The 288,358-nt window shown below is 40.0% G+C and overlaps 3 protein-coding genes, 2 long non-coding RNA genes and 1 pseudogene across 19 annotated transcripts; 1 reads left to right on the forward strand and 5 right to left on the reverse strand.

Moving 5' to 3' along the window:
• The first annotated feature begins 420 nt into the window (after positions 1-420).
• On the forward strand, positions 421-892 carry LOC116591085 (annotated as a pseudogene).
• Positions 893-5,862: 4,970 nt separating this feature from the next.
• On the reverse strand, positions 5,863-27,247 carry ARPP19 (cAMP regulated phosphoprotein 19). Of its 3 annotated transcripts, XM_032343770.1 has the most exons (4): positions 27,174-27,247; positions 26,910-26,964; positions 13,800-13,922; positions 5,863-10,069 (listed from the first exon to the last, which is right to left on the reverse strand). In XM_032343770.1, the coding sequence occupies exons 2-4, from the start codon at positions 26,952-26,954 to the stop codon at positions 9,899-9,901; spliced, it is 339 nt and encodes a 112-aa protein (XP_032199661.1). In that variant the 5' UTR covers positions 26,955-26,964; positions 27,174-27,247; the 3' UTR covers positions 5,863-9,898. The 3 variants fall into 3 exon arrangements, with proteins under 3 accessions (XP_032199661.1, XP_032199659.1, XP_032199660.1); XM_032343768.1 differs by lacking the exon at positions 26,910-26,964 and having other exon boundaries at positions 27,174-27,235; XM_032343769.1 differs by lacking the exon at positions 27,174-27,247 and having other exon boundaries at positions 26,910-27,165.
• A 7,844-nt stretch (positions 27,248-35,091) lies between these two features.
• Positions 35,092-127,994, reverse strand: FAM214A (family with sequence similarity 214 member A). Of its 8 annotated transcripts, none has more exons than XM_032343765.1 (13): positions 127,809-127,994; positions 126,565-126,678; positions 64,386-64,570; positions 62,211-62,413; positions 61,811-61,936; positions 59,001-60,843; positions 57,051-57,170; positions 54,400-54,479; positions 53,307-53,415; positions 46,613-46,771; positions 41,430-41,498; positions 38,957-39,156; positions 35,482-35,681 (listed from the first exon to the last, which is right to left on the reverse strand). In XM_032343765.1, exons 2-13 carry the CDS (start codon positions 126,578-126,580, stop codon positions 35,528-35,530), a joined length of 3,264 nt encoding a protein of 1,087 aa, XP_032199656.1. In that variant the 5' UTR covers positions 126,581-126,678; positions 127,809-127,994; the 3' UTR covers positions 35,482-35,527. The 8 variants fall into 8 exon arrangements, 7 of the variants coding, with proteins under 7 accessions (XP_032199652.1, XP_032199656.1, XP_032199655.1 ...); XM_032343764.1 differs by having other exon boundaries at positions 127,150-127,994; XM_032343763.1 differs by having other exon boundaries at positions 127,003-127,994.
• Positions 127,995-147,938: 19,944 nt separating this feature from the next.
• On the reverse strand, positions 147,939-177,307 carry LOC116591089. Its single transcript, XR_004285837.1, has 5 exons — positions 177,245-177,307; positions 176,621-176,820; positions 153,152-153,254; positions 148,509-148,619; positions 147,939-148,392 (listed from the first exon to the last, which is right to left on the reverse strand). It is a non-coding gene; the product is annotated as an uncharacterized LOC116591089 (long non-coding RNA).
• An 8,846-nt stretch (positions 177,308-186,153) lies between these two features.
• Positions 186,154-230,161, reverse strand: ONECUT1 (one cut homeobox 1). 6 transcript variants are annotated; one of them, XM_032343773.1, is made up of 3 exons: positions 228,583-230,161; positions 215,028-215,111; positions 207,816-208,830 (listed from the first exon to the last, which is right to left on the reverse strand). In XM_032343773.1, the coding sequence occupies exons 1-2, from the start codon at positions 229,685-229,687 to the stop codon at positions 215,044-215,046; spliced, it is 1,173 nt and encodes a 390-aa protein (XP_032199664.1). In that variant the 5' UTR covers positions 229,688-230,161; the 3' UTR covers positions 207,816-208,830; positions 215,028-215,043. The 6 variants fall into 6 exon arrangements, with proteins under 6 accessions (XP_032199662.1, XP_032199664.1, XP_032199667.1 ...); XM_032343771.1 differs by lacking the exons at positions 207,816-208,830; positions 215,028-215,111 and adding an exon at positions 186,154-193,245; XM_032343776.1 differs by lacking the exon at positions 215,028-215,111 and having other exon boundaries at positions 207,817-208,830.
• Positions 230,162-233,521: 3,360 nt separating this feature from the next.
• On the reverse strand, positions 233,522-244,674 carry LOC116591090. Its single transcript, XR_004285838.1, has 3 exons — positions 244,174-244,674; positions 243,902-243,990; positions 233,522-233,782 (listed from the first exon to the last, which is right to left on the reverse strand). It is a non-coding gene; the product is annotated as an uncharacterized LOC116591090 (long non-coding RNA).
• Between the last annotated feature and the right edge of the window lie 43,684 nt (positions 244,675-288,358).

Here is a 288,358-nt window from a genome sequence, read left to right on the forward strand (position 1 = left end):
GTGGGAAGCATAAACCAAATCCCCATCAGTCTTGAAAACCATCAATTTACATCTAAAATTAAGAAATCAAGAAACAGTGATATAAACATACCATTGATAGGTATGGAGGGAACTGCCAGCAAATAGATAAATCTGAGTGTTTCAAGTAGTTCTCCCACTGGGGAGCTGAACTTGCTGTTAGAGGTCTATATTGTGATTCTTAGTTTTTCATGTCCTTTCTATACTACTTGACTTCAGAATCACATACAAGCATAACTTTAAAAAAAGTTTTAAAAAAAAGAAAACTTCTTTTAAAAAAGAAAAACTAGACAGTGTGCTCTTGGGCCTCTCTCTGGCAACCGGCCTAACCCAACGCCTTCTCGTATGTCCCCAAGTCTGACCCTCCTTTTCCTCCAGACCTCAGGTGGAACTGCCACCAAGATGCAGATTTTCATGAAAACCCTTACTGGGGAAGACTATCGCCATCGAGGTTGAACCCTCAGGTACAATAAAAAATGTAAAGGCGAAGAGTCAGGGTAAGGAAGGAATTCCTCTTGATCAGCAGAGACTGATCTTTGCTGGCAAACAACTAGAAAATGGATGTACTTTATCTGACGATATGTAACATTTAGAAAGGGTCCACTCTTCATCTGTGTTGAGACTTCGTGGTGGTGCTAAGAAAAGGAAGAAGTTTTCTACCACTCCTAAGAAGAGTAAACGTAAGAGAAAGAAGATTAAACGGGCTGTCCTGAAATACTACCAGGAGGATGAGAATGCCAAAATCAGTTGCCTTCATGGGGAGTGCCCTTCAGATGAATGTGGTGCTGGAGTTTTTATGGCTAGCCACTTGGACAGATGTTACTGTGGCAAATGTTGTCCATCGTATTGCTTCAACAAACCGGAAGACAAATAACTGTATATAGGTTAATAAAAGACATGAACTAGAGCTACCCTACGACCCAGCAATCACACTACTGGGTATTTACCCTAAAGACACAAATGTAGTGATCCAAAGGGGCATGTGCACCCGAATGTTTATAGCAGAAATGTCCACAATAGCCAAACTATGAGAAGAACCTAGATGTCCATCAACAGATGAATGGATAAAGAAGATGTCATACACACACACACACACACACACACACACACACACACACACAAAATGGAATACTGATGCAGCCATCAAAAGAAATGAAATCCTGCCATTTGTGACAACGTGGATGGAACTAGAAGGTATTATACTGAGTGAAATAAGTCAATGAGAGAAAGATAAGTATCATATGATCTCCCTGATATGAAGAATTTGAGAGGCAACGTGAGGGGTTTGGGGGCTAAGGTAGAAAAAAATGAAACAAGATGGGACTGGGAGGGAGACAAACCTGAGAGACCCTTAATCTCACAAAACAAACTGAGGGTTGCTGGGGGTATGGGGGTACGGAGAGGGTGGTGGGGCTATGGACATTGGGGAGGGTATGTGCTATGGTGAGTGCTGTGAAGTGTGTAAACCTGGTGATTCACAGACCTGTACCCCTGGGGCTAATAATACATTATATGTTAATAAAAATTTAAAAATTAAAAAAAAGACATGAACTAAAAAATATACATACACAAATAAATAAAAATAAATTTAAAAAATTTTAAAAAGGACTAGAAAGAGAAATCTAACAGTCTAGAACCAAATTTTCCTTCTATCACTCTTTTCCCTATTTTTATCCTATGATTGATGCCCTGCTTGATAGCATTTGCTCCATTTGGTTCTCTTAAAGAAGTTACAAATTTAAGCAATGACCGCAATGAAACCACTTTTAAATTTCTAGATCCTTTCTAGATCTGTAGTAATGTACATATATGCTTTTACGAAGTTGCTTCCCTTCTGGGTCTCAAACTTCCATCCTCTTCTCTCATACGCCCCAGAAAAAAAGACTTCACCACCTCTCATGAATGGGACTAAGGTCATTTGGTGAGCCAACTCCTCTAGTGTCCCTTTCCCTACCTGAACTTGAGTCATTCATCCTCTGACTCTGAAAAGACATGTCAAGGATGTCTTCAGCCATGCTCTTCATCCTAGTTCTTGCCTTTTTGCCTCTACATCTTTGATTTTTCTTCTCTACTTTTTGTTTTGCCTATAACCAAACTCATCTCTTTCCTCCAGTTAAAAGCAAATCCAAAAATAGTACCTTCTTTCACATGCTTCACAATCTCTCAAAAGAACCACACCCTTATCACTAACTTATGGCTCTTCTATTCCTCAGCCCCATGTGGATATATACCTTCTCTACTGAAACTGTTAAGTGACCAGATCTACAAATTTCCTTATCTATCAGCCTTTCCTCAGGTCCCACTCTCACTGCTCTGCTAAACTCCACACTTTACCCTCCTTTTATTGAAATGTTTTCCTCTTTGCTTCTGATACTAATAGAACAGATCTTCCATGGGACTGAATTACTGCAATCAGCTGGCAATGTTGTAACAAAACATAAAGTTAAAAGACCTGAAACAAGTACAATGAATGGATCTTTAAAGTTTACATATAAACCTAACACACGAGAAAATATACTTGGCAGGAACACTACTATATATACCATCTTAAATTACCCCAACGGGAAAAAACTTGAGCCAGAGACCTAACTTACATACAGGTATTCAAGACAGATGTTTTATAGGACAGATGTAGTAACTGTCTTCCAATTTTTTTTTAAATATTATTTTTAGTCTTCTTTTAGCAAGTACATTCATAGTAATTGGAGCTTCTCATAATACTGATATTAAAGTGGTTGAGAATAACTGAAAACATGAAAGTTGTGTTTTTTTAAGGATTTTACTTATGTGAGAGAGAGGAAGAGTGGAGATTGGGGCAGCGGGGAAAGAGAGAAATCTCAAGCAGGCTCTATGCCCAGTGTAGGGCCTTGGGGTGGGGGTGGGGGATGATGTTTAGTCCTAGGACCCTGAGGTCATGACCTGAGCCAAAGTTAGATACTTTAGCTGAAAGAGCCACCCAGGTGCCCCTTGTGTTCTATAACTTAGCATAGCCTGGCAGAAAGCCACCCACTGGTGTATCTGCCTCTGATATTCATCCTTAAATTAAAATATGACTGCTCTACAGTTATCATTTCTCCAGTAACCCTTATCACAGGTTTGAACTACACAGGTCCACTTCTCTATATGTGAACTTTTTTTTTTTTTTTAAGATTTTATTTATTTGACAGACGGAGATCACAGAGAAGCAGGCAGAGAGAGAGGAGGAAGCAGGCTCCCTGCTGAGCAGAGAGCCCGATGTGGAGCTTGATCCCAGGACCCTGGGATCATGACCTGAGCTGAAGGCAGAGGCTTTAACCCACTGAGCCACCCAGGTGCCCCTATGTGAACTTTTTCAACATAGTACTATAAATGTATTTACCTTATGATTTTTTATTTAATTTTTTTTAATTAAAAAAAATTTTTTTTTAAGATTTTATTTATTTATTTGACAGAGAGAGATCAGAAGTAGGCAGAGAGAAGGAGGAAGCAGGCTTCCTGCTGAGCAGAGAGCCCCATGCGGGACTCGATCCCAGGGCCCTGAGATCATGACCTGAGCTGAAGGCAGCAGCCAAACCCACTGAGCCACCCAGGCGCCCTTACCTTGTGATTTTAAAAACAATTTATTTCCCCTTACTCTAAGAATAATGTATGTAGTACACCTAACATACAAAATGCGTATCAACTGTTATCAGGAAGGTTTCTAGTCAAAAGTAGGCTTAATTTGGGGCCCCTGGGTGACTCAGTTAGTTGAGGAGCCAGCTCTTGATTTCGGCTTGGCTCAGGTCATGGTCTCAGGGTTCTGGGATGGAGCTCTGCAGGGGGCTTTGCAATCTGTGGAGAGTCTGCTTCAGGACTCTCTCCCTCTGTCCCTCCCCACTCCCTCTGTCAAATAAATCCTTTACAAATTTTTTAAAGATCTTATTTGAGAGAGCGAGAGAGCATGAGCAGGGGAAGGGGAGGGGAGGGGAGGCAGAGAAACACATTCCCTGTTGACCAGGGTTGGATCATTACCTGAGCGAAAGGTACTCAACCAACTGAACCAGCCAGGCATCCCATAAATAAATCTTAAAAAAAAAAAAAAAAAGTACAGTTAATTAGTAGTTGTATTTTGGCGTCAAAAGTTTTATTTGTGGATTTTCTACTGTGCAGGGGGTTGGGCACCTTAATCCCTGCATTCAAGGGTCAATTTCACATCTGTAGAGAAAGATAAACGTTTCATTGGAAACATTAGCTTGTATGCAAGTTTACAGTAATGAGTCTACAATACACTAATTAGCCTGCTGTTGGTAATAGGGCAGTAAAGAGCCTTGGATATCACATGGAGAATGCCTGCAAGGTTCTGATCTCAAGCCAAGAGCAGAGAAGCAGTGAACACCTACCTAATCCATCCTTGCTATGGAAAATCCGTATATCAATTTCAGTGATGTGAAGGCTTATAACAGCAAGTTCTTTGACACTTCCTCATTCAGAGAATGAAGTATAAAGATCTACCTCAATGAAGGAAAGGCTAGGCACAGCTGAAACTGTATTTTCCCTGCATCCCTGTCCTTAATCTGGTTTCCCAATTACATGTCCAACCCAATATTCCATTTCATTGTATTCATTCAATAAGCATTTGAGTATGTATAAACTGCTAGGAATACAATAACTAATTAGACCTCCCCATAAGGAAGTTAAAAGTTGAACCAAGATCAGAATGAGTAAAGAGTCAACCAAGCTATGAATCAGGGGAATGTCTAATGGAAAAGAAATATATCAAATACAGGCAGAATTAAGTTTGAAACATTTTTAAATTGTTTTAAGAATGGGAGCAGGGGAGCCCCTGGGTGGCTCAGTGGGTTAAGCCTCTGCCGTCGGCTCAGGTCACGGTCTCAGGTCCTGGGATGGAGTTGGCATCAAGCTCTCTGCTCAGCAGGGAGCCTGCTTTCCCCCCTCTCTCTCTACTTGTGATCTCTGTCAAATAAAAAAAAAAAAAAAAAAAAAAAAAAAGAATGGAAGCAGGGAGATGTGGGGAATGGAAAGGAGCACAACATGGACAGGTAATAGGAGTGCAAAGTGGTGTGTTAGGAACCACAGTCAAGTGTCCAGGGAAGAAATATTAGTGGCTTGGGGAATGGGGCCAGCAATGGGAGAGATCAACAAATTCAGTATATTTTGGTGGCTGTTGGTCACTGCCTTTAAGGAATCAAGTACAACTCCAAGGTTGGTTTGAGTATCTGAGTGGGTAAATGCATGGTGGTATATCATTTACTGAATTAAAGGCTGGGAAGAAAGGACAATGTTAAGGAGAAAAATCAAGAGTTCCTTCCTTCACATGGCTATACCCTCCAACGAAACTTCCTTTATCGGTCCACATTTTCCCAAGTCCTTGCTTATTTGAAAATAAGAATCCTTCTACTAGAACGCTATCTCCCTCGCCTGCCACCACACCCTCAGCAACCCACCTCTCAAAAGTCCTTCCTCTACCACTCATCCCACTTATCCCCTAAATTGAGTAATTCATTCCTTTAGACTTACTGGAACTTTATTTCTGTCTCTCATAAGGAATCTAACACTTTCTACCTTGCATTAAGTGTTATATAATTTCTCAGAATAGAAGCTCCTTGTCTCATCCATCTATTTCTGACATATGGTACTAGAGTGCTTTATAAATGAGATGAAGACTCAAAATATGCAAACATTTAATGTTACCTTAATCACAAAGCCTTTACAAATATAAGATTGCTAGGATCTCATTGGCATACATGAAGTTAAAAGACTGAACAGAAAATTCTTTTCGCATATAGTAATAACTGAAACCTAATGGTATCAACTTCAGAAAATATTCTGAAAAACGTTAAATTTAAATAAGACAAAAACTGCAAATTAAGTGAATAGAAATTAAGTAGATCAATTTATTTTTTTGTATATTTCACAAGTATAATTTTGGAAGGGCTATTTGACAAATTTCAGCATTAACTGCCAACTCTATAGACATGTTCAACAAAAGCATTTACTCTTGGCCCTTTAATACAGGCATAGTGTTCTATTGCATCACAAATGAGAGATGCAGTAACAGATCTGAGGGCTTATTAAAGAAATTAGGTGTTTTTTTCCAAATGTTATTTGGTTGATAGTAACATAATACAAACATACATGAATGGTTTCATGACTACCAGCAATTTGCAAAATAAAACCCATTAAGTCTACCTACTTTAAAGGCCAAAACTAGTAAAACAGTATTAAAGTTGGTGTTCTTAAATCCTTAGATTAACAATCAGAATGAGGTTTCTTTGATCCCAATTTTATAAGGTGTGGTGGGGAGTCAGGGGAAGAAAGGATATGGGTGGGTGAGTGAGGGTGGGGGAATGGCAGTGCATGCTGGGTTGCAGAGTTGGGACAGTGGCTCAATTTAGTTATCCAGACTAGGATAGTGTTTTAGCAAATTAAAAATGTGTCCTAAATGTGGCATACTGAGAAGGATATTCAAGACTGATAATTCATCAGCCCTAAACATCATTTAATGAATGCCATCTGGAGGCTTAAGAAGTAAGCAAGCATGGGGTGGGTGAAGTACAATGAGGTGAAAAAGGAAAATGAAAAGTACAAGAAATGTGTCTGAATGCTGGGGAGTGCGAAAAGGCCACCAGAAAAACTTACTTTTTGTTGCCACTCAGGTGTACTCTTCCTATAGGCTACCTGCCCCTGGATCACCAAACACCAAATTTACAGCACAATTTAAATAAAGATTACATTTCAGCTTTGCTAAAACATCACTGATTCGGATTGAGAAAGAATACACAGCTGATTTAGTAAGAAGTATCCATAAATATTTAGAGGTATGGTTTTGTTACATCAAGTAAAAAGCAACTAATTCCAACTCTTAAAGTAAAAACGAACAGAAAGGCCTTACCCGGCCTGCCTTGATGAATAGTTGACTTATTTTTAGGTGAGCAGCACGTAAGTATTGATTAACTTGTAAATAGACTATAAACATCCTGCTGCCAGTTCATCAAAACAATCCAATAATTCTTATTATCCCAATATGCCAAGAACTGTAATTGTTTTAGTCAGATGTAGCCTTCAAAAATGAAATGTTTCTCAAAATGCTCTACTAATGTAGGAGCTACTGGACGTCAAACAGGTAATTTATTTCAGACTTTAGCCAATTTTCATGAAATATTTGTTACCCTGAACTTCAGTTCACTCTGACATTCATTTATAATAAACAAGACAATTAAAATTAGCCATTTTTCAAATCACAACTCTCAAATTAGAGAAATGAAGAATTAAACTCATCTAGTCAACATCTTCATTCAAGCAATGGTGAAACAGTGCAAAATTATGTCTTCAATAAACTGAGACTTGAGAACAAAAATAACAAAACAAAACATAGAACAAAAAATAGAAAAATTAAAAACCTCTGTATCCCAAGCACCAATAATGGAGGCTAAGCAATTATACCTAAAAATTCTTATTGACAGGTCTCTCCCTAATGGAAAATCCTGAGATTTTAAGCACTGTGACTTTACAGAAGGCAGGTTGGTTTAATGAGGAAACTTACTTTTAATAAAAAGACAATCAACAGTATTTTATTTTGGGCACTTACTCAGTATTTCACAGATCCTCAACAAGTTTTGAGGTAGGTTAAATATCAGCATTGTATTTTACAAATAAAACTTAAAGGTTATTATCACTTGTTGTAAACTATAGCAGGAGTCCTAGCATGGTCAAGAAAAACATGGTCTCTGTGATCTTTTAGATGAATCGTCTTTGATGTGTAAATTTAATGTTGACAGCTTGCAAATATTCACCAAAAAAAGACTAGACATTACAGAAATTCTACTTTGGGGTATTTCCTAATTCTTAAATGGATCCTATAATGATTATATATATTGTGGAATCATCTACTTGCTCCCATCACAAATATATTTATATATAACTGATCCTTAAAATTATAAACTAAAACATTATTGATTTCATTGCTTTTCTGCCTTTTGGGGTGGATGAACAGGAAGATAATCAGCAAGCCTTACTCAGAGCGCTAGGCAGCCTTTAAGTGCAGGTGCTATGTTCAAGGCACCATTTATAATGATTTGGGGTTACAGGAAAGCAAGTATACAGATGGAGCCAAGATCTAGAAAAGATGCCTGGATCAAACAGGGGAGGCCCTGTGCAAGTCAAAGATAAAGAAAAAAATACTATCATCTCCAGTTACTGATCTTCACTGTCATGCTATAGCATTGTATCACCTATGGGAAGGGCTCTTAAAAGAGCAGTAAATGTATCCCACTAAAGTCTGTTAATTAAGATTCTTACTAACTAGATAAACCACAAGTAAAATTAAATTGATTATTAAAGTGACTCTATAGAAGTAAAATATCTAAATATTTTAGTATGAGTATGTTCCACCTACCACATAAATGACTTTAAGCGTCACAAGTATAATTCACTTAGCTTGCTTAAAATTATTTACCAGAATTCAGCTCAGCCTGACACGGGTTCCTGGGCCAGTCTTCTCAAGTATTTGTTTCAGAATAAAGTTCCTTTTATTTAAACAAGTGTCAAATATTAGTAATAATACAGGATTAAGAGTGGTTAATTAACAACTGAGAAATTATAAGAAAACCATCATTCTGTTATAAAATATAGCATTCAGCACAGCAAATTTCAAGAGTAAGGATATACACCTATGCTTCTGAACAGACTAAACAGCACAGCTGAGCACGATTTGAGTCAAAGAAGCAAGGAAAAAAAGGAGGGAGGGGCCACAGGAGACAGAATATCGAAGCCTTTTATTCTATTGTCCCCAAATTGACTGTGGAAGTAAAAAGTTTCTACATTAAAAAAGTTTATATAAATTACATGAATTGCAATTTTCATAAAAGTCAAAATGAAATGTTCTGCATAGGACAAAAGATATGCCTAAGCAACATATCGTATCTGCACAAGGCCACTGAATGTTATGGATATTAATAACAAATGAAAAAGCTTAAGTCTATGACAGACTAAGCAAAGATTTGTTTGGTATTCTATAAGCCCAAGATTGTAAACTACTCTTACTGTACAAAAGCTCTAATGACATACAGAATTTTGTGTAGGAACTCTTGTGCTTCTGGTTGGCACATCATCTACTTTTTAATATGTGAAATTAATACAGACATTTGTGAGAGGTTGTGCAAAACTATTGTATTTACAAAAATGGCACAAAAGTGAGTTCAACAGTCGATGCACATGCACACTTCATTCACATCTTCAACAAAGGATATTCTAACACTACAGAACTGAGTAAGAATACTAGCTTCAACAGCAGCTGTTAAGCACTAGAGTCACATAAGTTACACCAGAATGGGCAAATATTGCCCAAGTAAAATTCTATTGTTAAAGCTGAAACAGGTTTAAGGCCATTCAAGTTCAAGCACAGAGAAACAAATCTTTCAAAACCCCATCTGTATTTGTTTGAAGAATGTGACCTTCTTTCCAACTTGTGGTCTTAAACTTCTGTTTTACAAAATCCAAAAGGAAAATACAGAAGAAATCAATACAATAAAGGTTATATTAAATAAGAGTAACATACAAAGCTATAATTAAGATGAATTAAAGAAAGCCAAAAGATTACAATTGTAAAACTTGCTTGTTACTTGTTGAATCAGTCTATACTAGAAGTTAGGTAATATATACAATTATTTTCAAGTAGATTACTTTATGTTGCTCTAACATGTTCTCTTTATCAGTGCACTGTTAAAACTAATCAAAACTCTACACACGAATATTCCCTTACAATAGCAGCACACACTACCGCTACCTGCAAAGCTGTCATTCTCAAATGACTTAGTGAATGAAAGGAAATAAAAAGCAGAGAAGTAACATATTAAGGAGAAATAATGGGAATTAGAAGATTCATGCAGTTCAGCTCTTTTAATCAGCCAGCCAGCTTGCTAGCAACAAGGGATGGTTTCCGTTGAGGAAGGTCCTGTGGAGTGGGAATGTGGTCACCAGTGACCTCTGTCTTATCCGGAGCTGCAGTAGGAAGCTGCTTGTTCTTCATTTTTGCTTTAGCCATGTTGTAATCCCCAGAATCAAAATATTTTTGCTACAAGAAAAAAAAAAAATTGAGACTGGATTTAAAACTTACATATGCAATCACACTGATTTAACATGTAGATAAAATAAGTTAATCTAAAAAAATTTAAACAACATTAATATAGATGAAATAGCAAAGCTTTCTTGTATTAGCAGAAAAATCAGACTGAAATTCTTGCTTTAATTATTTTGAAAATAAAAACACTTAATCACCAACTAGCATTTAGAACGTGCCACACACTTTCAATTAACCTTGTATTATTATTATTATTATTATATTTTAAAGATTTTATTTACTTGACAGAGAGAGAGAAATCACAAGTAGGCAGAGAGGCAGGCAGAGAGAGATAGGGGAGGAAGCAGGCTCCCTGCGGAGCAGAGAGCCCTACATGGGGCTCATTCTGGGATCCACTGAGCCACCCAGGCGCCCCAATTAACCTGGTATTATTAAAACCATTAGAGTTCCTGATATCTAGGATGAACATTTCTGCAAGGATTTAAAATCAGTTATTTGAATTAGAGCAGTTCACTAAAATCAAAATTTTTTGTAAAGTTAAAATATAAATGTTAGGGGGGCACCTGGGTGGCTTGGTGGGTTAAAGCCTCTGCTTTCAGCTCAGGTCACGATCCCAGAGTCCTGGGATGGAGCCCCATGTTGGGCTCTCTGCTCAGCAGGGAGCCTGCTTCCTCCTCTCTCTCTGCCTGCCTCTCTGCCTACTTGTGATCTCTGTCAAATAAATAAATAAAATCTTTAAAAAATAATAATAAATGCTAGGGTAACAGAGGAAACCAGTATCTGTGATCCAGATATCTTTAAAACAAACAAAAACCCTTTTAAAAAAGTGAGAAATGATATAGCTGAATTTAAGACTTCATTTCCCAGGGGCGCCTGGGTGGCTCAGTGGGTTAAAGCCTCTGCCTTCAGCTCAGATCATGATCCCAGGGTCCTGGGATTGAGCCCCACACATCAGGCTCTCTGCTCAGTGGGGAGTTGGCTTCCTCCTCTCTCCTGCCTGCCTCTCTGCCTACTTGAGATCTCTGTCAAATAAATAAAATCTTAAAAAAAAAAAAAAAGACTTCATTTCCCTAATATAAAAGTGCTTATTCATTGACATTTGGTATAATGCAAAATCATTCAAGAGTTCCCTTCTCAAATTCTATATAATTATTTCTTGATTCAAGCAGTATTTTCTTTCCCAACTATTTATAATATCGACTACAAGATACAATATTTATGAATTTTGACTTGAAGATTCTTAAAAAGCCATAAATAGTTGAAACTAGAGAAAAATTACAAAGACAACAGCCCAAATGCTGGAAAAAAGCTTGTTAGCATAAATTATGCTAGAGATCAGCAAAGGAAAAAAGTTTCCTAAACACTTAGTAATCAAATCTAATTAATAATTTAAGAGATGATTACATAATTTATTTCATAACTAAAACCACAGCAGTCAACCATTTCAAAATTAGAATTGATATAAATACATTCCATGCAGCTATATTCGTAATGAACATGTTTCTCATTCTGCTTTTCTATTTATTCCCTACATTACACTATCTTTGTAATAATGCTTTTACTTTTTAAAAAGATTTTATTTATTTGAGACAGAGAGAGACAGCAACAGAGAGAGTGAGAGAGAACATGAGCAGGGAAGAGAGGAAGAAGCAGGCTCCCCACTGAGCAGAAGCTTGACGAGGTACTCAATCCTAGGACCCCAGGACTATGACCTGAGCCAGAAGACAGCTGCTTAACTGACTGAACCACCCAGGTGCCCCTTACAGGTTTTTTTTTTTTTTTTTTTTTTTTTTTCCCCTTACAGGTTTTATGTCTTTATATATTTGGTTTAATTCCTACCTTCCACCCTAGTATTTCAAAGATGTGAACACTATTCTTTCATATAAAACAAAAAAAATTCTGTATTTAATCACTTTCAAAAATATGTTTTTATTTACTTATTTTTAATTTTGTTAGAATTTTTATTAGGTGAGGTTTATTTATTTATTTATTTATTTGGTAACCTCTACCCCCAACATGGGGCTGGAACTCAAGACCTGGAGATCAAGAGTCATGATCTACTGACTGAGCCAGCCAGGTGCCACACTACCATACTCTCTTGGTATAAAGAAAAAGTATATGATTTCACTTAAATGTGGAATCTGAAAGCATTAAAATCATAGAAACGGCAGAATGTGGTTGCCAGGGGCTAAGGGGTGGGGGAGATAGGGAGATACTGGTTAGAAGGCACAAATGTTTCAATTATAAGATGAGTAAGTTCCAGGGATTTAATGTACAGTAAGTTAACAATACTGAATTGTATACTTGACAATTGCTATGAAGAGTAAAGCTTAATGTTTTCCCCACAACAACAAAATGGTAATTATGTGAGGTAAGGGAGTGTTAACTAACCTTAGTGGTAAGCATTTCATAACATGTATGTGTATCGAATCATCACGGTGTACATCTTAAACTTACACAATGTTTTATATCAACAGCATCTCAATAAAGCTGGAAAAAAATATCCTTTTGCAATCTGATTTAAGAAAATAATCCATATATAACTACAGCCAATACCTATACAAATAAACATACACGTACATATGGACATGTGTTTTTAACCAAACAGCAGATACCAGTTATGTTCAAGGTATTTATTAAAAGAAAAACATGATTTGACACCTGATTCAATTAATAAATTCCTTCATCTTTCCCTCTTCTCTGTGTGGTAAAGCATTTATTTTATTTTATTTTAGAGATTTTATTTATTCATTTGAGAGCAAGAGAGACAGAGAGCGCACACAAGCAGGCGGAGATCTGCTTGTGCATCTGACTGCATCTGAATGCAGCATCTGACTAAGAAATCAAGCAAAGGGAGAGGGAGCTGGCTCCCTGCTGAGCTAGCCAGAAGCCCCAATTGGGGCTCGATCTCAGGACCCGGAGATCATGACCTAACCCTAAGGCAGACGCTTAACTGTCTGAGCCACCCGGGTGTCCCCCTGCGTGGTAAATCATGAGTCCTTTAATTTTTTACGAAATGGTTAGAAAAGAAAACCTAAGGAATGAACAAGTAGCATTATCTCAATTCAGATCTTATTACTAAGCAATAATGGTTTCTACCACACACAGAATTGGTAAGATTTTGAAAAATGTTTTCATTAACATGAACTATTAAAATTACCATGTATAAACTGAATTAGAGTAACTCTGTAAAAATGTATTATGTAAAGGAAATAATAAGCTCTGCTTTTATAAAAGCTACCATTTCATCCAAATAAAAAATATTTTCAGTCTGCAGGTAAAAGTTAAAAAAAAATATGAGCAGGGGATCTATACCAGCTTTTGGAAAGAAGGGGGAAAGGATATATATATATATATATACACACACACACACACACACATGTGGGCAAGTTTCAACCATTATCTACAACATTTTCTTTCTTAAAACGATTAAACTATTAACATTAAACATTAACATACTAAATCTAGGTGGTGGGTCCATGGGTTCTGCTATATTATCTATACCTTCTACATGCTTGGAACAGTTTAAAGTGATGAGCTGTTCATTCTTATCATACATATTTATACAATGAACAATATAAAATATTGGAAAAATTATGTATCTCTCTATATAGCTATATCTGGTAAGGTACAGAGTTATATATACACAGACATGCATTTCACAATTGCAATTACACTGAGTTCATAGGGTTTAAGCATTTGAAGATAATACATGAGAACTTACCCCTTTCTGTAATCGTTTCCTTAAGAAATCTGAACCTCCAGGCTTTTGTCCCAGATGAGGATACCTTGCTTTTAATTTTGCTTCTTCAGCTTTCTCTGGACTAGTCACTTTATCTTCCATTTCCTGAAATAATTTAAAATAAATTACTTATCTATTATAATCCACTTATTTAAAATAATTCACCTTTTAATATCTGGATCCTGACTTTAGTTGTCGAGTGCCAAATAATGCAGCATCTGACTAAGAAATCAAGCACAGAAGCTTTTAAAACATCTCTGTCTTGTTTTTCAAATGATCCATGTGATAGCTCTATTATAGCTGTGATGCATGTGTACACCCCACACACTGGATAAAAATATCAAGATAACTCAGCTCTGAAGTCTTGCTTGCCATTACTTTCCAGTCATGTATAATACATTTATAGTTAGTCACCTTCCATGGAACTCATCAGCTCCTTGCCTATATTTAGAGAACCATCTTAATACTGTTAAAATTAAAAAAAAAAAAAAAAAAAAAAAAAAGCGCTGATCTCCTGTTAATCCAAGTTCATGTATGACCAGAAGCTCTGAGATTCTTTGACAGGAATTAACAACAGCTGACTTACCAGATTTTCCCTAACTCAATATAGAAGACCTTGGTACTTTTATTTTTTTTTAAAGATTTTACTTCTCTTATGTAATCTCTACACCTAACACGGGGCTCAAGCTCACAACGCTGAGATCAAGAGTCACATGCTCCACCAACTGAGCCAGGCACCCAGTCTTGTATTTTTAAAGAAAAACATCTTCGTTAGGATCCCAGTCGATTGGGTGGTTGCCCTTGACTCAGGTCATGATCCCAGGATCCTGGGATCAAGTCCCACATTGGGCTCCTTTTCACCAGGGAGCCTGCTTCTCTCTCTGCCTCTGCCTGCTTGTGCACTTTCTCACTCTCTGAGAGATAAATAAATAAAATCCTTAAAAAAAAAAAAAGTATTTGTCAACCTTCATATCAGTATATATTATTCCCTAAATTTCCCCCATATTTAATGACAAATACTGCTTATGCCAAATGTCCCATTCTTTAATGTATCAAAATGTGCTTTCTGACCAAATGACTGTCAGTATTTTAAGACTATTCAATTTTTCCTTTAAAAGATCTTATATATTTGAGAGCGAGTGAGCGAGGAGTGGTAAGAGGCAAAGGAACCAGCAGACTCTCCCTCCCCATTTAACAGAGAGCCTGACACAGGGCCAGTCCTAGGACTGAGATTATGACCTGAGCTAAAGTCAGGCACTTAACCAACTGAGCCACCCAGATGCTTTTTTAAAAAAAGATTTTATTTATTTATTTATTTGTCAGAGTGAGCACAGGCAGACAGAGTGGCAGGCAGAGGCAGAAGGAGCAGGCTCCCTGCTAAGCAAGGAGCCCAATGTGGGACTCTGGGATCATGACCTGAGCCGAATGCAGCGGCTCCACCAACTAAGCCACCCAGGTGCCCCAACTTTTTTTTTTTTTTTTAAAGTAAGTTCTACAACCAACATAAGGCTCAAACTCTTACTCCAAGATTAAGAGTTGCATGCTCTTCCAACTGAACCAGCCAGGTGCCTCTAAGCCTATCACTTTTTTTTTTTTTTGAAAAGCATAAAATTTACTTAATACAAATTTTACGCCATACAAGAGGCTTCATAAGGATGAAGACCAAAGATATGGTTAAACCTGATTTTTAAAAGTAGAGAGAAAATGAAAAACAACAACAACAGGACAAAAAGGAATATGAGATGAAAGTGGTAAATGGAAGAATACACCAAGGCTTATTTGTTTAGTCCTTTCAGTGTCCCTCTATCTTGGATTATAGGGGAAGGCACCTCTCATTTGAGGATCTTCTGACTCGCTTCAGGGGAAGGTCAAGAAGTCCTTCCTGCACATACCACTTCTCAAATTCCTTTAGCTTATAATATCCAAAATCATAAGCTGCCATATTTTGGGGTAGCATGTCCTAAACCCTGTCATTCCTCCAACTGAAACTTTCCCAAGAAGTTTCACAGTTCAAAAACTGAGTTGGTAGATTATCCCATAACCCACTGAATCTGTCTCAGTCCTGGGAATAAGTCAGTCCTTTCAAAAGTCATGTCTTATTTCAGGACATGGTGGTATAACTCCTACATTAGGTCTCTATACAGTATGATTGCTCATACCACTGGCATTTAAGAAGGGACTTTTTTCTTGCATTGACTTTTGTCAGTTTTCCCAAGATCCCATCTATAGACTCTGGAATGACTGCAATGTCCTAACCATCCCTTTATGGTCAAAAAAAACTATTTGTCAAGCTGAAAAAGGTCCTGTCTCTTCCCCTTATTCTTTCTCCTCTTCTCAACTCCTCTACATACCCCCTTCCAAATGTATCTGGTACCCGCCTGCAGATTAGGGCAGCAGGACCGAAAGGAGGAATCCACTCAAGCCTACTTTTTTTTTTTTTCTTCAAGATTTTATTTATTTATTTGACAGATACCACAAGTAGGCAGAGAGGCAAATACAGAGAGATTGGAGGAAGCAGGCTCCCCGTGGAGCGGAGAGCCCGATGTGGGGCTCGATCCCAGGACCCTGGGATCATGACCTGAGCTGAAAGCAGAGGCTTTAACCCACTGAGCCACCCAGGTGCCCCAAGCCTACTGACTTTTAACACCAGTTTTGATACAGTCTACTTTCTCCAAGAGCTGTATTTTATAGGGGAACAGTGTTTATCACTTTATGGTAAGTACAGAAGAAGAATGAATCAAGAAAAACAAAGTTTCCCTGATAGACAATGCTGGGCAATGACAAAATGCACCTTCCAGCTAATGAACTCATTTCTGCATACCAGCTAGGCAAAATCACGTACCTCTGCATATCTCAATTTTCCCAGGTTATTTATGAATGTCAAAAATGAATGATTATCCATAAATGCCAAGCCTCCTGTTCCTGTAAAGCCAGCAAATCATTTATGCCCAAAATGACTTGTGATTTTTGGATGCATTTTCCTTAAAATTATATTCATACATGCTTTATAATCAGCTCTGTTCAGCTTATATGTCATCAATATTTCCTTCATCTTGACTAGCTTCCTCATGTGTTAGTACATCTTCTCATTTTCAGTCTTGCAGTATTTTGAGATTAAAGCTGCTGCTACTGTCAAACATACTTTTTCTATGGGGCTTCCTTTGTATGTATGCTCCCTTTGGCTCCAAGTATCCTACCTTCCTTATATGCCACAGTTTCATGCATCTATTTAAATTTTCAGTCTCTTTAAATGGTCACATCACTCACTTGATATACACAAAATTCAACTACGTGTGTTCAGCCAAAGACAGAGACTCTAAATAGTATCAGTTATTCTGCCAGTCATTCCATTCAAGAAGAGTATGCCCCAGAGAGAGCTCAAGTGTAAGGTGTGTGATGCAAACCGCCTATTCCCATGATGATCTCAATCCTGGGTTCCTTTCAGAATTTATTTATTTATTTATTTATTTATTTTTTTTAAAGATTTTATTTATTTATTTGAGAGAGAGACAGTGAGAGAGAGCATGAGCAAGGAGAAGGCCAGAGAGCGGAGAAGGTCAGAGAGCGAAGCAGACTCCCCATGGAGCTGGGAGCCCGATGCGGGACTCGATCCCGGGACTCCGGGATCATGACCTGAGCCGAAGGCAGTCGTCCAACCAACTGAGCCACCCAGGTGTCCCTCCTTTCAGAATTTAATAATTTCAGAATCAATGTTTTGTTTATCACTCTAGTATTTTAAAACTCAGCCCCTACAATACAAGTCTACCACCTAAGCTGTCAATTAACGGAAGGATCAGCCCAGACATCTGTTCAACCACTAGATTAAAAAAGTAACTACTCATCCTATTGAGAACTGATGGAACTGTCTCCACTATGATTATGACTTCATTGGGGTTTTTCAAGGGTGATTTTAGTTATATGTGATTCCTGCCTTACTAACTTTAGAATCTAACCACTATATAAGGTAGGACTATACTGTATTCATCACAAAAGCTAAAGAAATAATATAAATTTAAGGTTATCAGTTTAGGGGGCGCCTGGGTGGCTCAGTGGATTAAGCCGCTGCCTTCGGCTCAGGTCATGATCTCAGGGTCCTGGGATCGAGTCCCGCGTCGGGCTCTCTGCTCGGCAGGGAGCCTGCTTCCCTCTCTCTCTCTCTGCCTGCCTCTCCATCTACTTGTGATTTTTCTCTGTCAAATAAATAAAATCTTTAAAAAAAAAAAAAAAGGTTATCAGTTTAGTGCAGGAATATGGGCTGGAGTTTCTCTTCAGTGGCTCAGCCATCACTGTAGGCATCTCCTATAGGTGCAGCTGTACTGACAATGGTGCTACTTAGGGGAACTGGGAGAAAGAACCTATTCTTGGGTTCCCCTATACAGTCGTTTTTTAAACTGGTTAGCATTAAATGTGGATGTTAGTTGAAAAGGACATAACTTGATCATAGCCTTTGAGTCCTCACACATTCCGATTAAAGGGTGTTAACAGAGTCCTCTACATTTCCACTAAAACCATTAGCTTCCTTGGGCTCTCCATTTCCTTCATTTGAGCTGAATTAGCAGTTCTCTATTTGTAAGAGAAATTCCACAAAGTTTCTGGTATAGAGGTAGCAACTTTCTCTAATTTCTAGTGTTTCTGCAGATTTCCCTCACAGGAGAGGGCAAGAAAGTTGTACATAATTTAACACTGTACCTGGCATTCCCTTATTTTCTAAATAAGGAATACATTCGTGTATATATTTATACAGTATTAAGCACGTTCAATTAAATCAAAATAGTTTACTATAAAACATGTTTTGGGCAAAAGCATCTACAGAAAAAAATACCATTTAGGTTTAGAATGGATTTATAGTATGTCCTAGATAAACAATTTTTTAACTTTCTTGCCAAATACATAGCACAAGAACAAGTGTCTCAGAATTTCAGCTGCATTTAACACCAAAAGGGGGAAAAAATACGACCAAAGCTGCATTTTTAAAACATAGTTCAGGGCGCCTGGGTGGCTCAGTGGGTTAAGCCGCTGCCTTCGGCTCAGGTCGTGATCTCAGGGTCCTGGGATCGAGTCCCGCATCGGGCTCTCTGCTCGGCAGGGAGCCTGCTTCCTCCTCTCTCTCTCTCTGCCTGCCTCTCTGCCTACCTGTGATCTCTCTCTGTCAAATAAATAAATAAAATCTTTTAAAAATAAATAAATAAATAAAAATAAAACATAGTTCATACCACAAAGACATCTAGGATATTTTTCATGGATCACACAGAAACATTCTTAACTTTTTGGAAATGTAGAGTTATGGGACCTTACTGATAAGGAAGTTGAAATGCTTGGGCCTTGTAGTATTAAGTATAAATAATACATCAGGTAGCAGACTATGTCTATTGGCATTCAGCTCACACTTAACCTTTTTTTTTTTTTTTTTAAGATTTTATTTATTTACTTGACAGAGAGAGAGATCACAAGTAGGCAGAGAGGCCAGCAGAGAAAGGGAAGCAGGATCCCTGCTGAGCACAGAGCCCAATGCAGGGCATGATCCCAGGACCCTGAGATCACAACCTGAGCTGAAGGCAGACGATAAACCCAGTCAGCCACCCAGGTGCCCCCACACTTACCCTTCTTTAAAACAATCCCTTAAATGACCAGTTAGAAGCTACATTACCCAGACTGAATTCCTATTAGGTTCTCCCAATGACACCTACACCTGATTAAAAGGCAGGGGAGAAAGAATTCACTCTTCCTGGTGATGGGCCACCAACAACGTGAAGATGAACCAGAAGCTCCTGCAGAGGGACATCAAGCTGATAATTAGGTGCTACTGAAGCTGCCACATGAGAGTATACATAGAGGATGCTGAGCTCAGAACAGTGTTCACCTGTGCAGTCAACAGCTTTCTGCAATTCCTCCCCTCCAGAAACAACATCATCTTCCCTCTTTATTCCTTCACCCTTCCTCTAATAATTTGTATCCTAATTCCCTACATCATATCCCTTTATGTTTTAAATACCCAAAGTGGTTTTGATAGTATTACATAAAATAAGCAATTCATCCCTACGGTCATGTTAAAAAATGCAAAAGGGCAAATAGAATTTGGTGATTCCCTGTTTCTGGACATCCTTCAAAGTACTTCCTAAACACTTATTTTGGCTAGAATGAAAATAAATCTTGAAAAAGGCTAGAGACTTAGGAAGTAATAGCAAAAAAGTTGGCGTACATTCATGTATACTGACAAGTTACTTTAATAACTTCCCCCCAACTCTGTGGAGATATAATAGACACATTACCTTATCAAATTTAAATGTCTTAATATATGAGGTTAAAAACAAAACAAAAGGGGAGCCTGGCTGCCTCAGTTGCTATAGCATGTGACTGTTGATCTGAGGGTTGTGGGTTCAAGCCCCATGATAGGTGCAGAGATTACTTAAAAATAAAATCTTTTTTAAAAAGCCTCAAAATATATAAAGCACAATTTATAGTAACAACTGAAAGTCTATCAGCAGAGATTTTAACACACCTTCCTCAGTAACTGACAGGTGAAAAAGAAAAAGCAGTCAAGATACCAGATTTTATTTCTGTACCCAATAGCTAGGAAATATGTATTCTTCTCAAGCACAAATGGAAAAACTGACAAAGTACTAGGCTATAAAGTCTAAACCATTTTCATCCAGATCACCATCTATGACTATAGTTCATAAAATTAAAAGTCAATAATAAAAAAATTTATATAGCCCTACTATTTGGAAATTAAAATACATCACTAAGGGGCACCTGGGTGGCTCAGTGGGTTAAGCCTCTGCCTTCGGCTCAGGTCATGATCCCAGGGTCCTGGGATGGAGCCCCACCATCAGGCTCCCAGCTCAGCAGGAAGCAGGCTTCCCCCTCTCTGTCTGCCTCTCTGCCTACTTGTGATCTCTGTAAATAAATAAATAAAATACTTAAAAAACATACATTACTAAAATAGCTTAACTCATAAAAACTAAAAAGTGTATAAACTCTAAAAAGCACATTAAAGAAATAATTGATGATTAAAAAATTAATGGGAACTAAAAAAACTACAGGGAAAAACTACAGTTTTCAAAATTCTGTACTAACCAAACTTGTGGAGGATACAACAAAGGTCCCTAAAGGGCTTATATTCAAAGAAGAAAACAAAAATCCAATGAGCTATGTATCCAACTTTAGAAAACAAAGAAGGGAACCCAAACAGAATAGGAGAAAATAAAAAGCAGAAATAATGAGATTAAAAAAGAGATAAAGTAGAGAGGATCAACAAAAGAGGAGAATGATAAGCTTAATCAAGAAATATTTAAAAAGGGGCGCCTGGGTGGCTCAGTGGGTTAAGCCTCTGCCTTCGGCTCGGGTCATGATCTCAGGGTCCTGGGATCAAGCCCCTTGTTGGGCTCTCTGCTCAGCGGGGAGCCTGTTTCCCTTCCTTTCTCTCTCTGCCTGCCTCTCTGCCTACTTGTGATATCTGTCTGTCAAATAAATAAATAAATAAAATCTTTAGGAAAAAAAAAAAAAAGAAATATTTTAAAAAAATTAAAAAAAGAAAAAGAAATATTTTCAAAAATTCAAATGTTTTCAAAATTTTATCCTCCAAGAAACTTTCATGTCATAGAGCAATTTTACTACTTTGTAGAATAGATGCTAGTGTGTGAGTGGATTCACTCACCTAAGTAGTATCTATGTTGATAATACCTTCGGTGGGGAGAAGTGCAGAAGGACCATTAGATTTCTGGAACATTTACTCTAGCTACAAACCAGGAAACCAGAAACCCAGGATTATCATAACAACGATAGATGCTTATCATGTACCAAAACATTACCTAAAAACGGTATTTCAAATGAGGGTTATCCTCGGTAAGTACATAAATTTATCTTCACTGTATAAGCTGTATCTAGCACACAGCCTAATATTGTTAGGCACCTGAATTTTTGTGAACTAGTCTATTGAAATACATTAGATACCCTTTTTGTAAGTAGGCGGGGCATAAAGTATAAAAACATACAGAGAAAAGAACATTGAGTTAGGAATTCTGTAGTCTGTCACGGACTGCTAATAAATCTGGATGATTGATACCACTTTATAGCCTTCAGCAGCGAAGTTACACAGCAAGATCAGCAATAAAAATCTGATCACTCTAAGCAAATTCTCTATATGCTCAGCAGTATGTTCACTGATGTACTGACTGATGAATAAATAGAAAAGATTAATGCAAGCCAACAAATCCTTTGGGATATTGTCAACAAAGTATCAGTACTGTTATCAACCTCTAGGGAAAAATATTGTGGTCCAATTAAGTCCTTGCTACTTGCACAGTGCCTGGCATTTAACAGGTGTTCAATAAAAACCTCTGAATAAAAAAAAATAATAAAATAAAATAAAAACCTCTGAACATAGTATACTCCAATTGTTTCAATAAAGCTAAGAAACTTTGTAACACCCGACAGTTTCACTATCAGCTTATCTTTGAAACATTTCATGTTATAGTAGTATAGGTTCAGGATTAAAAATCTAGTAACAGAGGCAAGCCTAAAACACTGCTGTACAGTACACTTGCTAAGATAGCAAAGAGATATGTTTTTAAACTTTTCTGAGGTTTACCTGTAGATTGCTAAGAATCAAGGGTTGCACACAAAGCAGACCAGCAGGTTGTAATTTAAAAGTTAAAATTAAAAATATGAGTTTTGGGGGCACCTGGGTGGCTCAGTGGGTTAAAGCCTCTGCGAAATTTCGGCACAGGTCATGATCCCAGGGTCCTGGGATCGAGCCCCCGATTCAGGCTCTCTGCTCCACAGGGAGCCTGCTTCCTCCTCTCTCTCTTGCCTGCCTCTCTGCCTACTTGTGATCTTTGTCTGTCAAATAAATAAATAAAATCTTAAAAAAAAAAAAAAAGCCTCTACGTTTAGCTTGGATCTTGATCTCAGGGTCCTGGGATCAAGCCCCAAATCAGAGAGCCTGCTTCCCCCCCATCTCTCTGCCTGCCTCACTGCCTACTTGTGATTTCTGTTAAAAAAAAAAAGAGAAAAAGTTTTTTAGTTTAGCTTGAGTTTCGTTGTTTTTTTTTTATTTTTTAAAGATTTTATTTTAACCGACTGAGCCACCCAGGTATCCAGCCAAGCATTATCTTTTAAACTGACAAAACAAAAGGGGGTGCGTGAGTGGCTCAGTTGTTAAGCTTCTACCTTATGCTCAGGTCATGATCCCATGGTCCTGGGATCAAGTCCCACACAGGCTCCTTGCTTAGTAGGAGGCCTGCTTGTGTTCCCTCTCTCGCTGTCAAATAAATAAATAAATAAATCTTAGAAAAGAAAGAAACTGACAAAATTATTTTAATTGAGAGCTCTACTTGAGTTAGCTTCCTCCAAGACATCTTACTAACTTAATTTGATGACTCTTGTAATAACATCTCTAGAAAACCTGCTATTGAGATCTTTTATAAAAAACTTAAGAACCATAATATATAACATATATATATGTACACACACACACACACACACACACACACACACACACCTCTACTTTCATTCAGATTTCTTAAGTGGGTTTAAAAAGGCTTTTATAGGACTATAGTCTATCCCTCCCCTTTTTATTTTATTTATTTATTTTTGAAGATTTTATTTATTTATCAGAGAGAGGGAGAGGGAGAGAGCGAGCACAGGCAGACAGAATGGCAGGCAGAGGCAGAGGGACAAGCAGGCTCCCTGCTCAGCAAGGAGCCCGATGTGAGACTCGATCCCAGGACGGTGGGATCACGACCTGAGCCGAAGGCAGCTGCTTAACCAACTGAGCCACCCAGGCGTCCCAATCCCTCCCCTTTTAAAATTGTAGTACAAACACTGTCATCTGTACTGATAAAGTACTTTGACAATGGTTTCAACTGAAAATTTCTGAGAAATTTCATTCAACCAATATTTTCTGAAAAATGAAATGAATGGAATCAATCAGGTAAGATAGATACTATGGGAAAAAAATAAAGGAAGGTCCCTGCTTAATGCTCACAATGAAAACACAATTACATGTTTTATGTCTCCACATGCCTCTTCTCACCATAGGACAAGAGCACACACCAGTTGACTGTGCTTAGTGTTATTCAAAGTGGAATTCAGAGGTGACAGATCTAAGAGGTCTCCGCTAAATTTTTTTTAATATTTCGTTTACATTTCAGTGATAATCTAGAAGAAAAGATATATAATCATACACTAGCACATGTGAATTGCCATCTCATATCTAAGTGCTATACGAGTTTCATCTGAGCTTTCATTTATGAGGACACTAAGCAGTACTCTGTCCAAGATGAGAAAAGAACAGAGCTGAATTTAAAATATAGTTTTTCTAACCTGAGGGTTAAATGATCACACAGATTTGTCTTTAAAAAGGAGAACCGAGTAATCATATGACCAGGGGGGCATTAACTTGCCATACTCAAAGAGTTCCTGCACTTTAAGAATTGCTACCACAGGGGCGCCTGGGTGGCTCAGTGGGTTAAGCCGCTGCCTTCAGCTCAGGTCATGATCTCAGGGTCCTGGGATCAAGTCCTGCATCGGGCTCTGTGCTCAACAGGGAGCCTGCTTCCTCCTCTCTCTCTCTCTGCCTGCCTCTCTGCCTACTTGTGATCTCTCTCTGTCAAATAAATAAATAAAATCTTAAAAAAAAAAAAAAAAAAAAAAGAATTGCTACCACATTCTCAATACATTGGAAGTTTCCTTTCAGCAAAATACAATGCCACAATGAATTAATAATTTACACAAATTTTGTCTGTATTTAATTGTTTTAATTTTAAAAAGTTTTTAAAGTAATTTCTATGTCCAGTGTGGGGCTCCAACTCACGATCCTGAGATCAAAGGCTCACATTCTCCACCAACTGAGTCTGTCAGGTGCCAACTTTAATTTTAAAGGAATGTTAAAGAGATGTTTATACTTATTTTCATGTTTGTACATATTTATTTAATATCCCAATAAAAAAACAGTGGTCTATACAGTTTTCTTCCCTTAACAAGGAGCACTCAGAGAAATAGTGACTTAGCTTTTAACTCCATAAGGCTCATCTCTTTATCTTAATTTTTCAGAGGCAATAGGCTAACATACCATAAAACTAAAAAAGTATTTTAGCTGAATAGTTTGACTTTAATTGAAAGGTCAACTGGGTACCTAGAGAATAATCCAATTTTTTAGGTCATCTAACTATTCTTCCAAATAGAAGAAACAGGTGATTTGGCCCATATGAACACAGAAGTGACTCTGCACATTCTCCTCGTGTTTAGGGATGGTATCCATGCTACGGGCACTTAACATCTACAGCCAATCCCTAATTCAAGAAGAGACATTATATTACCCACACACTTTGGTAATGACAGCAGCCCTAAAACCAAAGGACTTGAATTAAATTTTTAATGTAGATATTCATGAAGAGAAAACATTCAAGATATGTTTAATACTGTCAGGGACAGAATATTAGGCTGTTCCAAGTAAAAGCATTTACACTGTAGAAATCAACACTTTACACTCTGGCAGCACACTAACAAATCTCGTAAAAGAAAATTACACCGCACACTACTGTACATGAGAAGTCAAAACTGAAGTTGATTTCAGTGTTTAGAACAAGATAACACAGACACAGTTTGTATTTTTTTTCTGAGTTCTGAAATCCCAACCAATTATGAACAGCACAATAAATATTTTTCAGTTAATAACTGACACTTCATGTTACAGTTAAGACTGTAATCTTTCAATTCTCTCTCTCTCTCTCTATATATATATTTTGTGTGTGTGTGTGTGTGTGTGTGAAAGATATATATACATTTTTTTGCCATGTTTTGTTAAGTGTAAAAAATTTCCAACATAATTTTCATTGGAATATTCCCGAACAACATCATAGCTTGGCCTATTACTTATGGTATTATTTTCGTTTTAAAAAAATACTTACAATATAACAAAACTATCCAACTGAAGAAAAGTTAGTATGATTAAGAACATACTGCATGGGTTTAGAACACTAATACACTAAATCAAATTTCCAAATTTCGATTAGGATCATGGGTAGAAGAACACTAAGCAGAAGCCCTTACAAAGTCCAAGCATTAGGCCAAATCTATTTATGATAACGCCTCTGATTTTTCAAGAAAAAGTGCTGGTAACTTTCCATAAACAATTTAAGAAACAAGATATCATAGGCCTTGCCAGCTGCAAGTACCTAGGAGGGTAGGGCAGCAGAAATAATGATGGTGGAAGAGGTTAAAAACTAGCATAGATAAAAGAGAAAGGCTTAATATTGATAACTGGAATTATACTGATTTGTGGCATATTTTCCTTCAATACTGCAAATGAGCTTACAAAACATTCCTATTTCTACGAAAACCCAGACCAACCCAGTTGGTAAGAATCTTTTAAAATTCAAGCTTTTGATTTTCAGTCCCGTGCCACATGCAGATCCCAGTGGCTCACATTTCTGCGCAGAACCGGCGCCAAATCTTTGTTACCTACCTCCTTTAAGCCTCACAACAACCACAGGAAGTACGATTATTCTTACTTTACCGATGAGGAGACTGAAAACTAAGGAGCTGAGCCACCGATCAAGGTTACACGGCCGACGAAGACTGGATCTGAAATGCCCGCCCGGGTCTACCTCACCGCCCCAACAAGAGACGCCGCCTTAGGAGTTAAAAGCATGCGGACGATACCAGCAGTTGGGAGAGTAAGTTCTCCCAGGGACAAATAAAACTTCCTACGCAAAGTGAAGCTCACGGAGAAACTTGGGTTCCACGCCCAGAAACTGCTCGTCTGTGTAGTCGCGCCTAAGAAAAACCGCGATACACCGAGGCGCTAGGAGAGGCCGGCCTTCAGCGAGGACGTGGCCCGTGTTCAAACTCCCACCACGCTGGCGCAGGCACCACAGCTCCCGCCGGCAGCCGACGTGGGAGAGAGCACGGCCGAGCCGGCCGAGGAGCACTGGCTCCTCCCGCTCTCCGCTCCAGGCGCCCCGAGCCCACTCCGGACGCGACCCCGGCACGCGGCGAGAGCAGGCCGCCCGGCAGGCCCGGCCCCCGGCAACCTCGCCTCTGGGCCTCCCGAGCCGCAGGCGCCGCTTCCAGTGCACACTCACTCACCTTCTGCTCCTCCGCGGAGGCTGCCTCAGGGACTTCCGCGGACATACTGCTCCCTCTGCAACGAGACGCCGGGAGAAGATGCGATTTCCGGGTGGCCGAGGCCGCCCGGCCGCCGCACCGCCTCAGGCCCGCCCGCCCCCGCTCTCCGAGCGCCCGCGAAAATGGCCGGCGCCTTATGACGACACGGAGCCTCGCCGCGCTCAGCCCCCGGCGACTGCGGCCAGCGCGGGCCCGCCGCCCCTCCCGCGCCGCGCCCCTACTTACCTGACCCCTCTCCTCTGGCTCTGCGACACAGAAGCACTTCCTCTCTTCCTTCAAAGGTCGCGGCTCGCGCCTCACCTTACATCCGTCGGGCCCGATGCTTCCTGGGAATTGTAGTTTATAAGCCTTTTCGGCCTGTTCCTCAAGCTTTATTTCTACTTTTCCGGACTCGCCTGCTACGACTCTCTTACTCGCTCTCTGCACTGTAGCCATGCATATTTTCTTTTGGGCGCTCCAGACCTCTGTGCTGCTTCCTTTAACAAGTCTCCCCGCTCCGCTTTGCCTACTTAACCATATTCATCGTTCACATCCCCCTTCTGCGTCATCGCCTCTGGCTTTTTTTTTGAGCTCCTAACACGAGGTCGGGTCACATCTCTGTATAGCTCCCGAGCAACACACACTGCATCATTAGACATTAATTGTTATGATTACTCTATTGATGTCACCTTTCCTGCTCAGAGAAGCCGCATCAGGTCAGGGACCTCGTCCATAGTTGCTCATATTTTACTCCCAGAGCCCAGCATGTCCTAGATGTTCAATAAATACCTAATGAAGGAATTAAAATTCCATTTATTTGCCTACTCCCGGGAGTCCACTCCCACAACTTTACGGAAACCCCTGGCACCAAACTCATCCATGACTTTCTTTTTTTTTTTTAAGATTTTATTTATTTATTTATTTGACAGAGAGAGATCACAAGTAGGCAGAGAGGCAGGCAGTCTGAGACAGAGAGGAGGAAGCAGGCTCCCCGCTGAGCAGAGAGCCCGATGCGGGACTCGATCCCAGGACCCTGAGATCACGACCTGAGCCAAAGGCAGCGGCTAAACCCACTGAGCCACCCAGGCGCCCCCATCCATGACTTTCTTAATTACCGTATCCGTTGACTTTAACTTTAATCCTCATTCTAATTGACATCTGAATAGCTACCGGCAATACTATACAGGGTCGTTCCTGTGAAGTGTCTCTCAGAAACCTGGAAATTAGGTTGCCGTCCAAGAGTTAAACTGGTAGACTGCAACAGATGATGAATGCAATTCTGCGCGAGTTTGGAAACCATCAAAACGTTCAGCCAGAGTTTCCTAGGAAGAATCCCACTCTGGGAGAATTGCACTGGGATTGCAACCAGAGAAACAAAATCTTATACTGCAGTTTTTTGGAGAAAAGAAGGAAGATGTTTGTCAGGCAAGCAAGTACTTAGAATACAAGAGTTCAAGAAGCCAGCTCTTTTTTTTTTTTTTTCCTTTCTTTTTTTAATTTTTTATTTTTTATTTTTTATAAACATATATTTTTATCCCCAGGGGTACAGGTCTGTGAATCACCAAGGAGGCCAGCTCTTTGAGGAAGATATCCTTTGAGAGTGTTTTGAGCTGGGCCAACTGAGAAACTTCTTAAGATCAACTATTGGTTCTCTTTCCATAATTGCAAAGTAACTTACTGAAAATTTGCCTTTTTTTCCTACGGAGCTATAGGAAGAAAGGATAATGCACTAGTTAAGCTAAGTGAAACATACAACAGTTGTATTTTCATTAATAAATTAGCATTCTGGTATATATCTTGTATCAATGTATTTGTGAGCTTGAGTTAAAATCTGAGGCCACTATGTAAAAAAAAAAAAATCAGTATGTGTGATCTTGGATAAAGAGATTCTCTTTCTGAAAGATAGTGACACACACATGAGGGCAAGTTTGAATTTCTGGGAGGCAGACTTTGGTCAATGGAAAATTTACAAAGGTCAGTGCCACATTGTGGAGACCTGAGAAGCCATCCTTCCCCAGGTATCACTCTTCGGCATCCTTAACCATGTACCTTAATGTTTAAAATCACACTCTGATCAACAACGACCTCTAGGATACTTCTCTGGCCATTCCTTCTTAATCTCCTTTGTTGAGTCTCTACCTTTCTCTTAATTGGAGGGTTCTAACAATTCTGTCTTTGGATCCCCTTCTTTTTCAAGTTTTACACTCTCCAGATCACTTCTACTTCATAGATTTAGGTGCTATCTATATATTCCAGGCCAGGGCTGTCCAATAGAACTTTCTATGATGGAAATAACTCTGTATCTCTGCTAACCAATACAATTGTCACTAGTCAGGAGCACCTGGGTGTTTCAGTTGGTTGAGCCTCCGACTCTTGATCTCAGCTCCGATCTTGATCTCATGGTCTTGAGTTCAAGCTGTGTGTTGGGCTCCATGCTGGGCATAGAGCATACATTAAAAACAAAAACAAAAAACAAAAAACAAGGAGCAGGGCCGTCTGGGTGGCTCAGGAGGTTAAGTTGTCTGACTCCCTTTTTTGTTTGTTTGTAAACAAACAAACAAACAGTACGGCATTGTGCAGGATGAGAGGCAGAGGGAGAAGCAGACTCTCCAATGAGCAGGGAGCCCCAGGCAGGGCTTAAGCCCTGGATGGACTCAGTCCTGGGACTCTGGGATCATGACCTGAGTTGAAGGCAGATGCTTAATTGACTGTACCACCCAGGTGCCCCAAGTGTCCAATTCTTGATTTCTGCTCAGCTCATGATGCCTACTTAAGATTCTCTCTCCCTCTGCCACTACCCCCATCTAAAAAATACCAAAAAAAAACCACAAAAAAACAATGACTCTAATTTGACTACCAATCATTTGAGATGTGACTAGTGCAACTGAGAAACTGAATTTTGAATTTTATTTAATTTTAATTAAAGTAGCCACAGGGACTAGAATCACTGAGAAACCCTATTAACAGATTTTCGTTAGGTATGCGGCAAGGTTCAAGTATTTTTGTTTGATCAAAGCTCCCCCTGGTGATTCTGATCCACACATGCACAAGACTTTTCAGGCTTGAAACTTGGTAAGTGTATAAAAGCTTAAAAAAGATCAGTGGTGGGGCACCTGGGTGGCTCAGTGGGTTAAAGCCTCTGCCTTCGGCTCGGGTCATGATCTCAGGGTCCTGAGATCGAGCCCCGCTTCGGGCTCTCTGCTCGGCAGGGAGCCTGCTTCCCTTCCTCTCTCTCTGCCTGCCTCTCTGCCTACTTGTGATCTCTGTCTGTCGGGTGAATAAATAAAATCTTAAAAAAAAAAAAAAAATCAGTGGTCTTTTAGAGGTGTAGGTGCCCTAGCTCAAGAGTTTGTAGGAGTACAGGAGATAATGTCCCACCCCAACCATTCCTCAAGCAGCTGAAAGAGGAAATCCACTTGCATCATTGCTGATATTGTAGCAAGTATCAAGAACAGAATATATTTTTCCCCCTGGAGTAGCTTTTTACATTTGTATTGTGCACCAGGGAAGGAGCCTTCTCCACGCCACCAGAGGTGCTCACAATTTCTTTAGCCATTCCAAGCTAGAGACCTGGGTGTGTCAGGTATGTCCCCATCATCTCGGAGGGGCACTGGATAGTTGTAGGGTGTGGCCTGGTTGATCATGGTGTTGTTTTTGGTGAAGGGGCTGAGGGTGGACAGAATTGTAGTGTGCCCCCCTGCCATGGTGAAGATGCAACCAGCACTTGGCCCCCTGATCCAAGCATCATTGAGGAAGACTGAGTCTCCTGGCCATCTTAGTTGCAGTGGCAGCGGCACCAGCTTACTTTTTTAAAAGATTTTATTTTTAAGTAATCTCTATACCCAATGTGGGGCTCAAACTCACAACCCCAATTTCAAGAGTTGCACACTCCACCGATAGAGCCAGCCAGGCACCCCAAGAACAGAATACATTTATGAAAGGAAGATAGAGGAAGAGTCTGGAAGATCAACTCAGGAAGCCAAGTGAGATAAAGAAAGCCAAAACCCTGAATATAAATGGTGAGCTAAGCCCAGGGAACAAACATTACCTGAGTAAGGTCAGTTAACTGTAAAGAGAGAGCAGTTTCAAAAACTTCAGTGTCAGAAATGGAACCTAGAAACTGGTGGATGCCACTTCTCTAAGGACTAAGATGACAGTTCTTTATATGAATTAAAAGTACAAACAGGAAAATTTTGAATGAGTTGAAAAGAATGATGAATGGTGGGGTCTGGAAGAGACACCACAAACTTTAAACCTTTAAAATTTCTTAAAATGAGGTGCCTGGGTGGCTCAGTTGTTTGGGTATCTGACTCTTGATTTTGGGGTTGTGGGATTGAGCCCCACATTGGGCTCTCCGCTGCTCACTCGGCATGGAGGCTGCTTGAGATTCTCTCTCTCCCTTTCCCTCTACTCCTCCAACTCCCCAACCTGCTCTCTCTCTCAAAAATAAAATCTTAAAATATTTACCACAATGTGTATCTAAAATTTCCCTCAACTTTATTTGCATGCTTTCTGACTGTATACTAAGTTGAATGGCCTCTGAGTGGCTTTAGGACATTTCTCCCTAAAGTCCTTTTTTATAAAAGATTTTATTTATTTATTTGACAGAAAGAGACAGCAACAGAAGGAACACAAGCAGGGGGAGTGGGAGATGGAGAAGCAGGCTTCCTGCCGATCGGGAAGCCCAATGCAGAGCTCGATCCCAGGACCCTAATATCATGACCTGAGCCAAAGGGAGATGCTTAATGACTGAGCCACCCAGGAGTCCCAAATCTTTTTTTTTTTTTAAAGTCTTTTTTCCCCTAATGATCAATAGGCATTGCCTTATATATCTCACTCATCACACACAACTTATACACTTTATTGCCAAGGATATTGATGAAAGTATATTTTATTTTATTTTTTTAAAGATTTTATTTGTGACAGAGATCACAAGTAGGCAGAGAGGCAGGCAGAGAGAGAGAGAGAGAGAGAGAGAGGAGGAAGCAGGCTCCCCACTGAGCAGAGAGCCCAATTCGGGGCTTGATCCGAGGACCCTGGGATCATGACCCAAGTCGAAGGCAAAGGCCCTAACCCACTGAGCCACCCAGGTACCCTGAAGAATGTATGTTTTATGCCAGACTGTAATTTTTAGTGGAAAGAGAATGAAGAAAGAGGCAAAATTCCAGAGTAGTAGAACGGAAAAGACAAGCTTTAACTCAGATTTGAATCCTGAGTCTTCTAACAGTGAGACCTTGGGCAAACTCTTCAAGCTTCCTTTTCTTTCATTATAGAATAGATTTATACTCTCTGCAGTATGGCTTTAAGTATTAAATAACATATAAATTGTTTACATTGACTGGTACATTCACAGTAGGCATTCATATGTTCTCTTCCTCCTCCGAGGGTCCAAGTTTAAAATACATATCTCACAAACTACTACAATAAAAATTTTTAGAGAGGATATCTTTCTCATAGATAATCCATGATAGAGTAGAATGGGCCAATTCCAATGCATATATAATTTTAGGAATTGAGAATGAATTCCTACCATGATGAAAAGCCTTCTTCCCATCTAGACTGACACTGTATTTCTAGGTCTAGTAGACCACAAGGAGTGTCAAATATCAAGATTTCACAGTGACCACCTCTATAAAGTTATAGCTGAAAGGGTGAACAGAGAAAGGGACTTACATAGTTATTTTACATAATTAAGTAATGTGAAAAAAATCTGATAATGACCATGTATTGCATCTATCTTTTAAGTTTGAAAAAGAGTCACTGCTTCATTCACAAAGCTAATTAGCAAAGAGTAGGAATCCTTAGAATGAAGCCTTGAAAGAGAAAGGTTTTCCTTTTGTTCTGGGAATGACAAAGTCCTGGTGGGGGAAAATGGCAGGAGGGAATCTTTTTATTTTTTATTTATTTTTTAAAGATTTTTATTTGAGAGAGAGAAGTTGGGGATGGGGGTAGGAATGGAATGGGAAAGTGTCAGAGGGAGAGGAAGAAGCAGGAAAGTGTGGTCAAGTCTCGGCTTGTGACAGAAGGGTGGGGAAAACTATTATGTTAGACATAGTGCCAGGGCAAGTGAGAGCAGACAGGTGCTGGGTGACCATATCTCAATTGGAAAAAACAATGTAGGCATAAGAGGCCCTAAAAAGAGGGACAAAATTTCAGTATGTTTCCCTTGCACAAACTTGCAGCAAGAGCACAGGATGCACCTATGTTTCAGTCATCTTAAAATTTTCTTTAAAATGCCCATAAAGGGGAACCCGAGTGACTCAGCTGATCAAGCATCTGCCTTTTGCTCGGGTCATGATCCCAGGGTCCTGGGATTGAGCCCCACATGGGGCTCCCTTCTCAACGGGGAGTCTGCTTCTCCCTCTCCCTCTGTTCTTCCCTTCGTGCACGTGCGCGCATGCGCACACACATGCACACACACACACACACACACACACACTCTCTCTCTCTCTCTCTCTCTCAAATAAATCTTACAGAAGGAAAAAAATGCCCAGAAACATGGAAAACCATGTTATTAGAAATAATTCTAGAAAGGTTACAGTGAGGTATCCACGTAAAAAGACACCTGCATACAACATACATCACTAATTTTTGGATTACTAGAGAGGTCAAAGAAACAATAATAATTTTTAAAAAGGTATTTTGATAGTTTAAATGCTTGATGTTTTTTCCAGGTTTTATATAGAATTACCAATATTTACTTAGGCCAATGTGTAAGAAATCAAGATACATATATTAGAATATTGATTCCAACAATCAGATGACAATATAAGCAGGCATATTATCAATATTCTCACCCCATTTTCTCGATCACACAGATCCAGAAAAAGTTTAGAGAATTCCTGGAGTCAGTCCTATTAGATAATATTAGAGCTGGGACTACAGTCCAAATGTTCTGGGTCCTAATTCCATGTTGCTTCCATGGTCTGAAAATTAAGAATAAATCTTCACAAATTTGTGCCATTGACAACTTTTTTTTTTTTTTTTAAGCTTTATGGAATACCAATAGACTTTTTTCTTAGCTGGTATTTTATTTTAAAGATTTATTTGAAAGTGAGTGAGCATGTGCACGCATGTGTGGGAGGAGAGGCAGAGGGAGAGAATCTTCAGACTCCCTGTGCTGAGCACAGGGCCCAATGAGGGGCTCAATTTCTCAACTCATGAGATGCTGACCTAAGCCACATGAAATCATGGAAACCAATAGGCAGATGCTTAACCAACTGAGCCACCCAGGTGCCCTGTTGGTATTGTATGTGTGCCTTGTTATCTGATCTCCTATTGTCCACTGTCAGTGCACAAACATCTAAAACCACTTTTCTAAGGGGGATGAAGGGAGGGCTTTTGCTGCACTCAGCCAAGTTCCCTTGCTTAGGAGTTTTCCTAGCTGCCAAATGCCTTCCTTCCATTGTGACCCTGAGCAAGAAAGTGATAAATTTGGGGCGCCTGGGTGGTTCAGTCAGTTAAGCATCTGCCTTTGGCTCGGGCCATGATCTCCGTGTCCTGGGACTGAGCAATATTGGGCTTCCTGATCAGCAGGGGGTCTGCCCCCCCTCCCCTTCCTCCCTGCTTATTCTCTCTCCAAAATAAATAAATAAAAACTTTTTAAAAAGTGGTAAATTTCCTTGGGGAAGAAGCTCAAGACAACTTCCCTCTCCTCTCGTCTGCGCGATAAAGCTAGAATGGAAACTGTCTGATGGCTACCAGAAATCACTCAATCACATGAATGTCTCATCTAAAAATAAAAGCCAAATACACATTTCTTTGTTTTTTGCGTATATTTACAATATAAATACTAATTTACTGTCAAAGTACATATTCTTTTTAACAATTTGCAAAAGTTATCTAGCATGGGACAGCAATTTAATGTAAAGCCTCTGCAGTAGTAATTAAGGAAAAATAGAACTGTTTTAGGGATAAGGAGTTCTAGAAGGAGTATCAAAGGGCGTAATGATTTGAACTTGCAAAGGGAATGTGAAGCAGCTTAGTCCACGTTGCACTGCCAAAACAGCATGTTAAAGGACTACAGCAACCTGGATGGGGTGAAAACTAGAGCTGGGAGATATAAAAAGTACACATGCTTGCATAGTGCGTTAATCTTAAAGAAGCTCAACATTTCATTCTCGTTTTCAATAAATTAAATGAATAGTACTTAAAACACATCACACAAAATTAAAGATTTGTGCATATATTTTGGATTTCAACATTAATGTCAAAAATACATAGTATGATTTTACATAGGATTTGTGCTACATTAGAACACTAGAGACAAACATCACTTGAGTATTAAGGAAAACATTAAATATTAAATAACTGAGAAATAAAATGTGTCAACACTAATCTAACTGGATGGGGGGGTGGTTTGCTATTGCAACACGTCCAATGAAGTGGTTTCAACAGTACAAAAAGGCTTATTAGGACATGAGTGTTTCCAGTCTACTTGGAATATGTGGATCTCATTCCAGGAATCCTTTAATAAAAACTGGTCCAGGATAACAGGAGAGGATCCACTCTCCTGGTTGTTAATTGGTACACTCCGTTCTACGCTAATTTTTACTTTCCAACTTGGGTACTGAGCGAATACTTTAAATTGTCACTCCTTATCAACATCTTGGTGAAAACTGAGGGTTTGTTGGCGATTCAGTGTAAGATTTGAGTTCATACGCAGCACCGCTATCAACTTCCATTGACTTTCTTGAGAACAGGAGCCGTACATCTCTATGGAGGTAGATCTTTCCAGATTTAGAACTCTGGAACCTATACAGACAAGCAAACAGAAAGATGCAACATTGTAGGCACTGAGTTTTTAAAACAAACAAACTTGAGGATTTGAATTTTGAAAGCAGGAAGAATTAGTCTTGCTACAATATTAAGAATGACTCTTTAACAAGATATTTATTTAGCCTCCTATTGCCGAAGTTTGTGCTGCTAGTTCCTAGTTAAGTGTTTCTCCCTTATTATTCACTACCTGAACAATCGACACTCCCTTTCCTCCTCATATGATCAGAGGCGCTTCTTTCTGTAAAGCTTGTTTCCCATACCATCTTACTTTCATCCCTGACACCGTAACACATGCACCTTCCCTCACCTACAGTGTCAAGTTTCAGTTCATGTTAGTCAATCACACTACATTTGGGCTCTGCAGTTCTAGCATCTTCTAGTCACATCCATTTCACATAACTTGCCCTCTCCCAATTTTGAGTACATTAAAAAGGATTCCAAACTTGAAAAGTCACAACAGAAAATAATCAAGTATAGCGGAATTATTGCTATCATTAGTAATGGCTAGTAGCTAAATAAAGCCTAAACATCATTAAAAAGACAAAGGTTTGTAGTGAAATGAAAGTGGTATCACAACTGTGTATGGAACTGTGATGATACCCTGCTAGTATCTATGACATAATACAGGGGCTGGAGTCTTTTGTCCTATAAACTTGTCTGGAAGCTAGTCAAGCATACAAACATACTCTTTAATGCTAATCTCTCTCATTTTCCCTTTGCATAGCAGAAATACTCTATGGGTTTCTGAATTTTACTCCTAAATTAGCTGAAACATCTGGTGGTCAGTTGTATGTGAGCCAAATGTCAGCTTACTCTTCCATTCTGCCTGAAGTTTTTTTATCTTCTTAATCTGAAGGAGCAAACTGAGACCTTTAGCAAGTAGAACATACTCATACATAAGTGGTATACTTCCCAAAGAAGTTTCTTTACAGCATTTAAAGTATCTGATCACTATGTGGGGATTATAAAGGCTGGGGTGGTTTATATTAGTGAATATTGCTTATGTAGCGCTATGGTGGTGAAACTTCAGAAGAAATGGTATCAAATGGAAGTGTAGAGAGTTGAATCTTATCTAGATTGGGCTGAAAGCTATTCTTACAGTCTGCTATTTCATACCATTTCTCTTTTTAAAGTCTTCCAAGTCTGTTTTCAGATTTTTATTCCACAATCTATATAACACTTCCCATCAGGCTCATAACAGGTAGTGCAGAGTTGGGTTTAAAAACATGGAGCCAGAGGCACCTGGGTGGCTCAGTGGGTTGAGCTTCTGCTTTCAGCTTGGGTCATGATCTTAGGGTCCTGGAATCAAACCCCACATCAGGCTCTCTGCTCAGGAGGGAGCCTGCTTCCCTCTCTCTCTTTCTCTGCCTGTCTCTCTGGCTACTGGTGATCTCTGTCTATCAAATAAATAAAATCTTAAAAGAAAAAAACAACACAGGGGCGCCTGGGTGGCTCTGTGGGTTAAGCCTCTGCCTTCGGCTCAAGTCATGATCCCAGAGTCCTGGGATCGAGCCCTGTATCGGGCTCTCTGCTCAGCAGGGAGCCTGCTTCTTCCTCTCTCTCTGCCTGTAACTCTGCCTACTTGTGATCTCTGCCAAATAAGTAAATAAAAATCTTAAAAAAAGAAAAACCACACCCCTCCCCCCAAAACAAACACTGAGCCAGTTTAACATGTCCCCAGGATTCAGAACACCAGGCAGAAGACCCCAAGGCAAAAGTACCAATTAAGCAGTACTAGACTTTTTCAAGTATGAGACTTGAGTGGACAACTCTTTATTCATTCTAGACCACCACAAGGTAGATCTATTGAAAGATAGCTGGTGGTCCCCATCAGTAGCAGATTAAAGGTCTTCTGCCTGGGCCCTGGATGAGAGGTGCCTCCTTCTCAGGAATAGCAACTTTTGGAGCAAGGGAGTTAGGCTAAAATGATTTAGTCTCGCTGATATGACTGAGAACTTACTATGAACAACATCAGAAAATTACTAACAACAGAGCTATAACCAAAAGGTTATTCAGGGGCAACTGGGTGGCTCAGTCAGTTAAGCATCTGCCTTTGGCTTGGGTCATGATTCCAGGGTCCTGGGATCCAGCCCCATGTTGGGCTCTCTGCTAAGAGAGCTTCTCCCTCTCCCTCTGCTTACTGCTCTCCCTGCTTGTGCTGTCAAACAAATAAAATCTTGGGGCAGGGGGTAAGGCTATTCAGCTATTAACCAATAGATTTGCTCATTGCCTGAGAGCAACACTAGGATTTAAGGGCAGAAAACCTAGTCCCAGAATACTGGCAACTTGGACCTCAACGACAAACAGCTTCTCACAACCTAGTGCTGTGACCTGGGTAGCAAAAGTCAGAGGAAAAGGTATTTCTGATGGAATTACTAGAATATAAACTCTTTGAGAATAGAGATTTTCACACTGTTGTTTCCCCAGTGCCCAGGAGCATACCTGACACACAAATACTTGTTAAATGAATGAATGAAAGCTAAAAACATTCCCTGCCCAATACAGTAGCCACTAACCACATGTAGCTACTGAGCACCTGAAATGTGGCTACTTCACATTGAGTTGTACTGTTCCTATAAATCTCTATTTGATTTCAAACATTTACAATAAAAGGATGTAAAAATACCTCATTCATAATTTTTTTAGAAGATTTTATTTATTTATCCGACAGACAGAGAGAGATCACAAGCAGGCAGAGAGGCAGGCAGAGAGAAGGAAGCAGGCTCCCCGCTGAGCAGAGAGCCCGATTCAGGGCTTGCTCCCAGGACCCTGAGATCATGACCTTAATGAAGGCAGAGACAACCCACTGAGTCACCCAGACGCCCCTATGTGGATTATATATTCAGATTTTAACACTTGGATATGTTGAGTTAAATAAAATATATTCATCTTTCCTCTCTTTCACTACTTTTTTTTAATGTGGCCACTAGAAAATATAGAGCTGCATATGCAGTTCATATAATAATTCTATTGGTTTCAAAATGTGTTTCACTGCCCCAGATAGGTGAGCATTTTTTGATATAAAATATTTTACATTACATTGCTATAAATGAAAACTCTCCTAATTCAACAAGTAACAATGACTGCAGGAAGATATGCTATGTTTTTTCTGCATCTTGGCATATGAAAAGTTTCCAAATTAAGCAAATTCCAAAGGATACTGGTCTAGTCCAAGTGACAGGTGTTAAAATAAACAACAATTTTGAAGTTCTTCTTTAGTAACGTACTTTCATATATATTTGAAACATTACCTCAGATGTATGAGGTAGCGTAATAACCGTTCTTCTGCATGTCGGATGTTTTCTTTATTAACAGTTCTCTTCATTTCTTGTTTAACAGGTACAGAAAAAGTTCTTTGTCGAAGGAATGTCTGATGATTGGCTGGCATATCTCGTAAGTCATATATTACAACAAACATCTTCACCACAGTCTTATTAGGATTAAATAAGGTCTGAAGAAACAACATAAAAATTATTCTTTAAAAAGTGGTTTGTTGATTTGATGCAAAATGATTGTGCCAATAATAAAATAGTTTTTTTATAAGTTAATCCCAGTGGATATAATTCAGTTTTGGGAACTAAAGTTAATAACATCTTAAAAGTTTATGACGTGATATTCAATTTTTTTAAAAAGTTTCAATTTTTATTTACCAATAATACAAAATCCTGTAACAAATCAAAATTTTTAGCCATAAATTTCATATTAGGTAATACACAGCTTTTACTCTTTGTTCAGATTTTAAGAAATGCTTCCACTAAAGTAAGCAAAATACACCCTTACTGAATTAAAACATTCCAGTTCACTTATTTCAAACATTAGCTTTATTAAAGTGTGTCAACTGCGAAATACTCAGAATATTAATTTTCCTTACATTTAATAGTGAGTAAATAGAAAAATTTAAAAATAGCTGGGTAAAGCTAGACTTTTTGGTATATTAGGTACATATAGTTATATAAAATTAAAAATGTGTTCTCAAAAAAGAGAAATTCCCTTATTTGGAAATTTTTCTGAGTTTAGAAAATAAAGTTCATTATTATTAGTTACAAAGTAGGATGAATAATACTTCATGTTCTTACAGTTGGATTCCTTGCAAAAACTGTAGTGACACTAAACTTTTAAAAAATCACCAATACTATAATAGACCAAAATACGTATCCTTAGTGAAGACTGAATTAAATTCAACTGATACATGGCTATTAATAATTGAAGGAATAGTATTTTTTTTTAAGTACTAATTTTTAAACAAGATCCCAAGCTGCTGATCTGACTTTAACCAAATTACCAACACATCAATAGGTAACTTGGTGCCCATGCTTTCAGAAGCTCATCCGTGGCACTGGACATCACTCACTGAATCAAAATGAGAAATATATCAATATTATGATCCAACTTTTGAAATCTAGTGAGTCTTAAGATTAAGGCTAATACATTCAAGAACCACAACAACTAGCAAGCCAGGAGTTCAAATCATGTTTATACATAATTAAACTATATAAGGAATGAAAGACATGCCTAAGTTTCAGATTTAAAATTAATCATTTTAAAAGTTGGCTGTTCTCAAACAAGAGGTATGAATATGCTGCCTCTGGGTCATTATTATGACAACTGATAGCTAGCTTTCCAGTGACCTACTCTGTCACACGAACTACGTAGCCAGAGGTGAGAGAACAAGAAGATTATCACTCATTTAAATTCAAGAAATGCATTTAACATAGAAGTATTACTTTAATATGCAGTGATTATTTCTGGGTAAAATTTATATATGTGAATATACTGCATTATATGCACACATAAGTATTACATAGTACTGTGTTTCATCCCTGTGAGACAGGAAATAAATGTACAGAGCCCTTGCTGTATTTGAACAATGGTGATGAGTAAAAGTGGTCTGGTGATCACAATGAGGCCAAAAGACATCAATAAGAAGGCTTACTGAATTAGACCAGATCTTGAGTGTAAGGAACTTAGCTAGGTATTTTTTTCCTCTTTAAATTTCAGCTCTATTGAGTTATAACCAACAAATATCAATTAGATTCTTTTTAGTCTACAAGCTCCAGCTTTGGAAAAAGACTTCTGGGCCTGCAGGATTATCCTGGGTCTGACTTGGAGATGAACTCAATCACAAACTGACCTTGATAACAAATAAGTCTTCTGAGAATGCAAGACCAATGATGAATGACTGCTCTGGGCTAGAGGAATTTTCCTGAGCCAAAACAAGACCAACACCTAGACCAAAAGAGAGGGTGCCTTCTCTGCACTCATATCTGTCAGACTACATTTCTACTTTTAATAACCATCTTAGATTAACTTTGAAATTATTACACTAGGGATCATATAATTTTATTTTCCAAGGTTTCCTGCCAAAGCATTACTAATAGTTGAGGTCTTCTTTGAAATAGGTCAATCTCAGTCTGGCTAATTATATTAAATAGAAGGCACTAGTAATGTTAGTTCTAATTACACTGAAAATAGCTCTATTCAAGTTATGTAAACTGGCGTATACTATTTTTCTAAAGCATTCACCTTCATTAGATTATTTATGCTTTCCTTTTATGAAGGTCCCCACATGGCCATTCCTGGGGCAGAGCAGGGAAACTCCAAAGAAAGCTGCAGCCCCACTGTTACTTACCAAAGTTGTTGCAGCAGCAGTAGCAGGAGAAAGGGCTAAGTTCTATATGTATGTGAGAGAATGATTATTGCAATTGTAGGCTATAAAACACATACCACTTGTATTGTTCCTGAAGGAGGTACTCGATAACCCCTTTTACCAAGGGACTCTAAAGTAATCACACCCTTGAAATAAAAGAAGACAAATTGAGTACAAACTGATGCACATGTAAATAAAAGATGAAAAATAATAAACCATGTAATTACTAACATTTTAGAATTTGACTTGTATGCAAAAATATTCCCATCGATAGGTACATTCTGAGTATGGAACAGTGAGGGTCCAGAAAGGATTACTGTTCTTCCTGGAGATGTTGCAATGATTAATATAGAACATTACACTGCTTGAAATTTATATTAAGATATAAAAACCAGAAATAAGAAGCTCCTTGACTGAAAGGGAGATAAGGGAGAAAATGGGATTATTCCCTTGTTATCACATGGGAGGATGGAAATGAAGAAGCAATCCATTTACTGTTCTTTGGACATATAAGAAGTCAGGAATGCAAACGGGTCTAAGTCTTAGCCAACAGTGAAGTTAATTCTTCAGCCGGTGAGTTAAATTAATATATGGATTTCTGACTACAGACCAGCATCAGCAGACTCATCTGTAAATGTCTTAGAAATGTACAATTTATGATTCTCCCTAGACCTACCAAATCAAAGCTGTATTTTAAGATCCCCCAGATGATATCATATGTACATTAAAGTTTGAGAAGTACTACCATTCTATATTAAGTAGTTTTCTGAGAAGCATGTTCTAGTCACTACAGAAGCCCAAATGACAGCAAACAAGCATAAATTAAAACAAGGAAAGTTAGAATTGCACATGTGAAAGTTTCTAGATAGGCAAGATGACCAAATGACTACAGGTGGTTAATTGTGCTATTTAATTCTTAGATAGCTTTCAGAAAGGAAGGCTGATTCATTTAACTGGGGTAACAGTTTCAAGTAGGTAAATAGAATAATTGCATGTTCTACATTTCATATCCTAACATTTTATATTGTACATGCCAAAACATGTCAAACTTCAGTAGAAGTAAATATAAAACAGGACTGTCCCATCAAACATCTCTGTTATTTGTAAGACAGACCAGGGTTGGAGGGTGAAAAAAAGCATGCAAACGTAAAGAGGAGGGCCAGACTCTGCTATGTGAGTCAAGTGCCAACCTCAGACTATTAAATTAACACATTAATATTAGGAAATATTCGTGGAAATGGTCACTGAAAGGACATAGGTTGTTCTTGTCTAATCTGATTTACCACATGGTCATTTAAAGCATGAAAAACAGCCTATCAAAAAACTGCATTCCTAATTAAAGCAATAATGAAGCTTTAAACAATTTCTCTCTTACAATCTTGTTTATGTGAAAAAAAGCTATGGTATATAATGCCCCTCTTCTTCCTAGTTCCAGAAAAAGTAGAATATAACCAAATAATAGCTATCTTTATAATCACATTGCTATAGGCAACACATTACCATTTTCCTTGCTACCTTCCCCTAAATACATTTAAGAGAACTGGTGGGGCAAAAACTACCATAAAGACTGTATTTAGGGGCACCTGGGTGGGTCAGTTGGTTAAGCAAGTCCCTTCAGCTCAGGTCATGATCCTGGAGTCCCAGGATGGAGTCCAGTATCAGGCTCCCTGCTCAGCAGGGGAGTCTGCTTCTCCCTCTGACCCTCCTCCTTCTCACACTCTCTCTCTCTCAAATAAATAAATAAAATCCTTAAAAAAAAAAAAGACTATATTTATTTCCTTTAATAGCTTTATTCCTTTATTAACTTTAATAGCTTTCAGAACATGGTAACAGTAACTAAATCAATTTATAAAGACAGTATGTGTATTTTTAAAACGTTAGAATATATGCCAACAATTTACAACTATTTCTAAGCAATATAAGACTAATAGGGGCATTCATAAATTAGGAATTTTAGATACAAATTGGGAAACTATGTGGAATTTCATTAGTATTATTACTAATTTATTATTTGTTATATTTTAATAATTTCATTATTTTAGTTGGTCACCATATTAATGTATCTACCTATAAAAAATTATAGTGTTTAACATAAAGAAGAGAAATACATTTTTTTCTGGCATTATAGAATGGAATAGGAAGGTTGAGGTAAACTAAGTTGGGTCAAAATCACACAAAAAAACTCCTCAAATTACTCTGCTATAGAGACTATGCAATAAGTAAAACTAAAAGAAGTTTATCTTAATTTGGTGAATTACAAATACAAAAAATAATATATATGGTCCTGTTAATATGATGATAATTGAAGTCATACCATGAATTTACCACTGGCATACATTCCTTAGAAGATTTTACCTGGTCCCACCATTCAATAGTTTCTAAACAGTGAAATATTGTTATGTAGCAGTTGGATAGCATTTTTACCACTGATGCTCAAATTAGAGAGAGATTATGTGGCTTTGAGCTAATCTTTAAGTGATTATTTAATGAAAAAAATCCTGTACCACTTCTATACCACAAAGACAGAATTTTCAGTCCTTGTGCCAAATTGTATGTTTATGAGTCATCTATGTTATTTGTGATGAGAGATCCCAAGGTGTCTCAGATCTGCTGGTCTGTGATATATACTTTCTTGTCAAAATGTGATCAATCTTTTGAAAATATACTAAACTACCAAAATGTAAATAAGAATCCCTGAAGAAACAAGATTAATTTTATTTAGTAGGAAAGATTTGTGGTCTAAGATTTGAACTAGGTCATTTACAAAAGGAACCCATTCCTAATGAACAAAATAACCTAGAAAAAATTTAATTACATAATGATAAGTTTACTGAAGAATATTATCAGAGAACAGCAAGTCAGGGATTCTGAAAGGACAGACTAAGCCAACTCAATAACCTGATTCATACCCTTTCCATATCAAAAGCTATAATCATTTGTGTGTACTTTCTGGAGACAAAGCGACAAAAACTTGTATCTCTTAATCCTATGTGTTTTAGATGTCAGCTAAAATCAAAGATTAATGCTGGTCTGTTTTTTAAAAGCAGAGTTCAAATTCTCTCTTGTTTGTAAATTTTACTCAAAGATATTTACTTGAGCTGATTTCCAGCCATTTGCTCTTTTATCTTGTTTCTAAGTCATTGTAACAGTCACTGGGGACTTTGTACATTATGACAGATTACAATATTGTAGACTTTACATTTCCATTCAGTATTAAACGTCAATAGAATATGTGAAACTGATGAGACTTGTTGATATCCTGGTAAAGCAAAATGGATACCTTTCATAGTTCTATTTTAATATTGTAAGCACTCCAGAATGATACATTTATTCTGATACCAAACTTACATCAGTTGTACTTTCCATGTTACTAGTTATCCAAAATTAGCTGTTATTTTTTCTAAATTATACTGGAAAAGTAGATACATTTTTCCATGGTAAATGAATATCAGGTGGCTTTGTGATAACTGGGCAGGTCTATGAAGGAATGGGCTTTGTTTTATTTTTTATTTTTTTAAAGGATTTTATTTATTTATTTGAGACAGAAAGATACAGAGAGAGAGAGAGAGCGATGAGCGAGCGAGCATGAGTAAAGGGAGATGCAGAGGGTGAGGGAGAAGCAGACTCCCTGCTGAGCCAGGAGCCTAATGTGGGGCTGGATCCCAGGACGCTAGGATCATGATCTGAGCCAGAGGCAGACGCTTAACCAACTGAGCCACCCAGGCACCCCTGGGTCTTTGTTTTAGATAATAGTTACTGTTGTGCATCTTTATGACTATGGATCCATAATTGTAAATGTTATTGGGGAAAGAAAACCTGAATAAATGAGCAGACACCATGATGTTGTTTTTAAATATAAGTATGAAACACTGGTCATGCTCTTAAATAAAATTTTCAGGGACAGCTGGATGGCTCAGTCAGTTGAGCACCTGTTTTTGGATCAGGTCACGGTCCCAGAGTCCTAGAATTGAGCCCAGTGTCAGGCTCCCTGTTCAGTGTAGAAGAGTCTGCTTCTCTCTCTCCTTCTGCTCTTCCCCCTGCTCATGCTCTCTTTCACTTGCTCTCTCTCAAATAAATAAATAAAATCTTTAAAAAAAAATTCACCCTTAGAATGCAGTAAGGCTAAAATAATTTTCCTGAGCAAACTGGACCAATAATGAACAGGCTATATTTAGGTCCCCCAAAATGTATAATTTCATTTTCTCTGTTGTTTCTTAATTGCACAGAATTCTCTTTTTACAGCTTTTAGTCCTTGATAATCTAGAAGGTTGGGGAGAGGGATATTAGGAGAGCAATCAATAGGGTCATGTGATAAGCTAGGAAATTCAAGGAGCAAGGCCGGAGCTGTAAACTTCTGTAACTACAGCAATTTGTATTTCTCAAAGTAAGACCTAACATGAAAACACAGATCTGACTCCCTATTTGATACCACTACTGTAAACTTCTTATAGACTTGCACTGTTAGTCTCCTCTCCATCTCTGTCTTTTGTAAAGTGCTGAAACTAAACATACACTTGGACCTTGTGTCATTTTTACAGTTGAAGGCTTGTTTTATCCTCAAGCAATCAAAAACAAAAACAAAAACAGTAAAGATGAAATCATAGGATCATAAGGCTCAAAACTGCTCTAAATTACCCTTGGCTATCTTACTCTCCCCGTTAGAACATACGTATGGAAACAGAAATAGCTAGGATTAGAAATCAACTCTAGGATTAGAAAAAAATGGTCTCAATACAAATAGGAGAAAGGGGGTAAAAGGGTCTCACAGAAGACTTACTTCACCAAATCGTTAACTAAATCTTCCCGAGATGAGGATCACGTGGGAAGGCAACACTTGTGGGACCAGGGTGCACAGTAAGCACTTGAGAATTTGTGTGAACTCAGCAAGATATGAAATTATAGCGCCACTAATAGTTTTTCATTTTTCAAATCACATAAAAGCAAGTAAATTTTCAGCAGAGCCTCAAATGCAAAAGAGGAAAATTTGTTGTTAGAGCTAGCTGAAAAAGAGGTTGTGAGGTAACATTTTAAAAATTATGTTCAGTTAGCCAACATATAGTAGTACATCATTAGTTTTTGATGGATTAGTCAATGATTGTGAAGTAACACTCTGGTATTTTAGTCTCATTCAGCCTTTAGTTTTCTCTTAGGAAATGCTTTGTTTCAAGCATTTTGAGAAAGCAGGCTTAAATCTCTGTAAAGACATTTGTCATTAAATTGGTTGATTTTAGCAGACAAAGACAATTTTTAAAATACTTGCCATATAAGGAGAGGGAGCATTATCATCTGAAACACTGTAGAATGACACTTCAACAGGAAGAGTCAAATGTGTGGGGCAGAAAACACCACTTGCCCCTACCTCGGCAGTGAAACCATCAACAATGCCAAGAGGGTCTAACCGATAGTTTAAGACAGATTCCTGGAAGACAAAATTTTTAAGAAATGAATTTTAGAAGTTGACACACATCCTGTTTTTTTTGTCTGTTTTTCATTTAAAGAAATACATTACCACGCTTTCTGGCACTAAAAAAATATGGTTGCTACTCAAACAGAATCCAACAACACATTAAAAAATATCATTCACCAACAATCAAGTAGATTTATTCCAGGGATGCAAAGGTGGTTTTAATACTTGCAAATCAATTAATGTGATGCATAACTTCAATAAGAGAAAGATAAAAACCATAGGACCATTTCAATAGACACAGAAAAACATCAATTAATAATAAAGGCCCTTGGGATGCCTGGGTGGCTCAGTTGGTTAAGCAGCTGCCTTCGGCTCAGGTCATGATCCCAGCGTCCTGGGATCGAATCCCGCATCGGGCTCCTTGCTCTGCAGGGAGCCTGCTTCTCCCTCTGACTCTGCCTGCCACTCTGTCTGCCTGTGCTCACTCTTGCTCTCTCTCTCTGACAAATAAATAAATAAAATCTTTAAAATAATAATAATAATAATAAAGGCCCTCAACAAAGTAGGGTTAGAGGCTATCTATGAAAACCCCACAGTGAACACCATACTTAAAGGGGAAATCCCCCAAGGTCACGAGAAAGAAAAGGATGTCCAGTTTCACTTTTATTCAACATAGTACTGGAAGTCCTAGTCACAGCAATTAGAAAACATTACATTACATTGTTTATTACACTGAAATTAACATCAAATTAAATAGGAACACCTTGGTGGCTCAGTCCATTAAATATCCCACTCATGAGCTCCGCTCAGCTCTTGATCTCAGGGTCATGAGTTCAAGCCCTACACTGGGCTTCATGCTGGGCATGAAACCTATGTTATTTTATTTTATTTTATTTTATTTTATTTTATTTTATTTTATTTTATTGTTTTAAAAGATTTTATTTTTATTTATTTGAGAGAGAAACAGAGAGAGAGAGCACAGGAGCAGGGGGAAGGGGCAGAGACAGAAGCGACTCCCTGCTGAGCAGGGAGCCCAATGCAGGGCTCCATCCCAGGATGCTAAGATCACGACCTGAGCTGAAGGCAGCCACTTAACCAACAGCCACCCAGGTGCTCCTGAAGCCTACTTAAAAAGAAAAGAATGACAAGTCAAACATAGAACAAACAAACAAATAAGGTGGCTAACATTTCTACGTCATCACTTCATATGTTTACCAGACCTGTCATCAACTTGTCCCCCATCAATCTTCTACCACTGTATGAAGTTTGGCCTCCTCTCACTATTCCAACTCACACTTAACTATCCTTAAACTCTACTGTTAGTTAAACCTAATTGTTTAATATGTTATTCTTAATCTCTATAAATAAAAATATGTTCTAACAGAGAAGGTAGAATATCTGAAATTTTCCACAAGGTACTGGCCACAGAGAAGCACTTTAAATCTTGTTAATAGTCATATGCAAAGAGAGAGCCAAGCACCTGAAACTTCAACTGAAAAATAATTCCTACTTTAAAAAAATAACATTATATGTGACATATGTTTTATAGTTTAACTTGTCTTTAGCAGTGGAGAAAAACTTAAAAGCACAGAAATAAAGGGGGGTCTTGGTGGTGCAGTTGGTTAAACTTTCAACTCTTAGTTCCAGGCCAGGTTATGATCTCAAGTTTGTGAGATCAAGCCCCATGTCAAGTCAGCTTGAGATTTTCTGTCCCTCTGCTCATGCTCTCTCTCTCTCAAATAAATAAGTAAATAAGTAAATAAATAAATCTCCCCCCCCCCAGAACCCCAGAAACACAAGTAGAGAAGTTTCTTTTTTTTCATTTCTTTCAAGCTCACTTGCTGAAAATCACTTTTAACAATTTAGTGCTATCTTGCTAGGTATGAAAAACATTTTAAACTTTTCACAAGCTCTCATTTCTATACATATATCATATGTATACACATTTATCATGAAATGTGAGTACCATATCTTTGATTCAGTAGTTGTCTGGGAAAAAAGGAACACTGGAAGCCATCATGAGCCTGATAGTTTGTATACTGTAAAGTTCAAACTGTGACATTAGCTATTCTGAAATTCCCAATCAAAAAGCTAAGAACAAAAGATCTATGTTATAACCAAGCTTCTAACCTCCCTTCTGCCCCGCAATCAATCCAATGCATATTCTGTGATTTGACCACTCAGTCTCATGGCTGCAATTCTCTTCCCTACCACCATTAACCTAGCTCAGACCCTCACAACCTCTCCTCTGAACAAGTACATCTTCTAATTAAGTCCTTCCTACTCTAGTGTATCCTCTGTATTACGGGCAGAACTATTTTTCTACAAACAAACAAACAAAAGGTATTATATCACAAAACTTCATGCTTCCTGCTATTAGATCAAGTCAAATCTTCCTAGCATGGCATGTAAGTCCTACCCTAGGTTTCTTGACTCCTCTCTCCCCACTTGCACAGAGTCTCATGCTCCGAGTCAAGCTGATGCTTTCCAACATCATCATATTCTGTTGCTACTTTTGCAAATGTAGTTCCCTGTCTAAAATCCCTTCCCACTCCTCATGCAAATTTACTTGAAAAATTCCTACTTATCTTTTTTTTTTTTTCCTACTTATCTTTTGTAACTAAGCTCAAGTGACAGTTCCTCAGTAAAGCTTTCCTCAGTTCCTTTAGCACAGAGTGGATATGGGAGGACTGAGTTAATTTCTTTTACAATGATAATTACTTGAGTTTATAAATCACTTACATATTCAGTTGACTGTAATATCTATAAAGCAGGAATGTTATCTAGCATACAGCGCAACACATGGTAGTTACTCAAAAATATTTCCTAGGGGCGCCTCAGTGGCTCAGTGGGTTAAAGCCTCTGCCTTCGGCACAGGTCATGATCTCAGGGTCCTGGGACTGAGCCCCCATCAGGCTTTCTGCTTGGCAGGGGGCCTGCTTCCCCCCGCCCCCCCGACTGCTGCTCTGCCTACCTGTGATCTCTGTCAAATAAATAAAATCTTAAAAAAACAGAATCTTAAAAAAAATATTTCCTAAATAAAATAAATCTAAAGATGGGTAACATTTTCATAGGAAGAACACCATAAGGCCAATGGCTATATTAGTTTCTGACTTTATTCAGCTTTTAATGACTTTAATATATTAGCAACGCATGCTAGACCCTCCTCAGTGCAAAACAAGAAAAGGAAATACAGGTATGGATTACAAAGTAAGAAATAAAACTGACCCAATTTGTAGAAGATATGAATATCTATGTAAAAAAAACCCTAAAGAACAACAACAAAATCAATAAAATCAATAAACTGAGCAAGGTCATAAGCAATTACAAACACACACACACACACACACACACACACACACACACAAAATCAATCACTTGTATTTTAATACATAGCAATGAAGGACTGAAAGTTAGAAAACTTCCTTTAAAAAAAAATTTTTTTTTTTTTAGAGAGGGGAAAGAGAGCATGCACCAGGGGGAGGGAAGATGGCAGAGAGAGAAGAAAATCTTAAGCAGGCTATGTACTGAGCGTAGAGCCCAACGAGGGTCTCGGGTCTCAATCCCATGACCCTTGAGACCCCAGCCTGAGCCAAAATCAAGAGTTGGACAATCAACTGACTGCACCACCCAAGAACCCTGAAAATTAAAAACCTTTTAAGTATAATTTATAGTATCACCTGAAAACATGGATTAGTTAGATATAAATCTACAAAAGTATGTTTAAGATATAAGCATGCTGAAAACTACAAAAAAAATCAATGAAAAAATCAAATAGCTAAATGAATGCAGAGATACACTATATTCAGATATGAAAATATTTAATATTCTGGAGCACCTGGCTGGCTCAGTTGGTAGAACATGCAATTCTTGTCCTCAGGGTTATAAGTTTGAGCCCCACACTGGGTGTAGAGGTTACTTAAAAATAGAATCTTAGGGGCGCGTGGGAGGTTCAGTCAGTATTAAGCTTTCGCCTTCGGCTCAGGTCATGATCCCAGGGTCCTGGGATTCAGCCCCGCATCGGGCTCCCTGCTCTGCCAGAAGCCTGCTTCTCCCTCTCCCACTCCTCCTGCTTATGTTCCCTCTTTCGCTTTGTCTCTCTGTCAAATAAATAAATAAAATCTTTAAAAAGTTAAAAAATTTTAAAAGCTAAAAAAAAAAAAATCTTTTAAAAAAAGATTTAATATTCTTAAGATGTTAATTTTCCACGTACTGATCTGTATCAATGCAATCCAAACAAAATCTCAGCATACTGTTTTGTAGAAATAGATAAGCTAACTCTAAAATCTACATAAAGGTGAAAGGAACTAGAATGGTGACAGCGATTTTGAGAACGGATAACATGTTAGGCAACTCAAATTAATTCACGTCAAGATTAGAATAATATGACATTCATGTTCATAAAAATCAAACAGTTGATTATAAACTTCGTGTCATATATAAATATTAACTTAAAATGGAACAGAGAACTAGATGCAAAAGCTGAAACAATAAGATGTCTAGAAAAAAAGTTTCCTGACTTTGGATTAGGTAAGTAGTTCTCAACAAGGGACATATGTCAGTGTTCAGAGACTTTTTTTTTTTTAACTGCTACAACTGGAGGGAGGGGCAGACAGTGGTATTGGACTGTAATGGTTAGAGGCCAAGGATTCTGCTAAATATCCTACAATGCTTGAAACAAATCACATAACAAAGAATTATTTGGCTCACATATCAATTGTGCCACGGTTGAGAAAACCCGGGTTAGGAAAAGATTTTTTTTTTTCAAAGATTTTATTTATTTATTTGACAGAGATCACAAGTAGGCAGAGAGGCAGGCAGAGAGTCCGATGTGAGGCTCGATCCCAGGATCCGGGGATCATGACCTGAGCTGAGGGCAGAGGCTTTAACCCACTGAGCCACCCAGGGACCCCTAGGAAAAGATTTTTCAGATACAACATCAAAATCAAGATCCATAAAAGAAAATAATAAACTGGACAAAATCGAGGTTCCTAGGTGGCTCATTCAGTTAAGCATCTGCCTTTGGCTCACGTCATGATATTCACAGCAGCTTTATTTTTAATTCTATTTTTATTTTTTTTTAGAGAGAATGCACCAATGTGTGGAGCGGGGTGAAGTGGAGAGGAACAGCAGGAAAGGGACAGAGAGAATCTTAAGCAGAATCCATGCAGGGCTCAATCGCATGACCCTGAGATCATGATTTGAGCTGAAATCAAGAGTCAGATGCTTAAGCAACTGGAGCCACCCAGATATCCTCACAGCAGTTTTATAATAGGCCAAAACTGGAAACAAAGAACCCAAAAGTCTAGAGTGTGATGTAAATGAATAAACAAATTGTGCTATATCCATATTGTGGCAATAAAAAGGAATGAACTCTTGAAACACAGGACTTGTATAAATTAAAAAGGACCTGTGAGCTGGACAGTTTCAGAACCTCTCTGTATTTTTCTACTGAAGTCAAGTGAAAATGTATGCATATCTGCACAAGTACATTCCAGTGTACTGATCTTTTAACCATCTTCCCTAAGGTTTTCACATATCAGATGCTCTTTTCCCCCCCTCACAGATTTTCTTGTAATACAAAGGTTGCAGAACATCTGACACTCACAGTAGCCTTATGCAATTATAAAATAATGACAGAGAATACAGAGTTCAACATCTCTGAAGTGATACCTTAAAAGTGACATGGAAAAGAAATCAATTCACCGTAAGTCTTTTCTTTTTAAAACTTTGAAAGATAGCCTAAAAATTAAAATTTAGTTTTAAAGACATCATACTCTTAACATATTAAACCACCAAAATTCCAATGAAGCTATTAAAACTACAAATTTTAAATTATTTTCCCATAAAATCTCACCAATTAAAATCATCCTTAAAACCCCATTTACAGGTTCACATTTAAGGCTGTTCTTCTTTCTCTCTCTCTCTCTCTTTTTTTTTATTGATGTGCATTTGGCACATAATATTACATTAGTTTCAATATTTAAGGTTGTTTTCTAATTAAGGATAACTAATCCCATAATACAGTTGATCCTAAGTAGAAATATTCTTATTACATAAAATAGCACATTATTGGAAACCTTTACCCAATTTTTAAAAAATAATCTTATTTTATAATAGATTTAGATTTATAACAAAGTTGTAAATATAGTTCAAAGAACCATTTGATTTTGTAAGTCAACCTCTTGATTGTGAAGGGGCTGTTATCACCCACCACCTCCTACCTGGGTTTTAGAGCCAGTACCACCATGTGAGGTGTGGTTAAGTCCCTTTTCTAGCTAGATTAATGGACACCTCACTCCACTTTACCTAAGTTCTTGATGTCATTACCTACAAAGTACTAGTTCAGGATGTCATTACCAACAATTCTAACTCTGCTTCTTACAAAAAGGGGAAAAGGAAAAAGCAAAGGAAAGAAGGTGAGTTCAAGGATTTGAAAAATACAATTCATTTATTTATTTCCCTTTCACAACCAAATGACATAAATAACACCCTAGATCTAAGGTTAAAAAATGCCAACTCTTAAAATAATTTTGAAAAACATTACCTCAAAATTTCCTAAGAGACTAAGACTTGTTATAGGTGGAGCACTAGAACTCAGAAATGGTTTTTCATGAATATCTGGATCATCTTCAATGTTTAAACATGGCCGAGGACTATTAAAAAGAAAACCAGCAAATGAACACATTAAGCACAATATTTTCTGACTTTCTGTACAAAATTAAAGTAGGAGAATTTGATTAATTTTAATTTACTTAAGCTGTAAGATAAAAAATTAATCCTACCAAATTTTAAGTTATGAGATATTTTGTTTAAAATTCTGGTTTGATTTTATGGTCTTTGTTATAATATTTGACAAAAAAATGTAAGTAATATCCTAGAAAGTTTTAAGAAAGAATTTATAATATATCACATAGTGGCATCTACTAGAAATATATAACACTAATAAGTTTTTTATTAGTGTTTATTTTCAGTTAAAAATGAGAATACAAAGGCAAAATTATGTGACTAAAGAAAATAATGAGAATATTACTTGTCAACATGGAATACACTTCCAAGGCTTTTTTTGCAAAGAAGTGTAAGGTGAAGGAGGAGGCAAATGACCAGAAATAATCAAACCTACTTAAGTGTTAAAACCAATGCATTTATTATGATGACAGATATATAGTAGCTACTCAAGCTACTCATTTTCTTATTTTCTCCCTTCTTCATCATTAATCATTGTGTGTGAAATAATATTTAAAATAACCAACTAGAAAATAATACTCCTGTTAAAATTGTGATTTTAGAGTAAACATTTATTGTATAAGACTAGAAATTAGTATAATATTATTTCACAAATATAAACAAACTTTATTTACTTTTTTTACGAAGGCTGTTGTTTACCACGTTAATTGTTAAGATTACTGCTCATTTCCAATAGTGGGTTACTGATTAACTATGACATCCTCCACCATCTCTGATACATGTCTTTTTGGTATGGCTTGCCCTGTAACTTCAGGAATCACAGTTTAATATTTTATGAGTTACAAGAAGATTTCCAGAGGGAATCTAAAAATATACGGAATTTTTCTCTGTGGAAAGCACAGAACATAATTTCTGACATATCTAAGTGACAAGTACAAATGAATTTTAAATACCTTCGAGATGATAAGCTTTTCAGATGCAGTAATGAAGAATCCAAATCAAAGCAACCTGATTGTGTCTTTCTTTGAGGAACCTAAGGTCAAAATAATCATTTTTGATATTTAAAAACACTGTGTTTTTTTTCTTGAATTAATAGACCACTTTTCAAACAAAAGCTGACCATATCTGGCAAATAATAAAACTTCTCCCAAAACTGCCTACTTACAATCATGCTCTTAATTACATACTGTTCTTATGTTTTCATTTTACTTACTGATAGGAAAAAACAGAAAATTAATAAAAGCACTTTACTAGGTTTTGAGTTTTTAAGAAGCATAATTTGTTTTTTTTCCCCCAACCCTCTGCAGTTGAAAATTCTCATTTGGGGAAGCCAAAACTTAACTACTAATAGCCTGTTGTTGACTGGAAGCCTTACCATTAACATAAATAGCTGATTAACACATATTTTGTACGTTATATGGGTTATGTACTGTATTATATTCTTAAAACAAAGCTAAAGAACATGTTACTAAGAAAATCATAAGGAAGAGAAAATACATTTACAGTAAAACAAAAATAAAAACCCCACGTATAAGTGGACCCGGGCAGACCAAACCCATGTTATTCAAGGGTCAACTGTACTACTGTATTTTGCAGGGTAATAAAAGATTGGTAGCTTTAAAATTAAAAGAAACAAACAAAAAATTAAATAGTGATGCCAGCTCTGCTGCTCCTTAGTCCACCCCCACTCCACTGTATGTTTCCAAGAACCCTGGAGCTGCACAGAGAACAGGATTAAAAAATACTACTCTGCGTGTTCAAAAACCATTGTATACCCCATTACATTTAAGACACCAATCAAACCAGCTAGCTAAAAATACCGTAAAGATGAAAGATCCAGATGTAAAATAAAGGTAAAATCACATATAACATACAAATTAGAAAGACTTGCTTAATATTCTAAAGAATATTAAATACACAAACCTATTAAATATGATACTGAAAGTCTAAACAGTCTCAATATTTTTGAGTTGTACAAGTATACCATGCTATTTTTTATAGTCAGAAGTATAAAGTTATGACTATAAAATGTGAAGTTATTGTGAAGTTTTCTATCTAAACTCTCATGTCTCGAATTTGGAAAGTTCTTTCACTTCTTCTGATACCGCTTTTTTCCTTGTTCCATCTAGTCCTACTTTTTGGAGTTTGTACTAGACTTACACTGAACATCTCATTTTATCCTCTGTGGTTCTTTCACATTTTACCATGTCTCTTCGTTTCTGTACTTCATTTGAGATGCTTTCTTAATATCTGTCTCTCCACTCACTGATTGTAGTCCAATTAGCTGAATCCATCTGTTAATCCATCTGCATTTTTATGCATACATGTGTGTGCATACACAGCAATTATTTTTCATATTTACAATTTCGATTGTACATGTACACGTTCTTACATCTCAACCCCTTTCCCACCAGAGGCATTAAACCCTAGCATTGTATTAGGTTCAGATATCCTAGAGGGCCATAATTTGCCCCAAATCTGGAGATTTATCTTTCTTTCTCTTACATTATCTTATGTATTTAAGGATTATATTATATATTATTTTGTATTAAAGGTTATATTCTATCAGGACTTCTGCATTTGAGGAGGAAGGGTCTGCCTTTATCAGTTCAGTCTACCATACTAAACAGAAGTCTACAGTGCATTTTATATCAGTATGATGCTGACCAGTTTTTTTCCTCATCACTCAGGCTTTTTGAAAGCATCCCATAGGTAGGTCAAATATTTGGGGTTATTTTAAATTGTTTGGAATTTAATTTATCTAAAATAAATATCTATGGTCCATGTTACAAGTTTAAATTCTAGATTTCTTATTCAATAATTATTTTTTGAACCCAGGCCAGATACTGTATCCTTTCAGTTTACATAACACAGATAAAGCAACAGAAATTATCATGTCAGTAGCAAAACATAACATGTTTTCACTTCTGCTGTGATATTGATTACTTGCCTCAGGTTTAACTGAAATGGCAGGTATAGCAACTAACTACTGATTGCTTACTAACCATCCTCACAACACTAAAAGAGACCATATCACCCCCTTTTTAATGATGAAGAAACTGAGGCTCAGATTATATTATTGAACTAATGTCACAAATGTCACACAGGGTGACATCAGTGTCACTCCAAAGGAACACTCTTGACCACTGCACTCAGATCTACAGATCTATTTGTAAAGGTAGAGTAGGGAGATTTCTGTGTCTCAAAATAAGATGTGGCATGGCTTCCAGGTCAAAGACAACCACAAATTTGATTCCCAAATGACCCACCTGATGGTGTCAACTAGCTTTGGTGCTAAGATACAAATTTATTTATACAAACTCACTTGACACTAAATACTTTCTTGATATTTAGTAACAATTAAAATATCAGACAAAAGAATTTCAGAGAAATCTTATAATCCTAATATTTTTATTCTTGCTTTTAGCCTTTCCCTGTATTAACATAGAGTTACTAAGTATATCAAAAAATAAAATGTTTTCTAACTGGAAATGTCTGTTAAAGGTATTTAAATTTTTTTTCAATTACAATTTGGATAAAATGATTTGTATACATTTTAGATGCTTCCAACTTTAAATATGAAGTAAGAGGGAAAAAACCTTACAGGACTTGAAAGAAGAGGCAATCCAGTTCGAGGATGAAAGGCTCTGGTTGAAGTTCCATCTAAGGAATGAAAATTATGTTTCCGCCAGACACTTGAATGTTTCACTGGTATAGTCTTCTGCTAGGAAAATAATTAGATTGTAATGGTAATATTTAAGTAATTTTTTGTTTAGTCTTATTCCTAATACTGAAGTATTACATCCTTGGTGGTGAAGCTAATGATCTATAGATCTGTATTCACACACACACACACACACACACATTTATTTTAATCAGAAAACAATGTCCAAGTTTTTTCTAGGATACTGAATAAACCCAAATATTCTAAAGAAACTATGTCCAAATATAATTGCCTTATCAACATATGGTCATATTTATAAATTCTCAGAGTCTAACAACAGCTAAGCCAACATCTGATGTTTTTAATTTGTGAAAAAAAAACTACTCACAGGTAGAAAAAAACAGAATGTTCTAAAATATACCACATTTTTGAAGTGATATAGGAAATAGGCTAACTCTTCAAAATTAAGCAAGGTTAAACCCAAACACCAGAAATTCCTAAAAACACAGAAAATCAGAAAAGACTAATTTGGGCCCTGGCTCTGCCATTTGCTAGCTTTGTGACCTTGGGCAAGATACTTAATCTCTCCAAGCTGAGAATCCTCATTTGTAAATTGGAATTAGTAATAACACCTGACCTCATAGTTTAATGGAAGGATTAGGTATGCCAACATGTGTAAAATATTCAGAAAAAAAGCCTGGGCACTTAGTAAACAATTTATGATCATATTTAAAACAAGAATATGAAAAAGTAACTCTTAGTACTTTGAAAAATATTATGGCCAAATTAAGCCACACTATTAGGTACCAGGAGGGATCAAGAAAAGCTAACTGTTTTTGTGACAATTACAATTTTAGTAAATTGGAAACTATCATTTGATTAAATCGATATGTTAGAGAACGGATTTTAGTGATAAAAATGAATAAGGTCATTCAGATTTGGATCAATGTAGTAAAGAAGTTGTTTTTTTTTTTTTTTTTAAAGATTTTATTTATTTATTTGACAGAGAGAAATCACAAGTAGATGGAGAGGCAGACAGAGAGAGAGAGAGAGAGAGGGAAGCAGGCTCCCTGCTGAGCAGAGAGCCCGATGCGGGACTCGATCCCAGGACCCTGAGATCATGACCTGAGCCGAAGGCAGCGGCTTAACCCACTGAGCCACCCAGGCGCCCAAGAAGTTGTTTTCAATATAATTGAGATTTAAATGTGATACTACTTACAGAAATAAAGGAAATTTAAGCATTATGGTTTTCTAAAGTTAAAAAATGGTTTGGTTAGAAAGTTAAATAAAATGGAAATAATTGAAGTATCTTATTTATAAAATGCATGGAAGGTTTACAAAATATTTTAAAATCTGTTATTTGATTGTCACAACTGAGAGAGACCCAAGAGATTGATCATTCTTATTTTAAAACTGAGGAGACTGAGGTTTTGAAAAGTTACATGACTTATTCAGTGTGACTCAAGGACCAAATTGTGAAGTCAGGACTGGAACCCAGGTATTCTGACCAACAGCCTAATGATTTCACTATAGATGTTCCGAAAATCCTTAGATGAGTGGTGACATAACACAATGGGCACACTGTATTAGGTCAGAGCTGCTAACAAACAATATGTTAAGCTAATGAGTTTACATTTCTGACTATTTACTCTCCAGCACTTGCCCATAATACTGAAATAACCAACAAAGGGCAACAGGAAGAATTTACCTAACATTTGCTTTTAAGTGGGTTATTTTGAAAGGATGTTATTTTATTGCAGGTTTATTCTAAAAGACTGTATACTATAATTAATAGGCACCTTGGGCCTTTATAACTAGAGTTCCTGTAAACAAAATTCAAACCATAATAAATGTTCAAGAAATATATTTGAAATATTAGACGTTACCTACCAATACCTCTGTACTTTTCAGTCGTTCACATGTAGACAAACAGTTTTTTATATTCTTTCTCTGAGAACAGTTCTGCGACTTCTCATCAACTGTCTCTTCTTTCTTATCCTGTTCATTTTTCAATGAGTCTGACTTTTTGCATCTGAAAACTTCATTATCGTTGAGATAATTTTCTACACTATTAAGTTGAGTATTTTGCTCACATGTCTTGGGCCTTTTTGAGTCTTTATTTGAGTACTTATTTTCATGTTTGTTCAAATATCCAGACATTTCCAACACAGTAGTTTTTATTTTTGAGTTATTTTTCTTGGAATTCTCAAATTGGTGATTGCTAAAAGATTCTGGATTACAATTTTCATTTTTTATTACTTTTTCCTTATACTTATTTGTGTAAGTCTGTTTGTCAATACTGTTGCAATTTGAATACTTTTTATCAACTTCATGGATAATTTCTTGCTCCTTAAATTGACAGTCAGAAAGTGCAGTTTCCAATCTAACTATCAAATCTAAGTTATTTTTTTTGCAGTGAGACATATTCGAGGGAGTTAAAACACCAGTAGCTTTGTTCTGTGTCTCTAGAAATGTATTTTGAATGATTTCACTAGGATTGTCCTGATACAGAGTTCTTATCTGAGGTTTCAAAGAGGACTTGACTTTACTATTGCATTGAAAAGAACTCAATGATTTATTGGGTATTAAGTTTTCCCCTTCACTGCTGTCTTCTAATAAGGAAAATTTTGTATTAGAAATGGAAACGGAGGTGTCATCCCTGTTTTTCTTCAACAAACTTTTGTCTTCATACAAACTCCTGAATACTTTAGAAGGAACCGAATTGGAGTCATGCACGTTGAATGACTGCCGGGACATATGTGACGCTGTTGGATCAATATGCTCCAAGTGTTGAGCAATCCTTGCGATAACATCTTGCCGCTCCTGGAGTAAAGAGCCTATCAAAGGATTAGTCTCACCAACAGACTGACGAGAATAAAGACCATCAGAAATGCCAGAGGCACTTTGAGGAGTTTCTGGTTTTACTTGAATTTTTCCCTCACCGGTGTCTTCTGAGGAGGTAAGCTCTGGACTACCAAAAGAAACAGAGAATGTTTCTTTACATTTCCTTACATTTTCATTTTCCTGTGAAACGCGGAAAAGTTTTGAATTAAGTGAACTAGACTGCTGCATATTAAATGGATGTCCAGAAACATGTGAAGTGCTTGGATCACAATGAATCAAATGCTGAGCAATTCTTGCAATAACTTCTTGTCGCTCCTGAATTAAAGAGTCTATTAAAGGATTAGTCTCACCAACTGACTGCCAGGAACTCTGGCGGCTAGAGACACTAGAATCAATCATTGAAAATGATTTTAAAGTTCTCACTGGTGTTTCATGTGACTTTTTATCTCCTCTACCACTGAAGCCCAGAATATTGACTTGACATGTTCCATGGTCAGATTTACTGCCAGTGCCTGGATACAGTTTGACATTTTTGACGGCTGCAGTATATTCTGGAGTTGTGCCATTTTTTGCATGTAATATGCTTTCGGGTGCCATGGTCCAAGATTGTTTGCTACACAGACGCTGTGAACTATTTGTATTACTTTGTTCTTCTTCATTAGAATTGCGGTGCTGATGGGCTTTAAGTTCATGTTCTTGAATTCTTTTCTCATAAAGGCCAATATTAGCATGAATACTACAGGTCAACATTGGATAATTAGATTGTCTGGGCAAGGACTGAACGCTGACTTTCAAGGCCACATTGTGAGAAACATTGGGAACAGGAAATACATGTTCAATCGGAGTCTGTGAAAAATTCCACTGCAGGTCTACATCGGCAGCACTGATTCTAGAATTGTACAGGAAAAATAAGGAATCAGTGGATTATAAAATTTGTAATATTATTGTATATTATAAAAAAATTCCAGATCATCATATACTTATCTTTGTTTACATTAATTACTGTTAAAGGGAAGTAAAAAGGCTTTACTTTCAACTACTTTACCATGCATGTCATTCTGATAAAACCAATAAAAGTATAATAGTTTTTTTAAGATTTTATTTATTTATTTGAGAGAGAGACAGAGAGAGAATGAGAGAGAAGAAGGTCAGAGGGAGAAGCAAACTCCCCATGGAGCTGGGAGCCCAACGCGTGCCTCGATCCTGGTAGTCCGGGATCATGACCCGAGCCCAAGGCAGTTGCTCAACCAACTGAGCCACCCAGGCCCCTAAAAAGTACAGTAGTTTATGCTTAGAACAGGGATGATCTATTTAAGAACACTAGACTACTTAAGCATTAAGGCTCGAGAATACTGTAAGTTAAAATTATCTGTCAAAACAGGAAAAATAAATTTTGTATCTACTACTAAATAAATAGATTCAGCTAATTCTGTTGTACAAGGTGATGAAGAGATACTAGTGATCTCATGGCCACCTGCCTACAGAGTCAATTAGAGAGCTGTTCAGCATCCTATAAATTTACAGTTTTCACAATACAAAAAATTAAGTCTACCATTATGGAAATTCAGCAGTCTAAAAAGTTTTTCTACTGTATTTATAATGGCAGCATTAAGTCCATTGTTGGTTCCTGAAAGCTAAAAAATGCTCTGAAAACTATTCTATACCAAATTTAACCCAAAAAGCAAAGTTCATAGTGATTCCCATTTAAATTTCCCTAATTTGTTTTGAGAACAACTTCAGTAAATTTTATCTACTTACATTTAGAAATGAAGGAAATTAACTGTTTAAAAGGTAAACTATCATTCAGTAGCTAACATAATTGAATACACACTATTCTTATTTTGCCCAAGACATACCTGTAAAGAATATTTCGTGGAATAGCACCATGAGAAACACTCAGCCACGCACTTAATTGGGAAAAAAACACAAATGAGCGGACAGCCAACAGAAGAGTCTTCTCTTCAATGAATCGATCTCCACTCCTAAGGGAAGGAAAAAGTATCATTTAAATGCCAGCAAGTATGAAATGACTGAATTGTAGAAAGATAGGAACTAAAACAAACATTCAGGATGTGTGTTTTCAAGAGTCTAGACATGCATTAAGTAGCGTCACTGCAAGTCACATAAGTACTAAATGTCTAAATTTTACTACATAAGTAGAAGAATTCAAAGACATGACATATTACTAAAATAATTTATAGAAAGCAATGGAAAGCCTGATTTACCAGGAACAACTTCAACAGTACAACAACTTACTGTCGAGGAACTGGCTCCAAAATCCATCTTTCTAATAATAATGCATCTTGCTTAATTGCAGGATCATTGAGATCAATTCCTTCTGTGGTGGGCCCATCATCACTGTAGCAGCAGTCTGGGAGTAGCATGACTTCCACCATGATTGGAAGGTTATTCTTCCACAACAACGAGACCTCAGATCTAGTTCTTCTGGCTTGACGACACTTAAGGGGGAAATGAATATAAGCAAAATGTCTCAATTGCTCAAGGAATTTTATATTTAAATTTTAAAACTATAATTGCAAAAAGACATCTATATGAGAAATGAGTCACCAATGGCAGAGCTTTGCTTAGGCTCTTCTATTTAGAGTTCATCATTTAAGATTTTTTTTTTTAATTTATTAATTTGACAGAGAGAAATCACAAGTAGACGGAGAGGCAGCCAGAGAGAGAGAGAGAGAGGGAAGCAGGCTCTCTGCTCAGCAGAGAGCCCGATGCGGGACTCAATCCCAGGACTCTGAGATCATGACCTGAGGCGAAGGCAGCGGCTTAACCCACTGAGCCACCCAGGCGCCCTAGAGTTCATCATTAAGTAATGGATTGATACTATTGAGTTCCACAGTGCGGATTAGTACTAAACAGGTATGACGCAAAATTTTCTTGGGGGTTATTTTTGTTTTATTTTGTGGAAAAATAACAGCCATAACATAGTATCTGACAGGCCTTCAGGTGGCCTAGAATAGTTTGTTAAGTGCATCACTGTTACAGAAGAAAGATTCATTCCAAGTGAAAACCTAAATATTAAAAATTCATTTTCACTAAATGTTCAAAAAAGACAAGATTTTAAAAGTATAAATTTAGACTGAGAAAGGAACTGTTGAGAAGAGTCCTTTTAACAAATTATATATTACCTACCAAACTAAGTATTTTTAAACACTAATAGGATAGCAAAAATTATCCTTCCATGGGGGGGAAAAAAGTATCAGAGGGACACTGACTAATGCAAGGAAAATAATCATGAAGATAATTCCACTAAATAAACATAAAGTCAGTAGTAATAATCTTAATTCTGGTGTATGAGAAGGCAGGTATGAAATTGGCTGTCAACATGTATGCTGATTTGCAAAGCTACCTACAGTGAGTGCTTTCAAGAGTCAAGGTAATTAGTTATGGTCCAGGATTAGGATTTTTTTCACTATAGTTTATTTTTTAATTTTTTTAATATTTTATTTATTTGAGAGAGACAGAGATAGTGAGAGATAGCACAAGTGGGAAGGAGATGGAGCAGATTCCCTGCTGAGCAGGGAGCCTGACTTGTGACTCAATCCCAGGACCCTGAGATCATAACCTGAGCTGAAGGCAGATGCTTACCTGATTGAGCCACCCAGGTGCCCCTTGGCCAATCTCTCTCTTTTTTTTTTTAATTTTATTTTTTTTTTTAAATTTAATTTCTTTTCAGTGTAACAGAATTCATTGTTTATGCACCACACCCAGTACTCCAAGCAATACGTGCCCTTCATAATACCCATCACCAGGCTCCCCCAACCTCCCACCCCCCGCCCCTTCAAAACCCTCAGATTGTTTTTCAGAGTCCATAGTCTCTCATGGTTCATCTCCCCCTCCAATCTTCCTCAACTCCCTTCTCTCCATCTTCCCATGTCCTCCATGCTATTTGTTATGCTCCACAAATAAGTGAAACCATATGATAATTGACTCTCTCTGCTTGACTTATTTCACTCAGCATAATCTCTTCCAGTCCCATTCATGCTGATACAAAAGTTGGGTATTCATCCTTTCTGATGGAGGCATAATACTCCATAGTGTATATAGACCACATCTTCCTTATCTCTTTGTCCGTGGAAAGGCATCTTGGTTCTTTCCACAGTTTGGCGACCAAGGCCATTGCTGCTAAGAACATTGGGGTACAGATGGCCCTTCTTTTCACTACATCTGTATCTTTGGGGTAAATACCCAGTAGTGCAATTGCAGGGTCATAGGGGAGCTCTATTTTTAATTCCTTAAGGAATCTCCACACTGTTCTCCAAACTGGCTGCACCAACTTGCATTCACTATGGTTTTCTAACCATTTTTGTATTTAAATGTGAACACTGGAATTACGATATAACACAGATGATGACAAAATTTAAACTAGTTTGTATAAATATAAATACAAAGTATTCAACACACAATTCTCACCTGAGCCAACTTGTCACTGCACTCATGTTTGCTAGTTACTGGGTAACATGACTGTGCTGGAGGGCAATGGAAACTTTCCGTGCGACCTTTTACAGAACATTCAGGTGTTCGACCTTCTGTTATTAACAAGGCCAAAGAGACCAAGAACTCCTCTGCATCATATTCAAAATATTCATCTAGAGTATCTGGTATTAAAAGAAAGAAAGAAAGAAAGAAGAGTCTTCAGTTTAATATATTCTTGATAAGAACTCACTTTTTATACCTAAAATACCTAATGTCACAATTCATATTAAAGTATATTCACTAACAAAGAGTAAAAGAGGAATAAAAATTAGGCAATTAAAATATAGTAAACTCTTAATTCACAAGTTATACAGGGTAAGGAGAGGATGGATAATTCCAAATTTCAGTCAAGACAAAGATGGTTAAAATTATAGCACAAAATTATTTGTATGTAAACTTAGACTAAAATGTCCAAGATTCAGGTATACACTTATAATTCTATAAGTATTTAGATTTTTGGATGTCAAGTGCGACAGTTTCACATACAAAATTACACCAATAACCAAAAGGTTGAAAGTCTTGTGTCATATATTTTTAGCTAAATGCTTTATTGTTATTATTAAATATTAGTGGAAGATACAAATTCAATTGTATGTTTCTCCCCTCTTTCCCTTGTCCCTTTCTTATCTAGTTCCTTGTTCTCAAAACCCTAATTCTGCACTGTGGACATTGAGAGCTATGAAGTCTTTCTCTGCTTATGCTAAAGTGCAGTATTAGTTTCAAAGGAGAAATGCTAGCTATAATTATCCAGTAGTTGATGTAGGCCCAAATTACAACATAAAAAGTGTGCTTTTTTTGGTTACTATGCAGGTCAAAAAAAATCTAATCTGCAGGTGTTTTCACTTATTTGTAGTAATTTTTAAATTTCTCTTAAGTGCTCCAAGTTTGTGAAACACAGTTAAATTCCAAAAGTGTTAACCTGCTACACACGTTAAACATGTGTGCAAATATACATACACAATATTCAATTGGTTTTGCAATCCAGTTAACACATACTTAAGTACTTAATACACTGTACTAGGTGACAGGGAATAAAGAATTGTATTGCACATAGCTCCTGTCCGCAAAGGGTTGATGATTCAGAAATGACTTTAAAAGCAAATAGAACACTATAGCATTCGATAAATTCCAAAGTTATTCATAGAGCAGTGGTAAAATTTTGCAAAAGAGGTATGCATTGAAATAAATAAAAAGCAGAATCAGACCTATAAATACAGAGAACAAACTGATGGTTGTTAGAGGGAAGGGGGTAGGAGATGGGCAAAATGGGTAAAGGGGAGCCCCTTGGAGATACAAGTTTCCAGTTATGAAATAAGTCACAGGAAAGGCTCAACATAGGGAATATAGTCAATGATACTGTAATAGCATTGTATGGTGACAGAGGGTAGTCACACCTGCAGTAAGCATAGCACAGAGAACTGAATCACTACGTTGTATACGTGAAAATAATGTAACACTCTGCATCAGCTATACTGAAATAAAAAACTTAAAAAAAAAAGAGGTAGGCAATGAGCAGAACCCAAGAAAACACAACTTAGATAGAGAATTTGTACAGAGAAAGCATGGAAAAGAAAGTCAGATCGTGAATACCCTTGAAGGGTATGATGAAGAATGCCCATTTCTACCATTCAGAAAAATTTCCTTAAATGGCCATGTGCAACACAAAATAACAGCCAACACTTAGTAACATTGTCAGGCACTGCTAGTTCTAAGTACTTTCTACACATTAACTCATTTAATCCTTAGAACACCTTTAAGAGGTGAGAACTGTTACCACTATTTTACAGATAACTGAAGCATAGAAAAGTAGCTTGCCCAAGATCACCCAGCTAGCAAGGGCAAAGTTGGAATTTGAATCTACAGTGTGTCTCCAGAATCTAGGTCGTTAACAGCTCCATACCTGCTTTCTTTCATTGCAGCTAGAAATATTGCTATGACATATTTTTGTAGATGATTGTAAAAATAACATATATGCAATGCATATTTAAATAATACATTTTGGAACACTTATTTCATTTCATTTTTTGTGGAACATTATATAGAATTATAGACAATCCCTGATCAACTTATGATTTTTTGACTTGACAATGGTGTAAAAGTGGTATGTACTCAGCTGAAGCCTTACTTTGAATTTTGATCTTTGCCCAGGCTAGCAATATGGTAGGAGACTCTCTCACAATGCTGGACAGCTGCACTGAGCTACAGCTCTAGGTCAGCCACATGATGGAGAGGGTAAACAACCAATACACTTATGACCATTCTATACCCACACAACCATTCTATTTCTCACTTTCAGTATGGTATCCAATAAATTACAGAACATAGTCAACACTTTATATTAAAATAGGCTTTGTGTTAGATGATTTTGCCCAGCTGAAGGTAATGTTAGTGTTCTGGGCATGTTCAAGGCAGGCTAAGTTAAGCTATGGTGTTTGCTAGGTTAGGAGGGATAGATGCTTTTTTCACTTAAGATATTTTCAACTTACAATGGGTTTATCAGGACATAACCCCATTGTAAGTCAAGGAAGATCTGTAGTTTCCATGAATAAGACCCTAATTTATAATAATGAGCCAACAAGATAGTAGTCTCAGCTTTTAACTTTCCTCCAGGAGTCAATCAGATTAAAAAAATTAAGGGTCTCTTTTAGTCTCCTGGGACGCACTGAATTAAATCCTGGTGTCCCTCAGACGGAAGCAAAAGATGTAAAAGATTCCACTCAAGCCCTTTTTCTGGGGGTTCTGTGGGTTTTCAAGGTTACTTCAGGCTTCCCATGGGCTACCTGGCATGATTTCAGCTCCTGGGAGATTTCTCTGGGCTCATGCTGTTCCTTGCCCTGAGCTTGTCAAGTAATCCTGGAAAGCTAAGAATTGTGGCAGAGCAATGGCTCCATTAGGAATGGTGAGTGATGCCAAGACGTCAATTACTCCATGTGAAGGATGGTCTACAACCTAAGTAGTAAGTCTCATATTTGTGTGCTACTACGTGAAAAATTAAAAAACCTACAAGGTCAGATTAAGAAAGGGGGAAGTGCACACAGAGTAGGGAGTTTAAGAGTGTTATCCTTATGTCTGAAAAACTATAATTTATTTCTAAAGCCCTAGCACAGCATTGCTTACACACTAGGAATCATCAAGTTTAAAGTGATAAAAATTAAGCTATTATGAAAAGCACTTTTGAATACAGCATTTACTAAAATTTAGTTGATTTAGTCATTATCTCCTCAACTGTAAGCTAAAAAATTCCAGGGGATTCTGGCTGCCTCACACTCCCCAGTGTGTGTCATTGTGCACAATGACAAGAGTGCACTCTGCACTCTCCGCTGTGCAGAGTTTAAACCAACACTTAAACTCTGTTGATTTAAGTGTCTGCCTTCAGCTCAGGTCAAGATCCGGGTGTCATGGGATGGAAGCCTGCATCAGGCTCAGCAGGCAGTCTGCTTCTCTATCTCTTCTCTGCCCCATTCTCCTGTTCATACTCTCTCTCTCTCACTCTCTCTCTCTCTAATAAAATAAAATATAATCTTAAAAAAAAAAGAAAATTCAATAGATAAAACTTGGTATTTTGAGGACACAGCTTATTCCAGAAATAAATTATGATTTCAGGACTTATGAAAGCAATTTGTTCTTCCAAAAACAAAAGGTGTTTCGTATCTAGACAAATATGGACTGTTAGGCTTACCTAGTAGTTACATATTTTAGACGAAATGATTTCTTTGATGTAAAGTGTAACATTAAGAAAACAGGATGTTACAAATTTTCACAGGTTATGAAGGACAAATCTTTGGAGACTGGGGATTAATGAATCAAAACATAGTTGTAGAGTCCCTCTACCACCAAGACTGTCATGAGGACTGTGTTTACACTGCCGTCTGATTGGGAGCCTTGACCAAACTGGCTGCTTCTGTACACTGGCCGGCACTCCATCCAGTTCAGTTTAACAAAAGAGGTGAACAATTTGGCCCTTGGGAAAACTCTGATGAGAGTGATCCATAGATAAAATGGACTAACTCTCCTGGAAGTATATTCTTTATCACGAGGGGTATTCAAGGACAGACTGATAGACACATGCCAGGGGTGTGGTTAGAGGGATTTAGATATGAAATGGTAGCTCAGTTAGATTTGCAAGAGTTCTTTCAACCCTGAGAATCTCTGTTCTTCAGAGGTAGCTCAGAAAAACACCCAGGGGAGAGGCCAGAACCACTACTTCCTTCTCCAGAGACCCCAAGTAGAAGCCTGTCTGAAGCAGTGCTCATCATGTCATTTAGAACACAAACCCAGGCCAGGGCAGCTCAGAGCTACTTCAAAGCTCTGTCTAGATGGAATGGAAGAATAATGTCTTACCCATCATGGGGCTGCTGTACATGGTGTTCTGGTTACTTGTAAAGTCTGGGAGAGTAGTAGAAAGATCCCATGCTTTTCATGACGTGGAATACAATGACAAGAGAAGCAGAACCACCTGGGGGTTGCTAATTAAAAAAAAAGTTTCTCTAAAGACAATGTCCTTATTTTTACTTCATGGAAGTCAACCTGGTTAAATCCATCAAAATTCTCCTTCTACAAATTTATCAAGGAAATAACATGTATACTAAGCTGAATAAAAAGGATACTTATTAAACTGCTTATACCAGTTTAAAAAACAAATGGAATAAACCAGGGTGCCAGGTGGATCAGTCAGTTAAGCATCTACCCCCTGCTCAGGTCATGACCTCAGGGTCCTGGGATGGTTCCCTGCTCAGCGGGGAGTTTGTTTCTCCCTCTTCCTCTGCTCCTCCACCTTCTCGCTCTCAAATAAATAAATAAATAAATAAATAAATATCTTTTTTAAAAAATGGAATAAATCTAAACATCCAACAATATAGGACTGGTTAATATACTGTGGTACAGTTAATATACTGTGGTACAGTTATATCTAAAATAATGATATAGATCTACTTTTGATAAGTTATTTACAAAACATCTCCAAAGTGAAAACATAGTATTTCAAAAGAAAGAATATTATGATCCTATGTTTGTAGAATCACATGTGCCACATGCATAGAAAGACACATACAACAACATATTATCAGCCCCATAAAGTGAACATAAAAACATATAAGCTAAATTTTAAGTAAACTATGTTCTCTGGTTGATATTAAATGACAAGGCTTATTAACTGAAAAATAACATGAAATAAAAGCATTACCTAATGTCACATATTTTATTTAGTTGTTGTGCTATAGAATTCCTACTTAGTAGGTCACAGTTTAGTTATTTAGATTTTTTTTTAATTTATCTATTCAACAAAGAAAGAGAGAGATCACAAGTAGGCAGAGAGAGAGGGGAAAGCAGGCTCCCTGCTGTGCAGGACCTGAGCCAAAGGCAGAGGCTTAACCCACTGTGCCACCCAGGCACTCCAGTTTAGTTATTTAATACAGGAACTTGTAAAGACAAACATAGGTAACAGCATACCTATGGTTGAAATATTGGAACTGGGCAGTTTAAAATGCCTTTTTCTTCTTTCTGCTTTTTTAAAAATAAATTTAAAAAAATGGAGATCTAGAGTTTCATACCAATAATATGAGAAACATATATGTAGGGAACTGAGAATGGGTGTTAAGAATTAGTGGAAGAGGGGCACCTGTGTGGCTGAGTCTGAGCCTCCAGCTCAGGTCATGATCCTGGGATTGAGCCTTGCATGGGGCTCACTGCTTAGCAGGGGATGTGCTTCTCCCTCTTGCTCTGTTCCTCCACCCTGCTTGTTCTCTCTCTCTCTCTCTCAAATAAATAAATAAAATCGTAAAAAAAAAAATCTTAAAAAAAATAAAGAATTAGTGGAAGAGGTTATGCTCAAGGAACTGGACTCTGTTGACAAAACCAGTACATAGGTATTAAGACTTGATTTATTCAACAATTATGTATTATATACCTGCTCTGTGCCAGGCAGTTTCCTAAACACTGGGAATTAGAGCATGTGGTGGTAGAGAAAAACAAGAACAGAGTAATAAGAAAAATATCAGGGGGCACCTGGGTGGCTCAGTGTTGGTTAAAGCCTCTGCCTTCAGCTCAGGTCATGATCCCAGAGTCCTGGGATGGAGCCCTGCATTGGGCTCTCTGCTCTGCGGGGAGCCTTCTTCCTCTTTCTCTCTGCCTACTTGTGATCTCTGTCTGTCAAATAATAAAATCTTTTTTAAAAAAGGTAAGAAGAATATCAGATGGGGCTAAGTGCTATGCTGTAAGTGTAAGAGTGATGTGCGAATGATTATGTGAATATTTTTATGTCCCATGTTCAGGGAAGGCTTTTCTGAGCAGGCAACATTTAAGCTGGACCTGAACAAGGAGCTAGTTATTCAAAAATGAGGGGAAAAAGCATTTTTAAAGGATTATTTATGAGAGAGAGAGAGAGAGAGAGAAAGAACAAGCATCAGAGGGAGAGAGAATCCCAAGCAGACTTGGCACTAAGTGCAGAGCCCAGTGCTGGGCTCAACTTCACAATCCTGTAAGCAAGACCGGAGCCAGAACCAAGAGTCGGTCTCTCAACCAACTATGCCACCCAGGTGCCCTGGGGAAAGAACATTCCTTTTTTTTTTTTTTTTTTAAAGATTTTATTTATTTATTTGACAGAGATCACAAGGAGGCAGAGAGTCAGGCGGGGGGGGGGGGTGGCGGGCGGGGGAAGCAGGCTTCCTGCTGAGCAGAGAGCCCAATGTGGGGCCCAATCCCAGGACCCTGAGATCATGACCTGAGCCGAAGGCAGAGGTTTTAACCCACTGAGCCACCCAGGCGCCCCGGGAAAGAGCATTCTAACCAGAGGGTCCAAGGTGAGAATGAGTGGGTATGTGCTGGAGGAGTGAGGATGGAATGGCAGCAGCAGGGAGAGAAAGTGTTGCTATAAGATGGAAGTTTAGAACGATGGTCAAGGACCAGAGATTATACAGGATTCTCAAGCTAGAGCAAGGAGTTTCAATTCTGTCATAAAATCAATGTTAAGTCATTGAAGGGCTTTAAGGAAGGTTAATAGGAAAAAGAACCAAGTAGGTATACTATTTAGGAGGTTACTATAGCTGTCCAGGCTTGGGGATATAGTTGAAGGAATCACTGGCATTTGGAGAATTTTTAGAATCAAGAGCTACCTAGAAGAGTATGTTGGGAACTCATGACAGAGCTCTGGGACCTTCCACCAAGTAGTGATGTAAGAGAGGATGATGAAACAACAGAAGGAGCTGTCAAGTATGGTATCATGGAAGCCCAAGGGAAAAAAAAAATCAAGGAGGGCATAGCCAATGGTTTCAAACACTGGTGAGGTTTAACAAAATGTAAACAAAGAAGTGACCACTGGATTTGACAATAAGGAAGTCACTGGTGTCCTTATTTAACAACAGTGATCTCAGTAGACAGTGATGATGAAAGATTAGGCAGATGTGACATACATTGTCAGTTATTCTGAAGAGTATAGATGATAAATACAAAAGCCTACTTTCCTAGTCCTCCTTGGGCACAATAGCCATTCATGCATCACAACAGCCCTTTCTATAAAAACAAATATTTAATAGGCAATATCATCATTCAAAATTGTTCCCAAATCTCAAAATAAGAAGAAAAGAATTCCCCTTCTAAGTCTATGAGACAAAGGTAGAAATTTTCCCTCTTTATGATCCTAAAATATAGTCACTAAATCTTACTAACTTGTTCTTTTAAATTTTTCTTGGATTTGGGGCACCTGGGTGCTCAGTTGGTTAAGTGTCTGACTTCAGCTTAGGTCATAATCTCTGGGTCCTGAGATTGAGCCCTGCATCGTAGAGCTCCCTCCTTGTCATTGCTTCTCCCTCTCCCTCTTCCCCTCACCCCATTCATGCTCTCTCTCTCCCAGATGAATAAATACTAAATAATAAATTCTTCTTGGATTTAAATGTTCCTTTTTAACTTCAAGACAGCTAGGTAAATTAGGCTCTTATATTTTATACCTGAATTACTTCAACCATATATTGGCTATAGTGTAGGACTCTAAGCCCCCTCTTACTCATTTTGCACCCACCCTAGTGCAAATAATCTTTCTGAGAAGCCATTCTACTACATGCCTCTCGGCTCAAAGTTTTCTGTGTTTATTTGTTTTAATGGCTCTCTAACTGATGTTGATCCCAATGAACACTCTTAAGCCTGATATTAGGGCCAGGACCACCACACCTGGCTGCACCCTGCCAGATTCTGATGGGAATGCTGCCTCTTGGAGATACACTCTGATGTGACCCTGCTTCAAACTCCACCCAGAGTCTTAGCTGTCTCCACTGTTGCTTCTTCATCTCTTTCACTTCTTCCCACATAGTCTCTATGTGCCAGTCAAACTGTTTCCTATGCTCTACTCATTTCCTTCCTTGTACCACTACTTGTTCTTTTCTACCTACTAAACATGGCTGCTGCTTCTTTCTAATACTTCTGAGATTTCTCAAGAGTTTCCCAAGTCCCTGTTTTTTTTTTTTTTTTCCACAAAAGAGCTCTTTCCTAACTCGCTTCCACACTGATCTTTCACTGACTTTATACTCTTCTCTAGAACTTACATAATCCATCTAGGCTATGAATGGTTACTTCAGAGTGCTGGCCACAGTCCTAAGGTCATGAATTTAATCTCCACATGGGTACGTTTCGCTGTGCTCCATGAACAGACTGCACTGCTAACTTCAGCCAACCTTTGCCCAGATATGAGGCACTTAACACAAATGAGGCCATGAAAAAGGAAAGGAGAGAGCAGTGCAAATCAACCATCACTTCAGGAAAAACTAAGCATTTTATTATAGTTCCACGGGTAACCCAAACCATCTATTTCTTTATAATATTCCTAATATTTAATGGATGTATATATCCTAATGGATTAAATTCTACATACACTGAACAATTTTTGGTTTCTCATCTATATGTTCCAATCTCAAAGGCATGTGTTGCATGGTTCCATTTTAAGTGAGAATTGTAAAGGTTCTTAGAAATCATGTAGTCTAGGGGCGCCTGGGTGGCTCAGTGGGTTAAAGCCTCTGCCTTCGGCTCAGGTCATGATCCCAGGGTCCTGGGATTGAGCCCAACACTGGGCTCTCTGCTCAGCAGGGAGCCTGCTTCCTCCTCTCTCTCTCTCTCTGCCTGCCTCTCTGCCTACTTGTAATCTCTGTCAAATAAAATAAATAAAATCTTAAAAAAAAAAAAAGAAATCATGTAGTCTAATCTATCTCACTTCCAGATGAAGAAAATAAGGCACAAAAACTCCAGCTTTCTTGTTCAGAGTTGTATACTGTTGGAATTAGAATCCAGTTTTCTTCAATTAAGTACAAATTGATTTTCATACTATAAGAAGTCTTTAAGCACAAAATAAAAGGCAAAGTTGACCTAAATGGTAAGTGCAAAAAATAGCAGCTGCAGCTGTGAGCAAGAGTCATTTCACGTGCACACTACTGTTCTATTAACATTAGTTACACATAAATATTTTCATTTATAGTTTCTTCATATACAAAAATATTCTTTTTTTTGTTGTTAAACAACAACAAAACAAACTGAATTTTAAAAAGTCCTCATATTCTATTATGGAAAAGGCAAGTGATCTATAAACAAACTTATCATGGACTTTTTTTTTAAGATTTTATTTATTTGAGTCAAGAGAGAGCTGGGGAGAGATGGAGAAGCAGGCTCTTCAGAGTGGAAAGCCTAATGTGGGGCTCGATCTCAGAGTCCTGAGATCATGACTTGAGCTGAAGGCAGACGCTTAACTGACTGAGCCACCCAGGCGCCCCAAAGACTTACTTCTAAAAGCAACTTTCTGGACTTGCATGTAGTTTGAATTCAATCAAATATTTTTGCTGTATTTCTACATAATACAATAACCACCGAAGTGCAAAATTATAATTAAAGCATTGCAGTATTCTGAGGTGTCATCTGGAATATCAAGTCATATGTACGTTTTTATAATCTATATTTTCAAATGTTGGCCATAAATTTTAATTGTCACATAATCCAAACATCCAATTAAACAAATCACCATGAGTTGTGAAGTATTTTGTCAAGTGCATCTTCCTTTTAATTCTCATGATGGAACACTGACTAATAGCTTAGAGCATGAACTCTGAGGTCAGGCAACCAGTTCTACTACTTGCTAGTTGTTTGTCTTTGTACAAGTTACACAACTTCTCTTTACCTCAGTTTTTGTATCTATTAAATGGAGATAATAATGGTATCAACCTTCAGGGAGTAGTTAGAGAATTAAATGATTATTTATAAAAAAATTTTTAGACTATTATGACACATAGTGATCACTATGGAAGTGTTTGTTAAATTTAAGATAAATATAAATACAATGACACAGGTTTTCCTCTCATTTTGAAGATGTGAAAACTAAGTCTGTAAAATCATTTGCCCAAAGTCACACACATATTATAAGTAGAGAATTAGCTCTATAAACCTGCTTACTAACACCAATAGTTCTTAATTCTCAGTCACAGAAGCTCACACTTATTTTTCATTCCACACAAAAGTGACTCAGACCTAACCTTTCAACTCGGAGAGACTATCTTCAAGGATTCCTGGTACTATATGAATTTGGACAACTACTCCTTTCTTGCCTTATGTCTTTCCTTTTAAAGTTCTTTCGCTTTAGATATTATGGAAAGGTCTAGATTATGCACTGCCAGAAAAAGCAAGGGGATATTCCACCTCGAAACATTATTCTTATAAAGCTTGGCAAAACTGTACAATTACATCTGCTTATAAATAAAGTGTTTCGGTGTTCTATTTTCTGCATTTAAAAACAGTAAGAGTTAATTAAAACCAAGAGTGGTCCCTTTATTTTCAAGGAAAAATAAGCAGCTTCTGTGGGCAAAATGACAAGGGAAAAGTTTTTTGTTTTTTGTTTTTTTATAAAGTAAATTTTAAAAAGCCAAGCCTTGGCTTTTGTATAGAAGTCACAAATTAGGGTTGCCTGAGTGGCTCAGTTGGTTAAGTGTCTGCATTTGGCTCAGGCCACAATCACAAGCTCCTAGGATTGAGGCTGGCTGGCATTAGGCTTCTCCTTTACCCTCTGCCCCTGCTCGGGCTCTCTAATAAATAAAATCTTAAGAAAAAAAAAGTCACAAATCAAAGAACTCAAAAAAAAAAAACCCCATCAAAAGCATGTATTTTCATTCATTTGTACCTTAGGAAATTGGGCTTCAGAAATGTAAAGGAACTGTTCCGACACATATGGCAATATAATGGCCTATTAGTCCAATTCCAGTTCTGGTTCAGGGAAGAATCATGGATGGAAACTCAGCCTTAGCTAGTTGGCTTCATACTCAGGTCATTTTTGTTGTCCATACTGTATCAGTTATCCAACCTCTGAATATAGATTCTGATCTTTTACTATAAAACACCTTCGTATCTAATCCCCAATCCTTGCTTTCCTGTGAATTCTAACTGGACTTTCCAGTTTACATGGCTACTATTCTGCATTCTTCCCAGAACGGTCTGTTTCTATGCCCATGCAAACACTCTGAATCCTATTTTTTGCCAGTGAGACATAAGATGTTTCAACCCAGGTGTGTCTCTTCAGTATCTATCATATGATATGAATTGCTATAAGCCATGGCTACCCAAACCAAACCCGACACTTTAAAAGTTGCAAAAGAAGAGTTGTGAACGAGTCAGAAAACACCAAAGAGGGAAGAGAAGCAGGAATTTAAAGGCTTAACAAAAGAGTACACTGTTAGAAACAGCATACTTTCCAATGGAGAAGTTGAAAACATGCCAACTTTTTTTTAGTCCCTATTTCAGTTAATTTCAACTTAGGTGGGAAGCATATACAGAAAAAAACCCTCTCATAAGCTTCAGGTGTTCCCACTGCAATTCTCACACTGCTATAACGGTTGTATGTCTCTAATTAGACCACAGGCTTTATGCATATAGGAGCCAGGTAGGGTCATCATTCCATTATCAGTGCTTAGGACAATGCCTGGCATATAGAAGGTGGTCAATGAATGCATAAGCAAAATTTAAAAATATTTAAGTGTAGTTATTTAGCTAATTAAAAGGCGTTAGCATTTGTAGATGATCTTAAGATCTATGCTGAAGTATGACCAGCTCTGAAGAATTTTATAGGGCAGGTAAACTCAAATGATGAGGCCTACAACAAATGGCAGCTTGAAGGTGGTTGGGATAGGAAGCAATGTACAAGAAGTTCTTTAACTTCTATTTTACATACTATTTATTTTTCTCAAAAATCTAACTCATTCACAGTAAAATTGTAATAAAGAGTTGTTAATCACCCCTCCCACCACTAAAATTACTATATTCAGGTATGTTCCTGGGCCTTAGTAATCAGTTTTTCAAGAGAATTTATTTCCTCAATTCCAACTTAATAGCTGCTTCTATCATCTGATAGTGTCTTCTCTAAAATACTAAGAGTAGGTAATTTTCAGGGGCAGGTCTCACAGATTTCATCACACTAAATCTCACAGAAACTGAAGGAAAGTCCTTGGCTAATTCTCTAATTACTAATCATCTACTCTATAGTTAATAATTAGCACAACCAGTATAACCATTGGAAATGAAGAGAAGGCCGGCTTAGTGATTTGACATGTGGAAATCAGGGTATTTTAATTATTTTCAGTGCCTTAAAGTTTTTCTCACATTTGTCTAATGCTGCTGCTCGTGCTTGTAGACATTCTGACTTACAGGAACTATTATTTTGCAAATTCTATGTACATAAAAAAGCTCAAGATAATAGTGAACAAAATCAACATAAGATCATTCTTAGATATTTTATGTGTAATAGTTATTTTTTTAAAGTTTTTATTTATTTATTCGACAGACAGAGAACACAAGTAGTCAGAGAGGCAGGCAGAGAGAGAGAGAGGAGGAAGCAAGCTCCCCATTGAACAGAGAGCCCGATGTGGGGCTCGATCCCAGGATCATGGGATCATGACCTGAGCCACCCAGGTGCCCTGTTTTATAGTTTCTATAAAACACTTTGAACTTCTTCAAACAGGACCTGAATAATATTAAAAGCTGAATATTTCTAGTTTTAAGACTAAAATTTACCTTTTCTGAAAGCGCAAAAGGTATAATGTGAGATACGACAGGCCTTATGTATTCAGTACTCAGGCCACACTAAGTTTCTATGTTCTCTAAGTTACTTAGAGCCAAGTAATAAAATAAGTAGTAACTCCTTTTCCACCTTTGCAAATATTGCATAATATAAAGAAGCAATTACTTACGAATTTGAATTTACCATAAAAGCATTTCCATTAAAATAATTAACTAAAAATGCTACAAAGGCCCAACACAAAATAAACAACTCTTTTTATAGTAGTAAAACAATCAGCGAGTTCATAAAAAATTTTGATATAATTTGTGCAACTTATTTATTGTTGGATTTTTTCCCCTAATTGTTAATGAAGATGGTATTTTCTAGCCCACACAAGAGTAAACAGAGTTTACACAAGGATAAGGAAGGTAAAACTTGTACACCACACAACTCTGAAAGCAATTCTCTTCCCAGAGGACTACAGACATTTCCTTTTCCTCTTCAATTCAAATTTCCAATTACACAAAGTCTCTAGCCTGTGAGTGCCATCCATATTCCCTTCCTGGCTTCTTACCAACTCAACTGTAGTCATTTGTGAGGAGATAAGGGTATTTTTAAAGAAAACAACCAGAAAAGAATAAAATAAGATTAGGAATCAAAATACAGAGAGAAATGGGAGGAAAGGAAGAGAAATAAAATGAATGAAGAGGAAACAACAAATAGCAGAATAAGAAGGGAAAAAATATAAAAATAAGGAAAACAGAGTAACAGTAGAGCTAGAGAAAACTGAACAAATAAAGGGAGTAAAAACCTCTAAGGAAAGCTAATACTTTGTTTCCTAATTGTTCCTCAGACTTTTTCCCCTAAGTCCCATCTTTCAAACATTCCAAAGGGGGCCTTCCTGCTTCCTCATACATGTTCTACTAGCAACTCTATAAAAGGAGTCCCAGCTTATAAAAGAATTATCTATATTTTCCAAGTGGGTTGTTGAGCAGAACAGTATCTTTATTAATTGTAGGCTATAAGAACTTCTTGTTCAAACAGAGCAAAGTGCTACACCAAAGGCACCACAGAGACTGAAAAGAAGCCCAATATAGAAAATGAAAATCTGTAACCTAAGTCACCAACAAAAGATGGACATCCAGAAGAGTTTACCTAAGAATCCTGAGAAGCTAACACATGATGCTAACCATCTCTAATCATCATAAAGCACAAATTAAATCTATAATGACATACCATTTCAAAATCACCAGATTTAAGAGGAAAAATTAGTCTGACCCCATAAGTGTCGTAAATGTGTAGGGCAACTGAAATACTTAAATACTGCTAGTAAAAGTAAACACAGGTACAATCACTTTGAAAAATAACCTGGCATTATCTAGCAAAGAAGTGCATGCCCTACAGCTCAAAAATTACTCTGCTCAGTAAAAAAACGGAAAAAATTTTGTGCCCATTTCACTAGGAGACCAGTATAGGAATATTCAAAGAAGCAGTATTTGTAGTAACAAAAATCCTGGAAACCAGAACAAATTCTATCATCTACGAAATGGATAAATTGTGGCATATTCATAAAAGAGGACACAATATGACAGTGGACTTAAATACAAGAACAAGTGATAGCTACCCACAGGTAATATAAGACTGTAAGATGACTCCATTTACATAAAAGCTTAAAACACAAGTAAAATTAAATGAGATACTTGATGATTACATACATATGTGGTAAAACGATAAAGAAATACAAGGCGGGGTACCTGGGTGGCTCATTGGGTTGAGCCTCTGCCTTCAGCTCAGGTCATGATCTCAGCGCCCTGGGATTGAGCCCCACATTGGACTCTCTGCTTAGCAGGAAGCTTGCTTCCCCCCCCCCTGCCTGCCTCTCTACCTACTTGTGATCTCTTTGTCAAATAAATAAATAAAATCTTAAAAAAAAAAAAGAAATACAAGGGAATAATTGATATAAAATTCAAAATGGTGGATATTTCGAGTATGACTGGTAGACCTCTAATTGAGGCAAGGCACACAGGAATCATTACACAAAAGACCGATAATGTTCTTGGGTAATCACTGTGTGAGGAGTTATAATGCACATACTTTTTGCCTGTACATGTGCTCCACAAGTTAAAAAAAATTTACTATATTCTCTTATTTATGCGACAAAAATAAACTTTTAAAAATTTCATCACACAAATGGAAAACTGACATCTGCTCAGCGAGGAGCCTCTCCCTCTCCCTTCCGCTACCCCTACTTGCGCGCTTTCTCTTTCTAATAAATAAATAAATAACTTTTTAAAAGGAAAGGAAAAAAAAAAACCTGTCAAACTAGAATTCTTTAAAAAAAAAACAAACCATGCAGCATATTTCTTTAAACACAAAAAAGATGAAAAAAACTAATCAACAACAAACCTGCACTACCAAAAATGTCTTCCTCTATAAAAGGGAAAATGATACCATTTGGAAATGTGGGTCTACACAGATAGCACTGGAAATCATCAGTGTAGGTAAATATAAAATGGGGGCACCTGGGTGGCTCAGTGGTTAAGTATCTGCCTTAAGCTCAGGTCATGATCCCAGGGTTCTTGATGGAGCTCACCATCAGGCACCCCCGTTCAGTGAGAAGCCTGCTTTTCCTCTCCCACTCCCCCTGCTTGTGTTCCCTCTCTTGCTGGGCCTCTCTCTGTCAAATAAATAAAATCTTTAAAAAATAAACAAACAAGTAAATAAAATATAAAATGGTTTTCAAACCATTTTAAAATAGAATGGACTAGGACGCCTGGGTGGCTCAATTGGTTAAGCGACTGCTTTCAGCTCAGATCATGATCCCAGAGTGCTGGGATCAAGTCCTGAATTGGGCACCCAGCCGCATGCGGAGTCTGCTTCTCCCTCTGACCTCCCTTTTCATGCTCTAACTTTTTCTCTCTAATAAATAAATAAAATCTTTTAAAAAATAGAATGGACTATATAGAGGAAAATTAGTAGTGAAATTCTATGATTCATAACAATGTAAAACACATCATAACAATAGTACAAAGTCAGAAGAGGGTGAAATGGAATTATATCATTATAAGGTTCTTATACTATACACAAAGTGGTATAATATCCTTGAAGGTAAACTGTGACAAATTAAAGATGATTATCACATACATTAAAGTAACCGATAAAACAACAAAAACAAAGAAAAAAGAATCAAAATGAAAACCAAAGAATACCAAAATCTAATTATAATTAGTAAGCTTTTTTTTTTTTTAAGATTTTATTTATTTATTTGAAAGAGAGAGAGAGAGAGAGAGTGAGAGAGCATGAAAGGGAAGGTCAGAGGGAGAAGCAGACTCTCCATGGAGCTGGGAGCCTGATGTGGGACTCAATCCCAGGACTCAGGGATCATGACCGGAGCCGAAGGCACTCACTCAACCAACTGAGCCACCCAGGCGCCCTATAATTAGCAAGTTAACAAAAGAGATAAAGTGGATTTTTTAAAAAATCCTAAAAAAGACCAAAAACAAAAGTGAAAATAGAAAAAAGACTACATGGGACAGATAGTAAAATGGTAGATTTAATCCGATCCATATCAACAATAATCTTAAATGCAAATAGTTTAAAGAAGCAGAGATTGTCAAATTGGATAAAAAAGCAATACACAACTACATATTACCTATCAGAAACCTATTTTGAATATAAAGATACAAATAAGCTAAAAGTTAAAGATTACAGAAAGATATACCATGCTAACATTAATCAAAAGAAAGTTGGGAGTAGATATATTAGTATCAGATAAAATAGATTCCAGAACAAATGACATTGCAGGTGACAATGATGGCTATTTCATAATGATTATGAGGCTAATCAATCAAAGGAGCATAACAGCCCTAAACATTTATGTACCTAATAAAATATCTTCAAAATGGGGGTGCCTGGGTGGCTCAGTGGGTTAAGCCGCTGCTTTCAGCTCAGGTCATGATCTCAGGATCCTGGGATCGAGTCCTGCATCAGGCTCTCTGCTCAGCAGGGAGCCTGCTTCCTCCTCTCTCTCTCTGCCTGCCTCTCTGCCTACTTGTGATCTCTCTCTGTCAAAATATCTTCAAAATGTGTAAAGTAAAAACCAATAGAACTACATATAAGGAGAAATAGGTACTCAATTATGGAAATTTCAACACCCCCCCCTTTACAATAATCAACAAAATAAGTAACAGAAAATCAGTAAGAATATAAAAAACTTGAACAACTTGCCCTAATTGGCATTTACAGAACACTCCACTCAACAAAAGCAGAATAACATTTTTACTAGATACCCAAAACATTTACCAAAATAAACTGACCACATTCTAGGTCATAAAACAAGTCTCCATAAATTTAAAAGGATTTAATCAACCAGAGTATATTCTCCAACCACAACAAAATTAAATTAGAAAACAGTAAGACAAAGTTATCTGGAAAATCTCCAAATATTTGAAAACCAAATGACTGGTATGATTTTAATAGTCATACTACTGGACCACCCCTGAAGTGAGGTTACCAAGCACCATGGACTGAAATTGTGTTGCCTTAAAACTCATATCTTGAAGCCCGAACTCATTACTCAAATACAATGTGATTGTATTTGGAGATAGCACTTTGAGGAAGTGATTAAGTTCAAATAAAGTCATTAGGGTAAGATCCTAATCTAACATGAATGGGGGCCTTAATAGAAAGAATATCTTTCTCCAGGCACACACGACCAGGAAAGACCATGCAGGCACACAATGAGAAGACATTACTCTGAAAGTCAGGAAACCCTTACCAAAAACCAAATCAGCCCACACCTTGATCCTGGACTCCTCAGCCTCCATAACAGTGAGAAAATGGACTTCCTGTTGATTAAGCCACCAAGTCTATGGCATATTGTTAAAGCAGCCTAAGCTTATATACAAAGACTAAAAGCCAGGAATTTGGATCCATATTTGTTGTCCCTTCCTCAAAGTCAAAGGAGATATTTTTGTACTTATCTCTAGATTTCTGGATAAGGCATGCTTAAAGCCCATTCCCTAGAGCCACATGTTCCCTATTAATAAAAGAGGGAGAGAAATTATCAGGCATAAGTGGGTTTCCAGAAGCCTTGCACTTGGGGGATTATAGGGTGCATGCCCAGTTTAATAGTGATACTTTCTTGTTCTACTATCAATCATGTGCACATACTCCTAGCTGGAACTCAGGAGGAGGAAAGGTGGGTACTACCCTAATCCTCAGCAATTATAGAAACTATCTTACCACCTTACACAATTGTGATGATCAGAAGTGTGGCATGTGAAATACTGAATCATTAAATCACTCTCACTCAAAAAGAAAAAGAAAAAGAAAACCCTTCTGTTCTGTGGCATAACTACCTAATGAAGTCAAGGTGGGGGCAAGTGGAGAAAACTGAGAGAAAAGAGTGAGGAATAAAGGGGAAGTGAAAATAAAAATAATGATGAATACATTTAGAATTCACCAAGTCCAATATTACATACTACTTCTCCCTACTACCCATTCTCCTCCAATGCCAAACTTGCTCTTCCCTCTTGAGTTCTCCATATAATATATTATCCATGCTCAATTGCCCAAGCAAAAAACTTGGTAACTATGAGTCCTATAAATGGCTCTAAGCCACTTCATTCCTCCCTCTGTGACCCCTGTCAAAACTACTAAAGCCATGATCTCTTGCACGGATAATTACAACAGCTCTGTGATTGACCTCCCTGCATCTAGTCTCTTACCCTTCCCATCCAGTCCCACCTCCCTTGTTAGAATTCTATCTAAAATATAAATGTGATTAGTTTGGCCTGAAACTCCATAATGGTTCCATTATTTACAATTTAAAGCCCAAACTCTTATTTATGAAAGAACAAGTTTAAACATCACATAACTGAGGCATAGGGGAAATCTCTCTACTTCCTCAGGTATTTCTTCTGATAGGTACTGGTATTAAAGCTACTAACCTGTGAGATTCATAAAGACAGAGCTTAGGTCATTCATTCCTAATCCTTTATATTAGGATTTTCTTTTTTCTTTTTTTTTTTAAATATTTTATTTATTTATTTGACAGAGACAGATAGTAAAAGAGGGAACACAAGCAGGGGGAGAGGGAGGAGCAGGCTTCCTTTTGAGCAGGGAGCCCTATGTGGGGCTTGATCCCAGGACCCTGGGATTATGACCTGAGCCAAAGGCAGACACTTAAGGACTGAGACACACCCAGGCGTCCCATATTAGGATTTTCTATATAAACAATTATGTCATTGCAAAATAGAATTTTGCTTCTTTCTTTCCAGTCTTTATGCTAATTTCTTCCTCTTACATTATGGCAATGGGTAGGTATAAAATGTGGTGTAGAAGTGAGGGGTTCCCATGTGGCTCAGTCAATCGTGCATCTGACTCTTAACTTTGGCTCAGGTCATGATCTCAGGGTCATAAGATCGAGCCCCAGTTTGGGCTCTGTGCTCAGGGTGGAGTGGAGGGGATCTCTACTTGAGATTCTGTCTCTCCCTCTCCCTTCGACTCTCCCCTCCCATATGTGCACTTTCTCTCTAAAATAAATCTTTTTAAAAAATAAAAGTAACTAAAGTGCAAACCTTCTTTCTGATCTTAGCAACAAAGTATTCAATATTTCACCACGAAGTGTGATATTAGGTGTAGATTTTTCATAGATACCCTTTATCAGGTTTAGAAGGCTTATAATAAAGACATTTTGACTTGATAAATAAACATGCAAAATAAATCCCTTGAAAAAATGCCATCTTTTACCTAATTTAGAATGCCCAATGAGTGCAAAGGAAAATTTTTAAAAAGCAAAAAACTGTCTGGACAAGAACTGCCCCCCAAAATACCATTTTTCAATGTATATTACTTATTTTTAGTTTAAAAAAAACACATATTTTAAAAAATATTTACCTCCTATAAAATGCCAGAAAAAAAATATATATTCTTATTCACCAAGAGTGAACTCTAATGTAAGCTATGGACTTTGGGTGATGATATGTCAACATAAGTTTGTCAATTATAATAAATGTACCACTATGGCACTAGATATGGATAGTGGGATATATGGATACCTTGTCATCTGTGTGGACAGGATATATATGGGAATTCTATACTTTGTGCTCAGTTTTGCTGTGAAACTGAAGCTGTGCTAAAGAAATAAAGTCTATTTTAAAAATTTTACCTATTATAGGGGGTGGCTCCATTGGTTAAGAAACTACCTTCAGCTCAGGACATGATCCTGGATCAAATACCACATCGGGCTTCCTGCACAGCAGGGATTCTGCTTCTCCCTCTGACCTCTCTTCTCCTCATGCTCTCTCTCTCTCAAATAAATAAATAAAAAAATTCTTTAAAAAAAATTTACCTATTATAAAATGCCAGAAAAATATTTTTTACTTTTTGCATTAAAAAATAAAAATTGGGGGTGATTGGGTGGTTCATTGGGTTAAAGCCTCCGCCTTCGGCTTGGCTTGGGTCATGATCCCAGGGTCCTGGGATTGAGCCCTGCATCTGGCTCTCTGCTCAAAGGGGAGTCTGCTCCCTCCCCACCCCCTGCCTGCCTCTCTGCCTACTTGCAATCAGTCTGTCAAGTAAATAAATAAATATATAAATAAAATAAAATAAAAATCGGGTGCCTGGGTGGCTCAGTGGGTTAAGCCTCTGCCTTTGGCTCGGGTCATGATCTCAGGGTCTTGGGATGGAGGCCTGCACTGGGCTCTCTGCTCAGCGGGGAGCCTGCCTCCCCCGCTCTCTCTGCCTGCCTCTCTGCCTGCCTCTCTGCCTACTTATGATCTCTCTCTCTCTCTCTATCTGTCAAATAAATAAATCTTTAAAAAAAAATTTAAGGGGCGCCTGGGTGGCTCAGTGGTTAAAGCCTCTGCCTTCAGCTCATGTCATGATCCCAGGGTCCTGATCGAGCCCCACATCGGGCTCTCTGCTCAGCGGGGAGCCTGCTTCCCCCTCTCTCTCTGCCTGCCTCTCTGCCTACTTGTGATCTCTGTCTGTCAAATAAATAATAAATAAAATCTTTATTAAAAATTTTTTTAAAATCAATAATCAAAATAATGTGTTCACTTATCCTAAAATTGTACTTAAGATGTTTCCCTCAGGAAGCATGAATTATGAAGAAAAAAAATTATAGAGGGAAACTGTACAAGCAAAAAAGGAAAAGTATCAAAGCTCAGAGAAGTCTTCAGTATCCTAGGACAACAACAACAACAATAGTAAAATTGTCTTCTACACAAACTTAAATTAACAGAATTTATGTTTACATTAAGCATTTAAGTACCTGATAAGTATGAGACTACTTAGAAGTCTTCAGGGCCTGGAAAAAACAGGTTACTGAAAGAAGGGAGAAATGTTGCCTCTGTAACATTATTTGTTATTGGATTTGCACCACAAGTAAAAAATTGTTATGTGACTGAAGGAAGCACAGTTTTTATAATAACTGACATTCTCAAAGTTTATTGACAATAACCTTATTTCTCTTATAACTTCTGTGCTATGTTTCTTGGACAAAATTCCCCTAGATTAGGCTGTTTAATATCTATATTAAATTCTAATTTTAGAGAATATGCTGGAATAAGAGTCCCTAAGGAGCGGTAAAATATGTTGTACAATGATGACTTTCAGTACTCTGTAAATACAGCAGTTTGGGTAATATGAATTTAATGGCAGTTGAATTTCTGTTTATAAAAGGACTGATCTATAGAAAATACCCAGAGAACAGATTATTTCATTTATACTGAAGCAAAGACTGCTGGACACCACTCTCTAGTCTGTGGTTGTAGATCATCACGCAGTTTTAACACTAATAGTTATAATTATAGCTGATACTTCTTAAGCTCGGCACTCAGTGATGAGCCTGACACGGGGCTTGATCCCATGACTCTGAGATCATGACCTGAGCCAAAATCAAGAGGCAGATGCTTAACCTACTGAGCCACCCAAGCACCACAATGCTTATATATTTTTATTTTTTATTTTTTTAGATTTTTTTTTATTTGACAGAGATGACAAGTAGGCAGAGAGGCAGAGAGAGGGGGGAAGCAGGCTCCCCAAGAGTAGAGAGCCTGATGCGGGGCTCGATCCCAGGACTCTGAGATCATGACCTGAGCCGAAGGCAGAGGCTTCACCCACTGAGCCACCCAGGCACCCTAATGCTTATGTACTTTTAATCAAAGTAAAAATACTTCCATCAAAGTATGTGTTTAGTACTGATTTGTTAAGGTAAATCTATAGTGTAAGAATGGGGTGAAAAGACAGATATTTATAGTTTTATGGTTAATAGACAATTTGAGTCCTGGTTCTGCTGCCAATAACTATGTGGCCAGGAAACCTATTTTGTCTCTCTAAACTTCACTTTCCTGATAAATGGAGGTAATATCTACCTCATAGTATCACCAATTTCCTGAGATAACAGTATGCTATATTGAACACAGTGTCTGGCATACAATAAACATCATTATGTAGTACATAATTCTACTGATCCTTAATAAGCCAAAGTGACTTTGAAATTCTCAGCAGCCTAGAATCTTGTGGTTTTGAATCCTAGCTGCACACTGAACAAACTGGAGAGCTTCAAAAACAAACAGCAGCAACAACAATAATAAAACAGAAACAAAACTTATGTACCAATCCAATGCTAGGTATTACATTCTTTTAAAAGCTCCCCAGGCAATTTTAATGTGCAACCAGGATTGAGAACTACCGTTCTAGTTGGAAGCTTAATACCACACAAAGGGAGAAAATGAAGATTATTAGGCAAGGGGGCCCATACAAAGAAAGGTTAGGTAATGCTAGCAAAGCAGAGACACACTGCAACATATGTACACTGACTGGAGTTGTGTTTTCAGTTATAAACATGGATTTGCATATACCCATTTGTAATATCTAACTGAGTTAGAGGTGGTTGTCATATGGGGGCTATGGACATTCTGGGGACTCAGTGAAGATTTCCAAGAATAAGCACGAACCTGCTCTGAATCATCTGAGTGGTGAATGATAATCAAGGTTTATTGATTATCATTATAATTTTAATTATATCATTATAATTATAATTTCAATTTCTTATTCATATTTGCAATTATAACTTATATTTATTGTTTTGCTAGTCTTTAAATACCCTGACTTTAATAGTTCTGGGCTCATTTATAATAGTAAAAACAGATGACACTTTCATGTTGCATGCACAGTGTCTCTGAGGCCTAGGGTATCAACAGAAGTTGACAGAGGTTTATACAACAAGCAAATACCAAGAGGCATGCTCAACTCAAAAAGATTTGTCCTATAATACCAAGTACTGTATTCACATTTCCTTTTTTTTTTTTTTTTTAAGATTTTATTTATTTGATAGACACAGTGAGAGAGGGAGAAACAGGCTTCCTGCTGAGCAGGGAGCCTGATGCAGGGCTCGATCCCAGGTCTGATCTCAGGGTCCTGGGATGGAGCCCAGCATGGGCTCTCTGCTCAGCGGGAAGCCTGCTTCCCCCTCTCTCTCTGCTTGCCTCTCTGCCTACTTGTGATCTCTCTCTGTGAAAGCAAGCAAGCAAGCAAGCAAGCAAGAAAGAAAGAGAGTTCCTGGTTCTACAGCTTTATTTGCATTTAGTTTTTTTTTTTTTTTAAGATTTTATTTATTTATTTGTTAGAGAGAGTGAGTACAGGCAGACAGAGTAGCAGGCAGAGGCAGAGGGAGAAGCAGGCTCCCCGCTGAGCAGGGAGCCCGAAGTGGGACTCGATCCCAGGATGCTGGGATCATGACCTGAGCTGAAGGCAGTTGCTTAACCAACTGAGCCACCCAGGCGTCCCTGCATTTAGTTTTTAAAACTGTTTCAGTTTTATGGTTGTACTGGAGCTAGAGGAATAAGGAAATTGCACGAGGTTCATTTTTCTACATTGTAATAAAAAACATGTTGGCTGATTCAAACAATATTTTTTTTCCTTAAACATTTGTGGGGAGTCTTAGAAGAGAAACTACATGTATTCAAATACCAACTCTATTATGTAATGAAGAGGCTTTAAACTTTTTATAATAAATCTTGAATCTCTCTCTCTCCCTGATACTATCTTTAAGTTAGCAAAGTCTTGTACTTTCTAAACATATGACAGAGATCCTAAAATTGAGACAAGTCCATCATGATAGAACATGTGATGAGACACTGATGAGACAGTTCATTAGTGATTTTTTTCTTCACCTGCATCTTAAAGTCAATCTCAATGTCAAGTTTATGCAGATTTTAATATTGTAAGTCTACTATTTTTAGAATCATTTTAATTGCATTGAAGTCAATACAGCATTTTGTTTATACTGTAATTTCTGAGTCATAAATACTTTCATGTTGCTCACCTCAATTATTTTCACAACTTCTCTGATGAAACATTAAAGAAGTATCAGAAAAAGTCTAGACAGATTATGTGACAGCAGCAAAAATATACAGAAAATCTCCAGAAACAACGTATCTTAGTCCTACTTCATTCAGTACGTACTTCCCTAGTGCTCACTCACTGCCTCTGCTGAGTCAACTGCAGATCTTATTACCAATTTTTCTTCAACTTTTTTTTTGGCTAACAATTGAAACAAAAATGTCCTGGGTAAGTCCTCTGTGATGTCTTAAAGATTTAGAAATGGGTTAATCCTAAATGTCATTATTATATCTGATCATAATTTGAAAACATTGAAAATATTGTAGTATTTTAAAAAGTCTACTTTTCCACAATTTTACTACCTTCCAATAAAAAAATTTTAAGAGATTATACTACTAAGTGTGGTAGTTAAACTTTTAAATATTGCTGAAATGAACATAAGAAGCTATTAAGATATATCAAGAAAAAAGAAGTTGTAGAACACTGCTATATAAAAATGCATAGGGGCGCCTGAGTGGCTCAGTGGGTTAAAGCCTCTGCCTTCAGCTCGGGTCATGATCTCGGGGTCCTGGGATCGAGCCCCACATCGGGCTCTTTGCTCAGCAGGGAGCCTGCTTTCCTTCCTCTCTCTGCCTGCCTCTCTGCCTACTTGTGATCTCTGCCAAATAAATAAAAATAAAATATTAAAAAAAAATGCATAATACTGGGAGAGTTATACAACGATCTTAATGATCTACAGAAAAATACCTCAGACATATACCAAACTGCTCTTTATAGTTAACTCAGGGGCTGTGAGACAGAATTATGGGGAGTCATTTACTTCTTAAGATTATGGTTCTCCAATTGAGCAAATAAAAATAAAGGATGCTGGTTAAATTTGAATTTCAGTATAAAATGTAATTACATTAAAAAATTAAGTCATTTGGGGCGCCTGGGTGGCTCAGTGGGTTAAGCCTTCAGCTTGGGTCATGATCTCAGGGTCCTGGAATTGAGCCCCACATCGGGCTCTCTGCTCAGCAGGGAGCCTGCTTCCCCTCTCTTTCTCTGCCTGCCTCTCTGGCTACTTGTGATCTCTGTCTGTCAAATAAATAAATAAAATATAAAAAAAATTAAGTCATTTATCTGAAATTCAAATGTAACTGAAGATTCTGTATTTTGTTAGAAACACGGCTGAATAAACCTATGTAATAGAGGTCTACCATCTGAATTTAGATGTTTATAATGCTGCAGATCAGAAAGGAGAGAAGATCTACACTGCTAGCTCTGAAGATGGAGGAAGGGACCATGAGCCAAGGATTATGGGAGGCCTCTAGAAACTTGAAAAGTCAAGGAGACAGAGTTTGGTGTGTGTCCCCTAGGAAGCACAGAACTTTGGACCCATTTTAAACTTCTGAAACTACAGAACTGTGAAAGGAGAAATTTGTGTTGTTTTAAGCCATAAAGGTGTGGTAATTTCTTATAGCAGCAATCTGATCCTAACACAAGTATCATCTCCTGTGTATATTTTCATAGATTCTGACTCATGTGGCTTACATATTTAACAAGAAAGCTCTATATGCCTCTGACACAGGTGATCTCTGAAATACAGTGAGAAACGGCACATTAGATCATACATCAAAATGAATACCTTGAAAAAGAGCCACATGTACAATATGCAGGCATACCTCAGAGATATTGCAGGTTCACCTCCAGACTACCACAATAAAGCAAATATTGCAATAAAGTCAATTAAATTTTTGGGCTTCTCAGAAGTTATCTTTACGCCATACCGTAGTCTGTTAAGTATGCAACAATTTTACGTCTAAAAAAGCAATGTATATACCTTAATTTAAAAAATACTTTATTGCTAAAATATGCTAACCATCTCCTGAGCTTTTAGGGAATTCATCTTTTTGATGTTGGAGGGTCTTTCCTCGATATTGGTGACTACCAACTGACTGGGGTGGGTAGTTGAAGTTGGGGTGCTGTGGCCATTTGTTTAAAAAGTAAGACAGTAAACTCTGCCACAACAATTGACTCTTTCGTTCATGGGAGAACCATGTGCTCTGTAGCACATGGTTCTGATAACATTTTACCCACAGTAGTACTTCCTTCTAAATGGGAGTCAATCCTTTCTAACCTTGCTGCTGTTTTATTGACTAAGTTTATTTTGTATTACAAATCCTCTTTCATCATTTCAACAATCTTCAACAAGAACAGATTCCATCTCAAGAAACTACTTTCTTTGCTCATCCATAAGAAGCAACTCCTCATGAAAGTTTTATCATGAGACTGCGGCGATTCAAATGATAATAATGAAAAAGTTTGAAATACTTCAAGAATCACTAAAATGTGATGTAGAGATGAAGTGAGTAAATGCTTGGAAAAATGGTGCCAAGAGAACTGCTCACCGCAAGGTTGCCACAAACTTTCAATCTGTAAAAAACACAGTATCTGCAAAGCTCATTAAGTAAAGCACAATAACATAAGATATGCCTGTAATTTTAAGATGGAAACTAGCAGAATATTCAGTATGTATTTATTTGACCTACAGAATAATGAGAATTTTCTCAGCCTGGAAACAGAAAAATACACACAAAGGAAAAGAATGCCGGATTAAATTGTATAAAACCTAAATATTCCTGAAAAAATGAAAAAATAGAAGTGGAAATGTTTTTATAATATATAGTTGACAAAGTCTTCCTTGTTTCTACTGCATTCATTATTCTATATGCTATTTTAATTAAACTACTGTTATTTCAAAAGTTAAATGAAAAGAGAAAAAGAAGGCACATAATGTGAAATAAAAAGAATAAACACAGAGAAGAATGCTTACTCTCTCTCAAGAGTAGGTTTAAACAAAGGAATAAAAATTAAAATCATATTGAAAATCCATGTTATAGGGGTGCCTGGATGGCTCAGTTCATTAAGCGTCTGCCTTGGGCTCAGGTCATGATCTCCAGGTCCTGGGATCAAGCCCCACATGGGGCTTCCAGCTCAGCGGGGAGTCTGCTTCTTTCTCTCCCTCTGCTTCTCCCCCTGCTTGTACTCTCTCTGCCTCTCTCTCTCAAATGAGTAAATAAAATCTTAAAAAAAAAAAAAAAGAAGAAGAAGAAGAAGAAAAAAAGAAAATCTATGTTATAGTTACTATAGTAGGAAGTTTAGGGGTACCTGAGTGGCTCAGTCGGTTGAGTGTCTTACTTTGGCTCAGGTTGTGATCTCGAGGTCCTAGGATAGAGCCTGGTGTGGGGCTCCCCAAGCAGCAGGCAGTCTGCTTGTCCCTCTGCCCCTCCCCCGATCCTGTGCTCTCTTTCAAGTAAATAAAATCTTTTTTTAAAAAAGAGCAAACTTTAAAAAAAACTTTTTTAAATTTACCAATGGAAAATGGTTTGAGTGATGTCAACATGGTAAAATATTCTACAGCCATTAAAATAACTTATAGAGGAAAATGTATGATAAAGTCCAAGTTAAATAGCAACATATACAATTTTATATTTACAATTTTTTCAATAATGTATAAACTTGTATAAAGATGACCTGTATCAATGACAATATAAACAGTTTTTTTAAAACCTTGCTAATTTTTAATATTTCACTTCTTAAATAAGAGCAAGTTAGAGAAAGTATTACTTATCTTTTACTTTCAGCATCATTTCAGAAAAGAAAAAGTCATTTATTAACCAAAAATTGGAAAGCATGATCACAGAAAAGGACAGTCCCTCTTGAGAAGGGCTGACATCTTTGCCATGGACAAATGAAAAGCTAATGTTAGACTGAGGAAAGCCTTTGGGAACCAAGGTAGTAAGCTGAAAGCTATCTGACTTCAATGTCTGTGTGAGTAGTAACCAAGAGCCTAACTAATGGGTTCCTTCCCCTTCCTTTCCACTGCATCTACCTCAATCAGTCTGAGAAGCTTATCTATCATTTGAGGGGGCAATGGTGAGAAGGGTAGAGATCATGTTTCACAAAAGTGGAAAAAGGCCAATTCTTAAAAAGGGGGCAAAGGACCAGAAGTCTATGAGAATGATAGTTTGCCAGAGAAAAAAAAATGAGATGATGTAATAACACCAAGAAAGAATACCCACTAGTTCTAGTGATTCAACCAGTTGAAGCAGGCAGACAATGCCACCCTTGTAACCATTTATTTGTGCAAGTGAAATTCATTCATTAACCTCTGTGCAAATGTGGGGAGATCAATTTAGAATGGAAAATTACAGTTTAATTGTAAATGGCTATCGTAAGGATATCACCTCACTATAAACGTGGTGAGAACTGAAACAATACTCTGATTTTTTCCTCAAAGCAGTTTCATATTGCCTTATTCCCCCTTTAAAATGGTTAACTCTGCCAAAGGCACTATTCTTTGATAAAGATAATAATCAAGCAGTAGGATTTAATGCTAATGTAATACTTTTAATTAATGTTTTATTGGATGACTCTGTGGTCATTATCGTCAACTTTAGTCAGACAAGTATAGAATACTTCCTAGAACCAGATTATACTGGTTTTGGTTCAGCCAATTCACACACAATTAGAACTATAGTCAACTGAACATAACTATTATGATCAAGCAATTATTTGTTGTATTTTTCCAAAATCATCTGGTTAGAAAATAAATTTACTTCTCAGCTTTCACTCCACATTTCACTTAGATCTTTTCCCTAAATTTTGATATCTAAATAACAGACCTTAATAACATTTATATTTATAAAAGATCTTGAAATTCACAGATCTCTCAATAAAACAAAAATCTAATGAAAAAAATGTTCCAGCTACTTGAAAAAAAAAAAAAAATCCATGTACTAGAAGCCAGAAGACCGGATTCTAATTTTGGCTTTGTAATAAACTAGCCCCAAGACCTTGGGAAAGGTCAATTAAACTCTGTGACCCTCAACAAACTGACTTATAAAATGAAGGTATCTGAAATAGTTGTCCCCTCCCAATTTAAACAGTACCTGACTCTACTTGTGCCAATTTTTGGAGTTAAAAAATACTATCCCATTTACAACTAGTCCCACTTTGGCCATAAGCACTGACCCTGCTACATCTAGTCAACCACAAACTAAAATCAGTCATAGGGTTGCTGGTGAGAGTACAAAACTTACCCCAAGTCCAGATATTTTTGCATTTTTTTGACTTTCAAACTTAGAATCATATATGCCTCCCCCTTTTTCCTTTGTCCCCAATAAAGCATCAGTGACAAGGTTTGACTTCTATTAACAACCTCCTATACCTGATCCCTCACCATTCCTAGTTTAGCTGGTACATCAGATACATAAAAGAGAGTAATGAGAGATGAGCTGAAAAAGAACCCTATCTACTTTGTTCACTTCTCTCATTACTGCCTTTATGCATCCAATGCTCTGACCAAACTGATCTACTCATTCTCTCCTAGAGCCACCTCAAGATATCCCACCCTCTGCATTCCAATGAATTATACTTAGAATTCCTCCTGTTTCCAGCGGTCCTATCCTGGCAGGCCTCATAGCCCTACTCAGTCGTTTTAATCCTCGTCTCCAGCAATGCCAATATTTTTAAAGCCATGCCATAGAAAAACCTTGCAGTAAAGAGGTAATACATCTGTTCATCTGTGCATCAGGAGAGCACTACAACTCTCCTAACATTCCTACTGCTTTTCTGGTCTTCAGATATCTCGGTAATTATCAATAATTCTCCCAAATTATAACCAGTGACTCAAAAAATCACCTTAACTTTTAGAAAACTGCCTATTAAAGATTAAAATCTCACCACTTATGTAATGTTTTTAAAACATCCTTTGGCAGACTTCTAAAATTTTCTTCATAAAGGTCTTAAATATTTCTATTGTGTTCATCCAAGATTAGATTTGTTTGTTGCTCTTGTGCATGGGATTTTTCTCTGTACATTCTCCCCCCCATTGCATTTTCTAACATAATTTCTACTCATATGGAGTTAAAAATGTAACCTTACCACTTGATAAAAGTTCTACAGATTAGAGGTGCCTTGCTGGCTGAGCTGGCAGAGCATTCAACTCAGGGTCATAAATTCAAGCCCCACTTAAAAAGAAAGTTCTACAGATAAAAATTTAGGGCACAGGATGGGGAGATGGGCGAAAGAGATGGACGGCTTATTAGGATGAGCTCTGAGTAATGTACAGTGTTAAATCACCCAATTGTACACTTGAAACTAATGTAACACTGTACGTTAATTTTATTGGAATAAAAAAAGAAAAGAGGGGTGGCTGAGTGGCTCAGTTGGCTAAGCATGCCACTCTTGATTTCAGCTCAGGTCATAATCTTAGAGTCCTGGGATTAATCCCCAGGTCAGGATGGGTGTTCAGCAGGGAGTCCTCTTCAAGGTTCTCTCCTCCTCCCTCTACCCCTCCTGTTCTCCCCAACAAAATAAATAAATAAACCTTTAAATAAATAAATGAGGCATAAAATAATGAGATTACCTCTATTTCAGTTTAAACACATAATTCATCATTGGGGCTTATCCATCTCATTTGATCCCATTATACCCTCCCAGGGCTTTTTATTCTTTTTTCAAGAGTTCATTGCACCTTATGCTTTCCCTTCCTAAAACTTAACACAAACAAAATTAAATCATTATTTGCATCTCTCCTCTAACCCATCAAGCTCCACAAGAACAAGTTGGTCCTGTTGCCCAGCCTCGCTGCTTGGCATGAACAAGCACTAGAACACTTGTGGAAATAATGAATGATCAATGTTCCATTAGATCTTGTTTTCTTGTTATTTCAGCTTATTTCTGATTTAAGTGGTAAAAGTTTGCTATTACCCTTTTCAGATAATAATTTTGTTCTTTGCCTGGGTTTAATATTTTAACTGCCAACTAGTATTGTTTTCTTTTGTTTTCAAATTTGAAAAGTCGAAATTGGAAATAAAATTCTACAAATGTATCAGCTGACACACTGTCCTAAACCTATTTAGAATCTCAACTTTCTTTGCTTCCTAAAGCGGGTCTTAATTTAGTCAATAAGGACCTAGTCTCTGCCCTCTTTTGTACTGAAAAAGTTTTGTTGTTTTTGTTTTTAATGACCTTTATCAATATAAATCTTTTTAAAATTTTTAAAGTAAACATTTTTAAGTAAACTCTACGCCCAACATGGGGCTCAAACTCATGACCCTGAGATCAAGGGTTACTCTACCTACTGAGTTAGGCAGGTGCCTCAATATAATTCTCTTAAATGAACAAGGAAATATTTGTTTTTAAAACAATGAAACTGAGTTAGGTAATCACTAAATCTCTAGCCTAGAGCAAAAACATTTAAACTGTCAAAAATAAGAGACAGAGAGCCTTTTGAGTTCTAATTTCTCTAGTGATTATCGGAATTTTGCCTTTTTTTCCCAGGGATTTATAGACCGAATTCATCATAACAATCTACTGGCTGCTTACATGATAAATTGGGGGCAGCTTAAACTCTAGAAAAGAAAGCTATATTTTAAGTAACTTTGAAAACAGTTTAGAAGGTAAGAGTTGAAAAAAAGAAGTTTCTACCAATATAAAACATCAGTGAAATCTACTTCTTCTCCCAAAGGCAATGTGGAGCTCAAGCTACTGTGCTGCCTTTAAGTAGAGGACAGTCTGATGAGGATGCTACAGGTACATCTAATTCAAGGTGATGTGATAAATGATAACAGGGGTAGATGAGCATATGTTCAGGAAGAAACTCAATCTTGGAAATCAGAGGAAGCTCTCAGAGGACTTAAGATTTAAAATGTAAGAATTAAAACTAATCAGCATTATTGCGGAAACTTCCATTTGTCTTGCTTCCTTCAAGTTCAGGCTGCCAGAACTGTGCTTTAAGCCATACCACATCACGGCACAGAGCTACATAGATTTTATTCATTTGTTCTTACCTGCACTAACCCTATATAAATTTTCTATGTTCTGCATAAACCATTAGGCCTAATTCATCACTGTTTTAGAGCCTGAAAAATGCTCAAGTAGCAAATATTTTCCTCTTCGTTGTCCTTTGTGGGAATATTCCTGATTATATAGTATTATCACTCCACACATCAGAAAGAATCATGAGGGGGGAAAAACTGAGAAAACAGCGTCAGAGAGGAAACAAAGTACTGTCTCTCAAAACCACCCTGTGCTAAAAAAACAAAACAATTTCTAAAATTAATGTTTTTATCCAATGTCTAAAACCAAGACATGTTCAATAATTTTTGTTTAAGACATGTTCAATAATTTTTACAACCTAAGAGAATTTATGAACCTCTGGATATTTTCCACAAATCAGGTGTGTATAAGCACAAACCCATATTCTAGGGTTTTTTCCTAGAATACTCCAAACTGAAAAATACTGGCATAGAGCAATCTCTTTTTGTTCTTTGTCTGTGTGGAATTTTTTTTTTTTTTTTAAAGGAAAAGTGATTAGGGTAAGTATGTTTCCCCCATTCCACCACCTCCTCCACAAGTACATCAATGCAATGCAATCAGATAAAACCAGGATATTTATTTCTGAAATGGTTCTCCACCTATCTTTTTTGTCAGTTGCAAAAAAGTCTCTGGACCCAAAGCAGAAGCTAACTAGTTTGGTAGTACTAAGGAACATATTAACAGTGATAAAATGGAATACACTTGGAAAAGATGGTCTTTTCTTTACACCTGTTTGTTCTTTAATTCTCAACAAGCTAAACTGTATCATCAGCAAGTTGGAGAGCTATATAACAGAAGTTTATGTAGGAATCACAAAATCTTAGCACTTGATGAAAATATGGAAAACAGGATGGGAACTCAAATTATACCTCTCTCCTAAAAGAATGTTAAATTATGACCACTCAAAGTAATGAAAAGTCTGCAGTCAGTTGAAATTTTGTGTACTTATTAAAATGACTGAAGAGCATTTTCTGAACATTTTGGCTTGGAAGTTTGAGTTTTCAAAATTTAGTCCTGCATCAATAACTTTTTCTCTCTTATAAAAAATATAAGTTTTTATATTTCAACACAGTTACATTCATCATGTATGGATGATATTTATTTATTTATTTGACAGAGAAATAACACAAGTAGGCAGAGAGGCAGGCAGAGAGAGAGGAAGAAGCAGGTTCCCTGCCAAGCAGAGAGCCCGATGCAGGACTCGATCCCAGGACTCTGAGATCATGACCTGAGCCGAAGGCAGAGCTTAACCCACTGAGCCACCCAGGCGCCCCAATGTATGTGATGATATTTAATTTTTGGCTCTCAGGCAGCTGGCTTGTCCCTTGTCATTAATAGGGTGTCAAATACCAGGTCACCCTTACCCTAATCCTAGCTGAGGGACTCAAAAGAAAAATCAGAAAAAAGTTACTTCCTAGAAAACCACTCCCTAGTGGATTCAGCAACTCTAGTTAGTCAGCTCAGCGTCTGTGCTACTTGTGTGTACGTGCACACACATGCACACACACACACACACACCCCGAAGATATTACATTGAACAATATTTTTTTCTGCCTTCCCTTATTTACCTTTCTATATTACCCATTATTTCCTTACTATTCTTGATATTCTCTTTCTCCAGAAACTCAGAAATGTACTTCTCTATGAACCCTCTGCCCTTTCTTCTGCCCAAATCCCATTATTTCCATGACTCTCTAGATCACAAAGTATTAGAAAACTGAGAAAACTAAAATTATATCAACATATGTGAAGATCAGGGGAAAAGTCTAAAAAACTACACTTAAAATCCTCATAATTCCAAAATGTAGAAAAATTTTAATGGGTTTATTATAAAAATTTCATTTTATTGAGTGTTAACTCAGTGCCACTAACCTAAGTAGTTTTTCTTAAACTATTTCATTTAAATTCCACAATTACCCTATGGTCTTCTTATATTGACTAGGAAACTACTGTTCAAAGAGGTGAAATTGTGCCCAATATTGCTAAAAAAAAAAAAAAAAAAAAAATCAGGGGTGCCTGTGTGGCTCAGTTTGTTAAGTATGTGACTCTTGATTTGGCTCAGGTCATGATCTTGGGGCTGTGGGAGAGAGCTCTGCGCTGGCTCTGTGCTCAGTGTGGAGTCTAGTTGTCCTCCCTCTGCTACTTCCCCTGTTCTCTTTCTCTCCCTCAAATAATAAATAAAATCCTTAAAAAAAAAAACATACAGAATAGATAAGCTACCCCAAATCTGAACGCCCCACCAAAATCTCAAAATATTAAGAAAACAGAAATCGATTTAGATTTTAATGGCCAATAATTAGCAATGTCATGTTAAATAACAGAGATATATATACAGCTGATTGGCTTTCCCTCTCCTATTCAGGGTGACAAGAAGCTAAGGGCACAATCTGAAGCCCAACTATCTATGAGCTTTATATCCTACTCCATCTTGACTACTTCCTATAATTTATAATGTCTATGTGTTTATCATAAAGCTTCTAATTCAAATCCTTTGATGTTCAGAAGTCTTTGAATGAATAAAATTGAGAAGAACAGCAAAGAGACAAGAAGATATTTCTAGTTTCTCAAATAATGGCCATCATGCTACCACTTTTAGCCTTATCACTAAGGATTATATAATCAGATTCAAGCAATACTGCACTGACTACATTTTTAAAACCTGGGTTTTTGTTTTTAGATATAGCAACATCTGAAGATTTAAAAAAAATAGTAAGATTTACTAGTCTTCCAAGCAATACAGTGTATGCAACAGTATGTAGCTAAATAAAAACGCCTGAAAGAAAGTTGTCAAGACTAAACTTCCCTGCTCAGCTATGACAGTCAAATCATTTTGGGATTCAGAATATGAATAAGTAATGGAATTTCTTCAAGGAAGAGGGAGAGCCACCCCCCCCCCAAAAAAACCAAAGAAACAGGAAAAAAACAATAACAACATTGTATCATATAGCACTTAAGCACATATACAGGAATCAAACATTTGGGATAATATTTGAAGTAGGAATGATTACAGGAGACCTGGAGAGAAAAAGAAAAATTCAAGTTGTCACCCCTTATTGAGGTTTTAAGTTACAGAATCTTTAGAATTGCATATAAGACGTTACATATTATTGCCTGGTGATTTCAAAATAAAGAGAAACAACATTACTTAAAATCAGTTATATCAATCATTGCCTCTGATAAATATTAGTCAGTGGCCAAGACAAAACAGAAACCACTATTTTCAAGAACTGAACTATTTTTCTACTTCATAAAAGTATAGCCAATTTAAAGATTTGACATAGAATAAGACAATAAAAATTGTACTATCTACTAATAGATGAATTTGAAAGTTGAACTATGCTATCGATATTATTATATTTGACCAGACTATAAACATCACTTATTATCTTGAGGTTTTGATACTGGACAGGAACTTTCAGATGTTCCAGTATAAAATACATCTTTTAGTTACTGAGTCCAGAATAAAATCTGAGATTCTGACAAGACTATTCCTCCTGCCTCGCAATGGCAAAGCTTTTGTGTAACACAGCAGTAGACTCTACTTTCTTGCCACTATTATGTTCCTTTATCTTTTCCAGCATACGAATGAAGCCAGCCTGCTCTTGGGAAGTCTATTAATTCTCAAGAAGATGAAACAAGACGGAAAAGTAGCAAATCAAATCAAGCACAACTTGGTTTTTGTGGTTCTATTGTAAAAAATAAGAATAGTGATTGATGAGAATGATAGCTCAAGATAATGGAAATGACTAAAATAACTTCTCTGTGGGTAGTTATATTTAATGAACTTGGATTCTCCTATCATCCTCTGCCTCCAAACCCATGGCCCCTCACAGATCTTCTTTTGTACATGAGTGCTTTATACTGGAGGATATCAAGTCCAAAGAATATAATAGATTTCTTTATTTTGCTATAATTTTTCTGAAGTTTTTATTTAAGTAATCTCTACATCCAATGTGGGGCTTGAACTCACAATCCTGAGATCAACAGTTGCTTGCTCTTCCAACCGAGGCAGCTAGGTGCCCCTATTATGCTACAATTTTTATGATAACTCCTGTCAAGTTCAAGTTTTGGGGTATACCCAACAAACTGAAAAAACTAAGAAATGCAACATGCAGGTTCATATGAAACACTTTAATGTTTAGGGACAATTTATAAACTTGACTACTTTTTGAAGGCTTTAACATATGTATCATTAACACAAACATATGTATCATTAAAAATAATCAGTGATGGGCACCAAAGCATGAGATATATTTTGAGTTCTTTCCAAAGAAAAGAAATATCTCTTCTCATTTATCAAATCATGTTACCACTGACTGCTAAGCCTACTTAACCACTGACTGCTAAGCCTACTTAATGACAGGAACTTCTTGAATTATTTTTTTCTTAAGATTTTATTTATTTGAGAGAGAGACAGTGAGAGAGAGCATGAGAAGGGAGAAGGTCAGAGGGAGAAGCAGACTCCCCATGAAGCTGGGAGCCCAATGTAGGACTCAATCCCGGGACTCCAGGATCATGACCTGAGCTTAATGCAGTTGCTTTACTAACTGAGCCACCCAGGTGCCCCAATGACGAATACTTCTTGAAAGAGATAAGATATAAAGCTCTAATATCAATTTTATTTATTTATTTATTTATTTATTTAAAGATTTTATTTATTTACTTGAGAGAGAGTGAGAGAGAGCATGAACGAGGAGAAGGTCAGAGAGAGAAGCAGACTCCCCGTGGAGCTGGGAGTCCGATGCGGGACTCGATCCGGGGACTCCAGGATCATGACCTGAGCCGAAGGCAGTCGTCCAACCAACTGAGCCACCCAGGCGTCCCTCTAATATCAATCTTAAATTTATATTATATTCATTTTATTCATTAAACATAAATCACTGAGTGAATTAAAAAGGAGCCAGTTACACAGCCAGGTGAAAATGAATAAGCCACAGAAAATTGTTCATAAATGGGCAATATGCTATTAGTCTTCTGTTCTGCTTTAATTAATTTAAAAGAATCATTAGCTAAACCGACTATGTCAACTCTCTGTGAGAATATGTAGAAAACTTTTAAGATATTTTAAAACTTTCGCACTTTCAATCAGTTGGATAAACTGGTTTTTCCAGGTCTCATAAAACAAAATCGTAACCCATATTCTGTTCAATTATTACAAATATTTAATTAGTAAGGTTTAATTTAATAAGATTTTACTATATTTGCAGTATTAAGACAGATACAGAATTATTACATTTTAGAGGCTTCCTCTAAATTTATAATACTATCTTAACCATTTGTGGTATGTTGTCTTTAACATCCTTTATTTTTCCACTTTCCATTTGGACTTTTAACAGAGCAGAGCACAACAATGACTTTGAGGCTGGATTATACTACCATCTTTTTTTTTTTTTTTTTTTTTTTGTTTTTTGTTTTTTAAAGATTTTATTTGTTTGTTTGACTGACAGATCACAAGTAGGCAGAGAGGCAGGCAGAGTATACTACCATCTTTTATCTGAACTGCACAGAACTAGTCAACAGATCAAAATAATTATAAGATTGTACAATTTGCGGCAGCATCTTCAGAAATCCTTTATAAAAAGATAGCACATCAATTTCCTAAACTATGCCACAATTCTCACTAAGCTAAATTCTGACAATCTGTCAAATTCAGAAACAATGAATTCAGTTAAAAATACGTAACTTCTTTTAAATACAGCTTATTCTTAACAGCTTTTATTTAAAAAAAAAAACACCGCCTGCTCCCAAGTACAGTTTATGCTTCTGGCTAACCCCAATTCTCTTCCCCGTAGTCCCATTTTTATCACATTTTCCCCCTATTAAAGTGAGCACATTGTATTTTGGTTTCTTTTCTTCTTACTCATTGTTCAGATCAGCAATAATCTTTTAAGCAAGGCTATTCAAAGAAAATATGAAGCTAAAGAAAATTCCCTAAGCTCAAGGTTTTTCAAAGTGAGATCATTCTTCTAGACCTATTTATTAAAAAATCTATGCAAAGCAAATACCGCAACTGCTAAATAGCTACAGAAAATTGGAAGTTTAAAAATAAAGCCGTTAAAAACACTTCATTACACACCTTCTCTGTGAAGCCCTTTGTTTCCACTGAAAACCATACTGGAATCCTTGTATAAAAGAAGTTGCCTTCTGGCTGTCAATAGCTACACAGTCAGTAACTGAGGGATCCAGATGTCTGCAGTGGTTAAAACAAATGTTCAGCGGTGGGTGCTGATTCCACTTCCCTCTGTGTAAGGTTTTCCACAAAGGCAGCAGAGTAAGAGCGCACATAGCAACAGCACTCACAGCTGATTGGACGAGGGTGTGCTCAGCCGCCCCTGCTTGCTAGGTCCACTACGGCTTCCTGTCTACTTGGCAGCATTATCATGTTGTCTTTGCTCTTCTTACCAACTCAGCTGTGTTTAGGCAACTTGAAAGAACGGCAGAATGATCATGACAAAAGTATTCTAGCATTGAGCCCCTAAAAAGTGTGCCTCTGGATGTTTTTTAAAAGAGAGACATTCATAAGGCAAACATTTATTTCAGTATTTCACAGGAAACAGGACAAAGGGGGTGGTGGAGGGAATCATTTTATTATTTCACATTTCCAGTAAATCAGGTTCTACCAAGATAAACCCTCTGGAAACATAAAAATCTAAAAATTTAAAGCAATTAGAATTGAATATCAACCTCCATCTTCTAGAACAAAGAATTACTTTATAACAAACTTCACAATTCCTAGAAAAGCACAATCTGTTCGTTAAAATGGGTTAGGGCATAAAATAGCCCCCCTCAAATTAATACAATGCCTTTTAAAGGATAAGAAAAATTGATGTTAACAGATTAGAAAAAGACCTAAAAAGGGAAAATAGTTTCTTAGCAAACTTACAACAATAAAGGTTTAGCTAGGTATTTGCTTTAAAATGTCTCTTTTTACATTAAACAACAATGTTTAGCCTGAGTTCATCTATTCTCTTTACCATAAAATTATCTGCAGCTGTTGAAGGCACAGGAGATTTTCTTCAGGTTTCAAGTACTGGACTTCAATGTATCAGTCAACACTATCTCTGAAGCTTAAAGAAGAACAAAAATCCCTCCCAAACTTACAAAGATGTTTTGGGGGAGTTAATGCCAGGGGCGAGAATATACAGATATGAAGAATCAGAAAAATTCCCTTTTAGGAAATATTTCCCCTGAATATCACATAAACTAGGATAGTGTTTTTTAAACTTTTATGGCAATTAAGCTCTTTATATTTACATTTTTCCAATAAAATGCATTATTAGCAGCGGCTTTAGGATTTCTATACAACCGAGGTTTGTGGGAGTAGGCAGAGGCTACAGGAGCAGCACACTGTTTATTACTCAGATCTTTGTTTATCTGGAGTGTCTTGGGGGTAGGGAGCAGAGGCTGATGGAAATGTTGGCTCTATTTAGGCACCCCATGAGCAACATGAGGCTATTTTTAAATGAGAGGCCACAAACAACACTGCAGTTTCAAATCAGCCCCCGAGTCCACAAGATTCCTGCCCCTGAAAAAGCTTCTAGGATCCTTGAAGTTTACAATATACAAAAGTAAGAGTACAAAGCACAGAACCAGTAAGAGTTAAACATCATTATCACCTTAGTGTAAAGAAAGAACCTGATGACTGGCCCCAAAATTAACCAGAGGGAGAGCTGCTAAGCCCTCTGAGAAATAACAAGAGGGAAGATGTATTTGGGAGCACAGGAAGCCCGTGAGGTAAGTAGCTCAGAGAAAGAAGGGCATACTAGAACATTTAGTTTGGAGTCAGGCCAACCAACCTCGGTTCAAAACCTGAAACTGCCATTTACAAACAAAAAGACCCTATACAATTTACTAAACTCCTCTGAGCCTTGGTTTTCTTATCTGTAAAATGGCATCAACTCACATGGCTCCTGTGAAGGCTAAAAGGTGCTGTCAGCCAGACTGGACTTTCAGTTACTAAGGATCCTAAGCTTCTTCAAAACTTTGGAGTTTTTGCAAATAATATGTATTCCTCTTCTACTGGAGCAGACTCCCACAATGCCTTCAGTTGATAAGTCTCAGCTTAAATTCCTCTTCCCCAGGGCAGCTTTCCCTGATCCAAGAGTCATCTTAGTCCCCCTATACCTCCTGCTCAGGACTTAGTTCATAGAGGTTTAAATAATTATTTGCACTGAATGACATCAATGCAAACAATTTGGTTGAAAGACATTCTCCTCCACCACCTGTAAGTGCTTTAAAGAGAAGTACTAGTTTTGGGTGCCTGGTTGGCTCAGTGGGTTAAGCCGCTGCCTTCGGCTCAGGTCATGATCTCAGGGTCCTGGGATCGAGCCCCTCATTGGGCTCTCTGCTCAGCAGGGAGCCTGCTTCCTCCTCACTCTCTCTGCTTGCCTCTCTGCCTACTTGTGATCTCTCTCTCTCTGTCAAATAAATAAATAAATAAAATCTTTAAAAAAAAAAAAGAGAGAAGTACTAGTTTTGTCTACATTATTGCTAACCTAGCACCATGCCTGATTTATGTCCCAAATAATAGTTAATTTAATTTCACAATTATGGGAGGTAAACAGAACAAGTAGCATTATCTGCACTGTTCAAATAAGAAAATCAGCTCTAAAATTTCATTTACTCAAGTCATACACCTAGAAGTGAAAGGAACTAAAATTTTTTAAATTTTTTGATGAATAAGTTTATAATTCAAAATTAATCTCTTCTACTGTCAAAAAAGAAAAACAATATATAATCCCTGAATTATTTTGGAATATTTCCTTTCAGTTATAATTCTCAAACTTTTAAATTAAAGGCTAATGATAGCCTCTATCTATAATGATTAACATACAAAGAGAACTTATAAAAACTAAATTTAGCCAGGAGGGCCTGGGTGGATCAGCCAGTAAGTGACCAAATATTGATTTCAGCTCAGGTCATGATCTCAGGGTCATGAGATTGAGCTTTGCATGGGGCCGTGTTGAGTGTGGAACTCAGTTAAGATTCTTTCCCTCTCCCTCTGTACACCCCTTAAAAAAATTAAATTTAGTCAGGAACATGTAACTATAAATGAATAAAATGCACACGAGACATGCTACCTTAAAAAGTAAAATCCAACAAAGAGATTAAGTGAAATGTTTCTTCTGTGCTGCCAGTTTTCCAAAAAATTTCATAATGGCACTTTACTTAATTCTGAAGAATGCTTGCTTTTCCCTGCTTTTATCTTGGTACACAAAGCTATAAATGGGTATGCTATAAAAGAATGGCATGTTATCTACTCTGTAGGTCTCAACAGCCTACAAGTTAAAATCTGAATAATATGAAATTCTATACTAAATGTTAGCCCCAGGTTCTCAATTCTCAATCTCCAACCATGAAAAGCCCCTTTTCCCCCTACAACTCACATAGCATGGTCAAAATTGTGCTCTCCAAATGGACAGTTCAAGAGATATACATTACTTATATTATCCCCTATAAGGAAATAATTTAAAAAGGAGCTCTTCCATGAGTTTTTTTAAACCACATATTCTAAATATAAAATGGAAAAGTCTCAAATATCAACTGTTTCAGATCAACTGTGCCCTCCATTAGCAGAAATAATTGGAAACTGTCTACTTTTAAGATACTTTAGAGGGGCGCCTGGTTGGCTCAGTGGGTTAAGCCGCTGCCTTCGGCTCAGGTCATGATCTCAGGGTCCTGGGATTGAGTCCTGCATCGGGCTCTCTGCTCAGCAGGGAGCCTGTTTCCTCCTCTCTCTCTCTGCCTGCCTCTCTGCCTACTTGTGATCTCTCTCTGTCGAATAAATAAATAAAATCTTAAAAAAAAAAAAGATACTTTAGAGATAACCATGCTAATCTGGGTACTTTCTAAACAAAAAGATACACTGCTACTAGAAAAGGGAAGAAAATAAAAAAAGAAAGAACCCTTAACAGGTAATGATATACTAGCTTCTATGTAGGTAGGCCCATGGCCCAGGCCCGGTGTCAGTCTCTTTATATACCTATGTCCTCTGCCCCTGTAGCAGTTACCATTCCCAAAGATGAGAAAACTGGCTTGTTACTTGACCAAGTAGAGTAGAACCAAATGGGAAAAGCCAGGATTCAAGTTTTGGTCTTCCTGAATCTAACATGCATGCGCTTAACCAATGCTATCCTTCCCTTAACAACTCCTTTCTTATATATATTTCCATAAGGCAAATATGGCCTCATATAAGAATAAAGTTTAATTATAGAAATCTCAACATTTTCCATTTATTATTCATTCAATAAGCACTATTACAGCTCCATCATACCTCAAATCTGTCACTGATACTGTAACCACAGGATGGGAAAACAGGATTTGACTACTAAACAGGGAGCCAGGCCATAGTAATAGAGTGATCATTATGTGAAGACACAGAAGATTCAATCTGCAAAACTTAACTACTTCATATTCATAGATCACATACATAATCCGGAAAGAGTAAAAGAAGTGGAAAAGAAAACGGACCAGGAGCCACAGATCTGGGTTCTAGTGTAAACTCCACCTTTAATCAACTTTATAATCTCAAGCACTTCTCCAAATATTGCTCATTTCTAAGTCAGGAATCCCTTTTTCTTTTCTTTTTTGCCGGTAACATTGGTTTGTTGTTAAGACCAAATAGGATAGGATAAAATTATTTTGAAAACAGCAATGTTCCACACAAATAGAATATCATCTTCTTCTGTGGTCTCCTAGGGTATAGCAATGTAAACATGTTTGCACAAAAAATCACCCTCATTACTGGAATGATCCTTTAAAGCAGCAAGACAAAACGGAGGAGAGCCGTAGTCTAGGAGTTCAAGATCTCTTAACAAACTGTGCTATCAAATTATTTAACCTGAGTCTATTTCTTTACATGTAAAGTGGGAATAATAATTTCTCTAAGAATTATAAATCAACCAGCCCAGGACTTGGGTCTTAAGCAACTCAAGTTGTCTCTTTTCCTTTGCAAACATCACTTCTATAGGATATTAGTTAGTAAAGGGCAAATGTCCATCCATACACACGCACACACACACACACACACACCCCCAATAAGGGGCAATTACTATTAATGAATAGTATTATAATAATAACAAAGATAAAATTTAAATTTTCACTACTAAATCTTTATGACATTGATATTTTAAAAGTTTCTTAAATTGGGGCGCCTGGGTGGCTCAGTGAGTTAAGCCGCTGCCTTCGGCTCAGGTCATGATCTCAGGGTCCTGGGATCGAGTCCCACATCGGGCTCTCTGCTCGGCAGAGAGCCTGCTTCCTCCTCTCTTTCTCTCTCTGCCTGCCTCTCTGCCTACTTGTGATCTCTCTCTCTGTCAAATAAATAAATAAATAATCTTTTAAATAAATAAATAAATAAATAAATAAATAGAAGTTTCTTAAATAATGTCACATTTAACAACACATTTCACAGTTCAATAACAAATTTGCAATAAAGACAAATAATAGGGTGCCTGGGTGGCTCAGGTGGTTGGGCGGCTGCCTTCGACTCAGGTCATGATCGTGGATTAAGTCCCACATTAGGCTCCCAGCTCCACGGGGAGTCTGTTTCTCCCTGAACTTCTCCCCTCTCATTCTCTCTCTCACTGTTTCTTTCTCAATAAATAAACAAATAAATAAAAATCTTTAAAAAGAGAAAAAGACTAAATAATAGCTAGAATTTAACATTGTTAACAGTTTTGGAAATTAAGAAATTTATGGTTTTTTTCATTAGATCACTTTTTATTCAAAAACAAAATGTTATACTGTTAGGTCAGTACTGGGATAAATTAAGCCATAATTAGTTACATTAAGCCATAAGTTACTTACACAGAGATTCCCAGACATCACTATTGCTGAAATGATTACCCAGTGATCTGTATTCATTATGAAATGGTACAAATAAGCTAAGTGGCCAAACAGCAATCCAAAAATACTGTGTTTTTAAGAGCTAAAACATTTAAAATTAAAATATTAAAAAGTACCTAAGAGACTTAATTGGGTTTCTCATCCTTCAAAAGATTTGGGGTTATGATGACCTAGATTAGCTCCAGGAGCAGAGCCTTGTTTACAAAATCTCAGATCTTGGAGAGAAGAAAATGTTCTAGCCTGTTTTTTGGCATCATTCATACTACATTGTTTAAAATGAGCTAGAACATGGGTTATTTATAATCTAAGCTACTGGACAAACACTTCATCTAATAATATCTTGTACACACACTAGTCAGACTTACTAAGTATCAAGATCAGGTTTAAGAATTCATTTTAATATCCTACAGTACTTTTTATAAATTATTATCATCATTATTACCTAAAGCATGTGCCAAGATGCACATGGGTTGCTTTTTACCTATACCCTTACTTCTTTAAAGACAAGTTCTAGGATGTTGTTAATCATCTGCTATCATATTATAAAGAATGGTATATTTGATTCAGTCTTAAAATCTAGAGCCATCACAATTTTTTTTTTATTGTTAGTAACGATATTTTACTGAAAGTATTTCCATGGAAATTAGTATATCTTTCTTACACTCATTTGTCCCTTTAACAATCTAATTTTGTGAAATAAGAATATTTTATAGATGAAGAAACTGAACCATAAAGATTAAGGCAGCTGGTAGATTACCTAGCTGAATCACCTAGCCCAGGTTTAATTCCAAGTCCTATGTTGTTGTTTTTTTTCCACAACTACCTATTACCAGTCCCTATCACTGAGTAGAGAACATCTACTAATTATGCCAGTAGTCATACAAATGAGATTCTGCATTTTAAATTTTGGAGAATGTTAGCAGAAAGCTGGTTAAGTGAAACAGCTGTAACAGAATTAAATAAACCTCATGTAGCTTTAAGAGAGCCTGAATTGTTAAGTCCCCAAAACAATAATACTCTATTTGCTTGCATTTTTAAAAATTCGTATAGTCTTATTTTCATATTTCATATAGTCTCATTTCCAAATATGACTAAACACTCTGGCTACCTATAACACCTCAAATGCTAACATACCAGAAACTGAACTAATTTTCCTCTGAATAGGATTCACCATTATTATTGCTCCCAATTCCCTAAGCTTACAAACTTTGGAGACAATCAAAATAGCCATTAATTATGTGCTTTTAAGTGCCTGACACAACCATTTTATTCAGGTTGTTATTCCATTATAACAAAATCAGGTTATGCCATTGTAACAAACCTACAAAATGAGTATTTTTATTATCTGTTTCAACCAATGAGGAAACTAAAGCTCAGAGAAGTTAGGTAATTTGATCAAGGTTACACATAGCAGGTGACAAAAACCAGAACGTGAATCCAGGTGTTTCTAGTTACTTCTAAGTGCTAAAACAATCTGTAGATTTAAATGTGCTATCAAATTAATTTAAGGGGTTGGAAATATTACTTTCTTTTTAAGTAAAATAGGAAAAAAGAAAAGATAAATTACCACTGTAGAGCAAGATTAGTAATGACTTGTGTTTGAGGGGACAGTGTTGGGATGGAGCAATGTCAATTGTTTTTGTAACTGTGGGCTGACAAATTTTAAAGCCAATGTTCTATGTGATACTGTCTCTCAATTACCACCATTCGCTGCATGTTCCCAAACAGGTATTTGGTTCAACCTTATCACATTCACCAACATGGACTTTGAAAACACATATTAAAGGCTGATGTTAAGTTTTATTTTACTAAACAGAGTTTAAAAAAGCAGCAGTTGCTGAAAATTTACAATCAAAATTCAAATACCTCACGTGTTGCCACAACCATAAACCCTTCTTTACCAGGGGTGACACTATATTACTAGAGACACAAAGTGTGATCTTTAAAGACACAGAATGTACAAATTCTGTAACTTATTGCATATACCTTTTTGTGGAGAGGGAGGCAGTTGTTTTCTTTTTCCTCATTTAAATGCTATAGTCAATAGGTCAAAGCTGTTCATTTGCAACATAATTTTAGTTTATACAATGATGTCACCCAGAAAGCTTGTGGAGAGTGCTTATCACTGACTACCCTCAAAAGTTTCTAACCTTTCAGACCAGGAAGATTTTAGCGGCACTGCCTAGAGGGCAAAATCAATAAGGCCTCATGAACTGAGCACCTCAACTAAAACTTCCAATTACCGAGAAATAAATTTCCATTCCTCGTTCTCTCCTACATGCGTGCACACACACACGCAGCTTATATTCAAACCAAACATATTTTAGACTACTACAAATAGAAGAGGCTAGTGGAATGTAGGAGTTCTACAGATCTGTACAGGCCATCTGATACACTCTTCCTCTGGGCCACTTTCCCTATTCCCCACCTGAGCCTTTGTCAACACAGCACAGGGTAACCTTCCAGTCTTGATTTGTCTGTTGACTCAGGAAAAAAGTCAGAAAGGACCACAGGTTCCAGAGGCCATGTTAGTTCTTGCTCATCATTACATTTCCAGCACAGCACATAATGAAGATTTGTTTCAGAGAACAAAGGGAAAGGGATCCAAATATCTAAAGTTGTACAATATTTAACAGTAAATTCTAAAAATGGGAAGTTACTCTACAGATACATTAAGTAATCGCTAATATTTGTCACAGAAGGCATTGTTCATAAGATTTTTTAAAAAGATTTTATTTATTTATTTGACAGACAGAGATCACAAATAGGCAGAGAGGCAGGCAGAGAGAGAGGGGAGGGGGAGAGCAGGCTCCCCACAGAGCAGAAAGCCCGTTGCGGGCCTTGATCCCAGGACCCTGAGATATGAACTGAGCTGAAGGCAGAGGCTTAACCCACTGAGCCACTCAGGCGCCTCGTTCATAAGATTTCAGATGACTTTGAATAAAAACAACATTTTGTCAAAATAGGTGCATTTTGGTAAAAACACCTTAGAAATCAACCATTTCTGAAACAAAGTCCAAGTGTTTTGTCAAAATCAAGACAAGCATTCCATGTTGTCAATCCCCTGACTTATATAAGAGTCCACAGAAATTATAAAATACTATATGCAATATCCTACAGAACACAGTTGGGGCAAATTGTCTACCTGAAGCTATACTTAAGCTATTTTAATACAGAATGAAATGAGTTATAGAATGTGCTAGTAGGACAGCAAAATGGCTAATAATTAGGATGACCATAAAATTCTTTGTCTAAACAATGACACATTTAGAGTGAAGGAACACAATCTTGAAATAGGATTGGACAGAGGTAACAGATGTAAACCAGGACCATCCCAGGTAGTATTTCCATCCCATACCCCAAGAAAATCTGAACTTCGTGGTATAGTTAAATAGAGATATAAAATGGTTAACTCAAATTATTTTTATTTTTTTAAATGAGAATTTTCTTACTCCATGCAGCTCACTGATATGTCAAAAAAATTGTATTTTACATTTGAAATAATTTATAACTATGTATCAGCTTTTCAAATGCTCTTTTAAAAAAAGCTAACCATGTACAATTCATTACATCCTAGCATACTTCTATCTTAAAGGACAAAGAAAGCTCAAGTCCTCACCCACAAGGCACTGATGGTGATTAAGTATGCATAGACAGTTAAACGTTTTTTCAAGTGTCTAATAAATGGCAACTCCATACTAACCACTACCACAGGTGTGAGGGAATTAGTCATATGTGTCCCAAATTCCTGGAGAACAAATCTTCTAGGAAGGAGATAATTTAATGTGAGCAAAGGAAGGAAATACAAATTATGGTGTATGTTCTGTTCTTTCAGATCCTAAAGTATGCCCGCTCTTTCTAAATTCAAGACCCTTGCACATACCACTCCCTTGGCCTGGAATGTTCTTCCCCTCAGGACTTATATAGTTGGCTCCTTCACATCCTTGCTTTACTTTCTCAGAGAGGCCTTACCTAATCATCCTAACCAAAGGTGCTTTTCCTGGCCTCGGTCAGTCACTCTCTTAGCCTTTGTAGGTTCTTTTCAGAACACTTACAAGATGTACCTATTGGGGCACTTCGGGCACTCAGTGGGTTAAGCATCCAACTTGGTTTTGGCTCAAGTCATTGATCTCAGGGTCATGAGACCCAGCCCTATGTTGAGCTTTGCACTGCGTGTGAGTCTGGTTGATTCTCTCTCCCCCTACCAAATAAATATATCTTTTTTTTTTTTTTAATGAATATGTACTTACCTTACTTGTTGAAGAAATGTTGCTATATTTCTAGGTAACACTTTATTTCTTCAGAATCAAATACTATTCTAAGCACTTTACATGGATTACCTCATTTAATCATTACAATAGAACTTTTAGTACTAAAACTAGCCCTGTTTTTCTTATGACAAAATTAAAGGGTTTTCTCTATATTTCTAAATAATAAGCTTATACTGCTAATTTTTGATTTTTAAATTTCACATTATCTAGTTTCAAATTTCATTATATTTTCTTTTTAGCATCCTGCTTCAAGGATGAAATATGCCTTTCACTTCAAGTCTATTACCATTTGACTTTCTTCTGAAAGTAGGTATATTTTATTTGGAGAATAATGTTAAGATAGAATCACCTAGCCTGTGTTTCTTCCAAGTTCCTTGAGGAAGGCTGATTGATCATTATGTCATTTCTGGTGGAGAACCTAGAGGCAGCTGAGCTCTTGCTAGAAGTACAGACACACTAAATGGGCTAGCAAGAAATTTGAGTTTTACTTTCATCGTTATACAGGTTACTTCTTTTTCTCTGGGTCTTGTTTTCCTAAAATTAAAGAGACTCACACTTTCTAATGACCTTTCCAACTCTGATTTCAAGCAATAGCATGATTTCCAAAGTAATTTCAGAGTAACAAAAGGATTTTAGTGTCCTGAGCTCTTGGTAATGGAATTTAATCTGTACCACTATGTAACCAGAGGGTGTTTTTTCCTCATTGTTAGCTATTCAGAGTTCCCTGCAAGTTTTCTGCAATACAAGCTACAAGAAAAAACACAAGTCAGGGTTGTTATATGCTAGACTGTAGAAATAGACCTTAAGGACCAGCAGTTAATTGACACAATTACTAAGATTTGAATACACTTCCTCAAAGGCATAGGGATATTCCTTATCCCAACTTCTGAATGAGTATTCCAACTTAAGAACACACATTTGAGACAATTTTTAAGGAGCTATGAATAAGAGTATCTAAGATTTCCTGCTATGTGTTCTTTCTACCATAATACACTGAATAACTCCCTCCCATAGCCAAAAAAATTTTTTTCTTGAAGCTTTGCTGTGAAAATGTTTATTTGGTTGGATGGCAGGGAGGAGACATGTCCATTCCCTCCTAACACAGGTAGGAAAGCTTATTCAGTACTTGGTTGGGGATGATCTCTTTACTCTCACAGTTCACATGTGGTTAGAAGATACAAAGGCCTCTACTCCCAGAGTTTATGACATTTCTGCCAGAATATGTCTGAGAAAAATTTCCAATTTTATCCTGTTTTTTTTTTTCTCCTAGTTCTTACAATAAACAGCTGCTTTAATAATTCAGTTTAACTATTCTGACAAAAGAGTATCATAAAGCAATAGCTATGGCATTGTCAGTATTGTATACATGTTAACATTGCCAAGAATTTTCATAGAAGGGAACAATAATCCCTCATATATTATAATGAATGGTGGCAAAAGGGGAAAAATGGACAAGAAAAAAGATTAGCCAACATTAGAGATGAGTGTCTGGTAATTTTTATAACACCAGGTCATAATGTAATTTTGAGAGCTAAAAACTGATTTAAAAACTGCCATATTTTCAATAATAATTCTTTGCTGGTTTACAATGAAATTAAATAATAGAAACCTACTGTCAAGGGCACCTGGCTGGCTCAGAGAAGCACGTGACTCTTGATGTCAGGGTTGTGAGTTCAAGCCCCACATGGGGTGTAGAGATTAAATAAATAAAACTTAAAAATAAATAAATATATATATATTTTATATATATATATATATATATATATATATATATATATAAAATGCCAAATTGTTCTTCCAAAAAGTTCTCTTTAATCAGACCAAACTACTTAATGGTGCCTCACTATCAAGTGAATGAAACTCAAATCTCTTATTGTGACATTCAAAACCCTAATTTTCCTCATTCCTAAGTAACTTCTACAATTCATGTTAGTCTACCTGGTACCCCTTGAACATCTTTAATTGCTCAGATTGTTACCTTTTCCAGTCCTCCCTGTCTCAACCTCTGTAAACTTCTACCTATCCCAAACATACCCATCATTTAAGTCTCAATACTGTGTCTCAGACAGAGTCTGTGCAATGAAATTAATCACCCCAGCTGAAATTATTTCCTACAAACTCTCATGGTAGACATTTTCACCATTTATTTAGTTATCAAACTCTTATATTTTATTTGTGTAGTTATTTCATTTGATCCTCTAATAACTTTGAGAAGTGGGCATAAATATTTCCATTTAGAAACAAAAACTGAGGGGCACCTGGGTGGCTCAGTAGGTTGGGTGTCTGCCTTTGGCTTGGGTCATGATCCCAGGGTCCTGGGATTGGGCCCCGTGCTGGGCTCCCTTCTCAGCAGGAGCCTGCTTCTCCCTCTCCTCCCCACTTGTGCTCTTTCTTGTTATCTCTGTCACTCTCTGTCTCTCTCTCAAATAAATAAAGCCTTTTAAAAAAATTTAGGAACAAAAACTGATAAAGGAGAGTTAATTCTTAGGGTTATAAAACTAACAAATCACAGGAAAAAATGCATAAAATTTTCAAGTAATAATGAATTCTATGGTATATTACAAAGATACTAAAATTCATGCAAACATTCATTTAATAATAAATATTTATTGAGCAGCTACTAAATGTCAGGCATCAGTCCACACATCGGGAAACACAGCAGTGAACAAATATCACTAAGTCCCTGCTCTTATGAAGCTTACATTCCTATTGGGGAGAAAAACAAAAAAAGTAAATAAATAAATATAGAACATCAGGTCAAGCAGTGATAAGGACTACGAAGAAAAGTAACGCAATGTAAAGAGAAAATAAAAGAGCTGTACTTTTCATAGGATGGTCAGGAAGGCTTCTTTGAGGAGGTGACAGCTAAGCACAAAGTCAAATGAAGGACAGGGTCATGAGACATGTACTCCAGAAGCAGACAGCAAATGTTAAGGCCCCATGATGTCGATTTGCTTGTGGTGACTGAAGAAGATGATCAATGTGCCAAGAGTGAAGGGATCTTAGAATACTAAAAAAATGAGGTCAGAGAGGTAACCTGAGGCTTTAGAATGAAAAACATAATTTTTCTCAATTCAAATAAAATTCTTTTCAATCAAAAAAAAATCCTGGAATTTCATAAACACTCATTATTCTCTTAAATCTATTTAGTGCAAAGAATGCTTCTTTTAAAGGTAAATAAAATAAGGAAAAACCTGCAAATATCTTAATTGTCCTATATATGTGACCTAATTTTTTCCCCTAAACACCAATACTTTTACTCACTTCTACCTTTAATGTATTCTTTTTTTTTTTTTTAAGATTTTATATTTATTCATTTGACAGAGATCACAAGTAGACAGAGAGGCAGGCAGGGAGAGAGAGGGGGAAAGCAGGCTCCCTGCTGAGCAGAGAGCCCAACTCGGGGCTTAATCCCAGAACCCTGGGACCAGGGCCCGAGCTGAAGCACTGAGCCATCCGGGCGCCCCTACCTTTACATATTCTTAAAGTATAGTCCAAAACCTTCCTAAATGTTGTTCAATATCAGGGTCTAACTCCTTTTCTGTAACAGAAAACAATTTACTTCCTTAAAAGGCAACATGCCTAAAGACAATATTGGGACACCTTGGGAAATAGAATACAAACTGTATATCAGATATTAGCATTGTGCCACTGTTTGATTCCTGGAGTATAACAAATGTATTGCAGGTATGTAGGAGAATGTTCTTACTTTTAGGAGGTACATGCAGTGGTGTGATGGTAAATGTCTAACAGCTGGTCTGGAGAGGGGAAAAAACACCTGGTTTACAGCATTACCAATTTCCATGTTGTAAATCACCACTATTGAGTATTAAAAGCAACTAATTTGATACAGAAATGGGAAGAAATGTACACAATCAGCTTTCTCATCCTGATACCAGTCAGTTCCATGTTGAAGTACTCAGGGTTGAAGTGTCATGTCTACAACTTACTCTCAAGTTGTATAAACGAAAATAAAAATGAAACCCCCCTCCTTTGTCTACCTAATTTACCCGCCTATCTATTGTGAGATAAAACAAAAGTAGTAAGATGTTCACAATTAACCAATGAAAAGGTATTTAAGGGGCACCTGAGTGGCTCAGTGGGTTAAAGCCTCTGTCCTGGGATCAAGCCCCGCATCGGGCTCTCTGCTCAGCAGGGAGCCTGCTTCCTCCCTCTCTCTGCCTGCCTCTGCCTACCTGTGATCTCTGTCTGTCAAATAAATAAATAAAATCTTTAAAAAAAAAAAAAAAGGTATTTAATTGTGTGATTCAACTTTTCTGTGGGTTAAATTTTATTTTATTTTATTTTATTTTTTTTTAAAGATTTTATTTATTTATTTGACAGAGAGAAATCACAAGTAGTCGGAGAGGCAGGCAGAGAGAGAGAGAGGGAAGCAGGCTCCCTGCTGAGCAGAGAGCCCGATGCGGGACTCGATCGCAGGACCCTGAGATCATGACCTGAGCCGAAGGCAGCGGCTTAACCCACTGAGCCACCCAGGCGCCCCTATGTGGGTTAAATTTTAAAAAAATTAGATATAAGCTAAATTATAGAGCAAGCAATGTAAGAAGTTTAAGGAAGTTCTCCTATAGCTAATTCTTTTGTAAAATGATCAAATCAGAACTTTGTGCATCAATATCCTTTCATTAAGTACACAAAATATGATATGGAGTTTTAACCTAAAGTTATTTTTAAGAACACCATCTCTTACGGAGGGCAGCTGTCATGATGGGCACTGGGTGTTATATTATAAGTGATAAATCACTAAATTCTATTCCTGAAACCAATTATTATACTCTATGTTAACTAACTGGAATCTACATAAAAATTTTGGGGGAAAAAGCAATTTGCCAATATTATGTGATAAAATTACATATTTTTACTATTATAAATTTAGATAGAAGTAACACACTAGAGGGGCACCTGGGTGGCTCAGTTGATAAGTGTCTGACTCTTAATTCTGGCTCAGGTCATAATCTCTCTCCCTGTGCCCCCACCCCTGCTCATGCTTTTTCACTCTCTCTCAAAAAAAAAAAAAAAAAAAAAAAAGGAAAGAAAGAAGAGAAATATGATACCACTTTACAAAAGAAAATTTCTAATTTTGTAGATGAGAGGATAAGTTTTATAAATGGCCTGATTTCAGATACTGATAACAGTTTTTTTTTTTTTAAAGATTTTATTTATTTGTCAGAGACAGAGGGAGAGAGAGCGAGCGAGCACAGGCAGACAGAGAGGCAGGCAGAGGCAGAGGGAGAAGCAGGCTCCCTGCCGAACAAGGAGCCCGATGTGGGACTTGATCCCAGGACCCTGGGATCATGACCTGAGCCGAAGGCAGCTGCTTAACCAACTGAGCCACCCAGGCGTCCCCTGATAACAAATTTTAATTCCATTCAAGAATATGTAAGTTTGGTAAGTAGGAAAATAAAAAAATGGGAACTTCATATTAATTTAGAATGTGAATCCCCAATGATAAATTAGTTGTGCTCCCAAAGGGATAAGTTTTGTGGGTTTTTTTAAGATTTATATTTATTTTAGAGAGAGAGAGAGCACATAAGTGGGGCAAGAGGTAGAAGGAGAGGAAGATAAGCAGACTCCGACTAAGCACGGAGCCCAAAGTGGGGCTCAACACCAGGACCCTGAGATCATGACCTGGGCCAAAATCAAGACTTGGATGCCTGACTGAGTCACCCAAGTGCCCCTCAAAGGGATTTAATTTTAAGTCCAAATAGTGGTCATACTTGGAGTAAATATTACTTATTAATAGTGTGAATTATGACTAGATTCCCAGGCTAGGCTACCAAAGTTTTTTAACCTACAATGACCATTATTTGCAGCAACATGAAAGAAGTCTGAATTCGAAGTAGAAGGGCCACACTCCAAACACTAAGTCAATCCTAGGTAATGATCTAAAATGAAGAAAACAGCAATTTGGGGAACCATCTCACCACTTTAATATTTTCATCATCCCTCCAGTGTCCACCTCTGCTTCAATCTCTTTACCCTAATGCTTGCTCTAAATGTTCACTACGGTGTATTATCACCTAGAAAGAGTTGGTGTATTCCAATTATATTTCAGTAAGGAGATGGTACGTTTAAAAATAGTAAAAATCAGGCACAATGTGAACGAATGTTTAGGCTGAGTGTCCCCAAGTAAGATGCAGTTGGCTGCACTTAGGAGCACCTGGCCCTTTGCTCATCTACACAAATGATTATCCCACTGGGTAAACTAGTCAACATACACAGCACTTCATGGCTTATAAAGTTCTTTGACACACCTCACCTGAAACTCAGAAGCAACACTTTGGGCCCAGTACATTCTACAGAAAACAGGTCTGGGGCTGGACCCAAGTCATGGAACTAAGTGATAGAATGGGTCCTGAATTTAAACTCTAAATCCTTTGAGTCTTTTTCCTATTAACCTACCCTACCTCTTGTACTCATAAACCTGAAGTTCTTCAACCAATTTAACCTCTCTCCCTAGAGAAAAAGCCAACAGGAACAAATTCTGCATGCTGGGTGGATGGCAGAGAGCTTGCAGCAAACGTTTGTGGGTGGATCATTTGTTAATCCAATGTATACAAACAGGGACCACCTATACCAAAAAGCTTTCACCTACTCCTTTGTTATTTTACAACATGGTATTTTAGTTCAATGAGATTTAATCAATTTTAAAATATAACCTTCCTTTAAGTTTATGAGCAAATGTATTTAAAATCTATTTTTTAATTGTGCATAAACTTGTGATACTAGCCTAATAGTCAATAATTCAAACAAATCCCTGAACTGGCAGAATTTAAGCAGGTGTGAGTACAACAATCAGTGATTGCTGACCTCTGCTTCTACTCCTATTTGCTCCACAGATAGAGAAACACTAATCATTCATTCATTCAACAAATTTATATTAAGTACCTCCCATGCACCTACACTGAATCTACCATATATAAGGGTATCTGCTAGGTGATGGGAATATAGCTGAACAAAAGGCAAGGTTATTGGCCTCAGGGAACTTAAAATCTAGTTGCGGAGACAAACAATAAACATTACAAAATGTATTCAATTCTATGAAGGAAATAATAAGACTGCTGAGACAGGGGCACCTGGGTGGCTCATTTGTTAAGCATCTGCCTTCGGCTCATTTCATGATCCCAGGGTTCTGGGATTGAGTCCCACATCAGGCTCCCTGCTCGGCTGGAAGCCTGCTTCTCCCTCTCCCCTCGCCCTGCTTGTGTTCCTCTCTTGCTGTGTCTCTACCGAATAAATGAATAAAACCTTAAAAAAAAAAAAAAGACTGCTTAGACAGAACAACAAAGGACATCTAATTTAATAAATATAACAGTAGCTAACATTAATTGCACACTTTAGACAGGGTAGTCAGAGAAAGCCTCTATGAAAAATGACATTTAAGACAAGATCAAAAGGAGCCATCCATCTGATGCTTGGAGAGAAAGGCTTTTTAGGTAGAGGGAATATAGTCCATATGAGGCCCTGAATGATAATCAAAAACCTATATGGTAGCCAATGGGGCTGGGCATGGTGAACAAGGAGAAAAAAAAGCAAAAGTTCTTATTACTGGAGGAGTATCTTTCATATAAAAAGGAAACTATGAAAAAACTAAACTCAGATTACTGTTAAGTTTCATTAGTATTACACATCGATTATTGTCTAATATTTTGATTTGGTACTGGCATTGTTACCCCGTCTATCCTGTTTCAGTTTAATACAAAGTCTGATATAATGAAGGAACTATTCTGATTTTTCATCCATTTCAGCAAAGACAGAATTAACTACTGACCAAATGACTTTGGTTTACATACTGAAAAAGAAGTACTGTTTCCAGAGTCTGCAATTCTGCTTTTTCACAAAAAAAAAAAAAAAAAAAAAAAAAAAAAAAAAAAAAAATCAATATTAAGTTTGATATTACTAAGTTTGATAGCATTTTTTTAATATCCTCAGCCTCAAATTGGGGGAAAAATAACAAGATACAAAGTTGAGAAGACAAAAAAGTAAATAAAATTTTCTTCATTTTTTTCTATACTTGCTCACAATGTAGAATGCTCAGGTTCCACAGGTTTTTCACTTTTTGAAAAGGAAATCACCTTTTATTTATTTATTTATTTATTTATTTATTTATTTATTTTTAAAGATTTTATTTATTTATTTGACAGACAGAGATCACAAGTAGGCAGAGAGGCAGGCTGAAAGAGAGAGAGGAAGAAGCAGGCTCCCTGCCGAGCAGAGAGCCCGATGTGGGACTCGATCCCAGGACCCTGGGATCATGACCTGAGCCGAAGGCAGTGGCTTAACCCACTGAGCCACCCAGGCGCCCCGGAAATCACCTTTTAAATCATGCTCCTTATATACACGTTAGCCTCTTAAGTCTGCCTTCCAATTATTTTTTTTCTCATGCTTCAATGAAATGACAGTGTTCCATCCACTGAATCATTTCCTTCTTATTAGCAAAAACAGAAAGGGAATGTCTATGTCAAACCCGTTAGTGTCTAATTTCAGAAGTTATACCAAATCAGCAATTATTTCACAGCTACTGATGTGTCAGGATCAATCAGTGTCAATAACAGTAACTTCTGACTTGAGATCACAGTGTGTATATAAAATATGTACAGTTGAATTAGCCCCTTTTTGTCCTCCCCATCTTTCTCTAAATAACTGACTTCTTAGAGTATGTCTCATAATAACAAAAGCAGTTCATATCTTAATGTTTACTGCGTGCCAACCATAGTTCTCAGCACCTTAAATATATATATTTATTTATTTTTTAAGATTTTATTTATTTATTTGACAGAGATCACAAGTAGGCAGAGAAGAAGGCAGAGAAAGAGGAGGAAGCAGGCTTCCTGCTGAGCAGAGAGCCCGATGTGGGGCTCAATCCCAGGACCCTGGGATCATGACCTGAGCTGAAGGCAGAGACTTTAACCCACTGAGCCACCCAGGTGCCCCTTAAATATATTTATTTAATCCTGAAAATAACCCAAAGCAAGATACTATTACTTCCCCCACTATAAAGATAAAAAAGGTGAGGCAGAGAAGTTTTCAAGGTTGCAGATCTATATTGTGTTTTCCGCAAGCCAGTTTGGTCCCAGTATCTCATATTTTTACACAACTCATTGCTACCCATCAGCGTGGTAAGAATATATACTGAGCCTGCTTCAAATACGGGTGAATCCTCTTGTTAGCTATGTGACCTTGGGTAACTTGCCAAATCTCTGTGACTCAGTTTCATTCATCTATAAAATGGAGATGACAAAAGCATCTACTTCCTTGAGCAACTGCGAAGACTACATGAATTGCACACGTAAACTACTTCGAACAGAGCCTGGCACATAGTATGCACAAGAGTTAGCTGTTATTATTACCAACACCACCTCCACCTGGGAATTTAATGTAAAGCTGTTCTACTTAATTGTGTCAACATTTCTTTTCCTCAGACATCTGTCATTTCTATTGTTTGATTTACACTGGATAACAATGATGTATTTTAAGTAAATAAGCAAGGCAACAAATTCCCTTGCTATTTTGTTCTTAGGTCTTACCAGTTCTTTTCTATTTCAGTTGCCTAGGAAAGAATTGCTTGAGGCTAACAGGGTTGCAGTACACCCTAGGTAACTTCTGAAGCTGCTGTATTACTAAGGCTAAAGCCTAACTAAACTTGTATTATAATAGACAGGAAGAGGGGGAAGTCATATTTCATTAGGCTGCTTTAACAAAATACCATAAACTAAGTGGCTTATAAACAGAAACTTATTTCTCACAGTTCCAGAGGTTGGGAAATCCACAATCAAGCACCAGCCGATTCAGATTCTGATGAGAGCTCAAAGATGACCTCTTTTCACCATAACATCAGATGATGGAAGGGCTTTCTTGAACCACTTTTATAAGGGCACTAATGTCACTCATGAGGTCTCCATCCTCATGACCCAATCACTTCTCAAAGACTCCACCTCCTACAACCATCACTTTGCGGAGTTAGGATTTCAACACATGAATTTGGTAGGGAAGGGGGAAGAGACACAGTATTCCTCTCAGTTTTAACTTCAAAAAACAGCTAATTGTTTGGTATTTAGTTTGTGGAACACGTTTTACACTAATAGTGTTTATTTAAGAATGATAAATGGCCTATAATATGCATTCACATTTGAATTGAAACAGTACGTTTAAATTATTAATTTATTGATGATTTATTAGATTTTACAGGTCTTAGTCTTTTGTAATTGTTGATATGCTCACACAACATTCTTAGAATTGTCTGGTGAAAAACTGTTTCTAACCAAAGCATAAAGCATAAGTTAGATTTATTCCCATTATACACAGAACCCAAGGATCTCAAAGATTAAGTAATTAGATGAAGATTACCTCGCTAACAGGTAATGGAACAAGGATACAAACACAGGTCTGATGTGCTAATGATAACATCAAAGACTCATCTTTGGCTGCACTGCCCAAGTAATGTTATGTAACTACTTAGAAATTAAAAAAAAAAACTTTTTTAGGGAAGCCTGGGTGGTTCAATCAGTTAAATATCCAACTCTTGATTTTAGCTCTCGTCATGATCTCAGGGTTGTGAGATCCAGCCCCAAGTGGGGCTTGGTACTGTACATGGAACCTGTTTAATATTCTTTCTCGCTCTCTCCCTCTGCCCCTCCCCGCCAGAATTTTTTTTTTTTTAACCTCAGACTATGGTAAAATACCATTAACTACTGTAAAATGTAGCTATTATCCTACAGTAACATCTTAGTTATCTGAAAGTACAGTAGGCGCTCTCCTAAGTGATTTTTGCTTAATCAATTAGCATGATCCACCAATGCTTTCCATAGCCTCCATAAAGCAAACTGGAAGACAATAGGGGATAGGGTGCTTTCCAGTTGTCCGCACATTTCTATTTCTACTAATTGAGTTGTATGCTTAACTAGAACCTGGTGTTTGTCCTCAAAAGTTGTTTATGCCACCCTATTTATAATAATTTACTTAAATATTATATAAACCCATGAAATGAGTGCAAAAAATTATTTCTGTGAAAACTGCTGAACGCTTTGGAAAGAACATATCTGATGAACATATATTCCTTCTTCCTCCAAAACAATTTCCTGTTGACTTCTGTGTACACAGGACACATAGAAGATTCTATGAAACATTAATAAATAATTCTAAAATGTTTTTAAATGTAAAAGATATTGTCCTCAGATTTCTCTGCAAAGTCTTACTATATTTTTAAGAAATCAAAACTAGAAATCTCAGGGGAAGGTGGGGGGGGACTAGAAGTCTTATGTGTATATTACTGGTGTGATTTTTACAAAAAAGATCAGATTAACTCTGAGAAACAGATCCCCTTTTACCCTCCAAAAGAAGCTTGAGCATAGATAAATAGATGGGTGAAATAATTAAAGCTGTTATTTTTATGGTTCCTCACTTAAACCGACTTTTTTTAACTAGCCAACCAACTACTTATTTAGAAACTCTCTGAAGCGCAGCTGTATCCCGCTAAGCAAATATCTGTCTCTCCCTACACCAGAATTCATATACTTTACTCAGATTCTGAAAGAAATCTCAAGGGTTCTCCTATTTACTCTTATTTTATAGAGAACTCAGTGTTAAGTGTGGTTACTGAGTTCTCTAGCCCAGAGACTAAAAGCAGTGAAATTAAAAGGAGGGAAAAATAAACATTTTAACAACAAAGACTGAAAATCTAAAAATCAGATCTTACCAAAAAAAACCCCAAAAAACAAAAAAACAAAACAAAACAAAAAAACCAGACTGAAGTAATTTTAGCGAGAGGTAAAACAAAACAAAACAAAACAACACCTCATAAATTTAAATCTATTGGGCATTTCTAGCCCTATTTTAGATGTCTGACAACATATCATGATTTCAATTGAAAATCCATTTTTTGGCATTTAAAAAATAAAGTTTTAATTATATAGAAAAATTCACATAGCTTTTTAGACACCAATGTAGAAAAAAAATGAAATATTACTGTCATCTAGCTAGGTATTGCCCATCATTGTGCCTTTCCAACTGCAGGCCAAGAAATCAACTCAGTGAGTTGTAACAGCAAATTCTAAAAATAGAAAGTAGAACAGAAAATACAAGACCACACTCACATAGTGAAGGTAACTATGCTTTATGAAAAGCTTCTCTCTGTTTATCTATACTATTTTGCAAAATAAAAGATATTACTTTAAAAGATATTACTTTATGGGCCTAAAGATCCATAGCATTATTATGAAATACAGTCTCCGTATTAAAATTGCAATTCTTTACATCATAATGCTAAAGAAAGCTATAATTTTAAAGAGAAAAAGTCACTTATTTGAGTCTTAATAAATGTATTTATTTTTCCTATTAATCAGTATGTACATGTGTGCATGTATATACATATGTGTACTATATGCTATGCAGTATACATATATATGTATATGCATATATACATATTATATACCATTGTGCATGTGTGTGTGTGTTTGTATGTATAATATTGTGTTTGGTACTAGTTTGGGCTAAAATAGAGATATGTGCAAATATTATTTTTTAAGCTGTTTACAATCTTAAAGCAAACTTTAACAACAACCAAAAATCCAACAGTAACTTTGGTTTTATTTGCTTGTTTATTCTGACATGCAATTACTGATCTTTTTTCCAAAAGTCACCAATGTAATCTAAAAGTCTCACCTTGGCATTCTACACAAGCAACCTCCTTAGTAACAACACACTTGATAGTATTTCATGCATACATAGCCAATTTTAAGAAAGAGCCAAACACTTAAAACTAATTTAAACCACTAACTTAAGTATGGGTTTCTCCACTTCTTTTTAGTGTTTTAAAAGACACTGTTACCAAAGACATATTTTTAACTAGAACAGAAAATCTTTTAATGCACTTTGAAAAACATATGGAAATAATTACCAGTTTATTACGTATCTTTTTAAAAATGATCATTTAATTCATAGGAAGATAAATTAACATCTCTAATCGTAAAGTCTCAACTCTTTGTCATTTAGTCCAGCTCCCTACCAAATACAATAATCCTCTTCCAATAATGTTACTTGGACTCAAACCCCCATACAACTGAAAAGACTTCACTCCTAAATAATCTTCACTACTATATAATCTTCTCAACTTGGTCCCTATCCTTAATCAAAAGAAGATTGATAAATTAGTTTTTAATTCCTTTGAAGTCCTTGAAAAACAGAGTATACATTATTCTCATAAATCCAGAAAATACAGGTTTAGTAAGGAAATGACCCATTTACTTACACAGATATTTAAATAAGGCCATGGAGTACTTTGCAAAATTTTAGAGTTTGCCGAAAGCACAAAAATCAGCTAATAAAAACAATAATCACAATAAAATCTGTCAACTCAACCTTAAATTTCCTCAATTTTTCAAATTCAAATTCTAAAGGTGAAAAAGTTTGTAAACTTTAAAGTTCAAGTTAGAATGACTTTACTAAAAATGAGTAATGTAAATGTAAAATGATGCCAACTACTGTGGCAACAGATAGACATGCTGTTCCTGATAATCTCATTTTGATTTACACTAGAGTATCTCTTGAAACTACTACTTTACACTTTTGAAGAATATAACTTCCCATCTAGACCCTAACTTTCTCTCCACATCCCTTTTCTATCTCACCAGCTGGAACCTGTAACAGAAACAAGTAGTCCTATGTAATACACAAAGAATTGATCCTGCCACAAAAAAGGTTAAGACTTATAAAATGGGGCACAGAAAAAAAAAATCTACTAAAGTAAGTCATTTACCTCGGTCTGGCTTCATTTTCACATCCAATTTCCACCCAAGGTGCTGTGAAATACACTTGGTTCCTTCAACAGGCTTGTCGCTGATTCTGTGGCTACTGCCCCGTTTTCAAAATGCTAAAAGGGACCAAAATAAAATTAATCTAGTCCTGCTCCGACACCCGGACCTTGCAAGAAACCTACTCTTAACAGGCCTCTTCCTGTCACTAACTGCGGTGACAGCACATCGGCTGCTCTGAAAAAAGCCAAACTCTGTGCACCGCCTCCCCCATCTCCTCGGGCCCCAGCACCCCTCTCCCCCGCCCGTGTGCTCTCCAGGCCAAAGTGTCCTTCCTTGACACAGCGTCTCTGAACCAAAGAAAGATCTATTTATAACCTGGAGGTACAGGCAAGGGGAGGGGAAAAAAAAAAAAAAGGTTCAAGCAACACAAGCTAACTAACCCCTTTGAAAAAAAAAACGCCGCTGGAACAGTGGCACCTCCGCAGTGGCTGGGAAGAAATCCTCGGTCCAGGTGCCTGGGCGCAGCAAAGTCTTCAAGACCCCCTTAGCGCCTCCCCCGGAGCTCCGCCCGCCCCGCAGGGCCTCACCTGTGTAATTACCCTCCGGCTAGCCTTCCTGTGGCCACCGCGGCCAAGTTTACACAATAAAAGGGTCAGAAAGAAACGCGAGTCATCTCCTCGCGCCCAGCCCCCAGCCCCAAACGAACTCTACTGGGCTGTCCCGGGTCGCCCCGGCCAAGCCCCCGGCCCTAAGAGGCCCGGCCTGAGGTCGGCCCCAAGAGGGGTGTTTACAGCTGGGCGCTCGCCCCTGCTCGGCGCAGCCTGCCCCGTGCGGGCCCCTTCCGTCCCCACACGGCCCCGGATTTCCTTCAGTCCCGCCGCACCGAGCGCAGCGCCGGCCCCTCTCCCCGCCGGAGAGTTGTTTTCATGGCTCCCTCCGCGGACCTCTGCTGACTAACTCGCTCTCCGCTCCCGTCCCAAACCCTCCTCCTGCTGGCACTTCTTTCCGCCGCTCGCCCAGCGGCTCACATCACACTCCCACCTCAGACCCCAGGCTCCGAGAGGCGCAGGGCCGGCGAAAGCCGAGTGTGGCGCGCAGCGGCCCCCCGGGATGCGTCAGAGGACCATGGGGGCCCGAGAGCACAAGCCCGACGCGGCTCCCCGGCGCCCCTGTGGCCATCCACCCCCGCCTCAGCCGCCGCCTCGCTCCGCTCCCAGCGCTCAGCCCGTCCCTGCCCGACGCGCACCCGAGCCCCGCGGCCCCCGGGCTTCGCCCGCCCGTCGCCCCGGCCGGCCCGCTCGCCCCGCGCCTCTGCCAGCTCCTCGCCCGCCCGCTGTCTCTAGCTCTGGCGCCCCAGCTCCCGAGCCCCCTCGCTCGCCCAGTTCTTTCTCTGCTGTTTGCCCTGTCAAAACACTGCCCGGGTCACGTGTCCCAACAACAGCCAACCCACCGCTCGTCACTTCCTCCCCGGCGGCCTCCGCGGTGAGCGCCCGGTTGTTATGGTAACACGCCGCACGCCCCGGGGCAGCAGCCCGGGGCCTGGGTTTCGGTGCAGGTGCCCAGCGGCGGCACCGGCGCGCGGGGGTGGGGGGGGTGGGGGATGGCAGCTGCGAGGGCCGGGCAGAGGTCCGCAGGCTGGAGGGGCTCCGGGCGCTGCGACGGTGCCTCGGGCCCTGCCCGCGCTGAGAGCCAGCTGTGGCGCGTCTGGTACCAGGAATCGGAGCTGCGCTATTAGAGCGCAGGGCAACTGGGGAGATGGCATCCAGGGCCTGCCCCAGACGAGAAGGATAATTATAGTTTCCTCCTCCACCACTTGGGATGTTGGCTCTGGGTTGTGACCGAGCCGGAGTGGATTGCAGCACATGGTGGAAGCCGGGTCTAATGTGGCAGGGACAGCAGAGTGGGCAGCCATGCGTGTTAAGGAGCCAGGAGTTTAAGAACAAGAAGCCCCTCTCACCCTAGATTTCCCCCAAATCACTAGACATTTTAGTAGAATTCAGAACCCAAGCTCCTGAGATACTCGCTGTGCTAAAAATAACTTTTATAACATCTAAAACACTGACTCATGGCAGGAGGACACTTTTGACACCGTGTTATTGTTGAGGAGCTGTAATTTTGCTGTCCTATAACAATGTGACATGATGACATTTCATGTTGTGATGTCGTGTCATCACTTAAACACAAACAGATGACAAGGATCTGCTGTAATTAAAAAAAGCAGTCTTAACAAGGGCTGAAGCTATTAGCTACTCAGTTTATAGACACAGTACATAAGTTGTGAGCTTCAGAGACAAATAGAAGTCCAAAATTTTCAATGCTCTTTGGTTTCATCTGAAAAAGTGTTTTTTTAGAAATAATTTTGCATATGAGAATCAAAACAGGAAAATGTTAGGGTAGGTCTGAAAGTGACTTATGTTTGTCTTTGTACTCTTCTGTAGTTTGCAAAGCCTTACAGTATTACTTTTAAATCAGAAAAAATTTTTGTAAAGTACAAGATTGGAAATTGCATTTTTGTTGTCTCTATCAAATATATGAAATTTCAATTATGAAAAATACTAATTTTCCAGAGGTTTTGATATGTACAGTAAAATTACATTGACAACTGCCGTGATTAGGACTATACCGAACCCAAACAGGGCAAAACATGCAGGAAGGTAACATTTCATTTTCAAGAAAATGTTCTGGTATCATGAAGATGAGACTTCTGACAAATGGCAACAGTTCCATAATCTATGTAATTGCTACAAATGTCAACTCCCCATGGATCTGACTTTGATATTATTGAATACTATATTATGTAGTTTCCTTTATGAAATTTTATTTGTTCTACAATCACTTCTCAATTAACCTTGGTAAAGGGAGACAGAAAGAACACTTCCAGATAATCCAAAATCCTAAATTTAGCACAACAGCTGGGACCAGCTATTGTAAAAGGCTTAGTGGGTGAACAGATCTGGGAGCTAGATCTCTGTGATTTTGTTCCTCTTCCTCTGCCTAACTTGCAGAAAGTATAAAGACCAGAAAAATGTTGAGAGCAGAAGCTGAGAATATTGGATAATATGGAACACAAATTAAAGAATAATAATTTTTAAATAATTAAGCTTTAACAGCACATGGATAAATGATGTCTGAACATTTGTTAGACTAATGTGAAGCTTTTTATTAGAATCTTAAATCTGTTTAATAATTGGAGATCATTATGGCAAAATAAAGTACTTAAAAGAGGTATTTTTTACCCATTCATTATTCTAATTGTTTCATTCACTTAGCACACACTTACTGAGCACTCACTATTTGCTAAGCACACACTAATTTCACAATACAAAGTGAGGAGAAACAGGGTCAGTTCTCTTATAAACCTTGAAGTCCTGACTAGTAAAGTTGCATAGCTTCGGTCAAGTCACTTTCTATAGCCTTCTTTCACCTATAAAAATAAAGTATTTTGAATCTCACCAAACATAATTTTTTACCTTTCTAATTCTAAAACAATTCTATAATTGCATAAAACATATCTAGAGTGGGTTGAAAATAAGGACCTTCCCACAATGGCAATTCGTAAGTGTTGGTGATAAATGTGTTTGCACTTTGGGGCACCCAAGCAAAACAAACATCACTGGTTGCTACTTGGTGAAGGGTTAAGGGTCAGTGAAGCAAGGAAGTCAAAATAGCTGACAGGAGCCTTACCCTTTTTCCATCTGATTTGCTCTCTATTTTGCATTCCCCTAGCGTTCCAAAGACTTATAATTCACTTCAAAAAAGATTCATCTTCAGCAAGGACATAATCCCCTCAACTTTAACTTTTTTTTTCAACTTTTGTTGAATTAGGCAGTATATAACAAAACTGTATTTAATGGAGGTCTCTCTAAGTTCTTTTACTGGCTGAGGTGTTGAGGATAACTGGCTTGCACGCTTTATTAACACAAGGCTGTTACTGTTACCAAGGTCATGGGACCAGGCCAGCCTACCAGAGTTAGCTCCACCCAAGTAGAGATGGGTGCCCTTTTCTTCTGTCTCTAGCACCAAAGGACCCGGCACAGAGCAGGAGTTCAATACATCTCAAACTTTATATTGACCAATAAAGTTTTCTTGTACATGTCCTAAACTGTACCTCTAATACTGAGTGGCATTTTCTCCCTAGTGAATTAAAGCTAGAGAGCTGGGAAATCAGTGGGTGGCACAAACTTCATATGTAAAGGATATGGTTTCACTGTCCTTGTGGTATTCTCTCATAATAGTAGGAATGTGTTGTGTGCTGAAGTGTGCCCCCCAAAATATTATGTTCAAGTCCTAATTCCTGTACTTGTGAATGTGACCTTATTTGGAAATAGGGTATCTGCAGATATAATAAAAATGAAGTCATACTGGATGGAGGTGGGCCCTAAATCCGACTACTAGTTTCCTTACAAAGAGAAAGCTATCTGAAGACAGAGGAGACACAGGGAAGATGGCCATGAGAGACTGGAATGAGGCAGCTGCAAGCCAAAAGAATGCAAAAGATTGCTGGGAGCCACCCGATTCTAGTAAGAGGCAAGGAAGGATTCCCCCCCACCCCCAGAAACATCATGGGGAGCATGGCCCTGCCAGTACCTTGATTCCCCCCTTTTCACTTTCAGAACTGCGAGAGAATACATTTCATTTGTTTTAAGCCACTCGAGTTTGTTGTATTTTATTACTGTAGCCTTTGGAAACTAATCTAGAACTCTAGCAAAGAACATTGACATAATTTTTTCTTGGCCTCTAAGTTGTATTGCTGATATTGCAAGTGTTCTAAAGTTCCAGGCTCTGAATGATCACCTAAACATGGATATCTTAATTCTGTAAAAACTACAGTAAATCAATGGCAAATGTGAAGGAAATTGCTGAAGTATCACAAAAGAACAACTTTGTGACCTACAGCTAAAGGATGATCATGAGTAAGTGGCTGAGAATCATCGCATGAAAATAAGCTATTTTAAATATGGTGATTGGTAAATCTGTTTCATCATAAAGTTTTGGGGAAATAAAGAATAGTAGAATTACAATGTGTCGATAATGCTAGTCTTGCATAGAGAGTAAAAAAACAAACCAAAAATTATTTGTGTACTGTTAGTTCTTGAAATAAGAGGAGAGGCAAGCTATCTTTTCCAAAGCTAACCTGTTTCCAGTGGTTCATTAAATTCATTGCAGTTCACTTGTTTCTAAGGGAGAAAGATTGTGGAGTTGTTGCTAAGGTTCTGTTTACCAGAAACAGTCCTCCACCTTCCCTTAAATTGGTTGGCTGTTTTTTCTTTCTTTCTTTTTTTTTTTTTTTCCCTCCCGAGGCTCCTCTTTGTCTACCTTCTACAACCACAAGTATAAGGAAATGAAAAGTGATTCTTCTGGTTCCTGTCTGCAGAAGTGACTACAGTACTTAGAAATACAAAAGCCTCTAAACTACAATCCATGGAAACACTCAATCAGATTTACTGAGTTGCTAGAAGTCTCTGAGTCATCAAGATTTAAGATCTTTTCAAAAGTTAATTGCTCATTTTTGTGATAGTAACTGTGCTCAGCACTTCGCATATATTATACACTTGATCCTGATACCACCTTCTTATCTTGTGGATTAGGAAATTGAGGCTTAGAAGGATAACTTTCCCAAGGCTACAGTTAATAACTGGAAGGAGTCTTCCTTGATGGCCTCATTTAATGTCTGTAATATCATGAAATAGGTTAAACTATTCCAAAATTTTCAAGAGGGGAAAACAAGGCTCAGAAACATTGAAAATGGTTGTACATTTTAGAATGTAAATTGGTTTAGATAGACTTGGGCTCAATGCTTTGAGATACAAGTTCCAAATAGAGTGGTTCTGGCTGTTTTATTACATATAAACTCCAGGGATGCGTGGGTGTCTCAATTGGTTAAGGGTCTGCCCTTGACTCAGGTCATGATCCCAGAGTCCTGGGGTCTGAGCATTGAGGCCCAACATTGGGCTCCTTCCTCAGTGGGGACCCTGCTTCTCCCTCTGCCTGCCGCTCCCCTGCTTGTGTGTGCTTGCATGTGTGCGCTGACAAATCTTAAAAAAAAGTTTTTTAAAATAAATAAACTCCAAAGAGCAAATAGCCACACAATAACAGTAACTAACATTTCTTGAACACTTAGGTGGTAAGCACTATTCTGAATGCTTTATTGGGATTAGTTTGTTTAATCCTCATAACATCTCTGTGAAATATTATACCTATTTTATAATCAAATAACATGCCCAAGGTCAAGTAATTAGGTCAAGGTCAAAAAATGTCCAACCAGGATCCACACTCAAGAAGCATGACTTTGGAGTATAAATTCTTAATCACTACCTCTTATTGGTCCCATTTAGTTTGGTTTTCCACCCAAACCCTGTAATTTTCCTGCCTCTGGGCTTTTGTCATGTCTGTCGCCCAGCATGGATACCTCCCCAATCCTACACCTTTCTTGACTTTCAGGGCCCAAGGTCTTACCTCACCATGTGTTCTAGAGCCACACTCACCAATCTTTTCCCTGAACACATATATATGGCCTTCAAATCACATATCCATTTTATCTTTTTACGGGGCAGAGATGAACTGTGACCTCAACTTCCTTTGTAGTTCATGAGGGGCACCAGACTTGGCACAAAGACTTAATTATTGAAGAAGACCTGAAACTACCACTGTTCTCCAGAATGGCTCCAGCGAATCAGTAGTCATTAGTCACATGTGACCACTGAGTGCTTGAAATGTGCCTAGTCAAAGTGAGAAACTGAATTTTTAATTTTAACTAATTTAAACTTAATGAAGGACTCTGGTTTCATTTTTAGAAAATGAAGCATGGGGGCGCCTGGGTGGCCCAGTGGATTAAAGCCTCTGCCTTCTGCTCGGGTCATGATCCCGGGGTCCTGGGATCAAGCCCCACATCAGGCTCTCTCTGCTCAGCAGGGAGACTGCTTCCTCCTCTCACTCCCTGCCTGCCTCTCTGACTAGTTGCCGTCTCTATCAAATAAATAAATAAAATCTTAAAAAAAAAAAAAAAGTATGTTCGGAACAACTTGTGTATGTTGTTTGTATGTGAATCTACTTTTTCCAACTGCAAATTTGGAAATCTAAATATAGACCAATTATTTCTAATGAAAATATAGCACCCAAATTGAAATGTGCTATAAAGTATAACACATAGGCCAGATTTCAAAGAGAGTAATAAAAAATATAACCATCTCTATTAATACTTTTAAAGTACTGATTACATATTGAAATGATATTTTAGATATGATCATATTTAGATATTTTAATTTTTAAAAATACACTGGGTAATGTAAAGTTACATATGTAGCTCACATAATTTTTTTTAAATATTTTATTTATTTGACAGAGAGAGAGAGATCACAAGTAGTCAGAGAGGCAGGCAGAGAGAGTGGGGGGGGGGGAGCAGGCTCCCTGCTGAGCAGAGAGCCCAATGCGGGGCTGATCCCAGGACCCTGAAATCATGACCTGAACCGAAGGCAGCGGCTTAACCCACTGAGCCACCCAGGTGCCCCATCACATAATATTTCTATTAGGACTGCTTTTGGATTTGGTGGCTTGGCAATAACAACACAAAAGACATTTGAAAATCGGTTGTTCTCCTCAACCAAATGAAACCTTTGAACAGTTAAATTTTGAGATAAGGGAACCTGCCACTTGCTCTTGTCCTATCAAAAGTTCCATGCATCCTAATGGGACTAGAGTCTACCAAAACATGGTGAGAGCACCTTAAATTTGGTGAGCATAGCAGTGTAGCACTCTTCAAAACACATGTTTGATTCGGTAGTTTTCACAGCAGTTACTTTCCTTATGCCTGTTAGAGGATCACATAGGGAACTAACTGCCTTACCCCAAACAATGTAAGCTATTCTGAGAAGTAGTGATGGGTGAATTCACTAAACAGTTAAATTCTCCATGAGGGAGCAGAGCCATTAGGTCTATTATAAATCAAATTACCGATCCTTTACATCTCATCAAACTATATTAGTTCATTCCATTATTTTTAGATTTGAGAGAGACAGAGTGTGTGGGTGGACAGAGGGAGAAACTCTTCAAGACTCCCTACTGAGTGCAGAGCCAGACAGGGGGCTCCATCCCACCACCCTGAGATCATGCCCCCTAGCCAAAACCAGGAGTCAGCTGCCCAACTGACTAAGCCACCCAGGTGCCCCCACAGTCCACTGCAGTCTAAGGAGAATTCTACCACATTGCTTTTCATGGTTAAAAAATGAGGCGGGGGCATGCACCTGGGTGGCTCAGTCCAATAGAGTCTGCTTTCAGCTTGGGTCATGATCCCAGGGCTCTGGTATGGAGTCCGGTATTGGGATCCCTGCTCAGCGGGCAGTCTGCTTCTCCCCTTCCCCCTCCACCCTGCTCATGATCTTGGTCTCACAATCTAAAAAAAAAAAAAGAAAAAAGAAAGAAAGAAAGAAAGAATAGACCCATACTATTTAACTTGAAAAGTAGATGTATCTTGGAACACTGAAAAAACAAAATAAATTTTAAAAAGAAAGGAAAGTAGATGTAAACAACAGTAATCTCCATTTTAAAACGTGCATAGTAAACCAAATGATCAGATACTTCAGGGAAAAAATTTGGAAGTGGAGTTTTATCCTCTAAAAAACTTTGTAAGAAAAATCTTTTCTTAGTTTGTATCATCACCTTAGGTTTTAAAGCACAAAAGTTTTGTGCTTTACATTACACAAAAATAATGCAGAAAATCCCAGCTCCTTTTTATAAATGGGAAAATACAAAATTGAAACTAAATTCTTCACATAAACTGGATAGAGCATGATAGAGTAATCTGTTTTATATATATATATATATATTTTTTTTTTTTTTTAAGATTTTAGTCACCTATTTGACAGAGAAAGAGAGATCACAGTAGGCAGAGAGGCAGGCAGAGAGAGAGGGGGAAGCAGGGTCCAGGACCCTGAGATCATGACCTGAGCTGAAGGCAGAGGTTTAACCCGCTGAGCCACCCAGGCGTCCCATCTGTTATATATTTTTAATAAACCAAGCTTCTGCTGCTTCTATCAGAACCCAAAAGCTCAGTTCAGCATAAAGAGAATTCTACTAGTTTTCTTTCCTTTTACAAGCATAAAGAGAATTCTAGTAGTAGTTCTTTTATTGGCCTGTTGCGTGTATCTCAATAATTTCATACTGCCATGCTTCAGAGAGAAAGGAACACTAGCAGCCTCTCTACTCTAAATTGCCCAGGCAAAGCTCTATACTTGCAACTGGCTGTATTTGGTCTTTATTTCCAAAATGTCATTTCTGTCTAACGTAAGTTTAACTCAAGCCAGCATTCATTCAGCTTTGTATGCCAAATATTTTGCTGAGCCCGAGAGAGACCAAGGCCAGAAAAACTAGTACTTACCCTCAAAAAACTTTATTAATTTTAAAAGGAGATAGCCATATGAATAAGTAACAACTTCATTTTATAACAGGAAAAAAAAGTTCATGCAGAAGGAAAACAGCCCAGAAAGGGGGGGAAAAAATCACTTCTTTCTAGGAGAAGGGGTTGCTCAAGAAGGAAAGGTGAACATATCAGCTATGTTTTGGAGGATGAAGAGGAGCTCACTGGACAGGCAAAGTGGGGTGCAATGGAGATGGAGAAGTTGTTCCTATCACGTGAAACAGCTTGTCACTGAAGCATGACAGAATATATTCTGTTCAAGACGCTATATTAGAAAGTCACATTTAAGGAAGTTAGATGCAAATGATGTAGAGCATTAGAAAAAGGCCACCCTCCTCCCCCTCAGTTCTTTGTCCCCCACTGCAACCCCATATCCCTACCTTTCCCATATAACTGCAGTCTTTCTCAGTAATAGGTCTGAGTAAAATTTTGCCTGGTTCAGCATCTGGTTCAGTCACGTGCCTTGCTTTGAGGAACAGAATAAGGCTAAATTGACAGTTTTGAGCTAGACCTTAAGAGGTTTGGCCTCCTGTGTTAACATGAAAAACCACTTGTTGGGGCTGACATGCTGGTCTCCAGAAGATGAGAGACAAGTGGAATGAACTCTAAGCACCTTTCTTGACCTTTCTTGATCAACCCAGTCTTGATTAGCAGAACCACCACAGCCAAACCCACACGTCCTGCTTATAAATTGTTATTTTAAGTCAGCAAGTTTTGGAATCCTTTGTTACGTCACATTATTGCACCAATAGCAAACAAATACTGCTATAGCAGTGAATTTGGATTTTATCAGGAGGATGACAGAAAACTAGAAAGAATTTTAATAAATAATTTTTTTTTCAGAAACAACTGGCTTTAGCAACAAAGCAGAGTATGGAGATGGAAACAGGATGGTGGGAGAGGTGGTGGGAAAAAAACCTATTCCAACATGCCAACCCCAAGAGTATGCAGACCTGAACTAAGGCAATGGCAGTGGGGATGGAGCAGAGAAGATAGACTAGAGAGAGGTTTAGGAGGCAGAATTGTTAGAATTTGGGTGGTGATTGGCCATAGGCAAAAAGAGAAGGCAACATTCTTGCCTCCACCATTCTACCTTAACCTGGCTTGGAATAGTTGGTAGAACACCATGTACTAGCAGGAAACTCAAAAGAAAGATCAGATTGGCCCTGAGGGTGGGAGTAAGGGTAGAGAATGGGAGTATTTGGTTTTAGACACAGTAAGTTTGAAAAACCTGTAAATATCTAGACCAACATTCGGAACGTTATAGGAAGATTCTGCTCTGGAGCTTGGGGATGAAACCTTATTTAGATCTAGATTACTCTGAAAACGTCAGCAGACAAATGGGGGCTACTGCATGGGAGTAGAGGAAGATGTCAGGGGATACAAGAAGGAACCATACTCAGCAATGGCACTCAGCAACGTTGCCTGTTGCAGAGAAGTCGAAAACGTACGTAAGGACTGAGAAATATTCTTCTGATTTGGCAATCATGTCACCCATAAGAGAAGAAACAATTTCAAAACTCTTCACAAATGGACAGAGGTAGCCTGGGCAGGTGAACTAACTGTGTATTCAGAAAATATCCCAATAATCGGGAAATTCACAGTGCGATTGCTTGGAATCTGATCACTACTTTGTACCAGGTCAGTGTAGCATAATTCTGAGAATAGTTGAAGACCTATTTTGGGAATTCAACACTATTTGTACCAAATCCCAGAAAGGCCATTATCAACGATCTCATGAAGTATACCAGCAAAATCCAACATGCAGAGATCTGACCAAAATTGTTTTTCTGAGAATAATATACTTCCAGAATGTTTTGATTTATAGGAATGTGACATGTGAAAAACAAACAAAAAATTAAAAAAAAAACAGAACTAAAACCCTCCCGAGCTCTTATCTATAAGTACCCATGTATTGAATTTCTCTTCAGTGTGCTCAATACATGACATTTTCTTCCCAATGAATTATGGTTTCTTCATCAGGGTGTATGGTTTGATTTTAGGAACTATGACTGGGATTGATGGTTTGTCTAGCACATGAAATCCATACAGCAAACTTGTGGCAACATGAATATAAAATAAAACCAGTATGGCTGTTTGGATGGTTAGATATTGATACAAGACAGACCCTGGTTATTGCTTTTAATAGTAAGGCAGTACAGGGCCATGCAAGATGACTCAGGGTACCTGTCTCTTTTGTCACCCTCTTTTTTGTTTTTTTCCATGTAATCTTACTCCTCAGGCCACAGCTGATTGAATCCAGGATCAATACATGACCTGAAGGCAATCCTCTAGAACTCAGCCCAGAAGGAACACACCGTATTGGTTAGTGATTAGCTAATCATACTCTTTATGATGGTGATTGAAGAAGGGTAGTGAGCGATGTGTTTTACACACACAGAGTCACAGCTGGAAAAGACACACAGGCCTCCCTATCCGTGAGCAATGGGAAAATGAGTAACAGATACCCAATTCTGAACAAGTGTTATGTGCTCTTAAGCCAAGAACAAGTAGGCTGCTGGAGGTGTTGCCAGTCCCCAGTCACGGGAATGATGGTCCATTTTTCTGTGAAGACTCTTTTGAGGCTTTTCTGAGATTCTTTGTTGTTACTTTCCATGGTACCATGAATTATTCCAATAAACCTCTGTAACAAAGGCAACCTGAACATCTCTGAGAGTTGAAACTTGGAAGCATCTAACACAATTTTCTATTACTCTCAAATCCTGAGTGAAAATGTTGAGATGCATTAATGAATTAGACTCCCTACAGATGTCAATTCATTTTTTAATCAACAATATGGACTGATTACCTGCTATATGCCAGACGTGTATTAGCATTAGGAATTCAGGAGTGAGTAAGTGTAACATACCTGCTGCCTTCAAGGTTTTATGGTCTAACCTGAAATACTTAGACCGCTTGGGTCTTAATATGTACTATAGGGACAAACCTACACTCAGTAGGTCTCAGAAGCTTGTGATCTACAGTTTTACATATTCAAGGTTTTCCAAATATACTGCATTGATAAGGGTATGGCATGTGTTCACCCTCTAATCTAGGGACACCTACATTTATATTAGAATAAGTTCAGTTTAGAGCTTTCTAAGATTTACTATATGTGGGAAAAAAGCAAATGAGAGAAAACAGAGTTAACGGAACTATAAACTATTAAGTAGAACATGGCCGCTGAGTAGAGCCAGAAGTGTAGTAACAAGATGAGGCTTGCAGAAGTCAACAGAAATGAATAAAGTGATGACATTTATATGCGAGCATTTTGCACCAGTGGTAATGTGTCACTTACAAATGAAACTGAGTCCTGACGTAAAAAGGCCATTTTTCTTCGTCCTCAGTTAAAGATAACCTGAAAATTAATGGCCTGGATTGCTCAAGATAACAAGGCTGAAAATAAAGATATAGGTAATTCATTAAGTCAGATTGAAGAAAAATGGAGAAGATGGAATCTAGTGCTTGGTGAAAATTGAAATGTCAAGGAACTGACATTGATGCATCCTGCTGTTAACTCAGTAGTCAAAGCAAAAAATTTTAATGCTGTATTTCTTAAATTGACTAAAATTAAGAGTGAATGTATTTCCAGTGAAGATAAAATGGTCCAGTGAGAATAGAGTTGTTTCGGGAACACTGTTAAATTCTTCAAAGTTTCTCAGACTCTTTAGCTATTGTTTTACTTGGAGCATCAAGGGACTAATGGTCTTGTTTATTATAGTCTACCATTCAAATGTTTTTCAGGCTTTCCTTCCAAGATTCCCAAATCCCTAAGCACCCGAACTTCTAATTGCTGTATGAGAGAGTCTGATTGCTACAGTACTGCTATGGAAATTATCTCTTGCTGTCTTCAGTTCAATATGTTGCAGTTTAAATGTTTGCAGCTCTTTAAGCAACATTAGACATTAGAAAGAGGACCGAACTATAGCTAGAAGAGATAATTTAATTACCACAAAATTTTATTTATGTGATTTTACACAAATTTGAAAATATGAAATGGATAATCTTTTGGAAAATATAAACCATAAAATGGAGTCAAGAATGGGTAGAGAGCCAGACTAAACTAATCATCTTTAAAAAAAAAAACTAATCATCTTCTAAGAAACAGAATGGCAACTCCCAAAGAGATACCAGGCCCAAAAGACTCCACAGGTTTACATGAGAATTCTACCAAACCATCAGAGGACTTCTTTGTTATATAAACTACCCAGAGCAAAACAAAACAAAAACTGAAAAGATAAGAATAAAAACCTTCCCATTTCATTCTGAGACCAACATAATCCTGATAACAAACCCAAATGGGAAATACTGCCCCCACCAAAAAAACCCAGAATAACATTTATGAACTTAGATGCAAAAATCCCCAATCCATACAGTATTAGCACGAATATGGTAGTAAAGTAAAGGAATATTCCATCATGACTAAGAGAGTTTATTGTGGGAATACCGAACTGCTCCAACATTATGAAGTCTATGAACACAAATCAGCAGACCCGCCATTTAAAGGAAATAGAAACCAAATTATCATCTTAGGCTGAAAAGTACACTTGACAAAGTCTAATAACATTCCTATTAAAATGCCTTTAAAAGCTACGAAGAGAGGAAATCTTCCTTATAGAGGATTTAAAACAACCTTACAAAAGGCATCATACCTAATAGTGAAACATTCAAAGCAAGAATTCCCTTGAACATTAAAAACAAAAAACAAAAACAAAAAAACCCACCTAATTTCCACCAGTACTATTTGCTATTTGAAGTTTTAGTCAACACACTCAAAAAGGAAAAGAAACAGAAGATATAAGTAAATAGAAGGATTGAGATAGGGGCACCTGGGTGGCTCAGTTGTTAAGCGTCTGCCTTTGGCTCAGGTCATGATCTCAGGGTCGTGGGATCCAGCCCCGCATTGGGCTTCCTCCTCTGCGGGAAACCTACTTCTCCCTTTCTCTCTCTCTCTATTAAATAAATAAACAAAATCTTAAAAAAAAAAAAAAAGAAGGATTGAGACAAAACTATTTTGGAGGATGGGGCACCTGGGTGGCTTAGCTGGTTGAGCATCTAACTCTTGGTTTCAGCTCAGGTCATGATCTCAGGGTCAGGAGATCATCAAGCCTCAAGGCCATGCTCAGGGTAGAGTCTGCTTGAGATTCTCTACGCCCTTCCCTTGCCCTTTCCCTCCTCCTGCTCATATGGGTGCTCTCTCTCAAATAAATAAATAAATAAATAAAATCTCTATTTAAACACAATTATTTCAGAGGTAATGGTTAAACTAGACCTAATGAGGAAATTCAATATATGATTAATATTTGAAAATTAATACTCCAACAACCAGGTAAAAAATGTTAGGGAGAATGATCCATTCACAATAGCAATAAAACCATCATGGAGGACAAGGGGTGTTAGAGAGAAGGGAGTTGGGGTCAATTGGAAGGGGAGGTGAATCATGAGATACTATGGACTCTGAAAAACAATCTGAGGGGTTTGAAGTGGCGGAGGGGTGGGAGGTTGGGGTACCAGGTGGTGGGTATTATAGAGGGCACGGATTGCATGGAGCACTGGGTGTGGTGAAAAAATAATGAATACTGTTTTTCTGAAAATAAATAAATTAATTAAAAAAAAAAACATCATATTGCTTACAAATGAATCCAATGAAAAATGTTAAAGACTTATTTAAAAAAAAAAAGGACATAAAAGAAGACAAATAGCTAGAGATAAACCGTGTTCCTGGATAGGAAAACCCAAAGTTTTGAAGAAAATTTTTTTGAATCTACAAATTCAATGTATCCTCAATCGAAATTACAAAAATGTTTTAAGTGGAATTTGACAAGCTGATTACAAAGGTTTACATGAAACACTAGAACTATACTTAACACAGTGAGATGCTTACACTTCTTAGTGTAGCACGTGAAAATACCAACTAATGAATCTCATCTTTAAGCCTTGCTTTCCATGCTCACATAGAAAAAGATAACTCTAGGGCGCTGAGCTGGCTCAGTCGTTGAGCATCTATCTGCCTTTGGCTCAGGTCATGATCTTCCTGGGATTGAGCCCCACACTGGGCTCCCTGCTCTGTGGGAAGCCTGCCTCTTCCTCTCCCACTCCCCGTCTGTGCTCTCTCTTGTTGTGTCTCTCTCTGTCCAATAAATAAATAAAATCTTAAAAAAAATAGTTCTGAAACCAATATTGCACTGTATGTTAACTAACTAGATTTAAATAAAAAAAAAATTTTTAAAAAGGGCCTGAAGCCTAATCCTAATGTAATGCAATAGAAATAATTAATGCAATTTACCAAAAAATTCTAAATTTCATCTACCGATAAAATCTGTGAATAATAAAGGTCTTCTGAGAAAGAAAAAGGAAAGAAAAAAGATAGTAGTGAGGGGAATGGAAGAGTGCCTATACTATTTAAATCCTTCTCTCTGATACGTAGCACTCTTTCTTTTGTCCAGTAACTATAAAGGAGTTCTCTAAATGCACTATATGATGTGACTATTTTGTACTTTGATACATTTCCTTCAAATAGACCCTAGAATTTTGCAACTTTTCCCATCAGTCTCTGCACTTCACACTTGGGCTTCCAACAAAGTGCATTTTAATATATGACTGCTTAGAATTAAAGCAGATAATTACCCTATCTCCTTTGACATTCAAGAATTCATAGTTGACCTGGTGCCTTTGTGTTAGATCAGGTAGAAAATACAAAACAAATAATACAAAATACAAAATAATGAAGCAAAGCATTTATAACAGCACAAAACCACACTGTTTTTCAAGAGCACAGTTGCCAAAATTAGAAAAACCCACTGCACATTTTTAAAATCTAATTTGAAAATATTTTTTGTCTTACCAATTTCCCCAAACACATATACTTTTCCACTTTTATACTGAGTAATTTCTGTGTGTACTCTCAATAGCCAAAGAAAGAATAGTAGAAAAAGCTATCACTTCTTTTTTGGGGTTCCTTTTAAATGTTAGTTTCCCCCCCAGATTTGACAGTTTTCTTCTTCGATCAGTCTACAGGTACTCTCTGGGCAGGCCCAAGCTTCCAGTATTTCCCACAAGCTAAACAGCTTCCAAATCTACAATTCTCTACTAATTACTCTATCACCCGAACTCCAGACCAACTCAGGTGTTTACATCTACCAGCATAACCCATAGCTTGATTAAATCAGTAACATTCCACTTCATTCCCTAAAAGCTTCTGCTGCTCTCCTGCCTTTCCTTTCTCAGAGACACACCATCATCCCCTAGTCATTCACACAACATCTGCTGAGCACCTGCTATGCCCAATCACTGCTCTCTCCAGAGAGAGAGACCCACAGGGACCAAAACAAAGATTCCTGTCTACAAGAGGCTTCTGTGCTAGTGAGAGCAGAGAGAGAATAAACAGAGCAAGTGGTATGGTATATTAGAAGGCAGGAAAAAATAGAACAGAGTAAGTGAGTCTTGAGGAGGGGCTATTTTAAGTAGGGTTGTCAGATACACCTCACTGGTGTAACCCGAAGGAGTCAAGGACGTTCGTATGTGGCTGTCTAAAAAAGACTGTTTCAGGGGCACCTGGGTGGCTCAGTTGGTTAAGTGGCTGCCTTTGGCTCAGGTCATGATCCCAGGGTCCTGGGATCAAGTCCTGCACTGGGCTTCCTGCTTAGTGGACTGTCTGCTTCTCCCTCTCCCCTTCCTGCCCACTCATTCTCTCTTTCTCACTCACTCTCTCTCAAAATCTTGGAAGGAAGGAAGGAAGGAAGGAAAGAAGGAAAAGAGAGAGAAGTTGTTTCAGACTAAGTGAGGAATCAGTGCAGAGGCCCAGGGCAAGAACATTCCCTCGTTATATTTCAGAAGAGCGACTGGCTGGAAGGTAGTAAACAGTGGAGGCAGGGGATTAGGAGGGGTGAAGGGAGTAGGCGATGAGGGGAGAGAGAGGATGGGAGGTCCAGATCACATGCGGCCTTAAGGACTATTGGAAGGACTTCAACCATTGCATGGCTTTGAGCAGAAATGTTATGTAATCTCACTTATCTTTAAAAAGTTCACTGACTGCTCTGTTGAAATTAGACCTTAGTGAGGCAAGAACAGACCCTCCTAGCTAGTTAGCAGGCTATGACAACAATTCAGCTAAGAGCTAGTATAGCTCGGAATGCCATCAACTCTCTTACCCAAGCTGGGAAGCTGAGGGAGTTCCTCCTAGGAATTCCCCTCTCCCACTTCCCAAACCATCTCCCTACCTGCTCTTAACACATGCACCTGGATTCTATTTCTTACTTTTTTTGTTTTTTAAGATTTTTTTTTTAATTTATTTATTTGACAGAGAGAGATCACAAGTAGGCAGAGAGGCAAGCAGAGAGAGAGAGGAGGAAGCAGGCTCCCTGCCGAGCAGAGAGCCCGATGTGGGACTTGATCCCAGGACCCTGAGATCAGGACCTGAGCCGAAGGCAGCGGCTTAACCCACTGAGCCACCCAGGCGCCCCCCCTGGATTCTATTTCTAAATACCACCCCTTACCACAGTCTCCACTCAGGCTTATCTGGATCACTGAAATGGTGTCTTAGCTGGTCTGCCTCTGGCTTACTCCTTTTAAGTGTATCAGCCAAGATATCCTAATCACAGGGAACCTTAGTCTGGGATGCATACACAGACGTCATTGGATCTGACACCGAGAAAAGCACATTTCTATTTTCACTATCATCTAACTGAAATTCACCTGTGATTATGAATGTAAGAAACAAACCATAGTATTAGGAGAACCCATGACAGTCATCAGTAGAATTCAGGTATTTTCCTAACACATTACAGTTGGAACAAGTATCTCATCATCTATAATCATTACTTTGAAATTATGATAATTATTAGATCTATTACTAGATCTTTTAAAAAATATGCTAACAGAACAAATGTCATAATTAAGAAATATTTGTATTTCGACATGACTGTTTCCCTTTTAATTACCATGTGTTTTAATTTATACATTGAATACGATTAGTTTTAGGAATTTATAGGATTTTTTTATTTATAGACTTCCAAAGGGGTTCAAGGCCAGAAAAGATTAAAATTGCTGTTCTAATGATACCTAATCTATCTAGACCTGATCTTACTACTTCCGTACTTTCCAAATCCTCATTGGGTTTGCCAGCACACAGGGTGAAGTCTCAAACTATAACAGTGCTACAAACTTCTCCACATCCTCACTTAGCTAAATTTCCTGCTGTAGGACAATTCATTCCTCCTCTCCCGCAGTCTGCGTTCTAACCATTCGGACTCGTGCTGCTTCTGGTACATGGCCCTTTCACTCCTCTGAGCTTTTGATCCTTACATATCCCCTATTCTTTTTTTTTTTTTTTTAAAGTAGTCTCCATGCCCAGTGTAGGGCTCTAACTCACAACCCTGAGATCAAGTCACAAGGCCTACCCAACCATGGAAAACTGCTGCTCCATCTTCAAAACTCACCCTTTTCCAGTATTGCCTCCTATCAGGCCAGATTAGTTTTCCCTTCATTCACACTTCCACTGTACACCATACATGTCTTTTCACATCCTATGGCACTCTTAGTTGACTTGCTCGCTTCTCTTGCTCAACAGTAACACCTCATGGAAGGAAATCATCTTAATTACCTTGGAATCTCTAGAAGGCTTTAACAGATGCCTCATAAATGGCTAGGTGAATTGAACTAAATACTTTTTAAGAAAATTGATCTGAGATTATGAGCTACTTCTTTAATTTGTAAGAACACGATGAAATACACCTCAAGAATTTTTCCTTCAGTCTTCTAACCCTAGGTTAAGAATATGAAATTCCATTTGCTTATAGATAAATTTGCTTGCAAGTCACAGAGTAGAAGATACTTGCAATACATTTATCTAGCAAAGGATTCAGAACCACTATTTTAAAAGACTCCTATAAATCAGTAAGAAAAAGACAACTAGGGGACCTGGGTGGCTCGGTTGGTTAAGCATCTGCCTTCGTCTCAGGACATGATCCTGGGGTCCTGGGATGGAGCCCTGAGTCAGGCTCCCTGCTCAGCCGGGAACCTGCTTCTCCCTCTGCCACTCCCCTACTTATGCTGTCTGTCAAATAAATTTTAAAAATCTGAAGGATTTTTAAAATTTATTTGACAGACAGCATAAGTAGGGGAGTGGCAGGAAGGAAAAGAAAAAAAAGCAGTCCAGTAAAAAATTGGGCAAAAGACTTGAACAGCAACTTCGAAAAGGAGGATATCCAGATGGGCGATAAATATCGAGGCAAACTTCAACAGGGCCTTAGATGACTCATCAGGGAAATGCAAATTAAGACCACAACAGGAGACTATTATTCTCACCCCAGAAAGACAAAGACTTAGAAGACTGAAAATATCAGGTGTTTTTGTTTCTTTTTAAGATTTTATTTATTTATTTGAGAGAGAGGGAGAGCAAGAGCACAAGAGTGGGGAGGGTCTGAGGGAGAAGCAGACTCCCCACTGAGCAGGGACCCCCCCCCCACCATGTGGAGCCTCTGGGATCATGACCTGAGTGAAAGGTAGACCCTTGACTGACTGAGCCACCCAGGTGCCCCAATATCAAATGTTTTTAAGGATGCAGATACCCTATATTGCAGATGGGGTGGGAGGGGGCACAAAGTGACAATCTCTTTGGAAAATCATTTGTTAGTTTCTCCTAGGATTAAATACACATTTGTTTATGATACAGCAATTCTGTTTTTTTTTATGTCTAACAGAAATGAATGCAAATATTGTAGCATTTGTACCTTACATCCAGAACAACTTTATTCATAATATCCGTAAGATGAAACAACCCAAATGTTTATGAACAAATAAACTGCGACACACATTTATATAATGGAATACTACCCATCAATTAAAAAAAAATAACTGCCTCCAACAACAAGATGGAGAAAGGTCAGATACTATGTTGCAGGAAAGACCGACACAAAAAAGTTGTAGTATGTATTTCCATTTATATAAAGTTTAAGAACAAGCAAAAGTAAAAGATGTTTATAAAAATTGAAATAGCAATTAATGTTTCAGGGCATAGACTAAGCAGCAGCTAAGAGAATCTCATGGGGTATAGGAAATTAATCCTATAGTTTTAGCTCAATGGTGGTTATCCATACATATACACATGTAAATATTCAACTACATACTTAGGATTAGTGCATTTTATGCACTTTACGGAGTATTACTAAGTATAATAAAGAAACTTGATCAGATCTACAGAAGGGGTAGTATTTTAGGAAACTCAAACCATGGCACAACCATTTAGAAAATGGTTTTAATACAGTCTAAAACAGTTGACCCAGTGGAAAGAATAAAGTTATTCCAGAGGAGTAAAAGGGAGAATGAAAACTGAAATATTTTGAAAGTAAAAGCACACTGCACAAATGTACCGTGTTAGAACAAGCATGTCCAGTCTTGGAACAATGAGAACCTGAGTTAAGCCAATGGCTCAAGAATCACTGAACACAGGCATAACATTGGCCTAACCATCAGTACATCTTTTTAAGTCTACATTTTTTTTTAATAGTCTTTTTTTTTAAAAGATTTTATTTATTTATTTGAGAGAGAGACAGTGAGAGAGAGCATGAGCGAGGAGAAGGTCAGAGAGAGAAGCAGACTCCCCATGGAGCTGGGCGCCTGATGCAGGACTCGATCCTGGGACTCCCGGATCATGATCTAAGCCGAGGGCAGTCGTCCAACCAACTGAGCCACCCAGGCATCCCTACTTTTTTTTTTTAAAAAGGTTATTTGTCAGAGTGAGAGAGAAGGAGTGAGCAGGCACAAGCAGGGGGAGCAGCAGGCAAAGGGAGAAGCAGGCTGAACAGGGAGTCAGATGCGGGACTCGATCCCAGGACCCTGAGATCATGACCTGAGCTGAAGGCAGACGCTTAACCAACTGAGCCACCCAGGTGACCCTAAGTCTATTTTTACTCAGATATGATAACACTGTGTAAGTTTAAGGTGCACAACATGTTGATTTATTTATATATTGCAATGTGATTACCACCTTAGCACTCGCTGACACCTCTGTCATGTCTATTTCTTATGTTCTCTCCTCTTTTTTTGCATGTGTCTTCACACTGGTAGCACTTGAGATGAACATTTTCTTCCTTTCTGCAGGAGATGGAAAAATATCTCTGAGGAAGATCATTTGGCAAGGAGAAAGGGACTCCCAGGGTGCCGGGAGTCCAACCCCTGCCGTTCCCACATCCCTGAGAGTGTACCTCGTCATCCCAGGTGGGTCCTCCCAGAGGAATCCCTAAATCCCAATCGCCACCTGCCACTGCCTTGTAAGGCCCTCAGTGTTGCTCTGATATAGTCTCCTAATTCATCTTGCTTTAGATCTCACCATGCTGATTCCACTCTCCAGCAACCAGAATGATCTACCCAAAAAGCAGCTCCCATCAGGGTCCTTCCACTGAAGTGCTTCCCTTTGTTTCTGTATAAAATCCAAACTGGCAGTAAGCAGCCTTATGTCCCCAGCAGGCATCCTGAACAAGTTCTCAGAATGTGCTAGGGAGAGCAAACCCCCCAGGTTAGCCTTCATAGGCTCACCTGGACCAGAATTCTAGGGTTGTCTTACTGACGTCCGCAGCAATTCTGTCATTTTCCTTCTTGCCTTTTGTCTCTTAAATTGTCAGCTCTGCAGTTCCTAGGTTTCCAAACCTGAAGGACATTAAACACAAGACATGGGGCTTCCCCAACACAGTAATGTTGAGGATATGTATGGGTGTGGCATTAAGTACTTTATTTTCAAAGTAGAAATCCTTTAGAATCTGAAGGTTAGATCTTTAGCATGAAATCAGATTAATGACCAGAGGAGAAAGGTATTTACCTATTCTCTTTTCTCCAACTTTCATAGGTATACCACTATGATCTTGGAGCTGGTATCATGCCAAATTAAAACTTGCTCAGAACTAAACTATGGGGCGCAACTTTAAGTGCACTAGTTCCAAACTGTAAAAACCTAAGTGTCCGTTATCATGTGACTATAAACAGTTTTCCTTTTGTTATTTATTTCTAACTTCTGAGATAGGATATCTTCTCTGAAGATGGAGGTTATCTAAATTTTTTAATCCTATAGAGATTTAAATTGTGGTCTCTTATATAGTCTGTCCTGGAAAACATCCTGTGGGCATTTGTGAAGAATGTGTCCTTCCTTGTTTTGAGTAGAGCCTTTTGTCTGTGTCTGTTACATCTAGTTGATTCATTGATTCCTCTGCTTCCCTGAGGAGGAGAGGGGGAGTAACGGATGAAGAGTTTGAGATGGAAGAGAGATGGAAGGAATAGGACTAGAGGGGAGGACCAACAGGACTAGACTGGAGAGTATGGCGGCGGTTGCCAGGGGCTGGTTGCCCAATGGTAGAGGAATAGAGGGTTATTATTTAATGGGTTTAGAGTCTCAGATTTACAAGATGAAAGAATTGGAAAAATGGATGATGGTGATGGTTGCACAGTGTGAAGACATCTAACACTACTTCACTGTATCCTTAAAAATGGTTCAGATGTGGGGCACCTGCGTGGCTCAGTGGGTTAAAGCCTCTGCCTTCGGCTCAGGTCTTGATCTCAGGATCCTGGGATCGAGCCCTGCACCAGGCTCTCTGCTCAGCAGGGACCCTGCTTCCTCCTCTCTTTCTACCTGCCTCTCTGCCTACTTGTGATCTCTGTCAAATAAACAAAAATTTTTAAAAAATGGTTCAGATGGTTAATTTCATATTACGTGTATTTTACCATAATAAAAAGAGGAAGAAACACATCAAACTGTACATTTTGAAAGGGTGAATTATATGGTATGTGAATTGTAGAACTAAACCTGTAAACACCCATAAAATGGCCTAGAAAGGAAGACTCTTCCCCACAACAGAGGTCACTTAATAAATGTGGAAGCAGTGGTGGTATAATTGGAAAAATGACCATCTTGCAGCCGGTTTGAGCAACCGCAGATGAACAAGAATGCATGTTAAATCTGATGAGGAGGTTATCTGTATGAACTCACTGTCTTTCCAAGGGCTTTTTACTGATTTCAAGTGTCCACGTAATAAATACACAGAGAAAAAAATAAACAGTGACTGGATGGCTAAGATTATCCCCTTGTAGATACAAACAAATATCATGACTCCAGATGTGAGAGTCTGGAAAAAACACAAAATCACAATGTAATAATCCAGCCAGAGCTGCATAATCTGAGTCTAATTATGAGGAAACACCAGATGAACCATTTGAAGAACATGAAAATAAATCGTCTACATTCTTCATAAACGTCAAAGTTGTGGGAGACAAAGAGTGAGGAGCTATTCTAGATTAAAGAAGACTAAAGAGACAGGATACGTCTTTTTAGGGAGAGTAGAATATTATTTGGATGACTGACAAAAAATCAGAATCAGACTGCAGATTAAATTATTTTAACAAGATTGAATTTCTGGAATTTGTTAATTATAGTGTGGTTATGTAAAAAAATACCTTTGTTCTTAGGAAATATATACTTAAAGAGCATGATACTTGCTACCTACTCTCAAATGATCCAGGAAAAAATAAAATAGTGAGGAGGGGTGTGAGGGAGTGAAAATGATAAAGCAAATGTGGCAAATATTGAAAAACTGGTGAATCTGAGTACAGGGTATACAGAAGTTCTCTATACTCTTCTCACAATGTTTCAGTAAATAAAAGTTTAGTAATAGAATATTTGTAAGAAGTGCTCATTAAAGACAAAAAATGGCATTGTTACGTTCATTCACCTTTCATCTTTGAGCCTCTGAGAGCAGTTTGGTTTAGGATAGCCAGGAAAATCTTAGTCCCAAATCCACACTATTTCTTTGCCAGAGAAACCTTGCCACCAGAAGGTGGACACACAGGAGCTTAAGAGGTTTTCTGGGACTTCAAGAAAGGAGTGCAGTTACCCTGGGAAAATCGCAGTGACTATCAAATTAGAAGAGTAGTAAATAGGACAAATGAAAAAAAGAACAAATGATGGGGGCGCCTGGGTGGCTCAGTGGGTGAAGCGCCTGCCTTCGGCTCAGGTCATGATCTCAGGGTGTTGGGATTGAGTCTCCTGTTGGGCTCCTTGCTCGGCTGGGAGCCCAGAGCCTAGGCTCAAGATCAATCCTGCTTTCCGCAGCTTGGGGGAATGGGGCTCCTTCCAAAACCTTCACCTTTCACTGCAGGAGAGGGAATTCCAATCCCCTCTTCCTCAACAGAAAATGGGTGGGGAGAAGGGAGAAGGACTTTTAGGTTCCAAAAGCTAAGCCAAGTATACTTTCCATCTAGCCTTGGGAGTCAAAGCTGGCAGAGTCCCACTTCCCACCCAAAATAAATTCCTCACTGAGAGTTTTAATTCTTTAAACAGCCAAGCATTTCATTTGTGATAAAGTCTTCAAATGCAAATAGTTGGCCAGGCGTCACAGAAACATGCAAATTTATGTATGCTAAAGTATAATCAGCTAACTAATCAGTACAATCCATAATTATAAAGGACAAACAAAATCAAAACCAGAAAAGGAACTGATTTTCTTGTTTTGAAAAAAAAAGAGGACTTGAGAAAAAGGAAGACATTCCTGGGATGTAAAGACAGGGAAGAGAGAGGAGAAGAGAGGTCCTTAGAACTTGTATCATTTGCCAGAAAGTTAAACCTCCGATTCCTGGTGAACCAAAGCACGTGAGGAGATCTTGGTTTTTTTTGTTGTTGTTCTTTTTAAGATTTTATCTATTTATTTGACAGAGAGAGACACAGCTGAGGGGGAACACAGCAGGAGGAGTGAGAAGGGGAGAAGCAGGCTTCCCACCGAGCAGGGAGCCCAGAGCTGGGGCCAAAAGCAGATGCTTGACAACTGAGCCACCCAGGCGCCACGAGGAGATCTTAGGAGATCTTGTTTTTAACCACAGGGACACCTGTGCTTGTAGTTCAGGATTTGTGATGTTAGCTTATCAGACTAACTTCATAACACACCTCAGGGCTCGGAGGATTTTTCTGAATCAAGGTGTGGGTGTTAAAATGGACTCTGTTTCTCAATCTGTAAAGTGGGAATAGTTATATTTATAAAATCCACCCCACAGCATTGTCGGGATTGAAGAGACAGTTTCTGTTGAACTGTTTTGGAAAGAAATAATGTGGCACCAATTTAAAATGATAGTTTTTTCCCCCCTATTCCAGTCGTCTGAGCAAATTCTGCTTGAGCCTGTCACTTTAAACCTTAGGCCACTCACCCCAGTATTATCCAGTTGTGTTAACGTATCATAGAGGGGGGTGCCTGGGTGGTTTAGATGGTTAAGCCTCTAGCTTTGGCTCAGGTTGAGATCTCAGGGTCCTGGGATCAAGCCCCATGTGGGGCTCTCTGCTAAGTGAGGAGTCTGCTTCTTTCTCTCTCTTCCTCTATACTCTCCCCCTCTCTCTCACTCCAGTAAATAAAAAATTAAATCTTAAAAAATATATATCATAGAGGAGTCTTCTTTTCTCCCTGGCAAAAAGAGGTTTGTTAGTTCACAGGGGTTACAACCTCAAGTTCTCCGGGGCCCAACCACGTCACACAATCCCGTGGAGCTGGCTGACAGGACGTGAGCGTTCAGAAGTGGGGAGGACTGGGTCAGCAGAGACAGCATGTCCTACCTGTTGGCCTTCATGACACAAAACCTGTCTAGGCAAGTGGGTCAGTTTTGCCTCCTCTAGATTAGAGGATGTCTAAATTCCCTTTGAGCTCCCAAACCCTGTGACTGATTATTTTGAAATTTCACATCTGGCATGGGAACTCGCTTGGAGCTCCTTTTCCAGTATTTATTAACCTGCATGCCTCTTGCTGGTCTCCTATCATTGCAAAATCATCAGACTTCACGTAGCCAAGCAGTTACTACTTGAATTGAAAAGTTCACATAACATTTTTCATGTATTTGCTGAACTTTGCCCCAAGGCTCAAATTCTCTGGTCTCTCTTAAAGGACCAAACTACTGATTACAAAATGACAAGGTATGGATTATTTTTCATGTGACCTTTTCACATCACAATGTAGACAGGCCCGGTTCACCTCTCCCAAGGTTGCACCTGATTTCTGCTTTCTCTCCCTTGAATATTCCAGAGCTCTCTTACCTCATCCGATTACAAAACTATCTGAGCCCTCTGTCCTGCTTCATCTCTTCAACCTCTTCACCCCACCGTGTGCCCCCATACACCTTCATCCCCTTTCCACGCCCCGTTTCCTCCAGACACATACCTCCTAAGTCTGTCCCACGGGGCCAGAAGCATTCTCTGCCATGAAGACCAAATGAGGGTCTGGGTCTGGAGACAGCAGTGAGGACCCGAAGGGGTTGCTGCTTCTGGCATAAATAAGCAGAGGGAGGAGTCTGTGGGAGGAGTAGCCAAGAGGGAAGTCCTTAAAGGGGGGATGCCTGAGGACTGGTTTGCTGAAGGAGGGGGCCCTTGGACTGTCCCAACCTGGCCGACCCCAAATAACTTTGTTGTTAAGGCCGGTTCCTGATACTGTGGTCTGATTCATTCAATCTGGAGTAAAGCATTTGGGGCTGTTTATTATTGTGATCATGATAATGATGTTGAATCAGGGTGATATTTGGCGCACAAGAACTCAGAACTCCAAATTTCTAGAGCTAGTGAGTGGCCCACCAGGCTCTGGTGTGCTATATTGCTGGCAGCTGATCCCAAAGAAAGGCAGCAGTGAGGTCAGGTGTCCTCAAGTTCAGAGTCCTGGGCTGAGAAGAGCACCTGTAAGATTGCAGCTGTAGCTAGTGAGGTTTCTGTTCCTGAGGTAGGTGTATTTACATGTTCCTTTAGGTCCACTACAGACAGGCTCCTTTGGCTCTTGTTACAGCTTGCTGCTTTGCGCCCCCTGGAATCCCTCTCTATTGTTGTTTCTAAGGCCTTCCCTGCTTGGCCCCTGCCAGCATCTCCACCTTATCCTCTACCATGTGACCCTTTTCCACTATGGTCCAGCTATACTGTGTTTTCAATGTAACATATCCTTTAAAAAAGCCAAACAAATTCCACCCCAGGACATTTGCACTGATTATATCTGCTACTGGAACACTCATCCCACTATTACTGTTCTTCCCTTATATAAATATCTGGCTCCCCATTATCCATGAGTCAGCTCACTGATAAGAGCCTTTCTAAGGGTGTTAGTGGAGGAGGTGGGGGATGTGTGTGGGGGGTGCCTGGATAGCTTAGTCCACTGGGTATCTGTCTGCCTTCAGCTTTGTTTCCAGGTCCTGGAAACTAAGCCCGCATTCATTCGGCTTCCTGCGCAACAGGGAGTCTGCTTCTCTCATTCCTTGACCTCCCCATTGCTCATTCTCTTTCCCTCTCTCAAATAAATAAATAAAATCTAAAAAAAAAAAAAAAAAAAGAGTCTTCCTAAGGGATAACCCTGACTTCCCCCTCAATCACCAGAACACTGTTTTGTCTTCTTCATAACTATTAGCAGTACCTGAAATTATTGAGTTTATTTGTTTACTTGGGTATTTCTCCAGTTCCCTCCCCTCACTAAATTCTAAGTGTCCCAAGGCAAAGTTGAGCCTGTATTGCTCATAACATTACCCCACCTCCAAGATTAACACTTTACGCACAATGGGTGCTTACTGTATGTGCATGGACTAAATAAATGGGATACAGTTCAATCATTGACTATGTATTATTGTGTAGCTGACATGTGCCAGGCACTGTGCTGAATGTGGGCAATATGACAAACAAGACAGGCAAAGCCTCCCCTAAGGAGGCTTCCTGTCTAGAAGGGAAGACAGTCCTTAAAGTCACATTCACTTGATTGAAAATGCATCTTAAAAGAATAAACACATAAAAAAATTGTTTGTTGTTTTTCACAGTTTGGCTATAAATGTGCATTTCAGAAATGTTGGTGGGGGAGATAAACTGTCAGTCACAGAGCCCAGAGTTCTCAAGACTCCAAGCCACGTTTATAAATTGATAAAATGATTTATTCCTAGAAACTTGATGGGATCCCTTGGAGCAAATGACCCATTTCTAGTTCTCAGACTAATTTTTTTGCTGAGGAGTTTAATCAAGACTGCCCTGTGGCACTAGCATATTTATCACGCTCAGTGAGTTTAATTCGAGAATGACCTTTGAATCCATGTTTCAACATCAAAGAATTCAGATTCTGGGGGTGTCCTAGGACTCTCAGTGTCCTTTGGAGCTTGAAAAAGAGATCTGGCATAAGTCAGGGATTGCAACAGGCCAACAGGGCTTCCTCAAAAGTTTCAGAAGGGAAGTTGGGACCAGGTCACTTGCTGGTGAATATCACAAATCACACCATAGTAGTTTGGTTGGAACCCTCCTGTTTCCCTTCGGCCAAGTCTCTACTTGGTTTATTTCTTTCACTTGCTAGGCCCCTGAAGGCATCCAGACATCGGGTTGCATATACTAACAATTTTAGGATTCCTGGGCATTTTCGGACAAACAAATTCTGATTTGGAGAAACTCAAATGCTAAAATGCTGGTGATTTGGTACCGAATCCAAACATCTCTAATACAAAGAGGTCCAAGACACAAGGATGATAAATCTCAAATTCTAAAGATTCATGAAATAAAACTTTTTCAACACGTTCTTTCGAATTTCCTCAGCAGGAACACATTTTATCCTTCGGTGGTTGTTTAGTTACTATGACTGCCTAAAAACCACCCTGAAATGGTTAAAAAATAACCATTTTTTAATGCTCATGGATTCTGGGCATCGGGAATTCTGACTGTGCAGAGAGGGGGCAGCTTGTCTCCGCTCTGTGATTCCAGGTTTGCCCTTGGGAAGAAGAGGGGAGTGAGTCAATGGTTAAAGGCTGGAATCCCATAGAGACATCTTCACTCACAGGTCTGGCGGACGATGTGGGTAACTGACTAGGCACACATGCATGTGATCTCTCAGTGTGGTCTCTCTGCACACGTTCATCTAGACGTCCTTCCAGCAAGGTAGCCGGATTCCACAAATGAGGGTCACAAGAGAGCAACACAAAAGAAGAGAGCAAGGGTGCACAACATCTTTATAATCTGGCTCAAGGGGTCATTGTAAGAAGAGTATGTGGGATGGAATTATTCAGGCATCTTCAGAAAATGCAATCTGCCACAGGGATAGAGTTGACTTCCAAAAATAGCTGAAGTGCTTAGGTGTCATGTTTGTTGAAAAACGTAAATGAGGGGCCCCCGGCTAGCTCAGTCAGTAGACCATGAGACTCTTGATTTCAGGACTGTGAGGTCAAGCTCCATGTTGGGCCTGGAGCCTACTTTAAAAAATAAAAAAGTAAATAAGGGGTGCCTGGGTGGCCCAATTGCTTAAGCCTCTGCCTTAGGCGCCAGGGTCCTGGGATCCAGCCCTGCACTGAGCTTCTCGCTCAGCAGGAGCTTGCTTCTCTCTCTCTCTTTCTGCCTGCAGTTCCCCTGCTTGTTCTCTGTCTCTCTCTGTCAAATAAAATCTTTAAAAAAAAATGTAAATGAGTGAAGCTGTTTTAGATTCAAAAGATGAGGAGTAAATAATAAGAACATTAAATAATAAGGACACTTCCTTCTGTGGCTCTCATCCAGTCCAGAATTCGATTTCAACAGACCTCTCGTGGAGCTCTTAAAACAACCAGCATCATTCCCCCGAATTACCATGACGGATCTGATTAGGCATTGCATTAAGTAAATCATCTCCTAGGGGTGTATTCAAAGAACTGACATGCAGGCAGGTAAATTCCTGCCTTTGGGTTTATTAGGGAACAGATAACCTCATCATCTTACATCTCATTTAGTCATCACCAAAAGCTACACTTTGCTTTGGGTCTGTATAAATTCTGAGGTGCTAGCAACAATCAGCGGATCCCAAATGTGCTCCCCCAAATGTCTTCTAAAGCTAGGTTCTAAGCATTAGCTTTTGGAGGTGAGAACTCTTCCTCCTGAAGATTAATAATTAATAATCCCTGTAAGTATTAGAGGGTGTCTACAAAGGAAACCTGGTTGATATTGTTTAGCCAAGTGACAGGAAGATTCCCTTTTCAAGGAGATCCTATTAATATCCCTTGGAACAAGCATCCTATGGGAAGTACTGCCTGTGGTCTTGCCGCTAAAAATATTTGGGAATAGGGTGGCTGGGTGGCTCAGTCATTAAGTGTCTGCCTTTGGCTCAGATCATGATACCAGGGTCCTGGAATCGAGCCCCACATCAGGCTCCCTCCTCAGTGGAAAGCCTGCTTCTCCTTTCCTGATCCCCCTGCTTGTGTTCCCCTCTTTCTCTGTGTCTCTGTCAAATAAATAAATAAAATCTTTTTTTTTTTAATGTTTGGGAATAGCAACAAAAAAGGGACTGTTGATTTGCCATTGCATGCCCAGTGTTCATGTCTAACTTCTGATTGAATTGGTGCCCCAGGATCTGATGAACCAAGGAGGATGGAGGACACCAAGGGCCACTTGATAAAGACTCATTCATAGAACGCAGTGGTATGGCGCAGGCTCCAGGGCCACTTTCACAAAGGTCCAATGCAATCTGGGGTACAGACTAAAAGAACCACAGAGCTGGAAGAAGTCCTAGAGATCATCCACTTTAACACCTTTATCTTAAAGATGGAAAGTTAGGTCTACTTCTACTGGAACAACTTCCCCAAGAAACACTTGTCAGTGTCAGACCAGAGCTGGAAGCCAAATGTACTTTCCTAGAGCTGTTTTTGCAAGTATAAAAAGCACATCTATATGATCTCAGAGTAAGTCTGGATCCTGCACCTCCTAGAGGCAAAAATTTGGAGTCAAGCCTTGGGATACCCTGCCATTTATTAGCTGTCTAATTTTAGGCATCTTACTAACTCCCCTTCTCCACGCATGTTATCTCCTCTGTCAAGTGAATGATACTGTTCCTGACTGCCTTATCAGGGGAGTTGTGAGGGTCAAGAAAGGTCAGGTACTACGGGAGGCTTACACAAATGTCTGTGGTGTTTGGTTTGCTTGCTCTCTGCTGGGATGCAGTTCTCTGCGTTCCTAGAAGTGTGACTCTGGACTCCTCAGTAATCTGATTGGTTTGGGATGTTGATAGACTCACCCAAGCAGTTAGTCATTTAAACTAGCTGCTCTCTTTTTTTTACCTCTTTGCAAATGACACAACATTGCCCACAAAATTGAGGGCAAAACCTGGAAGCACATTTCCAAAGAGCCTGAGAAATAAAGCCCAAGTAAGATACCACTGATGTCTCCCTCTCTGCTTGAGGAGCCAGAGGCTCTAATGTTCATCTTGAAAAATTCTGGACATAGGGAGGCCAGTTAGACAGGCCTTTTGCTAATCTAATAAGGCTCAGGCAAGAGTAAAAATAGAGGCCCATACACTCTATGTCCCTTAGCCCTATAGTATGCTCGCTTTGTGGAGAAGGGCACAGCCAGAAGAGGACAAGGACATGTGCCCTTCATGCCTGGGTCTAATGGACACTGAGGTTATTAGAAGTCTCTCACAAAAATTCAGTGAAGGGTGACGAGGTTGTGACCAAAGGAATGAAAAGGAGACAGCAACTGGGAAGGTCACATAGGGAAGTTTCTGTGGTATTTAGAAACTACTGAGATAGGGGAGAACAAAAAAGAAAGGAGGCAACAGAAGATAAGAAATTTTTCACTCCTGGGTTATTGGTGGGGCCAGGAGGGAAACTTCTGACATAGTTAATCTCAGATTTCTGTTAGCGTGTATGATTTTTCATGACGGAGCAACACTCTCAGATATTTTCAGACAGAATTGTCACCTATTCTTATGTGTGCAGAATAGTGCAGGTACTGAAGCATTTGCTCTAAGCATCACATATAAGAACATATTTGCTTAGGGGCGCCTGGGTGGCTCAGTGGTTTGGGCTGCTGCCTTTGGCTCGGGGCATGATCTCAGGGTCCTGGGATCGAGCCCCGCATCGGGCTCCCTGCTCCGCAGGAAGCCTGCTTCCCTCTCTCTCTCTCTCTCTCTCTGCCTGCCTCTCTGCCTACTTGTGATCTCTGTCTGTCAAATAAATAAATAAAATATTAAAAAAAAAAAGAAAAAAAGAACATATTTGCTTAGAAATGTTAATAGTAATATCTTCTAGCAACATAGCTTAGAAAAATGTGTAATACCTTTTCGAATATTATGTTATCTCAAGTCATGCAAATAGATGTCATTCTGTAACCTTTAAGGTGGAGAATTTGGTCAGCAGCAAAATAGAGCTATTAAAAATGTTTTATTATTAATTTTTATTTTTATTTTTATTTTTTTTTATTTATTAATTTGACAGAGAGAAATCACAAGTAGATGGAGAGGCAGCCAGAGAGAGAGAGAGAGAGGGAAGCAGGCTCCCCGCTGAGCAGAGAGCCCGACGCGGGACTTGATCCCAGGACCCTGAGATCATGACCTGAGCCGAAGGCAGTGGCTTAACCCACTGAGCCACCCAGGCGCCCCTATCATTAATTTTTAAAATACACTTCTGGAGTGGAATGGGGTGGGATTTTACTAAGCCTGAGACCTCAAAAGTCCGAGACATGAATTTTCCTATTACAAATCACTCCAGCTGATTCATAGATAGAAATATAGAGATGGAATATAATTATTCTAATTGGAATATGGCCATGACACCAGCCAGCCAATATTCCAGTCATAAAAACAATGGTTACTTTTTCGTCTCATTGCTTTTTATGAGACATTGCAATAATGGTTTGTGCCAAATAACTCTGACAATGTAATTGAATTCTAGAGTTACTATTCTAAACTTGTAATATAAGAAACATTTGTAATATAAGAATGTGTCTTTCTTCAAAGGTAATCCATCAGAAGTTTGATTGAAAGATAACAATATTTACTCTTATGAAAGTTCCTATTGATAAATAATAAATTATAGAATTCCCACAGTGTTGTTCTTCCTAAAAAAGAGTGAATAGTAAATGGTAAATTTTTTAAATGGCCAACTATTTCTTAATATTGATAACTATGCAGGGAAACCATGTAGACTTAAGTGTATCTTGGGTTGCAGGCCCTTAGAGCATTTGCAAATACCCTGGTAATCCAGTGTGCCCCAAATCAGAGCCTGAGGAACAGGGAGCAGGACACGATGTAACTGGGAGGTGACTGGGTCCTCATCACCAGCACCAGCCCACCAAGCACATTTGACAAACCCCAGGTCTCAAATGGGGATGAGGGAGGTGAAGACTCGGATAGAGGTGAAGGTGGGGGCTCGATCTCTAAGAAGATCTATCAGGGGCGCCTGGGGGCCTCAGTAGGTTTGGTGTCTGCCTTTGGCTCAGGTCATGATCCCAGCATCCTGGGATCAAGCCCCATGTCTGCCTCCTTGCTCAGTGGGGAGCCTGCTTCTCCCTCTCCCTCTGGGCTCTGCCTACTTATTGCTCTCTTTCTCTCTCTGTCAAATAAATAAAATCTTAAAAAAAAAAAAAAGATATATCAGAATAGGTTCTTGCTCTTCAGAGAGCACTGAGAAGCAAGGGGGTAGAAGGCTTTGCTAAGCAAGTCTCCCTGAAACACCACTGAAATCTTAGGGACCCAATCAATCACATGCTTTCTCCCCTTTCATTTGGAATCAATTGAGAAATACACATGCAAAACTAATGGGAACAAAACCACGTTTTTAAATTAATGGTAAAGCTGAACTAGACAACCCCACTACTACCCAGGTTCATGTAGGAATTCAGCTCTACCTGTAGGTAGGAAAAGCTGTTCTGCAGAGCATACTTGACCTATCTCTACAGGGAAGGGAGTTTCCACCCTTATTACCTATCAGACTCAGGGAGGAGGCCTAGAGAGACATCAGCCTCCAGAAAGTAGGCCTGCACCCCCATCCAGATCCACTTGCTTCATAGGAACAAAATCAGAGAGATGGCACAGCAGGTCTGAGCCAGAGAGATCGAGCAAGCAATGTGACCTTTACTCTTCTCCCCGGTCATATCAGTCACTCCTCCCCAAAAGGCAGAGCTGGGAGTGCTTTCTCACTTTCCTAGAGAGGACAAAGTCTGGGCAGAAGTTACTATTCTAGGGGTCAATGATGGAACATGAGAAGAAGGAGAGAAGTGTTCTCCCAGCTCTCATGAGATTCAGCCTGATCCCAGCAGAAGAACATTCTAGAACAGTTGGGTCCTGGAAGTTAGATTTTTACATGAACCCAAGTTTTAATCAGGGCATAGCTAGGTAACATTCACTCCCTGTGGCTCCTGGCTGGGGAGGCAGGGGAGGCAGATGGAAGTTGCAGTTAAGCATTTGCAACTGAAACGCTGAGATCAGTCCTGAAAAGGAGCCAAGGACTGCCTTCTGAGAACCCTGTGGTCTTATTCAGAGGGAAGAAAATAATGTATACTTATTCTTATTTGGAGCTGCTCTGAGGAAAGAAGGGTGTCTCCCTTCTGCATTCTGGGGCTGTCAGGGAAAGAAAAGTCTGGAGTGGGTGTGAGGGGCGGGAAGGGGACCCTAGATATGTGTACATGAGTAAGGTTGAGTTTTGGCAGAAGTCTGAAAATTAGGTTGATCTCAGATATCCTCATTCTGCTTTTAATTTGACCAAAGCCCTCCTGCATGATTTCCTTGTCTTCCAGATGACCTTTCCTTCCACCTGAACTCATCAAGCAAGCATTCCTTCATTCTTTCAGCACAGCTCGAAGGTAGATGGTGGGAGGAAAATTAATTTATTAAAATCATTAACAGTGAAGTGTAAGTCTCAGCCCTCCTTAGCCATCTTGGATGTATTTGTGTTTTGAAAGGAAAGACTGGTTTTCAGGTATAAATATCTCAGTGGTTTAAATTTCAGGCAGAATTCTGAAGCTATTTGCCTGGAAATCAGGGATAGAATTGTTCCCAGCACCGAGTGGACAATACAGCCTTCTGTGAAAATGTAGCATGAGTAAGGACCAGGCACAGATTCAGCGGAGGTCAAGAAGGATAAAGACAAATGGCCATTGGTTGGCATCAATGAGGTCACTGGTAGCAGGAAGAAATTGGGGAGCAGCGGTAGCAGTGATGATGGACAGTGATACAGGTAGCATGAATCCAGCCAGTAGTGTCTAGAACAAAACATTTACTTCTCTGAACACCTGCCCTGATAAGTAGACTTTGCTTTTTCTAAGCAAACCACAAGTATTTCTTTTCTAACCCCCCAGTCTTGAACAAAGGAAATGCCAACGTATTCCTTTTCTAACTCTGGGACTTGTGCTTGGTGGTGAGGTCTGCCCTGGGTCAGTGCCCTGGATGTGTCCTATTCACACCCTAAGCATAAGTCCTTATGTTCAGCCAAAGAGGCACCTGATTGACCTCATATCCTTCACACTTCTCTCCTTGCCTCAGACACTGTTCTCCCTGCCACCCCTCCACGCCTGCTTGCGCCCCTTCTGAATTCCGCTCATCCCTCAGAGCTGGCTCGGGTTTTCAGACACTTCCTTCTCTGAATATGCTTCCCAGAGTACCAGGATCCCTTCCCCTTCCTGAATTTCAAGTCTTCTATGAATAGTCATAATGGCAATAATTACAGTAATAATAATGATGTCCTACATTTGAATCCTAGGAATTTTTTTTTTAAGATTTTATTTATTTATTTGACAGAGAGAGATCACAAGTAGGCAGAGAGGCAGGCAGAGAGAGAGGAGAGGAAGCAGGTTCCCTGCCAAGCAGAGAGCCTGATGCAGGACTCGATCCCAGGACCCTGAGATCATGACCTGAGCCGAAGGCAGAAGCTTAACTCAGTGAGCCACCCAGGTGCCCCATGAATCCTCGGAATTTTTTTAAGTGCTGACATATTCTGTATTACATGGGTCCATGACAGAATCATTTAACAGATAATAAGGGATTAATATTACTCCTAATTATTCCTACCTAAAACCAAAATAAAACAAAAACCAATAAAGAAATTGAGGTCCAGGGAGAGTAATTCTTCTTTCAAGGCCACATATCCCAAGATGTATTGTTATCTGCCATTCTGGTCTCTCTAATTTAAGTTACAATTTCTGATTAAATGTTATCTTGCATGGTTTTCAAATTGTTTCCTGTTGCTTGCCTCAGCTCTATAATGAGATTATACATTTCTTCAGGACAGGAAAAATCTCTTGTGCATTTTGATAATTCTTCAACACCCAGAATTATATTGAACACACAATTTTGGCTTAGAAAATGCTGCATTGATGACATGGAGGGTCACATGTTTATATTTCTGCACATTCTGTGACTGTGGATATTTGAGTTTGCTGGAAGGTGTCATGGCCCTGTGATTCCATTTGACCTTATTTTGGGTGTTAGAGATCCTGGGGCATACATACTGAGAAGGAGCCTTCTACTATTATCAGTACTCGTGGCTACCATTACTGATCTAAAGGACTTTAAGGTTGGTGTCAAGATGGGAAAGAATGAAATATCTCTGTTAAATGTGTCGCCTCCATAGCCCCTGCAATATTAATCTGGAAACATATGCCCTGCCTCCATCTGCTTTGAAATTCCTTGCCTCGCTCTCTCTCATCAATAGTGACATCTGACCTGTGCCCGCTTTAGTGGGAAGAGGGAAAGCACCTGACCCTCTGACTGACACAGTGATAATTCTGGCAAAAAGAAAGAGCTGAGAGGGTTAGCAATTGTGCAGGCGACTTTGGCCATGTGGGAGGGAAAGTGGGGAGGCATGCATGCTGTCTCTCTCTGCCAGGGCTTTGCAGAAGCAGGATGGTCCGTGGGTTACTCTCTGGCTCAGTGACTGCCCTCTGAGGGAGAGGAAAGAGAAGAGACCTGCACAAGCTCCAAACCAGAGTCCTGCCAGGTGAAACAACGAAAGATCATTGTATTGATAGGGACAATTTGGGGTTCAGTTCAAGGATGTCATGTCCCAGCAGGGATGGATCCATTGGTTAATGTATCCACTGGCTTGTTGCCATGTAGATTATGTCTCACAGTTAGGGTATGTAATCTCAAAATACAAGGACATCATGAAAATTTGCTTAAATGTACATCTGTAAATAGAGTGGAGCACTGCGGTTTCAACACTTGAAGCAAATCCTACCAACTATTGATCATTGCATAAAAGATTCATTTGAGCCAGTATTCAAGTTTGAGTATGTACCAATGCCAGTAAGACTACTGAGGCGAAAAACATCAACATATGCCTCCTGGTTTCTGAGTCAATCTTGTGTATCACTTTCAATAAACATGTAACACCTACTTCATCTCTCAATGATAATATCAAATGTTCCAGGGAACCTGGCCTTCTTCAGAGGGAAATCAATCAAACTATGACAATACGGGGATTAATCATCTGCCTTTGGGTCATGCCTCAGGTCATGATCTTGGGGTCCTGGGATGGAGCCCTGCATCAGGCTCCATGCCAGGTGGGGAGCCTGCATTTCCCTCCTCCTCTGCTGCTCCCCCTGCTTGTATTCTCTCTCTCTCTGTGAAATAGATACATAAATAAAATCTTAAAACAACAACAACAACTATGACAATATGGGATGCCTGGGTGGCTCAGTCAGTTAAGTGTCTGCCGTCAGCTCAGGTCCTGATCCCAGAGTCCTAGGATTGAGCACCATGGTGGGCTCCCTGCTTGGTGAGAAGTCTGCTTCTCCCTCTCCCTCTGCCCCTCCCTCCTGCTCTTATTTTCTCTCTCTCTTTCCCTCTTTCTCAAATAAATAAATAAAATCTTTAGAAAAAAAAACTATGACAATATAATAGATATCTTGAAACAGAAATAAGAACAAGAGAAAATTTTAAAAAGTATTTATTATGCTAAGTATTATTTCCTTTCCCAGAATTTTGACCCTCTGATTTATCAGCCAAGAGAAGTCTTAGAATAGGCTATGAAATAAAAACAAAGAATAGTTTCAAAATTCTGAATAAGGAAACATTTATTTTGCACATATTAAAGTATAAAAATCATATTAGAGAGCCAAGACTAGCAACAGGAAATAATTAAAAAACAATGCAAGGTAATATTTAATCAGAGGCCAAACTTAAAAATCAAGAGACCAAAATGGCAGATACGATGCATGGATGGGGGTATGTAGTTGGAGGTTAACTCGTGATTGAAAGTAAAATAGCAACTATTCATGTTATGATAATTATATGCCAGGCACTGTTTAAATGATTTGAATATATTAACTGATTCAATTCTCATAACCTACCAATGAGATAAGGTTTTGTTGAACTCATTTTACAGATGAGAAAACTGTGGCACAGATCAGTTAGGTAATTTTATGTTATACCTGAAGTAAAGCTTCAGGCGTGAAGTGAAATACAAATATGCAGTCCCTGGTCTTCGTTTCATGATAAGCCACATCCAGAACATCCCATCTTCCTGTCTCCCAGGCTATAACGGACAGAAGCTATCAGCAGCGGACTCATTAACCATCTCGTGTAGGCAAAACCCCAGCTTGTTTGTAGGTCCACAGCCTATTTGCACGCCCACCGCTGCTTCCTCAGAAACCCAGGTTGCATAAGAGGCTTTAATTTGTGCCATGGAGACATGACCCACCACCCCAGGTGCACATCTGCTCGAAGACAGCCATCTGAAGGCTGGCCAGTGACCTATGACAACCTATGACTGGCCTTACCTGAGACCTCTGGCCAGCACTGTGGTGACTGGACCAGTCAGACATTCTCCCTTTGAGACTTTAAATTGTGAGGCAGAGAGGGGATGCTGAATGAGTGAACTGGTGTTGAATGAGACAGAGAAACGGAGAAAAAAGCAAAGAGGAATCATGAGGTGGTAAAAAACAGGAGAAAGCAGGAACTGTGAGGTGGATGGGGAAAGTAGGGGGGGTCAGTCCACTGGGGGTGGGAGAGAGAGAACAAGTGATGGCAGGCTCTGGGGACCTGTCACAAACTTGGCCACGGAGGAGGGCTTCAGTTGAGCCCTGAGATGATACTGGATTATGAGAGCCACATTTGAAATGTCATGAGTGACATTTTCGTGAAACCAGGAATGCAGTTACAGAGCTGGTTCCTAGTCCCCTTCAGGTTTCCATGTAGTCTTATAATCTAATTCCATTCATGGAGGTATTTTGATTATTTTCTTGCATTTTGCAACCTGAAAGAATCCCACTAATCCAGGGGTTCATAATCCCAGACTTTTCTTTGTTCCCTCTCCTTCCATAGGCCATTACCAAATCCTGTCAAATTTGTTCTCTGACCCCTCTCTCCATACCTACCTCTTGACTGGAGCACCTTAAGTCTCCTACCCACATGGCTGCAGGGGCCTCCTGGCACAGCCTGCTTAAAAAATTCAGAAACATAATTTTCTAATTTGTTTAAATATGGTTCTGATGAAGAATTTCAATGGGATTTGCACTTGTTTGTTAAAAAAAAAAAAAAAAACAAAGCAAAACCAAAAAACCCCAACCCTGTAAATCAGCCCCTTCTGATTAGTATGCTATCACCACTGATTGAAATCAGAGAACGTGGAAATTTCCTAGCTGAATTTCAATAAAAATGCTTGCATAATGAGTGTGTAGGATTGAAGAAATAATAATTATCGTGATTTATAAGCACACTTCTTCCTCAGTCTGCTTTACTTTGGTGAGGAATCTTTTTTTTTTTTTTTTTAAGATTTTATTTATTTATTTGACAGAGAGAGACCCAACAAGAGAGGGAGCACAAGCAGGGGGAGAGGGAGAGGGAGAAGCAGGCCCCCTGCTGAGCAGGGAGCCCCAGGATGTGGGGCTCAAACCCAGGACCCTGGGATCACGACCTGAGCCACAGCAGATGCTTAAGGACAGAGCCACCAGGTGCCCCTGAGGTATCTTTTTTATTTTTTTAAATTAAAAATTTTTTTTTAATTTTTAAAAGATTTTATTAATTTATTTATTTGACAGAGAGAGAGAGAGATCACAAGTGGGCAGAGCGGCAGAGAGAGGAAATAGAGGAGGAAGCAGGCTCCCCGCTGAGCAGAGAGCCTGGGATCACGACTGGAGCCAAAGGTAGAGGCCCAACCCACTGAGCCACCCAGGCACACCACCCCCCCCCCCCGCCCCAGGTATCTTTTATAAGCCACGACAGCCACTAAAACCAGAGATCAAAATATACCCATCTTGTGTAAGTCCAGCTTATCGCTCACATAAATTTTTTAAATTATTGTTTTTAAGAACAAATATTAAGAACGATTTTTAAGGCATATTTAACTCATCTAGATCAATGCTATCTGGCTCATCAAAAATTCCTTTTGAGTATATGGTTTATAATGTACGAATATTACATACAGGTGTACAAGCTCAAACAATACTAATGGATGATGTGTGTGATGAAAAATCCCGGAACCCCTGTCCTGCGGGATAGAATATTAGGTTTTGAGGGTTCTCCCGCCGCCATCCTCCCCTGCCTTACCTCCAGCCATTCTCAGCCATCGCTCCTCCCCTGCCAGCCAGCTGGCCATTTCTGGAAGCTGGCACTTCTCCAAGCTGTAAGCCCAGCTGCCCTTGCATCAGGTCACCTCTGATAACATACCTTTATCCTCCTCGCACGAAGACAACTGGCTAAATCGTATTCTTTTAAGGAAACTCAAGGTTCCTAACCTTTAATTCCCTCCCCCTAACAGTGAGGCAGACTCTAACGTATACCAGTAGCCACCATTTCAGTCACGTCTGCTCTGTCTCATGTCAAACTACGATGTCGATGCTAATACTCTCATTTTACGCTAACAGCATCTGTCTAGATGGATCCACATGTCATTAGCCTAGCGGCTCATTATTCTTCACAACTTCCCCTTGCACAACTGTAGTGCAGTTTTCCTGCCGTCCATGGGTGGTAGGCTTTGCCAGTGGCCCTTTGGTATCCCCTCAGCCAGTCCTGCTTCCAACCCTTGGCATCTGCAGGTCTGCCTACTGCATGCCCTTTGCTCCTGCCGGGTGCAGGCAAGAATGTGGAGGAATAATGCCTCCTGGGAGCAGCACCCCATTCTGAAGGGACGGGCGGATACCCCGGCTCTCCTGCCCTTTGGCCTCCTCCGTCTGACACTGGCCCCAGGGTTCCTCAGTGGGATGAAGCTTCAGTGGCTCATGGTGGTGAATTGCTTGACAATGCACCTTTTCTGGCCTCCTTTCCTTTCTGTCTCACTTCCCTACAAATATTTCCTGGGATCACCTCTCAAATCAACTTTCATTTAATAAGACTTACTTTGGGGGAACCCTAGAGAAGACAAGATCATTTTGAAATTCTCTTATTGCAGGCTTAAGGATGGCAAATTCAGTTTGGTTGATCTGAAAACATCTTCATTGCATTCTTATTCTTGGGAAATGGTTTTGATGGATCCACAGGCCTGGGCTGTCAGCTGTTTTGTCTCGGACTTTGAAAGTGCTATTCTGTGGTCTCCTGTCATTCTAAGTATTATTCCTTTGTAGGTGATCTGCCCTTTCTCTCTGAGAAAAGATTTTTTCTTCATCTCTGGTGTCCTGCAGATTTCACTATGATGTGACTAGGTTTAGATATTTAAGAAATTACTTTTCTTGGCATAGATTGCTTTTACTGTATCTTTAAATTCTTGTCTTCCACCATTCTGGAAAAATCCTCAGCAATGATCTCTTTAAATATTGCCTCTCTTGCATTTTCTCAGACCTCCCCTTTTGAGACTCTAATTAGGCATATGCTAAACATTTTCCTCTTTTCTGTCTTATCTTTGCTCCCTGCACTACATTCTGGTTAATTTCTGACGCTCTTGCTTTCAGTTAGCCAATTTTTGCTTCAGTTGTTTCTAATCTGCTATTTAATCTCTTTATTGAGTTTTTAAAAATTCTGTACTTATATTTTTTATTTTAAAAGTTCTATGTGTTTCTTTTTCCACTCAGCCCCATCATTTTTTATTGTTTTTCCACCTATTTTTGTGATTCCAACATTTATTTATTTACCATGAAGGATAGTTGGAAGAAAGGCAGGCAGAGTCGAGGGCCCCTGCCTTAAGGGGAAACCACCCTAAAAGGATTTTACACCCACCCTAGAAGGACCCCTCCACAGGTTCCCACATGACAGGCAGATAACAACCTAACTGGATGCCAGGTGAGGGAGGGTGAGTCAGATTAAAATAGCCCTCCCTCCACAAGCCCATTACAAACTCCTAGACATGGAAACTTTGGTGGCAACCCCGTCAGAGTCCCTCCCGTTTTGGGAGCTTTGTATCTATCACTCAATAAACTTTGTACTTTCTGCTTTGTACTGTCGCTTTTTATCACTCGATAAACTTTGCTTTGCTGCCCACCACTCTTCATCTGGTCTACCTCTTCGCTCTTCAGAACCGCGTGACCAAGAAGGAAAAGAAATCCTACAGCCCTTAGATGTTTCCTATATTACTATTTTATAGCCTTTATTTGGTAATTCTAGTATTTAAAGTTTGGAGGGTCCTCATTCTTCGTAGGGGTGACTTACGAGGAAGGTTTTTGCTGATTCCCACTCATGGTGCCTTTTTTCCTTATTGATCTTTTTGGTAATCAGTGAATATTTGATCTTAACCTATAGGAACCCTCAGGGTCTAAACTGAAGTTGCTTTTTTAGAGGAAACTTTCATTTTTATCTGCAGGCAGGGGCCACTGCCTTCAGGGACCATTTGGCCCCTTCCAGGATCCTTGGCTTAATCTAGAGTTTAAGGTTCACTTTTGTGACACAAGATGTAGGCTCTGTTATGGGCGGAATTGTCTCCCCCAAATTCACGTGATGAAATCCCAATCCCCAGTGCCTCAGATCGAACCCATAACCATATTTAGAGATAAGCTCATTAAAGAAGTGATAGCTTTAAAATTAGGCAGAAGCCCTAATCCAATCAGGATCAGTCCTTCATCCAATAGGACTGGATCCCTTCCAAGGGAGGCAAGAGCACAGAGATGAACATGTGAAGAGGCAGTGCGATGGTGACAGTCCTCAGGCCAAGGAGAGTGGCCTCAGAGGGATCCAGCCCTGTTGGTGCCTTGATCTTGGAATTTTAGACTTCAGAATTGTGAAAAAATGAAATTCTGTTGTTTTAGCCAGCCAGTGTGTGGTATTTCATGATGGCGGCCTAGTGGACTAATAGAAGCTCCCTAGTGCAGTTCATTAGGATTTGCCCTCAGGGTAACTGCAACTTGCCTCCTGTGTGCTGATTATTCATCACCCTGGTTTCAACACTCGCATTTTAATCTCTGTCCCTGGGAAATGTCCCTCACTTCCTACAAGCTCACTGATGCAAAGAAAATATGTTTCATTGTAGATCTAGCTGTTTTGTGGGGGCATCTAGGCAGGGCCTCTGGTCAGCCAGGCTGTTAGGAATGCTACATATTCTACCGCTTCCTTAAGTACCACTTTAACTCTTCTTTTATGACACTGTCCTGAGTGACCTTCTCCTGTGGCAATCCTTTCCCTCCTTAAGACCTTAGCATTATATAGATGTCATTTACTGCCACTCAGTAATTCATTTAGAATTAGTCACCGACTATTTCCTTGAAAACAGAGGTCAAATCCTACACTTCTCACACAGCTCACAAGGCACCCCAAAGCACCGTAGGCCCACATTTCATGTTTATGAAATGAGTGTATATAAAATGAAAAACAAAGGACCAAAACTCTTTTAGCTGCCCATACTACACCAAACAGACCGCATGAACCACGGAGTTGAGTGCGACTAGGAAGTGACCCAGATGTGCTTTAGCTACCAAACCCTCACGTCTGAGGCCAGATTCATAGACAGCCTTTGAGGAGTGAGTGAAAAGACCTTCCATTATTGGTCAGAAAACACCGCCGAAGGAAACGAAAACTGAAGTGAATCAGATCAGCCATTCTAATGTACTTTGCAAACCCTGCTCTTCCTGAGAAACAGCAAAAATAATAGAAACTAAATTTATCTGGCAATGCCTCACACCAGAAAGGAAAATACAGTCACCTGTTGTGACTCATGCAGCCTGTTTGGCAATGATTTCCAGATTCCTCTTCCAAGTAAGAAGCAAGACGGAAGATCTAAGATTGTTTAGTTAAGTCTGTGTAGCTACAGATATTAGACTGCAACCACATGGAGGCACTTACAATATGGGGATTTAATCTGAAAATAAATTCTGATCTCTAAAGATTGTATTTATTTATTTTTGTGAGAGAGACAGGGCATGTGCATGCACACAAGGGTGGAGGAGTAGTATGGGCAGGGGTAGAGGGAGAAGGATGCCAGGACTCTGGGATCATGACCTGAGGCAAAGGCAGCTGCTTAACCAGATGAGCACCCAGCTGCCCTGAATTCTGATTTTTAAATTTACTGAGATTTCAGGTTTCTTCTATTGATTGTGCCATGTTGTGTGTGGGGGGGGGTGGCTCCGTCAAAAGAGTGTGTGACTCTTGATCTTGGGGTCGTGAATTTGAGCCCCATGTTGGGTGTAGGGGTTACAAAAAAATAAATTAAAAAATTTCCATGTCATATATTAATAAAAGGGATTAAGCAGAAAATAAAGATTTAATAGCTATATAACCATATGCTCCAAAATCCTTTGCTATTCTAAAGTTTGATTTTTATTATTTTCTTACAGTAATCTCTACACCCAACATGGGGCTCAAACTCACAACCCTGAGATCAAGAGTCACACTCTCTTCCAAATGAGCCCACCAGGCTCCCCTAAGTCTTGATTTTTAAAAAGCTAAGAAAGATGCAAAGGTAGAAGAGGGAGGTGGAGCTGGGAAGGAGAATTGGGCGTGGGATGGAGGGACGTGCATGGCTGAGAGGAGTAAGGAACCAAGGCCACCTTTTGGGGTGACTCAGGAATCTGGATGTGGGTCTCTTCCCTTCCAGTTCTGAGGTGCTCCTGGAGAGGTTCAAAGCAGGCACCTGGAGTCTGGGACAAGAGAGTCAGCTGTAAAGTGTATGTTACACGTCCTGTCTTTAACTGGGGGCGTTCTGTGTTAGTGATACGGGACTGGCCACTTCTTCCTTAGCTATGACCCGAGAGAATAATGCTAGGAGCGAGCTGATTCTTAGGTCAGTGCAAACCCCCAAAAAACTGGACTAAATTTGATGTAGATTCTTCAGTGGACTCCATTTTCTGAAAGGCCATGACATTAAAAGATGATGTAGCCTTGTAATCAGAATTTTGATGGTCTCTACAGACTTGTCTTCCTATTGTGTGTGTGTGTGTGTGTGTGTGTGTGTGATTGTGTGTATTTGAAACAAACTCACAGGCTGCTTACATTTACCTTCCTTTCTCTTAAGGGAAGGGACAATTGTCCACAAACAGGTCCAGACTAGTTGCTTTCTAGCCCAGCACTCACATAGCCGGTGATATGGAGGGATATCTATTTACTTAAGTGATATGTCTGTATCCCTCTTTTGTTAATAAATCGATATCCCTTTATACTCATTTCATGAAAAAAAAAAAAAAAAAAACGCAATCCCCGAATTTCCTACAAATCTTTTTGTGTCGCACACATATTTCAACATCTGTCTTCACCTCATGAAAACACGACAATTTCCTGTTGACTTGATTTGTCTCATACACGTGCTATTAGATCTTATGACTAACGCACGCCACCTTCTGAAGAGGACCTAAATAACCTACCTGTAATTCTAGTTCTTTTGTAATAGACCCACAACTGGTTTCTCTTCCTGGTCTAGTTAAGGCAGGTGATGTGAGGTAATTTTTCTATCCCCTTCCCCATGGGGGTGGGGGAGGTAGTGGGGTGAGCTGCCTGTCCCCACAATGCACGTCTGTGTCAGAAACAAAAAGAAATATGATATCCAAAGGGTTTCTGGGGAACCGTAATAAATAGTTTTCACTTATTACAGCTTTTATAGTCCAATCCTCCAAGGTGCATAAAACCAGCACATTGAGGTAGGGCAAATGAGTCTAAGCGTTGGAGCTCAGCTTTCTTGTCTCATAGAACGCCCCTGAGAATACCTGAACCTCTGTGTAAGCCAACACCAAGGTTAAAAATACCTCTCTCTGCTCTGGCTGAGGGAGAGTGGGGCTTCACCTTGAAGACTAGCAGTTAAGGCCACAGCCACTGCTGCCTGACTTGGGCATTCTGCTTCTGGAAAACTGCTTAAACACAAGGGTGGCCCACCACACACTTTCCCTAGAAGCATAGTGGGGACAGTCTTGAGCTGTCATAGAAATTTCAGAAGAATTGAGAAAGGCTTTCTCCTGGGCAAAAATACATTCCCTATTCTAACAAAGAGCCACCTAAAATTCTCTCTCTGGTGGATGCCTATAGACAAGTGAACAAGTAGACAAGTAGACAAGTGAAAATGCAAATCCTCCCAAGAATGGTAATATACATCAATGTGTGAAACAAACAGCAGCAACAAAAACCTTGTAGTTGTTGAAAAAGTCCTATGTGCAGGGCACCTGGGTGGCTCAGTGGGTTAAGCCTCTGCCTTCAGCTCAGGTCATGATCCTAGGGTCCTGGAATGGAGCCCCACGTCAAGCTCTCTGCTCAGTGGGGAGCCTGCTTCCCCCTTTCTCTCTCTCTGCTGGCCTCTTTGCCTGCTTGTGATTTCTCTCTCTGTCAAATAAATAAATAAAATCTTAAAAAAAAAAAAAAAAGAAAGTCCTACATGCATATGCTTTAAAAAAAAAAAAAAAAAAAAAAAAAGCTCTGATGGTACACAAGGCTATACATTAAAATTAGTTTTCTTCCCAACCCATAGCTTCAGTCTCTCTGCAGTCATACTCATCAGAGTCAGGCAGATGACAGATGGGTGTCCCTCTAGAGCGGTTCCCTTTGTTTCTTACCTAGAGTTGTGGCTCCTCCTCTCCCTACAATCCCCTTTTTTTCTTTTTTTTTTTTTTTTTGCTTCCTTGCTTTCGATAGATTGATTTAATCTGAGGGTTACTTAGCACTTGGAGCATTTCCTTCCCAGCTGCTGCTCCATAGTCCATGATCCTAACAACAGGCCAAAGCTAACCTGTCTGAAGGATGATCCTGAGGCTGGGGCGCCTGGTGGGCTCAGCTAGACTAGCATGTGATTCTTGACCCCAGGGTCATGAGGTCAAGCACCACACCCGGCAAAGAGATTTCTTAAATAAAAACTTGGCGCCTGGGTGGCTCAGTGGGTTAAGCCGCTGCCTTCGGCTCAGGTCATGATCTCAGGGTCCTAGGACTGAGTCCCGCATCGGGCTCTCTGCTCAGCAGGGAGCCTGCTTCCCTCTCTCTCTCTCTCTGCCTACTTGTGATCTCTGTCTGTCAAATAAATAAATAAAATCTTAAAAAAAAAAAAATTTACCAAAAAACTTGGGAGGGGGTGGGGAAGATGATCCAGAGGTTCTGCATTTCCTTGAACAGAAGAAATAGCTGAGATCACTTTAAAGGGGCTTCTCTGAGTAGGTCACAGGTTCATAGAACAAATTCCTTATTCCACAAAACATGGTAAAATATTTAGGATTTGGGGTCAAGTTTTAAAATTAGTGGCTCTTATAAACTTTGACAACGAGGTAAAACTTCAAAAGTCCCATCTTCTTCTACTTCTTCTTCTACTACTGGATTCTCTGTTGCTACTCTTGATTTGTCAGTTATGGAGTTAGGGCAGAGGGAAGGACCAGGCAGAACAGGTAGTTTGACTGAGATCAGAACCAGCAGTGGGGGGCAGCTAGCGCTGTGCTTCAGAAAGTGGAAACAGGCAGATCTTGCTCCCAAGGAAAAAAACAGGTGTTTCCTTAAATATCCTAATTTCTTTTATGGGGATTTCTTTTTTTTAATTTTAATTTTATTTTTGTTTTATGGGGATTTCTTCCAGGCCATGTCAGGGCTCCTGTTTGTGACTTATGAGATTCCAAAGGTAGACTTGTAAGTAGACTCGGGTCCATGTAACAAGTAAGTAGGTTTTGGGTTTCATAAGACTAAGATACATGTGTTCAATCAGTTGATATGTGGGCTCTATTCTATGCCATTGTCATTTATGTCCTTCAGCCTTTCTGTGAGACGCTTTCTCCATTTTATAAAATACACTAAGAATTCTGGCACTTTAAAAATGTTTAACCCAAATCTCTATTTTAGATCTAATATGCAGGTTACAGGAAACTTAAGGAACAGAGAAACTAGCTAAGCTCTATCCACAGGACGCCATCACCAGGAGGCTGGTATTCTACTAATCAGCCCATCCTAGTCCCCAAAGAGCCAGTAGCAGGAGAAAAGGGAATGTTGCAGATGAAGAGACAATCAAGACTTAAAAAAAAAAAAAAAAAAAGGTGTGATGTGTGCTCCTGAAACTAGAGCCTAGTTTCTTTCTCTCTTTATTTTTAAAAAAGATTTTGAAGTAATCTGTACACCCAACGTGCCCCTTGAACTCAAACCCCAAGACCAAAAGTCACATGCTCTACTGACTGAGCCAGCCAGGAAACCCTGGGATCCACTTTCGACGAACAACTATAAAGGACGTTACTGACAATTTGAGAAATTCTAACTGGGAATTGTATATTCAGGCATGTAATTAGGTAATTTAACTTTGGTTCAATGAGAAAACGTTATTTTGACTGTAAAAAAAGTTCCTATTTTAAAAAGAGGGTACCCTGAAGTTAAGCAAATTGTGTTGTGCTCCCCGCCCGCCGAAACTTTGAGTTCTTAAGATATAAGATGAAGGCTGTCAGGTCAGGGTAGGGTGCAAGGCTGTGCTACATTTTTATTTTCCTTCTGGTTAAAACCAAGTGTCATCCTGGACAACAGTGTGTGTGTTGGGAGAGTGGGGGGGTGGGGGCGGGTAGGTGTGTGGGGAGGAAATTTCAGCAAATGGAAATGTTTACAGCCATGCAGGTCTTTCTGAGTTGCTTCTTTGTGGGCAGTGAGTTCTTGTATGAAGTTTTGCTCCGTCAGCTGAGCGGTGCCTGTTATGTAAAGCTCCGGGTTCCTGCATCACAGTATTTAAGCCTTCTTACCCACATCCTGTCACATTCAGCCGCAGATGTGGGAAGAAGCTCCAAGCAGCACGAAAGGCCTACCCTGATATACTGTGGGTCAAGATGAACTGCAAGGACTCTGGGTTAGGAGGGAAGGCAGAGGTAAAGCCGGTGGGTCCCTGGGCTGGCTGGTTTGGATTGGCCCTATGGCTCGCACACTCATATAGCTGCCTGCAGTGGTCCCCCCTCGCTGCCCCGCTCCCCCCCCCCCCCGACCTGGGCCTCTACCAGAAACTCAGGAACAGCTTCCCCTTGGGACTTTTTAAGCTCATCTCTGTCAGTTGTCTATTTCTCAAGGCTGGCATGCGCTAGCCCTGCTGGGCCTGGCTGATGCTGAAGGCTGTGTCCTTCTACACATCCAATCTGCGGCTTTGATGAATGGGCTAGGGGGGCGGGAAGGGGGAAGGGATGTCTGAGGATGCCAGGCCCTGAGTGTTAACTGAGTATTTGAATGTTGCTGGGGAGCTCTCTGAGCCGACAGCACAATGCCCATCTGTCCATTAGCAGTAGGCTATGGATTAGAAGTGGTAGAAGGGATATCTTTAAATAGATTTCTTTTTTTGTTTGTTTGGTTTCAGGCCTAGTGATTGAGGTCACTCTGGGAGAAGCTTCAGAAGTAGCAGGAAGCTCTGGTCAGAAGCTTGGGGTTTTACATTTCACAACCATTATCCTCCCTCCCACTTCAATGGGAGAAAGAAAAGTTAGGTGGGTGGGGTGGTGGAACGAGGAACAGGAGTCCTCAGTCTAGGAAACTCAGAATTATAAAACATTACAATACATATTTTATACGACCGAAGCGCTGTGGGGGGAGGGTTCAGCTTAGCACAGCTCACCTTCCTCCGGGAACCCTTGGTGCCCACCACTCCAGAAGTCAGCCCGCCTCCCAGGTCCCTTCGAGCCCACTCACTTGCTGTAAAAAGGCAGGAGCTCAGACCTGGTTTCCGCTCCGTGGAAGGACTGGACTTAATCCCAAGTCTTAGCTTTCATTCCTAGCTCCGGCGCTTGCTGGCTGTGCTGTTTTTAAAACATGTCTCTCCCTGGCGCTCAGCAGATCGCAAAGACGGCTGAGATCAGGGCGTCCGACGTCAGACTTTGCTGGGGGCAGTTCTGGGGTGGGGAGACTGAGGAGGAGAGAGACAGAGAACCGTGTGGAGTTTCTTCCAGGTCTACAGTTCCTCCCCTCCGCCCTCCAAGTTGCTCACAGTCATATTCAAACCTTATTAAACTTCTTATACTATTGATAATTATCGTTTCTTTGTAATTCATTCTTTGAAAGTTTAAATTTGCAAGTCATCCTTTGTTATTCTTTCAACAGTGTGGCATTAGCACCCTGTGGAAGCAGTGCCCTGGGCTCCTTCCTGATGCCCCGGGCTGGGGTGGGGGCGGGGTGGGGATAGGGCGGGGTGGTTAATTTTGCCTCCAAGCCTTACATCACTGTTTACCAATTCTTTCCTCCCTGCCTCATCACTTAAGCGTCCTTAAAAATGGCATCTCCCTTTAGTGACTGTACATCGAATGATGACGTTGTTACCTTCAGCTCCCGGGTCGGGGAGGTCTGCCTGTTTTCCCTCCCTCTTTGCAATCTCGGGCTTCTTCCGGCGTTTTGCGGAAAAGAACCTGGTTGGGTGCTGCCACCTGCTGGCCAAAGTGCATATAACTAAGGAGCTGTGACCAGGAAAATGTTAAAAACCTGAGGTTTCCAAAGCAATGTGCTGTGATGTCACGGGGTTGCTGCTTTTCACATTATTCTGTTAGCAACCTATAAGGCAAAGAAGGAATCCACAACTGACTTTCAGAGAAAAATAACTTGACTTTCAGAGAAAAAAACTTTAGAAATAGCTGCTTAAATCAGAGTTTTTTAACTTTTTATATTGAAATAATTTGAGATTTACAGAAAAGTGATAAAACAGTACAGAAAGTTCCATTCACCCTTTATCCAGCCTCCCTTAATTTTAACAGCCTATTTGACCATAGTCCCATTATTGAAACTAGAGAACTAATATTGACATGATACTTTTAGGAACATTACAGACCTAATTTGATTTTTGAACGTTGATTTTTTTTTTTTAAGATTTTATTTATTTATTTGACAGAGAGAAATCACAAGTAGATGGAGAGGCAGGCAGAGAGAGAGAGAGGGAAGCAGACTCCCTGCCGAGCAGAGAGCCCAATGCGGGACCCAATCCCAGGACCCTGAGATCATGACCTGAGCTGAAGGCAGCGGCTTAAACCACTGAGCCACCCAGGTGCCCCTGAACGTTGATTTTTGAACATCCGCTCGAATGTTCCTTTCCTTGTCCAGGATCTAACTCAGGAGCTTATGTTGTCACGTTTCCTTAGTTTTCTCTGATAGTGACAGGTCCTCTCGACCTTAACATTTTTGAAGAGTACTTGTCAGTTATGTTGTATAATGTCTCTCATTTTGTCTGACAATTTCTTATGATTAGATCAAAGAAACATGTTTTTGTCAGCCCATCATGTAAGGGGGATACATGATGTTAATATGACTTATGAACAGTGATGCTAACTTTTTTTTTTAAAGAATTTTTTTTAAAGTAATCTCTATACCCACTTGGGGCTCAACCTCATGACCCCCAAGAACAAGAGTCACATGTTCTGGGATACCACTGGCTCAGTTGGTTAAGTGTCTGCCTTTGGCTCAGGTCATGATCCCAGGGTGCTGGGATGGAGCCCTCGGGGAGCCTGTTTCTCCCTCTGCCTCTCCCCCACTCATGCACACTTGCTCTCTCTGACAAATAAATAAAATATTTTTTAAAAAAAAAGTCACATATTCTGCTCCCTGAGTTAGCCAGGTGACCTCCCCACCACCCATCCCGTGATGCCAACTTGGACTTCTTACTTGAGGAAGTGTCTGTCAGGTTTTTCTGATGTAGAGTTATTATTTTCCTTTTTTAAGTTGATGGGCATCTTGTGCCAAATACTGTGAGATTTTGCACATGTCCTGTTTACCATACTTTCAACTACTGCTATTAGTATTCATCAGTGGTTCTCACTTGGGATTATTACTGTGATTTTGCCTAGCGGGGACTATTACCATCATTCCTACATTTTGAAATTGGAATTCTACTGTAAGGTAGGACTGTTTCTACCTCCCTCCCTTCCTTCCCTCTCTCTCTCTTTCTTTCTTCCTGCATATCGGTATGTACTCTTGGATATTTATTCTATTCCATAGGTTAGAATCCAGTGCTCTCATTTTTTATTTTGTTGTTCATATGGTCCAAGCTTAGGTCTTTTGGGAGCTTTTAAAAGTCTGCTCCTTTGCTCTTTGGCATGTACCATCAGTTTTTAAATAACAACATTACTGAGATACAATTCACCTGCCATAAAATTCGTGATTTTAAAGTGTACAGTCCCATGGTTTTTAGTTTATTCATAAGATTGTGCAGCATCACTACTACCTAATCCTAGAACATTTCCATCACTCCCAAAAGGAATGTCATACCTATTAGCAGTCATTCCCTATTTCCCTTTCCCTCGGCCCCTGGCAACACTAATGTCTACTTTTCTTTTTTCTATGGACTTGCCTATTCCGGACATTTCATACAGATGAAATTAAAGGGGAGCAGACACTCGAAAATGTGTCACTTTGGCATGTGGTTTATTTGATTATTCTGAGCTGAAGTCAATCAAGACACTGTAATCTCAAGAAAAACTTTCACCTCTCCCTTAACTACTGAAGAGAATTTAGATCCAGGGCCTGACCCAGAGAGAGAGAGCTATCACCACAGACAACTTGTATGTGAAAGACCTATCCGTAAGGCAGGATAAACACCTGATTACCAAACATCTGCTCTGTGAATTACCTTCCTCCCCTTGGAAGCCCCAGGTCCATATCCCATTCCTTTGCTCAGGCTGGTGTACATGTCTTTGCAACCTCACTTGCCTTTGCGTCTCCTACCTTTGGGGCTCCCTTACATTCAAAATTAAATTTGTTTTTCTCCTGTTCGTCTGTTTTATGTTGATTTAATCATGAGACCAGCCAAAGAACTTAGAAGAGGAGAAGGGATACATTTTCTGGCCCTACAGAATCATACGGTATGTGGCCTTTTGTGTCTGGCTTTCTTCCCTTAGTGTCGTGTTTTTGAGGCTCCTACAATTTGTGGCAGGTATCAGTTCCCCATTCCTTTTTGTAGTTGAATATTCTGTAGATACACCTCATTTTGTTTATCTAACGAACACTTAGCTTTTTCCATTTTTTTGGCTCTCATGACTAATGCTGCTATGAACATTCATGTACAGGTTTTTGTGTGAACATGGTTTCAGTTCTTCCAGTGATATACCTATGAGTGGAATTGTTGCATCAAATGGTAATGCCATGACTAACTTTTGGAGGAATTACCAACTTGTTTCTATAGTGGCTGCACCTGTTCACATTCCCACGAGTGACATGTGAGGGTTCCGGTTTCTCTACATCCTCACCAATACTTGTTCTGGTCTTTATCATAGCCATCCTAGTGGGTATAAAGGAATATTTCCTTATGGTTTTGATTCTCATTTCCTTAATGACTAATGATGTTGAGCATCTTTTCATGTAGCCAGTGCATTGGTCTGATGGAAGGAGACTTAATATACAGAAATAGCCTCCCTGGCCCCTCCTTCTGGGGGGCACAGCTGTATATGACATCCTTAGATGCTATGGAACTGAGAAAGGATGAGGCAATCCTTGAGTTAGGCATAAACTGAGGAGGCAATCAAATGTTTGTCGAGAAGGCACCTGGCATATAAGGTAGAACTGCAGTTAAGGAAACAAAAAATCCTTTCTTATGATCAGATGGCTCCAGGTTGGTCTTAGCTCTTCCCAAAGAATGATAATGTACTGATAATGCAACTTTTCGGGTGCCTCGAGTGTTCTGGGCATATGGCAGGATATCTTCTGAGCCAGTGGGTTGACTGGGCTCAGCTGGGTTATTACTAGGTGGACCAAGGATGCACTGAAGGTACCAAAATTTGAGAACAAATTTTGGGAAGCCTATGATGTTTGATCTATTAAGAAAAGGATTAAAGTGGCTATCACAGGAAAAACAGAATTTGTCTAACTTCCTTCCATGTTCTCCACGTTTAGTATTGTCTTGAGTTTGAATCCTGCATCAGGGGTATTGTGGGGAGGAGGTGTAGCATAATCTTTTCAGTGCTGTCTGAGGGATTTATCAGAATGTGTTCTAGTGGGAAGAGCCTCTGAGTCTTAATCTCTGATTTTACAAAAGAGGAAGCTGAGCCTCAGAGAAGTTAAATCCTTGCTGTACAAAGTGTGGTCTGTGGACCAGCATCACAGCATTGCCTGGAATCTCAGGTCTCACCTTAGACTCACTGACTCTAAATATGCATTTTTAACAAGAACTCTAGGTGATCTGTGTACAAAGTGGTCTGAGAAGCACTGGGTTGAGAGACTTATTGAGAGTCATGGAGACAGCAAAGCCAAAAGTAGGACCCACCTCCTACCTGCTGTGTATTTATGTTTTTGATGTCACAATTTACTTCTTTTTATATTGTGTATTCATTAATAAATTATTATAGCTATACTTGTTTTTGATACATTTGCCCTTTAACCTTTATATTAGAGTTAAGTGATTAACACACTGCTGTATGACAGCATTAACACATTCTGAATTTGAATATATACTTACCTTCACCATTGTGTTATATATTCTCGTATGTTTTCATGTTACTAACTAGTGCCCTTCCATTCCAGCTTGAAGAACTCCTTTCAGCATTTCTTGTAAGACAGGTCTAGTGCTGATTTTTCTCAGCTTTTGTTTGTCTGGGAAAGTTTTTATTTCTCATTTCTGAAGGACAACTTTGCTGGACAGAGCATTCTTGCTTAGCAGATTTTTTTTCTTTCAGCACTTTGAATATAACATCTCACTGGATCCTGCCCCTCTGGCTGATAGCCTTCTGGGGTTGCCTTGTACATTACTTCTTTTCTTTTTTTTTAAAGATTTTTATTTATTTATTTGACAGACAGAGATCACAAGTAGGCAGAGAGGCAGGCAGAGAGAGAGAGAGAAGGAAACAGGTTCCCTGCTGAGCAGAGAGCCTGACTCGGGGCTCGATCCCAGCACCCTGGGATCATGGATCATGACCTGAGCAGAGGCTTTAACCCACTGAGCCACCCAGGCGCCCCACATTACTTCTTTTCTCTTGCTGCTTTTAAGTTTCTCTCTTTGCCTTTGATTTTTGGTAGTTTTTATTTTATTGTGTCTTGGTGATCTCTTTAAGCTGAATTTGTTTGGGTATCTATGAGCTTCATGAACTTAGATATCTAAATCTCTTCCCAGATTTGGGAAATTCTCAGCCATTTTTTCTTTATATAAGCTTTCTGTCCCCTTCTTCCCCCTATTCTCTTTCTGGAACTCCAATAATTTCCAGATGGTTTCTCTTGATGGTATCCCAAAGATCACATAAGCTTTCCTCATTCTTTTTTCTCTGTTCTCCCTGGATGATTTCAAAAGTTCCTGTCTTCTAAACACACAGATTTTTTTCTTCTGTCTGATCTGTTCTGCTGTTGATGATCTCTATTGCATTTTTCATTTCATTCATTAAATTCAACTTCAGAATTTCTGCGTGGTTCTTTTTTTGTAGGGTTTCCATTTCTTTGTTAAACTTCTCATTTTGTTCATGTATTATTTTCCTGATTACACTGAATTGTTTTTCTATGTTTTCTTACAGCTTCCTAAAAACAGCTATTTAAAATTCTGTCTTGGGTAAATTGCAGATCTCCATGTCTTTGCAGTAGGTTACTGGAGATTTATTGATCCTTTGATGATGTCCTGTTTCCTTGAATTTTCTTCTCCCTTTAAGTCTGATATTGTTGCCTTCAGATTTAAAGTTGCAGTACCCCCTCCAGTCTTTACTGAATAACTGGGAGAGAAAAACCTTCCCTAAGCTCTGCTAGAGATTTTGAGGTTTTCTCCATCTTCTGTGGATACACCTGCTCCATGCTTCTTGCTTCCTCATGTGGCAGAATTCTAGGGCTCTGTGCTCTCTCTTCATCCATCAGCATCGAAGGCTGAGTGCTGACAGCCTCCCTTTCGCTTCCTCAAGGGTGGTTGCTAGAGCTCAAGTTTGTGGTCTCACCCTGAATCAGAGATTTGGGCTGGTGCAGGCCTTCTGTGAGGGCTCCCTAGCCATCTGCCAAAGCTCTCTCTCATCATTGCTGGGGCCACAGGTAGGGAACTGGCCATAGGGTGTGTGTGAGAGTGAAGGAGTAAGACTCGAAGGGTGCTGGGGGTGCCTGTGGCCAGCTGGGGGAGGGGGGTGTCTGTGGTTGAAGCATTCCCCAGTAGATCATGGATGAGCTCCTTGATGGAGTCCATGACATGTTTATTAGGATCTATGGCCCTTTAGTGCCCTCTGAGAGTCCTGTTACTGTGCCAGCCACTTCCTGTCCCCTAGTGGTGAGCTTACAATTCACTACTCTAGATGGGGTGAAAAAGAAATGGGCTTCTTTGGCCCTGTCCTACACAACTGAGGAAGCTGGGCGCTCACTCACCTGGTTTCACTTTCCACTGTGGGAGAAATCATGCACTAAGGTCTGTCATGGAGAAAGGGTAACGTAGGTAAGGTCAAACTGTTCCTCTTACCCTCTCCGATGCATCCAAATTCATATATATTTTTTTCTTTTCTTTTCTTTTCTTTTCTCTCCAGTGGTGTTCTGGAACCTCAGCTGCACTCCTGGACTTTCACAGAAGATTTCTTGTTCATGGGTAATTGTCTAAGATAATGTTCTCCAGGGGCTCCTGGGCCATGGGCAAGAGGCACTGGAGTCAGTTCCTGGTCCATTGCAGGGTCCACAACTGGAACTGAGGTCTGTATGTTTAGTACCCTGTAAGGGTTGGCAAGACTTCTCCTGAGTCCCTTGGCATATAGTGCTGGATCCCATAGCTCCCAGGAAGGCAGTTGTGTGATCTAGGGTGGATACCAAGTTGTTGATGGGGGATAGGGGCAAGGAACATCTTATTTGGCCAACTTACTGATGTCATTCCCTGGGTGTCAGTTTTCAACAGCTGTTTTCTTAGACTGCTTGTTAAGAAAAGATGCCATATCCTATGATTGAAATCCATGTTGTTTTGGAGATTTGGCTTTTGAGATCTAACCGTCTCCCCAGCAAAATGAAAAATCTTAAAGAAGAAGCCAAAGACAAAAATACTCCTGCTTAATGTTTTCTAAGGAATTGGCTGATGTCATAAACACTATGTGGTCCCGACCATAGCAGCTTAACTAAAATTCAAGGAGGGGGAAGTCAATGACCTTGGTGTGGAGACTTCTAGTGGTAATATATTAGGGGGTTGGTGGTGGGAGTAAAGTTTTAAACACCCGAAAGGAGAATAAGATGAATCCTTTCCCATCACCTCCTTCATGTTCATGAACATACAGAATGCATCATGTTTCCATGAATGGAGTCCCTGAAAGTAAGGACCCTGCCTAGTAGTGTGGAAATACAGAAAACTTTGGAAATAACTGAAACTGATTATATTTTATAGATATTTATTTGCCACCTGCACTCAGTATGTACACTATTTTCAGCATTTTAATGAAATAGAAGAAAAACACTGACCCCGTCTGGAAGACTTCCAATTTCCTTCTGGCTTCCCTTCCCCTGGGCTTCATTTACAAGATCTTCCACAGGTGCTCCTAGTCCCTCTAGGTCCTCCCTGTGAAGCTTTCCAAATCTACCCAAACTAGCTCCACTCTGCCAAAGACTCTTAATAGTTGAATTTCAGGAGATACTGTTTGGGATGCCTCTAAGGAGTCTCTTCCTCTTTGTCAGGGTCAGCGCCCATTTGCCATTCAAAAATTTCTTCTAGACAGGTGCACTCTAAACAGTAGTTGTTTTTCTTTCCTTTCTGGTGTCCTGGTACTTAGGTATTAAACTGGATATCTTTTCAGGGTCAACCCACTGGACCACTTGGCAAAGCCCATTTCACATTTTATTCTACATCTTTGTTGCATAGCCCCTAATTTTAGAGAACATAAAGTAATTGCTAAAACATGCCAAGAAAACAGTCCTACTCTTATACTGAAAAAAAACAGAAAACCTAACTTAGAAATTCAGTTTTTTTAACTAGAAAAAATCTGCATTTTAAGATATTTAGCAATAATAAAAATAACTTAGATACATCAAGGATTTGACATATGCCAGACACTATACTAAGCTTTATTTACTTCTAATTTCCTATCCTCACAGCAACCCTGTAATATAGATACTTATCTCCATTTGTTAGATGAGGAAACTGAAATTTAGGAAAGTTAAATCGTTAAAGAATGTGCCCAAGGTCACGGATCTAGTGATCAGCACAGCAGGAATTCCAGAACTAGTTTCCTTTTTCCCTGAACCGGTCCTCTTGATCAATCACTACACTCTATTAAAGAAAAAAGATCCTAATTTCTCAGTCTTCCCCTAGCTCCTGAGCGACACACACACACACACACACACACACACACACACACACACAGTATTTTACTGGTGAGGACTTTTAAAGGCCATTCTCTCTAATAACAATTTTTATTTCTTCTGAAAGTCAATCAGGTTAATATAAATGGCTGACATCTACAAATAGAATGTCCCACTTCCATTTAAAAACAGCCTCCTGCGGCACCTGGCCGGCTTAGTCAGTGGGGCATGGGACTCTTGATCTCGGCGTTATAAGTTTGGGCTCCACAGTGGGTGTAGAGATTACTTAGAAATGAAATATTAAAATAACTAAATAAATAAATAAACAGCTTCCTGTTCCACCGAGGAACATCATTTTCTTTTTTCTCTTGTGATGAATCCTTTAAACCAGGACACTGGCTTGAGTTCTCAAACACGCCCCACTCTCAGCTTCATCCTTCCTCCAGAGAAAATCCATCAGCTACTTGCTGATAATTGCGGAGAATAAAAACAAAAGAAGGCAAGAATTGTCTAAATTTAAAGTGCTGGAAAATCCAACATTTTATTTTACTACATTTTGGTGACTACATAAATGCTGAAACATTTTAACACTGAAAAGCATGATGGCGTCATCACTTGCTTTTTTTTCTTTTTTTCTTTTTTGCTTAGCAAACACAGCAGATGATATTGCACGGCATAAAGTGAGAACAGTAGCGAAGCTTAAAAAAAAATGAAAGAAACCTTAATGCAGTACAGGAGATACTCATAAACCAGAATAATGCCTAATGCATTACACTTTTTGTTGCTACACACAAAAATACAGAAGAAGCATTGGACAGAGAGAAGGAGAGAGAGAGAGAGACAAAATATTAGCGAACAACCATAACTGGGTACAATAATCATTTAGTCTGAAATGTAGATGCAACGTAGAAACTACCACTGCTTTCTAATTGACAAAGAAAATGACAGCAACATTTGTCTTTTATCAAAAATCTTCTAAGCCCCTCATGGTTAGGTTTTAAAATTAATTATTTAATTATGTATTTACCTTTTTTTTTTTTTTTCATTGCTAAGGAAGAACTCCCTCTGCTCTTGGAAGATTTTCTACTCTACTGATCTTTTTAAAATTTAATTTTTAATTTTTTTTTTTACCTGATGATTGTCTTAGGCACCCTCCTTACATAATAAACCATCAAGCTAACTTGAACAGGGAAACTGAGTCACACTCAAAGGATAGCTAAGGTCAAAAATGTACTAAAAATAGAAGGGGAGGAAGGGACAGGTCTAAGTGAGTGACAGATGGGCTACCTTCTGAAGGGACAAGAAACACAGGAAGATATGAAGACAACTACCCAAGCAAGTGGAAGACAATGTTTGAAAGTTTATTTTGTTAAAAAATACTTGTCACTTGGTTCAGATGGCAAATCTAAAATGAGCCCACAATGATTATGTAATAAATGCAGAACATACCACAAAAAAAAAACCCAAAACTAACACAGAAACAGAAAATATGACCTTGTGAATCCAACTCTGTTCAGCGTTTCATTGCTGATGGTAAAAGTCTACTTCCTCAACCATTTTCCTGGGCTTTCCGTAACTCGCTGCTCAGCATTTGTATTAAAAACAGTAACTAGTCAATGCTCGCCAATCATCCTGCAGCTCAGAGCAGATTTATTGCCCTACTAACATAGGTAACAAGTATAAAAATGTTTCTAAGAAAATGGAACATTTGACCCAAAGTCTAAGCCCTCCCTTTCTTTCCCCACCCCTAAGACCCCTGCAAAAGAAAATAAGATAAAATCCTTGTATTGAGAGGAAAAGTATTTACATCTGTGGATTTATGCCATGGAGTTGAAGCAACTTATTTCAGCAATGTAAAACAAAGCAGTGGGCACCGGCATTTCTGAGGATGCCCCTAGCTGGCTGAGAATTATGTCTGTGTGCTGACCTAAAGCAGGACGGAGTATCTGAACAGCCTCGATTCTGGGAGCCTGGGGTAGGGCCCATCTCTGGTGTGGACAAGAGAAGTAGTGGGAAGACGAAGAGTGATAAGAGACCAACTCTAACAGGGCTAGGGGACATTCACTTGGGACTCTTGCCCTTTTGGTTGGGGCGGGGGTGGGGGGAGGCGGTGTTGGGGGAAATTTTAGGTAGCACATTACAAGAAACATATGTGGAGAGGAACATGTAACTGTGAAGCATTTTCCTTGATAACCGGGGCCAAGCAATCAAATGTTGCTTCTTGTATGGGTCGCCAGCCAGGCGGGGAGATGGGCCAGCTGCCTCTCAGCCTTGACTTTCTCTTAGGGCATGAAGCCATTATACTTTCCTTGGCTCTGCAGGAGGAACTGCCCCTCTGACCTGCCTCTTGCCTTGAAGCAGTTCAGAAACCTGGTGAAACTTCAGAGGATTTCCAAATTCAAGTTAGCTTGCCTCTTTTGAGTTTTTTTTCACACCCTTTACTTCTCATACCCGTGTGAATGATTTAAAAAAAAAAAAATGTAGCAAAGTATCTCACAAATGCCGGTGCTTTGAAACATGAAACAACTCTTAAATTCTTTGGAATTTCAGGTCTAACCTGCAAAATAATCTTTTCTTAAAAAAATTAATAAATTAAAAGAACACAAATAAATGCCTTTCTCCTTTCTAAGTGACAAAAAGGTCTACCTTGAAACACTCATTTTGGCATGTACAAGTTTTTTGAGGGGGGATCCTGGCAGTGTTCACAACACACACTGAAGTGCGTGCTAAGAAAAAGCTAAAGATACACCCTGCAGTTAAGAGAAGCTCTTGCCTTCAGCTTATCTTAGCATCAAGAACAAAAAGATTGTAACGTAAAGCTTTGGCCATTTCAATTCTACTATATACACCATAAAAACTACACAGTCATAAATTAAAGCAGTGATTAAATAAGCTCATATAAAATGTAATTAAATTAAAAAAATCACAGCACATTATAGAGAAAAATAGGAACCAGTTTCACAAAAAGGAGATTATATATATATATATTTTTTTACCCTGTGGAAACAAATTTACTACGAAACACAAAAACTTCATAAGTAACCATCAAAATGAGAATCATTTCTTATTCCATTCTTGCATTTTTACACAACCCTTAACCCACCTGGGGGAACATTTATGGAAATTAAGTCTTCCTTGAGCAACAGAGCAGTTCTGCCAAGAAAATAAACCCCAAACCGAAGGGGGGGGCGGGGGACATCCCAAACATACAAACTACAAAATAAATAAGAATTATAAAGTTTTTTTTAAAAGTAACCTTAACAATTATCAAACTAGTAAGTTCTGCCTTATCACATAGACTCTCTATACAACATAACCCTAAAACTTTATTACTATGAGGTATTTGGAGGAATTGGTAAAAGTGATGCACGGCCTGCCTGGTGAAGGGACTCGGTGAAGTTGGGGAACCTCAAGAGGGAACGAGGAGGAGGAGCTTTGGTTTATCAGCAAGAAATTGGGGGGGGTAAAGTCATCCTTTGGTATCAAAGAAAGTTTCATTGCATGGTTGCACGGAAAAAGCACCACGGTGAATAATTATTCCTTTTTTTTTTTTTTCATTAGTGGCCTTTCTAAGAGGCTGAGGTATTCAAAGAGTATAAGGTGAGAGGTCAACAGCGGTTTAACACTTTGGTTCAAGCAAGGCACTCGTCCTAGGAGTTTACAAAGTTTGCAACATGTTTGCCTAGAGATTTACAAGTAGAACTAGCAGTAGTAAGAGTAGTATTTCCTAATGTTGTTGTTATCATTTCGTATCATTATTATTAAGAATGAAGACAAGTTTACACACTGAGTGAAGACTGAGAAAGGGAGGGGAGGTGGGGAGGGGGAAAAGGTGGAGTTCCCTCTGCAGACCAAGGCCGTGCATGAACATATCTTTGGTATTCTTTGGTATCATCAATGTGATTAAAATCACCAATGGAAATCGAGTGAGGTAGCGTCTTTGGTTCACACTATAAATAGTAGATTTTTACACATTTTTTTTCTTTTTTTTTCCTTTTTTTCCTTTTTTTTTTCCTTTTTTTTTAACACGTGGAAGTAGCTATTTCTTACCTTCTGCTTCTTTGTCCTTACTATTTAGGAAATAGTTACCAAATGTACTGTAAAGCTAACCACACCACAAGAATAATCCAGAAGGCCAATCGCATCTCAAAATGGCCTCTGGTGTTTGAATGCACCCTAAACAACTAGATAGGAAAGGGAGAAGTGCTTTCTCTTTGTTTGCTAAATGCATAGTTTTCATCCTTTATGTACAAAGAAGGGAGGACCTTTCTTAGGGAAAATGCCTTTAGAGTTCATGTGAAAATGTCCTAGGACTCTTTGGTATAGCGAAGTTTGCATTTAACCTGCAAAGACGGATCATTCACCTGGGGTAGCAATGGGTGTGGCAGGAGTCCAAAAGTAGCGCAGTACTTTCATTTTTGTCCTGGAAAAGTAATTATGCTTTTTTGGGGGGCAGAGTGAGTGACATGTTCAGTTGGAATGTCTGAATTCCTCCACATGCTCTCTGTGTTTGGGGATCTATGCCAGCTGCTTCCATTAGTTCCTGACATCCAGACCTCATTTACCTGAAGACTTACTGAAATCTGGGCTCTTGGAGTGTCCAGACTTCACATCTCCTACTCTCTCTCTCTCTCTGCCCCCTTTCAGGGAAGCTTCTGGTCATGAGAGGACCTGAATGATGGATGGTCAAAAATAGTCTTACTTCCTCTACCAAAAAACCCCCAAAACATGTGAGTGTAGCACTGGAATCAACAAACATACAAATGAAAGACTGAGGTACCTTTTTGGGTGAATTTTGCAAAAGGACTGAAAAATAATGGGTGAGCAAATGGCACGTGATCTGCTCCACTGAATGTGGTAGGTTACAAAACCTGAGCCGTAAATCAATGCTACATGCCAAGTTAGAAGCAATCATCGGTCATGTACGACGTAATGAGTGTATTGCTCATGAGAAGCTGAGTTTGTCTATTATGATTTTGAAAAGCAAAGTTTGTGAGTATGCTTGAACAGTCTAGTAAAAAAATTGCTTTTCAGGCTCTGATTTGTGCATCTGCTTATGAGAAAATATATCTCTAGGCCCTGAAATTGTGTAATGGGTGCAAATTCAATGCTGGTATGAAAATTATCTTTGGTGTTAGCAAATAGGATCACTGGATTATTTTTCAAAAAACCATAATGATGGGAATATTAGTAATGTAGCAATATTCTTTGAGGCTGTGTCTACACAGTACCAAAATAATTGGTCAGAAATGTAAAATGCAATTAGTTTAATCTGAAGGGGCAATATAGCAAAAACAAAACAAAAAAACATGGTGTTATAATTCAACTTTTGTTTTTCCTGGGGTGCTGAATTTGGTAAGATTGTGTGTAGACACAGCTTGAGTTTCCCTGAATTTAAAATTCTCGTGTTTTAAATAAATAAGGCTTTCCTCCCTCCTAAATTATAAATATATAGCTGTACTCCTGGCCCCCTCCATTCCGGAGTGAGACAAAAAGTTAATCATTTTTCTCCTTTTGGTTTATGTCATTGACAAGATTATATGTTAAGCAAATCTCTAGGGAAGGCCATTGAAATGGTCTCTTTTAATAGCTGAAGTGTAATTGTGCCATGTTTGGAAGGGAAAATTTTAAGCTGGAATTTGGTGTGAGATTAAAACAAATACTAAGACAAAATGTGTCAAGGCAAATGCGCTGTTTCATTAAAAGAGAAGCATGTGTTGGCTTGCTTTTCTCATTCTATAGCAGATATGAAGGACAGCCAGATGGCTTGTAGGTATAGCTTTATCTTTCCAGGTGTCTGTCTCTTCTAGACCTAGACAAGATGCTCAGATTTGACCTTAGGGGGTTAGGTTTTTGTGTCAAGATGGTTCAAATTCTTTTTAACATTTTAATGACTCTCAATCAACAACTTGTTGTGGAGATTACATTTCATTTTATATTTCTAATTAGGTGTGGTAATTAACCAAGAGCACCCAATTCTTTACCTAATAGTACAAAGGGATCCTCTGCTATGAAAAGTTATAATTCATTGGCATTCAGAGAGAATTTTTCTGGGAAGCAAGTGATTCACTTGGGTACTACTACTACAACTGTGTCAGCTTTTTTTCTTCCCCCTTGATTTCTCCAGCTGCGGTTAAGTGATTTGGAAAAATAGAAATTGAAAATTTTGTATTTAGAAGCTCAGGTCTAGGGTTCTATCTGTCTCCGTTAGAGAGTGAACTCCATGTCATAAAATTTCCAGCTTAATGCAGTAGCAAGAAAGAATGTAGTACACTTTGGAGGCTATGCTTAGTGAAATAAATAGCTTTGTGCCTAGACAACCTAAAATCTTCCACTAGAACTCTGGTGTTTTCTACGCTGTTCTACCATTTCTCAGTTGGATCTGCTATTTCTAGTGATGTCCAAGTCACACGGTATCTGTGATTGGCAATGAAATCAATTTGGCTACAAATACTGGATAGTTCGTTTTAATAATAATGTTGGTCTGCTCACTTTGTGTGTTTGCAGAGTATTTTAAAAAGGTATTTGGTGTCAAATGCAAAAAGCAACTTTAAGTCAAATTAATCTAAGTGTGATATCCTTTATTCAGTGGTCTTTTACTAAAAAAGCATTACTTAGAACAAATTTTCTAATTTAATTACTTGCTCTGCTAAACTTAGTTTTCTAATTTACAAATGGGGTCCTACTATGGAAGAATCCCCAGGTTTTCTCAGCTATAAACAGATTATGGCATCATGTCTACGTGTCTACTTAAGTGTCATTTACGGATCCCGCAAGGGAGTGTGCCATCTGGCTGTACCTGTCCACTACACTGACCTCTCTCTTATGATATTAATTGCTTCCCTGAAGCTACATTCTTTCTTGCCAGTTCTGAAAACTAATATTTCAAATGCGTCAAGAGTCATAAATAATAGTCATGATCCTATGTGGCATGTGTATTACAGCTAGATCAGTTCATACGTATAACTTTACATAGTATCTTGTGTAAAAATAGCTTTGGTTATTAAAATCATTGCAATAAAATACCTGCACTATAATATTAAGTGTGTTCTTTGGTACCTAGGTGATTTTTTTTTTTTAATGGATGGACTCTTGTTTCATTTCTTAAAAAATATCTGAACATTCCTTAACAAACAAAGAGAATGCACTGGTTTAGGTGTCATTCAAATTTTCTTTGCTGGGTTTGAATCTGCATTTAGGTTGTGGGCCTGGCAGGTTCAAACGCTAGGCTAGATGAGCGAAATCACACTCCTATCCAATGAACTCAGACAATCCCACACTATGTTGGTTGCACCCCTATAGCACAACCCTTCCTGAAGACCAGCCCTGCCTAAGTCCCTAACCACTGGTGGTGTGTGCATGTGTGTATGTGTGTGTGTGTGTGTGTGTGTGTGTGTGTCTGTGTGTGTATGTATGCACTCACGTACCCACACACAGTACTGAGACACCATACACCTTCGAGGCATGGTGGAACAGATGAGAAAGTCTGGTCTTAAGAGAGGTCCACTCAATGGCTCAAAATCACTATGCTCCAAACCACGAAACAGCCAAGCACAGCGAGAATGATCATGGATTGAAGATGTGAGATCCAGTGGTGCTTTCCTGCTCATGGTTTTTCTTGCCAAGTCGTTGCCCCGCTGAAGTGTGTGTCTCCGAACAAAGTCAGAATGCAGGTGAGCTAAGTCTTTGGTTTCTTTGGACTATAAATAACACTTTTTTTTTCTTCAAATATTTCTAAGTATAAACCTGCTATCTTGAGGTCCTGGTCTTTTAAAAATTTTTTTTATTTAAAGCTTTTCCACCGAGGTTTAGTTTGTGGTTATTCCTTCATGCTTTGGTACAAGTGCTTGATGAAGAAGATGAGTTGCCTGAATTGGAGCTGCCCTCGTCCTGCCACTTGTCCAGACTCCTCCTCCTTGCGTTCATGAAGAAATTGCTGACGGTGCTCAGCTCCAACCCCAGCTGCTGGGAAATAGTGATTTGCAATTCTTTGGATGGGCGCTTATTTTCCTTGAATATTGCATGTAGAGTTCGACGCTGGACATCTGTGAAGACCAACCTGGGCTTTTTGGGTGTGTTGCCTCTATCCTTCCCATGTTCTTGTTCTTTCCTTTTGCATGCTGTAAAAAAAAAAAACACAGTGGATGTTAGAACAAATTGCCCAGGAGATTCAAGAGTAGAAAGGCAGAGCCAGTAACATTTGTTTACCATTCCTCACGGACCACTTTGTGGTTGCTGAGCTCTAATATTAGTACCATGGTGGGATGAGAGGCAAGCGTGATATAAAGATGGAGAGTTTGGAGGAGAGGGGGTTCTGTGAGTCTTGGGTGTGGGTCCTGGCTTTGTAAGCATCTGCTCTCTGTCCGTCGTGAGTGGTAAACCACTGAACTCCACCTTGGCCTCAGATACTTCGTCTGCAGAAGATAGAGTTGTGGCAAAACAAACTTGCTGCTTGAATTTTTATATCACCTTCTGCAAAATGGTTATAAGAATAATGGGCCACCTAGGTGGCTTAGTTGGTTAAGTTTCTGCTTTCAGCTCAGGTCATGGTCCTAGCATCAGGGTCCTTGTTCAGCAGGAAGCCTGCTTCTCCCTCTGCCTGCCGCCCCCCCTGCTATGCTCTCTCTGTCTCTGACAAAAAATAAATAAATAAATAAATAAATAAATAAAAAATTTAAAAAAAAAACCCTTCCTTGCTGGGTTGTGGTAAGGATGTATGAAATAGTGCACGCAAAATTTATGTTAACTGAAATGCTTTACACATGCAAAATCTTATTAGCCAGCAGTGGCTGTATGCTTCAAAGGGTTTATAGTCTGCTCCTGGTAGAATACTAAGAGCCTAAGAGTCTGAAAACAATATAAAAAGGAATTGCATTTGTTCTCCTTCTGATCTTTTTTGTTTCGCAGGCAACTCCGTATGTAAGGAAACTGTAGATAGCATGCTGTCATACCGGTACATCAAACAGTCTCCAATGTTAGGGAGTGTACACTTGGGGCTTGGAGACCAAAGACCACTCCCAATTCCGCCATCAATCAATCTCTATGGCCATCCCGAAATAACCATATAATCTATGTAAAAATGATGCTCTGGTTATGCTAATGCAACACAGACAAAGTGCCTGTGTCCTGACTCCAATCAGATTGCTGCCTTTCATCATCCTACACAGGCACTGTGGAGCAGCCAGTACTGTCTTCATTTCTGGCCGGCTATACTCTGACGTGAGCTCCAGTCCCAGTGAGAGGCAGATGGGGCATCTTCTTGGTTGAGGTAGAGACTGTTACTCTTCCTTCCATCCATCTTCCACCTCCCTCTCCTTCCTCCCACTCTTTCTTCCTTCTTTCCTCTCTTTCCTCTTTCTCCCCCCCTTCCCTTCTTCCTCTCTTGCCCTTCCCCGCCTCCCCCTTCCTTCCTTCTCTTCCTTTCTTGGCCTGAGTGATAAAACAGCCTTTACTGTAGTAGTAACACTGATACAGATGTTCTATTCTGGATCAGGACTACCCCCACCTTGCCCCACCCTACCCCTTGGTCCTCATCAATGTGGAACTTTGGAGAGGAGGGGCAGAATCCCTAAACAGAGCTGGAGAGGGGCAAGTGGGAATGGTGAATGCAGGGGTCACCTGGAACCAAAGGTTCAGCAGGGTCAAGATGCTTGAATCCTCTGTCCTCATGGAGGCTGGGAATACTTGCGTCCTGGGTTCAAGATTTGACAATGCCCTGACCTGCGTTCAAAGCTGGGGTGGGGTGTGGAAAAGACTTAGTCCAGGGTTCAAGAGAATGCCTTGGTCCTAGATTCCAGCTTTGGGGCTGAGCATGGGAGATGGATAGATCCCAGGTTATAGATTCCAGCTTTGGGGCTGAGCATGGGAGATGGATAGGTCCCAGGTTAGGGGTGGGGGAATATCCCTGGGTCCAGAGTTTGAGGTTGACCCTGGATGCTCTGGTCTCCAAGCCCCAAGTTCAGGACTGGGCTAGAGTTTGGTCCCTTATGTAATGGGGGTCAGGTAGGAGGGATATCCTTCGCTCCACCTCCAGCCTCTTTGTATTCCAGGTTCTCAGTGTCTTACTAGACGGTGGTTCATTGGCTCTGCGTAGATGCAGTCTCTGTGCTCTCCTCACCTAGCCGTGCTCTCCTGTGGGCCCCTATCTTTCATTCTTAATTGTTCCTGGATTTTAGAGTTTCCCTAGGGCCTTGGCTCAGTAGTCAGATCAGCTGAAAAGCTAATGAAAGAAGGCTGAAGAAGACTCCAGGCTTTGGAGTCCAATCTAGGGGTCTCCAATTTTTTTTTTTTAACCATGTGCTACTTAGTAAAAAAATGTTTTTAGCGTACACTTCCTAACATTATTTATTTATAAATTAAATATATGTGCTACCCTACTACTATATGATGTACATTACAAAATATAAAAATTTTGAAAGGAGAAAAATAAAAATAGACACAGAAATTCTCTTCTACAGATGAATTCCTTTGCCTAGGCCCTAGCATGCATTTACGCCAACCAAAGTATCACTGGTCCAATTCCAATCACAGGGAACTATGAGGGCAAGAATTTCAGAATGGAAACGAAGGGAAAGCTCAGTCGTAAAAGAGAGATCTTGAGGCCAGTCATACCATATGGTACCTTTTATAACAAATCCTGTAGGTCACTGGCTATCTCCCTTTTCAACATGAGAGACAGCATGAACATAATGGGAAGTATTGTATTAAATGCTCAATCCCTCAGAGCATTGAGCTACCTGTATGGAACCAGCTGAATTTCCCCAAACAGAATCCCTGCCCGTGGGGACTGAGAGTCCTCAGTGGGCAACTAGATTAAGTCTCTGAAAGAACAGCTGACTAGATGGAAGGCACTTCTAGTTAGTCTGAACTAGCCCATGTAGACCAGCTTTATACAATACTGATGTACATGGCTGATGGATTCATTCCTTCGTCTTCACAAGTGAATATGACATAGGTTTTGCTCTAAAGGAAGTCAGTCTAATGATCAGAGAAGTAAATGACTGTATCTATATAAAGAATATACAGGATTATTACTCCTGCATGAGGATATTAAAGAAGGTATCATAGAGGAGGGGGTGCTTACAGGGGGCCTGAAAGGGTGAGTAGGAGTTTGCTAACGAGAGACGTGGGACAAACTCATGCCCAGCATGGAGAGGAGTGCTCATGAAGGACTGATAAATGTTAGTAGACAAAGATCACAACTAAATTATCTTGTTGGTAAGGAGCATTACTGAAAGATTTTGAGAAAGGGTAGAGTGTGATTAAATTTGGGTCTAGAAAGACCCCTCTGGTGGTGTTGTAGAGATAAAATGGAAAGCAGTAAGATTAGGGACAAGGATGCTGTTACCATCCCAATTCCCTCAGGAGTGAGGCACTCATTCCTCCACCTGCTGCAAGATTGGTGGCTGGTGGCCCTCAGCTGAGGGCCATTCTGGGAATTGCCCTGGGGGTGGGGTGGGAGGCTGCCTATATCCAGTGGGGGGTGAGGGGAGTAGGGGAATGCACCCCTCCCCAATCCCTTGCATCATGTTGGGACAATTCTGAGGGATCACCCAGTTCTATAGCACCCCACAGAATTGGTTGAGCTTATTCTGGCCACTATCAAAGTTCCACTTCTTCAGCCTGGTCTTTCATCCTCTACTCCCTCAAAAGGGACTATTGTCCATAGCTCCCTCGGATACTCTGGCTACATGCAAGTCTCAGAAACCCAGAGTCTGTTTCCCAGAAAATCTGACCTAAGAAAACCAGCATAGTGAGGACCTCAAATTAGACAATGACAGTTGGGGGTGGAATATGGGATCAAATTCAAGAGCTCCTTAGAAGACAGAATCAGGAGGACTTAATGACAACTTGGCTGAGAGGGTAGAATTCTGAACAAGTCCCAGGTTTCTGATTGGAAGGTGGTAATGAGGCCATCAGGGAATGCAGATGGAGAAAAGAATTTTATGAGGACAGTAATCACTTCTATGTGGGACAAATTGCATTTGAAGTGCTTGTTGGACATTCTGTTAAAGATCTCCAATAGGTGGTTGTCCAGCAGACAGGACGATATATGGGCCCTAGAGCTCTTGGGTTAGGGGGAAGGGAGGTCTGGGCTAGGACTATAGACTGGGAAGTCATTAGAGCTCTAGATGGTAAAATACACAATATACTTATGGAAATGTAAGTAAGCGAGCAACAGGTGCAGACTGAACTTATTTATTATTCAAAAGACAGAGCTGAGGGAAATCACCAAGAGATGTCTGTTTTCCACCTAACCAGGCTGTATATTGGAATCACTTCAGTCTGGTCCTTGGCATTTGGCAGGACTGAGTGGGCTATAGCTACTTCCAAACCAGCATTTCCCAAATGGTGTCAGAGGAATGATACTGTCTCCAATGGGCTCCTGGAAAAGATGGTTTGCAGGTCAAGTACCTTTGGCAAAACCCACTATATATATAGCTTCTTCTTCAAAACTCATAATATGTGTTAGCACATATAATTATGTTTCCCAAATATTATTTAGTCCTAGAACTGTGTTTAGCTGGAGCTTTCTATTAATGTCTCATGCAATACTAATATTGGGGAAATGCAGTTTGGAAGTTTTTGCCCCGAGATCTCAACAGTTGTTCTTACACATGTCATGACGTCAGAGCCTGGGAATTGAGATTCTCCAGCAGCAGGGAGCCTGGGTGACTCACTTCGTATCTCCAGGGCATCCTAGCATAGTGCCTGGCTATAAGGGGATCTCACTACCTGGTGGTGACTATAGAGAGGTGGGTGTGACTCAGTACCTGGGGTCTATCTGGAGGCAGCTCTATGCAGATGTTGGAGTTGCTGAGGAAGAATGCAGAGCTATCAGTAGGATGAAGAGTAGATTAGAGCTTATTGAAGGTCACTGGGTGACCTTAACAAAGAGGTTAGGAGGAACAACCCACAGCTTACACAGAATGGGCTTACACAGAATGGCAGTGGTTAGAACTGTCAAGGGAATATGAATGAGAGCAATGCTTTGGAAATTCCATGGGATACATTTCAGGATTAAGATTACCCATTAGAAGGTAGGAGACCACCCACCGGAGGTCATGAGAGCCCACGTAGTGTGCAAGGTCGCAGGCGAGAATTCTACCACTGAACCACCCATGCCGTAGTGTGCAAGGTGGAAAGCAGGAGTAGGGCAGTGGAGTGAGGCATCACATGAGGTACCACTGCTCACAGGAACAACACTGCCTGTGTTTTATGTCAAAGTTATAGGTGTACAGTTACCATTACAAATAGAGGAATATTTATCATACAATGAGAATATAAGAAGGAGGATTTTTATTGTTTGTGGAAGGTAGGGCTGAAAAGGATGACGACCTGTCATGAGTCACCTATATGAGGATAGGCCTGAGATACATTTGCAATATGCAGTGGCAGAGTGTAGTGGGTGATCTTGGACACGAGACTTTGATCTTTTTTTTTTTTTTTTAAAGATTTTATTTATTTATTTGACAGACAGAGATCACAAGTAGGCAGAGAGGCAGGCAGAGAGTGAGAGAGGGAAGCAGGCTCCCTGCTGAGCAGAGAGCCTGATGCGGGACTCGATCCCAGGACCCCGAGATCATGACCTGAGCCGAAGGCAGCGGCTTAACCCACTGAGCCACCCAGGCGCCCCAGAGACTTTGATCTTCTCTGTGGGCAAGGTCACCCGCAGTGAGTGCTAAGCAAGAGGTAGAAATAGGCATGGGAGACAGTAAAAGGCAGCTAGGACTTTGTGTACCAAAAGAATAAAGATTGTAAAGAATTATTTATTTTTAAAAGGAAGCACATGAGGAGATGGGTAAAAAACAAAGGTTTTCCTTTTAGGCATGCCTGGGACCCATGCTTTGCGCATAGCTGGCAAGACTGAGCCAACTGTATTTCCAGAAATATGAATTCTGCAGGATATTGAAAGGTATTGCATGAACAATGAGTTTTGAGGTCAGTTTGGGAAATGCTGAGTTAATTAATGATGAAACTGCAGGACTTCTCAAGCCTTTAATATGTTAAGGTGCTCTGATACTAACACGGTCTCCCAAATTTAATATACTAATGTGCACTGATACTTATGGGGTCTCCCAAACTTCTTTGATTAAGGAGCTCTCTTCAGGGAATTTCTCAAAGGAATGGCGTTGCTTAGAATAGTGTTTCTCAAAATGTGGTTGGCAGACCCATGCTGGTCTGTGAACTGTTAACTGACCTGCAGTAAGATCAGTACAGAAAACTGCGAATAAGCAATTAGAAATGTTTATGGCAGTGAGATACTTCTGTAATAATCAAGTGTGTGATTATGGTTCTAACAATACATTTTTTACTGCATTATCAAAACTATTGTTCTAGGGGTGCCTGGTGGCTCGGTCGGTTGAGTTTCTGACTCTTGGTTTTGGCCCTGGTCATGATCTTGGGGTCATGAGTTCCATTGAGATCAAGCCCCCATTGGGCTCCGCACTCAGTGTGGAATCTGCTTGTCCCTCTCCTTCTGCTCCTTCCCCCACTTGTGTTCTTTCTCTAAAATAAGTAAATAAATAAAATCTTTTTTTTTTCTAAATTTAAAAAAAAGATTTTATTTATTTATTTGACAGAGAGTGGGAGATCACAAGTAGGCAGAGAGAGAGTGGGAAGCAGGCTCCCTGCTGAGCAGAGAGCCTGATGTGAGGCTCGATCCCAGGACCCTGAGATCATGACCTGAGCCGAAGGCAGAGGCTTACCCCACTGAGCCACCCAGGTGCCCCTTTTTTTCTAAATTTTTGAAAAAGATTTTATTTATTTATTTGATATATATAGAGAGAGGGAACACAAGCAGGGGGAGTAGGAGTGGGAGAAGCAGTCTCCTTACTAAGCAGAGAGCCTGATACAGGACTCAATTCCAGGACCCTGGGATCATGACTTGAGCTGAAGGCAGACGCTTAAGGACTGAGCCACCCAGGTGCCTAATAAATAAAATCTTTAAAAAAACCCTACTCTTCCAGGACAGATGAAAATTAAAAACAAACAGCTAGTCCTTTTGTACCTAGGGTTTAAGAAACTCCTAGAACATACTTTATAAAACATAGCATACAGTAACATCCAAGAATCAGCTGTCAGCCAAAGATTCCTTCATCAGCTTGTATCCATTTTCCTGATTTCATGACAAAAAGGACTTTATAACATCTAAAATACTGATTGATTTAGGCAAAAGTCTGCCAAGACTTGGTCTAGGAACATGTGGGTACAGACATATTGGCTTGGGGGACATTTATAAAGCCAGATAGATTGATAAGACAACTTTATAGATGAACCTGGGCTAAGGACAGAGTTCAAGTTCCAGCTCTGTGGCCCCTGATAGATGTGTGATCTTGAGCAGGTCCCCCACTTTATTTGAGCCTTAGTTCATCCAGCCGCAAAATAGAGGACAATGGTCTTCTTTCATCACAGGATTATAATAAGCATTAAGAAGATAATATCTGGGGGCTCCTGGATGGCTCAGTTGGTTAAGTGTCTGCCTTCAGCTCAGGTCATGATCCCAGAGTCCTGGGATGGAACCCCATGTCGGTCTCCCTGCTCACTGGGGAGTCTACTTCTCCCTCTACCCACTGTGTTCTCTCTCTCATATCTCTATCTCTCTTTCACAAATAAATACAAATTTTTAAAAAAGAAAAATAAAAAGAAGATCATATATATTGAAGTGATTATTAAAACTACAAGTGATTATTAAAAAGGCTTTATATTAAAATTATAAATGATTATAAAAACTACAGAGTAATGGCTCTGCAGAAATATTTTATTATTAAAACTATTGAAGTGATCATATATATTGAAGTGATTAATATTCCCTTAAGGGAATATTCCAGATGTTGGCAAATTAATTTTTTTACTCCTTCCCCCCTTCTTTGATCACAATGCAAGTATAGACACTGGATTCGCAGAGTAGGCTGGAATAATCTTTGCTCTGACTCTAGCCTGTGGCATGAACTTGGACACACCGTTTGACATTTCTTTCTGCCTTCTTTAAATGAGCAGACTATGTTTCAAGGCCCCTATGGATGCAAAAGTCCTGTGAGTCAATGAATAACACACAGTTGCAGTGTCCCTCCTGGTTTCCAAAGTCTATGATCACCTCAAAAAACTTCCAACATAACCTTACTCTCATTTAGGGTATATAGCCTTGATGTTGACTTTCCTCCTTTTTTTAAACATTTTTTAAAGGATCTTATTTATTTATTTGAGACAGAGAGATACAGAGAGAGAGAGAGAGAGGCAGAGGGAGAAGCAGATTCCCTGCCAAGCCAAGAGCCTGATATGGGACTCGATCCCAGGACACCAGGATCATGACCTGAGCTGAAGGCAGACCCTCAACCAGTTGAACTACCCAAATGCCCCCATGTTGGCTTCCCTTTTCTCCCACTTTATGGCATCTCAAAACGGGTGAGTAATGGCTCTGCAGGAATATCAGCCAGCGCCGCCAATAATCCTGATCCCGATCAGGATACACATAAAATTACATTCCTCATAGTTGCTTCAACTTCTAAAGTTCAGGAGCTCTGGAGATTAAAGCGTTTACAACAACCAGTACTGCAGACGCTGAGAACAGTTAAGCATTTGCCCACCTAGGATTCTGAGCCATTAAACAATTGTAGTTTATATTTTTACTGAGTTGCTACCTTTTCATTAAAATTGTAGGGTGATTTATTTAACTTGCTTCCTGACTTTCTGGATCATTTGTCCTAGAGTTGGCTGCTTCACATAAAATGGAAATGTGGAGGAGAGTAAGGCTGTCTTCTTGGGGGCAGTGAAGCTGGGTATGTTTCACTGTGTGCTTGCTGAGAGTACACCGAGGATCCGGGAGACTCAGAGTGTACTCGATATTCCCAGTCTACGAGTGAGGAAGGCATTGTAAAAAGCACTGCACTGGTCGTCAGAAGTTTTGGGTTATGTTTCCTACTCTGTCATTGATTAGTTGAAGGACTGGGTTAAATCCCTTAACTAAGCCATACCCAGGTTCCTTTAGTGTATATGTATAATGAAGGAACTGGACTAAATAGCTTATAGTTCCTTCAAGGTGTAGCCGTATGACTTGATATGCGTAAACAGATTTCTACATCACTCCAGGAGGAAGTGGCAGGCAGTACAGACCCTGTTCAGGACTACTGGTTTCTACGTCATTCATGGGCACCTGGACAAGTGTGAGGGTTGAACTGTTTACTTTAGGGAACAGCTGAGCAATCCTTCCAGGACACACCCCATCTTTTAAAAATTTTATTTATTTATTTAAATATTTTATTTATTTATTTGACAGACAGAGATCACAAGTAGGCAGGCAGAGAGAGGGGGGAAGCAGGCTCCCTGTTGAGCAGAGAGCCCGATTCGGGGCTCAATCCCAGGACCTGGGATCATGAACTGAGCCAAAGGCAGAGGCTTTAACCCACTGAGCCACACAGGGGCTCCAGGACATGCCCATCTTTTGTCAGATTGTCCAAGGACCACTACTACCTCCATCTCACTCCTAGGAGATGGTTGGGGGGGGATTAGAGAGAGAAGATCTTTGGGGCAGGGCACCTTTCAATGAAGTAGGAAGGGGAAAAACACCTGTGTGTACAGTAGACAGTATTATTAGGTAGGAACAGAAAGCTGGACTCCATAAATTGTGTTATTCTTAGTCATAATTTATAAAGATCTTTTAGAAAATTCTAGCTTAACTTCCTTGCCCTAAGAAGGACTATGGAGACTATGTGATTTTTGTGTGTGGGGGGGGGTGAAGGGGACTAGTGGATGCATATGTAGACAAGTGAAAATCAGGGAAATGGGCTCACTTCTAGGCAGTCATACTATCTGATAGAATAAGACAGTTTTGGGGCCAAATGAAGGGTAAAACTTGTGTCTGTCACTCGAGAGGCATTACTGAATCCAGCAACTGCTCTGTGAGGACCACATTTAATGGGCTGAAGGAAATTTAGGGACATATCCTGTAGGGTGGGCAAGTTTGGGCCTTGATGTCTGGAGGGAGAACCCCAGAGAGGCAGGGTAAAATGACTGAGGGATGCAGGGAAGAGCCAGACCTGGGTGATTCAAATCAGATTCATCTGGTGGTTTGAACGTAATGGACTGAGAGAGGACTGTACACCTATAGCTTCCCCCTTCATAGGTGGCTTGTGCCCTGTGAGTCCCCATGCTATGGCCAAGTATTTTCTCCCTCCAAACAACTGCCTAAGTGTCTGCTGCCTCAACATGATTCCAGGGGAGGTGGTTCAGAAAGAAGTAAAGGGGAAAGCTGAGATTTCCAGAGGGCCATGAAACTGTGGCATTTTAAATAGGGCCAGCTAGAGACCCAGTGTCTCCGCCCTACAGGCCAGTCCTGGTGGGACGCCTGGGTGGCTCAGTCAGTTAAATGTCTGCCTTTGGCTCAGCTCATGATCTCAGGGTTGTGGGATCAAGCCCTACCTCGGGATCCCTGCTCAGCGAGGAGCCTGCTTCTCTGTCCCTCTGCCCCTCCCCCTGCTCGTTCTCTTTTCAAATAAATAAAATCTTGGGGAGGGGGGAAGGCCAATGCTGGTGCTGAAATCTTCTTGAGTTGGTAAGCCGGTGATGTCCCATGTCATTCAGGGAAGGTCCAGCCTGGAGTGGGAGGAAGAGTCCAGGCAGCTGCTACGGCTCTCAGGTCCTCTACTGTTCCAATGCCTTCAAGGCCCGGTGGGGTGCACTGGTAACATAAAGGCACACCCTAAAATCCTACCCAGATTCCTGATGGGCTTGCCAGAGAGATCCCTGCACACTCTGCTCAGGGTAGTTCACTTCAGGAGTAGGGAAGAAAGGATAAAAAGGCAGCTGGGCCAGAATAGGTAAATCCACAGGGACAGAGAACAGGTTGGTGGTTACCTATGACTGAGTGGGCAGTGGGAGGAAATGCCAGTGACTCCTCGTGGCTACATGGTTTCTTTTGGGATGAGGTGATGACACAGTTCTAAAATTGGTTGTGGTGCAGGTTGCACAGCCCTGCGAGTCTACTAAAACCAATGAATGATACACTTTAAATGGGAGAATTGTATAAGAGGTAAATTATATCTTAATAAAATTGTTTACTGAAGAAGTTGCTGGGCATGCACACAGGGTGAGTCCCCAGTGATCGCTCAGTCTGCCACTGAGAAGAAACCTCTTCTAAACTGTGCCAAGGAAAAGCAAGGGTCGGCTGGTCATGTCTACTGAGCCCCCAAAGACACCCCTCTTGACAGCTGAAGCTTCTTTTCTTTTCTTCTTAAAAAAAGATTTTGTTTATTTGAGAGAGCATAGGAGGGAAGAGCAGAGGGAGAGGGAGAAACAGACTCCCCACTGAACAGGGAGTTCCATCACAAGACCCTAGATCATGACCTTAGCCAAAGGCAGGTACTTAACTGACAGAGCCTCCCAGGGGCCCCAAAGCTGTCTTTCAAAACAAACTCTTTGTGGAGGAGGAGCAAGTATGCAAATAAAACACATTTCAGTAAAAAAGAGAGTGGTTGAGAGAGACGTAAAAAGCAAGACCCTGGAAGTGACCATGGCAGGCTCCTGAGCCCATTCAACAGGCCAACCCCTGCACTGTGGGGATCAGACAGTTAGTGAGTGTGTTGCAACAGTTTCTGGATTCTAGCTGTGACTCTGGGAGTGCTGGGTGCATGTCACCTGCTTTGCCTTGCGTTATTTTGCTACACTGTGGTTTATCTGCCAGGCCCCCGGTTGCTTCTGAAATGAGGCAGTTGCTGAGTGGCAGCTTTAGAGGGCACAGTAGAACACACAATGTACCATTTGAACAACAACTCCAGTGAGTTTCCCGTGATACGGTCAAGGGCAGCCTCTGCACTGGGAGTGCACCCCTGCACAGATTGTCTGGAAACCTCGAAGCCCAGCAGAGGGAGGTGGAGCGAGTACGACCTGCTGGCCACAAGCTAGCGTCGTGCACATCTGTGAGTTTGTGGATAGCCAGAGCCCCCGTGGAGACTCTCCTGGGCATGCATGGGGCAGGCCTGCTAGAAACCTGCCAACAAACATTCCCAGCCAGAAATGATCCCTACAACTCACCCCTGTATCTTGCTCTACAGTGCTTAAAGCATCTCCCTTGAACCTTCCTATGGGGTCTCCACAAAACTCAGGTGAGGTAGAAATGGGTATTCCTTCTTTCTCTGTAGATGAGGAAACAATGTCAGGGAGGTTAGGTGACTTGCCTATGGGTATACAGCTGATTGGGTGGGGACCTCCAACCCGCTGTGCCTGGAGGCAGGTGTCAGCAAAGTGGACACACGTTCATGACACCCGCCCTCAAAATGGTTAAATGGGCAGGAGGAGTGGAGGGAAGGGAGCCCAGGGGACCTGCAGCCCCAGTGAGCAGGGCAGGAACAAGGGCCAGTGGGCAGCAGGCTTGTTGTCAGCCGTGATTCTCTGTGGCTGAAAGGGTTACAAGAGACTGTCTAGCAGAGTGGGCACATGGAAATTGAACCGGAGAGAGTTCGGGCAGTGGGGGGACAGCACACACCCCAACTGGCCTGGGAGAGGGAAGCTAGTTCCATAGGGATGCCAAGGAGCAGGAGACAGATATCTCATGGGGATGTGTGCTGAGGAAAGGAGGCTACACAAAACTGAGCTGATCAAGTGGAAAAAGAAAGACAGGAGCAGCTAAAGCTGGGAGAGTGTGCTCCATCAAATTCTGGTGGGAAAAGTCACCCAAACCCCTCACCACCCTGCCTTGTGGGTTTGTTCAACAGAGCCGTTCAGGATGGAGACCTGCCTTCCCATGCATCTGCTGCCCGGACTCCTTCTGGAGTCAGCATATAAAATATTGCCATCAACCTCTCTTCTCTAATGCCTGTTTGAGAAGGAGCTCAACAGTCTGTAGCCCAAGGGGTAAGGCTGTCGGACTTTATGATCCAGAGGGCGGAGGCTGCCTGTGCTTGGGAGGACTGGAACAGGAGTGGTTGAAACCTGTAGCTGCTCCCCCTGTGCTATGCTCCATATGCCAACCACCTTTCAGAGCCTCTCAACAAGTATGGGAGCTAGATATGACTGTTACCTCTAGTTTGCAGATGGGCAGGCTGGGGTTCCAAGGTCCAGGACCTGGCCCAATGTCACCCTGACAGTAAATGGTGGACCTGGGATGATACCCTGGGGAAGACCTGCTGATGGCTCTGGAGGAGATGACAAGGGTGGCGCAGGTATTCCTTGGGCACAAACCAGAGGGACACCAGAGAATCCTATGTTATTCTCTGTGACCCTAGACTGTCTTAGTTCTTCTCCCCACAAACTTTGTCTTCTCTCATTTGTTCTGTGTTCCTTCTCATATAGGCTGAACTTGGGCTAGAATGGTGAGCTGAGAATCCTCGTTGAATGAATACATTTTCCTATCCCTAGGATACTTGCATTGTCCTTTCGCTGGCCATTTGCACTCACACACACACATTTTCCTGAGCACAAGCTCAAGCTTTTTGAGGCTCATGGGAAGAAACACCACTACCAGAACCACCCTTCCATGAAGCTCTTTCCCTGCACTGCAGCTTCAGAGGAACCAGTGGGAAGAGATGCCACTGCCTTGCACCTGCTTGTTTAGTTAGTAACAAAAGGTAATGTGGCTGTTTTCGAAAGCCTGGTGCAGAAAATCTGATTTTTAAAATCCTACATTTCTCTTAATGCCTGATCCTTTGGAGTTTTATCATATCAGTATCCCTCATCTTAAAGAGCCTTTCAATAGTTCAGACCCCAGTAATTGGAAGTGTGATATTGATTTTGATGTTGATTCATCAAAAAATCAAAACAAATGGTAGACCTGATGAATTACATGCTTTTGATGTGTTATTACCTCATTTGGGCCTACTGTGTATTGCAAGTCTTAGTTTGTTGATCTTATTTCTTGAATTATAACGCCATGTATAATAGCCATGTATAATACTTTATAATATTTGTAGCAATTGAAAATTATACAATATAATTCCTTTATTTTATTTTTTTAAAGATTTTATTTATTTATTTGACAGAGAGAGAGAGAACACAAGGAGGCAGAGAGGCAGGCAGAGAGAGTGGGGGGGAAGCAGGCTCCCTGCTGACCATAGAGCCTGCTGCGGGCCTCAACCACAGGACCCTGAGCAGAGGCTTAACCCACTGAGCCCTGCAGGTGCCCAAAATAGAATTCCTTTAAAAATAACCTACAATTTTGACTTTTCACAAAATTACCAGAAATTTTCCATAATTAATAACAAATTTCAAATTAGTGGTTTTCCTTATTTGCATTTCTGGAAGATTGTCCATAGAGTCGAATTGTAAATGTTATTCTCCCAATGGCATGTATAATCAGTCTCACAAGGGCCTCTCAAGAGCCTGAAAGGAAAGCAGCTGGTGGCTATTCTAGGACCCTGACTCTGACTGCAACTGCCTTTCCCATCTTACCACCTACTACTGCCTGTCTACCACCCCTGCTGAGCCACACTCCTCAGAAGTCAGTCCTAGATCCACCATGAATTTTCACACCTCTATTTCTTTCACTCAAGTTGTTCCCTCACCCAGAATGTCCTTCCTTGTCTTTCTTTTCTTAAAAAAATTTATTTATTTATTTATTTGACAGAGGGAGAGAGAGAGAGCGCGCGCACAAGTAAGCAGAGTGGCAGGCAGAGAGAGCGGGAGAAGCAGGCTCCCCACCGAGCAAGCAGGGACCCCGCTGCAGAACTCGATCCCAGGACCCTGGGATCATGACCTAAGCCAAAGGCAGCCACTTGACCAACTGAGCCACCCAGGTGCCTCTGTCTTTCTTTTCTATACAAAATTTTCCCCGTGTGTTCAAAGCCCAGCTCAAATATCTCATTTTCTGGTAAGCCTTCTCTACCCCCTCTCCCATCCAAACAGAACTGTTTTCTCCTTTGGTCAGGTCACCTCCCCACCATTTCTCCAGACAATTATTTACCTACTCATCTCTCTCACTAGACCCAGAGTTCCGTAACAGTAGGCTGTGGACTATTTCTTTGGCATATTCAGCATCCTTGCTGGAAAAATAATTTGGATGTGGCCCAGAAAATAATTTGGATATGGCCCATTTTCTGTATCACAGAAAATGGATACACCCAAGACAGAAGACTAAACTTTGAGTGTGTACAGAGAATGAAATTCCATGAGATTTCTTTAATCCTTTTCACGGGATAACTGTTTTGAAGCAGTTTAATGGTACTGTAGGGGATATTTCTGAATTGTAACTGTGAAGTCAGTGAAAGGGGGATGCTGAGCCCCTGGTAAAGGAAACTGGTGCAGCCACCGCTCCTCTGGTTGAGATGGAAGGGGGTTCGGGGAGGAGGCTGAAGTAACAGAGTGGAAAAGAAGATGCCGAGGGGCTGAATTTGGGCGGGGACACTGAAACAAGCTGGAGGCAGGGCAGTCAGCCTCACCCAGATGAAGTACGTAGGTGGGGTCGCTGGGTTTCAGAGGAGAGAAAGATGCTGTGTTTGTCCTTGCTAAGTCTGGGTGGTGACTGGTCCATACATGCTCAGTCAAATACAGGGATGCTATCAAATCAAGGGACACAAATCAAGGCTGGGTGAGAACAGAAAGGAACAGATTCAGGGCTGTGAGCTTTTCAGAACAGATGACACCTCCTCCATCTTGAGGGTACTGGTAACCGTCCAATGCAGAGGGGGGCAGGGGAGGGGCAGATGTGGAGCTGCAGGCCGCCCCCTCTGGCAAGTGATGGTCCTTCACGCTCGCCCACTCTGCTCCTGATTATCCTCCTGGCACCAGGAAGAGAAAATAGAACTGGGGTGTTTATTTGCTTTTACTTTACACCTCCATACCCATGCTGTGACAGAAAAATCCCTATTAGTTTGCACTGGACCAGCTTCATGGCTGTTAGGGTTAGAATACGTTTAAAGCACCACTTTACCTGGGAATAGCCTGTTCTGTGTACACACACATACACATATCATAAACCCATGTTGCAAATTTCCGGCTATGCTTCTCAAACTTCAGCTTTAGAATCACTTCCAGAGCTTGTAAAAATACAGATTCCTGGGCTCCACCTCAGAGTTTCTGAATCAGTAGGACTTCTAACAGGTTCCCAAGTGATGCTGGGCATAGGTATGGGGGGAAGAATTGCAAATGAACCTTACCTAAAAATTTTTATAACAGGTTTGTTTATTTTATGGGTATGGGTGAAGCAATTTTGAAATTATTTTAGATATAAGATTGAGTAAAAGTAAGTATGGGTGGTGGAGAAAGAAAGAAAGAGAGAGATGTTACGGATGCCAGGGTTCTTACTGTAGAGCAAAGGGGTTACAAATACTGCAATAAAGTTAGACAAATGAACGAGTAGTGGGAGCAGCAGAGGGAAAAGCAGGCTCCCTGCTGAGCAAGGACCCCCCCCAATGCGGGACTGGATTCCAGGACCCTGGGATCATGACCAGAGCCAAAGGAAGACGCTTAACCAACTGAGCCACACAGGTGCCTAGCAATAAAGTATTTTTAATTAAGGTATGCACCTTTCATAGACATAATGGTACTCCACACTTAATAGTGTAGTATAAACATAACTTTTATATGCACTGAAACCAAATAATTCATTTGACTCACTTTATTGCTATATTTGTCTTATTGCAGTGGTCTGAGTCTGAACTCACAATAACTCCAAATATGTACAAATATGGAATAGGAGAAGGCAAGAAAAAATTCAGTGGGTATAGTTTGCAATTGGATACAGAGGTATTCGTGTGAACTCATGATTTTTAAATTTGTACACAAGCATGTTTATGTATATATTATATATATATATATGTGAATATATATGTATATTTGCATGTATGTGTATAAATAAGCACACATATATTTCCTGTATTTTTCGGGGGGATCCCAAAACAAAGTCACCCTGGCACTACCCCTAGTGCCCAGGACTTCTTGGTCTCTAACAACATTCCCCACCATAATACATCAGGGCTCATTAAAGTGGTAGATTGAAGAGTTGGACAGAGCAGGTAACAGATGAGCTTTGTACATCTTATTATAACACCAGAAAGTTAAAAAAAAATGTCCCAAGAACACAGGAGCCAGATTAAAGGGTCCCCCACTGGTCAAATCCCCACTGGGATAATTTGAGCACTGAAGAAGGTGAGTACAGTAATGAATTATAAAGCATTGGGGGGAAAAAGTAATGTCTGAGTTTATACTGATAATAAGTGGAAGAATCAATGAAAGGGAAGGGAGGTCTTGCCAATGAAGAAAGCTGAGAGCTATCTGCTAAACCTGGCAGGACTGCTGGAGATGGAGACTCATTTTGATAAAGACTAGATCAGGTAAGAATCAGTAGATTCTTAATCTAAATCTAAATCCATGGGGAATTTTGAAAAGAAATAGGGTTTTGCAGCACCTTAAAGTATCTCCCCACAAACTGCTTATTAGTTGTAAAAAAGGGAAAAAAAAATACCAACTCACAAGTGATTATACAGCGGAGAAACTTAGCAATAGCTTGACTGGGTGATTGAAATGAACTCACCAGTCAAGGGAGGGACAGACAGACATTGGGCCTCTAGATGTGATCCTTGAGAAGGACACACCTCACCCATGCAGCTTTCTGGGTAAGAAAGCATCACCTCAATCCTTTCATGTGGAAACATCCATCAAACACAAAATGAGAGGGGCGCCTGGGTGACTCAGTGGATCAAAGCCTCTGCCTTTGTCTTGGGTCATGATCCCAGGGTCCTGGGATCAAGCCCTGGATCGAGCCTTGCATCGGGCTCTCTGCTCAGCAGGGAGCCTGCTTCTTCCTCTCTCTCTGCCTGCCTCTCTGCCTACTTGAGATCTCTCTCTGTCAAATAAATAAATAAAATATAACAAAACAAAACAAAACAAAAACACAAAATGAGAAATATCTTTTTTTCAAAAAGTGGGGATTGGGGACATGTGGGTGGTTTTTGGTTAAGCATCTGCCTTCGGGTCAAGTCATCTCTCAGGGTCCTTGGGATGGAGGCCCCAATCGGGCTTCCTGCTCAGCGGGAAGCCTGCTTCTCTCCCTTTGCCTGCTGATCCCCCTACTGGTGCGCTCTCTTTCTCTCTCTCTCTCTCTCTCTCTCTCTCTCTCTGGTAAATAAATAAAAATTTTAAAAAGTAGGGATCTGATTCACAGACCTGTACCCCTGGGGCTAATAATACAATATATGTTAATAAAAAAATAAAAATAAACAGTGGGGATCATATGCTGCCAACATGTCGGTATTATAAAAGGCAAAGAAAGACTGTGGAATTGTTTCAGATCAAAGAAGAAAGGAGATATGACAGCTCACCTCAGGACAGGATCCTGTCTTGGAGAAGAATAATGCTATATAGGACATTACTGGGTAAACTAATGAAAGTGAACTTTAGTTGCATAAGGGATAGCCTTACTCCTGGAAATACACAAAGGGACCAGATGGATGTAGCTTACCCTCAAATGGTCCATGACAAAAATTTCTCTGTGTGTATGTGTATGTACATGAGAAAGAGACAGAGAGCAAGCATGAACAGTTGACCATGTGTGCACGTATGATAAAGCAAATGGGGTAAAATGCTAACAGCTGGTCAACCAGTCCTGTTAACAATTGGGAAAATGGTATACGGATGTTCTTTGGACTATTTTTTTAAAAAAAACTTGAAATAATTTCCAAAAAAATTTTTTTTTAAATCAAGCTTTTGGATAATAATTAATGACACTGTCAGGCACTTGGGTGGCTCACTGGGTTAAGCCTCTGCCTTTGGCTCAGGTCATGATCTCAGGGTCCTGGGATCAAGCCCTGCATCGGGCTCTCTGCTCAGCAGGGAGCCTGCTTCCTCCTCTCTATCTCCCTGCCTCTCTGCCTATTTGTGATCTCTCTCTCTGTCAAATAAGTAAATAATAAAATTTAAAAAAATATTTAATGACACTGTCAATTGTAAATTCTCTATGAGCTCAATTTTGTGAAAAATAAAAATTTCATGTATCTCTATCTTTGTACTTTTATGTATTTATTTAAAAGATTTTACTTATTTGGTGTGTCCACGAGAGAGAGAACGCACAAGCAGGAGGAGGGGCAGAAGGAGAGGGGAAAGCAGACTCCCCGCTGAGCAGGGAGCCCAACACAGGGCTCTATCCCAGGACCCTGGGATCACGACCCCAGTGGAAGGCAGATGCCTAACTGACTGAACCACCCAGACACTCCCCTATTTTTTTTTCTTTAAACGTCTTTATTTTATAGAGGGATAGTGTGTGTGTGTGTGTGTGTGTGTGTGTGTGCACGCGTATGCGTGTGTCTGAGCAGCTGGGGTGGGGGGGGGCGTGTGGCAAAGGAAAAGGGTGAGAGAAACTCAAGCAGGCTCCACCCTGAGTGCACAGCCCCACCTGGGACTTGATGTTAAGATCCTGAGATCAGGACCTGAGCTGAAACCAAGAGCCAGGTGCTTAACCAACTGTACCACCAGGTGCCCCTATCTTTGTACTTTTAAAAAGCTAGAAGGAAACAAGCCAGAAAATCACAGGTACCATCTCTGGTTTATGGAGTGGATAATTTGAGTTTGTTGTATGGTTTATAATGTTTCATATTTTCCAAAGCTTCTACATCTAGCATGTATTACTTTAATAACTAGAGAAAAATTATTTTTAAAGTAGTAAAACAAATAATCAGTAATGTTTTTTGTAAAATGTTTCCGACTGCTGTGTCATTCATTAGAGCAGAGGGAACTGTCTTTGTCCTTCTGTGTCCATCTCTTCTGTCCTGCAAATCACAAACATCCTGTCTATTCGTATCTGCTAAATGAATGCATGCTGGTCATGAGCTGTTTGGGAGGGAGAGGGATGACAGAATTATCAGGGATTTTTATTGTCTCCATTATTCTTTTATGTATTTTCAAATGTTCTACCATAAATTTAATAATATGGGATTTTTAATTTAAAAGTTATAAATTAGTATGTATGTATCATCCCACTGAGGAAAGATTAGAAGGATATTCATGAAAAGGGGGGGTTATCTCTGAGTGGGGGTTTTATGGGTGATTCTTGTCATCCTTTTCCTTGATTAACATTAATACTTTATTTTTTAAAAGATTTTATTTATTTACTTGACAGAAAGGGAGAGAGAGAGCACAAACAGGGGGTGTGGCAGGCAGAGGGAGAAGCAGGCTTCCCACTGAGCTGAGAGCCCAACTCAGGGCTCAATCCCAGGACCCCGGGATCACAACTTGAGCTGAAGGCAGACGCTTAACTGACTCAGCCACCCAGGTGCTCAAACATTAATACTTTACAAGGGAGTTTTGTTTTATTTTGTTTTTTTGAGATAATTAGAATTAAAAAGCATAAGATACAGAGCGCCTGGATGGCTCAGTCGTGTCTGTCTTCAGCTCAAGTCATGATCCCAGGATCCTGGGATTGAGCTGCATCAGGCTTCTGCTTACCAGGGAGTCTGCTCCTCCCTCTGACCCTCTTCCTGCTTGTATTTGTTGTCTCTCTCAAATAAATAAATAACATAAAATCTTTTAAATAAAATAAGACACAGAGTTATTGGACACAGTAGGAAGGCACCACATCGTAAAAAACATATTTACTGGGGTGCCTGAGTGGCTCAGTGGGTTAAAGCGTCTGCCTTCAGCTCAGGTCATGATCTCAGGGTCCTGGGATCGAGCCCCACATCCAGCTCTCTGCTCAGCAGGGAGCCTGCTTCCTTTTCCTCCTCTCTCTTTCCCTCTCTCTGTCTGCCTCTCTGCCTACTTGTGATCTCTATCTGTCAAATAAATAAATAAAATCTTTAAAAAAACATATTTACTAAAGCTATGTCAGGACAAATGCAGGATCTAAGAATATATATATATATTCTTAGATATATATACATATATCTATGTATATATACATAGATATCTAAGAATATATATATATATAGTACTATATATATAGTACTATATATGTGTATATATACACATATATAGTACAATAACTAACTCACTGAAAAAAAAATTCATTGTGTTGAAGGTAGTGTTCTAAAATGATACAATAGTTATATTTGGGTATTGTATTTTTTTTAAGATCTTTTATATATTTGAGAGAGAGAGAGAGAAGTCAGCGGGAGAAGCAGACTCCCTGCCAAGCAGGGAGCCCCATGTGGGACTCGATCCTAGGACTCCAGGATCATGACCCAAGCCGAAGGCAGACATTTAACCAACTGAGCCACCCAGGCACCCAGGTATTGTATTATTTTAAAGTAGGGAGGCAAGGTGGTAGATAAGCTTAAATTTTGAACAACTTTCCTATATTAAGTTGTCTTTCATGAAAGAGCTGGATAAAGGAACCTCCACTGAAGCACTTGAGACCACGTTCAACATACCCGGAAGGGTGGTCACCCTGTGCTACTCCTTAATTGCAATATTCAGATAATTTCACTGGGCAGCACCTTGCCGAGTATGTAAATACATTTCTAGGAAAGCAACTGTTGGTAAACAGAGCAGAATAAAGGAAACAAGAAGCATTCACTCTTCTTCCTAGAAGTTCTTATTTGGAAAAAAAAAATACCTAAGAAACTGGTAACAAGGGTTGCCTCTAGAAAGAGGGGCTGGGTACTGAGGAATAGATTATGAGAACTTCGTTTTCTCTATCTACCATTCTATGTTGTTTAACTTTCAAAACATGATGTGCACATAGCACATACTCAAAAATAAACATTAATTTAAAATAATTCTTAAAAAAACTGGGGTTCATGGGGCAACAACTATGTAAACTAGATTAGAGAAAAACAAAATTTGACATTGGAGGGGTTTGTTCTTATCCCAAACTAATGTGAAAGTCACAAAATCCAAGACTTGGCAACACCTGCCCGCCCTCCAACATATTTGTGCTTCCATCCTCTGCGTATTGGCTTTGCTCACAGAGAGAGGGCTCCTGCCCTACTGTTACAGGGGACTGCTTTTGTTTTTCTAGTAGCAGGAACAGATTTGGGCTAACCTTGGACACTAGTTCTTCAAGGCTCATGTGGGCCCAATGCAGGCAGCTGGCTGGAATGAAAGCACGCATCACTATCCACCAGCACTGGGAAGTAAAAACAAGACCCAATGGACTGAACCCACAATCGTCACCTCATTAGCATGATGCTGACATCATGTCTCCCCCACACAACCACGCTATGGCTAAAGGTATATCCAAGCACCCAGCTTTCTAAATCAAAACCACAGGAGTCTGTTCCTCTCTCATTTTTGTTCTCCACAACGTCTTCCCAATTTTACTTTAGATAGATCTCTCAAATTTTGCCCACCCATTTTCTCCACCTCTTCTGAAAATGACACACAATCAGACTCTCATAATCTATTTCCACCCCATCCTAGCTAGTTTCTTGTTATTGCTCTTCTATTATCTCACTCAAGTTTTCTTTCAAAAGCATACATCATCTGACAACTTCATTCCACTATATATTATATCAGGATCTATCTATATGTATCTATTTTTCTACCTATAAAGTTATGGAACTATAGATTACTCCAGAAAAATGGTAAAATAACTAAAGGGGCAAAAAAAAAAGGCCACCTGCCCTTAAATTATCAATATCAATGTCCTAATTTTCAACTTGGAGTAATATTAGAATCACCTGGGAATTTATTTATGTGAGAGAAAGAGCAAGAGCTTGCAGGTGGTTATGCTTATTGGGGGTGGGATGGGGGGAAGGGCAGGAGAGAATCCTCAGCAGACTCCCCCAGGAACAAGAAGCCAGGAGCTGAAGGTAGGGCTCCATGTGGGGGGATGGTTGGGGGTACTGGGGGGCTTGATGCTGGGCTTTACTTGGGGCTTGTCAATCTCATGCTCCGTGAGAGCATGACTTGGGTTGAAACCAAGAATTGGACACTCAATTGACTGAGCCATGCAGGCACCCCTCATCTGGCAAGCTTTTTAACCAACACATAATCTTCTTCCCACCCTTCCTCCACCAATCTGATTTGCACTCTTAGAGGAATAGAAAACCCTCTTCCCTCTCCTCCCCAGCACTGAAACCCTGGAGAACACTTTTGCTGTTGTTGTTTTTAAGATTTTATTTATTTTCGAGAGAAAGAGAGCGTGCTCATGAGCCAGGGGAAGGGGCAGAGGGAGAAGCAGACTCTTCGCTGAGCAGGGAGCCTGATGAGGGACTTGATCCCAGGACCCTGGGATCATGGACAGAGCCGAAGGCAGACACTTAACCCACTGAGCCACCTAGGTGCCTGAGAACACCTTTGTTATCGACGGAAAAGTATTATGTCACTTAGCTATGCTAGGAAGAAACAAGCTTTCAGCTATATAGTAATTCAGATTCTAGAAATCTTCAGCAGAACATATTTCAACCAGGGCCTCCACACATACTGCTGTTCCTTCTGTCTGTGGACCTCTTCTTCCATTTCTGACTCAAGTCCTATTCATTTTCCAGATCTTCAAAACTGTCCTTTCATCACACCCTAAACTTCTCTTTATTGGCACACACACACATACACACACAAAACAATCAAGAAGGAAACGAACAGCTATTTGTCTCTCTTCCCCACTAGACAGTGAATCTTAAGGGACAAGTCGGCTGTATATACCTTCTCCAGTACTGAGCACATCAGTGTTGTAGCTGGTACTCGAATGAAAAACAAACCTCTCTTTCCATATCTAATGAAATTTCTTCTCTCACTTTTCTTTCAAAGTTTTTATTTAAATTCCAATTAGTTACACACAGTGTAATACTAGTTTGGGGTGTACAATAGTGATTGAACACTTGCATACATCACCCTGTGCTCGTCACGGCAAGTGCACTCCTCCATCCCCATCGCCTACTTCATCCTTTCCCGGCTCGCTCCCCTCCGATAACCAGCAGTTCGTTCTCTATAGGTAAGGGTCTGTTTCTTGATTTGTCCCTCTTTTTTCCCCGTTGCTCATTTTTTTTGTTTCTTAAATTCCACATAGGAGTGAAATCATATGGTATTTGTGTTTCTCTGACTGACTTATCTCACTTAGCATAATATGCTCTGGCTCCAACCAGGTCATTGCAAATGGCAAGATTTCTTTTTTTTTTTTTAAAGATTTTATTTATTTGTTTGACAGAGAGAGATCACAAGCAGGCAGAGAGAGAGAGAAGGAAGGAGGCTCCCGGCCGAGCAGAGAGCCCGATGCGGGGCTTGATCCCAGGACCCTGGGATCATGACCTGAGCCGAAGGCAGCAGCTTAACCCACTGAGCCACCCAGCCGCCCCAATTTCATTCTTTTTTTATGGCTGAGTAATATTCCATTGTATGTGCGTACCACATCTTCCTTTAAAAAATATTTTATTATTTATTTTTAGAAAGAGAGAAAGAGTGTGCAAGTGGGTGGGGGATGGGTAGAGGGAGAGAGAGTATGCTAACCAGGTTCCATGCCCAGTGTGGAGCCTGGTGCAGGGCTCAATCTCGTGACCCTGAGATCATGACCTGAGATGAAATCAAGAGTCGGATGCTTAACTAACTGAGCCACCCAGGCACCCTCATGTCGCTTCTTTGTTGTCCATTCATCAGTTGATGGACACTTGGGTTGTTTCCGTAATTTGGCTCTTGTATAAAGTGCTGTGATAAACTCCTCTTTTCACTTCTTATGTCCTGTCCACAACTGGCAGAACATAATTTCTAGGAGGGCTGATGTTTGGTGTGTGGCTAGGAACTGTGTATAAATGCTGCTGGGTTTGTCCGGTCCAAGCTGTTTGGGTTGGAGAGCCAAGAAAAAAAACTTTTCCTCCCCAATGTTAAAATTAAAAATATTTACCTCCAGGAACAATACTGGATATTTAAGATAAGAAGCCTAGTAACAAAATGAACATTTGTGAGGGCAGCATCCAACAAAAGAACAGCAACATCACTGGCTTTTCAAGCTACTTATCTTCTGACCTTCCCCAACTGGGAATAACTCTGAAATCTGAGTTTATTATTCATTTGTTTTTTGAAAATAGCTTTACCACATTCTTAAGTATCTCCAAACAATAAATTGTTCAGCACTGTTTGCTTTTGAGCTTTGGAAAAGTGGTATTGTTTTGATGTGTGATTGTCCATGGCTTTTCTTTTAATTCAACTATGTTCCTAAGACTTGTATATAGCTGTTGTCCATTCATTTGCATTGCAGTATACTACTACATTACATGAATATATCACAATTTATATGTCCTTGTCAGTGAACGCTTGGGATGTTTCTGGCTTCTTTGCTCTTATGACCAATTCTGCTACAGTCTTGTAGACATCTCCAGCAGCATCTGTGAGTTTACCTAGGGTATATGCCAAAGAGTAAAACCACTAGATAGGTGTAGGTTCAGGGTTATGAAACAATGCCAAATTATCTTTTGAAGCAATGGTCCAAATTTACATTCCCAACCAGCCAGCAGTGTACAAATTCCTGTTGATTCAAATCCTCACCAATAGCTTGTATTATTAGGACATGGGAATTGGAATGTCAGACTGTAGCATTTTTGTGCCAGAAGGTGGCACTCCTGACGGGACGGGCTGCTTTCTCTTGACCAGGTGACAGTAGAGCCTGACCTGAGACCTTGCCCAAGAAATGAGCCCCTGAAGCTTACACTTCATTGAATCCTGACTTTGGGACAGTGCACTAAATAGAGACAAAAGACTTTGCGGTGGATACACAGGCATCCCAGAAGGCAATCAATCATAGAATGTGGGACCTGGAAGGGCCCTAAGGCCAAATCCTTCATTCTATATTTAAGGAGACTAAGGGCCCAGACAGGGTAAATGACAAGTTCTCTTAGCTAATTAGTCTGAGAACTTGTCTCGGGGGCTTTTGGTTCTTAGTCCAGGGTTTTTAACTTTAATTTGTTTGGTTATTTTAGTAATATAAAATGCCATAACCTGATTAAATTAATAATAACTGTAAGTATCCAAGTAATTGCCAATTTATTTATTTATTTAAAAATATTTTATTTATTTATTTGACAGACAAAGGTCACAAGTAGGCAGAGAGGCAGGCAGAGAGAGAGAGAGGGGAAGCAGGCTCTTTACTGAGCAGAGAGCCGGATGTGGGACTTGATCCCAGGACTCTGAGATCATGACCTAAGCTGAAGTCAGAGGGTTAACCCACTGAGCCACCCAGGCACCCCGCCAATTTATTTTTTAAACGTAGTGGTTTGACTTGTGTAACTGATGAATATAGTAACTTTAAAGTCTTTGCTTATGAGGCAAACAGGGATAATATTTAAGTCCAATGAGATAAATAGGGGAAAGATGTAATCTCCACAATTATGATTTTCAGTATGCAAATTTAAAAGGGCTAAAAGACACCTATCTCCTGGTGAAAATAATCTTCAGTTTTATGACTGACCATCTTCATCCTTGATTATCCTCCCCACCCTGGACAAATGCTGAGCACCACCTTAGGAAGCCATTTTTATGAGGAAGGCAAGCTTCAGATCCAGTTGTTTCAATTCATCTCTCTCTAATGAGCTCTCATAATCAAGCTACCATAAGAGGCTGGGAATTATTTGTGGGCGTTATGGTAAAATAGCCTTAGTAACTTGAGGGTTTATAACCTTAGATGACTTTACATGAGAATGTAGAAAAATACTGAAAAAAGGCCGATTTGCATCTGAGGTATACTTAGCAATCTTCAGAGTGTGCATAACAATCAAACATGGCAGGATTCCATGCAGAGGAATCTGTCTCTGGAGTCAAAGGCAGTAAAAGTGGATTTAGGGAAGGGGAGAAGGACTGCTTACTTGGAAGGGAGCTTCTGTGAAGGGAGGTGGCCTCAGAATCCTTCAGAAGACATTTTCATTCTGGAGCTGCTGACTTCAGGAATTCCCTCCCCAGCCCCACCCTGCCTAGCTCCTCCTCATGCTGAGACTCCATTTACCACATAAAAATATCTTTTGGTTTAACAATGTCTGTAGGCTGGCAATAAAGGCTTTCTGTGAGGTGTCCTTTTTAAATGGGGGAGCTGCTTACTATTTTGGGGTGGGGGGCTTAGAAGGAAAGAAGACCAAGAAATTTTGCTGGGACTGCAGACCGAACTACTGAGGTGATCTTGGTTCCGGTTTTCCTCCTAGCAGTCATTTTAATCAGCACTTCCCCTACTTAATGAGCTTGCAGTGCCATTACATAATCACCCGGCTCGCTGGATTAATGATGAAAAGAGGAACTGATTTTTCCAGTTGCATCATTTGAAGTAAATGTTAACTTTCTTTCTGAGTCCTTAGTTAACCGCATTAGTGTGACAAATATGTCTTTGTCTAGCATAAGTAATTAGAATTTAATCACTTTAACTGCATCTTAATTATCCTAAATGAATTGGAAGGACATTTAATAGCAAAGATTAAATTGCCTTAATGAACGATTTTTGTGACTCCATCAATACTTGAATCCCGTTAGCCACTCCTCTCACGAACTTCACCTGCAGTGAGCATGGCGGTCACTAGGTGGCGCGCTTCGCTCGTTTATTTATTTAATTTCCGGGGCCATTGATCTGTTTCAGGAGACAACAGGAAAGAAAGCGAAAATCTCATAGTTTATTGTGTTCTTTTGATAACCTCTCTTTGGGACTATGAGATCATCACCAGATGCAAAAACGAAAGTAGTGATTTCAGAAACTGTTGATTCTGAGTACCCTATGGCATATGCAAAGGAAGATGAGAGACACCGGATAAGTGGAAACACCTAGTGTTTGAGGGAAATTCTAAGTTGTCCTCTGGATGACTGCCAATTTATACACAGAGTTTTAGTTAATTTATTATTTTTTGTGTACAAAGTCCTAAAACGTGAGTAGCAGGCAAGCTTGGGATAGCAAGACAGGCAATGATCTGAAGCAAAGAAATCTAACTGTTGTGCAAATGAAGATCTCAGAACACCAATGCCTAAAAATATGGGAGGTTTGGGTCTTTGGGCCCTCCTCCAGGCAGGAGTTCCAATGGGCCAGTCCTACCCAGAGAACACATCCAATGATTGGGTCTTGCCCAACAATAATTGTTTAAGTGAACAAATGGACAGGGAGACCTCGGTTGCATGTCTAGCTCTCATACTGCCCTACATTGCCTCTGGCTGCTTCTTCAAAAGACAGCAATAAAAGTTCTCTCTTATGAGTCTTGAGTAAAAAACAAATAAGTTTCCATAAGTAACCTTCCTTGTGAGTCGCAAAGGAATATACACACTCTCCACTAGCAAGACCTTTACTATGCAGACACTTTCTAGATCAGGTGTTTATGACAATAAATCTGACACCTCCACATTCTAGGTCCACTGACCTGGTGGACCCATACTAGTAGGCACAGGGTGGAAAGTAAGAGCGTTCTGTGCTTTGAGCTGGGCAAGCTGACTTCAGGGTATCACTGCTTTCCAGTTGTGTTACCAGAGATAAGTTATGTAAACTTAGTGAACATAGAAAGAGGGAAAATAATAGTAACTACCACATAAACTAGTGGTTCCCCAACTTGGCTGCTCAATTAAATCACATCAGAGCTTTTAAAAATCCCAATGCCTAGGTCAGGCCCTGGATTTTAGCTAGAAATCATATTTGTAAAGGTCCCTAAGTGATTCAAAAGTGGAGCAAGATTTGGGAGCCACTGAAATAGAATATTAAATTAGATCATATATGTCCCAGTACAGTACCCGACTAATAGGATGTACAGAACAGATATAAGTTCTTTCCTTATCAATTGCCATGACAAACGGGATGGGTAGTATTTCAGGGACTGGTTCTGTTCAGCTGGGAGGTTTACCAGATTGTCTCATCTAAAGGAGAAGAAAGATTCTAGAAGCTAGTATTTTTCCAACTTTATGATAATGTAACACTTTTTGGGAGAAACACAAAGTAGATGATTCTACAGCAAGACTCAGTAATAAAACATAAGTTCCTATGTTTGCATCAAATCATTAGACTGCCTTGTGATTGGTCTAGTCACATAATCCAATCCTATCACTTCAGGAGGAAATTAAACCTCTTAGTATTAAGTTATTTGTCACAAAATAAAAACCCGTGAAAATCTATTGATAGAAGACAGGAATTTATGATTGTGCAATAAATTCACAAACATAAGAAATCAGTTTTTTCGTTTTACTGAACATTATGAGGCTGACACTTCTCATGTAGAAATAATGTGGTTTTCTTCTCCCAAAGGTGCTTATTCATCTTATTTAAATAGAGACATAAAGAAAATAGCATTTAATGAATACTTGTTGAATGCTTTTGTCAGAATTATGAGAAATCTATCCTAACTACCATGAGTTCTATAAGACCCTTCGTTTTACTGAACATTATGAGGCTGACACTTCTCATGTAGAAATAATGTGGTTTTCTTCTCCCAAAGGTGCTTATTCATCTTATTTAAATAGAGACATAAAGAAAATAGCATTTAATGAATACTTGTTGAATGCTTTTGTCAGAATTATGAGAAATCTATCCTAACTACCATGAGTTCTATAAGACCCTTCTTCTATTGCTACCATAGGCTGGGGACCATTCCATTTTATCAAGAGTGTGGAAATTCGGCTGTTTTAACTGAAATGAAACTAGTCATTTCTCATCAAGGCTTCTTGGCTGAATTAAAGCATTAATCTGGTGTTTATTCTAATATGCAGAGTTTACAAAGAGCACTGAGCACTTAATTGAAGGGCAAGGCTTCTAACAATGGATTTTGAGGAGCAAGACAGAGAGAACCGTTTTTTAAATTACCCAACTCCATCAGATTTGAGGATTTTCTTTTGTACAAGGAAATCAAGAATAAATTTTACCAATACACCCTGTAAGAACTATTTTTTCTGAGAACTTTGAGTAGCAATGTCCTTTTGATTAGCTGAATTTGCCACGAAGGTGGAAATGATGACATCAAAACAGCTCATGTAACAACCTTCTTAAAGACCTCATAGATTAGAGATGACTATAGATTTTCCCCAGCACGGATCAAAGGGACTGAATTGAACGTTTTAGCTTAATGATCCAACCCCTGTCACACCCATAGGGACTCGAATTCCGATTTTATAAGCAGGTGTGCACGTGTACTCAGACATACACAGAAAAGCTGCCGGGGAGGGAGGAAAAGATCAATTATCGACAAAGATAGGTTTGATCTTTTTGATTACTTGACTGTGCTGGTGGATGTTCCTGGCGGGGCCTCGAGATTTCTCATGAACTTCAGAATATTAGCTGTTAGTTCTCGCTTCCTTACTACAACTCTTCAAAGGCATTCTACCCACTTTCCAGGAGGAAAACGGGGCCAGCCTGGGGCTGGTGGGGTCCTGTCCAGGGTCCTGACGCTGCACCAGAGCTCCAGGCCAGTCGGCCTCCGCAGGCCCTTTCACCCACCCCACTCAAGAGGAAACAAAGCCCTCCTAGCTGAAAGCCTCAGGGCTGCCTCCTGACTCCTGTCAGTTAGCTAGAAGGGGAAACAACAAAACAAAGGAACCACTAATCCACGCTCCTAGGACTATATCCTCCAGCCCCAACCTCCTACTCGAGTCCCACCAGGGTCACCTTCTCTACTCTGACCCTGCTTTCCTCAAATAAAAACGTGCCAGCAAAAGTATAATTTGGATAGAAAGTCCAAACACGTATCTTGTTTAGAGAAGTCAGAGCTGGGGTGTAATGTGGGGGTTGGCAATTTTGTCTCATCACTGGGGTAATAACCAGACATTGTTGGAGACCAAGATATATTCCTCCTCCACACCCCTTTCGTACCAGAAAATAATTGTTGTTTTTTAAATCAGCAGTAGAGCGACGTAAAAACAAAGCCACAGCAAGCATCCCTTTCCTCTCCACAGCTCATTGAACCAAGGGCTTCGCTGGTGGCAGGCAGCAGCCCGCAGGGGGCGTGCGGAGCTATCGCGCCACACAGCCCATCAGGCTTCCCCATGGAGGGAATCTGGGAGGGCAGGATGCCAGCTCCCTGAAGGGCACTGAGGATCAAAGCATGAAGATGAAGTAAGATGCAGCCTGGGCTTTCAGTTATTTTGTTGCTAAAATTGGTATTTTTGGCACAGTCTGTCCCAAGTGCCAGTTGTCAAATAGCTATGGCAGGGCCTGGGTCTTTAGTGACCACTACAACCCTGGGGCCAGAGGGTTGCTCTGACTGACCCTAATCACCCTTTGGGCATTTCCAAGGGGCCTGTAGCTTGGGGCTGCACCCACTGGTGGGACCATCAGAATGGGGTTATTTGTCTCAGGTGGCCAGCCTGCTTGTGCTGACAATAGGGTCACCACACAATAACTACAAGACCTCCTCAAGACTCAGAAGCAGGTCTTCCTACCGTTGTCAAACAGTGGGCTCCAATCTTCACCATATGCACACTTCTTAACACTAGGCATTTCTTTCCTCCCTTCCCTGGGGTTTGAGCTCCTGGGGAGTGCAAGAAGGAACGATTATCCCCAAACCCTCAAGGGATCAGGCGCAGGTGCAAAGGTCCATGGGGAACTTTTTGGTGACTGGGGTGAGAAATTTTGGTTTCCTGCTGTGCTGCTGTGCCGACTCCCTGGGCACATGGCCACCATTCACCCTGAGGGGGTGGGGGTTCTTTTTGACTTCTCCTGACAACTGGCCACCCCCACCACAGCGTGTTGGGAGAAGGCCACACCAAGCCTTTTGGAGGCACCCCCTTCCCTCTGTTCTAACCCCCTCCCAGTCAGTCCCACTGGCTCAGGAGCTGTGAGGCTGGCTGCAGTTGGCCGCGCCCCACAGGCCCTTTGTTTGAACCAGAGCCGCTGGGAGCAGCTGCACCGTGTGAGAAGTGGGGCGAGAGGCAACCAGTCTGCTTGGTGCCTTCTCTTGGGCCCAGGAACCCTTCCAGTTTCTGAGTCCCAGTCCCAGTTTTCCTCCTGGCCCAGGAGTCTTTGAGATTTGGGAAAATGAGGTTCCCAATGCCCAACACTGCACTGCTACTTCTTGGCTAACTTGGCCCAGGGAATTGGGGGGGGGGTGCAGTTGAAATGTCACCCGCCGGGATAAATATTAACAAAAAGCAAATGGACTTGCGTGGAGGCCAGTTATCAATCAACCAGACCGCAAGGCCACTTATGGCAAACACAACCCAGGTTGGTCCCTGTGAGACTTTCTCATGGCCACCTCCTGGCCGAACATCCCTCCTCTACCCCCACTCTCTCCCAGGCTCCGGCTCTCCTCCAGGTCTTTCCGGGGCAAATTCTAGACGGGAAAGGGGCGAAGTCCCGGGTGTGGGAGACTGGGCAGTCTCCCCAGGGCTGTTTGGAGGTACCCTTCCTTCAGGTACCTCAGAGTCAGAGGGGCCCAGCACCCACCTCTGCCCAACCCTCTGGGCCTTGCCTTCTCCGTATGCGGTGCTCTGCCCTCTGGTGGGTGCGTGTTGCAGCCTCTTCAGATGCTGACAGCTCCCCTACTGGGGCCAAAGCCTTCTGAAATCTTTAATTGGAAACTAATCTCTTCAAGTCTTAATAGGCGCCCACGTCAGAGGCGGAGGAGCCCACCCACCCGTAGAGTGCGGCCCGCCCACCCCACCTCAGATGAGATGCGGCCCCCAGCCTAGCTGCACTGTACTTTAATGGGGCAGCAGCAAGATTGCATTGAGGGAACACGTATTGATTTTTTTAAAGGTAGTTAATTTGATGAGAATTTCCTCCCATCTCCCACCAAGCCGATGTAATTTTGTAAGGAGAAGGCGCCTCCCCAAACATGCTGCCAAGTGTGGAGGTTTTGACTCTCCGCAACAGACTTCATGGAATCTCGGGTACAGGGAAGGGCATGGAGAAGCCACTCTGCCAGTAAGCGAAGGAGCCACCGGGAGGGGTAAGGACAAGGTGGAGGGGTCTTTAGAGCAGCAGCAAGCCAAACTGCAAGGGACACCTCTGTGCGTGGAGGTTGGTGGTGGGAACCCCCCTCCTCCAAGCAACGTCCCACAGCCTTGGCGAAAGTGCCCTGCAATGCGTTTAAGTCTGCGATCGAGCCTCCTAGGATCATCTGGAGAGTCTGGAAATGGCCTGATTCCCTCCTTACCCCATCTCCGAAATGAAAATACTAAAGGGACAGCTCATGGTTTTTCAGTGATTTTAAAATAGGTTGTGGTTCCTGAAGTGTAATGGGATTGATTCCGGTTGGGCTTGCTCTGCAAGTGCCCCCAACCCAGCCTTTCCCACCCGTTTAATTAATTAAAGAGAAGAAAATTAAACACTAGAAGCTCCATCTGGGTCCTAGGATGCAACTCCACCTGGGGGTAGGTGCCAAGTTTTGTGCTGCCAGAGTCTCCGATTTTCCTTTTATTATTATTTTCTTTTTTCCAAAGAAAAAGGCCGAGTGCCTCAGGCAAGCATGACTAGTCTTAGGCGGCTGGGTGCCAGACTTGTCACCCCTTCCATAGCCTCCTGGCTAGGGTGAGCACTGGCTGGCATGCCCACGCCTCCCACAGGAGGGTCACAGTGCTAGTGCTCCCACTTCAACAGCACCAAGGTGCCCACTCGTGTAGGTCAGACTGCAAGGCCGAGTTTCCAGGTTTGGGGGTCATCTCTGAACAGAACCTGTCAGTCTGATTTTCCAGGGAGCGACAGGGGCACTGGGGAGAGGCGGTCATTGAAGTCTCCAGCAAGCACCTTCGGGGTGCGGGGGGTGGGTCATGCTTCCCTGGGGGGATCGCTTTTCATTTCCAATCCTTTCCTCCATTTCTCCACACCCCACTGACAGGCCTATGTGAGCACTGCCTGGGTACAAGATTCTGAAGCTGGGCGTGAGGCTGACATGGGCTTGTAAAAAGCCGCTAGTTTGGGGCCGGCAGAGGCTGAGCAGTCAGGGAGAAGGGTATCCCTTTCTTCGGCCCCTTCCTGAACCTGAGCTGCCCTCTGGTCTCCGTCAGCTTACGGGGGTGGGAGGCGATATGGTGGATGCACACAGGGCAGGGAATGGATTTGTGGGAGCCCCAGAGGACACCTTGTCAATCTCTCCCTTGCCTTCCTGTCCTCCTATCTCCACCTCGCCTAACTTCAGGCACAAGCTGCAATAGCCTGCTGGGGATTTTGCTTGGAACCAGTGAGCACAGGGCTGGGCTGGAAAACCCTGGCCGGGCAGAGGTTCATGAACTCGACCCGCGGGAGGGAGGCCACCAGTGCCCAGACCCAAAGAGTGCTTTGGGCTTGGTTCCAGATCCAGCGGCAGGCTCCCTGGCACGCTGGCACCTGCCTCCCTCTAGCTTCTCATTGGCCCGCATGAAGTGGGGGAGGGGGTTTCGGCCTTTCGCTTTGATTTTAGACTGTGAAACGGCTCAGTGCCCCCGGCTCTGATCGGATTGACTGTCTCTCATTCTCCAGGGACGAATTAATGGAGAACGATCAGTTAATTAACAAACCCTCATTCCGGCTTTTACCTTTCTCTTGGCCAGGACTCAGGCCAGGGCACCAGGCTGAGACTGGGGCGGGGGGTGGGGGGGAGTAGCACCGACCCAGGAGTCAATCAAGTCGGCAGGGTCTCATCAAACCGTGTCCGCCCTCAGCTGCCCTTGGCTCTACCTCCCCGTGTGTCCTTTGCCCTCAGGGGTCGCGGAATCAGCTTGAAATATCTGGTGTGATTCAGACTGGGCTAAGCTGTCCCCTAGACCAGCTTCCCGGAGCCGTCCACGCACCTTGGCTTAGAGAGGCTAAGAAGGATAGGCGCTGTCCGTGCCGAGCCACGGAGACCTTCCAGCTTAACTCCCGGGTTTTGGGGCCGGAAGACCTCTGCTCCAAGACTTGGGGGTCATGTTCACACTCCCACCCCCATACATGGAGATACATTCAAAACATAATGCAGAGAAATAAAACGAAATATGAAGTCGTAAATGAGTCGGCAGCAAAAGCGGTCCTTGGGCTCAGCTGCAAGCTCCCTTGCTGCCCCTCCGCCCTCACCCTTACCTCGGCACCATCTGCCTTCCTCTCTTTTCCACAGCCGGTTACCAGGGCAGATTGCTTGCTAACTCTCAAACAGCTTCGCCGCCAAACACACACCTTCCCGGGGGCTTCAGAACCTTCTGCCGGAACTCTCAGAGAGGTTCCCCATCCCTCCCATTACTGCCTCGCGCCAAAAAAGTGTGTGTGTGTGTGGGGGGGGGGGGTGTCACCGCACCAAGTTCAGCCAAACATAGGCGTGCAGCTCCAGCACGCTCCAAACCAACTCCCGGGAATGTGCCGGGGGTAAGAGCGGGCAGTATCTGCGCACAGTTCCATGCAAGAATCGCCTCCCTCTTCCCAAACCGGGAGTGCCCAACTGAGAAGCGATGCACAGACCGTGTCCGGCCAGGTGCGGGGGTTTCTCTTAGTCTCTGGTGGCAACCGCTTCCAACACAGTCTCCGAGCACAAATGCGTCCCCGCATTCGCTCAGGCAGTACCGGCGAGCTCCCGGAGCCTACCACAGCCCAATGTACAGAGTCTTGGAAGAGACGGTCTGCTCCCAGGAGCCGTCGCTAGGTCTACCAGGCCCAGGGAAATAGCCACCTCCCCTTGGGGAAAGGAGGATGGGATGATGCGTGCCCAGCTCTCTCTTTTTCCTTCTCTCTTTCAGTCTCTTTAGCCTCCCCAACCCCTTATCTCCCCACGCGCCCAGCTCACCTGCTAAGCGGAGTGCAGACATCCGCTGGAACTCCGGCTCTTGCAGCCACTTCCACATCCTCCGGAAGGTCTCCCGGCCGGACTTGAGTTTGCTCCAGGGTTTGGGGTTGCGCAGCAGGTCCGAGAGGGTCCCTTGGGAGCGGCAGAGCACCCTTTGCGCGAAGATGGCCTGTGGGATGCTGTAGCGCTTGAGCTCGGTGGTGATACGCTGCGCCACCTCTTTGGTATTGATCTCTTCCATCTGCCCTGAATTACTTCCATTGCTGACCTGTGCGCCGGTCACCGAAGGGTTGGGCTCCCGGGCTGTGCCCAGGAGCTGCCCGTGGCCTTGGGCGTTCAGGTGGGCGTGGGGATGGTGCGGAGGAAGGCCGTTGATGGGCACCATGCCGGCCGAGGTGGGCGTGAGGTGCTGCTCGCCGTGGCGGCCGAGCATGGCCGGATGATGGGCTTCAAAGCCGTTCGGGGTGAGCATCTTGTCAGTGGGCATGGCGGCGCCCGGGTGGGCATAGTGAGGGAGCCCTTGCTGGGAGTTGTGGATGCCGCCGAGACCGGAGCTGGAGAGGGGCGAGAGGCTCTGGCCCATGCCGGCCACGTCCTTGTGGTAGGGGGTATACAGGTTATTCATGGAGGCCAGCCCGCGCTCGTCCCGCATGAGCGTGAAGCTACCGCTCACATTGCCCGCCAGGCGCTGGTGGTGGTGCGGGTGGTGGTGGTGATGGTGGTGGTGGTGATGGTGAGGGAACTTGTCCGAGACGGTGGAGATGGGCGGCAGCGGCTGCAGAGGGGTTAAGGTGGTGTAGGTGGTGGGCATGCTCATACCTGGGGGAGTCTCGCAGGCCATGGTCATGGTCGGGTGCAGGGGGCCGGCCAGGCTGTGCTCGGGGGCCCGGTGGTGGTGGTGGTAATCGCCGCCGCCGCCACCGCCGTCCAGCAAGGACGCCATGCCCATGGAACGCGGGTGCGCGGGGGGCAGGTGGCTGCCACGGTGCGCCACGGAGCTTCGCGCGTGGGGACTGCCGCCCAGGAGGTCGGCAGGAGCGGGCACCGGCTCATGGCTCACCCCGTGCAGCTCGCCGATCGCCTCCATGGTCAGCTGCGCGTTCATCGTGATCCGGGCGAGCGGGCGACGGACACAACATCGATGAGGCCGGGCAGAGGCGGCGAAGGGCGCACGCAGTCCGGTCTTCACATCGGCTGCCGGCGACTGTTGCCTGCCTTCCTTCCTTCCTCTCTCTGTGGGGTTCTGTCTCCCTCTCTGTGTGTCTCGCCTTCCCTCTTGCCCCCACCTTCCCCTCTGCGTCCTCGGCTTTTTTTTAAATATTAATTTCCAAAAAGGATCCGTGCCGTTGGGCGAGCGCGGAGCCCCCAGCCCGCCCGCCCCTGGGCCCCTCTCGCCCCTCTCCTTCTTAGAATTCTGAGGCCCCCGGCTCCCCTGACGCAGTCCGCGCGTCTTCCGCGGCTGCTGCTTGCCCGCGCCGCTGGCCAGCTCCAGCCATGGCTCGTTTACTGTTGCAGACTCTGTGGCCGCGGTTCCGCCGCCGCCGCCGCCGCCGCCGATGCCGCCGCTGCCGCCGCCGCCGCCGCCGCCGCGGCCCGCCCTCACTCCCGCCGGGCTCAGCGCGCAAGCGCGCGGCTCGGCCCCGCCTCCTCCGCCCCCGCGCGCGCGGCCCGTGACGTCCCTGTACAAATGATGAAGGGGGGTGCCGCGCCTTAACAGCGGCGCCGGGTGGCTCTGGAGCGGCGCGCACGTGCGAAGGCCTGGCGTGGAGCGCGACCTGGGGCAGCCAACGCAGCCCAAGGAGACTTGGCGCCCCTCTCGGCTCTAAGCCTCGGGTCGGCTCTCACCCAGTAGCACTTGTCGGGCTCCCGTCCCGGGTGGTGCGCCAAGACTGGAAAGTCCTCACCTTTCTCTCCAGCTGCTACCTCTTGGTGTAGATTGCCCTCAGAGCCTCAGCCTGTGTCGTTACTCCTTCCACTTTGACCCACCGAGCTGTATTTCCCAGAGGGCTTCTGGGAGCCCGCCTTCTCCCCATCCTCAGGTGCTTGGCAGTTTTGGAGGGAGGAGAAGTAAATATCTTAAATGCCTTGGTCAGCTTGGTGACTGTTGACCCTCTGCCCACCCTTCCTCTTCCTCGGGCCAGAGAAGGGAACACTCAAGCCAAGAATTCTGGCCCTGGCCATACCTCGTTGTCCCCCGCCGCCTGGGTCCTTCTTCATCTCAGCTGATAATAAGACGGGGTGCTGCTCCGCGAATGACTCTGTGTGTGTGTGTGTGTGTGTGTGTGTGTGTGTGTGTGTGTTGGGGGATGGGGAGTGCCCTGGTGGGTTCCCACTTCAATTTCTGGGTGCTGGTGGGGTTGCCGAGTCTTGGGCTCTTCCTGCGGTTCCTCTGCGGCCCTCCTGGTAAAGCACCTGGAGGCCGCTGCTTGCGGGAAGGACTGACGCCGGCAGAGTGGAACAGGCGCGCCGGTCTCCGCTTGGCCCTTAGGGACGCCCTCTTCCCGGCGTCCCCGCGAGAAGCCTCCAGATTTGAAAATCAATTCAGCTTCGGGCATAATTGTCCGCTTCCTACAATCACGCTCCAATCTGGAATCGAACCCGGTCCTTGGGCTCGGCGGGGACGCGTGGGGAGGCCCCCAGTGTGGGACGTACACCCGGCTACCACATGCCGAGGCTTTCTTTCATTTACAAAAGAAAGGGGGAAAAAATCCGTAACAAAAGGCAGAGCCTTGTCTGCTTAGGTGCTTTCATCCCTCAGAGAAAGGACAGATGTGCCCATTGTCCAGCCCTTGGCAGTTACGACCGGGTCAGCGCAGAGCCTCAGCCCGGGGCGAGCTGTGGTCACAATGGGGGACAGCCTCTCAGAGCCTGGGTATCTAGATCAGATGTGGAACAAAGTGTGTGCGGCCTTTGCTGGGCCAAACTTAAGACTGTATGTTCCTTTCCTGGGGCACTTACTGAATCAGAGGCCACCAACAGTGTCTCTGCTAAAAATGTTCTTAGATCCTAGGAAAGGCCGGAGCTGGGGTGGTGGGAGTAGTGGTGACTGTGTACCGTAGGCAGACACTTGGGCCAACCAATCCTTGGGGGAAATTTCCCACCAGCTAAAGCATGAGCAGGCTCATCTCTTTATCCAGTTCCCTGGCACAATCAGGGCAACATCATGATCCAAGTAGGTCAAGGCCAGTGGGTACAGTCCAACCTGACTTCCTTGAAAGCGGTGGCCATGTGCTGGGCTTGGCTAATCTGGCTGGCTTCATCACCAGAGGCACTCCTATCTTGTCCAAATAACGCCCACAGAGGCCCAGGAAATGGGAATCCATCTCTGTAGACTTGGTGTCTACCTGCACAGTGAACATTTAGGAATTTAAGGCCCCCAGAGAAGAAAAATTGTGTGTGTGTGTGTGTGTGTGTGTGTGTAACACAATGACACAAAGGAGCTCAGAAAACAAAATTACTCTATTTGAACTTATATCTACATCCAACTATTCATACACATAGACACAAAAGCATAGAACATATTTTATGCCTAGTGGATTACAGTATATTGGTGGGAAGCTGCATCCTTGGTTCCTTCTTATTTTTTGGTTCTCTTTTCTTGTTAACACAGAGCATGTAGCTCTCATATAAGACCGAACAGTGGGTTTCAGTAGCAGACTACCTTGAGCTAAACTGTCGCGTCTCCCCCACACGCCCCCCTTTTAATCACATCTGAAAGGATTGATTTGCCCTTATGACAACTCTCTTCCCAAAAGACAGTTTGTTAAAAGAAAGAAGTAAATACCACTAAGTGCAGAAATTGTTCATGGTTTTCTCTTTGTGTAAGTTATTAGGGACTTGATTCTGGAAACCTCCTTCATGTATGGTTCCCAGCAGGGCCCCTGGAGCCTACCTAAAGACGGCTGAGTTCAGGTGAGTTCAACACTGCCCCCACAAGCCCCATGAAAAGAGGGTCTGGTTCAGTGTTGGTCACTAAAGGAGAAGCCAAAGGAAAGATCTATGTTAAGTTAATATGTGTGCAGGACTTGCTTTGGTTTGTAAATCTCCCTAATCTTTCTTGGCTTTTCATGCCTTTCATTACCATTGTTTACCTGTAGTTGACTAAATTGCAGTGATTTTTAAGTAAATATTGTATTCTTATTTGACCTTTTGGAAAATTTTCCCTTTACTAAGGCTGTGCCTTGAGTGGGGAGGATGCTCTTAGGCCTAGTTAAAGGTGAATGTACTTGTGTGTATGTGTGGGAAGGAGAGTAGGTGGATTGCCAACTGCTGGAGGTGTGGGATAGCTTTTCATCATTTTGTCCCTCCCTTCCTTTCCTCTTTCCAGTGCCAGCACAATGCCTGGTATCCAGTAGGTGCATTATGAGGAATTAGAGAATTAGAGCCCAAGGAGGAGTCCTTTAAAACTACTTGGTTGGTCAGTGTCTGCAATTACAGGATGCTGTTCAATTTTTTAAAAAAGCCAAGATGTCTGAGGGGAGGGCTTACTCTCAGCTGGTTAGATTTTGAGTAGCTGCAGGAAAATTAAAGAAAGAAAAATAGGGTCAATCACCACCACAAAATTACATTTGTGTATATATTTAAGAAAAAAGGAAATATGACTATGGACTGGATGCTTGTTACTGGCAATATTTTTAATGTGGAAACAAGGATTTCAGACAGCTTATTTTGTAAATGTCAGGTGGTGGTGCCTGGGCAGGTATAATCCTTCCTCTACTGAGTAGACCAGAGCTTGCCAAGTAACTCCACCATATTTAGAATAGAGACTGAGAATAAGGCCATTTTTTCCCAAATGCTAGCCACACAAGTTTCTCTCAGTATCTTCAGTCAGTTTCAGAGTTCCTGCCTTAGTTTTTTTGGTAATAGAGGTGTAATATACCCCCCAGTCCCAGTTTTCAGGACTATTCCAAAGAAATGAGCCATGAAATGTTTACTTCCCATTTGTTGACCGCACAAACAGCAAACCTGGTGTCAGGGCAGAGTCCCCCATCCAGGGCTCTAAAGGGAGACTGACTCCTCGGCCAGAGTCTCAGAATGGAACTCACCAGAATTTCTGATGCCTGTAGCATGTCTAGAACTAACCTCCTGGTGAGGAACCATTTCTTTGGTGTCTGGCAATGGTAGGGAACTTGATAACTGTGAGATAAAGGATTTGATCCTGGGTGCTTCCTGCCAGCTTCTCCTGTCCTTCTTCACACCTCTGCAAAAATTTTATTCAGAAAATTGTTGTTAGCTTAGAATAGAACACCCATAAAATTCAAAGTGCCGTGGTGATTCACTATTGAAAAAAATTTTTTTTTTTTTAATTAGTCAATGGCTTCTTCCTACTCTCTGGGGGCCGAGGAAGTGGTAACCAATTATTCTAGCTCTGTTTGGTAATCTCTTTGGTAATCTCTGATCTTCTATTTAGCGTGTAGTTTTTATTCATCTATTAGGTTAAACTTTTATGGCTTTTGCCCTTGACATAAGTATGTATGCGTATGAAAAATATATACATATATATAACTCTGTACTTTTGCGCTCTCTTTGTTTCATTTCTTACCCACCCTCTCTAAATCCCAAAGAGATGATGGCTGGTGAAGGGCTCTCTGGGTTTCTTACCCAACCCCTCCTGACTCTGGGTTCTAGAGGATTCTTGAAGATTGCCTTCTGGGAGATGTAAGAGGCAGCAGTCTCGGGATGTTAGACCATTCCTTGAGCGTCTCTGATTACTTCTTCTCCTGGGCCATTTTATAAACTAGAGGTGGCTTCTTTCAGGCTTAAATCCATTTCACATTGGTGAGGGTTTTTTAAGGCCTCAGGCTCAGAGCCCTGAAGAGATGGTGTGTTCTGAGGATATTGTCCAAAGCTTCCGGGAGGTGCTCCAGCCAGAGGACCCAGCGTTGGACGCAGTCAGCTCTGTTCTGGGAGAGTTGGCCTTCTCTCACTAACCCTTCAGTGGATTTTCTCTCCTGATCTTATCTCTATACGGTTGAAGTATATTACAAAGGAGACCTATAATGGCTGTGGAGGAGCGATGAATTTTTTCAGTTCTGGGGCGATGGTTGAGGCTTCTCTTCGGTCTCTCACCCGTCTGGGGCTCCGTTCTGGATTAGCCACACCAGGGTAGAAGGTACAAGGGCCAGTGGCTAGGGAGGACGGGAGCAAGGGAGAAGGATCCCTTACGGTGCAGATAGATCAAAGCAGCCCGAAGTGAGCAAAACTCGGAGCAAAGGGAGGCAGGCAGAGGGCAAAGTCGGTTCACCACGGCCTCGGGGCGCTCCATCCTCCAGCCCTGAAGAACAGAAAAGGCCAAAGTTGCGGGTCTCGGCCCAGCCGCACATCTGAGGCAGGAGAGGCTTGGACCAGCTACCCCTACCCCGTGTAGATTGCGGGTTCTGCGGTCGGGCATACAGCCTGCTTGGCGGGCTTTTCCGCAGCCTCACAGGATAACCTCCACCAGGGCCCGAGAACAGCTGCACTTGGGAAGGAAAACTCTTTAAACAAATCATTTTGGTGTCTAATCAATTAGTGTTTGCGCAGTCAAGTACCATAGATTTAACAGAATAATCGTTACTGCCCTTGTCTTTATTTGACCCGCAGACACCGAGAAGATTTAAAAATGAAACGCCGGTATTCTGGGCTCCCCACCCCTTGCCTGTGCTTCTCTCCACTGTCTGCTGGGCCCCCGAGGAGTCCTTTGTTTTCTCTAGTCTCCTCTTTTCCTCCCTTTCTGCGTCTCTCTTTTCCCCTTTATACTTTCCACATTCTTTTCTTGCCCATCTGGCCCTGTCGGCCTTGCTGGTCTCGGCTTCCTGATCCCATCACTCCGTGACTGGCATGGGAACCCATCTTCAGAGTATGGGACCTCTTGTGCTGTGGGCGAGCGCGTCTGCCTTTGGCCCGAGTGCCATCCAGGCACAGAATTATGAAGTCTCAGGTGCCTGGAAATATTTCCCTTGGAACTTTGCCCTTTAATCCTGAAGCTCACTTTCTCGTCCCCCTTTGATCCTCCCTGCCCTTTAGCTTCACTGGAGTTCCACAAAGACCTTCACCTGTGCGTCGGGGCCTGCGTGCCTCTCAAGATCTTGCCACATCAATGTGGTGAACCAGGGCCTGGGAGAGGCATTGAGAAGGAAAGCTGAGAACACAGCCTTGGGTCCCAACCTACCAAAGCCGGGCGAGGAGGCAGGTCCTTCGAGGGGTGGCATCCCAAGGGATTGTGTGTGTGTGTGTGTGTGTGTGTGTATGCGTCCTTTCTCTGAGGTGTGCTTCTCTGAGCCTGTGGGCACTCAAGGTCCAGGGGTCCGTGTTGGGAAGGTCTGTAGGTGCTTGTCAGTAGCTGCTCCTGTGTCTCCCTCTCCACCTCATGTGTCTTTCTTCAGGCCTAATCTGTGTGTGCCTGCATGTATTTGTGCAGGCACCTCCCTCCCACCCCCCACCACCCAGCCTGCCAGACCTCAGGCTGCCCGGCGCTGGGATGTGGGAACCCATAGCCCTGGGTCAAGACCTGAGAGTGTTGTACCCATGGGTACCAGGCCGAGACACCTGGAGGTGGGGCTAAGAGGCTGTGGGGAAGATATGAGGGGGAGGTGAGGAATTTTGGGGGACCCGGGTGGCCAAGAATACCTCCACCTCTCATCTTCTCTAATCATCATTTAACCCAGCAGAGAGGTCAAGCCTGACACATCTGGGTAGCGGGTTTGTTAAATACAAAGCTGTAATTCTAAAAGGGAGAGAAGAGTGGGCTGGATGTAAAGCTGCCTCCTTTTCCCCACACTGCCAGCCCCTGGTGGCTCCGGCTGCCCCAACCTAAGCCTCAGTGTCTTGAGGTCCCTACAACTGCCTCTCAAGTCTCTGGCACTCACCTGGGGAAGAAATTTTGCTCTCAACAATAGATGATTATAATGTACTTGACTAATGCCTGTATTTTTCTGTTTAACATACATTAATCCAAGAAACAAAAAAAAAATCAATATTGCTAACAATATTGCAAACAAATCCTAGTCTCTCTCACACAAAAACTGTATCCAATTTTCAGTCATTTCTACCCATTTGTATTTTGTAGATTCTCCTCACATTTTGTAGTTCCTGGCTAACCTGCAACCCAGTCCTGTATTTTAATAATCTTTCCCTAGAAATCCTGATATTATTATTGTTATTATTATCATTTTACATTGCGGGAGAACCAGGAACATTCCAAATCCCAGCCTCCTCCCTTCCATAGGCTCTTTGAGGACTCTGAGTTTACTTAAAACTCTGTCCCTATCGGCACCAGCAGATGCCCAAAGTCGCTGCTCAGTACTTTGGATTTTGTTGTTTACCTTCCCTAACAAATCCCCTATATGGCAACTCCCAACTCCTTGGAGAACTAGAGTCCATACATGACTCTCCAGGCCAATATGCCCCCACCCTTGACACTCGCAGCTAATCAGAGCCAGCGGTTTTTGTTGGGAGATTTTTTAAATGATTCTTACAGTGCTTATTATTATTATTTTTTAAGGGTGTTTTCTACCTGGAAGGAACAAACCGGAGGGACTAGCTAATGAAGGAACTTAGGTTTGCAAAACACTGTAAATAATTTAGTATTGTATTTCAAGGAAAAAAAATAGCTTTCTTAAATCATCCCCATAATATAAATTGCAGACTTACAGTATGGTCCTGGTAAGTCTAAATTTTTAAAGGAGCAATATTCAAAGAGACATAGATGTCTGTATTAATTATTTATTCGCCAGTGCCTTCCTTCGTTTCTAACTTATTATTAATTAGGCGCCTCTAGTCTTTCGCAGAGCGCTCCACCGAGCCGGTTGCAGCTTTAAATATGAATTAAAAGCAAATCCAAGCTACTGTAATGCGAAAATTATTCCGTGTCTTGCATGGCAGAGATGAATAGCTGCGTGGATCAATACCGTGAAACTCGGCTCGGAACGACAGGGTTATTGATAGCGTATATTAATGATGTTAATGATGGAAAAAGGAAAACAACGGCCCACACGACTTAGAAACTTTTTAGCCGCTGAAACCCCGCAATAAAAATGGGAAGGGGGCAGGAATCGGGCTTAAGTGTAATAAGAAAATTATTTATGAAACCGGATAAATGACTTCAGAGTCTTGATGCATTTGAACCTAACGCTCTGGCTCCTGGCGGCCCCGGCTCCAGCTGGGGAGACCGCGAAAACCCCAAGCCTCGGGGAGGTGAGGGTGGGGGGCGCTCCGCTGGCCTCTGTAGCCTCCGGTTTGCTGCCCACCTTCCCCCATCCCCGCCGGGAGAGCCCTCTGGGGCTCTGGTTGCGGGCGCTTTTGGAAGTTAGTGGAATGGAGCAGGAGCTAGGCTGATGTCTGCTTTCCCAGAGGGGACAGTGAAGCTTTCGTTGGAGCCCGGCAGCCCAGACTTTGGCCGATTTCTTCACTGGTCTTCTTGGCACCCACTGCCAGAGAGGAGTCAGAGAGGAGGCTTGAGGGGGCTCAGAAGTCTGATTCCGCATTGTCGCCTCCAGTACAACCGGCTAAGTGTCTCCGGATCCCCAAAATGCGAACAGGGGCTCTTGTTTGAGAGGGAAGTAGGTTGGATAAAGAGAAACTGCTTAAACAGGGAAAGAAAACTGGGAATGACGCCCATTCTCCTCCTCCGTGCCTCAGCAGGCTCTTTACCAGGCACCGGGTGTAACTGGGCCTTGGCATTCAGCGCCCGGCAAGCGCGGGATCCTGGAGGCTCGGTTTCATAAGCGTTGGGAGAGGAGCTAGCGCTCTGGTTTGGGCTCATCCACGAGTATTCGGCCTAGGCGCCGCCCCCCTCCTCCCTGCTGGTCCCAAATATCGACCCACTTTCCCTTTCTCCCCAGCCGAGGGCCAGGAACCCGGGAGCGAAAGGTTAAATACTGACCCGGGAGGACGGCGGGAAAGGTCAAAGCCCGAGGGTCACTCGCAGGCCCGAGGTTCCACCCCCTGTGGGGGGCATAGGGCCGCCAGGTTCCCTCCCACTGGCTGGGTCTGAGGCCCTTGAAGCGGAGGCGGAGGAGGGGCGGGGTGGGGATTGGGGAGGAAAGGACGACCCCTCCCAGCAGATTATACGGGCCTCCTTATAGCAGAAGATGCTAGGGTAGTGGGTGGGTCGCCCCTCACATCGCGGTCCTGAGTTTAGTCTTTTGGGTTCGAGTAGGAAGTTGGGGGGCTTTTAATCTATGCTTGAGACTGTAATTTGTTCTCCATTTCAGGAGGGGGTAGGAGCCACCTGGAGCTGACTATATGTTCCAGGTCAATTATAGTTTCCCTTTGAAGGATGGGGTAATTTTTTTTCTTTGTTCTTTTAAATTTTGTTTTTCCTCCTTTTTTCTTCCTTCCTGCCCTTCACCATCTTTTCTACTTCTCCCATTTCCTTTATTTCTTTTCCCTTTTCCTTCTTCTATTCTTTTCTCTCCACCTTTTTAAAAATTGTCTCCTCCCTTCCTTTTCTTTTTTCTTCCCTCTCCACTTCTTATTATTTTCTTCTCTGCAGCTTTCTCCCCTCATTTCCTTCCTTCTCCTTCTTCTATAGTTAGGCGGAGGCCTGGCTCACCTCTCTGTGCCTTAAGACTTTCCCAAAAAGGTGCCGACTGCATTCTGCTCTGACATCAAATAATCTTGTTTTTGAAAAAGGAAAAAGGCAAGTGAGCTCAGGATGCGGAGGGAACACTCTCTAGGCCCTTTAGGTGTAACTGGCATGCCCTGACACTTTCAGCTGAGACTTTGCAGTGGTCCAAAGCTCAGGTGGCATTCCTTTCCCAGACTTGGAACTTTGCAAATAGGGAGAGTATGTTCCCCTTGCCAATGCTCCTCACAGTGCCATCTGGGCCCCTGACAGTAGTAAGAATCTTGGGTTGTTGTTTTTACTTTTATTTATTTGACTTTTTTTTTTTTTTTGAAAAAACAAAAAACAACAACCACCACTAACAAAGTGAATCTCTGAGGCCAAAACTCGGGAAAGCACAGCTGAGAACCTTAAATCTATCCCAGGGCTCTAGGGGCAGCCCAGTTGAAACCATTATCTAGATAATTAGACAAAAACCAAACTTCCTGCCATCCTGGAAGAGATGCTTCTCAGCTATCCAGCTTTAAAGTCCACAATCAACTGCATGTTTCAGATAATCGCCAGGAGGGCTGCGTAGACTTAGCGTTATACCCACACAATCTACCAGCAAGCAAGCAGCCATTCCTTGGAAAGGAAACACAACAGACACCGCACAAAATCACTTGATTCTGGAAAAAAAATCAATAACGAAATTAGGTTTATTGTCTGCTTATATGATTAAAAATGACAAAGTGTTGCCTTTTATTTTCATAAAAAGACAGAGGGCTGAACAAAATAATTTACTATGGAGTTCTGCGCATTTCATTTGCCTGGCAAAACCTGAAAGAGGCCGAAAGGGCAGCTGTGACACTCAGTGACGGTGCCAGAGACCCCCCTGCTCAGGGATGAGTTCGTCATCGGAGAAGATATGTGCAGCTGTATGTGCAAGGATAGTATATTTCCTAATCGCCAGTTTGCAGCAATGCCCTGGGCTTCCTCAGTTCTCAGTTCCACTTCAATCCAAAGAAATGCTGGGCCAAGTGTCCCATGCCCCTAACTTCTTTAACTCAAATCCAGGTCCCAGGTCTTGTTTTCTTAAATAACTCTAAGGATGACACTGCTTTCACTCAGTCACAGCCTCCCAGATCACCATCCAGCCACCCTGGATCTTCCATCCCAGTAAGCGCAGCCTCGGGTCCTGTGTGCGTGTATAGGTTGGAGAGTGTGTGTGCCTGACCCTCTCCTTGGCCAGAATCAGGCTCCCTTCCGCTGAAGGCTTGTGGGTTTCCAGAGTCTGGGCTGCAATCAGGAAAATGGGGTTTTGGAAACCTCTGTGGGCTGGATTCTCCAAATGTGGCCGGCGGTGCGGTGTGCGCATAGGAGGAACACGATTCTGTTGGGCGTGCTTTGGTTATACCAACGCGGGGGCGGGGGGGTTATTTAGCTACGTTAGAAACAAAAAGAAAATGCAAAAAAAAAAAAAATCCACTATGTGAATCTCGGCTTAAACTTCCCTCCCCCAGCCCCTCATCCCCGGTAGCCGAGTTAGAATCTACCCTCCTCTCTCAGCTGCTGCTCTTGGGTCAGAGACCAGCGTGCCCAGAGCACGCTCCCACTCGTTCACTGCCTTGTTCTAGAACAAAGTGGCTCCCAACTGCGCTAGGGTTCATGGAGCGCCGCCTGCGAGAGAGTGCGAATAGCTTCACGCGCACTTAGCACCATTAGGAAAATACCAAGCCTTCCCTTAGAGTTCCATGCGCCTTCGGATTTGGAGCTGGCGCTGTTTCATCGGCTGCACAGACCGCGGATGCGTTTGTTAAAGTCTTTAATTGGCTCTCCTTTGTTCTGGAACCGAGAGGACTTATCTCCTAGAGGTTGCGGAAATGAAACACAACCCAACCATCTCTTCTACGAAGTCCTCGGGTACTTGGCTTCTCCAAGGTCTTCTGGCCTCTTCTTGGGGTCGAGGGCTTAAGGTGAAGCGGGTGTGGATTGCGTGTTCCTTGGAAATCTGACAGTCCCGGCTGGGCGCTGTCACCGGGCTAGAAGTCGAGCCCCACCCGCTCAGCCTTCTCCCGGTGTCCGGCTCGATGTCGCTTTCTGCTCCTGCCCCGCCCGGCCAGCGCACCCTTAAGTAGGGCACCCTTCCCGGAGACGTCCGAAGGGAAGAGGCGAGGGCGCGTGGGTCCTGACCGGGCGGGGTCTGATGAGCAGCCTTACGGAGGAGGAAAGCGTACCGAGGGTTGGGGCGTCGGGTGGCCTCTGCTGTGTGGTAGCTCCAGCTCCTTCCTGTGTCAAGGCAGAATCAGCCACCAACAAACTCGACTTCTCCTTTCCCTTCCCCGTCCTTCTCTCCAACCTCTTTTCGCGACTGGGCTCCCTCTCCAGCATTGAGAGCCCCAGAGCTGCGGGTTTGAGGGTCAAAGGTCAGACCTTCAGTAGGCTCCAGCTTCCACTTGTACCGCTGCTGGCTTGAGAGCAGGATATGCCTTCTCTTTACATTCTCCTCTAGACGCCCATTGCCAAGAGTAAAAGAGAACAGAGGCTGATCTCGGAGCTCCCACCTCCCTGACTTGGCCTTCTCTGATGAGGTGGGGTCTTGGTGTGTGTGTGTGGTGGGGGTCAGTTTAATTTAGGAAATAATATCCAGACCATAAAGTCACTCATCCAGATATTTTTATGAGGCTTCTTTTTTTTGGGGGGGGACGGGGAGGTTTAATGATTTCTGTAGGTGTCCAAATTGGGCTGATTTTGAGAACAGGATCAACCAGAGGAGCATGCTTCCACTGCATCATTTCCATCACCCCAACCTTGGTCAGAGATGGAAGGAAGTTGCCAGAAGGGATCCAGGAGAGGCAAACGAATGCCTAGCTCTCCAAGTCGGCAGATCAGTTCCAAAGGGGCCGACCTTTTGCATGAATGGGGGCAAGGTCGGCAGAGTAAAAAGCAGATTTCTATGCATGTTCACGTGGCCCAATGTAATGAACACATCTCCATCAATTCCTGGAGGCAAAGGGCTCAATTTACTTCGGTTTTAGCAGAGGAACGTCCTCAGCCTTAGCTCTGACTGACTATAAAGCGGCGGAGTAGTTAGAATTCTCTCCAATGAAAGCGATGGTCAATAGAATTCTCGGTATCAAATGAGCAATAATTTGCTGTGGCTACATGCTGGATAATGAAAGATGTTAGCAGGATCAATAAAAAATGAAAACACTTTTACTTACATCTTGAGTTACTGTTTTAAGAGAGGGAGAGGGATGCAACAAACCCAAAGCTAGGTTCAGAGCCTCCTCACACTCCCCTCAGACACACAAAGCTCCATCACCACCAGAGAGGTTTCCTGTAGCCAAGGCCTTTAAGTTCCTCCCTCTGTGCTCACTGAAGATTAGGTTATTTATATCAAATTAACTCCTTAGAAACATGTAATTTATTAACTATCAGGGCATTAAAATTTTCACTTTTTTTCTACAGACAGAAATAAATTTTAAATTGTTTTCCACCAGAACTAAAGGTCGCCTAATTGGTTATAGTTTGCTGAAAAACTAGGAAACATCCCCAAACTGACCTGTCCCTTGAAATGTCTCAAAATAAACCTGCACTTGACCAAGATACCCAGGAGGACCTGTGTTCTTTGGTGGTGCACACACAGGCAAAGGCATAGATTTAATTCTTTTTGATTTGTTACCTATGGTCATTAAATCTGGACACTTCAGACCCCAAACTCGCTCTTTCCAGACTAGTTAATTCCCTCATCTTCTTTCATAATCATTTCATCTGTTCAATTTGTTTTCAATTTGCACTGGGTTTATTTGTATCTTCCAGTCTGCTTTTTTTCACCATTCAATTCCAAACACTCCCCCTACCTATCTGGTCTTTAAGAAACCTATTGTGAAACGATCAGGAAAGCATTCTATATATTTTTTAAGAAACAAAGACTTTAAAAATGAGAAAAATATCCCTAGTGCTCTGCGTAAAATAAGTACAACGAAAAAGCTCATAGACAGAGGGCTTCCAGCAGCAGAACCAATATAAGCAGAGAACATTGGCAAATGTGTGTTTGGCTGCTTCTGTGGGTTTAAGAAGCCTACATTTTCTCATCACTTAAAAATAGAGAGAGAGAGACGGAGAGACAGAGAGAAAGAAAGCGAAAGAAAGAAAAGACACAAATTTAGCTGCCGTTTTTTGCTCTCTGACCAGAGGAGCTGGTTCTGCCACGGAGATAATGGTCAGTGCTGCAAGAACAGTGGCCTGTGATCATCTTTAGCAGGTTTGGACTGGTTTTGGAGGGACAACCGAGCAACCTGGGAGATCCAGAAAGCGGGAAGCAGTCTAGGGAAGTGTAGACAAGTTCCATTCGGGGGATTTGCCCCCGGTATGTGAATTCCACTGGCCGCAGTTCCATAACGCGCACCAGTGCAGGTGCGGTTCTGCAGCGGTTCGCTGCTTCGCAGGAGAACCGCGCACAAGCCGCAGACACGCGCTCGCGTACCGGCCACCCAGCTGGGCACGCCGGGATATTTACACCCTGCTTGGGAGGCCTCCTCCCAGCCCTCATTTGCTACTTTAAACTCGCCAGGAGGACCCGTTAGCGGCAGTGGCTGGGATGGCAGGCGGGAGGGGGGCGCCCCCGCTTGGCTCCCGGGCCGTGACGCGGCTTCTGCCCTCCGCCCTCGGCTCCCACCCTGTTTGTGTGGCTACAAGCTCAGCAGCGGACCGGCACGGCCCGGCCCCTGGAGCCCCAGCTCCGGCCTACCCAGCCCCCTCCCCCCGCACGCGCCTGTGAGACTGGCTTACCCCGGTGGGCGAGTCGCGGCGCATTAGCGGATTTCATGGCAAGTTGCTTCTGTGACAAGCGATCAGGTTCGTGTTGGAGGATTTGCCCCCTAGGAGGGAGGGAAGCGAGAGTCAATCTGCATAATTTCAAATGTGAAAGAAACCGGGAAACTGGGAAGCCTAATTTCAGGCCCCCTGATTCCCCCCTCCGCAAGAACTATAAGCCGCCCCACCCCGCTCCCGCGTCAGTGAACACCAAGAAAAAAATAATCCGCACATGTCGCAGGTGATACCTTTTATTGTGCTCATTTTAAAGACGGGGACGTGTTGGCCCCCTCCATGAAGCCTTTCTTGACAGCCTGGCCCGGGGCAGGTGGGTCAGCCAGGCTGCTCCTGGGCCCGCGGATTCCTGCAGGGTCGCGAGGTGAGGGGTGCCAGAAAGAAAGACCTCGGGCTCGGTGCCAAGCGGCCCCCTTTGGCGCGCAGGGTCTGAGTCAGACGCACAAACCCAAATTCCCTCCAGCGCCTTCGGCTCCATCTTTAAATCCAGGCAAAGATCAATTCTCCCTCTCCCTCGCACACACACATTTGCAGCCATAAATAAACAGCTCCCAGCTAAATCAGGAACCGGAGAAGAGGAAGAAAAAGGAAGAACAGATAAGGATAAGAACCAGAGCACGGGTCTCGCTTCTCCCAGCAGCCGGATGGCTCTTTTTGGTCAGGCCAGCCTCGCATTTGGGGTTGCAACTTGCATTTGAATAGCTGCCTGGGCTTGTTATGGACCCGGGAAAGCTCTGAAAGGGAATCACTATGCAAATTGTCCCAGTTACAATCGAAAGGTTCGATCTTCAGGAGCTGCCTGACGGAAGTTGATGTCAGCTATCTGTGCATTAGGGTTGCATTACCGCCTTCGCTGGCCTCCTCACCACCCCCTCTCGCGCCTGCCGGGGAGGCCTTTTTTTTTTTTTTTTTTGCTTATGTGTATATTTCCCCTCAGTAATTAAAAGAAAAGAAAAGAAAGAAAGAAAGAAAAAAAAAAAAAAAGGAAAGGGCTGAGGGTGGCGGCGTAGCTGGCTCCGGGCTCGGAGGCCCACGGGTGGAGGGGAGGAGGTGTGGCCGCTCTGGCGGGTAGGAGAAGGGGGGAAGGTCATTCTTTTGCAGCAGGTGTTGTTGGTGCGTCTGAAATCAAACATTTAGAAACCTTTTTTTTAGCGCTTTGCAGGACTAGGTGGCTGCGAGGGGTGGGGGCGGAGATGTCTGCCTCCGCCCGTCTGCTTGATCCTACAATGCCGGCTGCAGATCAATACCCGCTCACTGTAATCCTAGTAATTGTAGGACTCGCAGCTTTTATTTAAAAAAAAAAAAAAGACACTACGGCGCGGGCAGGCTGCTGAGGCAGCGCAGCTAGACGTGGTGCCTCCGGGCGCCTTTTTGGGTGCCCGTCTTTTACCCTGGAGCCCTGAAAGCTCCCGCAGTGGGGTCGTTTTGAGATTCCAGGGCGCAGGTATTAGCTTGGGAGGCTGGGGGCCAGCAGACACAGCGAGGCTCGGGTGGTTTCCTGCTAGGAACGGTGCTAGCGCGAAGGTGCTCCTGGCTGCTCAGGGCAGGCAGGTTGCGGCAGGGCTGGCTGCGCGGGATCTGGCCGTTTCCTCCTCTCCTTGCGGGCCCTGGAGGGCGGGTCAGGCCTAGAGATGAGCGTCCTGCGTTTGGACACTGGTTTGTTGGCCTTAGGCCTCACAGGCTCCAGACCTTGACGCTCGGGGCCCCTAGGATGTTGGAACCTGGGCCTTCCCGCATAGAAAACGGTGTTGTCCCCGTGGTCGCTTCCCAGGGCCCTAAGCTGGACCAGCCTTCCGTCTGCGGGCGGGAGCGCCCTGCTGTAGGCCTAGCGTGGGCGTTCGGCCTGCAAGGCTGGCTGAGCCTCGGGCGATTTACCCCCTGCCCCGCGCGGGCCTTTGAGGCCTTGGTTTCCTCCCGGAGCGCGGCCTGTCCCACCTATCCCGCCGTGCCCGTGGGCAGGGTTTGTGTTCCGCATGGCGCCTGCTGCCTCTGCCGCCCGCCCCTTGCTGGCAGAGTCGGGGCAGGACCGCTGGGGCCTGGGGCCGCAGCCCCCGCGCGGCTGGCAGCACGCAGCTTCTGGCGACCTCGAAGATGACCATCTGTCATTCAATTAAGGTTTCAGGGCAGCTGATGGGGGAGTCAGGGTCAGCGACCCCAGGACAAAACGGCCTGCTGCCTTGCATAGGAGAAGTTCAAATGTTAAATGCAGAACATTGTGCCCTCTCTCAGCCCTGGCCCCCGCCCGGCCGCAGGTCCGGCCGGTGGACAGCAGCGGGGTGAAGGGCAGCGGTCATTAGCACTTAGATTTCAGCTCTGGGCCGGGCTCCTTCTGTTGGGTCATTTTGACCAGAGAACCTTTAACCCTTTCACGCCAGCTCTCCCTCTAGGGAAGGCCAGCTTGTCTGAAGGAGGAAAGAAAAGAGAGGGATCAGATGCACCCATATAAAGAGCGGTCAAACTGTATTTCTGGTCGCTTCTCTATGGGAAAAGAAAACCTACAAGATAGAAGGGAAAACAGATTCTTACAGCCAAGACAAACTAAAACATCTTTATAAAGATTTATTTTAAAATTTTTAGTTTTGGGTAAAAAATACATTCTTTAAGTGTGATCATGAAACCGCTGGTCTGGTGTGGGGAGAACATGTTTGTAAAAACTCCAGACTTTTCTCCCATAATAATGTTTATCCAAACGTGTGAATGGTGATGAGCTTTACACAAGGACAGACAACTCCATTTAAAGTGTTGGTGATGAAAAATCTCCAATCCAGTTAGTCTCATCTACAGTTGAAAATAGGCTGGACAATTGGCCTTTCCCTTTTGGGACTTTCCCATAATAAGATGTGGCAAAAAAAATTTTTTTTTAAAGCTAATGGAATTCAGAAAATACATTCATTAAGCATTCACAGGCTGTGGGCATTTGGGTGTTAATATTATTGGCTTCCTGACACTAGACAGAAGGAAAAGCAGCCACATACTTAACCATTCTCAGTGGAAGATCCAACTATTCCTCTCAATTATTAACCATGAAGCCTGAAAACAACTCTATTAGCAAGATATCATTTCAAAGCTTGGAAAACTAGGTCCTTCAGAAAGCTTGTTAGTAATGGAGGAAGGATCCAGGGCTTCTGGCTTCCAGCCCCAGTTCTCAATGTTAAACCCCAGCCCCTACTTTTTGGAAGTTACTATCAAGAAATCAATTAATCAATCAGACATTCAGCACTGAAGCACCTTAGCAAATTTTTCATTGGATAACAATGAATAATGCATGGCGCTCCAGCATATTGACTGTGGTAAATGGTCTTTAAGGTAAGGTGCTGCAACAAGTAACTTTAAATAAAATCAAAATAAAAAGTTTACCACAATCATAATAAATTGTTCAGTCATCTTCCTATTGACTCACAAAGCATCTTTCTTCAGGGGCATTTGGAGTTATTTTTTTCCCCTTACAAACAGACCAGAACAAATTGATGAATTGAGCTTTCACTATGCTAATTTAGACATTATAAATATTTAATTAACATCCCTAATAGCCAGTCATAGTGGGCCCCCGCTCTGCTTTACACTGTTCTTAATCTAAAGTAAATGCTTTTCCCATTAATAGCTTGATGCCATATTAGCAGCTTCCTCGGTAAAATGGCCCCATTTAGTTCAAAAGGAGGGAGTACTGAGTAGTCTGCATTAGATGGAGGTTTATTCCTGTTTGTAAAGGAACCTGGGAATAGTCTCTATAGATCCCACCTTTCTCAGTTGTTGCTTAAGTGAGATGATCCTAAGAATATGTACAACGTCTCAATTTTATTTTTCTAGACAATATAATTTTTTGCGATTGTACTATAATAAAAACTTATTTTAGTAAGACTTACATTATAAGGTGGATCACAGACAATGGATGACAAATTTCAAACAATAGAATATACTACTCTTTTCTACAGAGTAGTGCAGTGAAAAGAATTCTGAACCAGGAGTCAAATGATCTAAGTTCAAATCCTGTGATAGTTACTAGCAGTGGGACTCTTGGATTTAACCCTTCTGAGTCTCAGTTTTCTCTTTTAATGTGGATGTAATTAATGTCTATGACACAGGATTACTTTAAAGATTAAATGGAAGAATGTGAAATTTTGTGGCTTATAGTAGATAGTTGACATTGGTTAATTCATAAATGATTTCCAAATATTCATTAACCTTTCTGTCCCTTTTATTTATTCTTGTCTTCTTTAAAATACCTTGTTATCATAATGTAACACAATATTTGCAAATGTTTGTCTCATCAGTTATTGGATCTAGTTTCTACAATGTGAAGTGGAGAGAAGCAGGAGGCGGAAACCCTGTCCAGCAGGCAGTGTAAAACAGATACCAGAATTCGGACTTTTAAAAGCTCTGAGTCATAAACTCTGATCACTGAAATGTCCTTACACAACAGTCCATGTGTGTTTAGAAAGACTCCAGAAGCAGCCTTGCATATCCCAAGGGGGCAGGAATCAAGCCAGACTAGAGAGTTCACGAAATTAGAAACTCTCTGGACTAATCTAACTCTGGGGTCTGATTCTGCAGATGCTGAACACTGAGGGTAAACAGCTGAAGAAAGGAAGAGAATCTTCAGACAATTTAAACTTGAAATGTTAGAAAGATAAGCCATCTTATTCTGATAATATTTCTCAAAGAGTCTGAGGAGAAAATGGAATTGGCTTGTTAAATGTTGCTGGTGGCAGAGACAATAGAAACCCTGAACTGTTATTTGCTAGCACAAAATAAATACTACCTATTGTAATATAGACATTTATTATTATTATTATTATTATTATTATTATTATTATAGGTATTTATTTTGATAAAGTAAATATCCTAGTAAAATCACATCATTTTGGCTTTTTGTACAAACCAAATTTTCCTTTTTATTTTTGGTTAGGCTTAGAAAGATCAATCTAAAAGGACACAGGCTGGCTGAAGATGACTCCCTAAGTACCAGGGTAGTACAAAGTATAACCCAGACAACATAGCAGTCTGACATTAGCTAACTCACTCTTTCCCCTTTGTGCTTCTTTTCCACTCCCTTGCTCTCTGGGTCTTCCTTTCTCATTTTTTCTTTCCACTGTGTGAAGCTCCATAAAATAGAAAGGGAAATGTTTCTGCATGTCTACCCCCACTTCCCCAACATTTTATTATTATTTTTTGAAGATTTTATTTATTTATTTGAGAGAGTGAAAGAGAGAGAGTTGGGGTGGGGGAGCAGAGAGAGAGAGAGCCAGAAGCAGAGTCCCATTGAGCAAAGAGCCTGCCACAGGCTCAATGCCAGAATCCTGAGATCATGACCTGAGCCCAAGGCAGATGCCTAACTACTGAGCCACCCAGACCCTCCTCCCCATTTAACAATTTTATTTTATTTTATTTTGAGGTACCCATGGGAAATGTTTTTGACCAGTGGTTCCCAGAGGTGTGTCCAAGAGTGTTAGTTCTTGAGGACATCATTCCTTCTAGGGGAGTGCTTGGTATGGGCTTAGAGTACTCTCATTATCCACTTCTTAGGTCTCCTGAGTCATGGCACTGGGCCTGCTGGAAGAAAGCTACAATGAATTGTGTGTGAAACTCTTAGAAATAGGGTAGAAAGTGACTGGCAGTTTCAAAAATGTAGTGTTTGCTCAGCCATCCACTGCCCACTGTGTGCCAGGCACCTTGCTGGGAACAGGAGTCAAGAGGAAACAAAGTGGTTGTTGTGATATCTAGATGCTATTTTAGAGATCTGAAGAAAGCAGTGAGAGTAGAGAGGATGGGTAGTTGCTTGGGGCAGGGAGTTTTGTCACTGAAGGCTTTACCCAAGGAGGCAAACTCTCAAACTCAAGAGGAGATGGAGTTGAGCAGGTGAAGATGAGGATGTAGGGGACACAGAGGCAAAGAGAAATAATTTGTGCTAAGGTTGCACAGTCCAAATGCTCAGCCTGGTAGGCATAATGGTACACAGCTCAAGAAGAAAGACAGTAGGGGCCTGTGAGGGGCCCTGTTGCCAAGTAGGTCTTGGATTTTATAATTTACTCAACAGGGAACCAAATGAAATTTTTATGCAGGCAAATGAGATGATCCGATTTATTGCTTAGGAAAATAACTGGTGGCAGAAAGAGGAGACTGGGGACAGGAAGGCCAATATAAAAATGACAAAAACAGGGGCACCTGGGTGGCTCAGTGGGTGAAATCCTCTGCTTTCAGCTCAGGTCATGATCCCAGGGTCCTGGGATTAAGCCCTATATGGGCTCTCTGCTCAGCAGGGAGCCTGCTTTCTCCTCTCTCTGCCCTCCTCTCTGCCTACTTGTGATCTCTGTCTGTCAAATAAATAAGTAAAAAAATCTTTAAAGAAAATGACAAAAACAGCAAACCAAGACAAAATTAATACTCATATAAAGTGTGTATAAAGCCTGAATTCATTAAATAATTTCCCAAATTTCCATTTCTTTTAACACAGAGAAATCATAGTATCAAATTTATCTGAGGAGTGTAAATGTAACTATTTTTCTATTTCCTATTACTTTTGGTTAATTTTGTAAGTAATATTGTAAGTACCCCATAGCTTTACCTTTGAATCTTGTTTTCTGTTGAACTTGATTTGCATGTTTTGGGGGGGATAACCATTGTTCCTGAACTGGAAGCTTGTCTTCACTGGCCATGGAGCTGGTCATATTCAAATAAAACACAAAGCAACTCAAAAAACCTTTGAGGAATAAAGTGGATCTTCATTATCTGTCTTCTTGGAAGCGTCTTAAAACCTGCACTGACCTTTTTTTAAACAGCATTTCACATCTTAAATTTCCTAAACTTCCTCTTTAGACATCCCTTTAGTCTTCGTCCCAAAGTTCTTCCTCTTTATTTTTTTACTTTTTAAGATTTTATTTATTTATTAAAGGGAGAATAAGTGAGAGAGAGAGAGAGAGAGAGAGAGTTAGTTCATGAACAGAGGGATGGGGCAGAAGGAAAGAAAGGAGCAGACCCCCACCCTCAGCAGGGAGCCTGAAGCCAGGCTTGATCCCAGGACCCTGGGATCATGACCTGAGCTGAAGGCAGATGCTTAACTAACTGAGCCTCCCAGGAGCCTCCCTCCTCTTCTTTAGTAATGAAATTCCTATAACTTCGGGTATAACAATGTACCCCTATATTCAACTGTACCTTCAGATCTCTCTTGCAGTTAAGGAAGAGCTAAGTGGGGGAGGTGTCTTATGGTAAGACTTTCAGAAAAGTACTTTAAAGGAAGCTGAATCAGCTGGGATGTTTGACGTTTGATTTTGTGTCTTTTTCCTGATGTCTGGATCACAGACTTGATGGTTGGAGCTGCAGTGATCATCTTGAAACTATGAGGCATTTTTGAGGGTAAGAGCTATGTGTTAAAGATGCTCTGGCAAAAAGGTAGAAGGATCCTGGTTCCTGAGGATCATGGGGTCATCATTCCAGCCCTTAACTCTGTATCTCTGGATTTCTTTCATGAGAGAAATAGGCCTTTATTGTATTTAAGTCAAGGTTATTTCAGATGTGTTAATAGCAGCTGAATGTATTTCTAAGTGATACAACCTACAGAGATTTAGAAAGTAAGTTCTAAAATCTGATAATCCTGGCATGAATTATTATTATTTGTCAATCAAAAATATACTTCCTTATTTTCTTCACTATGATAATATTGCTTATTTCCCTTTTTGTCCTATTGCTATGCAAATATGTTTTAATTTCTTTTTTATAATTTTTTAAAATATATTTTTAAAAATATTTATTTATTGGACAGAGAGAGATCACAAGTAGGGAGAGAAGCAGGCAGAGAGAGAGAGAGAGAGAGAGAGGAGGAAGCAGTCTCCCTGCCGAGCAGAGAGCCCGATGCGGGGCTCCATCTCAGGACCCTGAGATCATGACCCGAGCTGAAGGCAGAGGCTTGACCCACTGAGCCACCCAGGTGCCCCTCTTTTTTATAATTTTATTTATTTGAGAGAGAGAGAGAGAGAGAGAGAGAGACAGAGGTAGTGACACAGAGCATAAGCGGGGAAGAGAGGGAGAAGCAGGCTCCCCACTGAGCAAGGAACCAGATGCGGGACTCGATCCCATAACCCCAAGATCATGACCTGAGCCGAAGGCAGATTTTTAACAGACTGAGCCACCCAGGCGCCCCTGTTTTTGATTTCTTATTACTTTTCCTAAGACTAGTATTTATTCTATGTTTTCCTATTCATATGTTTTCTCTTATTATTATTGTCTCTTTCTCATATGAAATGGCTTTCTTATATTTCTTAACTCAGACTTATTCATTATTGATAGTTTAAGTTTCCAATTATTTCATTAGTCTTCAAGGAACTCATCTCTGAGCATTTACATTATTTTTATTGATTTATTTTCATTTATTTCATTATATAGAGGGGACGGGGAGGGAGGGGCAGAGGTAGAGGGAGAAAGAGAATCTTTCTTTTCCACCTGGAAGTGTGGAATTTGCTGCAGGGCTCAAACTCACAACCCTAAGATAATGACCTGAGCCAAAATCAAGAGTCAGATGCTTAACTAAGCCACTCAGGTGTCCCTGAGCATTTATGTTTTTGAAATATATATTCATTTAAAAAGTTTTTATTTATTTATTTGAGAGAGCAAGGGGGGTAGTGCAGAGGGAAAGGGAGAAGCAGACTCCCTGCTGAGCAGGAAGCCTGACTGGGGGGCTTGATTCCAGGACCCTGGGATCACGACCTGAGCTGAAGGCAGACACTTAACCCACTGAGCCACCCCGGAGCCCCACATTTTAAAATATATATTCTTAAATGGCAAATTGTCTTATTTTTATTTCTTTACATTACTATTGAAGCCTTATGAAATATGTAGATGAGTAAATTATATTAATTAATTTTACATCAGAATAGTGAAGGAGACATAGCAAGATCTTTGTTCATTTAGGGGGTACTTGGTTTACTTGGATTGAGCAATACTTTCTTATACCCATGCTACACAAAATGTCTGCTTACCCAGGTTGACATGTACTGGTCCCGGAAGAAGGCCTGCATTCAGGTGGGGCTTAAAAGGATGGAGACTTATGCATCTACTGAAAAGAATGAAACATTGGTTAGTGAGAAGCTGTCCTAAATGACATTGTCTACAAGGCATGCAATTAAGAATTTCTCTTGTGCTTAAGTTTGATTTATCTATTCCTGTCCCCTTTTTTCTGTTGTGATATACCTGTCTCCTTTTTCTCCTTTTTTCTGTTGTGATATACCCACTTCCATTCAGATTTATTGATACAAATAGCAAAATCCCTAGATCTGTAGAAGTCTGTGTCCACATGCCTTTTCTGTTATTGTTTCTACTTCAGCACAGGAGCATTTGGCTTAAAACTACTGACTTTTCTTGGTATTACCGAGCCCATGTCTATTTTTTTTTTTTTAAGATTTTATTTATTTGAGAGAGAGAGAGAGCACAAGCTGGGGCAGGAGCAGAGGCAGAGGGGGAAGTAGGCTCCCCACTGAACAGGGAGCTTAACACAGGTCTGGATCCCAGGACCTGAGATCATGACCTGAATCAAAGGCAGATGCTTAACTGTCTGAGCCTCCCAGGTGCCCCACAATGGCTAGTGTCCTGTGGCTCACTTGACCTAATGATCCTAAAAAAAACTATTGATATATTGAGAATACTGAATCTATTCCTTAAAATATATGTTCCTTCCCCTTTGCTTTTAAAAAGTTCAAAACTCATAGTGACTGCAAGTGTAGTGTTTGGAAGCAGAATAAATACAGAGCGAAACATGAGAGAAAAAGCAATAGGCAATTTGAAATAGGAATAGAAATAGAAATAACACTTCAAGTCAGAAATAAAATCAAACTACATGCTTCTTAAATTTGTGGTATAAAATCCATCATTTTCAATAGGGCTAAAAGTAAAATTCCAGCAACTTCTGAGGGTTTAAAGCTGAAATCTTATAAACTCTAGGTTCTTCTTAGGAAAACTGGCATAAAGGAGAGGCTCTGCAAGTAGATCTATGGGTTTTTAACCCTACTCAAACTGGAGCATCTCCATTTTATAAAAAAATTTGGATATGAATTAGTGTGGGTAAAGAATTCATCTCTAAAAGCAATGGGAGGGGTTCTTGGGTGGCTCAGTGCATTAAGCCTCTGCCTTTGGCTCAGGTCATGATCTCAGGGTCCTGGGATAGAGCCACATCAAGCCTGCATCCCATCGGGCTCTCCGCTCAGCAGGGAGCCTGCTTCCCCCCTCCACCTGCCTCTCTGCCTACTTGTGATCTCGGTCTGTCATATAAATAAATAAAATCTTTAAAAAAAAATAGAAGCAATGGGAAAGCATTGTTTAGTACTCTTTGTGTTGACCTTAAGTAGGCATGCATAACCAGTATTTTCAGCTCCCCTAGGTAATTTAAGTCTCCTCATTCTTTTTTTTTAAATTAACATATTTTCTCCTCATTCTTAGGAAAATCTGTGATTACTAACAAGTGAGTACATATAATGAAAAACTCTCTTTTAAAAATTTTCTCATTCAGATAAAAATAAATCTTGAACCATATTGATAAAGATATTCCATGTTTTTCTGAGTTTTTAGTTTTGTTTTGAAATATCAGAGATGCTGGGATGCCTGGGTGGCTCAGTCGGTTAAGCATATGCCTTCAGCTTGGGTCGTGATTCTGGAGTTCCTAGGATCAAGCTTCACATCGGGCTCCCTGCTCAGTGGAGAGTCTGCTCCTCCCTCTGTCCTTCCCACTTCTCTCTCTCTCCCTCATTCTCTCTCAAATAAATAAATCCATAAAATCTTTAAAAAGAAAAGAAATATAGGGGCGCCTGGGTGGCTCAGTGGTTAAGCCGCTGCCTTCGGCTCAGGTCATGATCTTGGGGTCCTGGGATCGAGCCCGGCATCGGGCTCTCTGCTCAGCAGGGAGCCTGCTTCCTCCTCTCTCTCTGCCTGCCTCTCTGCCTGCTTGTGATCTCTCTCTGTCAAATAAATAAATAAAATCTTAAAAAAAAAAGAAAGAAAAAAGAAAAGAAATATCAAAGACCCCTAACTAGATTTTTGACATTAGAAAATTAGTGATAATCCCTTATTAACACTATATACTTCAAGACTTTTTTCTTTTTGTCATAGTGACAATACAAATGCCATTTTGCTCTATAGAGATAATCTGAGTTGGAATCATATCATAATTTTCAGAGACAGAAAATGATGCAGATGTTTAAAACATGATTCTTTAAGTATAAATGTTAGAGATGTAACATTCTAGTTCTTAAGACTTTTTGAAATATGGGGTGCATATTTGATGTTGCCTTAATATTACTCTGGAGGATGAATTATAGACTGAAGTTCATAAACATTTATTTCACATTTAAGTTGAGGTCAAAGAAGAACAATAATATTTTCCTACTTGTTTCAAATTTAAACTTTTAAAAATTATTTCTATTTATTCATTTTTTAAAAAAAGATTTATTTGACAGAGGGGCAGAGTGTGAGGGGGCAGAGGGAGAGAGAGAGAGAGAGAAGCGGACTCTCTGATGAATGTGAAGCCCAATGTAGGGCTTGATCTAACAACCCTGAGAATACAACCTGAGCTGAAATTAAGAGTTGGATGCTTAACCAACTGAGCTACCCAGGTGCCTCTATTTATTTATTTTTTTAAAATTTTATTTGAGAGGTACAAATAAGGCAATGGAAATGTTAAATGTGAAAGAAAAAGGACAGAGATAGTATCAGGATAATAATTTATTTTGTTTGCTGATATAGATGGTATGCCACCTTCCCTTTGCTGACTCCAACAAAGTTGAAATATATGTTGCTAAGATGGACTAATTTGATAGTTAAAGAATAGTAGTTGAGTGCTACAGTGGCACCAGACAAGATTGGAGACTTGGTCACAGACTGGACTACAAAAGGCCTTTGGGGTCAAATGTTAAAGACATCTGCATCATATTCCAAATGCAACTGGAAGTAATCAAAGAGTTTATTATAATAGAGTGACCTGATCTAATTCATGTTTTAAAAAATTCCTGTGGCTGCTGTATGGGCAATGAATAATAGAGGTTGAAATTAGAAGTGGAAGTTGAAGATGCTGCAGCTTCAGGTGAGATGATGGTTTGAACTAAGGTCATGGCTATGGAGAGGAAGAAAAATGGAACTTTTGAAAAAGTTTATTTAAGGGGCACCTGGGTGGCTCAGTGGGTTAAAGCCTCTGCCTTCGGCTCAGGTCATGGTCTCAGGGTCCTGGGATCAAGCCCAGCATCGGGCTCTCTGCTTGGTGGGGAGCCTGCTTCCTCCTCTCTCTCTGCCTGCCTCTCTGACTACTTGTGATCCCTGTCTATCTAATTAAAAAAAATTTATTAAAAAATTTTTAAATTAACATATAATGTATTATTAGCCCCAGGGGTACAGGTCTGTGAATGGCCAGGTTTACAAACTTCACAGCACTCACCATAGCACATACCTTCCCCAATGTCCATAACCCAACCACCCTCTCCCTACCCCCTTCCCTCAGCAACCCTCAGTTTCTTTTGTGAGATTAAGAGTCTCTCAGGTTTGTCTCCCTCCCGATCCCATCTAGTTTCATTTATTCCTTTCCTACCCCCCCAAACCCCCTACATTGCCTCTCAAATTCCTCCTATCAGGGAGATCATATAATTGTCTTTCTCTGATTGACTTATTTTGCTAAGCGTAATACCCTCTAGTTCCATCCACGTCATCCCAAATGGCAAGATTTCATTTCTTTTGATGGCTACATAGTATTCCATTATATATATATATATATAATGGAATATATATATATATTTGGTAAAAAAAAAAAAAATATATATATATATATATATATATATATATACCAAATCTTCTTTTTCCACTCATCTGTTGATGGACATCTAGGTTCTTTGCATAATTCGGCTATTGTGGACATTGCTGCTATAAACATTTGGGTGCACATGCCCCTTTGGATCACTACGTTTGTATCTTTAGGGTAAATAGTGCGATTGCTGGGTTTAGGGTAGCTCTATTTTCAACTTTTTGAGGAACCTCCATACTGTTTTCCAGAGTGGTTGCACCAGCTTGCATTTCTACCAAGAGTGTAGGAGGGTTCCCCTTTCTCCTCATTCTCGCCAGCATCTGTCATTTCCTGACTTGTTAATTTTAGCCATTCTGACTGGTGTGAGGTGGTATCTCATTGTGGTTTTGATTTGTATTTCCCTGATGCTGAGTGATGTGGAGCACTTTTTCATGTGTCTGTTGGCCATTTGGATGTCTTCTTTGCAGAAATGTCTGTTCATGTCTTCTGCCCATTTCTTGATTGGATTATTTGTCCTTTGGGTGTTCAGTTTGATAAGTTCTTTGCAGATTTTGGATTCTAGCCCCTTATCTGATATGTTGTTTGCAAATATCTTCTCCCATTCTGTCAGTTGTCTTTTGGTTTTGTTAACTGTTTCCTTTGCTGTGCAAAAGCTTTTGATCTTTTTTTTTTTTTTAAAGATTTTATTTATTTATTTGACAGAGAGAAATCACAAGTAGATGGAGAGGCAGGCAGAGAGAGAGAGAGGGAAGCAGGCTCTCTGCCGAGCAGAGAGCCCGATGCAGGACTCGATCCCAGGACCCTGAGATCATGACCTGAGCTGAAGGCAGCGGCTTCACCCACTGAGCCACCCAGGCGCCCAAAAGCTTTTGATCTTGATGAAGTCCCAATAGTTCATTTTTGCCCTTGCTTCCCTTGTCTTTGGTGATGTTTCTAGGAAGAAGTTGCTGCAGCTGAGGTCAAAGAGGTTGCTGCTTATGTTCTCCTCAAGGATTTTGATGGATTCCTTTCTTACACTGAGGTCCTTCACCCATTTTTAGTCTATTTTCATGTGTGGTGTAAGGAAATGGTCCAGTTTCATTCTGCATGTGGCTGTCCAATTTTCCTAATACGATTTGTTGAAGAGACAGTCTTTTTTTTTGAAAAATGGAACTTTTGAATGTCAATTTTTCTCAAACTCTTCCAAAGGAATACTTCCAAACTCATTTTACAAGACTAACATTACCCCTATATAAAAATCAGACAAAAACCCCAAAGAAGTAGTGCCTGGGTGGCTCAGTTGTTGGGCGTCTGCCTTTGGCTTGGGTCATGATCCTAGTGGGATCGAGCCCTGCATAAGGCTCCCTGCTCTGTGTGAAGACTGCTTCTCCCTCTCCCACTTACCCTGCTTGTGTTCTCTCTCTTGCTTTCTCTCTCTGTCAAATAAATAAATAAAATCTTAAAAAACGAAACAAAACACAAAAAGCCCAAAAGAAAGAAGACTATAGGCCAAATATCTCTGATGGACTTTGTGATATTGGGATTTATAATAAGAAACATATATTTAGTCTTAGTCCCCATTCCTAACACAGAGTTCCAGAAACCCTTGGAATTCCTAAGTGATGAGAATTGTACACGTATCTTTTGTTATGTTAATGAGGTTGACTTGCAGATCTCATCTAAGGATGGGGGCTTGCTTATCCTTATTAAGGATGGAGAATTAACTAGATGATTAGAGGGTTGGGACTTTTAGTTCCTATAGTGCCCTATCCTCCAGTGAGGGTAAGGGGCTGGAGGCTGAACCAATGACCATGACCAATGAGTTAATGAATTATGCCATAATAAGCCTCCATAAGCCTCCAAAAAGAGGGTTAGGAGAAGTCCTGGGATGGTGAACACATGGAGGTTCAAGGGGAGTGATATGGAAACTCCACACTGTTTCTCCATACCTTGATCTATGCATCTCTCTCATCGGCTCCTGAGTTGTATCCTTTTCTAATAAACTGCTGACATAGACAGTAATATGTTTCTTTGAGTTCTGTGAACCACTCTAGCAAATTAATCTTACCAAAGGAGAGGGTTATGGGAACTGCAGATTTATAATCTGTTGGTCAGAAGTACAGGTAACTTATGACTGGCATCTGAAGTTGGAGGGGACAGCTTTTTAGGCCTAAACACCTGTGGGATCTAACAGTATCTTTGGGTATATATTAGAATTGATTTGAATTGTAGGATACCCAGCTAGTATCCAATAATTGCCTGTAGGAAATATGGGAGGAACCTTTTACTCACATATGATATTTGGTGACTAGACATCTTTTAAATGTAGATGTAAAAATCTTCAACAAAATACTAACAACCTGAATTCAATGGCATATTAAAAGGATCATATATCATGGCCAAAAGGGATTTAGCCCTGGAATGCAAGGATGGTTCAACATATGAAACTCAATTAATGAGATACATCGCATTAACAGAATAAAGGATAAAAATCACATGACCATTTCAATCGATATGGAAAAAGCATTTGATAATATTCAACACCCTTTTATGATAAAAACTCTCAACAAACTAGGAGTAGAGGGAATTGTCTTAACAAAATATGGGTTATTTATAAAAAGCCAATAGCTAACATCATACTCAAAGGTGAAAAATTGAAAAATTTTCCAGTAAGATCAAGAGTAGGAAAAGGATGTGCACTCTCACCACTTCTATTCAATATACATAGTACTGGAAGTCCTAGCCAGAACAATCAGGCTAGACAAAGAAATAAAAGGCATCCAAACTGGAATGGAAGAAGTAATATTGTCCTGGTTTGCAGATGATATGATCTTATATGCAGAAAACCCTGGAGACTCCACCAAATGAAACCTGTTAAAACTAATAAATACATTCAGTAAAGTTGCAGAATGTAAAGTCAACATATAAAAATCACCTATGTCTCTATACACTAAAAACAAATCAATGGAAAAGGACTGAGATTAGTAAAACAATCTGATTTAGAATAGCATCAAAAGAATAAAATACTTAGGAATAAACTAAGCCAAAGAAATGAAGGAATTATATACTGAAAACTACAAAATACTGATGAAAGAAATTAAAGACACAAATAAATGCAAAGACATCCTATGTTCATGGATAGGAAGACTTAATATTCTTTTTCTTTTTTGAAGACTTAATAGTCTTAAAACATCCATATTACTCAAAGCAATCTGTGATTTAATGCATCCCTATCAAAACCGCAATGGCATTTCTTTTCAGAAAGACAAAAAGCAATTCTAGAAATCATATGGAACCACAGAAGACTCTAAATAGCCAAATCTGTCCTGAAAAAGAAGTGCAAAGCTGAAGGTATCACACTTCCTACCAACTGAGCCACCCAGGCGTCCCTTGAAGGTATCACATTTCCTGATTTCAATGTATGTTATAGTAAATAAGATAAAATGGTAATGACCTAAAGACAGATACGTAGACCAGAGAAACAGGATAGATATCTCAGAAATAAATCAATGTTTATATGGTTTACTGATGTCTGACAAGGGTGCTAAGAATATGCAATGGGTAAAAGATAGTCTCTTGGATGAATGGTTCTGGGAAAATCGTATATCCACATGCAAAAGAATGAAACTGGACTCTTAACACCTTACACAAAAATCAACTCAAAATGGATTAAAGATATAAATGTAAAACCTGAAACTGTATAACTCCTAGAAGAAAACATAGGGGACATCTTCATGACTCTAATCATCACAATTATTTTCATGGATAAGATACCAAAAACACAGGTAAAAGCAAAAATAGACAAGTAATGCTATATCAAACTAGAGAGCGAAAACAACAAAAAAAGACAATCACAGGAATGAAAAGACAACTTATGGAATGGGAGAAAATACTTGCAAACCATATCTTATAAGGGGTTCATTTCCAAAATATATAAGGAACTGATACAACTTAATAGTAAAACATTAAAAATAGGCCAAAAATTTAAGCAGATATTTCTCCAAAGAAGACAGACAAATGGCCAACAAGTAAATGAAAAGATGCTCAATATTACTAACCATCAGGGAAATGCAAATCAAAACCATGAGCTATCTATCACCTTACAACTGTTTGGGTGGCTATTATATAAAAATCAAAAGAGAAGTGTTGGAAAGATTATGGAAAATTCAGATTTCTTGAACACTGTTGGTAGGGATGCAAAATGGTCCATCTGCAATGAAAAACGGTTGCTCAAAGAATTAAAAATAGAACTACCATATCATGTAGCAATCCTGCTTCTGGGTATTTATCCTATTGGGCTCTCTGCTGGGCAGGGAGCCTGTATCCCCCTCCCTCTCTCTTCCTGCCTCTCTGCCTACTTGTGATCCCTTGTCTGTCAAATAAATAAATAAAATCTTTTAAATAAAAGAGCTTTTATTAGCTAGAGTAGACCATCTGCGATAAAAAACTAACCTAAAAATTTTTAATGGCTTTTCCTAATAAATATTTATTTCTTGTTCAAGAAATATGGATGTTCCTGGTTGATGAGGAGCCTTCACTGTGGTCACTAAGGAATACATGCCCCTTCTGTCTTGGTGTCTTCTTATGGAGTCTGCGCATTGTTTTGGGAGCTGGGATGGTAATAAAGGCTACCCATGGAGGTCTCATGGGTCATGTCCAGTAATGACTTTAACTTTGACCTGCATTCCAGTGTCAGCCACCTAACTGCAAGGGTTGATGAGGAATGGAGTTTAACTTTTTGTCCAGGAGGAAGGAGAACAAAGGCAATCACCGAATACAGGTCTTTGGGTTCTGAAAGACTGTATTCTTGGGTTTGAAGTTTATCCTTTGCTCTTTATTGAGGCCATCTATGATTTAAAAGAAAGGAGCTAGAGAACACTCCGTCTTACATTTGACAAAGTATCTCTATAAGGCTGTCTTTTGAAAATAGGAAATTAATCCTTCACTTCTTTTGTTTAATAAAAATCATTATCTTCACTCCAGAATAAGCTCTTTCATCTGGTTGCCATATTTTGTTTTTATAAAATAACTGTTTGCTGAGTTTCTCATTTGTAACTTTTAAATTGGTGAATTTCAATAATTTTTGACTTACAAAAATGGCAATTTCATATTACTCAAACAAATAGGATATACATCTTAAATCCCTTCCTTTTTTTCTTTTCTTCTGACATTAATTGGTCTTCAAGTGTGGGTTATTCTACTTCTGAAATAAATGGGAAAGGACTTGAATAGACATTTCTCCAAAGAAGATACACAAATGCCCAGAAAGCACATGAAAAAATCTTCAGCATTATCAGTCATTAGGGAATGGTAAATTCCAAACGCAAAGAGACACCACTTCACTCACTGGGATGGCTATAATTTAAAAAAATGGACTAGTGTTGAAGAGCATGTGGAGAAATTGGAACCCTCATAAACATTGCTGGTGGGAATGCAAAATGGTATAGCTCCTTTGGAAAATAGTTTGGCGGTCCGTGAAAGAGTCAAGCATAGAGTTAACACATGACCCAGCAATTTCATTCTATGTTATCTATTCAAAACAACTGAAAACACATGTCCACAAAAAATTCATACATGAATGTTTGGAGCAGCATTTTTCATAATAGCAAAAAAGTAGAAACAATTCAAATGTCTATCAACTAAGTAGTGGATAAATAAAATATCTATACAATGGTTTATCATTTAGCAATAAAAAGGAATGAAGCACAGATACATAGTACAGCATGGATGAATCTTGGAAGCAGTAGGCTAAGTCAAAGAAGCCAGAAACAAAAGGTCACATATTGTGTGATTCCATTTATATGAAAAGTTCAGAATACACAAATCCACAGAGACAGACTATAGATTAGTGGTTTCCAGGCTGGGGGTAGGAGGGGTTGGGGAGGCTATGGAGTTTATTTTTGGGGTGATGAAAATATTCTGGAATTAGATAGTGGTGATGGTTACATAACTTTTGAAAACAGTAGAAATCACTGACTTGCACACTATGTAAAGATAAATTTTAAGATGTATGAATTGTACTTCAGAAAAAATTTAAAAAGAACACATTATATGTACCTTGTCCATAGTTAGAATGCCAAAGAAATATAAAAAGATATCAGTTGGGTATATTTGTTTGGGTCTTTCTGAGTTCTTTATTCTGTTTCATTGATCTATGTACTGTTCCTCAGCTAATACCATATTGTTTTGATTATAGTAGCTATATAGTTAGTCTTAATATTGGGTAGGATAGTTTCTCCCATGATATTCTTCTTTTCCAAGATTAAAGAAAATTATTTACTTACTTGTGAGAGAGAGAGAGAGAGTGAGTACCAGGGGAGGGGCATAGGGAAAGAATCTCAAGCAGACTCTCCACTGAGTGTGGAGCCCGAAGTAGGGCTCAATCTCAGCATCCTAAAATCATAACTGGAACGGAAAGGAAGAGTTTGATGTTCAACAGACTGAACCACCCAGGTGCCCCTTGTTAAGATTTTACTTATTTATTTATTTATTTTAAAAGATTTTATTTATTTATTTGACAGAGATCACAAGTAGGCAGAGAGGCAGGCAGAGAGAGAGAGAGGAGCAGAGAGCTGAGCAGAGAGCCCAATGTGGGGCTCGATCCCAGGACACCGGGACCATGACCCGAACCAAAGGCAGAGGCCTTAACCCAGTGAGCCACCCAGGCGCCCCCCCCTTGCTAAGATTTTAAAGAAACTATTTTAGGGCCTGTGTTCTTCCATATGTATTTTATTTTATTATTATTATTATTATTTATTTATTTATTTTTAATTTATTTGACAGAGAGAGAGATCACAGGTAGGCAGAGAGGCAGGTAGAGAGAGAGGGAATCAGGCTCCCCACTGAGCAGAGAGCCCAATGTGAGGCTCGATCCCAGAACCCTGAGATCATGACCTGAGCCGAAGGCAGAGGCTTAACCCACTGAGCCACCCAGGCGCCCCTCTTCCATAAAAATTTTAGAATAAACTTGTCTTTTTCTATCTTAATCTCAAAATCTTGTTAGGATTATGAAAGTAATTGCATTAACTTGTATACAACTTGGGGAGAATTGACATCTTTACTTTGTTGAGTCTTCCAATTCATAACTATGGCATTTCTTTTTTTTCAGCTTTATTGAGGTATAATTAACAAATAAAACTGTAAGATATTTGAAGTGTACAGCAAGATAATTTGATATACATATAGAGTGTGAAAGGATTACTCCCATCTAATTAACACATCCATCACCACATACATATACAAACATGTACATTAATTATTAAATTTCAATTATATAATACAGTGTTATCAACTATAGTCATCAACTTATACATTAAACCCTCAGGCTTTTTTTTTTTTTAAAACTTACTATGAGAAGTTTGTATCATATTACCAAATTCTCCCTATTTTTAAATTTATTTTATTTTTTAATAGTTTAAAAAAATTTTTTATAAACATATAATGTATTATTAGCCCCAGGGGTACAGGTCTGTGAATCACCAGGTTTACACATTTCACAGCACTCACTATAGCACATACCCTCCCCAATGTCCATAACCCTACAACCCATTCCCCAAACTCTCCCTATTTATTGCACCCTTCACCTCTGTTTCTGTGAGTTGGATTTTTTTTTTTTTAAAGATTTTACTCATCCATTCAACAGAGAGAGATCACAATTAGGCAGAGATGCAGGCAGAGAGAGAGAGAGAGAGGAGGAAGCAGGCTCTTCGCTGAGCAGAGAGCCTGATGTGGGACTTGATCCCAGGACCCTGAGATCATGACCTGAGCCGAAGGCAGAGGCTTAACCCACTGAGCCACCCAGGCACCCTGTGACTTGGATTTTTAAATTTAATTTATTTATTTTAAAGATTTTATTTATTTATTTAACATAGCAAAAGAGAGAAAGAGAAGCAGGGGGAATATCAGAGGGATAGGGAGAAGCTGGCTTCTCACTGAGGAGGAAACCTGATGTGGTTCCATTCTAGGACCCTGAGATCATGACCTGAGCTGAAGGCAAATGCTTAACCCTCTGAGCCATCCAGGTACATCACCCCCCAACCTTTGTTTTAGATTCCACATGTAAGTGATACCATACAGTATTTGTCTTTCTCTGTTTGGCTTATATCAGTTAGCATGATACCCTTAAGATCTATCCATGTTGTCACAAATGACAGGGTTTCCTTCTTTCACATGGCTGAATAATATTCCCTTGTATATATAAATACAAAATCTTCATTATCCAGGCATCTGTTGCTGGACACTTAGGTTGTTTTAATATCTTGGCTATTGTGAATATGTGAAATATAGATATGTGATTGATTTTTTTCCAACACAGAGAGAAAAGGAGCTATATTTATCATTCAGACATGCTGGGCAAAATGAACATTAGAATCAGAAAACAACGGATTATTCTACCTAGGGTACAAACATTTCATGAATTACCCACAACATAACAATTTGTGACTATATTTAAAAACAAGGCTTTTTTTCTTACAGTGTTAAGAATATGAGTTACATCTAAAATTATAACATATACTCTTAATATTTAATATTATGTATCATTTTTTATTTTAAAAGATTTAAAAAATTTTAATTCCAGCATATTTAATATACAGTGTTATATTAGTTTCACATGTACAATATAGCAATTGTATACATTACTCAGTGCTCATCCTGATAAGTGTGCTCCTAATTCCCTTTACCTATTTCACCCTTCCCCCACCCACCTCCCCTCTGGTAACTACCAGTTTGTTCTCTTATATATTTAAGAGTCTGTTTTCTATTTGTTTCTTGTTTTTCTTTGTTCATTTGTTTTGTTTCCCAAATTGCATATGTAAGTGAAATCATATGATACTCATCTTTTCCTGACTGATATATTTCATTTTGCAATATACTCTTTAGATATGTCCATGTTGTTGCAAATGGCAAAATTTTATTCTCTTTTTATTTCTATTTTAATTCCAGTATAGTTAACATACAGTGTTATATTAGTTGCAGATGTAGAATACAGTGATTCAACAATTCTATACATCACCCAGTGCTTATCAGGGCAAGTACATTCTTTGATACCCTTTACCTATTTCACCCATCTATTCCCCCAACACCCTTCTGGTAACTATCAGTTTGTTCTCTATGGTTAAGAGCCTGGTGACACCTGGGTGGTGCAGTCGCTTGAGCAACTGAGTCTTGGTTTTGGATCCAGTCATGATTTCAAGATTGTGATCTCAAGATCATGAGATTGAGCCCTGAATTGGGCTCAGAGCTCTCTCTCTCCTTCTGCTCCTTTCCTCTGAGCACTTGCTCAAGTGCTCTCTTCCTAAAATAAATAAATAAATAAATTAAAAAAAAAGATTTTATTTATTATTTGAGAGAGAGAAAGCACAAACAGTGGGGAGAGACAGAGGTAGAAGGAGACTCCCTGCTGAGTAGGGAGCCTGATACGGGACTCAATGCCAGGACCTGGAGATCACAACCTGAGCTGAAGGCAGATGCTTAACCATCAGAGCCACCCAGACACCTTAAATAAATAAATTAAAAAAAATATTTTATTTATTTATTCGACAGAGCAATCACAAGTTGGCAGAGGGGCAGGCAGAGGGGGGAAGCAGGCGCCCTGCTGAGCAGAGAGCCTGGTGGGTGGGGCTCGATCCCAGGACCCTGAGATCATGACCTGAGCCGAAAGCAGAGGCTTAACCCACTGAGCCACCCAGGTGCCCCTTAAATAAATAAATCTTAAAAAAAAAAAAGAATCTGTTTTTTGGTTTCTCTCTCTCTTTTTTCCCTTTGTTTTATTCCTTAAATCCCACATATGAGTGAAATCTTTGGTATTTGTCATTCTGACTGACTTATTTTGGCTTAGCATTATACTTTCTAGATCCATCCATGTTGTTGCAAATGACAAGATTTCATTCTTTTTTATGGCTGAATAATATTCATCACATATATGTGTGTGAGTGTATACCTATATATGTGTGTATATATATACACACATTATATTTATATATACACTATAAATTCTTTATCCATGGATCTATCAACAGACAGTTGGGCTATTCCCATGATTTGGCTATTGTAAATAATGCTGCAATAAACATAGGGGTGCATGTATTCCTTTGAAAATTTTTTTTTTTTTGTAAATAATTAGTAGTGTGATTACTGGATGGTAGGGTAGTTCTATTTTCAACTTTTTGAGGAACTTCCATATTGTTTTCCACAATGGCTGCATCAGTTTGCATTCTTACCAAAAGTGCAAGAGGGTTCCTTTCTCTCCACATCCTCACAACACTTGTTGTTTCTTGTGTTTTTGATTTTCACCATTCTGATAGGTGTGAGGTAATACCTCATTGTGGTTTTGATTTGCATTTTTGTGATGATGGATAATACTGAGCATCTTTTCATGTTTCTGTTGGCTATCTAGATATCTTTGGAGAAATATTTGTTCATGTCCTTTTCATTTTTAACTTGGATTATTTGCTTTTATGGTTTTGAGTTGTGTAAGATCTTCATATATTTTTAATACTATCCCTTTATTGGACTTGTGATTTGCAAATGTCTTCTCCCAATCAGTAGGTTGTCTTAGTTTTCCTGATTGTTCCCTTTGTGTGAAGAAGCATTTTATTTTGATGTAGTTTTAATTGTTTATTTTTCCTTTTATTTCCCTTGCTTCAGGAGACATATCTAGAAAAAGGTTACCATGGCTGATGCCAGACAAATCACTGCTTGTGTTCTCTTTTAGGATGTTTATGGTTTCAGGTCTCACCTTTAGATCCTTCATCCATTTTGAGTTTATTGTGTATGGTTTAAGAAAGTAGTTCAGTTTTATTCTTTTGCATGTAGCTGTCCAGTTTTCCCAACACCATTTGTTGGAGAGACTGTCTTTTTCCCACGCATATTTTTGCCTCCTTTGCTGAAGATTGACCATATAATCTTGAGTTTATTTCTTGGTTCTCTATTCTGTTCTACTGATCTATGTGTCTGTTTTTGTGCCATTAGCATATTATTTTGATTATTACAGCTTTGTAGTATATCTTGCAATCTGGGATTGTGATGCTTCCCATTTTGTACTATTTTCAAGATTGCTTTGACTATTTGGAGTCTTTTGTGGTTCTGTACACATTTTAGAATTATTTGTTTTAATTCTGTGAAAAATGTTGTTGGTATTTTGATAAGGATTGCATTAAATATGTAGATTGCTTTGCGTACTATAGACATTTGTTCTTCTATTCCATGAACATGGAATATATTTCCATTTATTTGTGTCATCTTCATTTCTTTCATTGGTGTTTTATAGTTCTCAGAGTACATGTCTTTCACCTCCTTGGTTATGTTTATTCTTAGGTATTTTGTTATTTTTGGTGCAATTGGAAATGGGATTATTTTCTTAATTTCTCTTACTGCTACTTCATTATTAGTGTTTTGAAATGCAATGGATTTCTTTATATTGATTTTGCATCCTGAGACTTTACTGAATTCTTCTATTAGTTCCAGTAGTTTTTGGTGGAGTCTTAAGGGTTTTCTGTATATATTATCATGTCCTTTGCAAATAGTGAAAGTTTTACTTTTTCCTTACCAATTTGAATGTCTTTTACTTCTTTTTCTTTCTGATTGCTGTGACTAGGACTTCCAGTACTGTTGAATAAAAGTGGTGAGTGTGGACATCCTTGTCTTTTTTTTTTTTTTTTAAAGATTTTATTTATTTATTTGACAGAGAGAAATCACAAGTAGATGGAGAGGCAGGCAGAGAGAGAGAGAGAGGGAAGCAGGCTCCCTGCCGAGCAGAGAGCCCAATGCGGGACTCGATCCCAGGACCCTGAGATCATGACCCAAGCCGAAGGCAGCAGCTTAACCCACTGAGCCACCCAGGTGCCCCATCCTTGTCTTTTTTTGATCCAAAGGGAAATACTCTCAGTTTTCACCATTGAATGAATGTTAGCTGTGGGTTTTTCATATATGGCCTTTATTATATCGAGGTATGTTCCCTCTAAACCTACTTTGTTGATGGTTTCCATCATGAATTGATGTTGTACTCTGTCAAATGTTTTTGCTGCATCTATTGAAATATATGGTTTTTGTGCTTTCTCTTGTTGATGTTATATATCACATTAATTGATCTGGGAATATTGAATCACCCTTGCATCCAAGGAATACATTCTACTACTTCATTGTGACTGATTTTTAAACTGTGTCATTGAATTTGGTTTGCTAATATTTTCTTGAGGATTTTTACATCTAAGATTATTAGAGATATTGGCCTGCAGTTTTCTTTTTTTGGTCTTGTCTTTATCTAGTTTTGGTATTAGGGTAATGTTGGCCTCATAGAATGAATTTGCAAACTTTTCTTTCTCTTCTATTTTTTGGAATAGATTGAGAAGAATTGGTATTAGCTCTTCTATGAATATTTGGTAGAATTCACCTGTGAAACCATCTAATTCTGGACTTTTGTTTGTTGGGAGCTTTTGATTACTGATCCAATTTCATTGTTGGTAATCAGTCTGTTCAAATTCTCTATTTCTTCCTGCTTCAGTTTCAGTAGAGTATATGTTTCTAGGAATTTATCCATTTCTTCTAGGTTGTTCAGCCTATTGGAGATACAATTTTTCATAGTATTCTAACACTTGGTATTTCTGTGGTGTCAGTTATTTCTCCTCTGTATTTCTGATTTAGTTTGAGTCCTCGCTCTCTTTTTTTTAAATGAGTCTGTTTGAGGTTTATCAATTTTGGTGATCTTTTCAAGAACCAGCTCTGGTTTCACTGACTTGTTCTATTGTTTCTTTAGTTTTTATTTCAGCTCTAATCTTTATTATTTCCTTCCTTCTGCTGGTTTGGGGTTTTGTTTGTTTTTTTTTTATCTCCTTGAGGCGTATGGTTAATTTTAAAAAATATTTAATTTATTTATTTGAGAGAGAGAGAGAGACAGCATGAGGGGAGGGGGGCAGGGAGAGGCAGAGGGAGAGGAAGAAGCAGACTCCCTGCTGAGCAGGGAGCTCTGTGCAGGGCTCCATCCCAGGATCCTGAGATCATGACCTGAGCTGGAGGCAGACACTCAACCAATAGAGCCACCCAGGTGCCCATATAAGGTTAATTTTTTTATGTGAAATTTTTCTTGCTTTTTAAGGTAGGGCTGTGTTGCTATAGACTTCCCTCTTAGAGCAGCTTTTGCTGTCTCCCAAAGATTTTGGAAATTTGTGTTTCATTTTCATTTGTCACCATATATTTTTGAAGTTCTTTGATTTCTTAGTTGACCCATTCATTGCTTAGTAGCATGTTATTTAACTTCCATGTATTTGTGTGGTTTCCAGATTTTTTTCTTGTTGTTGATTTCTGGTTTCATAGTGTTGTGTCAGAAAAGATGCACGGTATGACTTTGATCTTTGTGAATTTGCTGAGACTTATTTTGTGGCCAAATATGCAATCTATTCTGAAGAATGTTTCATGTGCACTTGAAAAGAATGTGTATTCCACTGTTTTAGAATGGAAAGTTCTGAACATATAGGTAAGATCTTTCTGGTCCAATTCAAAGCCACTGTTTCTTTGTTGATTTTGTGTTTGAATGATCTATACATTGATCAAGTGGGGTATGAATGCCTCCTACTATTACTGTATTGATTCCTTCCCTAATGTTTTTGGTGCTCCTATGTTGGCTGCATTAATATTAACAATTGTTTTATCTTCTTGTTTGGCTTGCTTGGCTGTCCCTTTATGATTATATAGGGTCCTCCTTTATCTCTTGTTCCTTTTTTAAAAATATTATATTTATTTATTTGACACAGAGAGAGGGACAGAGAACAAGCAGGGGGAGTGCCAAACAGAGGGAGATGGAGAAGGAGGCTCCTGATGAGCAGAGAATCCAATGCAGGGCTCAATCCCAGGACACTGGGATCATGACCTGGGCTGAAGGCAGCTGCTTAACAAACCTGACCACCCAGGTATCCCATTTTTATCACTTATTATAATCTTTTAAAATTTTTATTTTTAAAAATATTTTTATTTATTTATTTGAGAGAGAGAATGCACAAGTGGGGAGAGGGTTGAAGAAGGAGAGGGAGAAGCAGACTCCCCACTGAGCAGGAAGCCTGAGGTGGGGCTCAATCCCAGGATCTGGAGATCCTGACCTAAGCTGAAAACAGATGCCTAACTGAATGAGCCAGCCAGGTGCCCCTATAATCTTTTCTTAAAGTCTATTTAGTCTGATAAAAATATTCCTACCCTGGTTTTCTTTTCACTTTCCTTTTCATGCTAATGCTTTTTCATCCCTTCACTTTCAATCTGCATGTGTTTTTAGGTCTGAAATGAGACTTGTTTTTTTTTTTCAATCCCTTCTGTCACCTTATGTCTTTGATTGGAGCATTTAAGCCATTTCCATTTAAAGTAATTATTGATGGTATGTACTTTTGCTATTTTGTTACTTGTTTTATGATTGTTTTTATAATTCTTCTGTTTTCCTTTCTTCTCTTGCTCTCTTCTCTCAAGATTTGCTAGCTTTTTTTAGTGAAACACTTGAATTACTTTTTCTTTCTTTCTTTTTTTTTTTGCATATCTATTACCAGTTTTTGATTTGTGGTTACCATGAGGTTTACATATGATATCTTATGCATATAGCAGTATATATTAAGTTGATGGTTGCTTAAGTTTGAATCCATTGTAAAAGCACTAAATTTTTACCCCATCCCCTCCTCCCCCATTGTAGGTATATGGTGTCATACTTTACATCCTTTTATTTTGTGAATCTCTTGACTAATTTTTATAGATATACTTAATTTTACTGCTTTTGTACTTCCTACTTTTCTTACTCTTGCTTATGGTCTTTCCTTTTCACTCAGTCCCTTTTAACATTTCTTGTAAGACTGGTTTAGTGGTGATGCGTTCCTTTTACTTTTGTTTGTCTGAGAAACCCTTCCTCTTTCCTTCCATTCTGAATAATAGCCTTGTTGGATATGGTATTTTTGGTTGCAGGTTTTTTTTCTTTTAGCATTTTGAATATATTGCCATGCCCTTCTGGCCAGCAATGTTTCTGTTAAAAAATCAGCCGATAATCTTACAGGGTTTCCCTTTTAAGTGTTTTCTTTTCCCTTGCTGCTTTTAAAAGTCTCTCTTTAGCACTACTTTTTGCCATTTTAATTAATATGTGTCTTGGTTTGGACGTCTTTGGGTTCATTTTGTTGGGAGATTTCTGTGCCTCCTGATCTGGATTTCTGTTTCTTTCCCCAGATTTGTAGTTTTCAACTATTAACTCTTCAAATGCATCTTCTGCCCCCTTTCTCTCTTTTCTCCTTTTAGGATCCTTATAATACAAATGTTATTACATTGGATGGTGGTGTTGAGTTCCCGTTATCTATTCTCATTTTTTATTATGCTTTTTCTCTGGCTAGTTTGGCTTCATTGGTTTACATTACTCTGACCCACAGGTTGCTGACCTGTTCTTCTTTAGTTTAGTATTTATTCCCTCTGGTGTATTTTAAATTTCAGTTATTGTGTTCTTCAGAGTATTTTTATTTGTTGACCTTGAATCCTCTGACCTTGCTGAACTCACTTAATAGTTTCAGGTTTTTCTTTTAAAAACATATATTCCTGGGGAGCCTGGGTGGCTCAGTGGGGTTAAAGCCTCTGCCTTCGGCTTAGGTCATGATCTCAAGGTCGAGCCTCACATTGGGCTCTCTGCTCAGCAGGGAGCCTGTTTCCCTTCCTCTCTCTCTGCCTGCCTCTCTGACTACTTGTGATCTCTGTCTGTCAAATGAATAAGTAAAATCTTAAAAAATATATATATATTTTATATATATTATAATTTCTAGATAGAAAATCCAGGGAATGAATATATATATTCATTATATATATTATATTTTCTAGATAGAAAATCCAGGGAATGAATATATATATATATATATATCTAGATATATATATCTAGATATATATATCTATCTAGAAAATATATATCTATATATATAGATAGATATTGAAAATCCAGGGAATGAATATATATATATGAATGAATATATATATCTTGATATAGATATCGATATATTGATATATATATATTCTATCTCTATATATATCTATATATAGAAAATCCAGGGAATGAATATATAGAGATATCTATATCTATATATAGATATATATATCTATATATCTATATCTATAGATATAGATATATCTATATGATATATCGATATCTTTCTCTATATATTCATTCCCTGGATTCACTATAGATATCGATATATAGATATATCGATATCTATCTCTCTCTATATATTAATTCCCTGGATTTTCTATCTAGACAATTATGTCAGGTATAAATTGGGGGAGATTTATTTCTCTCTTCCTAACCTGTATTTTTATACTGTTTTTCATACCCTATTATACTGCCAGCACTATGTTGAATGAGAGTGGTGAGAGTTGGCATCTTTACCTTATTCTTGAGCTTATGGAGGAAGGATTCAGTCTTCCACTATTAAGTACATTAGCTGTACGTTTATTTTAGACACTCTTTATCAAGTTGAAACTTAAAAAGTTTTGTTGTTAAATGTTATAAATATATTGAATTTGAGATATCGTCAATTTTTATTTATTTTTTTATTTTTTATTTTTTTAAAAGATTTTATTTATTTATTTGACAGAGAGAAATCACAAGTAGTTGGAGAGGCAGGCAGAGAGAGAGAGAGGAGGAAGCAGGCTCCCTGCCGAGCAGAGAGCCCCATACGGGACTCGATCCCAGGACCCTGAGATCATGACCTGAGCCGAAGGCAGCGGCTTAACCCACTGAGCCACCCAGGCGCCCCATGATATTGTCAATTTTTAAAAACAGATTTTATTTCTTTATTTGACAGAGAGAGAGAGACAGAGAGCACAAGCAGAGGGAGCAGCAGAGGATAGGGAGAAGTAGGCTCGCTGCTGAGCTGGGAGCCCAGTGTGGTACTTGATCTCAAGACATTGGGATCATGATCTGAGCTGAAGGCAGAAGCTTAACTGAGCCATCCAGGTGCCCCGAGATACTGCCAATTTTTACTTAAAAGAGGTTACTATTATTTACATTCTTTTTTTTAAAGAAAAAAGAATGTGCCCCTATTATTTACATTCTTATCAAAATTACTGAAAAGATTGCCCTGCATTCTTTTCAATTAAATATAGTTCTTTAAACTTAATGGTCTTTATTGGTCTGATATGTAAAAAATAGTTTCATTAGTAGTCTTTTTTACATTTTTATGTAAGTAAATTTTATTAATTTTTCTTTATGGCTTTTGGAATTTATCGCATTTCCAAAAAGGTTTTCTTATTCTGATTTTATAATTTTATAATTTTACATGCTATCAGATCCTCTTAAGATTTAATTTCTTGGGGCATCTGGGTGGCTCAGTGGTTAAAGCCTCTGCCTTTGGCTCAGGTCATGATCCCAGGGGCCTGGGATGAAGCCTCATATCGGGCTCTCTGCTCAGCAGGGAGCCTGCCTCCTCCTCCTCGCTCTCTCTGCCTGCCTCTCTGCCTACTTGTGATCTGTCTGTCAAATACATAAAAATCTTACAAAAAAAAAGATTTAATTTCTTTTTAGAACTCTTCAGTACTTCATCAAAAGATTTTCTTAGACACAGTTAGATTATCTTTGACAAAATGCACTTTCAGTTGATATGTCATTATCTTTTTCTATCAGAATAAAACAATTAGACTCTGGTTTAACTTCCACCATGAAGAAATTACTCTTATAATAAAAATGTCTAAGGTGAATGTAGATAATCATTTAGAAAAATATATTGCAGGTGTTGTGAAGCTGCAGCATATTACAGTGAAACATAGATTTTGAGCTGTAAGACCTGGGTCCAAGTACTACTTTCACCTCTGGAATTGTGTGGCTTTAGAGGAGTTGCTTAATTTCTCAGGACCTCAGTTTTCCTTTTTTAAAATGAAGGAGTTGTACTAATCTCTAAGTTTCCATTTCTTCTGCTCATCTTTAAATCTATGCAGATATGTATTATTAAATTCTTATGATTGCAATTATAAATTGTGAAAAATTGAGCATATTTGTGTCTATCCATTTAATTTGCTGATGTGAAAAAGTTGTAAACAGTTTTTTTAGATTATAGACTTATTTTTCTGTTTTAAATGCCATTATATCATTAATGCTTTTGCTATCTATTGTTCTTGCAAAATTTCCCATGTCAATGCAAAATCAGTAAAACCTGCAATTTACATTTCAACTATTTCTCTTCAGTATTTGTACTTGTGTGGAAATCATTTCCTTGAAATGCCTGTGTACTTGTGGCTTGATACATTGATGAGCTAATCTCCCTAAACATACACATATCCACTGCTGTCTTAAAATATTTGGGCTTCAATCATCTTACACAATGCCTTTTATGTAAACCAGCAATAAAATGCAAACAAGTAATACTTTATTTCATCACATTGCTTACAACATAAGAAATAATGTGGCAAAGGATATGATGGAATTCACGAGGTGAGAAGTTTAAGTGGATACAAAGCTTTCAGATGGGAAAACTTTTATTCATGGGAATAGCAGTACACAGCTTAGTTTTTTACTTCCCCTGAGAATCACAAGTGTATTTATGTCTGCTATAATCCTTACAGAGCAAGCACCCATGTGTCTCATTCTTGGGGTCTGAGAAATAAACAGTCTAGTAACCAAAAACTTGTTCAGAATAGCTCAAATCCTTTTTTTGTAGTTCTAAAAAATATGGAAAAGATTCACATATATAGTCCACTGGAACATTTCTTAAAATCTTTACTCCTTTCCCACCCATTTCTTCACAATCCTCAGCTGCTATAGGCCATTTTGCTCTACAATTTATCTCAAATAGCCTCCTAAGTCCAGCTCAGTGCTGTTCCCTCCCACTTCACATCCCAAATCCTTATTATGTAGATCAATCTTTCCTCTTTTGGACTGGTGAGGAGGTGAAATTGGGCTGGAAAATGTAGTATTTTCTCTGGTAGGGTAGGGCTAGAGAAAAGGCTTTGAGAACAGTTTTGGTTGCATTACACTAACAACGTAGCAGACTCTAGAGGCCTAGTAAATATTTGTTGAATAAGTGAATGAACGCTGATAATTCTCATATTCCAGAAATCGCCCTACTAAGTTAAAAAGAAAATCTAAGAATATTATGAAATATCAGGTATATCCTGGTATCAAGTTGGATGGAAACAGATCTTAAATTAGCTCAGCTGTAATCATCTTGATTGGCATGTTAGAAGATGTTTCTTTTGGATGTAGAGTATGCAGAATTTCACTAAATCATAGCGTTTTGCTTTAAGGGGCCAGAAATGGAGTGACCTAAGGAGTGACTGAGGTGAACTTCTATTGCTTTTATTAAAACTAATTAGAACCCCCAAACTGAAATACTTACTTTTAAATCTAACAAAATATGTATAAGACCTGTAAGAGGAAAACTATGAAACCCCGATGAATTTAAAAAAAAAACACTAAAAAAATGGACAGATAGTCCATATTTGTGGTTAGAAAGATTCAGCACTGTCAAGATGTTAGTTCTTCCCAACTTGATCTATATGTTCATTGAAATCCCAATCAAAATCCCAGCAAATTGTTTTGTGGATAATCACAAACTGATTCCAAAGTTTACATGGCAAGGCAAAAGACTCAGAATAGGCAACACAATACTGACAAAGAACAAAGTTGGAGGACTAAGACTACATTACTTCAAGCCTATAAAGATAGTGTAATATTGGTGAAAAAATAAGAACTAGATTAATGGAACAGAATAAAGAGTCCAGAAACAGATCTCCATAAATACAGTCAATGGTGTTTGACAAAGAAGCAAAAGCAGTACAACGGAGCAAAGATAGTTTTTTTGACAAATGGTCCTGTTAAGGACTGGACATCCACATGCAAAAAAAAAGAATCTAGACACAGACCTTACACCCTTCATAAAAATTAATTCAAAATCTGTCATAGACCTAAATATATACTACTATAGAATAGAAAGCTATAAACCCCCTTGAAGATAATATAGGAGGAAACCTAGATGACTTTGGGTGTAGTGCTGCCTTTTTAGATACACCACCAAAGACTGACCCAAGAAAGAAATCATTGATAAGCTGGACTTCATTAAAATGAAAACTTCTGCTCTGTGAAAGACAGTGTCAAGAGAATGAGAAGGTAAGACAGACTGAGAGAAAATATTTGCAAAATGCACATCTGATAAAAGGCTATTATCCAAAATATACAAAGAAACTCAACAATAAGAAAACGAACAACCTGGTAAAAAAATGGATAAAGACCTTGACAGACACCTCACCAAAGATGATGTAACAGATGACAAATAAGCATATGAAAATATATTCTACATCATATGTCATCAGGGAAATGCAAACTGAAACAACAATGAGTGGGAAGCCTGGGTGTTTCAGTCAGTTAAGTGTCTGCCTTTGGCTCAGGTCATGATTCCAGGGTCCTAGGATCAAGTCTCATATCAGGCTCCTTGCTCAGCATGGAGCCTGCTTCTCCCTCTGCCTGCCTCTCCCCCTGCTTGTGCTCTCTTTCTCTCTCTCTGACAAATACATAAATAAAATCTTAAAAAAAAAACCCACAACAATGAGATACTACTACACATTCATTAGAATGGCCAAAATCCGGAACACTGGCAGAATCAAATGCTGAAGAGGATGTAGAGCAATAACAACTCTCTCATTCATTGCTAATCGTAATCTGAAATGGCACAGCCACTTGGAAGACAGTTTGGCAGTTTCTTTCTTTCCTTTTTTTAAAAAAATTATTATATGCAGTTAGCCACTGTATAGTACATCATTAGTTTTTGATGTAGTGTTCAATGATTCATTAGTTAGGTATAACACCAGTGCACATGACTTCCTTAACACCCATCGCCCAGGTACCTCATCCCCCAAGTCCCCTGCCTTCTGAGACCCTCAGTTCATTTCCTGGGGTCCACAGTCTCTCATGGTTCATCTCCCTCTCTGATTTCCACCCCTTCAGATTTCTCTCCCTTCCCCTATGGTCCTCTGTGCTATTGCTTTGAGTGAAATTGTCTTATGATAATTGTCTTTCTCTGCTTGACTTACTTTATTTACTATAATCCCCTCCAGTTTCATCCATGTTGATGCAAATGTTGGATATCTATCCTTTCTGATGGCTCAATAATATTCCATTGCATATATGGACCACATCTTCTTTATCCTTTTGTCTGTTGAAGGGCATCTTGGTTCCTTCCACAGTTTGGCTATTGTAGACATTACAGCTATGAACATTGGGTTGCATGTGGTCCTTCTTTTGACTACATCTTTATCTTTGGGGTAAATACCTCATAGTGCAATTGCTGGGTTGTAGGGTAGCTCTATTTTTTAACATTTTGAGGAAACACACTGTTTTCCAGAGTGGCTGTACCAGCTTGCATTCCCACCAACAGTGTAAGAGGGCTCCCCTTTCTCCACATCCTTGCTGACATTTGTTGTTTGTGTAGTTTTTGCCATTCTAACTGGTGTAATGTGGTATCCTCATTGTGGTTTTGATTTGTATTATTGTTCCCTGATGGTTAATGCTATTGAGTATTTTTTTCACATGTCTGCTAGCCATTTGTATGTCTTCTATGGAGAAGTGTCTATTCATGTCTTCTGTCCACTTTTTGACTGGGTTATTTGTTTTTTGAGTGCTGAGTTTGAGAAGTTCTTTGTAGATACTGGATATAGTCTTTTATCTGTAATGTCATTTACAAATATCTTCTCCCATTCTGTGGGTTGCCTCTTAGTGTTGTTGACTGTTTCCTTTGCTGTGCAGAAGGTTTATATCTTGATGAAGTCCCAGAAGTTCATTTTTCCTTTTGTTTCCCTTGCCTTTGGAGACATGTCTTGAAAGAAGAGGCTGTGGCCGATGTTGAAGAGGTTAGTGCCCATGTTCTCCTCTAGGATTTTCATGCATTCCTGTCTCACATTGAGGTTTTTCATCCATTTTGACTTTATGTTTTTGTATGGCATAAGAGAGTGGTCTGGATTCATTCTTCTGCATGTTACTGTCCAATTTTCCCAGCACCACTTATTGAAGAGACTGTCCTTTTTCCATTGGATATTTTTTCCTGATTTGTCAAAGATTAGTTGACCATAGAGTTAAGGGTCCATTTCTGGAGTCTCTTTTTTTGTTCCGTTCATCTATGTGTCTGTTTTTGTGAGTTTGGCAGTTTCGTAAAAAGCTAAACATACTCTCATATGATCCAGCAGTCATTCTTCTTGGTAGTTACCTGAAAGGGTTAAAACTTATGTCCATACAAAAACTTGCACACACATGTTTATAGCAGTTTCATTCATAATGGTTGACACTTGGAATCAACTGAGATATCCTTCAGTAGATGAATGGGTAAATCAAATTTGATACATCTGGATAATGGAATATTATTCTGCACTAAAAAGAAATGAGCTATCAAACCATAAAAAGACATAGAGGAAACTTAAATGCATATTACCAGGGGAAAGAAGCCAATATGAAAAGTCTGCATAATATAGGATCCCAACTGTAGGAATTCTTAAAAAGGCAAAACTACACAGACAGTAAAAAGGCCAGAAGTTCAGGAGGAGAGAAGGATGAACAGGTGGAGTATAGTATATTTTTAGGGTAGTGATATAGCTCTGTATGTTACTATAATAGTGGATACACATCAGTATACATTTGTCCGAACAGACAGAATGTTCACCTCCCAGAGTGGTGGTAAACTATGGACTTTGGATGATAATGATGCATCAGTGTAGGTTCTTCAGCTGTAACAAATGTACCACCCTAGTTGGGGATCTTGTGTGGGGGCAGGGAGCATATGGGAAATCTCTGTATCTTTCATTCAATTTTGCTGTGAATCTTAAACTGTTCTAAAAAATAAAGTCTTAAAAAATAATGGGAGCCAGAGCAATAAATTCTTTTGGTAAAGCTCCACCACATGTTTCAGAGACTTTATATGTAAGACATATCCCCTACCTCTATCTACCATCTATCTATCTATCTATCTATCTATCTATCAACTGTCCAGCTATCTTGTCTACCTAAATGTGGTAGGGTGACCCATTTGTTCCCAGTTTGCCTGGGACTATTCTGGTTTCCAGCACTGAAAGTCCTGCCTCCTAGACTTTTAGTTCCAGGCAAATTGGGATGACTAGTCACTGTACTTTGTGTATGTGTGTGTGCATCAGCATATTATCCTTATTCTAAGACAGCTTTAAAAATATTGCAGACGTGGGGCACCTGGGTGGCTCAGTGGGTTAAAGCCTCTGCCTTCGGCTCAGGTCATGATCCCAGGGTCCTGGGATAGAGCCCCACATTGGGCTCTCTGCTTAGCGGGGAGCCTGCTTCCTCCTCTCTCTCTCTTCCTGCTTCTCTGCCTACTTGTGATCTCTGTCAAATAAATAAATAAAATCTTTAAAAAAAAACCCTGCAGACAGGCATTTGTTTTTGCCCATTTTTAACTAATATTGCTTTTTACTGATCTACCTTGGATATAGATTTATATTCTTATGATGTTTAATTTTGCTTCCTATGTTTTCAGTATCTTTTATCCTCAAATAACTGCCATTCTTTTCAAGACCCTGGGGAATCTCTTGGAGTTTCTCACAGTTTTATGATTTTACCTTTTCAAATACAGTCTATTCAAACTCTGTCATATCTTAATGTCCTTCCTGCCAAATGTCAGTTACAAAGAAACATCCCTTCCCTTGTAATCGCATTTACTTCTCTCCTGCAGACACAGAAATGCTTTCCTGTTTTGCCTAGCTTTTCTTTTCAGTTTTTCACCTTCTTGCCTAACTATTATTTCTTCCTCCTGTGACTGCCTTCCTTCTTAGTCATCAATTGTTTTGAATACTCTTATTCTTCAAGAGCCCTCCATAATAATAGATATCTTGTGAGGTCATGAAGGAAACATTCTAAGTGAGATGAGATTAATTTGGATGATTTATTTGAAATTTGTAGTAGGTGGCCTGGGCTTTATATTATTCACTAGAAACATTTTGTGCTACTAATTAAAAGCACAAATAAAATGTATGGAGGTGGAGGAATGGAAGTGGAAAGAGTGTTTAAGAAAGAGAATTATATTTTCAAGATTTTAAAGTCAGTTTCATTTAATGTTCACAATAACGCTGTATAGTATTTATATGTCTCTATTAGTACAGAACCAGTAATGCTTCTTTTGTTTCATCATATATATGTACATATACACATACATACATATATATGCACATATATATGTATAAATGTATACCTATGTGCACATTTGAAAAATACAATTATAGCTACTTATTTCCAACAAGTCAAGGAAATTTATTTAAAATAAAAACAATATAGCTGACATTAATGTATGCACACATTAATTCAGAGGACAACAGGTTATGAAATGAAAGACAAAACTCTACATATACTCTTCACTGTCAGAAACCATTTTCTTTCTTTTTTAAAAAAAAAATTATTTATTTATTCATGAGAGAGAGAGAGGCAGAGGGAGAAGCAAGCTCCCTGTGGAGCAGAGAGCCTGATGGGAACTTGATCCCAAGACCCTAGGATCATGAGCTGAGCTGAAGGCAGATGTTTAACCCACTGAGCCACCCAGGCACCCCCTTTTTAAAATTTATTTATTTATTTATTTGTAAGAAAAGGAACATTTTCAACAGTTTCTCATGTAGTCTTTTGTACATTAAAAATCTTTTAAAGTTCCCCATGTGTGGGCAGGCATATGCTTTTTAGTTTCATTTGATTTTTTACTTTTTAAAATTTATTTTTATTTTTATTTATTAAGATTTTTATTTGAGTACAGTTGATATGCAATGTTACATTAGTTTCAGGTGTACAATATAATGATTCAACATCTCTATAACTTATGCTATGCTCACCAGAAGTATAGACAGATGGTAGCTTTATAAAGATTTCGCAAATAGAGTACACATCATGTACTACTTTTTTTTTGTTTCATTTGATAATATATTTTAGACATATTTCTATTCCACTTCAACAAGGTTTACCTAATTTTGTCAGGGCTGTGAAATATTCCATTGTATAGATATGATATAATTTATATAGCTAAAATTAAAGCATAGATACTTAGTTTTTTATAAAAATATATTTTTGCTATTGTAAGCAGTACTGCAGCTCATAGCCTTGTGAATTTGTATATGTTTTTGTGTGTGGGTATGTGTCTGTATCTGTTCCTAGCAGTGGAATTGCAGGGTTAAAGAGTATGTACACTGACAACTTTTAAAATAGATTTATCCAGGGGCGTCTGGGCTTCTAACTGATTTCAGCTCAGGTCATGATCTCAGTGTTGTGGGATCCAATTCTGTGTTGTGCTCTGTACTGGGTGTGGAGCCTGCTTAAGATTCTCTCTCTCCATCTCGCTCTGTCCTTCACCCAATCTCTCCCTTCCTAAAATAAACAAACAAACAGATTTATCAAAATGTTCCTACACTAAATGTATAGATTTATCCTTTCTATCAGTGTATGAAAATGCCCATTTCCCCACCCATCATAAAAAATACATGTATGTTGGGTAGAAAAACTTTAGCTATTGTGGTAAAAATTCAAAGACAGGCATTTTGTTATTATATTGACTTTTAATCTTGAAGACCTTCTTCATTAAGCACTTGCAGCTCCCAGTAAAAGCCCCTTCCTCCTCTGCGGTTTCCTCTGGAAACCCCTGAACTGAGGACTGAGTTCCTTTCCTAATATTAGCCCCAAGAATCACTGTCTTAAACAAATAGTAGTGAATGGTGGGGTGGTGGTGGCTGGGTTCTGGAAGGGTGAGTAAGTGGTTTTAGATCAAGTAAGGCTCAAAATCTTTGGCTATTCCATAGGAAGTAGAGTTGAGTCATATTATGAGGTTCAGGTTGGCAAACTCTGGATCTATATGAAACAGTATGGCTCCAGCATAAACAATAGAACATGGAGAAAGAGCCCAGAGTAGGGTGATAGGAGATGGAGTCCTATGTGTGTCTTTACATGCTCTATATCACTAGGTAGAGTAAAGAACATTCCAACTCACTAGGTTCTAACTCAGGACAGGACAGGGTCTGATTAGTTTTGGAAGGCATGTGGGGCAGGTTGGTAGTGGCCAGAACTGGGCCTTTTGTCCAAGACGGGTAGACACAGGGAATAGACCAGACAAAGCTTCTTTACTGTGACAGGAACACTGTAGGTCTTCCATATATGTGTGACTAATTGAACTGAACTCACAGGAACTGCAGTAAATGGCTGTGGTGTTCTGGGCCCAGTCAATACAAGCTGACTGAGCACAGGGATCACTCTTGAGGAAAGGGGCTTACCAATTGGGATCTAGAAAGGATCTCACTGTCATGTTGGTTACACATCTCCATATGCCGATGGTATCTATAGACAGTTTCTAGCTCTGATTAGCGCCTCTTTGTTTGTAAATAAATTTCTTATTTTCCAGGTTATACTTGCTTAGCAATAGTGAAAAGTGGAAGAAAAAAAAAGAATCTCATCTCTATTATACCATAGAGGTAGCCACTGTATTGATTGCCTGTAGTTAACTCTCTCCTCTTTTGTGTCATGTATTTATCACATATTTTAAAATTGTTTTGAACAATTTAAGATATACCAAAAGATGCAAAAATTATAAAGCCAATCTGGTACCCACTATTCAGCTTAAGAAATAAAACATTCATCTGTTCTATTGAAGTTCCCTTTGTGCTCTTTTTCTGTCATGTTTCTTTCCCTATCCTTAAGAGATAACTGTTATACTGCATCTCTTTATATTATTATATTTATATACATTTATTATTAAGTAATATAAAATATTGATTTGCATGTTTTTAAGATTTTCATAATTATTTTTTATACAATTTGTGTGTGATGCTTAATATTATAATTGTGAGAATTATGTATGTTGATGTCTCTAGTTCTTCTAAAATCATTGCTATACAGTACTTCTCTGTATGACTGACTACCATTTATTCATCCATTCTCTTATTAATAATTAGTAAGTTGTTTTCATGTTTCACTATTACAAAAAGTAAAATTTTCAGTGATTATCTCATTATGTTCATTCAGAAAGTTTCTTTTGGGTATATACCTAGGAAAGGAAATTCTTCAGTTTTACTAGTTACTGCCAATTTATGGTACTGGTTCTTGTTGTTCCACAGCTCCATCAACACTTACTATTGTCAGACTTTTAATTCTGTGGATCTAATGGTGTGAAATGCTATCCCATTGTAATTTTTATTTTCACTTCCCTGACTGAAATTGAGCCTCCCCCTTCTAAGACTTATTTATTTGAGAGAGAGAGAAAGAGTGGGAGAGTGGGTGGGGTGAGGCGGAGAAAGGGAAGGAGGAAGGAAGGTGGGGAGAGAGAGAGAGAGACAGAGACAGAGACAGAGAGAAAGAGAGAGAATCCTCAAGCAGACTCTCTGCTGAGTGAAGAACAAACATGGGGTTCAATCTCACGACCCTGAGATCATGACCTGAGTCAAATCCAAGAGTCAAATGCCCAACCGACTGAGCCATCCAGGTGCCCTGAGTCCCTTATTTTTGTGCATATATTTTTATATAATTAAGAACATCTTATAAACACATACTTTTCCACCTATAATTAAGTATAAGGATTTCTCCTTGTTACATGCTTTTCATAAATAATTTTTAATGGTCATATAATGTTCCACCATGTAAGTAGAATAAAACATTCTGCTATTTTTAGAAATTCAGGTTGTATCCAGATTTTCACTGTTGTCGATAAAGCTTTGAATGAATTTGACTAGAAAGCTTTTATGCATTTTAGATGATTTCCTTAGGTTGGCTTTCCAGAAGGTGAATTATTGGGCCAAATGGGTTGTATGATTCTAGAGTTCTTGCTACTACATTGCCAAATTGCTCTTCAAAAGCCTTATACTAATATTCTTGCCAACTAGCAGTGTACACTTGGAGCCTGAAACTTGAAGGGCACTGCTGATGTCTTTTCCTAATTCAGGGGAGAGTGGTTCCAAATACTTTCTACAAGCAAGCCAGAGTCTGTTCTGAACCAGAGGACAAATAGAAGAGATGTGCACTAAAGAAAAGAGAGAGAAGCTGAAGTATTATAAGGTTTCTTATCTAAAGGAGAGGAATGCTCCTCAGATTTTTTCCAGAGAGAACAGATTATGGGAAGGATAGGCAAGGCAGCTAGAGACTAACCTTACACAGCTGCTGAGAAAGGCCCCTTCTACTCCTCGTGTCTTTCATCTGGTACAGTCCATCTCTGACTTCTCTGTCTTCTTTTAAAAAAATTGTCAAGTAAATGATAATAATCTGCAAATAAAAACATATGAGTCATAAATAGAATTTTTTTTACTTAGAAATAAAATATTATCTATCATATTGTATATAATACTCAATTAGAGTCAACAAACATTAGGCACCTGCCATATACTAGACTAGGATACAATCAATGGTGAAAAAAATATATTACAATAGTTTATTATTGTTATAATGAATTCTGTAATAGTATGTTTAGTATATGCCCTCTACAATAACTACATTGGTTATAGGGAGTAATGGCAGTCATGTCTATCATTAGCAATAACACTTAAGATCATCATACTGACTAGCAGTGCCTGAGTTGTTGTTTTGGTAAGTGTTTTTCTGGGCAGTGCTGGAAATGAGGTGTGTAGGCAGATATTTTCTCCTGAGTTTCCAGGTCTTTCATAGCTGAGTAGGCATGCCAGATGGGTTGCTTCTTGAAATTGGCATGGTGCCCTCTGGGGCTAATGTCTTAATAATAAGTAGTGCTTCTCTTGAGCATTGGCCCTGCTCCTCATTAGTATCCCCCAGGATCTGCCATAGCCACCTTGTGTCTCCATTCTGCCCCCGACATTCCACTGAAAGCTTCCAGGAGTGGGGTTTCAGTGCTGCTCATACATCACAGGTGACTCTTTAAAAAAGGATCTTAAAGATGGCAGGATAATTTAACAGCCATGTGTAACATTTGTAGCTCCAGAGGCTAAGATAATGATGAAAGCAATGAAACCTTGAGGTCTGGAGCAGGGTCTTTCCACCAGAGAGGGTGAAAAAGGCACCTGGCAGTCCATGCATGGTGTGGAAGGATTTCTTTTAAATTTTTTTGATCTTCCTTTGAATGTTCATGTATTTGCTAACAGGTCATGAAGGAAGGAAGGATATAAAAGTTAACTAAGAGGGAACCATGGTATTTTGACTTGGTATGATAGAGGGGGTACTTTAAATGCATGGAGTAAACTAGAAGAGGAAACAGATCTGTGCAAACCCGGCCACACAGCCCAGTCTGGGAACATCTTCACTATAAACACCATGTCACAGTTCTTCATGGAGAAGGCTTTCTTGGGCTATATCATACTGTGAACTCTAAGGGCAGTTTTTATGTCTTCTATGCATACATTTCCAACAAGGATTTACCAATATAATTTATTCAGTTATAAGATTTAATGAAATATTTACTGTACTGTTTCAACTTTTGATATTTGGCAATATTTTTCAATAATAATACTGGGTAAAAAAATGATTGCTGAGAGCTCACATTGTTAGTGAATTGATTTTCTAAGCTCATGGAATTTAAACACTTTTGGAAAAAATTTCTCAATATAAAAAATTGTATCTGATCTATTAATTTTATAAGCATATTCATTATTATTACTATTCTTAAAACTAATGAATTCAACTTGGCATTAGATCACCATATAATTAGAGGAATAAAATTCTCTCTCTGAATGCTGAACTCATTGGGAATGGGTAATTTGACTACTCCAGCCTGTTCTATTATTAATTTCAGGGCTGTTCAGTTCAGCTTCAATTAAAATCAAACATTTATTTTATTACTTTCAATTTAATTGAATTGAATTGTTATCTTTGAATAAGTAATGTGGATAATATATGCACAAGGTAATATATGCAATAGTAATAAAATTCAAGCAGTATAAAATGGTACACAGAGAAAGTAAGGCTCTGTCCCACCACTGACCCTATGTATCTGCTGCCTCCTCAATGGCATCACTTTATCAATTGTATGTGCATGTGTATCTCTTGAAAGATATAGCCGAGACCAATCTATCTATTTTTTCTGTATATGCCTCTATCCACATCTGATTTCATTTTATATTAATGGAAGTATAGTATAAACATTTTTCTCCTTTTGCTTTTTAATTAATATTATATCTTGGTCATGGTTTCATATCTTTTTTGAATGTCTGCCTAACACTTTACTGTAACCCCCAAATGTGTGGAATAGCTACCATGTGCTAGGTGTTGCCTGGGAGGCAGAGGTGAATATGACATGTTTCTGTCTCCCAGGGTTCATGTTCTGTTGAAAAAGAAGATAAATACGTGGGTAATTATAAAAAAATATAGGCTGTAGGTGTGCTATAAGAATAGTGAAGCAGAATTGGAAGAATGAATCTAAGAGGAAAAGATTAATTCTATTTGGAAGACATGAGAATTCCTCCTAGAAATGGAAGATTTGAACAAAGTATTGAGTAACTGATAGATGGGTGCAGATGTGGGCTAAGGGTCTCTAAGCAGGGAGGAGTGGAAAGGGATGCATGCTAAATCTGTTCAGAGCACAGCAGGTATGTGTTGTGGTTTAGACATCATTTTGGTGGAGGTAGTGGGGGTGCTGGTGGGAGAATGGGAGTGAGGGATAGCGCTGGTTTGGGGCTTTGTATGTCAGAGTGAAGAGCAAAGCTCTGTGTTTGTGTGTGTGTGTGTGTGTATGCTCACATGTGTACATTACGTGTAGGCCCACAGAGGTAGGTGGTAATGAAGAGGGAAGGCTTTTGGTAGGCTAGATGTGGGGAGAGCCTGAATTTGAGCAAGTTTTGTGTGAGGAGAAAGGAAGAGATAATTCCCGAAATAACACAGAGCTAATTTTTCTTATGAATAAAGGTTGGCAGCTTTGTAACATCATTAGCCATTCTAAATCTATTTCCTGATGAACCTGGAGTTTTGAATTTCTAATGAGGGCAATCTGAATGACAGCCCATTTAGGATAATATACCTTAATAGAAAAGTCAAACACACTTACTTTAACAGAGACATGCAACACCATTAATTTGCAGAAGAAAAATAACTGTAGGTTGGCACCCTTACTATGCAGCTATCATGGGTATGACTGATTGGAAAAGTCACTGAAGAACTGTGTGTGTGGGATTCTGAATTGAAACAAGGAGTACACATCTATGTTCAATTGTGCCACTACTTGCAAAGATGATTTTTACAAGTGAAAGTGCTAGAAAAAATGAAGGAAATAAAATGCTCCAGATAACTTTAAGAGCAAAGTATAAACGACACTCTACAAGCCAACTTCATTAGCCTGTCTCCAGCATGAGTGCTGTGGTGACAAATGGACATTACTTATTTTTCTTTGTTATTTGGAATCTCTCACAATTCCAAGTCATTCTTTGAAATGGAAAGCTACATAATTAGCACTTGAATTTGTGAAATTCAAATAGACTAGAATCTTAAATTAGCTACTTAAAAAATTGTAGTTTTCTCTTAGCTCACAATAGCTTTGTTTGTTTGTTGTTGTTGTTTTTAAACCACATCTCTTCTTGCCCTCCAGGGACACATACATGCAGCACAATAAGTGAAATTAATATCCTCTTCTCTGTTCCCCTAATAAATAGTTTCTTGCCCTGAGCAAGTGGTTATTTGCAAGACCTGTCAAATATTTCAAATTACTGGCTGGAGAGATGTTCAGGTGAATGGTGCACTGACTTTGTTTGGCACCAGCTACTTTAAA

This window comes from Mustela erminea, chromosome 5 (assembly GCF_009829155.1).
Source record: "Mustela erminea isolate mMusErm1 chromosome 5, mMusErm1.Pri, whole genome shotgun sequence".
NCBI classification, from domain to species: domain Eukaryota; kingdom Metazoa; phylum Chordata; class Mammalia; order Carnivora; family Mustelidae; genus Mustela; species Mustela erminea.

What these genes read in the sequence shown, in the direction of transcription:
- ARPP19 (XM_032343770.1), bottom strand. Translation starts at nt 26,954, where the DNA reads ATGTCCGCGGAAGTCCCTGAGGCAGCCTCCGCGGAGGAGCAGAAG. An exon ending in CCTCCGCGGAGGAGCAGAAG is followed by an intron (nt 13,923 to 26,909) that starts GTGAGTGAGTGT and finishes AAATTATTTCAG; the next exon opens with GAAATGGAAGATAAAGTGAC. An exon ending in GGAAACGATTACAGAAAGGG is followed by an intron (nt 10,070 to 13,799) that starts GTAAGTTCTCAT and finishes TTTTTCTTGTAG; the next exon opens with CAAAAATATTTTGATTCTGG.
- FAM214A (XM_032343761.1), bottom strand. Translation starts at nt 102,788, where the DNA reads ATGGTTTTCAGTGGAAACAAAGGGCTTCACAGAGAAG. An exon ending in CAAAGGGCTTCACAGAGAAG is followed by an intron (nt 64,571 to 102,751) that starts GTGTGTAATGAA and finishes TTTTAATACCAG; the next exon opens with ATACTCTAGATGAATATTTT. An exon ending in AAAAGCTTATCATCTCGAAG is followed by an intron (nt 53,416 to 54,399) that starts GTATTTAAAATT and finishes TCTTTTTAATAG; the next exon opens with TCCTCGGCCATGTTTAAACA.
- ONECUT1 (XM_032343771.1), bottom strand. Translation starts at nt 229,687, where the DNA reads ATGAACGCGCAGCTGACCATGGAGGCGATCGGCGAGCTGCACGGGGTG. An exon ending in GTCTGCACTCCGCTTAGCAG is followed by an intron (nt 193,246 to 228,582) that starts GTGAGCTGGGCG and finishes TTTTTTTTACAG; the next exon opens with CATGCAAAAGGAAAGAACAA.